This window comes from Trichoplusia ni, chromosome 15, assembly GCF_003590095.1.
Source record: "Trichoplusia ni isolate ovarian cell line Hi5 chromosome 15, tn1, whole genome shotgun sequence".
Taxonomy (NCBI): domain Eukaryota; kingdom Metazoa; phylum Arthropoda; class Insecta; order Lepidoptera; family Noctuidae; genus Trichoplusia; species Trichoplusia ni.
The window spans coordinates 7,407,704-7,693,244 of record NC_039492.1 but is presented as its reverse complement, the minus strand read 5'-3'; the positions used below and the strand labels follow the sequence as shown (position 1 = coordinate 7,693,244).

Below are 285,541 nucleotides of genomic sequence, written 5' to 3'. Positions count from 1 at the left end.
CATTATAAATGATAAATGCTTTTATTTTATTTCCTCCTTTCGGTGGTAATTTCATTTGAGACCTTTGCCCAGCCCCACAAGCATGATCGGCAAAGATCTCAAACACAGACTCATAAAAATGCCTTGAAAATTCATGTCACAATGTAAACAGCCTTAACAGTTAACAAAGTGCAATTAAAACGAGTTCTTATTAACCCAAGAACTGTTATCTGATAAAAACTGATTTAGGAGTGACGTCATACTTTACTAAAGGCTGGTTTACATTGATTTGAGGTTTAAGAGATATTTAGGGACGAAAGTGCAAATCCATTGTATTTGATGTCGCGGGTTCGGTCCCTGCGTGGACCTCGCATTTGTAGTTCACAAAAATGGTATTGTTACTCTTTGTACTTTATGAGGCTTGAAAGTATGTGAAATCATAGACGATGAGAAGATTTATTTCCTTAGTGGGTAAATCATTAAAAAATGCAGAATTTCACACTTCTTCCAGAAGACGTTTTGTCGCCAGGATGCATAGGAGAGCCACTAGAAACAAGAGAAACTGATTCTTCTTAAAAAGCTGCAGCAGTGATATGATCATTGGACTACCAAGTCTAATATCCCAGGTTTGAACCCCGACACCCACCAAAGTCTTTCCAAGTATGCTTGTAACAATATTAAATTATCACTTGCTAAAAACAGTAAAGGAAAAAATTTAGAGGAAATCAAGAGTGTTTAGCTACATCACCATCGAGACCTTGGGGCGATCCCTACTTCCCTACTAATATTATAAATGCGAAAGTAACTCTGTCTGTCTGTCTGTCTGTTACGCTTTCACGTCTAAACCACTGAACCGATTTTAATGAAATTTGGTACAGAGATAGAGTTGACCTTGAGAAAGAACATAGGATAGTTTTTATCCCGGACTTTTGAAGAGTCCTCTTGCAAACGCAATATAACCGACCTCGACGCGGGCGAAGCCGCGGGCGAAAAGCTAGTACTAAAATAAGAACTACTGTACTAAGACAAGTAGCGTTTACATGTTCTACTAAACTACTCTCCTATAAACTTAAATGATGTAAACGGACCATAACAAACAATCATAAAGAATTATAATTAAAGACACATGTATAACTATTTGTACCAGTTACATCACTTGCCAAGGTCTCAGGGTTAATACAAAACGAGGCATGATCAAAAGATCTGGGTTTTAATTGTTCCGTACTTGAATTACGATAAACGAAGTGCCTATTAGTTTTATTGGTTACTAGCTGTAGCCCGTGACTTCGTCCGCGTGGTTAGAAGATATAAGTTATGATTTACATCTGCCCTGTTTTTTTAACCATTTTCCATTGTATCTTCGCTCCTATTAGTCGCAGCGTGATGGTATATAGCCTTCCTCGATAAATGGTCTATTAAACACAAAAATTTTCAATTTGAACCAGTAGTTCCTGAGATTAGCGCGTTCAAACAAACAAACAAGCTCTTCGGCTTTATAATATTAGTATAGATTAAGCACTAACTATAGAGATGTTATGGCCGTTAATGTTGAGAACCAAGCCCTTTTTAACGGTCGACTACTAGTGACCTCTGTTGGACTAGCGATTTATTTTAAAGTCATCGTGTTGATACTAAGAATTGTTGTACAACAGAGGTAAGAATAATCATCAAATGACTCCTACTGCTTTTGGTTGAGAGGTACGTAGTGTCAGACGTTTACTGACTAAAAACCACCATGTTCATTTGCTCTTTGGGCCAATGTAACCCATTCGTATTATCTTGCTTGCATCGGCCCCAATGTATGAAGGATTGCATCGCATTGCCATACACCGACACAAAAACGCGGAAGACGTAGCACAGCGGTTCAGGCTTAGTCAGTAAGAGTGTAACACTGCCCATTTCCTCCACCGAGAGAGTGGGTGTCCATGAGGATTCCCCCGCCTTACCAAAAAAAAGACTACTGAGCTTGCTAACATCTCTTTGAGCCGCGCATGGAACACGTCGACACAGATTCACTCAGCCTACTCAAGGCAGACCTCCAATATATGTTCACCGGGTACTCTGGGCGATCATCACAAAGCTATGGTGACACCCACAAGCGTCCTTGATGCTAAATTAAAATTGTACTGGCCTGGCTATGTTGGCCATTAGTACCTTCTTTCGTGAGCAGAGATAAGCAGAATGCTTCTTTTGTTTTTAAAAGAAATGGAAAAATAGTATTCTGGATACTATTTTTGACAAATGGCAGCAAGCGGGGAGAACCGGCGCTTTTGCAGAGACTGCAATTGTAATAAGAAATTTCATGTTTCTTATAGCATTATCCAAAACGATTGATGTGGATATAAAAAGTTTTGCCACACTTGTCTCCCGAAACGATATCCTGCCTCCCATATCGCAATGCAGTAGCACAAAAACAGTCTAGATTTAATAACGCTAGCTAGAATTTCCCGACGCCTGCCACCCATAAAATGAGTCTAGTAAGTTCTAAAGGGAACTAGGCGAGTTAATACATTAACCGCCGGCCTAGATAGTTAAAGTAAATAGTTGGCGCGAAACAGCTTATTTTCTATCATAATAAATAATTTTAATAGCGTTTCCGAATACAGGTCAAGTTTAAATAAATATTTTGTTCTATGACTGTCGTTTTGAATAATATGATATTCCATAACAACGCCATCTAGTATCAAACTAGACAACTGATAAACATATAATATAAATTTCTAAATACTTACTTGTAGTTAACTAACACCCAGACACATAATAAATGATCGTGCTTATCACACGTACACGTGCTCAGTGAGAATCGAACCCATGCCCTCCGGTATAGCATTCAGTATACTATAAAACGACAAAAACAAAAGCAGTATTTTTTCATATTTAATAGGAAGGAAACAGACTAGAATAATGTTGAATTAATAAGAATAAATCATGTCTATACATTCATGTTCTGATTTAAACTTTTTAGGGTTCCGTATCCAAAGATTATAAACGAATCCTATCACTAACCGTATATGTCCACTGCTGGGCAAAGGCCTTCCCCAAATCCTGCCACCACTCTCAATCCTGGTGCATTAGGAACCAGCCTTTTGTGTGCTTTTAGACTGTAGATAATCTGATCACCGCTTCCTAGGCCGTTGATGGCGTCGTTCTAAATCCGCTGGCTCCCATTGCGAGGTCACATATTGCCCAGCAGTCAACCATCATCATCATCAGCCCATATTCGTCCACTGCTGGACATAGGCCTCCTAAATTGCACACCATCGAGATCTTTCTTCGGACCCGCCATAATCCCATTAAATTGTATCCTGGCAGCCATTTTGCCGACAATATTTTATACACACGACACCTGTCAATCACAGCAACTGTTTAAAAAAAAGAACAAGATAATTGCCACCGTTTTACTATAACGGTAATAGATTCTCCTTGGTTTAAAGCTGAGCCTAAAGCGATAACGGTGTCTGGACTATTAAATTAAAATTACATCACTATTTATAGATCACATTACTCTTCAAGATTATGGTGAGCTGGTATGGCTGAGATATGTAGCTAGTTGATGATGTAATTTCTTTTACCATTCTATGAAAGTCTGGAAAAAGTTAATAAGGTTTTTTTTTATTAAAAGCGACCTTAGGATTTTTTTTTACTTCTTCCGGGAGACGAATTTCTTTTTTAACAAATAATAAAAAATACTGATGAATTAATTGTGCTAAGATACAAGGAAGATATACTTAAGTAATTTCCCAATTAGCTTTTAATGCAATTATCTAAAGTCTAATTTACGAGATCGATTTTCGCTTAGGACAAGCATTTGTGTGATCCACGAATGTTTGTCATGAGTCTGAGTGTCTTTGCGCATCTGACTCGAATATTTGTTAAATCTCCTGCCGGTCGATTTAAAAAAAAATATATAAAATGATTAGTTATAGGACCGGCCTATAAAATGTTCAATAGATATATGTTCCCATGCACACCTAGAAGATTTTGTAACTATTCATCTAAACTACGGACATTGAATGTATAAGGTTTTGTGTAGCCTAAACTGTATTATCAAGGCTTTGTTAAGAGTCAGACAGTGAACAGTGCGATGACCGAATATAATGTAGGTTCAGTACATTTCGATACGGTTCGAATGTTTTATAACTTAAGTAAATAGGGTTGATCAATATCTAATTATGAACAATCGAATAGATGGGACAATGAATTCAAACTCATCGAAAATGGTAAAGCAATATAGAAGTATAATTGTATTTAATGTAAAAAAAAAATTAACAACAGTAGAAGACCAATCTTTATTCTAATAACGAATTGATTTTAAGAGTAATTGATGATTTTTAGGTTTCTACAATGAAAGAGTAAAAATGTTCGTCTATCACCAGGCTGCGTCTCAGAAATCGTTATAATTAGGAAGTCGGTGTTTTTACAGACAAAAAAATTAATGCCGCTAATACATCATATAGTTCAATTCATCCCATTTGTACAGAACCCTTATGTCACGAGTCGACTCGTACGTTATGATTTTATTTATTTGCACGATATTGTATCATGTAACGTATTCATACACCTTTATACATTTAAATAACGCTTCAAAACAATCGAATACAATACCATACAATTCAAATAACTTAAACAGGTTTACAAGTCAAATAAAATCTAAGCCAAAATAAAACTGTAGGTATATTCCTATCCCTATTAAAATTTCGACAAACCAACTATCATCTCTTAAAGTCATGTAAGCACAGCCCTATTAAAACGACTTCTGATAAATACCAGCCCTAGTGGAGTGGTTCGCTTCGGTTGATATCATTTTACAGTTTCTTGGAAGACCACCGATGCAGACATGATCTGTGACGATCTTCCTTGATCTATTCAGGCGTAATGAGAATGAGTCAACTTAAATAGTTGAAAAGTTACTGTTTTAAATACAGATTATATTCGTAATAATTACCAATACATTTTTTTTTTAATAACGGCTCGCGCAGTAACCTTTACCGAATTTAATAATTGTTGTACTGTGGGTTTGGTGTGGTAACCTCAACCACTCGGCTATCCGTGCATCAAAAGTATTTATTTCGAGTAAAATTACACTTTAAAAACGTAACAGTACTGTCTCAAGGTGCACGGTACCAAAATGATTTTTTTAGGACTAAAAAGTTTTATAGACATAATTTATTTATCGGTATCGAAAAAAGATAGGTCTATTTATGAATAACTATTACAAGTAATGACGTCTTTTACAACAAAAACATTTGTTAGTTCATTCACTGACGATAAAAATAAAGATATTTGTATGAAAATTACAGAACCGTAAACAAAACAAAACAATTTCATGTAATATTATATTATTATTATTCTATAGATTACAAAGTAAAATACTGCAAACTTATCAGTAATTTACTATTGGTTAACACTTGTGCAAATACAATGTTAGTTCACAGTTATTCATGTATTATGACAAACTAACATACAATATTAAATAACAATGTATTGAATGGGAATCCGTCCGTTATCAGGTATGTGTTAAAATTGTATGTTCATTGTAGTCTTAAGTATGGTGAGCAGGGAAATACAGTCAGATTTTTAAAACGAAAAACACTTTCCCGACGAAATTGAGTTTTGTTTCAATTGTTTTTGGATAGCACGGATAGCCGAGTGGTTGAGGTCACCACGCCGCATTCACTGAGTGCGACGTGTCGCGGTTTCGATCTCAGACTAGCACAAGTTTTTGTGTGATGTAAGAATCCTTGTTAATGCGAGAACCAATTTTCCATATAAAAAAAAAACAAAAATCTTGCTGTTGTGCTATTAGAAAAAAGGGATTAATAGATTAAAAAAATCCAAAAAGCCACATTTTTATTGTCACTCCATTAAAATTTTATCAAAATCAGTCCAGCCGTTTTTATAGTTGAAAATTGCATCGTCATCGGGTTTTAAGCTACCCCGACAATTTCAGCCTGCTAGCTTATCGGGAAGTGCCTCAGAATTGAGTTGCCGAAATCCAACCGGAACGACAAACAAACAAACAGACAAGAAAATTTACCTGAATTGATCGATAGCTTCTGTTGCTTACCGTACTTTAAATACAACACATTGAATCACGTCCTCGGAAAGCGAAAATATTTACGTGAAAATACTTCTGAGAATGAGGAAGTACCTAAATATTATCTTTGTAACACTGTTCATTTAATTTAAAAATGTTTTAACTTCTTTGGTTGTTACATAAATACTTAGACCTTTGTTTAGTCCTAGCTACCGCATTAGGTTATGTAACCTGTAATGGTAGATTAGTGTGATAATTAAATAAATAAATTAATAAGTAAATATTTTGTACTTTTCCCAATTTTTCTACTCTCACTTTCCTGTTTGTTTGTTTATTGTTACGGTCGAATTTTTTAACTCTTTTTTGAGGCACTGTCCGAAGTGTCCGATAAGCTACAGGGTATCTTCAAGTTCTTCAAACCCGATGAAAAAGCAATTTACAATAATAAAAACGGCTGGACCGATTTTTATAACATTCGAATGGCTATTTGAGTGATATTTAAAAACGTAGGTATTTAGATTTTTTAAATCTATTAATTTATTTGTATTCTTTTCATGTGGATATTCTGATGGCTCTGAAATCACCCCAGGGGGGGCGGTGCAGGGTGGTCGAAACTAAGTACTGTTCAATGTAATTTGATCTTCAAAAAGGAGTATTTAGCCTTGAGGTTATATGCATGGATTGTATGCAGGAGATATGCCGGTTCAATCCCAACGTACCAATGGGACCTGCACAAAGTCATATATCCTTTTTTAACTTTCTTTATTATTCTAGGACACCACTGACAAACATCATGTGGAAACCTGGATGCCATCCAAATATTGGTATCTGAAAGTGGCCTCTGTAGCAGTGGGCAATATATAGGCTGATATTATACATAGCCTAATTTGAGTAAATGACTTATGTTCTTATTGATTTGGATGTATGGATTGTTGCCTAGTGCGAATGTGGATAAAAATAGCCTTGTCACAATTTCGTCATTGATATTAGGGATATATTAACGAAAAATATCGGTAATAGTCCCTTGTGTATCATTCATACACCAAACTTAACATGTTCATAGTAACATCACCTTAACAAATACAGTCAGATTGTCTGTCGTAATGATTACTATCTTCCGAAACATCGAAACCAGTGCCAATAATATTAATTAGTTAAGGAAACACGTAACAGAATCATGGACATTCCTTCATTAAATCATAGGAGTCTTGACACCAGACGTGCGTATGAATAAAACCTTTTTGCACAACCTAACCTGCTGGTCTTGGTTTAATATAGGCAGCTAGGTTATGTGGGCAGTCTCCTTTATTTTTATTCTCCGCCTCGGACCTACTGCTTCTGTACAAAAAAATCCTGTGGGTTATCATAGAGATTCGGATGTTTCCAAAAAAAAAAACCAGATCAAAATTTGTAAAGATTTTGAACCTATGAACCTACACAAGTTCTATTTTTAACCTAAGACGCAAAAGGGTTGGTACACGTATAAATTTGAGTTGTCTGTCTGTCTGTGGCGTTATATCTCTCTCAAGTTGTATTTGCATTAAAGGTTACTTATGTGTAACTTTTCTTTGACATGTTTGATAAAAACCAGTTTAGTCATTAGAAACTTCTCGAGGTTGAAAGATTTTACAGTCTGGGTTTTTTAATGTTTAATTTTATCCTAACTATTTCATCCCTGACAACCGTTTCATCGGCCTAGCCTTATCCCAACTATGTTGGGGTCGGCTACCAGCCCAACCGGTTTTAGCTAACTACCAGTGTTTTACAAGGAGCGACTGCCTATCTGACCTCCTCAACCCAATTACCTAGGCAACACGATACTCCTTGGTTAGACTGGTTGTCAGACTTTTCAAGCTTCTGACTACCTTGTAACGACTGTCAAAGATGTAGGAATAACAGCCGGGACCCACAATTTAACGTGCCTTCCGAAACACGGAGGAACTCGTTATGACAAAGCTAGTCACCCATCTACGGACCAACCGCGTCAAGCATAGCTTAACCTGTGATCGATTCACTTATGCGGTTATAGTTTACCGTATCTCTACCCAAAACTATTCATCGTCCAAAGAATATCCCATGACGTAACAGGTAAAGCCCGTTTGTAAATAATTTAATATGATACAGAAAAAATTCGAAGCTTTAACGATGAGTGACTTCCAATCGTAAATTTTCGCAAGCACTTAATGTTATAGCGTTGTTTTTGAGAACTGTTTTATTAATAGCGATTGTCTATTCTAAGAAAAATGTTTCATGGCTAAATTAGCAATTTAGCTCTAAGCATAACACAATGAAACGACGAAGAATAGAATAACATTTAGACAAATAGACGGCATGACTTAAAGCTGTTTGATAATAGGTTGGTTAATATAATGGTCTATCACAATTGAGGCAATTTTTTTATATAGTATCAGTTTTTAGGGTTCCGTCTCCAATGAGTAATAACGGGAAAATATTACTAAGGCTGTAATCTGTGTATGTCCGTCTATCACCCGGTTATATCTCATGAACCGTTACAGTAAACATTTGTAATTTTTACAACATAAAAGTAATAAAAGTGGTTTAGTCATAAATACGCCAAAATTAAGCAAATACGTTTTCATTGCCCTATTTTTACGGAACCCGTAGTATCTCGGGCCGATTCGCTCTTGATGGGGTTTCCGCACAATATGTAATGTGATCACTCCGCCATAAATAAAATATAGTCTCAAGTTTCCAGCGAAGACAGAGGTCCTTTGAAGTGAGTAGCAGAGGTCAAATACGCCATTGTCTAACCTCGACCCATCCATTTATCAAAAACTTCATGTAAAATATGCTAGCCAGTTTAATCTTAAAAAAACAAAACCATAATAAATTTGAAAAAAAAAGGTCAAGTGTGTGTCAAATTAGCGGCCCTGAGGATTCCGTACAGATATTAGAAAAAAGAAAACATATTCCCAAAAAAAATGGTATGCCATCATATTTATAACCTTACCAAGCGTTGCTCTTAACCTTTAGCTTTTTTTTTTATTTTTAATTTAATATACCTTAAATACATTATCTGTTAAAATATCAACTAGTTTAGTATCACGATTTATAATGATAATAAGAACGAACGCCGGACGGTTAGACAGACGGACTGACAACGGACCCTCAGCAAGAGGATTCTGTATCCAAAAAAACTATGCAACATTGAAAGCATCATTAATCCGGACCTGTCCCACGACGACATTATTTATCTTATAATAACAACAGTGACTTATCAATACAACTATTCACCTACTTCTATAGTTCCCTGATAGCTGTGCCACTAGATAATCTTGTCAGTGTTAATACAAATTGCAAGTAATTGATAATATCACAGCTTGTTAATATAAATTGTAATTATCTACCTGATTCATAGGGTAAAGGGCAGTAAAATTATTATATAAGTGCTAGTAGGCATTGCAACTGCACTAGATCACAGGTTAAGCTACGCTTGATACGGTCAGTCCATGGATGGGAGACCATAAATGTTATATCGAGTTCCTCTGTGTTGCGGGAGGCGCTGAAAATTGAGGGTAATACCTACTAAGTAACACATCTTTGACAGTTTGTCAGCTACCTTGTTGCCCAGGTAACTGGGTTAAGGAGGTCAGATAGGCAGTCACTCCTTGTAAAACACTAGTATTTAGCTGAATGAGATTAGACTGGAAGCCGACCCCGACATAGTTTGGAAAGGCTAGGATGATGATGTAGAAATTTTAGTTATGTGCTCCAATTATAATTATTTGTGAAGGACAATGGGATACTGCGTTACTCAGTAAAATGGGTTGTAGAGGTCAGATAGGGAGTTGCTCTTTAGATACGGTACCTGTAGCCAAATATTATGAGGTCGGAAGCCGACACGTAGTTAAAATAACACTTTTGTTTGTATTTAATTTAAAATCTAGGTGTTTGTCGCGGCTTTGCAAGTCATGATGTCAGTTATAGTCGCTAAACAACTACCCTTCTTAAAGGCAGGAGGATAAAAGTAGTATATGTGTTAATCCAAGGTATCAGCTACTTCCATACCAAATTTTATTGAAATCGATCCACCCCTGTGTATCACGAGGTGGTCAAACATCACACTAGACACCCAGACTCAAGAAAAGCAATGGTGGATCACACACACACTTATCCTACGCAAAAGATCGAACCCACGGCACGTCGCGCACAGTGGGTATGGCGTGGCGACCTCAACCACTCGACCAACAATGCAGTCAACATTTTAATTAATACCTTTATTCTGTTTTATGTTGTTCGTGCCTTCGTGATGCCTGCCATCTCTCCTGGATGTCGGTTATATCTCCTTCTCATCCTCCAAATCCAAGGTGTCAGTTTCCATATCAAAATTTATTGAAATAGGTCCAGCTGTGTCGCGTTGTCGCGGGGGAATTCACAGACATCACACAGACACCCAGAATCAGGACAAGCATTCGTAACACACCGCGACACGTCGAGCAAAGTGAGTTATTGGCAGTGACCTCAACCACTCGGCTATCCCACATCAAGTGATGTGTCTACAAAGACTATTCTATAAACCACAATCACAGTTCACGATCAATCTTTAACCCATAAATCTCACATTAACAGCTGAGTCAACTCTAATAGCAACAAGGCCCTTAACTTTCACTCGAATAACTAAACCAATAATAATATGTTATCTTAATCACAACATAACTCAATGGAATCAATTAAGTAGAAACTTGTTTGCTACTGTGTTACAGCCCTTTCACATTAGTTCTTCCATATGTTGGTCTGTTTTATAGGAAACGATTTTTTTTTATGGAGATTTATGCGTAAATTGATCTGACTACATGGTATTCTAATACAATAAGATACCTAGGTAATGTGAATCAGACTATACATATAACGCATGGAGAGTTTCGAACTAATATATAAAAATGAAAAATACATGTTTGCTGTCCGCAACCACTAACTTTTTTTAAGTCCATTTTCGTAATATTTGATGTGATATTTCAAAAATTTATCATGTATTGTGAAAGATGCAACTTTCTATCTATCAAGAATGATGAAATACATGACTGGTTAGAAGACTGAGAGACAGACAATCGCTCTAAATAAACTACTTACCCATAAAACGGAGACCACGTGCAAAAGGATTGTAACATTCACTTTACTGATACTTTCTATTGAACTTAACGATTCGATTGAAACCGAACAGTATTGCAAGCGAACTTGAAATAAAAGCAATTTTATAAAACATTCCTTTCTGTAGTAGAAATGAAACATAGAATTAATCCCGATTCTGCTGCTTACGATGGCCAATGCATGTCAATATATTAAAATTGAAATTATTCCTATTCTCTTAAGCATTTTGCTAACACAGTAATTGTAAATTCGTTGTATTAATTGTAGTAATTTGTTGGAAAATGGTATATAATAATATGATTAGTGCCAATTTAATACAATTTCCATTCATTGGTAGTCAAAGGAGCGCCATTATAAAACATAACCTAGTTTAGATTCGTTTGAATTGAATTTTTGAGTAGGTACTTTGATTCTGAAGCAGCAAGCAATCTAAAGTATTATTTGAAGCTCTTTATGTGGGTACTTGTTTTGTTTAGCCACTGCTTTTAAACCACTCTGACTGCACTGAGTCTTTCCTTCTATTCCTCCACTCTATACGATCGTTCGCGTCTTTAGACCAGGGTTTACTGTATACCTACAGTTTGTCTCATTGATACTTTGGGCTGAAAGAATAAAACAAAATCTTCCATATTAACTACTCATTACTACTATAATTTAATATTAGGTACATCGAACGAATTTCGAACATATTTAGTCCTTTCAAATCGTTTTCGTAAACTAATAAATCTATACCTACACAAAATTAACAAAAACGATCAAATCTCAGTTGCCTAAGCTACCATAAAAACGTTCGTTCTCCATGGTAACAGCAATGTTCTTTAACAAACAAACTAACGCTTGGTAATGACCGCGGCCAACTGATTGGTCACTGCCGCGGTAAAAGGTGCCGCAAATCCAGTAAAATTACCGGTAAATCATGGAACTTACTTGTTTACTGAAATTCTTCGTATGTAAAGTTACTTTGGATGTCAGCTTTGACTGCGTCAACTATCGGTCATATTTAAAACTTGTTGTTGCTATGATGGCCATAATCGGAATGCTCGTTAAATCATAGGTCTCGGTTACTTACACATCTTTGACAGTAGTTACGGGTAGTCAGAAGCTGGAATGTCTGACTACGGACTGATGAATAAGGGGTATCGTGTTGCCCAGGTAACTGGGTTGAGGAGGTCAGATAGGCAGTCGCTCCGTGTAAAACATTGGTACTTAGCTGCATCTGGTTGGGCTGGAAGTCTGGAAGCCTATCATCATGATGTTGCCAGCGCCTCTGCCCGCTTCTTGTTTCGTGCGATTGCCTTAAGCTATGGTAAAAATCTTGCTTTCAAACATGTAAGCTAGGTTTTTTTATTGAGATTTTTCTTTCCGGTTCCTTAAAATATTTCATTAATGCTCCGCTCCTAATAATCATGGCGTGATAGCATATTATCTCCTAAAACCTTCCCCATTTAATGATCTATCAAACACTTCAAATATTTTTCATACCGTACCAGTAGTTCATGAGATTACCTCACTCAAACACAAACAGTCTTCAGTTATAACACTTGCGTAGATTACAATAAGACATTAACATTTTATTCAATTATCAAGTCTCATACACATATTTTTAGATCTTCCAAAGCACTGGCATTCACCTTCAGTCTTCCAGCCTCACGACCATAAATAATGCATCTCTGATTAATAACACCACATGTCCTATACACTCGAACACTCAAGTGCTTTAAAAATAATCTAGTTCAATTGAACTAGTATGTTGTATGTACAGTCATGAACACATTGCTTTTGGATTTCCGTTTGAGTCAACATTTTCTTGTTATTTAGATGAGTACCTATATTTAATCTTCTAGGTGATATGATCGCTTTAATTCATGGATATGATTTATTGAAGTCACGTGACTTTATGGAACGAAGTGTCTCCGCTGTCAGACCTGCGTCAATTATCATCAGAAACTCCGTACCAGAGCCACGGAATATAGTGGAATAGTACTAACTTAGAAAGGCGATGTCTACAAGAAGCGCCAAATTAACGTGAATTCTTTACGAAGTAACAGATTATTAGTTTCGAATATATAACACATTTTAATATCATTCATGGCAATAGAAATGTAATTTGTCTCTTGGACGAGCATGTGTCCCATTGTTGGCCAAAGATTTCCCCCAAAATCACTAAGCAATTACTTACCCAGCACAAATAAAAAAATGTAACTATTTTTCATGCTCGCAATATTGATCTTTATTTATTTTTAAGTTTACTTTAATTTGCGCTCTCCCTAAAGGTTAAACAATAAACAGACATATCAAAATAATCATAATAAGTAAATAATCGCGTGAATTCACAAATCAATGAATGATAAGTTCAAGTAAAACAATGTTCAACTCATTGACCGAGTTTAGTTAGTTTATTTGTTTATCAAAAACAAATAATTATACTTCTAGAACACAAGTAAAATTGAGATAATTAAACGAAAAGTAGTCTCTATGACCATTATATCCAATCCCGAGTATTCTAATACTAGCTGCTGCCCGCGACTTCGTCCCCGTGGGTAGAAGAAGATATAAGTTATGATTTATACCTGCCCTTTTTTTCCTTTGTATCTTCGCTCCTATTAGTCGCAGCGTGATCGTTTATATCCTAAAGCCTTCCTCGATGAATGGTCTATTCAACACAAAAAAAAATTTCAATTTGGACCGGTAGTTCCTGAGATTAGCGCGTTCAAACAAACAAAAAAACTCTTCAGCTTTATATATTAGTATAGATATAGATAGGTCATCACATTCTTACATTTCTAGATTTTCGTTATTCAGTTGTTCTGTATTCAGACATAACTTTTATTCGTTTGTTATGGCAATTTATTATTTCTTTGTAAAACTCTTTACATGCCAGTTACTATAAAACAACTACAAACTAGAAATAAAACCTCTTTGATATGCGACCTTCGTTCAGGAATTTTATGTTGTAAAATGTCGTTTTAAAAACAAATTATGTTGATGCATAAATCATATGGGTATAAAATATTGTGTTAGGTGTTAAGATACATAAATGTCAATCTGAAAACAAGCATATTTCCTAGACTATAAGCTTTAAACTTGGTTAAGCAATGTGGAAGCAGGATAGCGTACTACACTCCCTATAACAGCATCTCTTTTCCACGTTGATAACACTCCAACTTCGAAAGATAATCTTAAGCAAACTGATCTTATAAATATTGATAGTAATTAACGTAACACACACTTGAAATAGTACCTTATACGAATAGGCCTATGTTTTATTTTCGTTTGCCAAGTTTTAAGCACGATCGCTTTGTTAGGATGCAATTCTAACTAGCAACACATGTTTAGCGTGACCTAACGGGATTCAGGTCACACAAAGTCAGTCAATAAGTCACTGGCAACACTGTTCAAGTACTAGTAGGTGCTATATTATCAATGACCTGAAGTTCTAAGGAGGTTTAAGACTATGCATCAAAGATCAAAATAGTTTGAAGTTGGATTTTTGACTCAAAAATTACGTGTAATGGTTCTTTATAGCAAACTAGGAATCCACTATGCCTGACATGTTGTAGCTTCATTCCAGCGTACTTGTTTTACGTCTAGTTGTCTTTGTACATATGACTTGAATGTTTGTGAAACCCCCCGAGAGACAAAAGCGGCTAATATTTATCAAGAAACAAAAATGTTGCAATCAAAACAAATGCTGCGTATTTCAGACAATCAAGATTGATTTTCTTGAGGGTTATTTACAAAGCTTGTAAAAGTTTTATTTGTCAACAGCACTTATTACAATGACGTTTTCAAATGTAAATTTGTCTCTACACTGCACTTGAATATCAAAAAGATAGCATGACAATTAGAGTGACTTTCAACTATGACTGTGATGTTTATAAATTGTCGGTTAGTGTCAAACTGAAAGAAGGTCTGATGTCGTACAGTGAAAATCCTGGAATGGAACCTGCAACCTCAAGCATTAAATTCCAGTAGTAGAACCACTCGGTCAATGTGAAAAACTTTATTATTTACAGTAGCACGTCAGCTCTTTATAAATAAATAATGTTAAATAAAATGTGACTTTTATTGCTTTCATAAAATACTCTCAGCATTAAATTCGTGTTGACAACTTAGACGTACGAACAACAATTTAATAAAAAATCTACTCCATCTAATTCGGTCCAGTAGTTTACGAGAAATGCCAAGACAAACACACATCAAAAGTGTTAAGTATCTTGTTGTTTAACAACGATTTCGACTCATAAAACGTTTCGTAAACTTTCTTTAAACGTTTACTTTCGCAAGTGGCGTTGGGAGAAATAGTATGTTTTTAAAGGATTCCGCACCTAAAGGTTAAAACGGGAATATATCTTCCACTTCATCCGTCTCATCCTTCAGTTATCAGACTCCAACTCATGACAATTTAAAAACTTCAATGTCCCAACAGCGATAAATACTGGAAATTAAACCAAAAGATAAAAAGAAAAAATATATTTTTATTTGTAAACATGATTATACATAGAACATATTATATACGAAAAAAATTTAATTAAGTAATGCAACGTTTTACTAACGCCTATTTGTCAGGATCGCCCGACTAGTTTCAGACCCAAAAAGAGTCCTTAATTATGAACTAACAGCATGAATAAACCGTCATATCATTTATTACTTATCTAGCTGTTGCCCACGACTTCGTCCTCGTGTTTGGAAGATATAAGTTATGATTTATACCTGCCCTGTCTTTTAACTCTTCAACTTTATATATTAGTATAGATGATATTGACTTGACTGCACAAACATTTGTGTGATCCACGAATGCTTGTTCTGAGGGTGGGTGTTGTTGTGCACGTGATTTGTATTTTTGTGAAACCACCCGCGACACAAGGATTATAAACCTTACAGCAGGAGTCGTTCTTAAAAATATATATTTTTCTTTCTTTACGTACGGAACTCTCCGCGCGTTTGTCTGTCTCGCAATCGCGCGGGTTTTTTCATGACCGGCGCCAATGTAGAATTGTCAAGGTTACATTGAATTTGTAATTTTATTAGCTAGGTATTTTGGGCTAGACTGAAATATTTTTGTTAGTGTTTTCAAATTTAGACCGTTGACGGATTGTGACGTAGTGAGGGGATAGTAACAATTTTATTGCTAATAGTTGGTATTTTAAATTGCCAATTATGGATTTACATAAAGAGTTTACAATAGGAAATTAAATGTTATCACCATGTTGTAACTTTCAGCATTCAAATATTAGATGCAAAAATAGTTTCTTGATTTTATTCTTCCTTTATTTTAATTTCTACTCTCATTTAATTACATACAACGTCCTAATGTTAAATTCTATAAATAAAGCCATACCAAATTCCATCGAAATCGTTCCAGCCGTTTGAGCGTGAAGATGTAACAAACACCCACATATACACGCGAATATGCTCGATATTCTCTCGTATAGTGTTAGAATATGGAGTATGACGTCTACAAAAATTACCAGTAAAATCATAATTGTTTTTTTTTCTATGACATGATAAAAGCATCATGTGTTATGCCTGACACACAGAATTTCTTAATCAATAAATAAAATGGCGTCATTTTATCTAAAAATATAAAAACATTTGTAAACATTTTTAATTACACATCAGTTGTCCGGATGTTAATAAAAATATATCGCGTCGTGTGATCCCGAGTTATGAAAACTGACATGTTCAATAAGCAGACATTATCTATAGTCTAAAACAGATGTAGTATGTATCCAGTAATCTGTGAATGATTGTAATATTACCGTTTTTTAATTTTAATACTTCAACCTACGTATTTTTTTAGAGTAAGCAGAGAGAGAACTGATTCCAAACAATCCATACCATCATCTATCCCTGGGCCGAATTTAATCAAAATGCGTTCAGTAGTTTTAGTGCCTAAGCGTAACAAACATAGCAATATATTCAAACCTTTCAAATAAACTTTGTTTTTTGTTCAAAACGCTTTGAAGAATCATTATTATTCCCAAGATTTATTTTTTCCACCTCATTCATGAAAATCGCTTTAGACATTAAGAAATAATGATAGAGTAAAGAAACTAATGGACATATTATTAAATAAATACTTTGACAATACTCAATTCTCCTTCAGGGAGTCATGAATAAGCCTAAATTCCTAGACCTAAAGATTTTAATTATCACTTTTCAGAAATTGACATTTATCATGATAAATAGGAAGATAAAAAAATATCAGTTTCCTATTTAAGATATTCAGAATATTTAAAATATAGATATAACTAAAACTGGTCAAGCGCAAATCATATTCGCTATACTCAGGGTTTTGCATAAATAGGTTTAAAAAAATTCAATTATAAAAAAATGAAATCCCGTATATGACCTGGTGACAGACGGACAGACAACGGAGCCTTAGTAATACCTACAGTTCCTAAACTAAATGTTTATTTCCGTTAATTATCTAATGAACCCAAAAAAATATTCGATAACTATTTGAAATATTCAGAATATTAAAATAGACAAAAAAACATTTTGTCGGACTTCAATTTATGGCTGTTCTTGAACTTTTAACCCGAAAAAATTATTAGGACCCCAAACAGTTACGTTCAACGGTAAAAGTCATCGCAAAAAAGAACGTTTTAGGCATAAAGAAAAAACACAGATAAAAAAACCTTATGTATTAGTCAATATTGTTTTTAACATTACTTTTTACAAAATATTAAATAAACAGTGACATTTCTTAGTATTTTTTAGTGCCTTAGACTATATAACATCGCATTAATTCTAATGATTTTATTCCTTTTCGAATGAATGAATAAATGACGTGACTTTGACTTGTCAGTTCAATACATTTAAGAGATTCAATCAAGGTTAGCAATCAGAGAAATGAATCTTATCCAAAGGTCCTGTTTAATATAAAATGCTTTTTCTGTTTTTGAATTATACAAGTTACAAGTGGCCAGCACTTAAATTGTTGTCGATGATGATATTTTTTCCTAACAAGCAAGCGCCAAAATAATGACCTGAAATATTTTCGGCCCGTGATTGTTAAAAAATAGGCTTTTTATAGTTTACTCTTTAAGCAACAGTAGTATGTATAAGGCAACCACATTACAAGTATAAAAACAAAATGAAAAAAAAAACAAGCGTCACTTAAAATGGTCGTGTGTATACTTGGTTCTTGTAACACACATAGATACTATTACTGTGCTTATAAATTTATTAAAACACGGACGAAGTCGCGCGCAACAGCTAGTGAGTAATACCTACTGACACTACGAGTAAAGCTAGACTTTATGGGCGCAATTATTAAATAACAAATGCATGGCAAACACTAAAACTACAATCAACTTATTTTGCTAATACAAGTTATGCAAAGTCATTACATTTCGTGCATAGACAATGCTGAATTAATTGGTTACAACTGTCAATTTGAATTTGACATAATATGAGACTGATTAGTCGGCTTCAATTGTCAATGAAAATTAAATTACGTGCTTTTTGATTACACACGGTTTTATACATTTTTATAAACAAGCATTTGTGCCATTAGAAACATAACAATATTGACCATTATTTTAAGTCACAGTTATTGTATAAAATCGTTAACAAAATTTAATCATTCTTCATATTAAAGTATATTTATTATTTTGCGTCGTTTGAATATCAAAAACCGAAAATGATTCTTAATCCTTGATTATATATTTTTTGAATATTTAATGAAAAAGCAGGAAATTGATAATAGATTATTTTAATTAATCACACATTATGGACATACCGAGAATACATCTATTTGTATCTCAGTCATACTAAACAACTGTTTAATTTAAAAAAAAATGTTTTGTTCGTTTAGAAAAGATACAAATAAAATTCAAAGATTCATTTTCGAAGCTAAAATAATAATTTAGAAAGTGTTTAAATATTATAACCATTTAAAATTTAGGAAAACCTTTCATTGTTATTTTCATCTTTCAAGAAAAGTGCTGTTTTTTTTGGAACTACAGTTTTTTGATAACAGTACTTCTTTTATTCCTTTCAAAGTAAATACGTACATTTTCAAGGTCTATTGACTCGTACACATTAATCAACCAGGCTTTGACAATTATAAACTAACTGCTTCAAGAAATGTCTACTTAACTACATTGGAGATAATTAGTCAGAATTAACTTAACTACATTAAAAATAACACATAATTTAATGACTGATAAGTTACAATTTTAACTTAGCACATAATAGTTATAAATATTACAAATGGTTTCAGTAAAACGGGGAGAATAAGTCTAAGTAAAACTAGGAGTTGATAAAGATTGATTTTGTAAACGGTTCAAAAAAAGCAAACCGAAAGTTGACGACTCCCTCACAAAATTCGTCTCTATTTACCTCGCCGGTCCTATTCACCCCGTTTTACCGCTATAGTAGATTATATTTACCTAAATTGAAGCCTCATTCAAATAGGTAAGATTTCACTTTCACTAGAGTTCACGAAATGTCAAACTGTCTAACATTACAACACTCATATATCCTGACGTCCTCATTCAGCCTAACATTCACAAATAAAACATAGCGATACCGCAATCAAATTATTCTGAGAAGACATTCGCGACCCGTCACTAAACATTATTCATTTCAGTCCCCACTTCACCGGGTATAGAGTACACACCAGCATATAGAATAAACTCAGTTATTTTATCAACAATCATGTATGCAAATGGTCTGTCCACCAAAAAGTCCGTTACAGTATCGTTATTGACTAAGGCGGCAGCGGTTTCCACCGTCAGACCCTTTTCATTGACTTCAATATCCGTCACTTGGGTCATCAAAGACGCATGCATTTTATAATTCGATACCGTTTTAAATTCAGCGATGTCTGGGTTGAAGATCTTCTTGATCCCCATATCATAAAGCAACTCCGGTATATTTATAATCTCCGTTTGTTGGCTGAACACTGGCATCGTCAAATTGATCAACTGCTTTCTGTTCTTCTTGTACATGTTAAATATGCCTGTTAAGCTCGTGTTCTGCAATGAATAAAAGATCTCCCCGATCCATTCTTTCTGAGTTGGCATAAATATCAGCATTGATATTCTGCGAGTCGCGCACGGAATTTCTAAAACTTTGGCATGAATCTGTGGCATATGAACGTAGTGGTAGTAACCGATCTGGTTCATCAAGTAAACTTGCTTAACTCCTCGGTTTGAGTAAAAAGGTTTTAACTGTGTGTATGCACTGTTAAACGGTGTTTCCCACTCAGTCCTGAAATAGTTAGCGTCACTCATAACTAGTGTACTATCTATAAAGTCATCATAATACACTATTGTATCTATGACCCTACCGGTGCCATCTTCGATGGCTTTATTCACTTTGTCTGCGGATTTCTTAGGCTCGTTAAAATCAAGCTGCATAACTTTGATTCCGTACAACTTCTGTACAGCACGCATATAAGATTTTTTCACCCGTATCAATCTATCAACAGCCATCACACTTTTCCTTTTGCTTTCATACCTTAGTTCCGAATTGAGAGTTTCCAAAATTTCGCTTAATTTCTTTTTAAAGCATCTGTTTCTGTGGTGTTTAGTGACGTTCCAGATTTCCCTTAACGTGCTGCCGGTAGCTCCTTCTGCTAAGGCAGTGACTTGCAGCCAAGTTGAGAGAGGCGAGTACACAAAATGAGAATCAGTGTCCTCTGTGACTCTTTGCAGCATTTTGATTGAGAATTCGTAAGCTGGTCGTTTGAGTAGCAGCAGAGCTGATCGCTTGCTGCAATGATAGTCGTAACCTAGGACCCCGCTCCATAGCGTTACGACGATCGCGAAGTGTATTATTTTCATCGTGGACCGGTCGGCGACTGTTTCTCGCGGCGGTCGGCGCGGCACTGGCTGGCAGCATCGAGACGCGGTATCTCGAAGCACAGTTATAAGATAGGCAAAAGATATTCGCTAAGATTTGTTTGGAACATCTCAATGGTTCCGGAGTTATGGTTTAGTTTGAATAAGTTCAGGTACGCGTAAGGTCAGTGTTTTAACCTCAATATGCAAATGACTGTTGATGTTAACTGGCATTAATTAACGTAATTTCGTTTCATTTTGTCTGTTATTTTCGATCCTCTTTTATTCCTTATCATTGTTTTGTAAAATGTTTGACATTGTGTTTGTCTATTTGTCTACAGTGTTGGTGTTTTTTTTTCTTACATGACATCATATATTGTTGTTCAGTTTTCGTTATCAATTCCTAAGTAGGTTATTAATTAAGTGGTATCAAAAAATTTAATATTAACCTAATTAAAGCATGGTCGCGAAATACTTGGAATGACCTCCGTATCTAGTTTTTGTTTCTATTATTTTCTGTTATCTATAGTTTGATATAGGTATATTCTTATTTGTTTGTCAAAATTCTAAGAAATCTTTGGTAGAAATATTATTAAAATTTGTTCATTATTATGACTTAATGTTTACAAACTATTTTCATTCGAGTTTTATAAATACCAAAAAGTATGTCTGTATTAAATAAATGTGTAAATTAATCACTTTATACCAACGATAATAGAAAGTTTCTCAAGTAACTGTTAAGTGTATGTTTGAATTTTCAAAAAAATATTCGAAAATTATTTGGTCGTCCCTTATTAATTTCATCAACGGGTGTAATGGTGGAATAATTTTGTTTTTAAGATCTCGACATGTTATCAGTAAAAAAAATCTAGGATAAAAATATATGTACTCACTATACTCAGTACAATTTCTTTATAGCATGTAATTATTATGTTCCTATATTTAACACCTTTTATATTTACAGCATAATAATAATATAAGACTTTAAACATCCCACGGCAAAGCAGACTTTCTTCTCATAGACAGAATGATTGAAAATTAACATACAATAAACTATGTTATTAATAATTATATTATTTGAATTTATGTATATAATGTAAGTATTTAAATTAGATATAGCATAACATTCAACTCGAGTTCCAAATGTGATCACAAAATCGACTCTTGCGCATAAACAACTGTAGTTATAATATCCGTCTGTAACCGTCACGGATCACAGTTATATTATTATGTATGTACCATTATCTGTGGCTTATGAAGCATGGCTTTAGCTCTATGGCCTTAGGAAACCAATGCAGCATAGACAATGATATGACATCAACTAGGAACAAGGATTTGTAGTCCATATTAATGTATGAAGGTTTCTCGGTTGTGTAAACCGGCTATTTCTCCGTAATTGCTGGACCGATTTTAATGGGATTGTTTCTGTTACATACATAATTGAATTTAAAGTAAAAAGGACGGTACGATTATTAACCGACTTTAAAGAGGTTAAGATTCTGCATTTGAAAGTGGTTGACTGTTGATATATTTTTTTATGGTTATCGTTAAAACAATTTTGTTTAAAGGTATGCACATTTTTTTGTATTGTGTCATGTGTGTCGAGCATAGTAATAATATGATGATCTCAAAACTTACGCTAAAGGTAACTGCCAAGGTCTGGTAAATAATAGTCTCTTAATATATTATAAGCTTATACAAAAATCTTTAAAAAATATTATTTCCTTCAGATAAGGCAATTAAAACTTCGAGCGCCAGTCCATCCAAACGTTCGTGTCCAAAAGTATAGAAAAATAAGAGCGAGAATCAAACCTACACTCATTCATCACACATGTCACTTGAGCAACCACGTTTTCACTAAAGAGGTCAAATTAATAAATACAAACGAATTATAATAAAATAAAAATAAATAAATGATAATGTGAAATAGAATAATTCGTTTAATTTATTGACAATTTAAATAATTAAGATCGCGACAGATATAAACAATATTTTAGGGTACCGTTTTAGGTAAACCCAGATTATACAAGAAATAACAAGTAAAATATAATGAAATGCCAATAAAACGTAGGTACTTACTTCTGGAAGCTATTCCAGTTTTTTGTTAATAGTTTAATTTTTTAGTGGCAAACAACGATTTTAAATATTTGTTTTTTTGTCACGGCACCTATTCTTAAAAACAACTAGAAAGCCCTTAGCGGTGAAGGGTTGTCGAAACTAAGTACTTTCCAATGTAATTTGACCTTCAACAACTGCTACTTGATAACCTAATTTGAATCATCATTGATTTTGATTAATAAACCTTTATACATGATCATTTCCAATTGAATGAATCCTCGTTCCAAAAAACTATATCCCACCTATTAAATCAGTAATTTTCGTCTGCAATTCATCCATGAAGTCTTAAGAACTGTGCCAAGAAGACAATGGATCCGTCACAGCTTAATCCAGGGTGACATCAATACGATACAGCTCACAATAGATCATTACACACGCCCTGAGCAATACGCATTCCTCGATATGCTTACATAGTAATTGTTGTGAAGACAAAGCAAAAAGGTTTATACTGACTACGTATTATATGAAACTGGTCGTGCGAGTGGTGATAGGGAAGGGTTCCCTACAAATAGGCTGAAGATAATTTTGTGAGGAAGATTCCATTTTATTTGTCGCCTACTAACAAATTTATGAACGTAACAATCATTGCTTAACCATGATCTATATTTTCCGACGTTTTTATAAACTCACTTTCTTGTTTGTTTGTTGTTCCGGTTGGATTTTTGCAACTTAATTTTGAGGCATGTCCTGATAAGCTAGCAGGCTGAAATTTTCAGGGTAGCTTCAAACCCGATGGCAATGCTATTAACAACTATAAAAGCTGTCAAAATTTTGATCAAATTTGGTATTTAAAAACGTGGGTACTTAGGCTTAGATTTTTTAAATCAATTTTTAGAAGTTGATGGTACCTATAGTAACAGCAGAAACACATAATCTCTAAAAAGTTCAACAGTCTAACTATCACAGTTACTGAAATAAAGCCTGACACGCTTTAGGTACGAAACCCTAATTGAGGTAAGGCTTTATAGGTGTTGAACAATGGAACTCGAAATTAGACCTATTTATTGAAATCTTTTTGATGACTGCCTTATTTATTGAGCACTAGCATTTATCTTTGTTTGGAAAAAACAATGTCGTTTGACCGAAGACTTACATTTATAACACGCAAGCATCAAAACTGTGATATTTACTATTTATTATTATTTACTAAAATTAAGGAGACTACGCTTGCTAATAATAATTATATTGTTTATAACACTAAAATCACACAACCGACTTGAAGTAAAAAGCTACCGAGCCAAACTTGGTGGAATGTATAGGATAAAATCATTCACGTTAAATGTAAAAATAATCAACTAAATCGGTTCATCGAAGCTTTCGAAACTTTGATTTAACAAACATAAAAAGCAAATACAGACGAATTGAGAACCTCCTTTTTGAAGTTCATTGAAAAGGAAAATAACGAAAATAAATATTAAAATATACAGAACCAAGAAAAATAATCAAACTCCATCTTTATGCGTGCTTTAAACTTATAAACATTAGCATATCACTTAATTAACAATTCAATTTCTTATGATTGCTAATTCTTCCGTCAAGCATCGTAAATGGCGATGTTTTTAACCAAATGAACGATCTTATATTTTGACCAAATATAATAAACTATTCAGAATTAGCTGTCGTAAATAACTTTTGAATAATTATTGTAAATGTATTTAATAATTTATTTAAACATATGTTATCTTTAAGTAAATTCAAAAGTCGTATTTAAATTAGGCTACGAAAACTTTTCGAACTTTAATATACAATGGGCAGCACCCCGTTTTGCCCATCTTTTACCGCTTTTTGTGTGCTTTAGCTGTAGAGAAAAAAAAAGCTCTATTGTGAGAATATTCATTTCCGACCAAAAAGGAAAATGGAAAATAATGTTGACAAAAATTCATAAATTAAAAAAAAATCTAAAACCGCACGTTATGTGTCACTCCATTCAAATTTTATCAAAATCTATTATTTTAAAGTTGTAAATTGCATTGTCATCGCGTTTGAAGCTACCTTGACAATTTCAGTCAGAAAATGTCAGCTTATCGGGAAGTGCCTCAAAATTGAGTTACAAAAATTTGACCCGTACGACAAACAAATAAAAAACGGGAGTGCATAAAAACATAATAAAATTAAAGTACTAAAATGGACCCTTAATTGCTTATTTCTTTCGAAGAACTTTAAGTTGTTGCGCTCACGTAAATTTATCTAAATTACGTAATTTGTTATCAAAAGATTTCTCTTTGATTATAAAACAATATACATAACAAGCATGTACCAAATGTTTCATTTACTATGTTCAGCACAACACCAATTTGAAATCCGCGAATAATAAATTATGTGGTGCCGCGCTGTGCCGAGAATTCGACACCAACCTGTCAAGGTTTTCGACTAAACACATCACTAGACGGTTAGGTGCTCTCAACCTTTTAATTTTAACAAGAACTGTTTTATTACATTTTTAATGAAGATGGATTTTTTAGTTCCGTGACAGAATTAAGGTATAAAATTCTATGGAACACATATACATAATGTAATATGCATGAAATTTTTATCGATTTACCGGACAATTTTACTACCGTAGACAATATCTTAAAAATAAAATTTATTAGGGCCTCCTTAATATTAATTATTAGTTTAATCTGTGATTTTTTAATTTATTCTTCTACGTCCTTTACGTTTTAATACCTTCGAATTATTTATGTCATTTGAAATTAATAGCATAGTTAGACTCGGATTTCGCCGGACATAAATTATTTAGAGTGTTTTTTATTACTGTCACAAACTTGTTACGTGATAGTTTTTACATCCCTTTATTTTGTCAATCGCGGATTTCTTTGTGAGTTATTTTCATTTTTTATTTTCTTTCCGCTTTTATTGGTCTCAAATTGATGTTACAGAGGACATTGTATTTGAATAGCCTATCATACTCAGATTATAAATACGAAAATATATTCGTTTGTTTGTATACAATGTTGCCTGTTGTTTACGCCAAAAGGGCTGGACAGATTTCAATAGAATTTCGTATGGGGACAGCTGACACCTTGGATTAACACAAAGGCTACTGTTATGCGCCTTCGTTACAAGAGGGAAAATGCTTTGCCAGCAATCACTGGCATTCAGGCAGGCGCAGACACTGGCCTGCGCCTGCCTGTTGCCAGTGCAACAGTAATTATTAAAACGTAAAATCACCGTTCATAACAAAAAAGCTTTAACATCGGAATATTCATAAAGATGCCTGTAATAAGGTAGATGAAAACCAATGGAATATCCCAATTCCGTTAAATTATTGATTGTTTCGAGTTACTCTAATGAAAATATCATTATTCCCTATTATACCAGGCGGGAATCTCCAACTTCTATAAGAGCAATCAAAACCTGTAATAAATTAATAAAGAAATTCGTTCATTGTGATTGTCACGTGCTACCGCAATTACATTGTTTATGAGTTAAAAATAGCAAACCAGAGGCTCTCAACATTTTGTCAACAAAAATTAAATTGTGATTTTGTATTGTATGTAAAAATAATACAAAAACGACGTTGTTTGCATTCCATAGGAAAAACCATAATTTCAATACAAAGACTAGTTGTAAACACAATTAAGAATAATGTTTAAATTATTAGTTATTTCAAGTCAAAGTGTGTTTAAAGGCTTTATTGTGTGAATGTATCGACCTATGCTAAATACATATGTATATCGTATCTGACTGTATGACTATGTGTCTCAGAGCAAAAAGAATATTTTTTGGACCTGTGGACGTAATAAACGATATTTAGAAGCGATTTATTTAAGCTGTCAGCCAATTGCCCGACTAGTTTCGGACACCACCGTAGTCCTTAATCATGAGCTGACGCGCCAGCGGGATCGCGAGTCGAACTGACTCTAATAAATATTGTCCTAACTTCATTTATTTTCTCACAAGAAGCTTTGATACGATAAGGATATAAAAAGTCAACAATAGAGTCATATTAATGCATATTTCATTTACCTAATATTTGCCTTGACTCATACAAACATGTCTAATTCAAACACTACTGAGGTTATACAAAATAAATATTAGTCGATTACATTGCACCGATATGTTTTCGTTAGTGGTTAAGCTTTTGACTAGTGATAGAAAAAAAATACTCTGAAGCCTCGGTAACAGAATTCCGTTTATTCCTTTTAGATACCCTATTACTAAAAATTAAATACTATAAAAATATTATATCCTTCCCATTAGTATTACATACACTTTTCTTCTTAATACGTTTCAGTGCTTGAATAGCCAAGGTCACGGTGCCAAACTCATTGAGGGCGACATATCGCTAGTTCGATTCCCACGTAGGGCAAGCATTTGCGTGATCCACGAATGCTTGCCCTGAATCTGAGTGTCTTTGTGATAAAACTTGAATGATTGTGAAAAGACTCCTGGCAGAATGATCACATTCCATAGTGAGCCATTGGTATCTTAAGTGACATACATGAACACACATTTTCTTAAAAATTGCAGTACAAACCTAGCTAGATGTTAGATATAGGTGCAGTCTAAGGTCAAACAGCTTGTTTTTTTGCCACCCATCTCATTGGCAGGCGAGAGGTGTGCGCGCGACATTCCTCTTGTACCTGACCTTATCAAGAATACGACACACTTTAATTACTTCAACGTCACTTTAACATTAATAAATTTAAGGACATTTGTTTATTTATTTACACATATAATTGTAATGCAGTTTGTCTACGTACTTCCTTATAATAGTGCAATAATTATTTGTCTATTGCATTCGTAGTATGTTTGTATGTATACACCCGTATACACGTGTATATACACACGTTTGACAGAAATGGCTCTCAAAGTTAAGTTAAACAATTAAATATCAAAATAGTTTTGCTTGAGAAATTCTTTACTTTTAACTTTAATTTTACTAGCCATGTGAGTTAGAGTGAGTGAGAAGGAGGTTACTACTGCTGCTGTATGCCTGAAAGAAAGGAAAGCCAGATTGAGTGGCGCCGTAACACGTAACGTTACGAAGCGTTTTACCCGCCCAAGGAGTAAAAATCCCTAAATTTCGTCTCTGCTAAGTCTCTCTTTCTATCTATCTAGCTACCTTTAGCTAAAGAAAAATTAACTCGTTCCTGAATTGATACGCAGATAACAAAAGAGAGAATAAAAAATACATTATATTCACATCCTTATATTTTACTTTTCCTGCCCAATTAATAACCACTTTATAAAAATCAATTAGAAAACACTTAATATATCATTTTAGAAGTCACATCTTCAGAAATCCTTGAGTCTAGACAAACATAAAGCAAGTCTTTATATATCTAGGAAATGCCACAAAAAATGCAAATTTAAAACAACCAATGGTTTGTCACCAATGTTTATAATCACACATTTATTTAAACAGTGAACAGATTGCCTCGAAATTCGATATCTTTGCATGTTAGTTTTGTTTTAAAAAATATATTGTGTTAGTTGTCATTATTTATCGATAGCAAACAAATAATGTTATTACTTGGTCACACGTACTTCAATAAAAATATAGACCTTGAGGTTCATTTGATATTTGATAGATTTTTTATTTGAAATTATTAGTATTATACATTAGCAAAGATTGCTTCGTGTGAGATGACGTCAGAGAGAAAGGTATGGACACCAAATAAAATAATTGGGATAAGGGCAGGGGTAACGTGGCATAACGTGCGCAAACTGCACAGGAAGTATACACAATTAGTGTAACACAAATACAGGTGAATTCTCTATTCCTTAGACCCATATTGTAATATTTCGAAACACGTAACCTGTGACATTTATTTCGAAAACGCACAAAACATTCGTAAAGTCAATGCATCCTTGGGATCAAACTTGAGACCCTTGACTTGGTAGTCCTGCGGTCTTACCATTAGGCTATCAAAGTTCACCATGACATACTGGTCCAGATGATTGATTTTCTAACTTCTTAAAATCCTTAAAAATGCGTCTACCTCCCATTTATACGAATAAATTGCTATAATTACTAATAGATCCCAATGCCAACACTTACCTGATTAAAACCTCATTTCCTATTTAATTAATGACCAACCAAACATTCTATAATAGTCAACAAACAGTAGATTAATTTTAGCCAATGTATACTAAAATAGAAATTAGCTAATAAGATGGAAATGCATAAAATTTATACGTTATTGTATGATGCGCATTATTTTAAGAGTTGTAGAACTTGTATGCTCTGTATCACATATTTTTTTTCTTTATTTTTCATACATTTAAAAATGAATAGACTAATTAGGCTGAAACTGGAGAGTTTTTGTTGTATACCATACATTAAGTCACCAAGTTACATTTATCTTCCCTCTGTAACCAATCCATTCCATTTTAATCTTCCCCACATCAAAGAAGGTTTTTATTAAAAAAAAAATTGTTTTGTTTAAAAACAAATTGTTTGAAATCTGGAATCGATAAAAGAGAATTGGACAAAAAATTATCTGTTTAATCCATCAGACAGATTTAAAAAAAAATACTGCACAATTATTTCCTTTATCTCGAAAACAAAAAAAAAATAAGGGGAGACAGGGAAATAAAATGCCATTTGACGTCACTTACCAGTACCTAAGTTCTTTCCCATACAATCAGTTATCTTTGTTCAGCTGTCGGACTTTCATTACGCATTACCTAAATTAAGATCATAATCCTAGTCTTTAAGGCAATAATACCCTTTTATTATAAGGTCGAGTAAATATAGTCATCAACAAATCGTGTGTGGCGCAAATAAATTAACATGCTGCGAATCGGTTCTTAGGCTGAGTACATATCTAGCGTTTTAAGACATGATCGGTTCAGATGGTCTATAAAGATACATTAATTCTGGCAGGTTGGCTTAACAATGTGTTAAAACACACCCCGGTTATTTGAAAACTGTTTTATGTACTTGGGAAATAAATACTAGCCGTATTAAAAAATATATTTTCAAATCAATATGTTTAGGTATTATAATAACTCTTTTTTTTTCCTTGAAGACGATTTGAATGTCGCAATCTATTAATCTGACCCTGAAAAAAAGGGCCAAGTGCGAGTCGCTCATGAAGGATTTCATAGTAGCAAGTGAAGTGTTTTTTCTTTAGATTTGAGGGATAAATTGCAATTGACTGAATTGAACATACATTCGTGTTATGTGTGTCCATAACTCGTCATATCTGAATTAGCTAGTATAAAAATTATGAACTATCAAATGTTATAAATGTATTAGTTTGAAATTTATAATCGTGAGTCAATGACATTTTATACTATCGTCCCAATTGGCTCAAACTCTAGGATTTCCGCACTAATTGTCCACAAATATTTGTTATGACTCCCTACGTATGTGACATGTGTATTTCAATATATTGTTATTCATATGTTTCAAGACTAGTAATGACGTTTGGTTTCACTCGTGTAGCTCGTTTCCATTTATGACTTGTGTATTGGTCTTACTCTCTCCTACTTTTCCTGCATAAATGTGACTCTTTGTTTTTAAATTTGCGTGTTAACATTCTAAAGCACATAAAAAGATTCAACTATAACTTCATTTTTATCTAGTCTTACTATTTAAAGATGAACAGACTTATTACGTTTTACATTTCGGACTTTCACCGACTAATATTATAATTATAATGCAGTGACAGCTTAGTGGTACGAAATTTAGACTGCTAAGTCAAAGGTCGGTAGTTCGAATGCCTTCACCCATCAGTGTCTATCGAAATCCATGTGTTTATTAATAAGTCATTTTCACTTACTTTCTCAACGGTCAAGGAAATCATTAACAGGAAACCAGCACATCTGAAGATTTTCAAAAGTGTGTTAAACGACCCCAGGGCACAACGGCTGGTTTTCATTCTGGCACCCGGTTATTCATCAACTAATAAAACCAGGCAGCGGTATGTACCGATTTGTAAATGCGATTTTTTTTTATAAAATCAAACACAGTCCTTTTTTACCGGACTGGAAATCTTCAAACAACCCCTCTCGCTTTAGGCTGATCGGAAGGAAGTTGCCGACTTTTAAATAATGGTATAGAACATATATTTTCGGCACCTTATCACCCAGCTTCTAATGGGGCAGCGGAAAACGCTGTTAAAATTTGTAAAAAGAGCATTAAAAAGGCGATTAAATCGAAATCCGACGTACACTCCACATTACTAGTTACTAATTACTACACATTACGCTGCCGTCAGACGCGCGCTGTGCCAGCACGGCCCCCAGCCCGCGTGCGCTCGCGTCGCATGTTACTATGCTCTCCAGCGATATGTCAAAGTGTGTCAATACTTCAGTACTACATAGAAGTTGTTTAATTTTATTGAACACATATCTATGTGTTTTAGTCCATTGCCAATGTTTACCTTTCTTAAGTAATTCGTAAAGTGGTGTAATATGAGTACTCAAATTCTTAATGAATTTTCCATAGAAATTAACCATACCGAGAAAAGACTTCAACTCTGAGACGTTAGTTGGGTCGGGCATAGATAGGATCGGTTTTATTTTATTTGCATCTACCCGTACGCCATGTTTATCAATTATGAATCCTAAATATTTTACTTGGCCTACCATAAACTCACACTTTTCTTTTTTTATTTTCAACCCATTCCTCTCTAAAATACTAAAAACCTGTTCAACTCTTTCTAAATGAGATTCTAATGACTTATTCTTTATTAAAATATCATCATAGAATATGACTACGTCCTGCACGTTTTTAAAGAGATTCATCATGAACTTTTGAAAAATGCCCGGACTGGAAGAGAGACCATAAACGAGGCGATTGTATTTAAAAAAGTCCTCTGTGTGTATTAATTACTGTGTAGTTCCGAGAAGTTTCATCCAAAATTAATTGATTGTAAGCCTGTGACAAATCTAGCTTAGTAAAATAATGATTGCCACTCAAATTACTAAATAAGTCCTCTACCTTCGGGACCGGGTACCTGTCAACCAGTAAAGCCTTGTTAAGTGTCACCTTATAATCCGCGCATAAGCGTATTCCACCGTCTCCCTTCCTCGCTATAACTAGCGGTGTGGCCCAGTCGGACCGTTCAACGGGCTCGATGACGCCGGCGCGCAGCATCGCGTCTAACTCAGCATTGACCCGCGCCAGCAATGCATAAGGCACGGGGCGCGCTCGACAAAATACTGGCTCGGTCCCATCCCGCACGCATAACTTGACTTCTTCACCGGTATATTTGCCCAACGTGCCATCGAATAGGTTGTCATGTCTGGAAATGATATCGTTAAACATTTTATTTTTACATAATTTAATGTGGTTACATCTAGTAAATTTTGGTATCTCAATATTCAATTCCGATAACCATTGTCTACCTAGTAAATTAGTAGTACCCTTATCGATCACATAGAGATCTAGTTTCTTCATATTTTTCATATATTGCACATCAGTCTCTAAATACCCTATTGGTTGAATGACAGAGCCATCATAAAATTTTACTTTCATTTTACATGGTTTCAAAGGTAATTCTTTAAAATGCTCCTTATACGTAGACTTGCTTATACAGGATAACGCAGAGCCTGTATCAATCTCCATCGATAAGGTTTATTATTAATTAGAAGCTTTATACACACCGGTTTATAGTTGGTTAGTGACATTTGATACATCGGTTCCTCGTTTGTACCCTCAACGTCTTGCTCCGAGCCGGAGTTGTCATCCATCGCTGGCTCGCTCAGCCAGTACGCCGCGTCGGTAACGTCGTTGCTGCGTGCGGTGCGAGCGTTGCTGCGCCCCCCGCGCGCCATGTTGCCGCTCCGCCATACACCCGCTCCGTAGGCGCTCGACCCGATCACGCGTCCTCTACGTGACCTTCCTCGCGCGCCATTATTCCCGCGGTTGAAATCGTAGATTTTATGCGACGATCAATTCTTTTTTTCTACAAACTCTTCGTAAATGGCCAGGTTGTCCACAATAACTACATTCGAACTCCTTGTACCTACAGTTATGTGCCCCATGACCGTTGACCCCGCAGGCTGAACATTTATTGAGTTCCAACTTGTGTATTCTCTCGCTTAGTTCCCGGCTGGTAGTTTGTTCCTGCGTTCCCTCTACGGCCCCGGCGTCCCGCTCAGCTGCCTCCAGAGTATTGGCTAATACTAGCGCTTTTTGATAATCTATGTTATCTTCCGCGAATAACCTCTGACGTATATATTCGCTACGTAACCCGCACACAAACTGATCCCTCAAATTTTCTTCTAAATTGATCTTGAATTCACAATAACGTGACATCTTTTTCAAATCTGCCACGTAATCAGCTATCGTTTCTCCCGCTGATTGGCGTCTTTGTCGGAACCTATACCTCTCCGCGAGAATTGATGGTTTCGGCTGTAGATGTGCTTGCAGTAATTCCACCGCTTCTTTATATTTCAGGGTTGATGGTTTTCTCGGGCTCGCCAAAGTAGACAGTAACTCATAAGCCGGTTCGCCGATAAGAGCTATTAATGTTGGTAACTTCAAATCTTCCGCTATTTTGTTAGCAACAAAATACATTTCGAGACGATCGACGTACGCCGACCAATTCCCATTTTTTATGTCAAAATCTCGAACTTTCCCAACAGACATTTTTAATCACCCCCAAAGCACTATACCACAATAATTTAAGACTTTATTCTGCACCGAATATCGTTCCGTTATCCTCGTCGCCACTGATAAATAATAGACGTTTGCATAGTTCAAGCTTCTATTTTCAATTGCCGCCATTCCAAATCTGGCGCGTCGCTCCTCACTTAACCACAGACAACACAAATATTTATAATCATATGTAACACCTCCACCCTTAATTATTACAGATAAACTTACTTACTAAATTATATTAAACAACATATCAATAATAATCTTAACAATCTTATAATATATTTTCTTACTTCAATCATCATCAAACCCATATCTCTTAACCGGTTTGCGTGTACGATTACTAGTTCGTATATCCCGAGTAATAGGAACCCTAGGACTACCCGTCTCCTGCACCTTGGGCATATTTAAAGGTACACTTGACGTTGACAAGGGTTCACTTGTAACCAAATCACTTCCGTCTGTTTGCGTGCGGGATGTTTCCTCGACCAATGCTTTCGTCAAGCTGGTTCCGTTTGTCCGGTCCGGTTCTGTGTTCGGCGCTCGATTATTGTCCGAAGGAAACACGAGAGAAGAGCGAGAGCTCTTAACAGGCTGAACTGGTTGAAAGTTCCTAAAGTTTGCATCTACTAGCCTAGCTGTCCTATTTATCACTCTTGGTTTTAGTTGGTCAATGTGTCTATGCACCTCAGTGCCGTGGATAGATTTAACATTATAATCTGTACTACCTGTTTTCTCTATAACAGTCCCTGCAGACCACTTGTTTGAGCTACGGTATTCTCTGAACCATACAAGGTCCCCCGGATTAAACTGTCTTGTGACGCCACTCGATGTAGCTTCTACTGTCTCTTGGCGAGCTCTAATAAGTGCCTTCTGGTCTGGTTTCAAACAATCTAACCGCATGCGCAAGTTGCGCCCTAATAACATCTTGGCGGGGCTTTCCCCGGTTGTATAGTGTGGTGTGTTTCTGTACGCCAGCAGAAAACGACACAATGTGGAGTGTACGTCGGATTTCGATTTAATCGCCTTTTTAATGCTCTTTTTACAAATTTTAACAGCGTTTTCCGCTGCCCCATTAGAAGCTGGGTGATAAGGTGCCGAAAATATATGTTCTATACCATTATTATTTAAGAATTGCTGAAATTCTCCACTGAAAAACGGAGGGCCATTATCACTAACCAATTGTTTAGGTAACCCAAATCTCGCCCACATCTCTCGTAATTCTTTTATTACCGCTTTCGATGTGGTGCTCAGCATTCTAATAGCTTCAATCCACTTTGAATGTGCATCGACTACCACTAGATAAGTAAGACCGGCTACCGGTCCTAAGAAGTCTACGTGTATCCTGGTCCACGGTCGATCTGGCCACGGCCAGGCGCGGGGCGCATGCGCAGGTGGTGCGTCCGCCACTTCAGCGCACACGGTGCAGCTGCAACATGCTGTCTCTAGTGCCTCGTCTATTCCCGGCCACCATACGTAACTTCGCGCTAACGATTTAGTTTTGACTATGCCCATGTGACTCTCATGAAGCTCAGCGATCACTTTATTCCTACACGTACTAGGAATTACTAGCCTATGTCCCCACATTACACACCCTAGCTCAATATATAATTCCTTTCTACGGTTAAAATATGGTTTTAATTCTTTCATTTCGACCTCGACCGGCCAGCCATCGTTTATATATCTGGCTACTCTGCTCAATACACTATCCGAAACGGTTTCTTTTTTTAACGTTTGATAATCTAATAACAATGCTTCCGCGGCAAAGTGTAAATACGTTTGTTCAGGTGTGTCTAATTCTTCACTAATAACCCCTTCTTTATGAGTGCTAATTAACCTAGACAAAATATCTGCCGTGTTTTTATCTGATCGAATGTACTCTATATTAAAATCGTAAGCTGATAGTTTAATGGCCCACCGCTGTAAACGACTCGCCGCCGTGTTCGGTATTCCTGCATGGGGCCCAAAAATTGTGACCAGCGGTTTATGATCTGTACGTAGTGTAAACTTTCTGCCATAAAGATACTGATGAAACTTGTCTACCGCGAAAATTATAGCCAAGGCTTCTTTATGTATCTGGCTGTAGTGTAACTCCGCGGCAGTGAGCGCCCGCGATGCGTACGCCACAACCCGCTCGCTGCCGTCAGACGCGCGCTGTGCCAGCACGGCCCCCAGCCCGCGTGCGCTCGCGTCGCATGTTACTATGCTCTCCAGCGATATGTCAAAGTGTGTCAATACTTCAGTACTACATAGAAGTTGTTTAATTTTATTGAACACATATCTATGTGTTTTAGTCCATTGCCAATGTTTACCTTTCTTAAGTAATTCGTAAAGTGGTGTAATATGAGTACTCAAATTCTTAATGAATTTTCCATAGAAATTAACCATACCGAGAAAAGACTTCAACTCTGAGACGTTAGTTGGGTCGGGCATAGATAGGATCGGTTTTATTTTATTTGCATCTACCCGTACGCCATGTTTATCAATTATGAATCCTAAATATTTTACTTGGCCTACCATAAACTCACACTTTTCTTTTTTTATTTTCAACCCATTCCTCTCTAAAATACTAAAAACCTGTTCAACTCTTTCTAAATGAGATTCTAATGACTTATTCTTTATTAAAATATCATCATAGAATATGACTACGTCCTGCACGTTTTTAAAGAGATTCATCATGAACTTTTGAAAATGCCCGGACTGGAAGAGAGACCATAAACGAGGCGATTGTATTTAAAAAGTCCTCTGTGTGTATTAATTACTGTGTAGTTCCGAGAAGTTTCATCCAAAATTAATTGATTGTAAGCCTGTGACAAATCTAGCTTAGTAAAATAATGATTGCCACTCAAATTACTAAATAAGTCCTCTACCTTCGGGACCGGGTACCTGTCAACCAGTAAAGCCTTGTTAAGTGTCACCTTATAATCCGCGCATAAGCGTATTCCACCGTCTCCCTTCCTCGCTATAACTAGCGGTGTGGCCCAGTCGGACCGTTCAACGGGCTCGATGACGCCGGCGCGCAGCATCGCGTCTAACTCAGCATTGACCCGCGCCAGCAATGCATAAGGCACGGGGCGCGCTCGACAAAATACTGGCTCGGTCCATCCCGCACGCATAACTTGACTTCTTCACCGGTATATTTGCCCAACGTGCCATCGAATAGGTTGTCATGTCTGGAAATGATATCGTTAAACATTTTATTTTTACATAATTTAATGTGGTTACATCTAGTAAATTTTGGTATCTCAATATTCAATTCCGATAACCATTGTCTACCTAGTAAATTAGTAGTACCCTTATCGATCACATAGAGATCTAGTTTCTTCATATTTTTCATATATTGCACATCAGTCTCTAAATACCCTATTGGTTGAATGACAGAGCCATCATAAAATTTTACTTTCATTTTACATGGTTTCAAAGGTAATTCTTTAAAATGCTCCTTATACGTAGACTTGCTTATACAGGATAACGCAGAGCCTGTATCAATCTCCATCGATAAGGTTTTATTATTAATTAGAAGCTTTATACACACCGGTTTATAGTTGGTTAGTGACATTTGATACATCGGTTCCTCGTTTGTACCCTCAACGTCTTGCTCCGAGCCGGAGTTGTCATCCATCGCTGGCTCGCTCAGCCAGTACGCCGCGTCGGTAACGTCGTTGCTGCGTGCGGTGCGAGCGTTGCTGCGCCCCCGCGCGCCATGTTGCCGCTCCGCCATACACCCGCTCCGTAGGCGCTCGACCCGATCACGCGTCCTCTACGTGACCTTCCTCGCGCGCCATTATTCCCGCGGTTTGAAATCGTAGATTTTATGCGACGATCAAATTCTTTTTTTCTACAAACTCTTCGTAAATGGCCAGGTTGTCCACAATAACTACATTCGAACTCCTTGTACCTACAGTTATGTGCCCCATGACCGTTGACCCCGCAGGCTGAACATTTATTGAGTTCCAACTTGTGTATTCTCTCGCTTAGTTCCCGGCTGGTAGTTTGTTCCTGCGTTCCCTCTACGGCCCCGGCGTCCCGCTCAGCTGCCTCCAGAGTATTGGCTAATACTAGCGCTTTTTGATAATCTATGTTATCTTCCGCGAATAACCTCTGACGTATATATTCGCTACGTAACCCGCACACAAACTGATCCCTCAAATTTTCTTCTAAATTGATCTTGAATTCACAATAACGTGACATCTTTTTCAAATCTGCCACGTAATCAGCTATCGTTTCTCCCGCTGATTGGCGTCTTTGTCGGAACCTATACCTCTCCGCGAGAATTGATGGTTTCGGCTGTAGATGTGCTTGCAGTAATTCCACCGCTTCTTTATATTTCAGGGTTGATGGTTTTCTCGGGCTCGCCAAAGTAGACAGTAACTCATAAGCCGGTTCGCCGATAAGAGCTATTAATGTTGGTAACTTCAAATCTTCCGCTATTTTGTTAGCAACAAAATACATTTCGAGACGATCGACGTACGCCGACCAATTCCCATTTTTTATGTCAAAATCTCGAACTTTCCCAACAGACATTTTTAATCACCCCCAAAGCACTATACCACAATAATTTAAGACTTTATTCTGCACCGAATATCGTTCCGTTATCCTCGTCGCCACTGATAAATAATAGACGTTTGCATAGTTCAAGCTTCTATTTTCAATTGCCGCCATTCCAAATCTGGCGCGTCGCTCCTCACTTAACCACAGACAACACAAATATTTATAATCATATGTAACAGTTAGAATTAAAACAAATATGGACCTATTAAAATAGTGGTCCATGTAATAAGGCGGAACATAGTGAATAGCATGCTAGATTTTTCTTTTATATTTTTAAAACAGTGATAGATATATTTATAATAATCAAAGCGCAATTAGTGACTTTGACAGGCTTTTTTTCGGGTTCAATTATCACCTCAGGTGAAAATTGATGAGATGGACATGCACATTCATCATTCTCTTATCTAGTAACTTTGGAATTGGTTATAAAAGGAACAGTGGGCAAAGGCCATCTTTCTCAGTATTCTGTTCTCAATGAATCTTGTCAATAATGATGACCGTCTAAAATGAATTAACGTCTATGATTTTTATTTTTGATTCATCTACTTTGTTTACTCGAAAATGATTTACTCAAAATAAACAAGAAATATGGAAACATGTTGATAAGTTTTTTTTGTACACGATATTGTTGATGAAAAGACTTTGTTTCAAATAACACCGTGGGTACAGAGAAGACTGTTGCCAACAAGAAAAACGTAGATCCTATTTTCTACAATAGATGTCAGTACTTATTTGGCGCCTTTTCCGGAATACAAAATTCCCGGTGGATGCCACCGCGATTACCACGTGAACACAACAGCAGTGTCCAATCAGCTGGTAAATCTTAAAACCGCCGCCGCCTCTTTCTATTTACTCTTCCGTTGGTTCAATTAGACTTTTATGTGCGTTGTTTATAACTATATGATTGCTTTTTATAAGACTGATATTATGGGCTTAGTGTTATGATAAATACAAAGTGATCGAATAAATAGCTTAATTTGATTTGATTTTTCTGACCTTCGAAGTTAACCCAAAACTAATGTCGCCATTTTGACCATACAAATCGAGTTTAGTAGGTATTTTATTTGTTTGGGCAACAACAAATGTTTAAATGCTGCATTAGTGAATTGCGTAAATGGATGTATATTTGCGAAGAATTCGGAGAAAATGTCTCAGACGAATAGTACTGCTGTAAATTTTCTCATACATGACGCTAATGGTTAGTAAAGCTGTTATTTCTGAGGCTTATTTTTACGTTTTTCTTACTATTTCAATTGTACTGTGTAGTGCGAAAAGCTTGCTGTGATCATGCTTTATAAGAAATATGCGTTTCGTAAAATTTGAGTGACGACGCCCGACGGTGTAGCGTTTCCCGGCATTGTCAGTTTAGTTGTGGAATTTGTTAGAGCACCGCTAGTTCTTTATCATTTTGCTGTATATTTGTTATAATCACACATAAATCACGATTAAACCTAGCAGATTGTTCATTGTAGTGTATTGATAAATGTGAGACAATAGAATATTTCACCTGCATATCACAATAGACTACAGAAATCATTCCTAATGTTTTCATCTTTTATTTTAGGCCAACCACAAATGGTAAAAGTGGTTCAAAACACAAATAATCAGTCAGTTGCTCAAATCAAAATTAAACCTAATCCTGTTAAAGTAATAAAACTGCCAACTACAGCTGAAGGAAACATTAAGGTATGTTGTATAATTGTATGCTAAAACTACTGTGCATTAGTTTGTAGAATATAAAGGGAGCTTCTTCTTCTAATATATCTACCTATATTACTCCCAGCTCTCAGGTTTGATCCACACTAAAACCTGTCTACCTAAAGGACAGGAGACCAACAAGCCAATGGGGTGTTTATTTTTAGAATAGTTTTATTTTGCTTCCTTCACCCCCTGCCTCTGATCATTATGATTATTCAATTTCCTTTTGGTGTTGGTAACCAGTAGGAGCCACTAGAAATGTCTTTCTTTCATGAAGTGGTATTTATCATAATATGATAAACAAATTATTATGAGATGTTGAAGTTTCTTCATATATGTGCTTATCCTTCAGAACTGTGTTAGTTTATGTATAAAGGCTGTGTGCACTTGAGTATGAGTCCCAGTTGTTTTTAGTGTAAAATGATTTAAATACTTAAATGTTATGTAAGCCAACATGAGGATAAGTTGAATTTAAAATATTACTTAGTCCAGGAGTCTGGTTGTTTTATATCCATCATGTTTTACTAGCAGAGAACTATTAAAGCCATTCTGTTCCTTTATTCTGGTCCTTTAGTATTTCTGTCTTGAAGTTGCTGCCATGTGTTTTTCTTTCATCCTTTTCTTTTAAGTATCAAATCATGCTCTGCACTGTTATCTAATTCCTTAAACTATAGTTAATAGCTTAATAACTAACTGACTTTATTTAATGCAACTCATAATTCGGCATAGTATGTCTATAATTATAGATATTCCATACTTTCCTACCATATTCAACATAGCTTTAAGAATTCTATAGTTGGGTTATTAGAAACAACAATATGGTCTTTAATTTGCCCTTCAACTAAGTTAAGGTCACCTTTAAAGCTTTTCATGGTCAGTTGTACCTTAGATGTTATTGATTGTAGAAAAAATAGGAAGTGGACTGGGGAAAATTAAGAACTGTCTTCTAATGGGCAATGACAGATATTTTGTCTAAGTAACCTTAAAGGATTTTTACATCTTATTGAACAATTCAATTTATCACACTATCTTACAGGGTATGTCTTATTCATTATAGATGGTGGAATGTAATCCGGATTAGCTTAGAGACGGCAAAACTTAAAATGATTATCTCTTCATTTGGATCAGGGAGAAAGTTCAGACTTTACCCATGCTTTGAAAACAAGCATGGGTAGTTTCCTGTTTGAGAAACCTACCAATAACCCTCCAAATTTCTTAAATCAAGACTGTTCTCTGTCAGGTGCAGTCAAAAAGTAACTCTTTCTGATGGTCAAAGACAGCTTTGAATTTATGTTTGCTGTGTGTCAGTTACATATGTATGTTAATATCAGTTGAGATTGATACAGTACTGGAAATGCCATGAGACAGTTAACATGATCAATATTGAGAATTTTGTTTAACTTTTCTAAGTGATTATAGCTGTTGTGTTGATTATTGTTGTTTTCCACAAAGTTTGATAAAATGATAGCACTACATTTTGCTACTTTGATGAACAGATTTGACATTTGTAATTAAATTTAACATACCATGTGTATATTTAATATATTTATGCACTTTCTATTAAATAAAATATGGTTGTTACACACTAATAGGAAAATAACTGCTTGTCTGTTGTTTACACATTCATTGCTATACAACTCAATTGGTTTGTTTTCGATACTCGAAACTAATTAAGCTTTTTGATTAGTTTGATACTCCTTTTCGCGATAACAGATATGGAATCCACGCCATGGAGCCAGTAGTCAGTGAGTTAAGAAATGTGATTAATATAAGCGTATTTCCTTCATATGTCGAATCAAACTTAAACTGGAAATCAGTAAAGATGTCAAGTTTGAAAGAGGTATAAGACCTCACGTAACTTATTTAGTCAGGATCTCTTAGAAAGCTTGTACATCTTAAGTCTAAAGAGCCTAATTGCTCTTTGAAGAAGATTAAGAGCACGATCTCTGTCTCGCGATCCAGTGTTTATATTTTTTTGAAATAAACAATTTTCTAAAGAAATTGTATGTATTCAAAGCCAAGGAGAAAATAAATGCTAGCGACCAAGGACGATACGCAAGTTCCTAGATATTTTTTGAAATTGATTTTTTTCTCTTTTTAAGAACTCTTTACATTCAAATAAGTCTAAGTCACCGACAGATTCATTTATAGATCCACTCCCCTCTGGTGTCAGGGGGTTAAAACACACGGCGTGCCCTAAAACAAATATCATAGCCGTGTTATGTTCGTTTGTCTGAACTATCTAAACATATATCGACGACAATATTCATTAATTAGTTCCTTAATTAGAGAGATACCATCACTTAATGACTACTATGCTGCACCCAAAACCATTTCTAGACATTGCTTATTAAGTTAATTGATGCTGCTTTATATGTTATGAAATAATTTTAAAACTGGGTACAATCGTACGCAATGCTTCTTTTTAATCGATTTAAAAACAGTTTTAATAAGTCTACACGTTTTTACAGCGTAACATTTTTTTTTACAGTATACTTAAACTTAAAGGTGTTGAAGGGTGTTTAGTTTATCTTTGTAGAATAAAGTTAATTCAATGTATCTACAACAGAAACATTAATTGACTACCTATTCCATTTATCTATGTTCAGGTTTCAGTGTACTCCATACCAGAAAAGTGAATAGCTTAGCTAGGTGAAAAAAACACGTGGTTTTTATAATAATCCATTTTAATTTGTTATCCTCTTATAGTACGACCCATGGCTTTATACATGTTGTGCGAGGGTTTGTTTGTGGTCCTGTTTCTCATTTCAATGCGCATCTGTTTAGTTTTACTACCAAGTATTTTGTTTACGTTAAAATAAAACGCCTAACTACTTATCGTTATCCTATGGTATTTTAAACAGTGACTACTGCACACATTTTGTGACCGATAAAGTTTTTAAAGAAGATTATCTTTTTATAGAGTTTAACCTCACAGTGCGCTAATAGCGACACGATGTTGTTTTTTTTAATTTTAGCTACCTATTTACGAATGATTCGGCACCTATCTATTACATTTTAAATACCATCGAGAAAACATACGTTCTCCTCAGGTAATCATCTTAATTTTTTTTCAGGCCCCTGTATTCAGAGCAGTAAAGTTGACTAATATCAAATGCGCGTCAAGTAAGTTGGAACTGTTATTAAAGCATGTTATTTATTTTAAAACATTCTACTAAAGTAGCTAGTCAGTTAAGAAAGAAATGAGCCTGGTAGTTCTTGTTTCTATTATAAACATGAATAGATAGAGATTAAGCCAATAGACTGTATCATCAGAAAATGTTGATATAACTTGTATCTCAAAGTGTGTATCCACGATCATCATTCGCCCAATGTGTTCAAGACTAATTTCAAACCTGGCACGCTTCCCGTAAAAACGCGATGCTACATCACCCTTTTTGAGCCTTTCTGTACTGTGCTCACGTAATTAAGGAATTTATTTAGTCTAAATGATAACCAATTTAAAAGCAAAAACCAAACTGATGCTACGAATCAAAACTTCACTTTTTTTTTTGGTTTATTTTTATAAGTGTCACGGGAATATCTTTCAAAAACTTTTGATAAGAAATTTCCGTGATTATCATCATAAATTTCGCAACTGGGTGGCATGTAACAACAATAATTCTTCATTAGTGTAAGAAGTAGAATATGTGTACATTTATCGTATTTTATACTCCAATGAAATTCTATTTCAGAATTGTTGCAGGTTGACAATTTAGCAACTCTACAAAAACTAAAGGTTGAACCAAAAGACGTTGAAGAGACTCAGGTAATTAAAACACAAGACTAATACTCGCTTTGGTCTCATGTTTTATGAAACAGATTATAATGTATGCTTCTACTGCTATTTCAGACAAATCACGAGCCACTAACTGAATTAAAATTTATACAAGCTGTGCCTCACACACAGCTTGTGAACATACCAACCAAGTCTGAAAACCAAGTAACAAGTACTAGTACTGCAAACATCTTTTCTTCTACAATGTCAAACGCGTCAAGAAGGAGACACGATTCCGACAATGATCCACCAGCGGAATAGTAAGTATAAACTTTGCCTATTATATATAATTCCAATAGTACCGTAATACTAATATGACGATTATTAAGGAATAGAGACAATACACGAAATCTTCGTAGCAATGTTTGTCAAAAAATATAAAAGCTTACGACCACTCTCGCAATTCGTACCCGACGCACAAGGGCTGATAGTGACCTCCATCAGCCACTATAAATGGCCTTCGGCGGTACACAAAGGGACGAGGGTGCTTTCGCGTGCCTATCAATTGGTGAAAGGGAGACCAGCTCCCAGAAGGGGCGGCTCTAGAAAGGTGCGACCCTGCCTGGGATCGCGGTAGCTTGCATCGCGCTCCCGTGATCGCAGGTAATAGGGATGGGTGAAGCACTCCGGAGGTTTTAACTGGTAAGAGTCCAAAGTCCATGAGGATTTCGCGAGGTCAAAAGCGATTTGAACTGTGGATAATTGAAAGTTCTCGCGTGATTATATGGATGGAGCGAGGAACAGCGGGCACGGGCTTCAAGGCCGGTGCAGCGGCAGATCGCACTGCGCCGACCTAAGCTTCGTCAGGTCTTGGTGGCGGAATGGCGGCAAACTTCTTCCAGCCCTGGTAGGTAAAGGCGTCGCAACCGACGAGGCGATCCGACTATTACTCGACGACTGGCTCTGGAGAAACACGTCGCCCGATTGTGTAGAGTGAGGCACGTGCTCTCAGAGCACAGCTGCTTCAGCAAGAACCTGTGTCGCCTAGACAGGGAGTCGGACGCTCGGTGCCACCACTGCATCCATTGCGGGGAGGACGCGGCGCCACACTCCCTCACCGTGTTTATCTCTGAAGAACAGCTCCATGGCCTCACAAATGAAGTAAGAGGCAATCTGTCGCCGCCGGCCTTAGTGTGTCAGATGCCATTGTGGCTTTGAGCAGAGAATCTTGTGGCGCTAAACGTGCCATACGAGTAAGTGGCCTGGGAAGGACAATTTACATCCCTCCAGATCCCAGAAAGACAACACTGCCACTCCTCCCACAGATATGGTCTTTATTATAGGAGGTGGGATGTCGGGGTTTGCGATAGTCTGTTAAAGCGTTCCCGCTTGGCCCCCGACTATAGAGACGATGGTTTCGCTGTATTTAATTGGTAAGAGTCTTCGCCTTCAACGCAGCGAAAGAATTACTTGATCCACTGGGTCAGAATAGTAGCAATTGACCAATCGCTCGGAAACAAGCGAGCGAAGCATGCGTGCCGCGGTAGAATTCGCCGAGTTTCAGATTCATTGTATTTTGAGGACAAATTTTATATTTGTCTATCTTCTTCTTATATATTAAAATGAATTGCTATTCGTTAGTCTCGCTAAAACTCGAGAACGGCTGAACCGATTTGGCTAATTTAAGTCTTGAAATATTCGTACCAGTACAGGGAAGGTTTAAACGGTGAGAAAATGTGGAAAAATTGCGGCAAAGAGAAAAAAGTAAAAGTTCAGTCATTAATTTTTTACAAGTGTAACAACTTGTAAAAAATTGATGGCTGTCCAAGTTTGGAACGTAAATGAAAAGAAGTCCTTATTGTTTAACATATACTTAATAGATCTTAAAGAGAAAAACCGTAAAATTAACTGGAGATTGGGTCTTATGCGGGTGAAACTGCGGGCAACATTTAGATTTAGATTCATAAAATGCACTGGACAACAAAACTGAACGCCAATTCAATCATAAGAACCACCAAGAGAATGGTAGCAAAAACTCTAAAAAAAAGCGATGATCATGCACTATTCGGACTCCTACCAGTATCAGTTAATAAAGCATAGACTTTACTAGAGAATCTTGGGATTTTCCGCATTCAGGACTTTACATAGTAACATACATATTTTTTTAATTTTTTAGTTACATCTGCTGCTGTCAGTCAGTTGTATTTAAAACATTTTTTTTTTCTATTTATTTCAGTACCACAAAGAGACGTAAGCACGCTGATAAAGTTGGCAAAGGCTTAAGGCATTTTTCTATGAAAGTATGTGAAAAGGTCAGAAATAAAGGTTTCACTTCATACAATGAGGTCGCCGATGAATTAGTGCTAGAATTTGCAGCTGGAATGCACGGTTCAGCAGATAGCCAAGTTAGTATAGAGTAGACATTAATATAATTATTCTAATTATGTAATTTGTCTATTGGAAGTTCGTCTTTCAGAATTATAAATACTTAAAATTAAAATGTTTATTATATCTGCAACAAGCATTAAACATTGACTTGAGGCTTGTTTAATTACGGGTTGTGGTTGTGTCATAAGGGTTACTTCTATAAATTTAAAGTACTACTTGTAACTGCAGATAAATGTGTGTAGCTAATCAATAGTATATTGTCTATAATAAGTTAATTATATCATTATTTTTATGTTACAGCAATATGACCAAAAGAATATTCGAAGAAGAGTATATGACGCCTTAAATGTTTTAATGGCAATGAACATAATATCTAAGGAAAAGAAAGAAATTCGGTGGCTCGGATTACCCACAAATAGTATACAAGAATGTACAGCCTTAGAAAAAGAAAAACAGTTGAAGTTAGAACAGATACAAAAAAAGACACAACAGTTACAAGAACTTATTTTACAGGTAATATTATGATATAGTTGTAGCAATAAAAAATATGTTTTAGGTATACCTGTATGCACAGTTACAGCTTGATCTGCAAATTCAACACTTCAATTATTATTGCTACTGTAGTATAATGCTTTTGATAATAGATTCATTAAGAGAGGTTGATGATCCATATTCCTAAAGTCTATCTATTAAAATACGGATTTTACAAAACTTATTTTTCTTTTTCAGCATATTTCATTTAAGAGTTTGATAGAAAGAAATAAAGAAGCAGAGGTCAAAGGTGTGAAACCATCTCCCTCATCTGCTATACATTTGCCGTTCATTGTTGTTAATACTAGTGATAAAGCTTTAATTGACTGCAGTATTTCTAATGATAAGTAAGTATAGCATTCGCGTTTTTTTGCGGTACTCTTTTTATAATACCTCTTTCTTTCACAAACAAATTACAGCATCTGTATGGAGCTCCGAATTTATTTACTGTGTTTTTACTATTTTTCTATTCAAGAACCTTTAATAATTAATAAACTATATCTAGATTAACTAACATAAAGAAACAGAAATTATCGGCATCGGGGTTTTTATATAATTTTTGTAATACAAGTCAAATTTATTTATTTTACAGGACAGAGTATATGTTCAACTTTAACAAAAGGTTTCAAATTCACGATGACATCGATATTTTAAAAAGAATGGGCCTTCTGTTTGGTATGTATCTCATTGTAAATTTATTATTTCGTACATATAACATAAAATAATAACATTACAAATTTACCTACTTTTAGGTTTAGATAAAGGTGAATGTTCAGAGGAGGACATAGAGAGAGCAAAAAATATGGTTCCAAAATCATTAAAGACATATGTAGAACGTAAGTACAGTTTAGTCATTTAAATCAGTCTGATAAGTATATAGTGACTAGCTGACCCAGCAAACGTTGTTTTACCTAATAAATTATTTCTAGTTGTATGTATTTTTAACGCCACATTATAAAAAAATAAAAACAAAAATATTCGTCCAAAAAATAAAATATTTTTTTATTGTGAGCAACCTTTAACACTTAGGGGTATGAAAAATAGATGTTAGTCGATTCTCAGACCTACTGAATACGCATATAAAATTTGGTAAAAATCGGTTAAGCCGTTTCAGAGGAGTACAGTAAACTAACATCGTGACACGGGAATTTTTATATTAGATTTAGGTTGACGACTGTTGTAACTTCTATGTTTATTATTTATTAGAGTAGCAATAAGTATAATAAATTGGTTAAAGGAAAAAAAAGTAAATGTCTTAAGTATAATTTTTTCTACCATTCTTGAAATGGCTGAAGTGGCATAATCATGTAAAGCACTAGTGCCAGAAAAATTGGTTTCACCTTACTGCATCTAACAGCAAATTCTATTAATTCCAGAAATGGGCAGAGGCGTTATAACTAAACTATCAACCATGCTTGAAGAAGAGGATGAGGAAGCCGGTGACGAGGAAGAGGCGTTAGAAGTAGAAGGAGAGGCGGACGAGGAACAGGAGGAGGCTGAAGGCAACGAGTATAGCGACGACAGCAGTGACGTCGATGTCTAGCGACTGCGCCCCGCACACAGCGTGCGCAACATTTTTAATTATTTTGTTTATATTAACTAGGTGTTACTGTTGCATGTGGGCTAAGTTTATGTAATATGCCACACAAGTTCAAACATTATGTTAGCTTAAAACATATTTTGACACAATGTAATGATTTAATATTATATTTAAAACAATTCCAATGATACTACTATTTTGGTACTGAATTAATGTAACATTTCTTGCCATCATCAATCAAGCTTATATTTTAATATATGAACTATATAGGAGCATATGATTGTGTGATGTTTCACAAGATACCATTGATATTGACCTCAATACCTAGCTCTGTATTCTGTGTTATATTCTGTAACATGTTGTCTGTATCTTTGTTAATTAATTTCATGTTCTGACATCAATGGATATTTTATTCCATTTGCTATTAAAAATTAATCAATGTAATAGCTTCTAAAGTCTAGTTGATTATTAGCAAACATTCATTATGTATTGGGTCAAAAACAAGACAAATTACTGTATCAACTCGTCTATTATTTTATTGTGCAATATCTAACACTCACTTGCTAGACTAAAAACTTTGCTCAGTGATTACAGCTACAATCAAAAGTTGATATTTTATAAAAATGATGTAAACAAATAAAGTGTGTGCCTATGACTTGCAGTATAAGCAAATGGCGCTATCAAAATGTGTCAACTAGATAAAAAAGAGATTTTTATTCAGACATGGAATTGTTTTAATGATAAGTGAAATAAATGTCAATAAAATTTTAAAGATTTTTTTATTTATCAAAACTCATTACAACTAATTTATATCAAATCACCTAATATCAAATTATTTCAAGTCATCATCATCAAACAGATCTTCGAAATCTGGAAAATAAAGAAAATAATGTTAATAATACAAACTTAATTAAATCTAAGGAACATAAGTAAGTCATTTTTGTGTTTAGTCTACACAAAATGACATCATGCATTCTCTACAATGGCTGAACTATTTTTGGTGGGTAGCTAATAAATAATAAGAAGCAAGTTAGGCTCCCTTTATTTAAAAAAATAAATCTGCTGTCTTCGTACCATCCTGTTACATTGAGAGAATGTTGATGTGCGAGGAATGCCAAGCCAGGGCCAAGAAAATTTTATATTAAACATTGTACAAAAATATATTCTTCTATGAAGCTAAAAGAAAAATAAATAAATTTACTTTTTCGATTAATTTCGAAATAGACAAAGTCATTGTTACAGCTCGTCATGAATATCATTACAGCAACAAAAAGTAGATTCTTGGCCCCTGTGAAAGCTCATTGTTAGTTGCTTTATGCCAATATATTTAACAGACATACCATTATAAAAATCAGAATGCACAGCTTTCTCATTAGCAGCCAAATCCATTAATAAATTAGATGGACCACCAGCCTAAAATAATAAATAATTCAGTTTAATCGGAGATTTTTTTTTTAAATTCCAAGAGGTTAAAACTCCTCAGATCATTATCATTATCACACCCTAGAGTAGATGTAGAAAACTTACTTCTTCTAGATCCATGTAGGGTCCAACACCTTCAGGAAACATTTCATCAGCTGCTACAGTTGGTTTCATCTTTGTTCAGTTTATACTGTAATATCATTTTTATATATAAATAGTAACGAAGACAAAGTATTATAGATGATGCAATTAAAACGTTTATATTATCCTTTACCTACCTTAGGTTAAAATAATATGAATTGTTTTGCTACAATATTTATAATTCGCGATCTGAATGTCAATGTCAATTGCCATAATATGTCATTTCATGGGAGACAAGTGATGTCCATACTTATTTCCTACTACCTTGGGTCTATAAGTAAATAGACTATCTGTCACTATCCCAAAGTATCTTATAAAGTGTACTTAAAACAATTTTGTTTAACTTGTTAAAATAGAAAACGTTTCAATGATTTCAAGTGTTATTTTAAACTTCTTTTTATTACTCATTTAAGATGTTTATGTTTTAAATAGGCGTAGAGGGAAGTCTGAGGCCTTGTGGAGAACTTTTATTTATAATATGATCGGACATGAGAACTATCTACCCTCCTTAAGAAAGAACCGTAAAATGGATTGCGATTTCTATGATGGTATTAAGTGTTAATAAAATAAAAAAGGTATAAAACAAAACTTCTTTCGGCTAAGACTTGGCATATGGCAACACTGTCACTCTTATCGGTCAAGGTCATATCTGCTATCTTATGTCAAAGTGATAGCTTCCCGAACTACACGTTGTTGTATTTTCATGAGCACTAATTCAATATTTATAAATAAAAATGTTAACATATGAAAATAAAATAATTCTTGCACCAATGGTGCGTATAGGTACTTTACCTATGCGTCTTTTGGCGCTACGATATGGCGCTGATTTGGTTTATACGGAAGAATTAATTGATTGGAAATTTTTAAGATCTAAGCGTAAATACAATGGTAAGGAGAATATTTTAAACGAACCAGAAAAAATATTAATTATAACCATTTAACATAACAGCAAATACAAGACAGAAAGGAATTCAGTTGATTATAGTAAATACATACATAACCTCTGGATGATTAAATTTTTTGTAGCTATAGTGGTTTTTAAAATTAGCAAGTAAATTGTCACCCAATCGCAACCCATTTGACTACAACAGGTGCTAAAGATTTTTTTTTAATATTTTTACTATCTTTTAGAAATATTAAAAACTGTGGATTTTGTGGATCAAACTGATGGCACAATAGTCTTCCGTACCTGTGATGAAGAAAAGGAAAAAGTCATATTGCAGCTGGGGACATGTGATGCAGAAAGAGCTTTAAAAGTCGCAAAACTAGTGTAAGATAATGTTGTTGACATTCATATTTTGTGTTATTGTCCTTTTATAGGTATTAAAAAATACTCAACAGCATGATTATGGTTCTAGGGAAAATGATGTAGCTGGTATAGATATCAATATGGGATGTCCCAAAGAGTTCTCCATAAAAGGAGGCATGGGAGTTGCATTGCTATCTCAGCCAGACAAAGCATACAACATCTTATCCACTCTAGTAAACAATATATCAATACCTGTGACTTGTAAAATAAGGATAAAGGAAACACCAGAAGAGACATTGAAACTAGTTGAGAAACTTGTAAGTTCAGGAATTAAGGCAATAGCAATACATGGTAGAACAAAAGATGAAAGACCACAGCATGCAGTTCATCCGGACATCATCAAATATGTTGCACAAAGGATTCCTATACCCGTTATAGCCAAGTATGTTCAGCAATACCTACTTGATATATTTTTTTAATATTTAAATATATTTATTTATTGATTGGTTACTGTTTATGTTTCAGTGGTGGATCTAAAGAAATTGAAAAACATAGTGACATTTATAAATTTAAAGAAATGACAGGATGTAGTAGTGTTATGCTTGCACGAGCTGCTGAATGGAACTGTTCCATATTCCGGAAACAAGGCTTGCTCCCAATGGATACTGTTATAGAAGAGTATCTTAAATTAGCAGTGGAATATGACAATGCACCAGCAAACACCAAATATTGTATACAGAATGTTTTAAGAGAACTACAAGACACCCCCAGGGGTCGACAATTTTTAGACTGTCAAACTCTTGAACAAATATGGTAAGGGCTTTGGTATCATTATTAGTTTCAAGGATTTATGTGTTTAGTTAGAGAAAGGAAATAAGGAACAAATCTTTTTGTAGTGCTATTTGGGGTTTAGGCGAGTACTGTCATGAAAAACAGTCAAACTATCAAAAGATGGGTATTCAAGGAAGATGGCAAGTGTCTCCTGAGGATCTTGAACCTCCTCAAAAGAAGATAAAATCTGATATTTGTACTGATGATGTCATACAAAAGAAGGTATGTCACAATGATGATAATTTTTTCAAATATCATTAATAAAAAACTTGTCTTAAACTAATGATGGAACATTATTTTTGTTTCAGGTATGTTTTATCAGAGCTAGCTTTTCCGACACAGATTTACCCAAAACTAAACTTCATGCATGGGCAGGTAAAAATGGTATTAGTTTACCTACTTATGAGACCCAGCAAGTGGAGAAACTATTTCGTACTATAATTACTTTTAACAAAAAGAAGTACACATCAACATTTTGGGAGAAAAATAAGAAATTTGCTGAACAAGGAGCAGCTTTAGTATGTCTTTTCTATTTAGGACTGGTCACAGAAGATGATTTAATTAAACTTGGTAGCATAATAAAGTGAATTTAATAGTTGTGGATGTTTCCAACCTGTGTTAAATCTAAATATTAAATTGAGTATGCAGCAGGGACCGGACAACCCCACTTTAGAGTTAAGCCGTTTGACAGGGTAACCCGTACACGGGGTAACTCATATCGCAGTGTTACCTTTTGTTCGAGTTACATCCTCGAAACCCAGCGAAATGGTTAACACCTTCATTATGGTAACCACGTGAAGGGGTTAACCCCTTCAATAACTTAACCCTTTGAAGTGGTTACCTTCACGAAAGGCTTTTATTCGTGTTACCCTGAATTACCCACTAAACTTGAGCTGCATACTTGCACCCTAGCGGCCCCTCATTGCTTTACTAAGACTACGGCTGATTTTCTTCTATCGCCGACGCGTCGCGCCTCTCGGACAAACTACCTACGCGCGAAACGTCATATAGGTAACTAGCTGTTGCCCGCGACTTCGTCCGCGTGGTTAGAAGATATAAGTTAGGAATTTTTGAACGAAACCCCTCGAAGATTAATATTTTTCCCCGTATTTGCCACATTTTCCATTAAGTCTTCGCTCCTATTAGTTGCAGCGTAATTTTATATACCTAGCCTAAAACCTTCCTCGATTATTGGTCTATTGAACACAAAATGAGATCAAATTTTTTAGATGAAATTATTTATAATAATTTAAAAAAAAATCGAATACAAGTTTTTTTTTCATTTTTTGCATTTTCTGAGAAGATTTGACGGGTGAATTTTCGATTGAAAATTAGAGTGTTTTTTTATATTAATTCAAAATAAGGTGAAAAAATAAATATTTTTAATCAAATAAATTACAGCGTATTTGGGACACAAAAAAGTAAGTTTTCACCAAATTTCGTTACAAAAATAAATTTTGGTAAAAGATAAAAATAAAAAACCACAATCTTGGTTTTTTAGATTTTTCACATAAATTTTGACGTTATGTGAAAAAAATGTAAACACAAAAGTTTTAGATCTTTTTCTTTTAGAACTTTGCCATTTGACTTTTTTCGATACGAATTTTAGTTTTGCCGGAAATTGATAAAAACCGTTTTTTACTCTTCAAACGTCACTCCCACCCCCTTCCCGACCTCAGATCACCCGTAAATTATTTTTCCTTTCATTTTTATAATATTCCCCTCCTTTTCTAATGGGTTTCATCCTACTATTTTTTAATTTGGTTTTAAAAATTATCGACCCTGGTCTACAAGTATAGACACGAAAAATATATATCACAACGTTTGAAAAGTGCGACAAGCAAAATTAAACTGTAAGATCATATCTACAATGATTTTTATTCCATGTTTACAAGTCGCTCGGTAAATGCAACAATGGCGCCGCTGGGCGGTAAGATGTCACGTGCGCTCGTGGTTATACTATTTTCAAACTAATGTCTATGATAAAGAGTGCATATTGCATTGTCTTAGGTTGGAGTGGGTTACCCTGTTACAGTGTTACAGGGTAGTAAAGGGTAACCTGTTCAGAACAGGGTTCCAGTAACCCGTTCGAAGGTGTAACATATGTCATAGGGTTTTTTCTTGAAGCGCTTAAAAAAACCCCTTCAAAAACCCTTTCAATGAGTATCCGGCCGGTCCCTGGTATGCAGAAATACATATTTAAATAAAACAAATGTTTTGCCTTATTTATTATATTAACTTAAGAATAAATATATTTTTAATCAATAGCTTGTATCAATTAATAGTGTACTTCTAATACCTCTTTCATGTTCTTTGATGACTATGTGATTGTGTGTCATTATATATTTGTGCCATGATATCAAATCAATATCAATATCTTTAATAAAGAAAAAACTATTCTTGCTTCATCTTCTATTTTTGTTTTTTCATATTAGCTACATTTTCAGCTAACTTTTCATTTAATTGAATTATCTTAGAATTCAGTCCATCTTGTTCTATGACATTTTCCTGTAGCTGTTTGAAATTTCGGTAACATTCATAGGCATTCCGTAATTCGGAGTAATCATCATGAAAAACATCAAAATCTGTAGAAAATTCCTCAAGCTCGTTATTTAATATATCTTCTAATACTTGCTGTGTATTGGGCATGTTGGGCACTGCATGCTTCTCCATTATTTGCAATCAACCTCTTTTATTGTATTGAAGAGAGCTGTAACAGACAAAAAAAGAAATCAATAAACATGTTAGTACAATAAAAGAATTATGTTCCTGGACTTGCATTGGACTTGCTAGGTGTATCATTGTATATTTATAAAACAAATAAAAATGTGTTGATGCTTACTGTTAATTGTACAATAAGTAATTTTGAAATTATAACTTTTTTTCTGTTAAATAAATTTAAGAATTTAAATTATATCAATGTATTAAATGAAATATCGTCTGAATTTTTAATTCAAAAAATAATATTGTACTGTATTCCACTCAGCAGTTTGACAGTGACACCAACGAAATATCATTGACACATCATTTTATGACGCCAATAGAGGTGTTCTACAGCTCTTTGTAGTTACGGTTATTACAGTTTATTGATTTAGTCGATTCGGAAACAAAATGAATCCAGCTTTACTCACTTTATCCCTCTAATACAGGTAATGTGTTATGGTTGCCCCAATAAAATTATGAAGCCATTTAAATGTGTTTAACTAGATGATACGAAGAGCATACCCGCCATCTGTTTGATGCCCATTGAAACTACTTCAGAAATAACGCCCTAGAGACCCCAGCATAGAATTTTGGAAAGGCCAACATTAAACCATAGATGGCGTCTCCGATCGCAGCAAGCATTCGTGGAAGAGATGGTTGGTACTAAATTCTAGTAGACCTTTTATCAAAATATTCTAATTAAGTTTCGATTCATCCAATCTTAACCAAAGGTATGGTAAGCTCAGTACGTGAAGGAAGACACGGATAAAGTTCTCGGTCAGACCCAGTTCACTTACCAAACTTTCCATAAAATGAAATTATTTATTCTGTAAGTAGAAGGTATTATAGTAGTATAGACATATATTATCACAAATACACGCCTTTTTTTAAGAAAGCTGGAGTCGATATCTTGCTACCCTGAGTAGAACTACCGAAATAAACTCAGTTGTCGCGGTCTCATTCTGGATCATCCACGTTTGAACGAGAACCTAACACCACTAGGAGCAATATCAAAAAGGATAGACAAGACTTACTCTAATCGCCAGTTTAAGAAAACAACTAACAAATTACAACGTAACAAATGTGTATAATAATAATTGATATTATACCTGTATAAAAGCACAAAAAATAATATAATAATCCAAAAAGTTTTTATCAGTTAATTAATCAGATATTTATTTTCTTTAGAACTTTTTTGATAATTATAATTTAGATTTAACACAGGAGGTAAATTCTTAATCTTTAAGTAAATTCTAGTGGGGGGCTTGTTGTAGAAACGTATACATTGACCCATTAACGAGTAGCTTACTCTATGGAGTAGAGTAAGATAAACGGTCAAAATCATGTTTGTTACTTGTTTTAAATAAGCGAAGATGGGACATTTTACAACCACCTCACCTTCCAACCCAATGTGAGAAGAGACCCTTTGCAATACAACAGACCTATGTTAAGCAACAAAATCGGTGATGCTTATTAATACTGAGGAACGAATTTTGTTGATACTAAATAACTCTACACATACAATTCAAGAAAATGCAGAACAATTTATTCGTGGGTATACTTACAATCGCCCATTATCAATTTTGGGCTATTCTCATCAGCCAGCCAAGAAAATATTTCATCAATACAATTACCATGGCCGCGGACCCACTTCAAATCTTGAAATTGGGAAAACTCTTAATTAGTAATTAACACTAACAAGATCTATTGCGATCTTGTGAAATAATTTGTTATGTAGATGGTTAAATTATTTATAATATAGGTAATATCGCAATAGGGTTAAGTTCTGCATATTAAAGGCTTAGGTCTCAGTAGTAGGTAATGTATACAACTTCTATTTAACTGTGTCTACAAGATGAGAAAAATACATAACGCTGATACACACCGCTCTCATATTTTTGTGAGAAATATCTTAATTCAACTTTCTGCTGCTAGGAAAATTCAACAGAGATCCTCTTCAAATAGCCTGCAAGTGTTAAATACCTAGTTTTCTTTTCGTGAAACACTCAGACGCTACAGAAAATGACAATTTATTTTCGGACTGAAGTACAAAACATTTATCAATAATAAATAATTGATGATTGTTCAAAAAATAAAAGCCAGGTACTCGCCGAAAAATCTCGACATGTCTTGCATAGTAGCTATATTCCATTTTTATTTTCTTACATAATAAAACCAGTGCAGAAACACTTGCTAGGAAGCAGGGATGTTAAAATCTAGACGAATCTCCATGAATATATTATAGCAATGCGATACTCCATTTACCTACATCTAAATTAGTTCAAGTATTTAGAAGTCGAGATGGATTGAAGAATTTTGAGCGCTGAATCAAATTAATTTTTTTTATTTCAAGTAGGCCGTTTTCCAGGCACTTTCAAAACGTAAGGTGATGGCTCTAGTTGCGCGGTTCCAAAGTGTCACTCTTATGGAGAAGAACCGGCAAGAAATTACATAAGTTACTCTCTCTCAAATGGATAAATCCTGAAAACATAGGTAATAAGGACAACTTTTTTCGTCAGTCCTGTTCATCACAGTAAAATATAAACTTCGTAAAAAACATTCAGAGGCAAATCTTGTTCATTTTAAACTGAGATGGTTCAACTTTGTAAAAAATAACGTAGCTCTGGCGCACTGTAGTTATTTAGATGGATAGTTTGCGGTTTCCTGTGGCAACCGCGACTGCATCGACCTCGATTTCATGAGCTTATGTTACGCTCATTTGCTTTGAAAATAAAACACATACACGACGCCCGAGGAAATAATAATGTTAAAAGTAGGTAGCGAACATGTTTATTAATTAGTAGGTAGTAGATTAATTGACTTACAATCCGGAGCAAATTATGAAGTTAACTTAGTAATTTGTTAGATTGCTTGAAGAATAAATAACTGATAACCAAAATAATATGAAATAAATAATAAAAATAAAAGTACAAAATGCATCTAATTCAATGGAAGTTATAGAAGATACAAATCAATCCAAAGATTTTGAAAGTCTTAGAAACCAATTTATTCAGAGAACTCCAAGAAATCGCGGAATGACAGAAATTTGAACCATGGGAATTGTAAATAGTAAGGATTTCATATCTAGAAGAAAAGTGGATGAAGCAACAAGCAATTCCAGGAGGAGCAATGATGGGCATGTGTATCAGGCTAACTTATTGCCTATGCATATCAGAATTATCAGAAAATTACATATTAAAACAGTTGCTGGAATTTAGACCTGCAACTATGTGCATAATAATTCAATCTTTGAAACCCTAGTTTACATAAATACTTAGACCTTTGTTTAGTCCTAGCTACCGCATTAGGTTAAGTAACCTGTAATGGTAGATTAGTGTGATAATTAAATAAATAAATAAATAACTTTTTTGTCACCAAGCTTTACAATCACTCTTATTACAGAAAGGGCAAAGACAATGACAATGGCGTAGGATTCAAATTGTTTACAAGATCAGAGAATGTGGCACTTAATTGAGTCATTCAACCGATGATAGGGTTCTATCATCAAATCCAAAATTCCTAAAAAATTCAACGACCTATATGGATTCTTTCCTTTCGTGAACCATACCCATGCATTTCTCCTATTTGATAAAGCAGTAACTTTAGTAGGTATGTAGTAACTTTAGTGTGTATTTAGTATGTTTGTCATCGCTCTCTGGTATATAACGGTATATGTATATCGGTAGCATATTTCTACATTAAATTAAGTAATATATAATTTGTGTGTAATTGTCCCTGTATAGGACAAAAAATAATGTTTGATGTCTGATCTACATCGTCTTAGAGTTTCTGATTTGAATGTTGGTCCTACGAATCTACGATTGCATCCTGAAAAAACGTTGTGAATGTTAATCATGAGTCTATTTATACCATTAATCTTGTGTATACGAGTTGTAAGTCTATAGTTAGGAGTATCGGTATGATCCAGCCGCAACACGTGTGGTCTCCAATCTGTCAGCTAGTCACCGTCCGATCCAAACCGACAGGCGTCAGGTTACGCTCTGACCATATCATCGAGAACGCTTCTGTGATTACTATAATTACAACGACGTTTCTTGACAGCAGCGCTTCGATGAACTTATACTTTTGCCAGATTAATTAATTTAAAGCGATATTGAATATATGACAAGGCATTTAATTAATTACAACTTTGAAACATAAGGACATTTTGCCGAAACTTTTATGCGTTTATAAAATCTCGCTATTAAGGCTGAACGCCGATGGTCTAATGAGTTTTTTGATTTACAACCGCTTTCGCTTGAGCATAATAATGTCCGCATATTCGAAAGAAACCACGAAATTACAAGTGAACGTAGTCTTCGATGATGGCCGAGAGCCGACAGCCGACCAAACCGCAAACTCTTCGTCGTCCAAACCGCGTAACTCCGTCATTCCTAAGAATCTGAATTATCTTTAGAAACTGTGCTGTTGTCGTGTTTTATGACTTTAGACCACAGAAATATTATCTAAATAATAATATAAAATGTTGCTAGCGCTCGGTCGATACGGGGAGAGCTTTGTTTTGACTTAACAATGACAATGGTCCATCACGCACTAGTGATGTGTCACCCTACATTGTATTGCATATTTAAATGGCAGCAACGCGACACTCGTGTGCGATCGACGTGAAAGGCATAATATTTTCGACAATTCAATGAATGACACTTCAAATCGTAGCTTGTAGCATCTCATTACTGGGGTTTTAAATAAGGGTCGCATAGTAATATTAAACTAGAGCAAGAATCTGCGTCATTTCATTATTGCATTTTGGAGTTTTTATTCATTTTCGTTTTATAAACAATTAAGTGCAGGGTTCTACGAATTTCGTAGCCGTAGCCAAAATTTTGAGGAGAGTTCTATTAATTCGTAGTTGTAACATGAGTGAACATACAAACAGTTAAAAGAAACATTTAACAAAAAACCTATACGACGGATCAAATGTCCATAAAATCCCCTATATTTAATTTTAGATGTTATTTCGTTGGCAGAGTTTAAAATACGATTAATAACATTTAATTCTTACGTCTATTTTCTGAATTACAAAACGCAACTTTAATTCAACTCGTTTTATCTAATTACTTATACATAATATACATATAACTTAGTATTTAGAGAGACATTTAAGACAGTAGTAGACTTAACGATTTTTTACAGTTTTAACACACTTTCCAATGTAGGTAGAGATTTTGATTACTTTACCTACAACAACAATATAAATAAATAATACCTACAAGAATATGAAAAAAGTCTGTTTATTTTAGTTTAAAGCTGTCGTTACTTCTAATTTAAAGCTAACACTGCTGAAGAACATTAATTAACAAGGAAATAAAACAACAAAATATTTTTGTATTTCCAACCGATTTTGCTCAATTACCGACAAAGCTCTCGTATATTTAAGAGATTTTATTTAGTTGAGAGCGATTAGGCCGAGACGCGTGTCAGAGCATAATCAGAAGATCTCATAAATAAACTGAGCGCTTTGTATAGAAAAACAAAAGGGGGTTAAGTTATTAGTCTCGTACTCGTAGATGTAGGAAGGGCGCGCGTGGCGGCGAGGCGGGTGGCGCGGGCGGCCCGACAACTAATATATTGCTTTCAGAGACAGATGATGCAGGCGAAGAATGTTGTTTTAATACCTTCTGTAGCTATTGATGTCACTTCTCTAAGACTATGCCATGACATCTGCTTCGCCCGTTTGTCATTCGCTAAGTAACCCTTCGGCGATCCTGTTGCTTTCAGCATGTGCTAGTTTTGTGTTGCGACTGTAGTTTTTCTTAATTTGCGAATAATTTCATGAAGCACACCAATTGAACAAGAATCGATGTAGGCCTATTTTTTTCAACAGTATCAAATATCGGTGCCTATTTGAAAAAAATGATGAAAAATGAGACCATGCGGGTTTATAACCAATTATATCGGTGCTAGCGTATTGAACTTTTGAAATTAAAAGGTAAGTTATCCAGAAATATCTTCTAAAGGCCATTTTAACCCTACTAAAGATAAAAACTATTAATTGTCAGGAGTTTAAAGCTGATATCTCTTTCTAAATAAAACAAAAACGTTAATGTTTAGACAATTTAAAAGAGAATGATATATGTGTAACGGCGACACGAGCCAACTGCTCAGTTGTCTGTGGAATTTACGAGCGCGCTTCAACACGGCAAATACATTTGTTAATAGACACATTAGCAGTTAAATGCTCCTGCGCCGGTTCTTAATTGCTTACACATTGGCGTGTGTCGCTTGTCATGTGCTTACTGTAGGCCTATTGACGTTACTCGATACAAATTAAGTGGGCTAATAGCAAATTGGTTATAAATTAGATTTGGAAAAGGTATGCAATTTGTAATTGAAGCAAGTATTGTGTGACTTTGATTCGCAACTCTGCCACCTCGTCTTCTCCGGATGGGTCCGAAACTAGTAGGGCAGTCAAGATCAAAATTCGTGAGTAACAAAAACGTTATTATATAAGTAGTGAATATTATAGATAAGTATATTCATTCAAAGTTTTTGTCATTTAATATTTATTGCACTAGGCTATTACAGTTTATAACCCGTCGCAGAAGAGTTTAGGCCAAAACGTCAAAAGTGAAACACACCAAAGTTCACTCAGAAAGAGGGATGCAAAAAGACCAATTTTATTTAAATGAATCGCAGTTTCATCTTTTAAAAGATATATCACATAAGAGGTATAAAATTCCAGTTGTTGTATGTCCACTTCATTGGGCAGTATTCTCCCGGTTAATTTACATCCATCCATCCAGTTAGATAATTTTCACAAGTAACACAAGTACAAGAATTAAATGTTGTAAATACTTGTAAAAATATCATAAATTTGATGTCTCTAATTATTTGCACAGAAAACTTTGACTGCCATACCGGGGACCAAAAGAGACGTCATTTTGAATCAATATGCGTCGGCTGTATTTGTGTTTGATATCAAAAAGGGAATGTCAAACAAAACTTTTAGTTTGTGCAATTAGCGTAATGGTAACGTATTGTTTTAGGTCATTGTAGAGCGAGTCGCTAACGAGCTTCAAGTGGCGCGTGCGCTCTGCACGGCGACGCAAAAACCCTTTGTTCTTATCGTACAGCCCTCGCTTTCAAAATAGTATTCTAACAAGTAATGGTCTAGTGTTTAGAAGAGAACAGAAACAAAAACCTAAAAGTATTCTTCGCTGTTCTAAAAGTATCCATGAAATTAAAACCGTATACTATTGAGTTTTTTTTACTGTTTCTTTTTCATAGAAATGTATTTTTTTTATCGCGTAACTAGTTATTAAACTATCTATTAATATGCAACTCATTTGCGTTTTTTTTTTTATCTTTTTCAATATATACATTTTTTTGTTTTTGTAAGTATAAACCTTATGCAGGTATATTATCCATTCCATTAAAATACTCTGCATTAGTTTATTCACTTTGCTCGCATTTTAAAATTGTCTGGACTTTAAAAGAGACTGCGACCCCTGAGTTTGTTTCGACATTTCTTCTCAGGGTAGTCAGATAGGAAATGTCGGCTCTAGCGTTCTCATAAAAGACATGTAAAAGTGACGAAATATAATCCTATTTACAGAATAAATGATTTCATTTCATAAGTTTCTTGCTATCGTACTGTTACTTAAGTTCTGCTTTCTTAGGTCAAACTACTAGTGATAAAAACTTTTTCAACCTTTGTCCTAAGAAATTTTACATTCACTACTAAATATTAATTTTAATCGAAGTTTTCACTGAATTAGTACTGGTGACACGGTTTTAAGGAATCCGCTGCGATGACTCTGAATGAAAGGCCCAATTTATTTAACATAGAGTAGATGTAAAAGAGAAAAATAAAACTCCGACTTAAGAAGCAATACTAAAGGGATTTCGTTAAAATGGAGCATTTCTTAGGTCTGTGCCATTATAAACGTATCTAAGTACAATGTTAACAATATATGCAACAAAGGCGTGACGACGCTATGTCTAGCAAACTCAATGAGTGAAGCCGTCCAGTAGAATGCACTCGATTGAGATCCGGATAACGACAACACAATGAGTACTTTTCATTGATTCTTAAGATTTGGAAAGTATAGCTTTGTATGAGTAAGAATGGTGGACAGTGATGGGCAGGGAGTAGGGACCACCGGCGTCGGTGTCGGCGCTTCGCAAGCCGCGCGATGGACCGTGCTGCTCCAGCACTCTTCACTGCACACCACTCTAGCGGCGATCAAGCGACGATACAAACATTGTATACTAAACTACATGTAAAATATCCGTCACATAAGGAAAAGAAAGTGATCTTTGTTTAGATTTTATATACGTCAGTCTTAAGTTATAATTCAAATTATTGATTTTCGTCGTGTAGTTTAGGTATCCATGTAGGTTAACATGCAACAAAGAGACAGAGACTCAAAACAAAATCTAAACTTCTTTCGCATACATCTTAACATTTAAATTTTAGGTAAAACAAATGAACATTTAAGTGAACGTTCTACCGTTGACGAGTTCTTTTATTTCGCACTTATTACGCTTCACAATAAAGTAAATGTATCTTCGTATAAGTAGCCGAATGATCGCATTGTCAAGCAGCCATTCATCGTAATGCCATTGAATACCAATCAATACTTGTCTGAAGATCTCTTATTCACGCATACTTTAACAAACAACAAACAATATTGCAACTTGCTCATCGCACCTCTGTTGCAGCACTTCAACTTATACAATACAATATCGATCGTATCTTTAAGCACATAGAGTCTGTAATTCTCAAATGCTGACGCGAAACGGAGGCGGCATATCATGACACAAGGTATGTTACCTTTTATTCAATAATCCATTGTACAACTTTTAGTTTTTATAAAAAGTTTTATTGAAATGTTTGGCTCTATGTTAGTAATTCGATAAAAGAAAATCCATCTTTGAATACATTTACAAAGTACAATAGTTCCTTTGAAACATAATTGAGAATCAGATATTTTTTTGCCATCGCTCTGTGTGATATTAGTTTGGCAAAGTTTTACTTCGGACTTCGAGTTCGGAGTATGAAGGCATTACATTCGGCATTTATGATTAGCATGCGCGTGTTTGAACGTATCAAAAGATTACACATTACTCTGAGTCCGATTGTTTTAAAATTACATGTAGATTGAATTTTGTATCGACAAAGACAATTATGTGCGTCTGTGTAAAGGTAATGATTACGGCAATCGTAATCCGCTGCCAGTTTACGCTGGATGTTAGTGAGCAATATAAAACGTGATGGATCAAGCGCCGCGCCGCCCCGCCTCGTCACGTCCGCGCCGGCTTCGGACCAAGCTTCTGTTATTTGCAGCAGGTTATCATCACATTATCTACAATAGTAATATCAACAGACAGACAGAAAAGCAGATAATCGTAATGCACTAAATTAAGTTTTACTAAAACAGTAGAATGTAGAGCAACATAAAGTAATCGTAACAGGTGATTATACTTGTAAAAAATAAACGTTTAAAACGATTTTACTTCATTAACAAAAATAAGCGGAAACAAGCGATTATATTTTGGAGTTAATCATAGGCGTCATATGTTAACATTATCATAAACAAGATATAAGAGAGTCATTAAAGAGCGCTCAAGCGCAGGCCGCGATGCCGGTGCGGGCGGCCCGCCCCCACCGAGGTCCGTCGGGTCTATAGGACCTCACTATATCATCGCATCGGTCACGCGCGCCTCGCTCCATTTTAGCCCTCCACAAAAAAGGCGCAGCAACAGAAGGGTTGGATTTAATTACGATATTTTTCTATTATTTTCTGCGCTGTCTTAGTTTCAGGGCAAGGGTCGTGAGATGCAATAAATCCTGCTTTTTATGAGGTCACGGTTTACCCTCTTGATAACGTTTATCGCACATCTGGTGGAAGAGAAAACTCTATTGTTATACAGACGTTAATGTTTAATCAATTGTTTTTAATTATTTAATATAAATGATTGCATTATTGGCACGAATTTTAACTATTTTAATTACTTTATGAATATGTAGTACGATTGAAATAAAGATAAAAAATACTTGTTAAAAATCGTCCGTACTAAATATTCGACGATTGTTGAAAACTAACTGCACTAATGTGTTTACTAGTGTGTGTCAAAGTTCACATTATCTTGTCACACGAGATCGTGTCACGGTGAGCGGCTCTACCATGCATGAAATGAAGAGCCCTGCTTTAACATTTACAACCGATTGCGTTCGAGAAGCGTGAGTTCAGATAATTTTATTAATTACCCAATGCGTACGATCGACTGAATTCAATAAAAACGATGTAAAAGGGTTTAATGGTAGTAACTTTGCTATTGTTACATTTATATTATGATCCGTGACAGAATGTAACTGATGTTACACAGCGAGTCAGTTGGCGATTATGACGTTGTTCTGGTTAAAAGGATACAGGATAGTTTTTGCCATATTTTATACTTATAAAGCTCAGGCCAACGCTACGCAAGCATTATGCAAACACTGTATGTAGATGGAAAGGATTGGTGTCGGCAACGCCTATGAATAATTATAATTCGTTAGTCGCGAGAAGGGATTTGTGTACTTAAGCGATTAAAGTTATTTGAATACGGCTTTATATCAATACGTGTAAGAGTGGGAGCGCCATACGCAAATACAGATGTTCACACTTAGGGATCGCGCGAATGTGCATAGGTACAGATCGATGTAAGCCCGTAAGCTTTGAATTGAAACTAATGGAATAAAAAATTAGTTTGATATGAGACGTGCATATTATTGGGTGTGTAAAATTACGAGGAATAATTTTCGCGATTCTTCGGCTTCCGGCGTCGCGTCGTGTAATCGACGTCGCTCTGTGATCAATCACCCGACACGTGCTTACACATCACGTACTTTTTTTGATAAAAAAAGCTATTTCGCCCAAAAATCATTCCAAATTTAACAAAAGCTTAGTTCGCGATAAAAAGTAGACGCATAAAGATGAACAAATATTTGAGCGAGGGCGTAACGGAGCATGAAACTGACGAACAAAGGCATTATCTGAGGATTAGGATCGGTATTAACGTTATTTGATTACTTAGACATACACAAGAGTATGAGAATATCAGACAGGAGTTTCTTAATCTGTAAAAATATTCTATGTTGTTCGGATAAGAGGATTTGTGCGGCAAAGAAACTTAAACAAGTAAACAATTGCGGATCGAGTATTCAGTTTGGTTTTTATGGTACTCTTAAACATTTAAAATCACATTAAGTATCGAAGTATGTTACAAGCTTATACTAAATTAATCCAGGACAGTAAACACTTATTTCATCAGTCACAAGAAATTTCGTCATCCAAACTTTAATTATATCAAAATCGAGTAATAATAGGAAACAAATACAGATATAACTAATTAACTCTTGCAATAGCTTCATAGGGCATCAGGTTGTAGCGCCTGCGCGGGATAGCTGCTCTACGCCGGCCGCCGCGCCGCGCGCCGCGCCAACGTGGCTACGAAGCACGCAGCAATCGATACTCAGCAGACGTGGATGCTTTTATCTATAGATATGCATTAAGATTATCTTAATATTGAATAATACAAATTATACTTCCTTCAATATATGTATATGCATGTTAATATACCTGCAGTTGTAATCGGAAGACTCTACATATGCATTAATTGGGTTAAATTACGATGTTTCTTAACACCCTTATGAGTGATCGTAGGTATGCGTTGGGACCCTTCTACGTTTTAAAGTAATAATGTAATTGTGTAATAGAGGCGCTGTTTTACGTTGTAGTACCGATGAAAATATAGACTTTCAACAAATTTTGGAAATCCCTTCCAAGTTCTATACGTGGTGTTTGACCAATGTTAATTGTAAAAAAAGGTCATGAAAAACCCATAAAATAAATAAGATCATTAAAATATAAACAGGGGTGATCATACTGTAGATAGTGTTTTGTCTTTTAAACTGCAGCAAGCGCGCGGACGGCGCGTGGCGCCTTTCAATTAACATTCATAACTAATTCATTTAACTAGAGTGATAACTGAGATGTCTTTATTCTTTTTGATCCATTCATAATCAGATGTTCAAAGCTGGCAAGCTTCTGGTTTTATATGGCTTTATTGTTACGTAATTGTCTATTTTATCTACTACATCATCAGCCCATATTCGTCCACAGCTGTCCCCACTTGCACGCCACCGAGGCCTATCTTCGGCTGCTCGCATCCAGCTCCTGCTAGCCACTTTGTTTATACACTACCTTTATTAATTATTTAATGTTTTATGACTGATATAACTTTGATAACTACTTTCTCACACTAGAAAGGATAAAATATGAAACCGATATTGGACCAAATCGGTAAAATATGGAGCGATAAGAGAACGACATTAATCATGAGACTAGCGTGAAATCAAATTACCGTTTACTAGTTACACACTAAATGAAAGGGTTGCCGTCACTGCACACTTTGTGATACTAAACCCTATTGTGCAAGTAAATCTGTCTCGCTTTATCCCGTGATATTATGGTTTGAGTGAGAAGGAAAGCATGTATTAATTTTACGCGAAGCCCATAGTAGACCGCAAATCAAGAATGGTGCAAATCTAAAATGCAAACAAATTCGGACATGAAATCGGTTGTGTGTAGGCGATAAAATAAGTTATTATATTCGATAATATTGTTACGTCACGGGCTTATAAGCGGAAAGCAATAATGTTTCGATTTTAAGTTAAGCGCTTCCTGTGGGAATATTGAACGAGAGAAGTTAGAGAAAAAACATATCATAATATAATGTATTATCTTAATAGCACTTATGTGTACACAAAGTCACAAACCAATTTAGTCTAAACTACTATTAAAATAATCCCTTAAAGATTGACGTTGTAATAGCAGAAACTACAAAAGATCATAGAAATAGCATGAAACGGTCCGTTCACGTCAACCTTTAATCCCGAGATTGACTTTTGTGAATGGGGGCTCGGCTTTTAATTAGAGCGAATGGCCGTCCTCAGCGCAGGCGGACGTGACGCCACAATGCACGAGTGATTGACACAAATTACCTCTAATCGAGAACATCGGACCAAATGCTCGTTCCGAAACATAAATTCAAGCTATTGTCGATAATTTTGCGCAATTTAAAATACGTAAATATTTTTTTGAAGGAAACGTGAACCGTTATTGAAAACGACGGATACTTAGGTAGATCTGTGTATTTACTAACACGTCCGGGACTCGTAAAGGGTTGAACAGAAATGTTGTGCTCAATTTAAAATTAAATTTAATTGTATTTTAATCCGGGCGATAAACGTCAATCAAGTCTCTCCTGTGACTGTGATACGTGTATCAGGAGAGCTCAGCGCGGCGCGCCCCCATCTATCGCCATTCAAAAAGGAATTTGAACAAGGGTGAAATTAAAATGTCAAAATAGTAGCGACCCGGCCGTGCTGTATTTGTCTTCGGCTTTATCAGACGCTATTGTGTATTTTTCATTCTCTAAAGCTTGCATGAAAAACGATACCGTTTAAGCCCTTTATTATCTGTAAAACGTTAAAGAACTCGGCACCTACCTGCCGCTATTATTGTACTCGGTGTAATAAAGTTGTTAAACACTACAATACTCAGTGATTCTTGTATCCTTAAGTTCTTAGACGGCAATAAAATGCGCCATATTTTATAAACAAACGTTCCTGCCGGATACATCAATGCTCACAACATCAACACACTGAATTAATTACTTTCCAGTACATTCCTGTCTGAAATCGTAAATTTTATGTGCGCCGCCTGTTAATAAACTTTCAGATTGCTTTTTTTTAATACGATCTAATGTTTACGAGACAGCATTAGATACATTTTAATAAGTCTACTTGATGAGGCAGTATGGAGGAGGAGATAGTATGATCATTTAACACTTTTATCTCTCGCCCTTTTTATAAACATTTTGCTCACAATCTTAACATGTTCTTTACCGGCTAGTCTCATTCATCTAAATAATAGTAAAACTTTTTGCAGCTGCTACCTGATCATGTCAGGCATAGAACCATGAAAAATTATATCCCACCAAAAACATTTTCATGTAAATGTTTTTGGTAACTACTAAACTACTGTATAAAAAAGAATCCAGTTTTTCCAATTGTGTTGTGAGCGCGTTCCCGCTATCTTGCGCTGAGACATTGTTGTGTCGTATGAAGTGTCATGGCTGGTGTATTTTCAATGAAGCTACCGACGATACCGAATTGTTCAAGTCTCTTCAGGGTTCTGTATTACTGAAGCACCGCTTTCTGACTGTCGTGACACGTGAATCAAATGCAATTAAAATTTTCATAGATAATATATTCCTGTTGCCCCTTAAACAAGAAATACATAAAAAAGAGCTTGCTAGCTTGTCAAATCGAAGAGTCGATATGATAGAATCGCAGTCGTTTAACGACTAGCGAATCGTCACGACATACTTGAAACGCACCCTTAGTATAATCTTCATGGTCAAGCATTTCAATAGAACTAAGCTAGAAGATAAATAAAATATAGTAATTATCTTGTTGATAGTATAAGTAGATGTGCTGGATTATTATTATTTAAGTGACCCGCCTATGCCTGGATTGTAGAATGTAATGAAAAAAGAATCTATGAAATTTTGATTAGCACGTGGTTGGCACTCAACATTCCTTAAATTTCACTTTACTATTGCGTTCCCTTTGCATTTATTTGTTTGGTTGTTGAAAGACTGAGTGGGTGCAAGGGGCAGCGAGGGCCAGGAGGGCAAATAAATAATTACACGCATTCTGCAGATATTTGCCTCGGGCAATCGTGGGGCGAACTACTGAATACTATGGAAAAAGGGGCTTCCGTAAAAATCTCGTTATGTAAAAATTCAAAGAATGCTTTTGAAAAAATATTATTAAAAGCTTTCCTATTTTATTCGGAAGTCGATTATTAAATATCTCGGTTACAGTTCATTAGTCAAAACATATATCTTTACTTTTTACTAACTCATTTACTTAGTAAAACCGACTCCTAAAAGATGTCAATTTTAATTGAACTAGGCATTTCACTGCTCGTGTGTTATTAAGTATAAGCAGCACATTAATTGTAACTTGTAGATCGTTAACTACTTAGTTTTCGTGTTTTATATCTCCAAAAAAAACAGTCCTTCATCCTTTCATCAGCAAATTTCGTTAGTGACAATATTTTAAAGATCTATAGAAAATAAATTAACCTTCATTTTGCCCTCCCAGGCACGGAATCAATGCTTTTATGCGGCATGACGTATTTTAGTGTGTCAATTAGAGTTCTGTGTACCGACGGCACAGCGTGAAATGACGACGCGCGCCGGGCCCGCTGTGGGGCTCCGCCGCCCCCTGCCCTGTACTCATTGCATATTCGGACAAATTGATCGTGTTGTTTTCGAACAAAAATGATTTTGCAGATGTTTGCCTCGTATTTGTTTTTGTTATCGGAGTTGTGCTTGGTGTTTTCTGAGACTCGTGATTTATAGTTTCCTGTTTTGTCTGCGTTGTCAATTTACGTTGTCTTCTACTGAATTTGAAGTTTTAAGATTACCTTTAACATGTATCTCAAAGTCACTCGTGGCTAACTCGTGGCTCGTTGCTAAGCTATATCGGCTCAAGTGCAGATATAGCTTATCTGATCACAAGCTAAGCGACTCTCGTCGACGTCGCGGTTGGTCCTTAGATGAGTGACCTTCTTTGTCATAACGAGTTCCTCCATGACGCGGCACGACACGTTAAATTGTGAGTCCTGGTTGTTATTCATACATCTTTCGACAGTCTATCAAAAGAAGCTGGAAAGTCTAACAACCAGCCTAATTAAGGTATCGTGATGCCCAGGTCATTGGGTTGAGGAGGTCAGATAGGCTGTCGCTTCTTGTAAGTGGTCCTTAACTGAATCCGGTTAGACTGGAAGCCGACCCAACCCCAACATAGTTGCTAAGATGTTGATGGAGTTTTAGTGCTTCCTTTTGCTGCACTTAGCCTTATTCTTCATTCATCTAAGCTTGGACCAGAAACGACCTATTACAGAATCTTGTAAAAGACATTCCTCACCCTTGAAGCTGGACTGAACCCTATTATTGTCCAACAACATCATAAAATCTCAAGTCAAACAGTTTTTAATAATTACTCTTTAACGTGTCGACGAGTAATTATTTATTCTGTGAATTTTATTACTATAACAACAAAAGGTTTTCACAAAAACGTTTTTATAGTTTACGCGTATAGACGGAAAGCAATTACGATTCTGTTCATAGTCGCTACTATTAGTTTGGAAGCTACCTGCTGCGCTGCTCTATAATTACGCCGTGAGTGACATTTCTAAAGCTTTTGTAAACGATAACGCGGAAGCTGCTACGAAAACTTAAAAAACCAAGTAAGTATTGTTGCATTAATGCATTTGGGAGTAAATATTGAGGAAGCACAAAGCGGGGTCCGACAACCCTTAACTATAGTCCGCGGGGTGCCATTAGAGCGGCTCAAAGAGTTGGGTGTGCCCACGGAACTGCGAGCACCGACTTTGTAAATCTAATTAAAATATCAATATGTTCGCTGGAGGCCGCGTTGACAATTTGATTTCACGCCTTGTACCCTCGCTACCCTGCGACGCGCCGATATTGAATATTAATACAATGTTACTCTCCTATTGTTTCCATTTTGTCAAATAAAAATGCTTAAAATATTCTGTTAAGAAATATGGACACATAAAAGTGTCTATAAAATTGTGCATGCAACGCGTGAACAGCTTACTTACAAAATTAAACGTAAATGACGATTCTGCGAATGAACATCAATTATCCGCCGACATGATACTTTAGTTTGTATACAATAAAGTCAACGACTCCTCCATGAAACTGTCATATTTTTTCGTTCCGCGGCGTGAAGACTCCGAACTGTCGACATGATATCAATACTCGCTACCCTTATTTTTTGCCATATAAGTCCAGGTAGCAATACAAACAACAATAAAAACGTGACATATCAATCGCTTTTTTCTGTCAATGTCGCAAATTCGCACAAATCAAACATTGAAGTGTTAAAAATGTTTGATTACAAAGGGCTTTTAAAGTCGCCTGACAGGGAGCGAGCAGCAGCTTTGTCACACGAAATCATTAGTTAGCAAATGTCAAGCCCGATTCCGTTCCTTTCATAACACGAACAGCCTTACAAGAAGTTTGCTCAAACAAGTAGGTAAACAAGGCGCTACTTAGAACGTGATTTATGATTTAGAAGAATTCAGAACTTTATTTGTATTTTTCACTTGTTACTGTTTATACTGAGAAGTGATTGTGTCCCAAAACATTTTTTTCATCTCAAGACTGCTCAGAAAATGTAAGTACAATATATTTCAGTACAAATAAAACTTTTTGAGTAATTATGTGTATTAAAAATGTATTGTAATTATTAAAATTATCGTTTCCATTTGACACGTTTCGATCGTGTCGATTGAATGTATGACAAAGATTATTAATATTAATTTTATGATTCTCGTAGTTATTTTAATAGATCAAATAGGTGTTAGCAACAAATGTTACAATGCACGGCTGGCGCAATATTTCATCGCGTCGTTCCGGCAAAAACGAAACCCTTTTTTTGTTTTCTATTACAATTGTCACCCTTTCACTTCTATTTCAATTAAATAATGTCTGGTCATTTGTGCTGGGCGGGAGCGGCGGCAATGGAACTTGCTGTGCACCGTGTTGCGCAGTGTCGAGTTCGCGCCTCCCTTAACCCTCGCGCAAAGTGCGCGTCATCCTGCGAGCACATTAATCACTCCTATTATTAAACTTGTTATTGTGTTCATTTGGAGATAACGTTTTATAAACGGTGCCGTCCGTTTACAACAAAATAAGCTTTATGTAATAACGTGTAAGCGACCCGCCTTGACTACAGACGCGCTTTTAAAAAACCTTTGATTAATGATATTGAGAATGGCAAATCCGATTAGCATTGTAGAGTATGGTTCTGGTTTATTGATTATAAAAATAGTAAAATTATATACTAGTGTAAAGAGAATTAATCGACAACTATTAGATAATAGAGGTATATTGGTGCGGTAATTCCCGTAAGACAAGTTGCCGCTCGAGGCAGGTTCACGCGCGGAGTGGCGCGGATCTCGGCACGACATAGATGTCTGTGTAGCGCCGAAATAGACAGTCACGTTGAGGTATTTCCGATCTTGACGTAACCGTGGGCCGCGGCCCGAGGTCTGTCGCCGGACGGAGGCTTGTCGCGACAACGCAACGGTCTTAGTTCTAAGAACGACGTAAAGTCCAGATTGTCCATAAACGACAAACTGTTTTCCTTATTTATTTTACTTATTAAATGTCTGGAAATTTTGTTTACTCTCTTACTTAACCTATTGTGGGTTTTTGATTTTGTTTTCATTATACGAGTCTCGTAGCTTTTATAAAGTCAGTTTTGACTTCCCTCTAATGCTCTTAGCATAAAGTTAAATCCAGAAGAGTGTCTGGAGACTAGCTGGTTACCATCTACGTTATTTTAAATCTAACAGCAAAAATATGTTAATTTATCGTCACCATCATGTAACATTGAAACATACGCTTGAAACAATTTCTTATGAGCTATGCATGGGCTACATACTACATACTAACCTCATTCAATAAAATTAAACAAAAAAACGCTGTCGTTGAACTTTTCCGTTCGGAATTCAAAAACTGTGTGTAAAAAAAAAATTGATGTCAAAAGTTGTATGACTTTTTGGCACATGATAAAAAAGTCCATTATAACTTGATCATAATTTGGGATATTGGGCTACACGTGTAAGCATCTCCGTAAGAGCCAGTTTGATCTGGATACGATTTACATACTCGTGTCCATCAACAGTTACAGAGCTACATAGATGTAGGTAGTGGCGGTAATCCCCCGACACAGGTATTTCCGGCGCTCACAAGTTACTTATTTCTATTAATGGGGATTACCGTATCGGTAATTACATGTTACTTAACGGATATTTATATTTTACTTACTTTACTTAATAAACTGTAATTATAGAATGAACACTTTTACTCGACTCTCCAAATTCATACTCTCCATGATCTTATCTTCTACTGTATATATTATCCTACTTTTGCAATGATATAATAATTAATATATTTAGAAAGAAATATCAGGTTTTGCTCTGCATTGGATTTTATGAAATACCTAATGAATATTTACTAACAAAGCAATAATGACCGTAACGTCTATGATCTTATATAAAAGTGGTATTGATATTCTGATAGACATCATTAAGATAACGGAAACCACCTGTTAACCTCCAAATATTGTGTAACATTATCTCCATGGTTTATTGTTCCTCAAATTAATTGGTACACAGTCTGTTAAAGGTGTCCTACCATTTTATGCAGCTTGTTAGTTGTTAATTGTTGATGTCTCATAAGGCGTGTTGTGATTGTACTGAGATCATTGACATACAATACCTCATGTCAATAGCACAATGAATAAACTTTACCTACTTATTTACAAGGACACGCACACCGGCATGCGCCACGCAGGGAATTCCAAAACGCGAACATGGCTGGGCTGACACGAGGAGCCCACGAACGAGGTCGTCATACGAAGCGCCGATACCGCTCACTGCAAAACCCGAGGAGAACGTAACACTTTCACAACTTGATTAACCAATAACCAAAGATTTTCCTCATAGCAAGGTATACGCACCAACCGTATTCACAGAACGAAACCAATTCGAAGGGACATCAAGATTGTGCATAAAATATGACTCAGAATTCTATACAAATATTTACTGTAACAATGTCGTCTATCTTCGTCGGTTATTTACTCTTAAACGATTAAAGAAATATCCCAGGAACTTCCCGCGGCCACTTCACGTCATATCGGACTCAATCGATGACGGCGCGGCGCTGACGTATCCGGAACTCACCAAACCGGTTTGATCGTACACATTAGTATTCGATACCGACGCTCCTCGATTATGATTCACGTATAGGTCATCACCACATTAGCGCAACTAAACAAAGTTGATTGTAGTGATTGTACAACTCCCGACGCTCGCATCTTTCTTATAATCTGGGCCTACTGCAAAACGAAGACCTTGAAGGTCTTTCTGGGGTAAAACAAGGAGAAGGTTACCTGTAAGGAGATACTGTTCCAAAGGCATTATCCTCATACGTGTCGGCACTGCTGGCAGGTATCCCAAAAGTGAAAAGAATTTATAAAATACCGCTATCCGTCGAACCCTTATTACAAAATAAAATAATTTAACAATAGTTGAAAGTTACACGCCCATAAAACAATAGTCGCAGAGACGACCGGTCCGACCCATCCGTACTATGTCTGCAGTTTGCACGTTTACAGTTCTAAATTTAACAAAGGCTAATTTTGTTGCATTTTATTACTTTGAAATAGGATCAGCACCCATTAGGGCAGTTTTTGCCACGCCTTTTATTAGGGTGTCGTCCGAAGGCCGCGCGGCAAAAGACAAAGCGTTGACCGGAATTGCTCGCATAAACAACGTCTGACGGCTTCTTTGAGGGTTTACGAGCGTCCCCTATCCATGGGCTCTCTGCAGCAGGCCGCGCGACGCTCTGTCATGTATACCTATCAAGTTTGAAAATCTATATACAAAAGTTATGGATGAATGACAGTCCAGAACGTGATAGGCCCAAAATCATATTTTGCACTTTCAAAGGTAATGTAAATTAATGGTGGGAAGAGGTAGCCCAAGCCTAAAAAAAAACCACGCTAGAGTTCTCGTTTTCAGACAGGTATAAAAGTAGTTCGAATTCTTAGACTTTTTATGTTGATATCTCTGTTAGATAAGAACTACTACAGTTCTCTAATCCAGCATTTGTCTCAATTTAAAGCACTAATAAATTAAAAACTACACAGGAAGTAGGAAACTCTCTGTCAGTATCCTAATCAAATAGTTTTATGACTTCTAATCTGCTACTAAAAATAAATATCGACAACGTTCCGAAACCAAATTAAAGTAGAAATTAAGGAACAAAAAAGTTATTTGAAAGGGTGGTAATAAAATAAAAGATTGTAACAAATGACTCAACTGCCCGAACGCGCCTCACATTAAAATACATGTTAATGGGAACACGTTGTAACCCTTTCTTTATTGTGTACTTTTTGTTTTATTCAGGGGTCAAAGCATACTTTTTGCTCAACAACTATGAAAAGGTTTATGAATCAATTAATTAAATGTCTCCACGGTCATTGTCACTGTGTAAATATGTAAATGAGTGACTAAGTAACAAAGCTTTGATTTATTGGTCATGGCCGTAAAAAGCCGGTACTCACTGGAGGTGAGAAATGCAGCACATTTGTTCCGTGTACAGTTCTCCTTATAGACAATACAAATGACATGTTTACAACGGCAAAACTGGATCATACCGGATTTCTAACTGCTACTGTTAACAAGAAATCATTGTGATCACAAACAATTATGAAATAGGTGGATTACGTTTTATTTTGGGAAGCAAAAAAATAAAGTTTGATGCTACTCAAATTAAAAGTCCTATATTTGTACTTTGTCCATTTATATGAGGAATTTACGTTTAGGGCCCTATAGCCCTAAGTTCTTTGCTTTCGCTTTCTAGCCTTATGTGTCTTTGGAAAAATATAATCACTCTATGAAATAATATTATTTACAAGATGATATCCTGCTTGTTTGAGAGTCGATCTCTAAATTTGTATTTTCTGTTCAGTCTTTCTTCCTCGTTTCCTTTCGTTTCTTTCTCGAAGACGTGTACCATCACGAAAATAAACACGCCCATCGTAAATAGCTTGAAAAATATGACAGACCGGAAAACCTGGTGGCTTTATTTTTACAAAAAGGGAAAAAAATGATATTTTACTCTACTGGATTAACAATACAAAGAATCTGTTGCACTGTGGTAATTTCAGGATAATTATCACCAAACCCTGTTAAAAAGTGTGCTTAACTGTATTAGATATAGACATACAGAGATACTAATAATTTTACTGGATGAATCGCAAGAAGACTGCTAGTCCTAGCTATCTTAAAAATTATAAGGGGGAAAACAATGACCATTCGCCGAGTAAGACGAAGAGTTTACCAAATTTTCCAAAAGCGACTTGCTAATAATATAAAAGCTTAACAATAAGCAAGTTTTACACTATTCATATACATGTATTATTAGTATTTAGCATTAAGACAATGGATGGATATACATGAGCAGGGATATTCGCTCTCTTATACACCATACATAAACAATGCTGGGACACCGAAACCTTAAACGAGACATTGGTTAAAAAGAGTCTTGTTTGTTTTACTGTTTTGATATCCTAATTCACATTAACTCGCGTCCCCAGGACTACACCAAAATATTCACACACATTAACTTATCTAAAAGGATGTGGTTTACGTTGCGTTATCAAATAACTACATCACCAAAGAGTAATAACACCAACCAGCTATTGCTTAGTAGAGCTCATTGAATAGGTGTTCCAATTTACGTAAAGTTGAATTTGACTTCTACGCGTGCTTTTGGCCATCCATTTGATTAAATTCCATTCTTTTCTGAAAAGAAGTTTATATTTAGAGTTCTATAAGAAAGAAGTGTCTTTGTAATTTGCAGCAAGTTTCGGAAAACGCAAACATAAATTAAATGTTTGGCCTGGAAATTCTTGCGCCGATTTAAAAAAAAGTACCCTTGTTTGCTTTAAAAAAACTTCTGGATGACTTGAAAATTGTTTTTTTTTTTTCTTTTTGAAGTTTTTACCCGACTGCACTACACGCTGTCGATTCCTACATTTTGGGATTAGAAATTCTGTAAACCAAAAATAAAAAAGTGTGTTAGTTCAATGCCCGCGTAGGGCAAGCATTTGTGTCAATGACAATCCTCAAAAAGTTCTTAATAGTCTAGGTTACATATACATGTGATTATAATGCTTGTGGAACCCTATGCGACAATATGCATAAAATCCTAAGTTAGGGAGCCGTTTATAAAAAATATCAAAATTCAGGTACTACCGGTAGGTAAACCTGTTGTACGACTTACTAAATGGATCAAATAAATATGTACGGTTCGTCTTAAAACTTTGAGTCGACGTCATCGATCCAAAAAGAAACTCGCATCAGTAATTAAACGGCTCAATCGCAGAACCTCTTCTAAGCATAGGCATCTCGCAAGTGGCAGTTCAAAACGCCGACCTACTGCATTTAGTCAATCCGCATTCTTCAGTGAGACTGTTTTTTTTATTTCGATAGCGATACATAAGCACAGGAGTAAGACGCGGCCTCGAGAGAGACTTGAGACGTTTTACAAAATGTGAAAATAAAGAGCCAAATTAAAAAAAAAAAAGGTTTCAGAATTGAACCACACATCTGCAGAACCAACGAACGTTTCGTAAAATTTTAAAAGTTAAACTCAATCAAAATGGCTTTTCTAAGTATTATATATTAATTTTTGACAGAATAAATAATAGTTTATTCATATAAAGTATTTATCTACATATGTGGGCGTGAGAATATTTTTGTGGGAAAATCCTTATCAATGGCGTATTTTTGATGAGGTCTCGCTAACGCTTGATCGATACGCCAAATCACTAGAATAACTGAACTATAGCAGATAGCTAAATGTGAACCAAGCATACCTACCAAGCAACCAATATACCTACTCGTATATATTTTGTAAGGTATGATGACAAGGTATAAAAAGAAAAAATATATACTCCGTCAATAGATAATGATACGAATATTAGACACATACTTTTGATTTTATCTGGACAGTAAAAAGTTACTAAAATAAACGACTTTCAAGTTTAGGAGACAGACTAGTGACGTCACGCATTTCGCAAAATGTATACCTACTCAGACGTGGCGCCACGCTTAAGTTTGCTGTTATTTACTGTTATTTGATCAATGTTAGAAAAGAAAAATGTTTAGGTAGGTTACCATTGTTGTTTATTGAACTACAAGACGGGCATTAAAAAAAATACACTTTTCTTTGTCCCATTCTCTAGGCCCACTTAAACAATGGTTTCTGTGAAAGATAATTGATAAACTGTAACTAACGGCCCACTATCGGTAGGTTCTTATATATTGAACTATGCTGGAGTGGCTAATTATTACGAAGCTGACAAATGTCACTTGAAACGCTTTCTGCGACAGTAAAATTTCCTAACAAATATTTTACAAATGTGATGGAACATTGCAAGTGCTTCAGTAAACACTATCACACAGATGCACTCTTTATTACTTCACTCTCATCGACGCAGAGCATAATCCCAGAGATCGTGACAGTTTGGGAGATATACATTGGTCAAATAATTTTGTATTTAATAATTAGTTATCAAAAAAGTTCCTCCGTTTTTTTTTTCAGCATTTTTAAATACTTTCTAAATTATCCTGTTAGCTGCTATTGTGACTCTAGCTAACTTAACTGGAATATATTAACAAAAAAGCCTGAGCGTTTCTATTGTACAGATTGATAACTTCCTTGTAACTCTGGGTTAGGTACAATCATAAACAGGTAAATTTGTTTCTTGGTACGGCCATTGTTCCGTCTTTTACTCGGAGCAATAAATTCCGCGATAAGGAAAACTAAAATAAGTAACTTCAATAAATGAAAAAATCGTTAGGTGCAATCACTTACTGATTTGTAAAAACAACTTACAAGCAGGAAAATTACAACGAACCTCAGGTCAAAAAAATCGCGTTACACTGAAGAACTTCTGAATTTGACTGCATTGAAAAGCAGATTCCTGTCCTTAAATCTATCGAAATGACATTAAAACATATGAAGCAGGAAGAATATAGATTGACAGACAGGGAGATATGGATGTTATTAACAAGCGCAGGGGTCGCCTCTCGTCAAAGCTTGCATAGAGATCAAACGTCGACACGTGGCCCTCCCGTCCCTATAAAGAACTACGTGACGAATTGGAATATTTGCAGAACATTTATTAGAATAATTTATAAACTTGCTGTTTGATGGTTAGCGTTTTCGACGTATTAACCATACATATTTTTTTTCATTGCGCCTATGATAACCTCTAACAATTTTTAAAAAGTTGCTTCTGAAATCCTGCGATGAAGTTTTAAAGATAACTCGGTAGTACCTAAACCAAAGTCTGAGCCTTAACTTTTGTCTTGAATTCGTAGATGCAAAAGATGTTTTTTCTTTTTATTAATGCGTGACTGGCACTCTCGCGTCTAATTTTAAATTCCCGTACATCGGAACCGATGTACGTGTGATAGAAAGAATTTTGCTTAACACGTTTTTTAACTAAATAAAGGGCAGAATTTAGTTCTTACATCTTCTTTTGCAGTATGTCTATCATACAATCGATCGTTTTGTGAAATTCAACTATTTTATGCGTTTGCTAGTTACGATTTATAATTAAACTCAATAACTACTAGCTTTTGAACCGACGTTTTGTGTTTTTGTTTCGTGTGTTTCGACCAGGTTGCACTAGCCGAATAACGTGCACCATAATATTGCAAAACAGATAAGCTCAATATCTCATTAAATACTTCATCTTATTGTTCAATGGTTTCAAGACGTTTGTCGGGATGCTAAGAAGTGCGACAATAAACAGTAACAATATAAAAAACGGTAACAATTCCGACACTTAACGATCATTATCTGGCGCTTTCTGACTACGTTTCAAAGAGCTTGCCGCGGTCCTAACACAAGAGATGCATTAAACGCATCGCCTGTCTGTGGGCCGTCGCCTGCATCAGTGTTGTCCAAATGTTTAGATCTGTATCTGCTAATTGACACTATATTTGTCTAATCCACCACTACGAGGACAGAAAGACGATTGCGAAACGATAGCTGTAATGGATAAAGTGCGGTGTATCGTTTTCATTTTAGCTTTAACTGGAATGTAAGCGATACGATGAATTGTTATCTACCTCAATGGAAGCTTCTTCATGTACCTAATTATAATTGAGAGGCAATATGTTGCCGTCTTGCAGAAGACGTGGTGAAATTCATTAATTTATACTAAACAAAACGCCCTTTAGCTTATAGGATCTTGGGTGTCGCTTTTTAAATCGCCAATTTGCCTACTATTGGAAATACGCAAGAAGTAGCACGTTCTTGCAAAAACCTTGGAATTGTGTTAATTCCAATCACACTTGCTTTTATAACTATTCAACACTGCGCCTTAATCGTATACCCATGCAATAGGACGAAAAATATTTTTTTTTCTTAAGAACTGGCAATATTTATAATTTAAACTTACCCCTATAATTTAATGTTTAAAAAACGAAGTCCTTGTCAGATATAAATTCAGTCAAGTATCAAGAAAAATAAAAAGCTGAACTATTTCAGTAAGAACTTATTTCGTGTTTCAAAATAATTATAACAGTACACTCTTTCATTACGTTCTGACTCCATATCAATTGCAAATGAGTGTTAATAATAATGTATAGGTAGGTCCATACGAGCCCCCTTCATTGGATTTATGCCATGATGGAATACAATTAGGCTACTGGGCGTCCAATAAATGCAGCTTTCCTGCCTTACAAAAATATCACGTTTCATACACTCTATCGCATCCTGGGATCCTGCTCCCCTTTCATACAACTGTACATATCGTACATTTATCTCGTTACAAAGGAACAAAGGACCTGATACAAATACATAAAACACTCCAAACGTCGAAAGCGGATAATGCCCATCATTATAAATTCATGTGTTTTGTCGTGTACAGTATTTATTTTGAACAGTTTCGAGGGGGGAAAACCCTCTTTTCGCTTGAAAGCTCCCGAAAGCGCTTAGAGAAGGCGTCGGGCGGTACCGCAGGGTTCAGTCATTGGCCGGGAGCTCCCCACCCGGCCGAGACTCCGCCCTGGTGGAAACTCGAGCCGATCCTCAGAGCGGGCGATCATTCAGTGCGTGATTGTCGCAGAAGCAGGTAGTCGCGCGGTCCGCTGTCGTGTAGCACCACGCCGAGTGTTGCGAACTAACTTGAATCATAGTCGTCTGAGTCAGTGTGGCGCGCGTGTTCAGTGTGATGGTGAACAGTATCTTAGTGCATTCCTAGTCGACGTGTAATGCACGCCATGAGTGACCCGGCTGCTTTGGCAGGCATGTTGCCTTTTGACTCCATTGGACTGTATGAACAGCCTAAACCACGTTTCATTTTCAAAATGCCTCGGGTAGTTCCTGATCAGAAAGCTAAATTCGAATCTGATGATCTCTTTAAAAGGCTAAGCCGCGAAAGTGAGGTATGTATTGAAATTAGCATTAATTAAATCACTTTAAAGTTAATACAATAGTTAATTTAGTAATTGCCTTACTTTAAACGTTTAACTATTCAAATAGTCCACAAACAGGAAAATTATACAATTTGTGAAGTCACTTGTTCTGGAACATCATGTTACGCTTGTTTTCCTTTTATTGAAATCGATATATTATTTAGTACTTTTAATTCTAGGTAATTTACGGTCACATATACAACTGTAACCTTAATTTAAGCTGTAAAAATTAAATATCTAGACATCAAACGATTAAAAACAGTTGGTAGTTCTGGCAAGTGGTTAGAGCCACGCCCAGTTAAAATAAGTCTTTAATAAGGCTGGTTGTTGTCAGGTGCGGTACACTGGGTACCGGGACAGGCCGCCGGAGGAGCGCCAGATGCGCTTCCAGAGCGGCTGCCGTGAGGGTCACACCGAGATCGCATTCACCGCCACCGGCACCAACCTGCAACTCGTGTTCGACCACTCGCCATACAACAACCGTGGCTGCGACTTTCAGAAAGAGAGCGGAAAGGTAAGAATACAATTTTGGACATTTTCTTCTCAATAATAGTAATTATAATTTAGTAGTCTCGTTTGTAATCCAGTGTTGGGTAATTATTGTCTTTGGAAGCAGGATTAGATGCAATACCTACCTACTTATTTAAAATTCGTATTGATTTATTTGGATAGAATGGAATGGAAACATTTTTTCGATCACATTTCGCATCAATAATGACATCAAAATCCTGCTAAGCCGTGCACTCATACACAAAAAAGACCAACCTAAATCTTAAGTAACAAAATTACATCTCATTAGTAACCTCTGAAGAAGCAGTTCATATAAAGAAGTCTAGGCAGAAATTCATTAAATTACCATATCAAGGGTGTTTTCGTGTTAACTAACAACATAATCACAATTGGGCCACGATAAGAATAGTTTCGTTACAAATTCGTGAAACAGATATTTTCCGTTTACAATGAATATCTGAATATTTGTTTTAAATTTTAAAATAAACTGTATCGGTCAAAATATTTGCCATTTCTCACGCTACAAAGTATGTACTACGATTACGTATTCACAAACAAGGAAAACTATGAAATAAATTGTTGGTGAAAGTAAATGGCCAAAGCAACACGCACCGCACCACTATGGCACTGGTTGTACCGTCGAGCGCTCATTACGACCCACACGCTGCCACTGATAGCATTGCAAAAAGAATTCTCGAAGTTCTTGGACCTCGAGACGAGAATTTAGATGTTACAAAAATGCATCGGTCACCCGTGGCCGAAAATGATATTTCTGGGCCAGTCAAAGTTAAAAGTTGATTGTATCTATGATAATACTTATGCGATAAAATCTAGTTTCATTGTTGCTTCAGAGCTTTAAAATAATTCAATAAATTAATCCATTAATTTTATACATCACAGGAGTCCCGTCACTGGAGTCTGCATTCCCAATTCATTTTCACAAAAAGGAATATAAATGTTGAATACAATAGTAATTCCTATATACCCTAGTAATCCAAAATAATCCCATAACTAACTATATTAGAAAAGAAAGAACTTTCTAAATATAGGTTACGTAAAACAAAGGACAACGAATGACAAGAATATAAGTATGTAAGACATGTTCTAGAGCTATAGTAAACAAACCTTACACACTACTCGCATCTAAAACAAAACAACAGCATGAATCATAATGATAAGGCACTTACGCAGGTCATTTAGCGACTAGTTTTATTCGTATCAGCGGGTAACACTAATAGCTTCATTAGTTCGCCGCTATTCGAGACGCGTCATCAGCGCATGGTCTTCCTCCCACATTTTCGTAACTTAAATTAAGACATAAACAACCAGGACCAGTAACCACTTCCTCTTAATGTAAACTTTGATAGTTGTGGAAGCGTGACAACGCAATACATTTTATAACGGCGTCTCTCTTGCACAACTGTTATAATTTCTTTACCAAGTGTTGGTAGGAACTTTGAATTACTTTGTTGCTGGTAATGATAAGGCGTAACACCGCATATTAAGAGTCAGTCACGCTCGGACGTATCCTAATACAATGTCGGAGATGAGTGAATGACATCTGTCTATGAAGAATTACTACGGTTCTTTTAACGTCACACTGAACATGAATTAAGACGCTGGGACTTACGGACGCATTCGTTTTGAAGCTAAATTGTCATTAACGATTCCCTTTGTAACTTGAAGAATTGAACAGATGATTAAATGATAGAATGAATTACGTGTGTAACATGGTATAGATCAAAATCGGAATGCAGCAAAGACATCGTGACGTCATCGATACATTCATCCAAATGCAATTGAATAAAAATCCAAAAAGTTTAAAGCTTACTTAAGACATATCTAGAACAAAACCCATGAAAGTAATGTTATTTTTTTTTACTCCAGAATATAATTTGCAGTTTTAATGTACTAAACACATTGACTAAACATTAAAATTCTATCTGCATGCTAGTACCTATATCACAATGGTACGACGATGAAATGACGCACAGGATACTTTGCGGTCTTCTACGTAATAATTTATTCTAACGAAGCTTATGATCGTGTTCGGCCTTATAGCACTAGCAATCAATTAAATTCAACTGTTAAAACCATACTAGCTAGGTCTCTCATTGCGCCATGGTACTTATTTTCGAACTTCATTTTTCCAAATACCGTTTTCAATTTATGAAAGTTGAGGTTACCTGAAAAAATTGACGTCCTATTGTGAGGAGATGATTAAAGATTTTCTTATTAAGTTTCCCAAAAACATTTGAGTGACATTTTCTGTACAGAAAAACCCCGCAAATGAAATAAGATAAAAGTTTTCCAAGTCCCAAGTTCTTCAAGCTCCCATCTTAAGTAATACCGCGCTTAGTATTGTTTTCCATCTTCACTTTTCGCATCTGGATCAAAGAATTTTTCCAGAAAAAGTTTGGCTGACACAATTTACGAACTGCCTCTAACGATTCAATCTGTCACAATGAATGCTTTCGAATACTAACAATCTGTTATTATGAACGTTATATAATTTAACACTTTTTTATATCTGCATATACGTATAATTTTCTGATAACATAGAATTGAGCCCATTTGGTGCCCGTTTTATTGAATGTAGCCCCCTCATGGGTCCGCGGCCGCCCGCTGTGCCTCTGTATGAATACTTATATTTATTTACACTCGGTTCATTTAACAAAGCTCTCGAGTGCACGAGCCCTCATCTTGTAACGATGTTTTATTATAACGTACTTCAAAGCACTCGTAGTTTTCACATTCTAATAGATACTCCTAAAATGGATTTAAATTACTAAAATGGATTAAATTTTATTAAAATCGCACCTGATGTTTTTTCTTTTACAGAATATTATAATCTGTTACTGTATTTGTATTTTTGAACGGCTAAAGCCATATGTGAAAGAACTAGGTGGATAGAATGATCGCTATTAAGCTAAAAAATTCGAATCGGTTTGGTGACTAATCCAGTCTAACGATCACGGACGTTGAAGCAGCCGGGCTGATAACGAAGCCTCAGCCTCGTTGCGTTTTATTCTATACGTACCGAACCCTAAACATTGAGACTTTTATTTAAAATTTAAAACATTAGTTTATTTGTCAACATCCAGAATATCTAAGTGAACTATGTCCAGCCATTGCTTTTTAAGTTTAATTCAATCTTAGCCATTGTGTCACATTAAATCACTTGTAATGAAATTTCAAGGAGGTAGGGTAGGGGAGACGCCATCGGGAAAAATTGCCATCAGCCGCAGTCCTTGGGGAAAGGGAGAAAAACATTTCCCCTGAAATCAATAGCGGGAAAGCGTTGCGATTGGTGGGCGTCCCGGCGCCGCACCCGCCCTACCATCATGGCCGCTGCGTGGCGTCGGTTCGTGCCCTCTTCATTATGCCGACATTTACTACTTATATCCACTAATTGGGTCTGGGAAAGTATTCATTCTACATTTCCATAGTAGCTTTTATGTCGTTGCACTCGGAAAGCTTCCTGACTGAGACACAGAATTCAAAGTTACGAAATTCATAGCACCTGTGATCTTTGAAGTTCTTCTTACTACCCTTTTTATTTTATGCAAACTTTCCATACATCTGTTAAACAAAAAACAATTACGTGAAAATACAAAATAAGTCCTCGCATGCTACTATTGCGCAACATTTCAACTCTTAAGACATTATATCAATTACAAACATACGGCAAGCGTCGTTTTTCTGAATAACAGTTTTAAAAGAGACCAGAAAATACTTGTTATTAGTTAAATTGCATCCTGGGCGAATGTCTGGCACAATTAAAGGTTGGTTGGCAGCGGATGCCGGAACAAAGCCAGCACGCGATCTGGATCGACACGTCTACCTTCTGTTGTTTTGTCCTTTACTTGGCAATCAATACCGACACACAAATTTGGTTTCATTCAAACCGTTGTTATTGATGTTCGTTTCGAAAGCGTATGGTATCTAACCAACAATTTTGCAAGAATTTCAATTTAAAATCTGCTTCCAGAGTTTAGAGAATTCTACCTAATTTCAGTTTTCATTCGCAATATGAAAAATGGTAATTCGTTATAAGTAAGACGGGAACATAAAACAAAAATTGGACTGAAGTCCACTCTCGAAAGCGGACATCTACCACTTTTTTGAAGGATCACTTCCGAGGCACATGTGACTGATAAATGCATTTTAACTTTTGCCACCAACAACGACCCAGTTTTTGTCTTGAATATTTTTTGTGCAACATTTTTTTATCATTTACTTTTTGTCTACAGGCCCACATTGTGTCCCGATTCATCATGAATGGCGTGTGCGTGAGGTGGCGGGGATGGATTGATTTAGAGCGACTGGACGGCGTCGGATGTTTGGAATTGGACGAAGAGCGAGCCGCTATTGAGGACGCGGCGTTGCGCGATCAAATCGAGCGATACAACCAGAGGCTGCGGGACTTTGAGGACAAGCAGCGGGCGTACCGCGAGCACGGCGAGGAGCTGCGCGCGCACTCGCACGTGCACCAGCGCTGCCACCAGCCGCGCCAGGCGCCGCACGGCTCCCACCCCGCGCATCCCTCGCACCCGCACCCCGCGCACCCCGTGCACATCAAGCCACACTCACAAGGAGCGCTCATTTCCTAAGCCATCTCCGACAAGTCGCTCCGAACGTAAGTTGACCTAGAAAAGACATAATTCAGACTACAAATAAATCACTTAAGAAGATGCCTGTCATCATGAGGTTAAAAACAAGAATCGTCATCATGAAGTAGATGTTAATTATCACCTCCTTACGTCAGGAGTGACGAAGCTTAGAAGTAGGGACAAACCAAATACTTACGTATCGTATGGAAACTTTATCCGTATCGTTTGATAGAATCCAAATGGCTTCTTTTACATTACATTAAATCTCATTATACATTTCAGTAGATATGTATGATTGTAATCCATGCCTATCTATCTAGGATCTATCATTATAAAGCATGATGCACATTTAAATCAGGCTGCAAGATTCAGCGAAAAGGGATACAGTCTCACAGGGTCAATAAAGGTTTTTGAGTACTTACGTGGACTACTATTAATTTCTCAGGGGTTTGGAATTTAACAACTTACTACAACCAATAACTTTATTGATCCTGTGCGACTAGAGACCAGCATTTATTACTTAAGTAATAAAAATTCGTCATAATAGGTAATAGTGACGTAAACTGCAATGCTAGTTAAGTAATTAGTTTTAAGTAAATGTAATTATGTAAAACTGAAGTTATAAATTCTAATGGCATCGTTAGAGAGCTAAAGATAACCATTCAACCTCATTCAAAAGCATATTCTATTTGATCTCTTTACTCATAAGTGAACTTTAGCTCTACAACCATTTTGCCGAAATATTGCTATACCTACTTACAACGCGTTTCTGAAATGTTTGGTCATATTTTAAATACTAGGTCTGGTCATGAACATTTCTTACAAATATTTTTCCAGAAAAATTGTAATCTTAACCCTAGTTTTTGAAAATTTTGGACTGTTAGTTTTTTTCGAATTACAGTTCAAAAATTTAAGAAACTGATCAAAATTAAGTGGAAAGGTAGATATATATGTGCCAGAATAGGCTTCCTTACACAATGTCTAGTAATATTCTAAGATACGACCAAGCCGAAACACGTTGTCAATATAAATACACCTAATATCAACCTAATATCAGCCATTGACAGTAAGTTTTAGCTTTCCAATATGTAATGGGAACTTCATAACAGTACGCCAACAACTATTGTAATAAATGTTGTTGTTGTGGATTTTGACTTTCCGTAGCTTCTGATAATTATAATAATTATGTAGAACTCATTCTGTAATTCAATGTTCAATCAATCTAATATCTAGCAAATAATGACTTTATAATGGAGGTATTTACTCATAATTAGTAGATACAGGTTTTAAAATACATGTCCATATACTAACAGTAGTTTTGCAGCGATATTTGCTTGCGATCAAACAATTGAATCAGTTATAGTAATACTGAAAAGAATACCTAAGAATAAATGTACCTAATCACAATTAGTAGTATAGAAGCATTTGAAAGTTTTGTACCCTGAGGGCCTACCAAGACACCTTTAAAATTTAAATAATATTACTGCATTGTGGAAGCGAGACCAAAACATTACGCGGTGTAGCGGCGTCTCTTTTCCACAGATTGGTAGCAGTCCCTCAGATTATTCTGATTCATCCAATCGTTAAAATTCTTACTCATTAATTGTAATTATTATTGATTAAAATTCTTGTTCAGTTTGTGGTACTTACATGTTATTTATTTTTAAGTTGATTTTATAAAGTGTAACAAAATATAAAGTATTGTGATAGTAATGTAAATAAATCTTTACTGAATTTTATTTACGTATTTTTATTCCCTTTTCTGTTTTATTGACAGACCATTTTGGTAAGTAAGTACCTACATATGTATTTGTACAACAGCTCTTGGTAATTTCTTTGGTCTATTTAGTGACAGTGAAGGAAAAACAGGTATCGTTAAGTCGTCAATTAAATAAGAATATGCATATAATAATATATATGTAGGTAGGTATTTAAGATAGTTACATATTGCATATGGACAGTAGGTTGGAATGAGTAAACTGCATATTCCGAACTTAGTAATCCAGGAGTGCCCAGGACCTATTTCACAAAGAATTAAAGTAAGCAATGTATGTACCTATCAGCATTTAAACAACAAGAAATAGCTGATCACACCTCATATTAAACGACGTTTCAAATAATCATTCTCATGTGGGTAGGTAAAACTGATTTGTATCACTCTACTCTACTATTAAAAACCCTCTAGTACCTACCCACATTTCGATCCCCACCATTCTACACTGCTGAAAACTTTGGACCAGAACGGTTTAAAATTAAATGTAATTTAATTATAATCGATAACTACCTGTCGTAAGCACGGAATTCGATGCCTTTTAACAATGAAATGAGGGTGGATCCCTCGGATGTTACACGATAGTGAAATTATACGTAATTAGTTCGTATCGGTGTCTACAGTGTTGTTGGTACTCATACTACGAGGTACGGGCCCCGTGACACCGGGTGTCGGCAGTGCGTCGCTCGCGCCGCGCACCTGCCGCCTGCGCCCGCGCCGCCCTTCCCCGCCCTCGCTCATTATACGCAATTTGGACCGACTAAGGAAATATTCATGCTCGTTAAACACAACACACATTTGATGCTTGTTTTAAACGCCGTTGTTAAAATTAATGATAGTGTTTGCCAGTCATTTGAAACACATAAACTGTTCGAACTATTTAGTGAGTAGGTACTTATTCAGAAATCGGACCAAGGTAACTTTAATTGATTTGTCCTGTTGCCTAAAAATAAGTGTTATTAGGTAGAACCTACATATATGTATTATGTTGATAGGGAAATAGTATTTCAACAGATGCACATTAAAAATTGAAAAGATGTTTTACTCATAACAGATTGAAGTGCCAAAATTGTTACATCTAATACTAATTGAGAAAGGTTTTTTTGTCCAATAACCAAGAAATTATGAAACACTTTCATTTGTACCTGTTCACACAATAGGTAGCAGTTTTTAAACATTTAAGTTTCATTACTATCCAACTGTAGTTATTGCAGGTATACCACCTATACGTATGAACTGATTATTGTAATATAGTTTATAAGATGTAGGATAATCAAATAGCCATATAGGGCGATGCGTCTCGTTCCCACGGTTTGCGCGCGGATTACACGAAATGCCCTTTTGGTGCTTCGCTCCGACACTGACCTGAGCTTTTTGCGCAAAAAGAATGCTCCGATAAATCACGGGTTCATTGTGTGCCGGCTCTGGATAGCCTTCTCCGATATATGCATTGTAAAATACCAAGTTTTTTGTGGCATCGATCAGAGATCATGTCCAATAAAGGTACCTGCTCAATTTTGACGGTCAAGGTGCCGTTCGTCACAATAAAAGCCTACGATAACATCAATAGTGTCCTTCGGATAATGCTCAGTTCCGCGTATAATTTTGCAATAATCTTAGAACATATCAAGATTTCTTCACAGATATGATGTGGACTCAGATTTATGCTAAAAAAAGCAAAATATTTGTGTAGTGTCCGTATCATGTTTTGTAGTTTTATAAGTTGTTTCCTTCTTTGATACTTTTTACGGGTATTCAATCCGTTTTCCATTGTGTGCCTGCTTTAAAGATATGAATGAGTTTTTAATCCCTTGTTGCAAAACCTTAGTTGGAATTGTTTCCGTAATCGTACATATTTATGTTTGTATCCCAAAAACTATTTAATATCCACATCTAAGCAAAATTGGTACCACATTCAGAAGTAGGTATTCCTGATTCTTCAATTTTTATTTGAAATATAGTTACGTCGTAACATTTAGTCTGACGAGGGATAAAAGCGTGTTGCGTACAAGCATCAACTTGTAACATTCAAAAAATCTTTTAATCTTATTAACATTACGAGATAATGAAAATACCAACAAAATGGTCTTTCCTGAAAAAAAAAGGCTTTTTCTCACACAGATAGACCGACGGAAAACAAAGTGTTCCTATAAGAGTTCGGTTGCCTCGAGTTCTGTTCACTTCAAGGCACGGTATCCTCAAAACGAATAACGTGGTTTGTTTTAATTTCTTAGTAAGTAGCATATTCTTATGAGTGTTTAAGATGAACAGAAAGTACTTAGAATGCGACACCGATCTTAAACGAACGTTATAGGGTTTCCCTACGACACGTGAGCCGTCGGCCGACCAGTCTCGTATCACACTTGAATGACGCGAGTGCACACGAATGTGTCGGGCTTCCCAACCCTTTTGTTTTCGGGACGATCCCTCTTACAATCTTAGTCCTTTTTCATACGCATCGGTAGCCGGCAAGACGGCACTGTAACGGCTAAAATGAACAAGTGCGTGTAGTACAGGTCGCGTGCGGTTGTATACTTTTCCACTCAAGCCGGTATCAATACGGTTCTTCGGAAAATGTATAAACCACCTAATATAAATGTTCTTTATTTCTGTTTTCGTCGTCTTTTTTTTAATAATATACATTCATAGGTATCTACCGTATAAAGCAATTTCATATTTCAAACGAATGAAAGCAGTTAAAACAGTCTGTTTTTTTACATAATTACTATTACGATGGTGTCAGATAGAGACATTATTTACGTTTCTCAACATTTTAATTATGTTGTTGTAAAACATATAACTAAAGCTGTTTATTTATACGACGTCTAAATGACGGGGCTGCGAGCGTGTACATCAAATGTTTTGAGTTTTATAGTCGAGGAGCCGGCAGCGGCACTTTGAAACCGAGTACTGCCATTTCACCCATATGTTTCCTCGAAATAACGTCTGTTTTCTACGAAGAAAACGGCTGTCATAAAACTCGTTATAGGTTTAACGTAGGTAACTACATAAACGATATTAACTGTTTAGTTTATAATAAAAAGAATAAAGACTGGGTGATAGAATTAGGGTAGTTATATTGCGTGTTGTGACTTTATATTGTCATGTACCAAATACAATAGTCGGACAGATAAAGGAAGAGGAAAGGAAACGCACGGGGACACTGGTCCACCAAGCAGAAGCCTTACTGAGAACTTTAATCTAGAATGTGATGGGGCATCTACCACGAATCATTCACACTCGCTCCATGGGAGAACAGACATGAATGATCCAAAGTAAATACAGAGCTATTGTATTCGCAATGTTTCGGAATTTTAACAAAATGAAGTACCTAACTTTATTTTAGGACAGGATGTACGAGTACGCCAGTTCCAAAAATAGTAGTAGTTTTAACTTCAGAATTTTACTGAAAATTTGTTGAACCCTAAGATAGTTAAATTAATGTTGATGTTTTTAATTAATTAATCATGACACTTCGAAAATCTGCTGTTCATCGATTTTTTTCCAACGCTACCACCTAATAAAGATCAATGGCTAAAATGTAATTAATGCAGGTATCTCAATAGTGCGTAAGAATTGTAAAAACTAATCCCGCGTCACGTGCCGGATAATCCCGGCTAATTGAGGGCGCGCGGCGCTGATCCCAGGATCATCGTCAGGTGCTCTTCTCGCGGGGGCCGGCTCTCAACGCTCGCACGTATTAATCGCCACTCTAGAGATATTGATTGGCGACGCAATCCGCATGTGCGCATGGGAAAATCTGCTACGTTTAACATTCATGAATTTTAATTGCCACGCTTAAAGGCATCTGTTACTTTTGTACGTATGCGTATATTACTTCCCAATAAAACTAATATTTCCCATTTCAAAAGATTTTCAATACAACCGCCAAAGGTATTAACAAAGCCAAGGAAACTCGATTAAGACAAATACGAAAAACTCCGTTAATTTGTCATAAGCAAAGGTTTAATCACGGTTAAATAGATTAATGGTTCAGTAGATTATTGAAAATAAAAATATAACAAGTGAAAGTCAGACTATCGATACTGGTAGTTCCGTACAAATTCGACAAAAAACAGAAATATGGATACTAAATTGGTCATTCACCAAATTTATCCCATCAAATTTATGATCCTTAGAACGATCGTTATTTTTAGTATTAAAATTTGTTGTTATAGCGGCAGCAGAAATACAATATCATCCGTAAAATTTCAACAGCCATGTTAAAGACGAACAAACAGGCTAGCCGACAGCAGGTTCAGTTTTAACCGTTTAAGCAGATACGAAACCCTACAAAATATCTTGCTATTCTTTAAAATGAATTAAATCACAAAGAAATTGAATGTTACAATTTTAAATTCTGCCTATAGCGGCAGATTTCTTGTAAGACCAAAGCTAATAAGACAAAACACATTTACTTTCTCATGTACAATCAAAAACACTTATAGGAATCCCAATGAGTAAACTTAGAACGAGAAAATCAATCTCATTGCTGTACCTAAAGATAATCAGCATTTAAACTCAGTTTTGGAAAGTCGCAAGAATAAAATAACTATAATAAACTAAACGTTGTTAAGAGACATCTAGTGTCAAATGCTCTAATGAAAATGTTTGTGTCTGTAACTTGAAATTAGTCGATTATGTCTATGGTAAGAACCGGACTTTTCCGAAAAGTTCGATTCTCATGTAACAAGAGACAGCAAGCAATCATGTCAAAACAGTATACTGACAAATTGGTTAACTTTTTTGACAACACAGGCAGAGAGAGCCACAACTTTTATTTACTTATTTTTAAGTTAACTATTCAACTTGATTATTAGCTATAAGGACATAGTACATCATCTGTGAAACGTAGATAGACAAACAGTTATAAGAATTGATTGTAATTATGAATGACGAAACAAAAAACAATGTTAAGGAAACGAGAGAACTATATTCAATGTTCCACCAAGAATATGTTATCATGGCAGAGTAGTAAGTATCTACTGTTGTCATTGGCGATATGAGTTATAAAGTTATATTCAATTAGTGTTAAATTAGATATCTTAAGAACAAGCAAACGGGCTTTTACTCCTACAAAATAAAGTAATAAAACTCGATCTCTGAAATCGTGATTCTAATGCTGTTTTATTTTTAGCCGTATGTTACAAACCGAAAATTTACAAGGGATTTATGTTATTCCCTCCTACGAGAACTCATTTTGTAAGTACCAAATAGCCTCAATTTCATTAAAACTCTATTACTCATAATAGAAACTTGACCTGTAAAAAATCGTATTCACAGTGTGGTTTGGAGTTATTTTTGTGAGGGCTGGATATTATGAAGGAGGCATCTTCAGATTTACATTATCATTGCCAGACAAATTCCCTGATGAAGAAGTTCCTGTAAGTAGCAAATTTTGAGTTATGCAATATGTGATAAACATTTTATGAAAAATTAATCACTTTTCCAGGTTTTGACGTTCACATCAAACTTATACCACCCAGCTGTGGATGCTAATACTGGAGTGCTTAACTTGAGTGAAGTTTTTCCCCAGTGGGACCGAAAACAAAATCACATTTGGCAAATATTGAAATATGTTTACTCAATATTTCACAACTTGAATGTTAAAGCACCCTCCAATGTTGAGGCATCTGTTGCGTAAGTGTTGTATAATTATGAAGCAGTTATATGTTTTATTTCTGTAAAGCCTGCAATATTTTCATAATTTGTGGCATGAGTTTAAATGAAACCTTAAACAATATCTGTTAAATGATAAATATCATTCTACCATCCATCTCTTTTTTTATATTATATAATACTATTTTTCCAGGTATAAGAGCAATAAAAAGACATTTTTGGAAAAAGTGAGAGAATGTGTTGTGATAAGTATAGACCACATTTATGATGACCCTCCTACTGAAGATAAACATTTTATAACATTCAAGCCCTATGACCCTGATGTCCATGACACTGTTAAAAACATTATGCTTAAAACCCCAACAACAAGTGAAGGAGGAAACCAAGGTATATCTTGGGTACAGCCAGGATCATTTCAAGCATTTTCTAAAGAAGAGGCAACATAACTATAAGAAAATTATTTATTTACAAAAATCTACATATTTACATGTAACATGTATAATATACAATCTTACAAATTAATTTTGACTAGCCATAACCACATCCTGTGATAATATTCAATATTGTTCTGTTATTTATTGTTTGAACCACCAATTAAATGATTGTATTATTATTTTGATTTTATTTGGACCCTTATGTTGAAAGTTTAGTTTGGTAGAAAACCTTTGTCTTAAAGATTCTATTTCAAAAAACATGATGCATCAAGTTTTATCTAACTATAAGTAATATCACAAATGTAAAGACTAGCAGTCAGAGCATTATTAAAATATGCTAAGAAGATATGCTAAGAGACAAGTAGATCCTTACATCACATTGGTAATTCTTATCTCTATTTACAAACTTATTTTCAGTCCATTTCAGACCTTATAACTAAATTATGTTTCGTAACTTGTTCCTGAAACCAATTCTGATCCAGTTCGTAAGTATTATTTTCCCACTTGAAGTGGCTAGGCCCCTGCAAATTTTCATCATTAAATTCAAAGTTTTTACTAAACTCGATGGCTAACTTTGATTTGATTAACCCTACTCCGCCATACTTGTCATCAGCAGGGTGATAAACTCTACCAGTACTGGGCAACATGTATATTTTTTCTGGCTTAAATTTAGCTTTTAACAGATCTCCTGCATACCCAAAACTTAAAAAATCTGTGTTGTCGACTTTTATTACATGTGTATAAACAATAGGGACATCGTCACAACGGATAAAATTTCGCTCTCTGCCACACAATGAGAGGAAAGGAAAGTCTTCTTGATATCTTCCAGTCGTATTCATGCGGATTCTCTTGAAAAAGAACTCTAGAAACTTCTTTTCTTTAAAACACGACGTAAAGTTTTTCATCTTTGAATCATCTAAAAATAGCTAAAACAAAAAATATTCACGTAAGAGCTAAAATGGCAATTTTGTGGCATACTTAACATTAAAGCCAAAAGTTAGAATTTATATTTGATCTTGATTGCGTTTATAATTGGAATATTACAAAAATACCTTATGTTATTGTTGCTTATGCTGCTTTATATACTTTGTAAAGTAGGTGATTTTATTATTCTGTTCAGCAAAGATCAAAGGTTACCAAACTTACCATCCCTTGATGATCAATATAATAAAAGTATTCTCTGATTTTCGGCTCTGGTTCCTGTCCTTGAACATAACTAACACTTCGGCAACATTTTGGCAAATATGCTGTTTTTGGCAAAATAAGGGGTGTAAATAATCTCTGGAACATGATTAGTTGAACGGTACAACGCAGAATTTAATAATTTGTCGTGATTTTTATTTATATTTACTAGTATACTAGCCAATATATAACGTGAAGTATTAGTCTAAAGGTGAAAAGATTGTTATTTTAATTCTACCGTAGAAACTGACAATTTTATTATTAGTAATAAAAGTCTGTTGTATGAGCGGTGTCAAAATAACAGAAATTTAGAGTAGCTAATAAATAATTTAAAAGTATGTTACAACCGGTTGCAACTTCAGTCGTATAGATAAAAGACTAATGAGCACAACACGAGAGGTAGGGTTGCACGTATTTTCCCGTAAGTAGTATGGTACAAAACAAAGTTATTTTATGAAATATCACATGTAATTAAACATCGGAATCAAACTCACAACGTAGGTGGATTTTCGGTGGGTGGCGCCATGGTAGGAAGGTAGGTTCGATTCCTAGCACGGCGAAATATTGAAGCTACCTGATAAAATGTATCACTATCCAGACCTAGTAATTTTACGTTATGTTCGTAATTTGAATGTATGCAAACTTATCGAGGGTATTTTTATTTTTAAAATGGTTTAATACTACTAACAAAAGCGTTAAGCTTTACAAGTATTTTATTTGGAACCTTCACATGATTGAATTTTAGGGAATATCATAAGAGATCACCGTTTTAGCATAACTCGTTATCGTCGCGGTAAAAAAAATCTTCAACAGCTGGTATGTTTTGAATACAGTAATCAGTGAAATAAGAAACACGTATTTTAGACAGTCAATAAGTTTTTGCCATTATGATTGGATTTGATGTTATTTTGTAATTGCTTTTTCTACATACTGCTTATTTGTAAAAACCGACTTTATTGAAGAATCGAAATCAAAATATCCGCACGAGCAACACTATCGGACTTTCATGACATGACATTTGTACACGGATGACATTAGTGAACCAAAATGCTAATGCCAAATCCAAATTGGACCCCACTGGTTGTCTGTTGTCCAAACTACAGTAGAAATCAAAAGTATACAAATAAATCTACGTAAAACAAATATGTAAACTGTACAAGTATTATGTTCTAACGAAATCAAACTAAATTCAAACGTTATTGTTATTTGAATCAAAATTTATCTGAGAGTGATTATTTTGTCATTCTACAAGGTTGCCTTTCCCGTACATGGAATTCACATGAATCTAAATCACGATGGAGAGTATTCGACGATCATGGAAACTGCGTATGTATTGTTCTTAACACTTTTTTTGTTATTAAATCATCATCTTCATAGATGCTTCATTTAAAACTTTTCTAATGATTTTATTTTATTTTCAGAGGAGTTTGTGGCTCACAAAGCGAATGTCAATTGCCTAGCCATGGGTCACAAGTCGAACCAGGTGTTGGCGACTGGTGGCGATGATAAAAAAGTCAATTTATGGGCCATTGGAAGACAAAGTTGCTTGATGGTTTGAATTTTAGTTAACTAAGGAACAAGTGTTGCTAAATAGTTTAACCAATTGATTTGTAATGTATGTAAATTAATTCCAGAGTTTGAGTGGGCACACAACTCCTGTTGAATGTGTATGTTTTGGCCATTCTGAAGACCTAGTTTGTGCAGGATCACAAACCGGTGCCTTAAAGATATGGGACTTAGAAGCAGCTAAATTATTAAGAACATTCACAGGACACAAAGGGGCTATCAAATGTATGGACTTTCATCCATATGGTGACTACTTGACTACTGGCTCTTGTGACAGCAATGTTAAGTTATGGGACACTAGGAAACGAGGATGTATTGTAACTTACTCAAGCCACCGCCTTGCCGTCAATAGTCTGCAGTTTAGCCCTGATGGACAATGGATTGCTTCTGCTTGTGAAGATGGTAAGATTTTAATACTAATTACACAAAAATATAAGATAGAATTAATTGCTGTAGGTATGTAAACAAGGAACAAGTGTAATAGAAGGTCAGTTCTTGGTAAATAATGATAAAAGTGTTTTTTATACAACTGAGAAACTACTAATTATTAAATATGCATTAGTAATTTTCTCTGGAATCCAAGACCCTGAGCAACATAGCCACTAAGGATATACATATATTCCACTTTGTGTTCAGTAATTGTTGTTCAATGCTCCAGTGGATAATTACTATCATAATATTGTTACAGGTTTAGTTAAGGTGTGGGATGTTCGAGTTGGCAAAGTACTTCAAGAGTTTGTGGAACACACTTCAGCAGTAACCTGTGTGAAGTTCCACCCTCATGAGTTTCTACTTGCCAGCTGTGGCACTGACAGAACTGTTAACTTCTGGGACATGGAAAAGTTCCAATTGGTATCTAAGTTTGAAAAAGACAACACATCCATCAGGTGAATTTTAGTCACTGAGTGTTTTTTTTTTACATTTTAAGCTATCATTAGTTTTCTAGCATTTGTCTCATCAAAAGCATTAATTAATAAAAAGTTATCCAGTTCACTCATTGGAAGATCATGATCAGCTTTTGTTTTTTTCTGAATGAACCCTGTATTAGCTAACCTCCTTTATGCAGACACATGGTGTTCAGTGATGATGGTGCAACATTGCTTGGTTGTGCAAATGATGGCTTGCATGTCATTGGCTGGGAGCCTGCCAGAGTGTTTGACACTGTTCATGGACATTGGGGACAAATTCATGATATAACTGTAGCACAAACACAATTAGTAAGTTTACATATTTTTCATTTTTTTATATAAATATACATAAGATTATTATATACAGATGTTTGGTTAAGGACACATTACTTTTAGTGACAACTTTTGGCATGCATGTATTGTCATACATTGCATATTACTGCAGTAAATAACTTATAAACATTAAATTAAATATCTTTCTCTTACAGATAGCTGGTTCATTCCATTCAACTTATGTGGTGTTATCAGTGGTTGATCTCAATAAAGTTCATCCATTTGGAGGTCCACCTCCATTATCCCCACCAGTTGTCAGGGATCTCTCACCTTTCCAAAAGGGGCATTCAGTACGCAAAAGCTTCTCAAAGGAAAAACCACCCAAGGAAGGTTAGAATCAATGTTAGAATATATTCTATTTGTTTTTTTTATCATCTTTGTGTTAAACTTTTTGATTCTTGATTTCAGTTATGCATAGACCAACTCTACTTGACGAAAAAACAGCTGAAGAATCTACATCAGGGACAGAAGCAGATGAGGATTCAGGTGCTGTTATATCAAATTTTAATGACTACACTGAGATATTCCGCCCTTCTAGAGCATGTGAGTAGATTACACAATCCCCATTAGTCCGCAAATATACCCAAGAGTAACCTATTTTTGGAAGTTATAACGGCGAGTTTCTTCTGTTTTTAGTGACACGTACGCCTCCACCAGCTACTAGTTTATCTTCGGAAGACTACTCGATACCGGGTGAGATACGTATGTAGTTTTTTCTTAAATAGTGAAATTAAAATACGACGTTTTATAAATAATGGTTAAGTAAGTTGTTTTTTTTGTGAAAAGAAAACAATGTATTGCAGATAGAATAGAAGTAAATTCATTGTATATTATGTAAATTAGAAAGTAGATTAGAATAGAGTAGTAGACAAACTTAATTATATGTTCACAACTTAGTGTAAAATATTGTATAAATGGAAAAGAATATGAATACGTTTATTCATGCGTTATAGCCCAAGAGCCTATGGAGAAGTCCGAGCCGACGGTGAGCACCGCCCTCCGGGACCTGATGCTGGACGAGCCGGTGCCCTTGACGCGGCCTCTCCCGCAGCCCTCGCCGCCGCAGCGCCAGCGATCAGAACACTACTCGCGGATCCCTACATCCACCAAAGAACATTACAATGTTGAACAGAAGAAAGTTGAAAATTTCCAGCCGCGTAAGTTTATCTAAATTGGTGTTACTAATCTTGCTTAGTGGGGCTTTTAAACTTAGTTGTAATTTATTTTTAACTTTTAAATGGAATTCAGCTGGCTTAAATGTTGACAGACAAGAGGCAATATTGATACTACAATTTAAAAAATATATTGGTGACTTGTTTCATTTATGGCACTTAAATATGCTTATTTAATATCCAGGTTGTCGGAACGTGTCGCATATACCAACAACATTTGTTAACAGAACATGTGGAATAGTACACTTACGAAGTTAGATTATGTCGCGTTAATGTTTTTAGGTTACGAAATGCTTTAAAGGGTATATTTAATTAACCTTTGTATGCTATCTGCTCGATTAGGGGTGATGGACAACACTAAAGAAAATAATACGTTCGCGACATCGCATTCATTAAGAGATTATGCCGCCAGCCCGCTCACAGCAAATTCGCTTAATCGACATAATTCCTACAAAGAAACCAAATCTACCACAGACTTATGTAAGTTTAAATTAAATTACTAATACATTGACGATTCAAGTATTTGGAATATTAATGAGTTTCTTGTTTTTAGCATCCACGAACCTCCGGCCAAGCAATAGTGAAATATCTTTAGGTCCTCCAACATTAGGGCCTAGGTCATTGTCCTTCACCAGAACTGCTACAGAGGCTACGAGGTAAATAAATCATGTCCAAGTTGATTTTTGATACGAAATGTTACCGATATGTTTATTATGAGTGGGCTATTATTTGTTTTACAGAAGACGAGTAGTAGAGACAGTTGTAAGAGAAAGTGTCGCAGTATCTCGCAGTGTAGAGGCCCCTGAAGCTGAACCAGAGCCGGAGTTCGTACCGTATACGACCGATAGACCTGTTGGACTCGACCTTGACGAATTCTTGCCAGTAAGTATAAAATCACTGTCGAACATAACTACAGAGTTTCCGTTAAAATCCCCCAAGTTCAAATTTTAATCCACTCCAGCACTAAGGACAGTCCTTGTGTCAGATAACAAGACTTAGTTCACGCTGCATTAGTGGATCACACAAAATATGCTTGTCCCATACTAGGATCGAACCTGCGGATTGAGCACAATTGGCGAGGTGACCTTATACCACTCGGCTATGCGTGCAGTCAAGCTCTTCGTAAAGCATTGCGTAAAATACTTTGTCTATATGTAAAGTAGTGTCATAGTGAAGTGAATAAAAGCTGGTAATTATGTTAGTTTATTTAGTTGGTAAATAAGTATTTTGTATCGCAGCGGGGTCTGGCGGGGCTGGGCGTGCGGCGCGGGGCGCGCGGCGCGGGCGCGGAGCCCAGCGAGCAGGAGGTGCTGGGCGTCATGATGCGCGGACACGACTCCATGATGGCCGTGCTCACCGCCCGCCAGCGCGCGCTGCAGGTACACCTACACTCGATCACTTGCCCAATATAAACTGATGCGATCTTGATTTGACAAAGAATCATTTTATCAGCCTTCTAAAAACCAAGGGCCATGGTATATGATATGTAAATATTTATTCAACCTTTTCAGATATTTCATTCCGTCCGAATTAATAAAAGTCTGAGATCTGCTTTAGAGTCTGTTATCGCATTAGAAGATACTTCTGTCATACTCGACATTCTAAATGTTATGGCACACAAACCGTAAGTATATTTTTTTATTTGTGAACTACACAAAATAAACATAATCTTTGTGACGCGGGTTCAATGAGAGACATTTAAAAGTAATAAAAAATCAAATCACATGCCTAGCAACACTCAGACTCAAGACAAACATTCGTGCATCGCATTACAAATGCTTGTCTTACGCGGGGATCGAACCCGCAACATTCACACTCAGCGGGTTTGGCGTGGTGACATCCACCACTTGGCTTGATTTTCTTCTTTTGACCTATATTTTGTTTTACTTTTTACTTATTAGTTCGTAGGCGTGTACGCCATCCCTGGTTTACTCTATATAATTTCTTCTTTCTCTCTAATACTCCGATATGACAGCATTTGGACACATGCCAAACAAAAATTGTGAATGCAACCAAAATAATCTAATTTTTTTTCAGATCTTTGTGGAATTTGGACATTTGCTTATTAATGTTGCCTAAGATATATGAATTACTTCAGAGCAAATATGAATCGTAAGTTCATTTATTTCAGTATTATTTACAATTTAGTTCTACTTAGTAGATAACTATCATTTGATCTGTATTTTCTTTCCAGATATATGCAATGTGGTTGCAATGCCTTGAGACTGATAGTTCGCAACTTTTCATCTGTGGTGAGGGCTAACGTAAGTGCTCCAGTGCGCACATTAGGTGTTGACATACCGCGCGAGGAGCGCTACGCTAAGTGCATGCAGATACATCGACTGCTACTTGACGTCCGAGCCTTCCTGCTCAAACGGCAAACACTCCAGGGACGTCTCGGAGCTGCGTTTAGAGATCTTCATAACCTCATGCAACAGGGCCTCGACTGATTTCATGCTCACAATATGTTCGTCCAAGTGAACAGTCCAAATGTTACGCGAGTGTTGTCAGATTATTAATGCAATATTATCAAATGAACTGACAAGTCTTATCCTAAGTATTAATGTTTTTTTATAAAATTAATTTTCATAATTGTATCTCACTGTTGACATAGGCTGACTTAGACTTAAATGTTTGAAATGCATACATACAGCAACTTAAATATATTTATTAACAATAAAATAAATAATCAAATTTTATCTTGTTTTTGTGCAACTTAAGTACTCACTAAAACCAAATTTTATCTTATGTGTATCTTGTCAGTTGAACACTCTTACTTAGGTGTAAGTTCTAAAAGGATTTTTAAGGATTAAAAGAAAATACACATTTTTAGATCCAAGGGTCACTTTATTTTTAAAAACTATAATAATTGTTGCCTAAGTTTCTTACATACTTTTACAAAACATTTTCATTCCTGATTTATACAGGGAGGTTTTACCTATTTATATAAAATATTATATTTTATAAAATACCAGTTGGTAATTTTCCCACAAAAACTAACATACTAATCAAGCTATTTTATTGAAAATTTATTAATGAGTAATAACATAAAATCCAGTCTGTATGCTTAAAATACCAAGTTAACTTAAAATTACATTTGACAATTATAAAATAACTTACCAGACTAGATACATAATCTAAGAATATTTACATCCGTTTCTAAGGTATAGTAGGAAATTTATTTTTTTCTCTTAATTTTGGACAATTCGCTAACTACGGGGCTTGCACTTGGCCGTTTCATCTTATTTAATTTCGCCATTTTCTTAGCTAGAATATCATCTGAGACATCTTTAACCATTTCACCACTAGGTTTCTCAGCTTCAGCCTTTTCCATTTCCATAAGGCGTTCTATCTCAGGGTTCATACCTTTAAATGATAATCTTCCATCCAGCATTGTTTCACAAAATATAAAACTTGATTCTGATATGAAGTTACCAGACGCACTTCTCATTTCGTTTGTTATTATATCAGAATATAGCCTACCATGGTCTTGAGTGTTTTGCAATTCTTTTTCTATTCTCTCTCTTGTTTTCTTCATGAATTTCATTTCTAAGACAGATTTTGGAAGTTCAATTTTTTTCGTTTTTCCAGCCATTGTAAAATTTATAATGAATACGAATTACGGAGATAGTTCAATTCTTTTTTTATCAATTACCAACAAAATAGTATAACGTTAATATACTTATACACTTTGCTGTTTTATAACCTCAAATTTATTAGCTGTCAAAGCCTTGTGGGTTTAGGAATCTTTCATTAGTTTCATTTCTCGACGAGAGGTTAAAACTTCAAGCAAAAGTTAAATCCAATCGTCCATAGACTGAGTATTTATTATTACCGCTACACTTATGTCGGGCTGGTCAGGCGGATGAAATAAATTACCGTGCGAAATATTTTTTATCTACGATTAGTTTCTTACATGCGAAACTAAGATTAAACGACATTGTGTCAAATTGCGCCGAAAAAAAAATTGACATATGTTCTGCCTGCTAATGTCAATCTGACACTGACAGTCCTCTGTCAACACAAACACATGATCGGCATTACTGGCTGCATGCTTGTTGATAGAAACGTTTTCAGGATTGATTACTAATAAAAATTGTGTTACTTTGAAATGTGATTCTTTTCAATTGTGATAGTTACAAACCAGTTACAATGCAGGTTTCCGAAATCGATAATGTAAAGATTTACAACCTAAGTGTTGGAAAATCATTACCCGATGTAAGTATTTTATTCCTTATAACCTATATAACAAGTTAAAATTGAATGCATTCGTTAATTAAACTAAACATCATGATTTTGGTTTCAGTGGCTAACAGAAAGAAAGAAACGAGCTCTTTTAAAAAAGAATGTAGACATTAGACGACGCATTGAGCTCATTCAGGAGTTTGACATGCCTGGAGTGAGCACCAGTTTGCGCGTTTCTAAGGATGGACAGTACATAATGGCAACAGGCATCTACAAACCTAGAGTTAAATGTTTTGATGTAAATAATTTGTCATTGAAATTCGAAAGGTGCCTTGATTCAGAAGTAGTTAAATTTGAAATTTTGAGTGAAGATTATTCTAAGGTAAACAACTGCATTATTTTATTATGTATTTGTATAATATTTAGATCTTTTTAAAGTGACTGTGTATATTATCAAACATAATTTGTACCCAATTATTTATCATGGATTTTAATTAACATTCCAGATTGTTTTCTTGCAATGTGACCGCTATGTTGAGTTTCATGTTGGACATGGGCGTCATTATCGGCTACGTGTGCCTAGGTTTGGAAGAGACATTGCATACCATCAACCATCATGTGATCTCTTTGTTGTTGGTGCATCATCAGTAAGCGTCGTAGTTTCTCACAATGTTTCTATAAATGTTGAGGTAGATGTAGGTATTGGTTTAGTAAAAATTGTCATTATATATTCTTTTTTAGGAAGTCTACAGGCTGAATTTGGAATTAGGTCAGTTTTTGGCACCATATATAACAAAAGCACATGAAATAAACTGTTGCGCTGTGAATGAAGAACACGGTTTGTTAATACTGGGCACTGAGGCTGGCCATGTGGAAGCATGGGATCCACGCACCAAGTCTAGACAAGGAATATTAGACTGTGCTTTGCATTGCACGGATTCTGAATACAAGTAAGGTTTTTAAATAAATTGAAGTGTTTCTTTTGACATACAGATATGATGTCTGATCAACTTGAGCCCAGAGTTTAGACTTTTTAGCAAAAAATAATTATAAAAATAATCTAATGAGGTAAGGGTTTCAGTTTCAATTTTTCACTAACACTGGGATTTAATTGCAGAAATGACAAATTACCTGCAATAACTGCCGCAAAATTTGATGGTCCATTAAGACTTGGGGTGGGCACATCTACAGGACATGTATTGCTGTATGACATCAGATCTAGCAAACCTCTTTTAGTTAAGGATCACATGAATGAAATACCAATAAAGGTCATAGAGTTTCATAAACAAATGAATTATGTTTACTCCATGGACTCAACTGTGGTAAAGATATGGGATAAAAACACGGTAAGCTTTCTATTTCATATTTTCATAATAAATACTAGTGGTAATCATTATAAATAATTGTTTACGTTTTGTTTCCAGGGCAAACAATACACAAGCATAGAGTCATCTGCTGATTTCAATGACTTATGTGTTATTCCAAACACAGGATTGAATCTGATGGCAGTGGAGGACCAAAAGATGCAGATATATTATGTCCCATCATTAGGTGAGACAATCAATAGAGAGATAAATAATCAAATATAAACTATTAAATTTGCAAGATATATTATAATAAAAAAATCTATTTTTTTAGGTCCTGCACCAAGATGGTGTGCTTTCTTAGATAATTTGACTGAGGAATTAGAAAGCTCAGCTTCACAAACAGTGTATGATGATTATAAATTCATCACTAAGCAAGAGTTGGAGTCTCTTGGTTTGGACCATTTATTAGGAACCAATTTATTAAGAGCATACATGCATGGGTAAGAAATTCAATTACCCTGCCTTATTTGACTTTAATTTTTTTTTATTTGTGCTATCATTTTAACAATTAATAATATTAAATACTGCTTATGTAATCCCTAAATCCAATTACAGATACTTTGTGGATGTGCGCCTGTACAAGCGCGCCAAGTCTATTGCCGATCCATTTGCCTTCGAACAATATAAGAAACGTAAAATTAGGGAGAAAATTGAACAAGAGCGACCATCTAGACTCAAAGTTGAAGACAACTTACCAAAGGTTAACAGAGACTTGGCAGCCAAGCTTATGGATGATAGTGGTACTAAAAAGAAGAAGCAAACTACTAATCTTCTTAAAGATGACAGGTTTAAGGTATGTTTTGTTTTGTTCAAAGTAAGTAATTGGGTAAAAGATTTTATTAACAGAATGGTACATTTTTTATTTTTATTTTTTAGGCTATGTTCGAAAACCCTGAATTTGAAGTGGATAGAGAAGCTGAAGAGTACCGTTTACTCAACCCAGTGCTGTCCAGGCGAGACAAGAGCAAGGAGAAGAAAGTGGAAAATGAACCAGAGCAGGTTATTGTTTTTATTTACACTTTTAGATTTATTAAAAACTAGAATACTTTGGAATCTTAATAGCCTGTTTCTTAATTCGAAAAGATTTACACTAATGTTTTTTTTTCCTTTTTTACGTTTTTACCAGATGGCAGAAACTGAAGATAAAGATTCTGACATGGAACTATATGAGACTAGTGAAAGCGAAAGTTCAGACGAAGATCGATCATGGGTTAAAGAAGTCAAAAAGCAGCACAAGTTCATTAGAAATAAATCCCGGCGTGAAGACGAAGAAGAGGAGCAGTCACATAGAGAGAAAGATTCTAGAACTAATACAAACATTATTAAAAGTATAACTCGAGTTAGCAAAGCAAGTTTAGGTAATAGGTTAGCTAAAGAAGGCTTTACAACCATGGTCTCTAACGCTGGAGGTAATCGAGAGATGAAATTCAGTATGAGAGGCAAAAAATCAGAAACTGAACACAACAAAAAAATGAAAAAACATCATCAAGAAAGGAAACAGCTCGTGAGACGAACGGGATTTTTGACGAAGAAAAGACTACCCAAATCTTTATGATAATTATCAGTTTTTTTTTAAACATAATAAACTTCAGGTTTAAGTTCAGTTTATTTTTTATTTAATTACCCTATGGAGACATACCTCCTACATACAAATTCAAGCGATAGCGTTCATTTGTTGTTTTGACAACTGTCGCTTATACTTTTTCTTCACTCTTATTGACCTTATAATCCAAGTTTATCAAAGTGCAATGTACAACACAATGCTTCAATAATAAACATACGACTTCAACTGCAAGTCACCATATAGAAGTCGAATTACAATCATCACGTATTTTTATAATATCAGTTTTAGCAATCACAAATTAAAAGAGCAGCACTTAAATTGAACAGTGTTTTTCTAAACATAATGACATCATTGTTACATATTTATCAGAGTTCATGTAGCGACTGACTCGACGCGATACAAGTGCATTCATTCCCAATGATGTTTTGTTATTACGTACATAAACATAAAAAACACTCCAGTGGGCCGTTATCAGTTGTTGTCAGTGTATCCTTTTTTAACTTTCTCGTAAGTACAACCAAAATTAAATATAAACGGGCTGCAATTTTATTTTGAAGGAATTAAAATGCACAATGACAATGCCTCCTACGGCAGCGGTGAGTATAATAATAAGTTTTTAACTACCTACCGTCATTACTTAGATCTTCATTGTTTGCTTTATAAATGTTCAATTATTATTATATTATCATTTTGCATAATGTGCATATAGGTAATTAATGAGTAGATATGGGCAATAAACTGAATAATGTAAAAAAATTAAATGATTATGTAGCTAGTGATTTACTGGACAGCCATGTACTGGGCAACGACAAGCTCGCTGAACCAACGATGGAGAGATCTTTGAGGTCAAATCTTGACGCCAATAGTGTGGACGTGAGTACCTAAACTTAATTTAATATTTATTTTTTTTTAGCAAATTATAGTTTTAAATGAAAAATGATACAAAAACGGCTAGGCTGTACCTTTTGCCTAAGGTAAAATCTTAACAGGTCATATTTATAAACCACTGCGGCCTAACTGATCAATGGAATTTAAATAGATATGCGTGTAAATGAAGAGGAAGTTCAGATCTAGCTGTAGGATTAATGTGGGATGAAACTGTGTCTTAAATATGTGTTATGTTCATTTGGTTTATCTCATGAAATGGGAGCAGCTAGAGTAAAAAATATTGATACCGTTCCTTACATATTACGGATTTAAGGACCCCGATCAAAATAAAAAGTTTGTCGTTTAATATAAACAAGAACCTATTCTTAAAGCAAAGGCACTTCTTTTACGGTAGAAAATAGTCTAGGACTAGAAATGTAATGTTTTAGAAACTGTATTTCTACTTGTACATTTGGGCTTTGATGTTTTCATAGATTGGGGAAATAACGGAGTCTCCTGATACGGAATACATGAGTACTTCAGCTATATTGCATTATTGTAAATCAAAGGTAAACATTTGACTCATATTTATTGAAATTAATGTGTACTGTCTTTATAATCCGGTAATTTGATTATAATGTATGTATTTTCAGATACTACTCCCATATCTAAAATTACTAACTATTATGGGTTTGCGGCCGGTACTGGACGTTTCAAACTCGTCTAAATGTGCAATATGTTGCTCGCATTTCCATTCGCTACAAGTTGCAGTGCTTATGTTTCTGGGATACATTCTGCAGTATATGGCTTGTTTCAGGTAAAATAACACTCCTTGTGACTTACCTAGTTACATGCGAAAAAGTAAATGAAATCGACAATTTTTTGGACATATTTCACATCATTTAGGTACCTTATCATATTTGTGATTTTGTGTTACAGGAGAGACAGAGGATTTTGTTACAAGTTGGTCCCATTAGCTCTAACGTCGACTCTGGAATATGACAATTACAAGAACGTGTGCTATGGAAACGTTATATTTACATACATCGGTCCTAGTATACTACATTTTGTGGGATTTTTGTACGCGTTATATTTATTTCGAATCTCAGATAACGAGCAGTTGCAAAATCTTATGGAAAGAGTGAGTATAAAATTATCAGACCTGCTAAAATAATTTATAGTATTTACCTGCTAGGGTTTAATAGGCAGAAGTATGAAGTGCGGCCTTCTATCGCTCTTAGTTGGCTGGAGAGCTCCCTACTAAAGTTAATATTTAGTTATCATGGTTCCTGAAATGACCAGTCTGTCAAGCCTAGTGACAGCTGGACGGACAAACAGCGGAGCCTTAGTAGAAGGGTTCCGTTTTTAGACATTTGGTACAGAACTCCAACAATGAAAAAGATATTTGGGAACTATTATCTTCAAACTTCAAACTTCAAACTTCAAATATTTATTGCGATCATGAGTGGATACAGATGTTATAAAACTTAAAGGTACATACATGATACCCTTATATAATCTAATTTTATAACAATTGGCATTATTTTCCAGGTATTTCTGCTGTCCTCATATGCGCCTCAAGGCATGCCAACTACAAAACCAAAACGTTTACTGCGCATGTTATGGTTCTTTATAATACTCAGCGTTCTTTGGATGTGTTTATCTCTGTGTTCTGTTAATTTAATGTTGGCTAGAGGGAATATCATCTTCAGGTGGATGGAGACAAGGTACGTTAAGACAACTTATGGTCATTGTAAAATAAATGTATTGTAATTTTATTATTTGTTTCAGTACTTACCAAGTAAGAATGTTACTAAAGGCATTACTCATAATTTGCACTTTAACTCATGACATGGTGCAAGCCACAATCATAACGAGCTATTGCCTGCAAGCGCAGTTGTTACAAGCTCATTTGATGTTTCTTAAAGAGCGTTTGCTTAACCGAACCATTACTGCTTTGCAATGGATGAAAGTAAGTTAACTATTTAACCCTACCGTTTTAGAGGAGTTGATACCACATTATGCGCTGTTACTATTTGTTTTCTTCGTAGGAAATTGAAGAATTTCGCAAATTATTAAAATATTTGAACGACGACCTGGCACCTGCTGTTTGCTTGTTTACGATTGTAAACATATCGTGGGCAACGTCGGGCGTCATGTGGCTTCTCAACTTGGATAAGGTGGACACAGAGACGGAACCACTTGTTGGGATCAGCATCCTCAATGAACTGCTTTGGATATCGGCAGTTATTGTACCATTTGTACAGGTACGCGAAGAAATTTTTAAAACATACTTTTTTAGACGTCATTCCTTTTTTTAATAACAACTATCTGTCGTTTCAGGCGGCTCGCTTGTCAAAAGAATGCAGGAGGACGCAATCGGTGGGCCATGAGTTGTGTGTCCGACCATTCTTGCACCAGGACACATCGCAGGAAGACATAACCACGGTGCTGATGTACGCTTCCACGCTAAAGCTTCACGCCAAACTCTTTCACTATCCTATCGCTGGCCGATACCTTTGTCTCTTACTAACTATTACTGTTATTGTACTCTTCTCACTAGGTATGTGCCATTTATTACAATAATTGGTTTAGCTAGATACGTATTTCAAGTAATGATCTGTATATTTTGAGTAACGGCTAGTTTACAAATAGTAAATAGCCTCCATGTATATTGTAAATTGTTCGATAATATTTTACTTTTTACTTGTAAATTTGAATAATATTTTACATTAGTCCATTCCATTAAAAGAATAATAAAACATAATTAAACTTTTAATATTTTTTATTATTACTCTACTAACAACACATAAAATTATTCATCGTATTTGGGTAACATTTTAAAATATATTTATCAAATCTACACCTAACAATTTAAAACATGTCTTTGGCGATAACATTACAGACTTTCATCAAATATACTACTGTTAGGTCGAATTTAAATTAGGTGCGGGAGGAAGAGCTGGCGACATAATATAGTACGGTAGCTACTTTCGAGATGTAATTATGTATATGAAAAGAAATGAGCTGCGCTTTCTCCCACTAAGTAGAGGTACTCCTGCTACTAGTTGTGCAGTACAGTAGAGTGCGCTACTCGTCGCGCGCGCGGCCGGCCACGTGCGCGGCCCACCAGGCGTGCACGTCGTGCAGCGCGGGCTGGTCGCGCGCGCTGTTGTGCGACACGCGGCTGTTGCTCTTCACCGTCGCTGCGCACGACACGCAACACATTCATTAGCTACAGCTATTTTTCCATAAATTTCATTGAAAGTAGTCGCTACTCGGCTAAACCGTTACCGGAACGCCACCATTACGAATTACATAGCAAGCAAGCCGTGGGAAAATAGTATTAATACCTAGTGGGCTTGTCTCTAGTTACCTTTTTTTACCTGTCGCATCGGTAAAACTAAGAGATCATGTTCTTAATGGTACCATCTACAATTAATGTTCTGAAATAGTGAAACTTTTACTTTACAAACTTCACTACCAAATAAATACAAAAACAAATACGTTACGGTTGGTACTGGTAATTAAAACGAAAAAAACAAATCAGGAATGTAAAAGGTTCATATGAAATCGACTTACACTTACTAGAAGACTTCTTCATAAGGGTTGGATGTGGATCACTTAGTGTTGGTTGGAGGTACTTTTTGATCGGACTCTCAGGTCTACAAAAAAAAAGTACAAAATATTATTTTTCATTTAAGATGTAATTTGAGTGATATATTTTACTTACTTGTATATTTCTTACCTTGGAATTGTAACAGATGGTAACCCAGGCCTTTTAAATTGACTTTTTGTTGAAGACCTCTTTGGTTGCGACTCAAATGACGAAGATATATCTTAAAAATAAATAGTTTAATGATCAGAACATTTAAATAATTTAATTTCACATAATATATTGAAGTCTAGAAGTCCACTTACTTGATATAACAGGTTGTGATGTAGATTCTGTCATTTCCGTACGGCCTATGTTGGCTACGACTTGCTATAAATTATAACAATACATTTAGTCACAATTTTATCATCTTTTACGTCAAAAGAAAATATTGGAGTTATATAAAAAATAATATGAATACCTGAGTTTCTGCTTCTAATTTCTCTTTATCAACCTTTTCGTTGCTCATATCGACAGCCTGTTCATTTGTTTTCCTTAGGCCAGCTATCAGACTAGTTTGTTGCTTCTGAAACATGACAATTTACTGCCTTATTGTTTTTTCCTGTTCCAATATTAAAAGAGAGACGCACGGTGTGCCATTTCGCTTACACAAGTCAGTACTTTAGGAAGTGGTTAGATTTAAGATTAGTAAGATGACCATTGCCTAATGTTACTAAAGTCGTACTAAAAGTTATGTTGTCTATAATAACTGGACTCTACTTACGCTACTATTTGCTCGTATCTTTTTGAGGCATCCTTCAAGCCATGTCCTTATAGTTTGTTTCGCGACTTCTTCCTCGATCAAAAACTCGAACTCTTCCCGAGCAAGCAACTCTTCCATTTGCAGTGACTTACGAATATCCACCGTACGGTACGATAGCATGCTGTAATACAAAAGAATTATAGATAGGACTGCACGGATAGCCGAGTAATTGAGGTTATAACGCCTCTCAATTTACCCATCACTCATCACCACACCAAGAAAAAGTAGAAGAAAATGGATTTCGATAAAATTTGAGATAGAGCACAAGCTGACACAAATTTATAGGATACTTTTTGCAGACAAAACTATCTTCAACGCGTGTGAGGCCGTGGACAAAAATTTATTGAAATATTAAATATAGAGAATTCCATAGAAGAAAATACTCGTGCACATACTTGATGACATCGTGGAAGGTGACATCTTCCCCATTATGTAGTCGCTCCAGTTCGTAGCACATGTATTTGAACAACAGCCGCTCTTTGTGCGTGTCGCATTCTAGACGGCCTTTGAGGAGGCGCAGTATAAACTTGACCTTTAAAACGGAATTATCATCATAAATGCGGAAAATACTTAGTCTGTTTGTTATACTTTGGTGAAACGATTTTACATAAAAAAACACGAGGGATTCTTTAAGAAAAGAAAGACCACAACTAACGGGCTAAGACAAAAAGATGGAAATGGAGTAAGAAGTTTTAAATAAAATAATAATTTACCTTCCTGACTGGTATGACACCTTTTTGGTGTACATCAACGACATTCCACGTGTTTTGGAAATTCCTGATATCAGCGTACGATAGTAGGGCATCTTCTTCGTTTGAATAGAATAACGAAAAGTTCTCCATGATAATAGCTGTAATATTAAAGAGAAGCTCGTAATTTTTAGCCACATCACACCCAGGACGCGTATCTTTGTAATATATATATATTTTTTAGGTAGATATTAAGAAAGTTATATATAGTTTAAGGTATGTGATATAATTCATCTTCTGATAAATGTTAAATAATGGACGTGGGTGCAAGATTTTTGTAAAAAAAACGTGGGAACAAGCCACAGTCGTGATTACTTTCAGGACAAATTATTTTCATCAAAACGGAAACATGGGTTTATAGTACTGACCCACAAGTAGATTTAGAACAATATACGTGATGATAACGTAAAAGGTACAGAAGTATGCGAGTGAGGCGGTGAAGTTCCCGCAGTCGGTCTCCCAGTAGTTATCGGCGGGCGTGCAGTAGGGCGGCGCCACCATACAGTCGTGCATGATCTTGTTCCAGTCCTCGCCCGTCACTATGCGGAACAGCATGGCCACGCTGTGGATCGGCGAGTTGAAGTTCGCTCTCCTGAAAATGTAGATCTTAGTGAGACTATGCGAATTATAAAATTAATTCAAATAATAAGGCATCCAGTTATATATGATACAATTATTTGAAAGGATTTAGTAATCGGGAATTTTGTGATCTTCGTGCCTTGTACACAGTAATTTAGCATTTAATGGATGAGGAATGTGTTGGACGGAAAAAAATGGCAGGAAAAAGCAGAGACCTCAGGGTGACATGATTGTGATGATAGTAAATCAAGTATTTTACCTTCCAATCCCTTCGCCGTATTTCACATTACCAAATACTATGGTGCCGGCCAGGGCATAGAAGAAAACGAGCAGAAACATGCCGAATATAATGAAGAAACTCTTGCAGACGCTCACTCCGACGGTCAGCATTAACATCTTTAAGGTCGTGTGCTTGCCAGTGATGGTGAAGAAACGAAGAATAACCACCATGAACCCAACGAAATATGACAGGTCGTTCTAAAATGCAGAAATGTAAGACTTAAGTTATTATGTTATGGTATTTCTGGCCCACAGTTATCTCTGAGGTTAAATTCAACCGTCCAGATTACTGGAGGGTGCTTAACCTACAATTATTTACTTGAAAGAAACTGGGAAGTATGTTTTAACATAAAATATTGACTTGCTTTAAAACCGTTTCATTGATTAGTGTATATTACCATTAAAGTAAAATGCATGAATATCCATATACAGCCAGCGACGGTGACAAGGAGGTCGTATCGGTTCCGGCGGCTCTGCCAGTAGCCGCGCGGCGTGAAAGCGATGGTCTTGAGTAGCACTTCCACCACGAACACCAGCGTCAGGAGCGCTGATGTCAGTGCCAGCTGCTCGGTGTACGGCGAGTAGCGAGACCACTGTGACAACACACGATTTCATTGCAGCGGTTGGCCAATGAGCCCGAATGAAACAAGAGCAAGATATAGTGACGCCAAAAATTGATATAGGCTTTTTTTGCCCTCATAGCCGACATCCAAGCAGGCAATGCCGCGAGTAATTGCTAGTTAATAATATCTTCAGCACAGGTGTAAAAAATGAACTCTAAATGATTGTGATATACTGTAAACTCACCGTTACTGCCAAAAGCCCACTGTTGATCAAAACTACGATGGCGATGACTCGTTTGAAGCTCAAGTTCTGTGTCACGTCATATGCGAAAGCGCGGACTTTACGTTTGTTCGGGCGAGGGGGCAAGTGCAGGGGCTGAGCGATTTTCAATCTCTTCTTAAGGTCACACCTGAAATAAATAGATATTCACATACAATCTTGAAATGTCTGAATTCATTTAAGTCGACTGAAGTGATAATATATTTATATATCTTACCAACGCCGCTGATCAACAGTTAATAGAGCAGTTCCCTTGTTTTCTGAGTAATTAGCAATCACTACACCGACGAACAAGGTTAATCCAATCATACAGCCCAAAAATATGTAAACGTGTATGTAGATAGCATGGACCTGAACATATAAACAAATATTTAAAACAACTGAACAGAAGTGACAATATTATTTTTAAGATCACAAGCTTACCGGTCCCAGAGCTTTGATCAATACATCTCTAACATCCAACCAGCCTTTGAATGAAAGCACTTCAAATAATGTTAGAAGGGCATCTCCAATGTTATCAAAGTTAAATCGTTTCGGATTGGCCCTGAAACAAACGATTATTATTAATATCTACATCAGTGAGTGAATTACGGAATATTTTTAAATGTGGGTTTTACATACCATACTCTGGGTACAAGCATAGATGGGAATGTCTCATTTGGTCCTGGTCTTATCTTCATTTTTGTAACGAACACGCGACGCATAAATACACCGACGCAATCTTCACGCCTTGTTATAGTAGGGTCATTACATCTTGCCAGCCTTAAAATACAAAACGATTTATAATTATATTAAGCGCCCAAAAAGCAGAAGACTTAGGATACTGATGATTTATTATATACATTAAGTAATATTTATTTCACTCACCTGCCACCATATAACTGGACACCATAACTTGCAAACACAAACATCAATAAGATCAGCAGTGTAGATACCTGTGAATGAATGAAAACCATTGTTAAATTATAATAATCATTATTGAGTATTGTGTTAGTAAATCTGAAGATGTTTGTCTTTTACTTCCTTAAAGCGAAAATACCCTTTTTCTTATTTTTAAAGGTCATATCGACACATGGAAGCGAGACCTTTCTTGGTCTTTTTTAGTATAGACATTAGGAAATATAGATATTACAGAGTCGGTCTAGACTGATCTTCACGACACTGGCGTCAGTGTTTTATGTCTGACATTTAATACTTACCAATAATATCTCTTTGAACCCTCTGCAGAGCTCGTAGACGACCTTGCGCATGTGCGGCACGAGCGTGAAGATCCGGAGCGGCCGCACGCAGCGCAGGATCATCAGCATCTGCGCGGCCGAGCCCGGCGGCACGCGCAGCGGCATCCAGCACAGGAACGTCAGCGACACCTGCGCACACACGCTGCACTACCACCTAAACGACTGCACTGGGAACAGTGCGCGGGAAAGGGAGACCGAGATATGGAGATACAACGACGAGGGCGCGAGAGGGAGAAGATGGTCAAGAAGAGGATTTATATATTGTAGATTAAATAAAGCCAAAAATAAGTAAATCCGTCTGACCAGCAACGACAAAGTTATAGCACTCATTTTTTTTGAGGAATATGTCTCTATTTTCAGAATAACTTCAAATTAAATACTTACAATGTAGATGAAAACATCAAGTACTGCAGCTGCATCTTTGAGATAGGCTTTCGGCGTGAAAAACAAGCCATCCGCAAGAATTTTAAGCGCCAGCTCCAAGCTCATGAAGACGACGAATCCATACTCGGCGATCTAGAATAAAATTATATACATATTTTTTGTCACGATCATTATTTTATTAATCTTATTCAGTTAATCATTACCTGCAGTACAAAGTTCTCCATAACTCTATACGTAGGTGTTTCAAACATCATCGACAAGCAAGATAGGGTGGTGACCATGATCATCACCCAGTCCATATATGTTACTAGGCCAAGGAAGTTACTGTAAATAAAAGAATTTATTAAGTCCAAGCAAAAAGGCATCTAGAAAATTTTATTGACTTCCAGTGTGCTACAATATAATACTTACTGAAAACTTTTGTAATGCACTTTTCTTTCATTGCCAGTTACAGGGTCTCTTAGTCGGGCGTCGTATCGCGCGTCTACGATGGCGCGACATATCTTCCTGAAGCGGGACTCTCTCGGTACTATCAACAATGGCGTGTCGAATAAGGGGTGGTTCTCGCGTAAGTCCTCTTCTCTTTGATTCCTGATAATAAAAACAAATTATAAAAATCTGTGCTGTCTTCTTGCGTGAACTGATAAAATTTGTATGTCCAAAGTCTAGGATTAAACGAGGAAGGACTACTGAGAGACTAAATTAGAGAGTTTTTTTGAAGTGGTGACCTCCTCATCTCGGCCTGCTGGCGCTTGGCCTGCAGCAGGCGGATGTCGAGGTAGGGCGGGCGCGCGCGCGAGGAGGGCACGACGCGCGAGGCGGCCCCGATGTCGCCGTTCTCCAGCAGGTGCTCGTACGTCTGCTTCAGCTTGATGGAGCCGCTGCGCACCGACCGCCGGATGGAGCGCGAGCCGAACCTGAGAGCCATATAGCGCGAGCACGTTAATCAGTCAGTATTAACTCTGCACTATATCAATACCGATTTAAATACATACTTCTTTTGATCGACGCGCAGTTGTTTTGCACTAGAAATTGTTCCCTGCGGCTTAAGGCCCGATTTGCCCCCGGTCGCTAGCATGGCCGAATCGCCGAGTAGAGGCCTATGATTGTTCGAGTCTCTGCAACATCAATATTGTATTCTATTATTTTAAATAGTAGTTTAAAATAGAAGAACTGTTATACTTTGAATAAAAAAATAAATTGAAAATAAAATTAAACAAAAAAATAAACCTGAATTGCAAGATGAATTACAGCAACATATTTTACCTGTAAAGGTTAAAACGTAACTTAAATAAATTATGAAAATAAAATAAAACATTTCACACATGAACAGTTCATAAAGACATGAATTCAAACTGCCTATGTGCCTTCGATGATCCGTGTAATGATAAATAGGTCAGTGGTATACACCATGCATTTGCATAAAGTATCTCAAGAAACAGTAATTTAATAAGAAAATAACAATATATTGAATGTTACTGGCCACTATCAACTTACTCAATGATAGAGCTGACGACATGTCTCCTAAGCGCAGAGCTGGGCCGCTGCGAGGGCGGCGCCACGACCAGCGTCTTGACGAGGCAGCGCTTGCGGTAGGGGAAGGCGATCTTGGCGACGCCGATGTACTCGAAGGCGCGCCGCGACACGTCGCCGCCGCCGCCCGTCACGCCCACCTCCTCCTCGCCGTCCACCTCGCACACGAACTGACGCATGAACGACTCTCGGACCTACAGCCACAAATTAAAAGTATTGAATATCATTTAAGAGTATATACTTTAAGTTATGATTGCTTATAACAGACAAATAACTAGAAAGGAGTAATGTTACAGAATAACTTGAGTTGCTGTACCTAACAGATCATAAGCAAGAACGAGACTTAGGTAAGTGACATTCGAAAATGTCTGTTTGTCTGTACATTCCAGTGGACAATCACTAGGACAGCATGACAGCTAAGGGCGACATTTAGCCATGTATCTATTGTGTTCACTTATACTGACTATTACTTGCGCTCATTGTTCTAATCTTATAACAGTAGTTATGAAGCAAAAGTAAAGACTATTACAAACCTTTGGTAGATTGAAATCCCCTGGAACTTTATGTAACTTTGTCATCTGAGGGCTGTCAGGAAACTTTTCGAATATTCTCAGTCTGAATGGTAGGCTTTCTTTAATTTCAGCACTTTGCTGGCGGTATCTAAGCTGTTTTAGTTTTTTTATATCCTCATCGAGCTCCAAATTGTCTAAAATGACGGCTACGAAAAGCGACAATACAATCTGGAATAAAAGTCAACCAAATGTAAAAGCCAGCCTCAATTTTTTAACTACAATTAATTTCAAACTAATGGATTAAAGTATCTTACCAAAGTGACAAACAAGTGGTATAATATGAAGTAAATGGCAACCAGAGGTGTCAATGTTTGACTTGTTCGAACCATAGTCTCATCCATGACCTCGACCCAGGCTTCTTGAGTAAGGATTTGAAACATAGACATGAATGCCTGAAAATAATTACTTTGTAAATAAAGGTAATTCATAATAATAAATTATAAAATAGGTATAATAAAGAAGCTGCGTCATACCTCATCGAAAGTTTCAAATTTTGTAAATTCACATAGAAAGCAAAACAGCTGCATTGAAATAGAAGAACTGATGATAAGTAAGCACATAGTAAAAATAATCAAGCTTCCTAATTTCTTTCCTGGTCCAAAGATTTTGTAGACAAATCCTTCTAATAGTGGCGACGCTTTTATTAGCCTCACTATTCGAAGTACCTGGAAATACGACAAAAAAAGCTTTAGGTAAGGTTGTGGACAATCGTATTGGCTAAGCAAGTAAAAAGCCACAGAATAATTATTACTTTACTTGCATGCATTTCTGCATTTCTTGCTAACAGAGTAGTTAAAGTATGAAACAAACTATGTGAACATGTTGTCATGGCTCATTCAATTAACAGGTTGGACAAGGAAGACAGCTGCTAGTCTGCTACGAGTGTTACGCCAGATAATAATAATATTAAAATGTACCTGGAAATATGTAAAACCTGACATGTAAAGTTGGGGTATAATATGGATTGTTGTCCCAATAGCCAAAAGCAACTCAAACTTATGGACTGAGTGCTTGAAGTAACCCTTTAGCCCCAAACACCAAATCTTTATTAGTGCTTCCAAATCCAGAAATATTGTAAATGCAATCTGAAATAGTTGATTTAAAAATATTATTTGTAACACAACTATTTCTTGTCAGACAAGTGATTAATGTCCACATACCTCTATGTAATAATATTTTTCGTAAAAAAACTCTCTTGGATTGTCATCATGTTTGAAATTCATAGTTGCTGTTATTATGCCATTAGCTAATACAACCCCCATGACTAATAAGCGAAAATATGCAGATCTTAGTAATCTGTGAAATATTTCTGGTGCACTTCCTGTAAGTTACAAATATTACATTACATTTTCAAAATATTTAATAATGAAAGTCGAATATGGGGATATAGATGTGATACCTGAATGTTTGTTTTCATCAATGGTAACCAGTTTCCATCCATTATCATCTCCTGTAAAGAACTGTGTTGTGCTACCTTTTGTAATGGGGTTCCTTACCCCCCACATTTGTTGGAACTGCACTCTTATTTCATTGAATGTTTCAGTGATTACAGCTATGAAAACATTCTTTACTAGCCAGGCCAGAAAAAATATCATAGTACTGAAATAAATAAATAAATTATTTCTGACATGAATGAAAGAAATTAACTAAACAAGATTGGCTAAGGAATACATTCTCAATTGAACATATTTATATAAATTTTAATGAGTTGGATATACCTGAAGTATAAAGCTGATCTCCAAGTAGGTAATGAATCAATAGCTCTATACATTATGAAAACCCAACCTTCCTGTGAAGAGGCTTGGTAGACAGTAAACAAGCTGGTTGCTAGAAAATAAGAAATATTTTAATAAGTTTATTTTAATATTGAGAAATAATTATAATTAGACTTTTATGTATAATTGTTCCTATATGCAGGCAAAAATCAACTTACTGAATTCCTCAAAGCCATTAAAACCCATGATGTATTTTGATAAATGTAGTTTCATGCATTTCATGCCTGGAGGACACTGATAGCCTGAGCCAGGGTCAGGAGAGCAGAATGTATCAGGGATGGCTAATGAGTTTATGGTTATTTGACTGAAAAATAATTTCAAAGAATTATACATTGATCAACAGATGAAAACATAACATAGTTATGAAGGCAATTGATGCTTACTATGGATCTGTGTAGTTCCTGACACAGTGGTGTGTTAATTCTCCAAAGAACTGTACTCCTAGCAAGCTATACAGTGACATGAAGAACAAGAAGAAGAGGGTCACATTATAGATTTGTTGACTTGACCGCCTGTATAAATAGAAAAAAACAATTGTTAAGAATGGTGGACAAAATGGACAAAACAAAATAATAAAATACATAGTTTGGACACTTACTTGAATATTTGGTTGATTCTAGATTTTGGCATAGAGAATTTCAAAAATACTCTTAAAAACCTAATCATTATTAAAGGTCTGGGTGCCCGTAAAATACTTAAATAACTATATCTTGGCACTATACCAGTCAATTCAAACATTTGCAATAAAACTGACACCCATAGAAAAAATACCATAGAAGCATCAAATTGGCACCAGTGATCTTTCAGGTATGCTACATCTCCCTGCAATAAAATAATTTGTTTATTAGGCACATTAATTATTTATTTGTTTCATGAGTTACTTATAAATAAACTTTTTTTTGTATTGGTACAAAATTATCTTATAATAAACTGTTATTTCATAACATACACTTATGAAAGTACAAAAGAATAAATAACAAACCTTTAATATTCCTCTTATGTGCATTTTGGCTATCATTTCTGCAGTAAATAGAAGAGTAACACAACAATCCACTGCAAATGTTATAGTTTGTAAATATGGATATTTTTCAAAGGATTTTGGAGTATTTAAAGAAACTGACATTAAACTTAATAAAGCACATAATCTTAATATTCTTCTAACCCATAACTGAAACAAAATAAATGCGTTATTTTAATTGAAATTTAATTTATTAAAGTAATATTTTTTTACACTTATTTACCTTATTAACCCATTCTATGTCGGCACTTTCGTTTAGGGATTCTTCGGGGCCATAGTCTGCTAGTACCGGTTCCCCTTTTAGGCTTTGTTTTCGACCCAACATTTTCATGAACTTAATAATTATTTTATTTGAAATCTTGCGTTAAATAAATGTCGGCTATAAGCCGAACTTCGAAACCAGAAATAGTTTCGACTTAATGCCCGAAAAGATAGTTAACATAATATTGTTAACTAGGTTTATTAGAAAGTATTGTTGCTAAAGGAAATTATTTCAAGTGGAAAAACTGAAAAGTTTGCTGTACGAATAAAACTGCCTGACTTTATCGATTATTTTGATTTCGTTGGGCAGGGTTACCAAACTGAATAATTTAATAAATAAAAACAAAAGGAATGAAATCAATTTAATCAATTTGAATACATATTTTTAATAAAAATGTATCTTTTATGATAAAATAAATCAAAATAATTAGGGCCGACAGTTTCATTTTATCATATTTCTTATCTACACAATATGTACATAAGCAAGCTTTTCGTCTCAAATAATTTCTGAACTGAGAGTTGTCAAGCAAACCGTCTGTGCCATAGCGCGCCGGTGGAAATACTGTTCCTTGTTGTTGTTGTTGTTGTCTTGTTGTTTGTTACTTTTAGAAAACAATATAAATAACTTGTAGATTGATAAAGTATCTGCCGAATTTTACTGTGAATAAATACCAACTAAAACTATTGTTTTGTGGTTTTAAAGAGGCGTTGCAAATATCTGGTGAAAATTTATTTGAAATTTGAATGTTATTGATAGTTCATGACTTTATGACATAAAAGTAGTTATAACTTTTTCTTTTAGTTATATAGGCACGATTAAATGTGATTTTCTACCAAGAAAAGCCTAAATAACTCGCAAAAATGTTCATTTATATGAGTAAGAAGGTAATTATGTTTTGTTGTCATCAAGTGTTTCTATAGTAATCATGGGATTTGTAAATTATGATCTTTAGATTTTTGTCTGTAATGTCTAATATTTTAGATTGCGATACCGAAACAATCCAATGTGTCATGCATATCATGGAACCATTCATCAGGATATATTGCAGTTGGTGGAGAAGAAGGCATGTTAAAAGTGCTCAAACTGGAATCTGGTAAGCTATCAATTCCAATAAAAACAGTAAATAACAAATTTACCTATCCTGTATTAATTTTTAATCCATTTTAATGTCTTACTTTAAAATTAGCTAAAAATAATAATAATTAAATTGAAATAGACCAGTCTACATTGCTGTAGGCGCGGACAGAAATCGCAAGATCTTATGATCTTTGGTACCTATTTAGAGAAGATAAAAAAATACTGGGTAGCATTAAGACATTAAAATAATTTAATTATCAGGTGGTGGAGGAAATCTTTCAATGAACCTAAGTTTAGAAGGACACACAGGACAGTTATGTGTGGCAATTTGGAATGAAGTTTTCCAAAAGCTTACAACTAGTGATGAACATGGTGTCATCATTGTCTGGATGTTATACAAGGTATATACAGTCCTAAATATATTTTAAATAATATTCATGAACCAGTTGAAGTAAATTAATATATTATGTTTTTCAGGGCTCTTGGTACGAGGAGATGATAAATAACAGAAACAAATCGACTGTGAGAAGTATGGCGTGGGGCTCTGACGGCCAAAAGATTTGCATTGCTTATGAAGATGGTAAGTTATGTAACTAAAAGTTCTTGAGTAACGAAAATTTTTATTTATTACCTTCAAACCTTTGTTAATTAATAGATATTTATTCTGTTTTATAGGAGCTGTTATTGTAGGGTCAGTAGATGGTTCTAGAGTTTGGGGCAAGGATATTAAAGGGCCAGGACTTGCTGCAGTACAATGGTCGCCAGATAACTCACAACTACTATTTGCTCTTTCCAATGGAGAGCTACACCTTTATGATGATCAAGGAAACTTTACTGTATGTATATAGGAAATTTAATAGGAGTTACAAAGGTTTCTCAAATCAATCAGTCAAAATAAAGAAAGAGTTTTTAAGACATTTGTATCCAAACTTTTCCAGATAGATACGACATTTTATAAACTTTGAATACAAATAAAATGCAATGCTTTGTAGATGCCTGTTGCCATACAAGGAGTATCAGGTTCAATGGAGGTAGTAACAATGGATTGGTACTCTGGTACTGTACCACCAAACAGGCCCGTCCTAGCCATATGTTACAGGAGTGGAGTTATATTATTGATGAAAAATTGCAATGAGGAAGGTAAATAAGAGAATATTGGAAATTTTACTTTTCGTTTCGCACGTCTTATTTTAGTTTAGCAGACTCTTAAGCCACATTCATTACTTGTGTTGAAGTGCACAGAATAAGTAAATATTATACAAAGATTTAAATATTGCACACTTAAACTGTGATATATAAACCTAAAACTTAGACAAAGATATCCTACCTTTTTCCGCAACAAGCAACAAGTACCTCGCTAACTGACGGTTTTTTTTTAGATAGCGTGATAATCGAAACAAACATGACAATTATTGACTGCCATTGGAACCACAATGGCACAATCATGGCAGCAGCAGGCTGTACTACTGATAAAACAAATGTCGTTCAGTTCTTTGGTGCATATGGAGAGGTGATGTTTAAACTAATATACATACTTACAAGCAATCTTGTAGGAAAAGTAAAAAAAATAGTATATAACATAAAAAATAGAACACTCTTCTCTAATAATTTCTCAAAAATCGCCACACTACATTGGTATTTGTTTTTAGCATATTCGCACTTTACGCGTACCAGGCGGTTCAATGAGAGCGTTGTCATGGGAGAAAAAGTCGTTACGTCTTGCTATCGCCATTGACTCGTTTATATATTTCGCTAATGTCAAAATGGATCATAAATATGCGTTTTACGGGAATACATTGGCTTATGTATCAAGCAGTGAAACTGTTACGTTTTGGGATACAGTAACTCATCAGGTATGTGCTAGATCATCAGCTATTTACTACAAAATAGATTTCTGTTACTCTTTTTTTCCGAATTGCGATATGTGAATCATTAGCATAATGTATTTTTACGCTAATGAAAAAGAATACACTCTGCATTGCGATTATTAGTATTATTTTTGTTTAATAGATAAAAATATTTCGTATTATTTCAGTCCTGGATTAATCATATCCCTGATGTCATAGATATGTGCGCTGTGGATGAATACTGCGTGATAGCGACTCTAGGGCAAGTTATTGTCTCAAATCAACAGGGTATTCAATGTGATGGTAAGAAATAATAATACCTGCTAGCTTTGACCTCAATTATGCGAGGACGGTGTAAGGTGTGTTACCTTCCTGTACTTATCGCATCTTAGTTAGGTACATTAAGTTTAGTCATGAATATTTGTTTATCATATCATGTTTTCTTAAAAAAACAGCTAAGGCAGTCAGCATTCCAGTAGCATACGTAACGATTAACAGCAAAGCAATAGTGGTCGCAGCCTCGAAGGAATCATTTATAATATGGAAATTCTCTACACCAACGAGACCACGTAAGTAACAAAAATTGTTAGACATTGTTATAAATACGACATTTTTGAAAGTTTGCATACCTACTTTCAATAAATTTTATTTTAGGTGCTACGGAACATTTGTATCAGGCTGATGGATCACCGGCCACGTCCAATGACGCGGGTTTTCAGGACGATACAATATGCTGTATCGCGAGTTCAGACAGTCATTTGTTAGTGGGAAGAGATTCAGGCTCCATTCTATTGTTTTCATTGGTGAATCTTAAAAAAATCACATCAATAAACATGAATTCCCGGCCCTATAAGTTAGGACTCAATTCTAACTCAAGGTGATTTGAAATTTGGTGATTAGTTGAATACCTACTAAGTTGTTTATTCGAATGCTGATCATATTTTATTTACTTGTAGCAAATTCTATGTTATCGATCAGCCCGGTTCGCTGTATTTGTTGGACACCGACATGGCAAATAATATTAGTATAGGCCAAGCTTTACGGAAAGATGTCTGGAGTGGCCTGTGGGCGTCGGACAATCCCCAGATGCTAGCAGTGGCCGAGAAAGCGAGGCTCTATGTTATGAGAGACACTGAACCCGAAGAGCCATTGACCATGCAAGGATACTTATGTAGATTTAAGGTAAGAGTAAAAACTTAAACATTTCCTAATATTTATATCTTAGTAGGCTTGTATAAAAACAACTTTTACGATGTAAAAGTAACATTCAATTCGCAAACACACTGGTCTGCAAATGAACGACCAGTGTTTTGCAAATTTTAAAAACGTGTTCGAATTGAATCAATGAATCTAGGTTACATGAACATTTGTGGGTGCCTATATTAAAATAAAATGTTATTAAAAAAAGGTTGTGTTTAATTCTCAGGAACTGGAAATCACAACGGCACTCCTGGATAATGTTGACGATAAGTGCACACCTCAGCACATCGTACGAGTCGAAGTGAAGTCTTTAAGGGATACCCGACAGCTTATTGAAAAAGTAGGATTAAAAGAAGCAGAAAACTTTATAAAAGATAACCCTCATCCACAACTCTGGTATGTTTGGTGTCTGTCTATCGCGTATAATTTATAGTTTTGTGAAAATGCCTTTTTACCTATAAGGCTGCGCTGTAAAAAATATGGGATGGTATTGCGAAAATTGTCCCAAATTGAGCTTTTTTCATTCTTGTTCATGTTTCCTAATAGTAAAAAAAATATGGGTTTTATTCACTTTTTGTCTCCAGGTTACTGCTTGCTGAAGCAGCTTTAAAAAACTTCGAATCTGAGTCCGCATTAGAAACAGCTGAAGCTGCATTTGTCAGACGCAATGATTATGCGGGAATTAAGTTTGTCTCGCGTTTGAATGCTTTGCATTCAAATGCTCTGAAAAAGGCTGAAATATTAGCTTATTTCAAAGATTTTGATGCAGCTGAAAAGATATATCATAATGAAGACAGGCGGTATGTAACGTAACTCACGATTCTCGTCAAACTGGTTGGTAAAAGAGTCATTTTTTTTTCATTAATTCCTATCATATTTCAGTGATTTGGCTATAGCTCTTCGAAAACGGCTAGGCCATTGGTTCCGTGTAGTAGAACTATTAAAAATGTCTGCAAGTACAACTGACGCACAAGTCAAGCAGGCATACAGTAACATCGGTGATTACTACATTGACAGACAAAATTGGTGAGTAAAAATGATTAACTACAAAAGCGTAGTAGGTACCCAGTATTTATATAATACAGTGTTTAGTCAAACACAGCAAAAAGTATTCCAAATTTCAGTATGAGGTGGCATTACATGGTTTAAGTTTTCCTTACCTTGCGGTAGTGTAATAAGTTTCATATTTATTTGATACAGGGCTAGTGCAGTTGAGTATTACACAATGTCAAATAACACTGACGGTTTGAAGAAATGTTATATGGCCCTCGAAGATAACGAAGCCTTATCAAAATTGTATGCAGGTTCACCAAGAAATAAGGTAGAAATATAAAGAGTACTTTACTTATTAGTTACTAGCTGTTGCCCGCGATTTCGTCCGCGTGAGCTTCGGGTATTTGTCAGTATAGAGAGAGGCAGTATGAATTAGTATGGGTTTGCCTAATGGTAAGTATTCCAATGTAAAAGTCGTTTTGGGTCGAATCTAATAAAGATTAATTAACAGAACAAAAAAGGACTTTACCCATCAGTATGTTAATAAAACTATGTACGATGAAGGCGGTCATTAGATAGGTAAACCTATGCGTCAATAATGATTAAGTAAGCTACATCACATTTACAGGAGGTCGGGTTAGCAAAACAAAGCGCTCTAGAGGACATCAATGACAGCGTCAGCTTAGTGCCATCAATACATGGTATAATGCAGTTGAAGGAAAATGGTAGACTGACTCAAGCAGCAGAGATGGCATTTCAGGTGAGAAGTTTTATAAAAATAAAGTCAATTTTTAAGCTGTAATTAAAAATGTAGGTAATGTACGTTTTTGTGACCTTTTTAGGGTTCTGTAGCCAAAGCACAAAAATAGAACCCTATTTCTGAAGTTCCGTTGTCTGTTTGTCCACTAAACAGTTGAAATTGTGACAGATTTATTTGTAGTGTCGCTATAACAACAATTACTAAAAGTAAGTCAAAGTGAAACTATTTATTAGTGTGCTTTTTGGTGATACTATAGGTCTTATGGTTAATTTATAGTGACTCAAAAAAGGCATACACTATTTAATAGTAAAAATCGAAGTTTAACTACGAATCCTACGGTAATATATATTCGTAGATTATCACCCAGTCGATTTTAGCTTATTTGTACAGAACCCTCAGTATCGTGAGTCCGACTGGCACTTGACCGTTTTCTTGATATCAATTAAACTTATTTTTCAGTTAGCTAACATAGAGGCTTCCAAGAAGGCTTCACCACTGAAGATTAAGAAAATGTATATTCTAGCCGGTCATTTGTATTCTCAAAGTTCTCTCGGTAAGTTGTAGATTGTATATTCTTCATATAATGTTTAGCTTTACTCTTATAAAAATGTAAACGGTTAGTAATGTAAGTTAATTTGAGAATGGTGAGTGTCTTCAGATAAGCGCCCGGAAGAGGTGTTTCTCTCCCTCGCTAATTTAAAGACACTTTTTATCATATTTTTAGTTATCTTCAAAAGAAATACCTATAGCAGCTTCCAGTCATTTACGCTTTTGTTTGGCTTTTGCACTTTTCCAATTACTTAAATCGTTTGACCGTGTGTCAGAGGGTGGTCGCGGGCGGGAGGCGGCGCGCTGCTGGCGGGCGGCGGCGGCGGCGCACTGGGCGGGCGCGGCGGCGGCCGGGGCCCGCGCCCGGCCCCCGCGCGCTCACGCCGCGCTCAGGCACGCCGCCCGCCTCGCCGCGCACCACCACCTGCTGCACCCGGCGCAGCACACGCAGGTCAGCTCGATACCTACTGCGAGCCTAGACAATGTTAGGATAGGTTAGATAGCGCTCCTCTCTGCCGTAGTTGCCTCTATGAGTTCGAGCGAAGAATCTTGGAGCGCCGTCATTAATTTTTGCGAAGAAGTGATGGCGCTCAATGAGAGCGCAGAGAGAACACGGGAGAGAAGTGACCATCCTCTACGCACCGACGAGCAAGGGGCAGAAGAAGGGCAAAATTTGCCCTTCTCCAGCCACCATGATTAGCCTCGGACAGCAGTCTTGGGGAAGACTGCTGTACTGCACCTGGGCAAGGACGGCGCGCCTCTTAAAGCGATGAGGAAGACACTGCTCTTCCTCTCAACGATGATGTAGCTCTTTTAGGAGCTTCCATGTCGGGGTTCGCGGTAGACTGCGAAAGCGTTCGGCGGCGCTTGGCCCCCGACTAAAGGAAGCGGGAAGCATTCCAGTGGTTTTAGCCGGTAGGAGTCCGGCACACCCCTTCGCCTTCCCCTTGGGGAAGGATGTCCGAGAGGATTTCCACTGGACAAAAAAAAAAATAGGTTAGATAGCGGATAGCGCTCAGCGTTAGCCCTCAGAGAAATGCAACCAGACTTGGAGTATGCTAACAGCCCACAACTAGATGGCTTTTCCTTCCGGTCCAGCAAGACCAAGAGCAAATAGCAAACAAGTCAACTTTTGAAATTTAGCTAAATAGAATTTCGACGTAAACTCACCGAATGTAAGGGCTTGTTGATTATGCTTATGGATAAGTGCCTAGCATTGGCACAGTAAAAGCAGGTAGCTGTCTACTATTATAGCCCATTCTCCTTCTGGCTTGTCTTGAATTTGTATATTTCAAGATAATTACCTATGTGTTGAATAAGGCATAATTTTTAACATTTTCAGATTTGGTGTACCATAGCCTCAATAGCAATTCAAGCTCGGGCATTTGAATTGTGTTCAAAGGCCTTGATTAAATTGGAAGCTATAGATGTAAGATATATGTTTATTTAATATAAAAGTAATCAATCTTTAATGATTACGTATACGTCCCAGGCCTGGGCCCCAATTCTGCTATTTACAACGGCCGATGAATGAATGAAATTTGTCTTAAAATGATAATTTTCGTATTCTCTTAACTTCCAATTATTGTATTGGCAAAATGTTTAAGACAATAGGAAAAATTTCAAATTTAATTCAATTGCCATTCATTCATCAGCCATTGTAAAATAGCAGAATCGGGCACTGTTCCCTTATAGAGAATTCGAGCATTGATAACCACACTTGCTCATTGCAGGCTGACGATTTCAGATAATAGGCATCCTGATTTCCAAAAGTTGTTTTTCTTCACAGTTTTGTCAGTGATGTCTCGAAAGATTAAGCAAATACATGTAACTTTGAAAAAGCCACATTGATAAATTCGATTTTTTGTTTGCAGCCTGACACATTTGAAAATTTGGCCATAGAAATATTTACAAGGTATAAACCCAAAGACGCAAAAGGGAACAAGGTCGAATGTCCCAATTGCGATGCTAGTATGCCGGAGTGGTAAGGACATCGTTTGTTTCTTTTTTCTGTTCAATTGTTTTAATTATTTTAAAATGGAATGATAACATCTATTAACATAAAATATTGTTTGCTGAAATCGTGATGGCTTATAATTTTAGAACTTGTTGTTCCTGTATTTCATGTTTTTATTAATGTTAGGATGACGACCTGTCCCGGATGCACGAGCCAATTCCCCGAGTGCGCGGTGTCCGGACGCGCGCTAGTGGCCCCGCACACCGTGTGGACGTGCGGCACCTGCGGAGCACGCGCTCAGCAACACGAACTAGTATTACGACATTCGTGCCCTATGTGTCATGCCCAACTTTCGTAATCATCAAAGTTGACCCTTTTTCTGTCAGTCTATGAAATCAATACATACATTAGGTTCATTGAAATTGACGAAATAAGGTGTACAATTATATTTGCACATCAAATTGGAAGAAACTGTTATTTAACTTATTCGTATTTAATTATTCACATTTCGCTTCTCAAAAGGAATACCTATATCAATGAAGTTTCTTTATAATATGACTTTATTTTCCTGAATACAGTTAATGATCTCATAAATTCACATCCACTCTACATACATTGAGTAAATATCACAATTTGTGTAAAACTACGATACTCACTGTAATCAGTTGATATGATAACAAATAATTCCCACCGATATGATATCTCATGAGTTATTCTTCTCTATCAAATGCAAGTCTCAGAAAGCAAAATTAGAATTTTTATTATTTATTCTGTAACACCTGTTAAAGTGGGTGAAATGCTGTCACGAAGCCAATAAATGTCAACTTTTTTCCGAGAAATGTCATACATATATTATAAGTCTATGTCATTGAATGCATTCAATGTTACTGTGATAAAACTATCTCCGTCCAATAAAATAAATTATTTGTAGTCCTTACTTATTTCTTTAAAAGTAGTTTAGATAAGGTTAATTATAATTTATTAGTTACTGAAAGACAAATTTGTGTAACCTAAATCTTTATTTAATTAAATAGGGTTTTACAAATAAAGAACTTGTTTTTTCTTTATTCATTATTGAAAATTATCATCCTGACTAGATAAATAAGCATGTGTTTGTATGATAATTTTGATCAATTTATTAAGAACATAATAGATAATTATTTATCCATTGAATGTTAATGATCTTCATAACATAATTATTTATTTATTCAGAAGTGAAAGTAATAATTTTAAAGTTTATTAAGAAAAATGCAATAGTTGATTACAACAACACAACATCGTTAGAACATACATTTTGTATTTGACAACATAATATATAATTCATTAGATAACATACTAACTTCCCTTCTCATCGAAATTCTTAAAAGAATCTCATATCCATAAAAATTCATAGCTCGCAGTGAGTCATGTTTGGACAAGTTTGAATTTAATTTGTACAAATATTTCACCCTATTAATCAAAACCACAGTCCCATTCAAAATCTATTGCAACAAATTACATTGAAAATATTATTGTGCAAAATTAGTATTAGGTAGGTCCATTTTTGAGAACTGTAATGTATTGTCAATGATTTGAAACAATTCTGGTGGCTGTGGAATCCTTCCTGTCTCAAGTTTAGACCACAATGGAATGTTGTTCAGAGATATTTCAAATGCACCCGATGATACTAACTGGCCTTCAATCATATTAGCTAAAAAGAACATCATCATGCAAGCATAAAGTTTGTTCTCAAGACACCAACTCCACCATGCAGGCTGAGGCTTATTCAGCCATGCAAATATATTCACTCCACTTAGTATGCACATGATCAGGATCATCTTGCCAAAACCCTAAAACATTATAATTATATAGAATCATAAACCTACAAAATACCTAGTTTCAATTGTTTTTTTCAGATACTGGCTTTGACTCAAATAAGGTTTTTTAATTATTTTCCTCATTGATTATCCAAGAACTCACTCAAAGAGTTCATACACAGTGTTATTTGCTTACATTTAATTTAATTATTCAATGGTATCCGAAAACACATTGGCTTAAGATACTGTTAATTTAATTATTATTAAGATATAGAACTCTAGCGGAACTTCCTAGATACTCATATTCAAAGGGTTTCATTTATTTATTTCAGATCAATAAAGTCGTCACAGATAATTTAGGTCTAATACTTACGATTAATCTAGATAAATACATATTTAGGCCAGGTGGATCATAGTTTGCTCCTATAACAGATATCTCAGGATATTTCTGTTGTATGATTCCTGCATAATCTTCAAATACTTTTCTATAACCGCAAGAATAACTGAAAGCAAATTTAATATAAATAATAAAATTAGATAGAACAATAACTCCATAACTGTGATAAATAAATTATTGTAACCTTACCAGTAATAAATGTTCATAATATGACCTACTCCTTGTCCAATTTTAGTAATGCTTTCGGCATCATTTTCACTCGCTTGTGCATAATTATCATTCGATAAAACAATACATGTAATAACTATAGTGAGAAAACTTAATGAAATACAGAAATTAGTTGAAAAAGACATCATCATCGAATCTACACAATATGAAACTAACGTTTCGAACTTATTTTATGTGACTTTCGCACAACAATAATTGTAGCACATTTAACAACAGAACGTTAGTATATGATGATGATTAAACAATAATAAATTTATCAGTAAGCACAATAACACACTGACTGATAGTAGACGTACGAAGCGAACTCGAACGACGAAGAGTTAAATTAGTCAGGCAGTGAATTGATAGAGTTGAATTCTCTATTACACTCGGTAATCTGTACCGAGATTGAAATACTTGTCTATGGAATATGAATCCTAATGAGATATCTGCTCGTGAGCATGAGTCAATTCTCATGCGTCGATCTAGGATAAAGAAAATGAATTTTAATCAATAACCATAAAACACCAACAACAACAAACAACAAAGGATGTAATAAAGTGAATTCATTTGATAAACCGAGGGCTTTTTTAAAATATATATTGAGTTTATCATCAAGGCTGTTTTTATTCATAATTTAAAGAAACGCTGTTTTGTACATTAATCTTCGCTGTGGATCAGTGGATGTAACTTGTGAGGTAACCCTATTTTTTGAGTTAATATTATTTTTAATAGAACTTTATTAATAGATAATTTATTTTTAATTTTAAGAATAATAATACTATAATATTATACCAGATTGTACACGTCCCAAAGGCGGACAAATTCCTCCTCTAAGGATTGAGCATTGATTATAACCATGCTAGCTTACTGGGGGTCTAAGGTTTCAGGTTAAAAAAAAATCTGTCCTTCGCTGTTTGTTGCAATAATTAAGAAATTTTGCATAACTTTGAAAAAGTAACTTTGCTTTAGTTAGGATCGAACTTGCACGTCATGCATTCAAGCCATTGTAAAGCCATCATAGCTTCGCGCGGAATCAGGAGCGCAAAAATTGGTTGCATCTATTTCGGAATTTACAATAATCTAAACAGAATTTAAAAAACACAATAATATGTGTAATCTGTGGATGATAATGAAGTGTCATTAATGTCAATCTACGCATGAGTTGACAGTATTTATTATTGACATTGAACACACTGACTCTCAGTGATCGGTTCATTATTTTGCTTTTATTATAGTAAATGCTGCTCTGTTAGTAATTAAATTGTGTAAACATTATGTCACACAATCACTGCCATGGTCATCATGACCATGACCATAGTAGCGCTGAAGAAATTGGAATTCAATATAACCTTTATGAAAAAATTGATAAAGAAAATCTAGAATGTTTAAATGAAAGTGTGGAAGGGTCTGGTAAAACTGTATTTAAGCCCTGGGACAAAAGACTTGACAGAACTCACGTAAGTGGTCTTCTTTATAACTGATTATACTTTATTTCCTCTACAAAGTTTTCAAATGTGCTGCAAATTTGATACCAAGTAATATAAACAAATAATTTCAGTTTGTTGAAAGTGATGCTGATGAGGAATTGCTATTTAACATACCTTTCACTGGAAATGTAAAATTAAAGGGTATCAAAATTTCTTCTGAAGACACAGATTCTCATCCTGCAAAGTTAAGATTGTGAGTATAATATTTTTGTACTTGTTCTAATAGGGATATTAGAATGTTTTCTATGTTTTCTTATAAAATACTATTATACTACAAGTTATTATATATTATTGTAATATTTTAGGTTTAAAAACAAACCCAACATGACCTTTGATGATGTATCAATGGAACCGGATCAAGTTTTTGAACTTCAAAAAGATAGTGAAGGTGTTCTAGAATATTCCCCAAAGTAAGTCTACTGTAGTTTTTTTATGATATTATTTATAAGAATATTGTTAGTCTTACTGCTAGGCTATCACTAGCATAGTGGTAAATTGGTCAGGAAATTATTATAACCGACTCTGAAATGTAACAACTTGTTTTTTTTTTCAGAATTGTCACCTTTTCTTCAGTCTCTCACTTAACAATGCATTTTCCTGCTAATTTTGGAGCTGAAAAAACTAAAATAGACTATATAGGTTTGAAAGGGGAATGGACTCCGGGCCATAGGCATGGTGTGACAATCTGTACATATGAAGTTAGGCCAAACCTTGATGATCATAAATTAAAAAATACTGATTCTGTATCTAAGCAAATTGAATAGGTGGCCTTAATTTATGATTACTTGTGATTTCAAAATGAGTATCAGGTATTTTAAGTGTTTGGAATAGCTTGCATTTACAAAAAAACTGTATAAATATAATATTTAACTTTCTTATTATTTATTTTTTTACTACCTATTCAAGTACCTGTAGGTCAACTAATGCTATCTTATTACAATACATGGACTATTTATAATAATATGTTTAATGAAGCTATAAATATATTACCTTATTAACTTATCCTTATTAACAAAATGAAGTTTTTATTAAAGATCTAACCATCCATAGTATTAAAGATACATATGTGTGACCCCTTGTTTAACTATGGACTATCTTTGACATCACATCATTTTAGAACATAAATTATGCATAATTATAATTAGCAGTTGCACTTGATTTATTCCGTGTGCTTATAAAGGTATAAGGCAGAAATTTTAATTTAGTGAAATAGTTTAAAGTAGTTGCAAAATGGATGTTAAAAACCCGTTACATAACACTCGAAATGACAATGCTCGGTTTAACTGATACCTGATAGACCTGGTTTTGTAATTTGAACACTTTTTATACCTGCCATAACTCCACTACCATAATAATTTAGGAACTGTTGGTCTTGGTTCAAACTAGTTGTGAAGCATATTTTTGTAATAAGACTGATGGCCTTTTTCAAATGGCAAGGTGCAAGCCTCACACGTTTAACCCATTCGCTGCCGATCTAAAGAGTAACAATATTACCCAGTTGCCTCCATACTGTACTATGCAGCCCGCCCATCGGCGGTCCATATCTTAATTATGTATTTTTGCCCGCCCATTGGCGTTTTCGGCATGAAGCTGCAAATTCCGACATGAATCGTTTGATATCGCATCCAAAAAAATCCTAGAAAGTGCTATTAATTTGACTTAAGATAACGCGAACGCATAATATAAGCCTTTATTGCTTTTAACGCCAGCCCTTTGTTTTGGCCCGACCGGCTGTCTGGGACGGTTTAGGCCAAAATAAACCCTGCCGAAGGGTTTTTTTTAAGTAAGAGACGTTCCAAATGTTTTATCTTAGTATTTTTTCACAACTTAATCAGAACTTTCTGTTGATCAATGTTTCGAAGGTTTTACACCTTCATGTGAAATAGATGATAACACTTTATTTTTATACACGAAATTCATGCTTAAGAAGTAGCGAGCAGAGAAGTTTTTACATAACTTAATAATAGCCGATAGTCGTACTTATATTTACAAAAGTTTGGGACCTCTGACATAAAATCTTGCGGTTCGCCCAACGGCGGGCTCGGCATGACAGTTTGGAATTGCCTTTTTTCAAAACTTCAAATATCAGCAGGCCATTTGAGTTGCAAATCAATATTAATAAAACAAATCATTACACATTATCTCATTACTTTCTGACGTTATTTCGTAAAGTTATTGCAGTTTAAAATCAAACCGCCCATGGGCGGTCTCGGCGTGAAAGTTAAAAAATTTTGCCCGCCGATGGGCGGGCTCGGCACTAAATGGGTTAAGGCGTAATTTAAACATTTTAGTTCACTTTTTGCATTGCAAAGTTGTAGAAATTACTTTTATACCGATTTTATGTTTCCGTGGGATCATTTTGTTTCATGCACGCGAGCAACAACTAGATTACAATAACACAATCGTGAACTTTTTCATATGTCTATATATACACAATCAATTTCTGTTTCAATCGAATTGAAACTGAATTTGTACTTAAGAACCATCTACTAAGCCTAACTCTAGTGCACAAATAAGCGCTAGTTTCGAGAACTAGCGCTAATTCATGTAGGTAAGGGCAGAAGTTGGAACTTCGCTCGATTGACATATGACGTCGCTGATAACACTGGATCGGGAGTGATATGAGGATTCGAATGACGTTACTGCGATGCACGCTATTTCGAAAAAAAAAAGAGTTGTACGCCAGTTCAAAACACATTAAGGCGAAAACGTCAAAAAGTCTTCGCATCGAAATTCATTGTTGCGAATAGCATATTCGCATCTGAATTTGTCTTGGTAATCATTGGGTCGCAAGTTCGATTCCCAGACAATTTTTTTATCGAAATAGCGTGTAACGCAATTACGTCATTCGATAAAGCGGTTTTCGACTTAATGTACCCTCGAACTGGCGTACCACACAAAATATTTTTCGAAATAGCGTGCGTCGTAATAACGTCATTCGAACATTCATATCACTTCCCACTGGATCATGGTTTAGTTTGATCTTACCATTCCAGGGCCGAATAGAGATTCGAATCTTTTAATAAAATACTTTTCTAAAGTGCCTATACTTACGTCATGCCTGAAAACGAGTACTTAGGTATGTGATGAATCGAAAATCAATATCACGTCATAACCACCTCACATCAGGTTTCTAGACAAAAACGGTCAAATTAATTTAAATGTTTTATTATTAGACTATTCGCAACATATCGATAATTATATTTACAACACTATAATATAATGTGCTATTTATTGTTTGTAACATCAAATCCTCATGTAATAGGTATTAGAAATATAATATTGGTTTCGAAATTATATCTTAAACAATAATTTACGGGATACTATACTGGGATTGAAATTATTCAAGTAGATTAGAGGCAAAAACGAAATTTTTCAAATAGTTGTAGCCACACGAGAGCCACTTTTCAAGAGAGCCTTTACTTTAAAACAATACATGTACTCATCTAATTAAAAGTCATTACGGTCCTGCTCTGTGTTGAGATTTAATCTTGATTATTTGCTACCTAACGTGAAAAAAATATTCAGTTAAATACTAGGTAGTTATGAAAATAAAAATAGTTAATATTTATATAATTTGGCAGTGATATTAAATTCTATCCACATTTTCATCCTATTCCTTTATAGAAATACATCACAATATTTTAGTCCTACGAATAAAAGTTTAGTTGAATCTCGTTAAATTGTGAAAATCTCTTCATTGCCGACGCCTTCCACGTATGCCACGACGGTAGTAGGGTCGACGCGGGTTCGGACGATATGGCCTTCGTATAGCCGCGTTAGGCACGGAGTTCAGGTCTCCTTGAGTTGTAGGTGCGCGAGCCGTGCTCTTATGTGGCACAGGCCAATCTCTCATGCAAACAGCACAGCTAAGAAGAAAATAATTATAATTATAGTTCAACTACCAAAATCAGTTGTCCATTATAAATATAATACGTCAGAAATTACATGTTCTACATACCGGCTCACTTTGGAGACAAGGTCGGCTTTCAAGGTTTGCTGTTCAGGTTTGTCAAACATTCTGTAATCATCTATAACTGAGAGCCAGTAGGAAACGGAAGTTGAAAAGTAGTTGCAGCGTCCAAGTCCATTACATTCAATGAATGGACGTGCTCGGAACTCCCTCATGCAGGATCCAGGGGATATAAGACTTTGACCTGTGGCATCCGCTCCAGCAGTGTGCTAAAAACAAACATAAGTCAATAATTACTTAATTTCAATCCCTACTTAATATTCTAAATGCAAAAGTAACTATGTCTGTCTGTTACGCTTTCACATCTAAACCACTAAACTGATTTTAATGAAATTTGGTACGGAGATAGAGTTGACCTTGAGAAAAAACATAGGATAGTTTTATCCCGGACTTTGAAGAGTACTATTGGAAACGCGATATAACCGACCTCGACGCGGGCGAAGCCGCGGGTGAAAAGCTAGTGTCTAAATAAATACATATCTCTGAACTATCAAATTATATTACTTAATAGCATTCCGAATACGTGCCTCGGCAAATTTAAACGTATGAGTTTGTAGCTTTTTCAGTTTAGTTTCCTTTCATAGTAAGTACAATTATTTTTCTAGGGCTATGAAAAAAAGAAAAAAGAATAATAATAGAATGAAATCTTACCATTAGGAAACTGTAACCCTGCCATAATTCTCGCCACCCAACAGGACAGTCGGGGACTATGTTACTTTGGCTATGCACAGCTATTGTTCGGGTTGGTGCCTCACATACCATACACCTGTATAGTAAAACACTAATTATAGAGTTGCTGCAACACGGTCCGGTCGGTACCTAACTATCATCAGATAGTTATTTATATCAGTTTGCAAAAAATATTAGTCAAAACTCTTTACTTTACTTTTTTTTAATTTAAAAGAAAATTTTCATAAATACCTAGAAATATAGTTGCCAACATCATTTGCGCGTATGGGAGTCATGGACATAGGCATAGGTTCAGGCGTCGATAGCCAAAAACTAAAGTCTTCACGTTGGGCCAAGTTGCAAACATCATTGATGTTACAGAACATATACGGCATTGTCGAAAATTTGCGTAAACAGCTTCCTGAAGCACCTGTTGAAAAAGAGGATAAACGTTTTTCTCAATAATATGATGGAGGTCTATAAAGCAAGTTATCTAGGTATAAAGTATCATCAATAAAGTATTTGAGATTTTATACCTTGTTTAAAGTATTTTAAAAATAGTAAATAAATCGTTTATTTGCATTAAACATGGTCAACAAAGGTGTTTGAATAAGAATACAGTAGGTACAAGCATGTTTAGCTAACAAACATAATTGGTTTATGCTAGAACTTACCCAAGTCTTGTCCATGTGCTTTCCCGTTAGCAAGGATATGTATAAGGGAGTATCCGCTCCAAAGGGGTGAAGTTCCTGCTGGACATTGTGGAATCATTCTTTTTTGTGAATGTACTGTAAAGTAAAAGCCTCGAGATTTTGGCATAGGTTGTACAGCTGGAATGCCAGCATTGCCAGTAATACCACGGTTTCCTTGGTATCCTTGTAAGCCTTTGATTCCCTTCAGCCCCTCTCGTCCCATAAGTCCCTGAGGTCCTGCTCGTCCTGGGAAACCGATATCGCCTCTCTCTCCTTTGCTTCCTGGCACACCATTGCGGCCAAAAGCACCAGGTTTTCCGTCTTGCCCGGGCTGTCCGTTGAATCCATTTGGTCCAATGTCGCCAAGCGGTCCAGGTTTAATATCAAATATGTCAACTGTATCGCCAGCATCACCCTTAATACCTTTAAGTCCAGCTTGTCCGTAAAACCCTTCTTCTCCCTCATCTCCTCTGAACCCTTTGACACCTGCCAATCCCTCTCGTCCTCGTCGTCCGTCTATACCATTGTCGCCAAGCTCCCCTTTTTGTCCAATAGCTCCATAGAAGCCTGGTTGACCTTGGTCACCTCTTTCACCTTTAGGGCTGTAAGAATCTCCAATTTCGCCAGTGTCACCCTGGAATCCACGCATGCCGGGACTACCTTCGAATCCTTCCCTTCCGGGTCTCCCAGGCATACCTTGTTGACCTGGAGCACCATCCATTCCAGTCATTCCTTTCGGTCCTTGGAATGAGAGACCAGGGGGGCCAGGTAATCCATCAGGACCGTTTATACCATATTCACCTGGCTTACCCTTTTGTCCCCTAGGTCCAGGCCATCCAGGTAGACCATCAAATCCAGGTTTTCCTTGTTCACCCCTTGGAGCATTCTCTGCATTAATGCCAGGTAGTCCTGGAGGTCCTTGGTCACCTGTTGAACCCCTGTAGCCTGGTATACCAGTATCACCAACTTGTCCTTGATATCCTACATCACCACGATCTCCTTTTCTACCAACGTAACCCACGTATCCAATGTCACCTGTATCTCCTGGTTCACCAGGTAATCCTTCCATACCAATATCACCAATGTCACCCTTAGTGGGAGCCACATAAGTGGTTAGACCCATGTCACCTTGGACTCCCTTAGCTCCTGTAAAACCTTGGACTCCAGGTGGACCTTCATTACCTACTTCACCAGGAAGTCCAGGGGAACCGATTCTACCCGGTCTACCAACCATGCCTTCGTCACCTTTTTGTCCTGAGTTTCCAGTGAGTCCAAATTCACCCTGTTGTCCTTTTAATCCAACGGATCCATGCCTTCCTGGGCGACCTGGTCTGCCAGGGAAACCTTTACCACCATCTTCACCGCGTTCTCCTATAAGACCGATATCACCCTGATCTCCTTTTCTTCCAACAGCCCCATTTCTTCCTGGATATCCGTCATTTCCTTTTTCACCTTTTATACCAGGTTCTCCTGTTACAATCACGCCAGGAGATCCAATGTCACCGACGATACCTTTAAAACCTTTCAAACCGGGGCGTCCGGGAATGCCATTCAAACCCGGCTGACCTCCATCGCCTTTCATACCTCTTAGAGAGTTTTCACCTCTAGCCCCAGGTAATCCTGGAAAACCAACATCTCCTCTACCTCCCTTGAAACCAGGCCTGCCATCAGTCCCCGGTAAACCATCAGGACCTATATCACCCTGATCTCCTTTCTGTCCGGGACTTCCTATGGGACCTATTGAACCAGGTTCCCCGTCGAATCCATTAGCACCCGTATCTCCTCGCTCTCCTTGATCACCTTTATTGCCCACTATTCCTGCCAAACCCGGAAATCCGTCAGGACCAGGTGGTCCGTTTTCTCCTCGCATGCCAATAAATCCCATATACCCAGTGTTTCCCTTCATTCCTTTAGGGCCCATGTCTCCAGGAATTCCATTAGATCCTTGTAATCCCGGTTCGCCAACAATACCTATTCGTCCTGGTCTCCCTGGCCGACCAGACATACCTGGTGCACCTCGAATTTCTATTCCAGACATACCTTTTCTTCCCTGCATAAAAAGTTTTTAAATCAAGCGATATTTTGATAGTTGGTATAGTATGACATAATAGATAAACTTTCGGTCCCAAAGCAATGAGAGATTTAATCAAGTATTTCTTACTAAACTACTTGTAGGAGGCGGACCGAATAAAAAATACAAGTGACAATCAACGATATCGTTTGGGATCGTTAATGAAGCTATAAAATAACTAAATAAGTATCTTTCTTAATTGTAGTAGTTTTTATTTTAAGTAGCAATCTACTCAAAACGCACAAATTAAGTAGCATGTTTACCTGTGGTCCTTGGGGTCCGTCTGGACCTAAGTCTCCGGTTGGTCCTTGAATTCCTTTTGGTCCCATAGAGCCAGTTCTTCCTGGAACTCCAGAGTAACCTTCATCGCCATCGTCACCTCGAACGCCAGGTATGCCATCGAAGCCTTTTTCTCCAACCAGTATAGCGGGCCCAGCATCACCACGCGCCCCTTTTTTCCCAGGGTTACCAGGGAATCCTTTTAATCCTTGTTGTCCTCTTGCTCCAGGTATACCGTATGGCCCAATACTTCCCTTAATTCCTATAAATCCCTTAAAACCTTTTTCTCCTCGCTGGGATCTACCGGGTAGACCTTGATCACCGGCTAAACCCGGCAAGCCATCGAAGCCTAATTCACCCCTTTCTCCCTTTAATCCAGGCAATCCTGTGAAAATGCGAAGAATTTAAACATGAACTACTAAACTTAATTTAAACAAAATGGGAATATACCTGCTCGTTAAGTCAACCCTACCTTTTTGTCCAGAAAGTCCAGGGTACCCTTTGGGACCTTTAGTGTTAATTCCATAGGCAAGAGATTCACCGGGTTCACCAGGAGGACCGTCTTCACCAGGCTCGCCAGATAAACCCCTAAAAACATGGTTTATATTATTGTTAAGGACACATGGTGACAAGTTTTGCTCGCGGTGACAGTTCGTATTGTTTGGTATCTGTAGTTGTAATTTAATAATTTCAATATCCTTGTTTTCAGAAATATGTCAGTTATCTTATGGCAATTATAGTCTTTTTAAAACGAGCTACTTGGTAACCAATTTCGTATTTAGAATAAATACGTATTTTTGTAAGATTATTTGCTTAATCAGAATTATTATAATTTAATTAATTACTTCAATCCAGGTTCTCCTTTTTGTCCAACCAGGAAATGAATAGGTACTGTGGCTGGTCGGCCTGGCCTTCCCGGCAGACCGTCTCTTCCCCTAGTTCCATTTCTTCCTGGTCTGCCGGGGAAGCCATCATCACCCATTTGACCTTTGATACCCATAAAACCTATTTCTCCAGCGCGACCTGGCCATCCTGCATCTCCCGGCATACCAGGGTAACCCATGAACCCTATAAAAAAAGATTTTAATTGGCTTTAAATAATTTTACTTAAAAAACTTATGAATGATGTTAAACTTTGCGCACTATCAAGATGTTTGTATTAGTTAACCTTTTGAAATAATTGTAATTGAATTATTTTTTTACTAGTTTACACTGATATTTTGTATGTACCTCTGTCACCCCGTGGTCCGACTTCCGCTTTAATTTGTGCTAGTGGCGGGTCGAAAATTACTCTTCCTTTTGGCCCTTTGGATCCTTGTGGTCCTGCTCCACCAGCAATTCCCTTATTTCCTTTTGGACCTTTTGGTCCCTTCAGTCCAGGTATTCCTCCAAAACCTTTGATGCCTCGAGCTCCCGGAATCCCTTCTAAGCCTGGGTAACCTTTCTGTCCATTGAAACCATAGTCTCCTCGTTGTCCTTTCGGACCATCTGATCCTAAATACATAGAAAATTAAGCGCAATTTAGAAGTTTGTTACACTTTTAGGGCTCTAAATGTGCTGTTAAATTTATAATGATTTGTTTTAATACCTGATTTACAATACGGACAATCATCACCACGTTCTCCTTTTGGTCCTAAAAATCCTGGACGTCCGGGTGAGCCTGGGTCTCCAGATTGACCTGGAAATCCTGGAGGGCCTTCTTCTCCTGGAGGACCAACTCCATGTACACCTGTCCCCGGATAACCAGAAGGTCCCATGTCACCCGACTCACCCCGATCTCCTCTTTGACCAGGTATTCCGTCTAAGCCAGGTGAGCCTTCTTCCCCAACAGGCCCAATAACCTTAGATCCCTTAAACCCTCTAGGTCCTACGACGCCAGATGGTCCTTCAAAACCTGAGGGTCCTCTATATCCAGGAAACCCTTTGAAACCGTCATTACCAGGTTCTCCTTTAGTTGACGTGCCGGGTATACCTTGTCTTCCTTGAGTTCCTTTGATTCCTGGTAAACCGGGTGGACCCACAACACCAGGTAAACCACGCCGACCAGGATAGCCGGGTGCACCGATAGGACCCACAAAACCTTCAGGACCTTGAGGTCCCATTGGTCCGGGTACGGGTGGTACATCCAATTTATCGTCATAAATTCCCGGTTCACCAGCATACCCTTGTAGTCCAGGATTACCAGGCATTCCATCTTCACCTCTCTCTCCTCTATAACCGTCTGCACCATCTGGACCAGCAAATCCTGGTGCACCCTTGTCTCCCTTAGGGCCAGGGTTACCGTCTCGCCCGCGATGACCAACCTTTCCTCTAGGCCCATCATGACCTTGGTCACCTTTGTATCCTTGAATTCCAGGCAAGCCATCAGTTCCCTGTAGGTATATTAAGTCACATTAAGATTGATTTACGTACATAATATCTTCATAAGCATATCAGATGATGAATAGTAGAAATAATCTGATTTTATGTCTGAATATGTTGCTTACTGAGTACTTTATTTAGATCAACGTTTTAAATAATATGTTAACAGTGATAAGTTTTATGACTGAAACTAACTTACTCGTGGACCAATGGAACCAATCATCCCTTTAAGTCCCTTCACTCCTCGCTGTCCCTTAAGTCCTTTTTGGCCTTTGTTACCCTTTGTTATAATTGTAATATTCTGTCGAACTTCGCTGGTCACAATAATAGACGCTGGTCTGCCCGGCTCACCAACGGGCCCTTGATCACCTTTTTCTCCCGGTGGTCCTATTGTGTCGTCTCCCTCTTTTCCTCTATCTCCTGGTTCTCCGCGAATACCTTGGAGTCCCTGAAATAATTGAGTATTATAATCTTCATACCAACAACTTTTTTTTAATAAAACTGATAGATTTTATTTATTGGTGAAATTAAATTATCGTCCACTATAAACTACAGCAACAACATACTGCAAACTTTGTATTTACCTCATCACCAACTGGTCCTTGCGGTCCACTATCTCCTCTAAAACCCATTACTCCTGGAGGTCCGGGCACTCCTTGGCGTCCTAGTTCACCTGAATCACCTTTCGCACCACGCGAGTTTACACCGCCATCACCAGCAGCACCTTGATCACCTTTTTCTCCTCCACGTCCAGGTGAACCCCTTTCTCCGACATCACCCATTGGTCCAGGAGGTCCCATAATACCATCGATACCGCTACAGCCATCAAAACCCTCTAAACCCGGGACTCCTTGAGGTCCATAGGGTCCCTTAATAAACAAATATATTTTTTTGTAATCACAACAAGTGGCTACAATATATTGCTAAAAAAGATTTATTATGGTAATAGTTCACCTATCTGTAATGATTGGCAAGGGTAACTGTAAGCATTTTTTGTTTTGTACTGCTATGATAAAAAGTGTATAGCAATAGTACTGATTATTGGCCATTAAATAATTCATTCATCAAAAGACTGATATTTATATTTTTAAATTAGTAATATTTCATAACTTTCACACATCTATTTCAAATTAAGCAATGCCTGTACTGTGAGTACTAAGCAACTGACAATCATGCGTACATACTTCTAAATACATACATAATATAGATAAATTACACCTTGATACGGAAAAAACGATGGGGCTCAGCACATAAACATTTGTCGTGGGTGGGAATCGAACCGGTATAGCAGTCGTGGCTACCAACCACTAGACCAACCGGGCCTAATTGCTAATCAAGTAGTAATAAAGTAAGACAATCATAATATACTGTTGTGTATCTGTACCTGTGGTCCTGTGTCCCCTCTGGGTCCATAAGGTCCCCGAATGCCCTGAAATTTGAGAATAACTGAATAAATATCAATTATTGTGCACACACTTTTGTGTGTATGTCAATTACAAACCTGTGTTCCTTTGTCTCCTAAATCGCCTCTGTCACCGATGTCCCCTGCCTCACCGGGTCGCCCTGGGCGGCCGATAGGTCCATCTTCACCGTAATCACCTTGAAGACCAGGCACACCGGGTGGTCCAACAGATCCTACGTCCCCTTTGATGCCGGCACAGTCGCATACTGTTTGGTTACACACTACCTATAAATGTAAAAGAAAATATGTGCTAAGTAAAAATTGTATGACTATTCTATCTTTAGTTTTCATTTCCAATACATTTAGTAGGTAAACCTATGTAGAAGTCAGAACTGGGACAGGCACAAATACTATTGAAAAATTGTTTAATATCGATCCGTCATATTTTGTATGAAGAACTATGTTCTTACTTCTTAGTTCCAAATACTTTAAAGGATAATGATATGAAGGTTCGTGATAATAGGTATCTAAATCAGTTTCCATGTTAGGGACTCTAGTACATGGCAATGTCGAACAAGTATAGTCTTAAATTAATTCTCAGAAAGACCCACGAGGGGTGCAACGAGGTGCAGGCATAATGCTTATAATAATTATTATAATTAGTTTTGCTATTGCAAATAAATTTACTCGATTATTTATTTAACTTTCTATCCAGTGAGTATATCTTTTTTAGAAAAGTATCATATTATTACATTAATTAAAATACTGTGTAATGGAGTAGGTAACAAAGAACGTGCCTTATCGTCGGGACCTCTGACATACATTCGACGTAAGTGTAAGAACCTTTCACTTCCTACTTTATAATAGAGTATGGAAATTAGTTTATTAAAATAATTTCAGTCATTATAAACTCAAACATTATCTGTTGACGAAAGAATAGTTTATTTAAAAAGATGTTATTTATAAAAAGTTGGCGGTATCTTTAGTTACTGAAAAAAGCTCTAAATGAATTAGTATGTAGGTGTCAAAGCTCCTCGCAGTATAAACACAATAGTTGGTAAATAGTGTGCAAGCAAAATGACGAATGTTAATAGCAAATGACTTTACCGGTCACAATAACAACAAGCTGAAATGAATTTTGCAATGTGGTTTATGACGATGGATGATGTCAGCGATGTTCCCATTACGTCATCTTTTTGAAATAACCTTTCAAACGCAGCACATAGCGTCAGCCTTCGACACTATTTTATTTAAAAAAAATACTCTCTGGTTACATTGCTAGACGACGATTACAGATACGAAAATGCGAATTCGAACAAACGTCAAGGGACGATTTGTATTTTATCCTTGTGCGGGTTAGGAACGTGACCATCGGGCAAAAAGTCGAACGATTAGCGACGTCGCCAATTGGATTTTTAACGTTCTTTAGAAACATGTGCAGCTTTAATTATTCTAAGAATCGAAGATTTTGGTTAGTACCTACAGTAAAAATAACTTAGCTATCAAATTACCTTTTGCTCGCGTTGCTGCGACAGTATTTTTTTCCTCAGCAGGCAACAGTTAGGTGATTGAAATGTGGTGTGTGAAACTTGTTTACCCTTAGATTGTACAGAACCCCCAGTAACAGGAGTCTGACTCTCACTTAGCCGGTTATTCTCTCGCCATTTAGTTTAAATATTGTGAGGCTATTCGCTGAGTTTAAAACATATTTGCGCTCTGACATAAAACTGTCCTTATATGTTCTGCTATGCGACGAATAAGTCATAGACATATTATACGGCCTCAGTTTATTAGTCGCAATTTTAAACGTATCAATTTACAATCGCCAACATGGCTAAATTTGCATGACGACGTTGTGCAAATAACTGCCTAGGACTTACAGGCACCTACAGCTAGCAGCCACTCATCGTCGCACTACTTTTAAATTAATAGTTCATTGCATTGTTAGGAATATCTTGTTAGAGCTTGACTAATGTTGACTATGCTATAATAAGTATGTTTATGATATCTTTGCTTTTCGAAGTCTTAAATGATTTTGAATGACTTTGGGAAATATATTTTATTTCAGTTTCAGCGGTGTGATCGGATAGTGTTCCGATCACACCGCATACCTGTTGAAATAAAATATATTTCCCAAAGTCTTTTTGCCTTTTTAGATAAAAAATGTATAACACTTTTTATTTTAAAAAACAAGCGACTTGAACATCCTGATGTAGTACATATCTACTTCTAACAACAAAAGTAAAAATTGTTGTTTCAATTTGAGTTTTCAGGATTGCAGCTGAATGAATTATCTTACTTTCTATATCCAGATATTTTCCAAATAGCGTTGGGGCCGGTTTTTCAGATACCTATTATAATGTAAGTGTAAATACCGGTGTTTACATTTTACTCATAAAGAACGTAGACTAACTGTCCAATTGAAATGATCTATAATTGTAATTAAAATATTTCTTAGATATAATATTACATCCCTAGGTACTTTATTCATTTAAGTTTCTACTACTGTAATACTGTAGATGAAGCCGCGTCTTTCTGTCTATTAGATACTCCAACACATAGAACTTCGAAGGTCGTATTTTCGGCAGTAGGCGAGCGACGCTTGGCAAAGTAATCAACTTGACATCTGGTTCAGCACTCTTAATATTTGTCCGATGACTTTTGTGTAACAGGAGTGTGGGTATTCGATATAACAATTTACGTTATAATCGGTCTATTAAAATTACTTTGCAATAGTCTTTAGTGAAGACTGTTTTCGATTCCAAATCCTTCTTCATGTCAATATTATAAAAGGCGAAAATATACATATTGCTACCTGGAATAACACAGAAGATACGGAGTCTACAATATCACGAGTCCGACTCGTTCTTGAACAGTTTTTTGACTTAAACACAGTGACCATCTGATTTCACAGCAATAACAGACAGCTACGAGGGAAGATTCGTTGGTAATAGATGTTACATCGGTCAAGCATACAAGTTACTATAAAAATAAGTGTCAGTGATTGTGTAAACATTAGATATTTTATATAGGTATGCGATTTATAGTCAATACTGCAGGTGACTGTGTACGTGAGCGATGTGTTGTGTGTGTGCGCGGTGCGTGCGGTTGTTGCCGGCCGGGGCGAGTGGGCGGCACGCGAGCTTCTAACGTCCGTTGTGTCATGAAACACAGTAGCAGCAACTCTTTAGCTTCCAAAAACGAGGTTGCCACGAAACTTGCTAAATGTTATCTATGAAAAATTATACTCATGCACAGAACGAGAACAGAGTTTCCAAGATTTTCTTTTTTTTATATTTAAAGTTGTACCTATAAGACACAAAGTATGAAATTTGAAAGTGTGAAATTGTTGTTCGGTTTCTCTTTTTCGTCTTATCCTCACTCTGGCTACAGACTATTAGATACTCTTTTTGTTAGAATTTTCTTAAAGATAATATATTTTTGGATAACAATCTCATTTTCTATCTAATTTCAATGCTTTACTTATAGAGTTTAGTAAAGCTTTTACGCTCTACAAGTAAAACTCTACCTAGTCTGAATATCTCAGCTCTCATGTTTGATAAAAGACTTATTATCTTGGTAGGAGTAACGGAGACTACGAAGAATAAAATTGCTTTTTTTATCTCGGAACTATATTTATATCTGCTATTAATTACATGACAACATAATATAATAGCAGCACGCGATTATGGAACGGGTGAGTCATTAGTTGCAATTCAAGGAACAAGCTGGATAAACAATCATTGCAGTGTCCAAGGCGATAACGAGCATTCGCACATCCCGCAGCGCGACCCGCTCCCCGCACGCCCTCCCCTCCTTCCCCGCCCCGCGCTACTCACCCTGCACACCCTGCCTCCACGTGTATGGAAACTAATACCTACAATTTTGCATGCAGCTTCAGAACATTGTATGCCTACACTACATGATCTATTCTGCAACATAAATGTTTTTATTCATATTTGGCCCCGACTTTATGTAAAGCGGTTCACAGCAATAAAATATCTTTGAATTTGGATTGCTTTCTTCCAGTTTATATGCTTTGATATTGTTTGAATAAAAGACATATTAACCAACGATTTCGTAGAGTTGTATTTGGCATAGGAGAAAGGATTAATGATTTACGTATGATACTAAAGCTTAGTATCATACGTAAATCATTACAAATCTAAATGGACAACGAGGTTGGTACATCTAGTTGCACTCGCTCTCTGAAGTCTCTAGGAGAGCATAAACTGTTGTTTGATAGATATTACAAGGACTGTTATAATTTTATAACAATACGCACACCTATTTATAAATCGACTATTATTGTATGTTATTGTAACTATGTCAAAAGTTAAAAATCAGAGCGTACTGTCGAGATTTACGAGCATTTACCGGAATCTGGTGACCCCGTCGGCTCATAAACGCGTTCCCGATATATGCCCGCGGCGAGCGGCGACACGCATGCGTGGCGAAGCTCTGCTATAAGCTTCGGATCTCAAAAATATGCAACTTAGAAATTTCAAACATTCAAAGAAGAAAAATGCGGTTGGTACTTTGGGTTAATGAATATATCTGAAAAAGAAAATAGAAGCTTCTAGAAAAGCAGTACTCCCTAGCTTGGAAAATCAAAATCAATATCCAGCAAGTAACTTGCCGATGTGTTCTTTACCAGTCCCAGTCCAGTTCCGGATGTTAACGTGTGGTGTGTGGACGGACTAAACATTTGTACATTTGTTCATCAGTACGCGTGTAAGTCACTGAAGTCCTCTTAAAGTGCTGGACTGATTTGAATGGTTTTTTAGGCGGTTTAGATTCAAAAACCAGCCTGGCAGAACGAAGTTCAGATGAGTTCCGATTTAATGTACATTTTAATTACAATCTTTATCTTCAACATTTTCATTCGAGTTTATAATATTATAAAAAGTAAGGTTGCCACACCTTGAAAGAAGCCTGACACTCATTATTTCATATTTATTTATTTTGATAGCTATCGCATAAGAAGGGTGTCTAGCATCCCTAACTGTAACAAATTACAAATCAATGCATGGCCGCTCTCAGCCAGCATCGTACTGTCAGCGACCTGTGCTAAATATAAACGTGGAATATAGCTGCACATTCAACTGGCTTTGTTACAGTACTGAAACTATTGACCTATTTTACTTTACTGGAAGTAAGCAATAACTTTCAGTGCAACGCTCGCACCATAAAACCGAGTCATGAGTAATCGACCCGCGGACGTAATGTGCTCTGGAAACTTGCGATCCGTCTTTGTCTCGCACTCAGCTGCTAAAGGAATTTATTAGGCCCGAGTCAACAACATTGATAATGGAAATAAGGTCAAATTAATAATAATTATAAATATAGTTTTCGATAAAAAACAAAAGTTATCTCCCGGTGTTCCAAATACCGCATTAAAGGTTTGCGGCACGCATCTTTGCAGGAACTTAATCAAGCCTAAGACATACTTACTTCATTCTATAAAACAAATTACTTCTTAAGGCCTAATTTCAAGCTCTACGTTGATTATAAAAGTTACTTTGTAATGGTTGTAGAGCGTGATAACGCTATACACTAGATAAAGCGGTATCTCTCTTTTACAAGCGCATTAATTTTACTTAAAAACGTGTCGGTAGAGCCTCAGGTCATTGAGTTTTCGGGCAATTATTCAGATATAATCAAGGTAGGGCGTAATACAAAGATTAGCTTTATACACGCATAGAAATTTCAAATGAATAATATTTAGACCACACAAGTATCGTAGCTGTGACCCTCTACGCTTGTTCGATACTCCAGTCTACTGTCAGTAAATTAATGACAATGCGACCTAAATTGAACATCGTAACCAGTAATCTGAAGATACCATGCAAAAATTATTACATTATAACAACAGCATCGTAGCCGAACTACTACTTTAGAGGGAATTACATTTATGGAATAAAGCCTTTTTTCTGACTTTCAAAAAAAATCTGGAAATGTACAAGACCGCTTTTACTTTTATATACTTACAATCGTATTGTGTGTATGGCATTTTAAACTAATGCTATGCTAGCTAAAGTAAGATACTATATTGTTGTCGTTGCCGATAAAAGTAGTCAGGAAACATTGTTTTTAACGGGATATGCGGTTAGCTTTAGCGCAGGCTTCGATTGCTTCACCGGACAAATATAGAACGCTCTTAGGAGACTAAATGCACCTACCGATACTGATGAAGTACCTACCCAGTAGCGCAGAGGTTAGAGCAAAAATAACACAATTTCGTGTAGTCAATTCGTATCCATGCTTTTCCCTTATATATTTTACATACATTATAGTACAAGATTCATACATTGCTTTCCATTAGAGTGAAAGCAATAAACTCTATGATTCATTGGAAGCGTCTGATTAAGGAACCTGCAGCTACGAGCGAACGCGTCAAATATAATGAATGTTTACATTCTAGTTAATTTCTAAGTAGACTACATCTATTCAGCTGCATTTCCAGTAAATGTCAAATACGTAAGCAAACGAGCTATGTATCATGCTCATACATATTTTCTTAGATAGCTCCGTAGAGCAACATAAATAATTAAGTTTGCTATTTATAAACATGTTACAAGCATGTAGAGATATGGACAAACGTAAAAAAATGTAGAATATGGAATACTTCCCTTTGGGTTCAACGTTCTGTACCAGTGTACGTCACGGTGATAAAAGAGCGACTCATGAATGAGCTCGTGCATTGACAGGGCGCGCGGGCGCTGCGACTCACCCCGGGACATTACAAACGGTGACCGACACTAGCGGCTTTATCAAAACATTTTGTTATATTTATATAACACGCTGAACCCACCTTGTTCAGGGCTAGAGCAAACTAAGGAAACGTTAACTCGTGCCCAATTATTACAAGACAAACTTATTGAATTTGTAATTGTGTAGGTAATTATAAGGTTTTGCTTTATCTACTCTGCTGGGTCGCAAAGCGTTATCACCACGGAACATAAAGCCTTATTTTATCAGTGTCGATACCAAATCGTGGGAGTTATGTTTTTATTTCGGCAACAATTGCAAAAATTGTGTTTTATACATAACGACAAGTTGATAACACCAGCTTCCTGTCATTTTGATAACAGATGTCACTGTTTGTGTCGCGGCCTCGTTTTGAAAGCTTTGTTAATGTAAGTTGATTTTGACCTAATTTATAAACGTTTGATAGACCCCAACGACGGCGATCTAATTTTTGCGCATGTTACCGATTTGTTGTCCGTGATTCACGGAATTAACGTTTCCTAACGGGATATGAGCCACAGATAATGTACGCGGACATTATCAGCTTTTAACATGGCCAATAGATAGCTACAAAGTTCATTGTAGTTCTCTATAACATTGTTTAAGTATTGCACAATGAGACAGAACGGATATCAAACGTTATTTAAAAATGTCCTGGAGGAAGTCCACAGCTCATTCATGTTATGTGATCCTGTATCTATACCTACCTACTTTGGCTAGATTATTATAGTTTATACGTTCACTCTTTGTAAATTTTTAGGTCAGTACATAACTTGCAGCTACTTTAGCACTTACTTGCTAATTAATTGTTTGAGTATATCATCGGTCGATGCGGTCAACTGGAAACTGCACATTTTTGTTTATTTGACGGAAGAATTTGAGAATTATTTACCTAGGAAATTCTATTTCAAGTGGCGGAGAGCTTTTAATACATGAAATAGCAATTTTCTAGGCAAGGTACTTCATTAACTTGCGGACAACATCACATACATTGTTCTGAACCCAAAGTAAGTTGCTGAAGCACTTGTGTTATGGAATTCAGATACAACGAAGGTACCACAAACACCCAGACCCGAGACAATGTAGAAATGTTAATTTTTACATTGACCCGACCGGGGATCGAACCCGGGACCTCAGAGCTAGCGACACCTTGAAACCGGTGCGTACGCCACCCGACCACGGAGGTCGTCATTAACTTATGCCAGGCTCGTGCCGGACGTCGCGTTTGTGTTTCATGAGCGCCTCAAAGAGATGTCAGCAAGCTCAGGGGGGCTCATTAGTGCTGATGCGGCCTGTCGGGCTAGCGGAATTGTCTGAAAGGGGGTACCGTGGCTGACGTACACAATATCAAAGAAGGAACATAAGGGTTTCAGTAGTAACACTCCCTCCCGCTAAACTCAAAGCGGGGGGAATCACGGTACCTACATTACTTAAGAACTGAAATCAATGAAACATTCAAAATTACTAAAAGTTCTCATAGAACGTATTCTAGATCATTATTTAGAACAATCGATAGATTATAATTAAAAATGGAATATTTTATCGCATCATCCTTTAATTATCAAAACTCAGACCACCTGGTGGTATTTAGAATCTAGTATGTAAATTGAACAAAGAATTTAATAAATTCTCATATTCTTAAATTCTTTGAAATATGCCTATTCTCACTCATTGATTAGCTATCAATTGAATTTCCTTCGTGAATGTGAACAAGAACAACTGTCGCGTATTAATATTTCATGATAGTATCATGAAATATCAATACGTAATGAAAATCTACTGCTATTTTCTTTCAGTAGGTGTCTAATAGCAAAAATGAATATGTGAGACTTCTATTGAGAGTATTATGTAACTAAAAGGCTTTGTATATGCGTCTTAATAATGATTTTGACATTTCATTCTATTTTAATTAAATGTGGGTGCATTTAATTAAAATAGAATGACAACACAACCCTTATTAATAAAGTGGCACTTGTTTATTAAGTTCATTCAGATAGCACTACAATAAATCAATCCAATGGTATCGACAAACGTGGACCACAAAAGGGAAGATGCCAATCTTCCGCTCGCACATACCGGACAAGTAGTAAACAAGACTTTTGTATTTAAAATATGTTTATATGGCTTAATACTTGCCAATTACCTAAGTACCTCTCCTCTTAACTAAAACAACGCTGTCGAAAGAATATTTTAATTTAACCAACTTAAACTTTTCTTGATTAAGAAAGGAAAATTGTTAATTATGAGTACAACAATTATAATTAGCTATTTTATGTAGGTATACGAACTAGGTCGAATCTCTAAAATAAGTAGGATTTCATATTTATAATCATGCGTCACTCATCCGTCAGTTTATCGGGGGTTATAACCTTAAAAATCAAAATTAGTTTAATTATTTTAAGATAAGATAAAATTGAGGTTCTCTTCAACAAAACATGTCCATACTCAAATTGTTTTTTGTTAAACGGAAATGCTACCTCAATTGGGTATTTTTGAGGTAGTATTGCCGTTAACCCATACCTATATAGACGAATATTCCTGCAAAAAGCGTGCAATACGCGTTTAATTCGTGTTGATGACGTGAGTATTTCAAGTATTTATATTTTTTAACCACAACATTAAATATTGTTCGTTGTTCATGCATTGACCTATACTTCATTCATGAAAAGACCGGAAGTCGCTGTAACCAAGGAAAATGGAAAAGTCTTTGACATATTTTAATTAATATCTTTGTATACAACATCGAAACGAATATTTTTTTTAGGTCACGAGGCTGTAAGATGATAAATGATGTTGTTGCCACTTGATAGTACCAAATAAAAACTTATTAAATATGATAACAGTGCAAAGGTTACCGTAACATCAGATTATTGAGTCAATTTATTTCATATTGTACTTATTAAGCAATATTCAATTCACAACTTCAGTGCACGTGCGAACGTAAATAAACTATTATACTGTCTACCTATCAATATTAAATCATGCTAGTAAGCATCTATATAAACATATCTTCGTTGGTTATAATAAAATGAAGAAGTAGCAGTGCTTAATAATTACTTCAGGTAAACTAAACCTGCAACTAAATATGTTATATGCTCGTTAAGTAAGAGTAGATAGAAGTAAGTACTTCGTTTAGAATCATAAAAAAGAACATGCTGAAAATAATATTCATTGACTTATCTCCCGACCTACATTATTACCGAAAGTTTAGTAAACACATAATGACAATCGTATGACAGCACAGTATGTTCAAACACTCTTCAAGGGCTAAACCTAGTTTTAGACACAACTCTTGTCTCGGTCAATGACTACTATGTAGGCCAAACAATATAATCACTCGATATAGGCCTTGAGTTTACTTAAACACTGATTGCCTAACTACCGGACGATTGCATATGATTTAGTTTATTGCTTTTTCATATTTAACCTAGAAGATAATCATATTGTGACGTACGTTAAAGATAATCATGCGTAAAATTGACGCATGTGTTTTATCGGTCTGTATATCGAGGTTTATTTATTAATTTGAATAGATATTAAGTTTTATTATATTTACACTTACATACTAATAATAAATTCAACAAACTATTTATTTATGTTTATTTATTTATTAAAAAAAACAAAACTCAAAATTTCTTCTATAAAGTAACAAAACTTTTAAACATTCTCTCTTTTACAAAAATAAACTTATTTTGTACTTTAAAAACAGTCATGTTGTATTATAAAATAAGTAATTAGCTTAACTTATACATAATAGAAACAAATTATACTTATTAGTCAGTCAGAAACAACTTTGGCACATATCAATATTATGCTCTCGACAAATAACTTTTTTGCATTTTTTGCACGATGCATTTGCCTTTCGCCTTATTTTAGAGGGGCAGTAAGTACAGTAAGTACGTTTTTTCGTTACTGGCTCTTCAGTACTGTCATCTGATGTACCAGGCACTTCATTTGGCAAAATATTAGAGATATTATCGCGCAAATATCTCTTCAAAGTAGGAGCTTCTAAACGCTTACGCATAAACGATGACGTCAGGCTCATGTAAAGGTTTCTCATAAATTTTTTGCGACTTTGAACCTTTTCTCCCTTGCTACTGACATTATGGCTGTATATAATAAAAGAATTTATGCAGGCAATGTTTATCATTCCGTACAATAATGCCATAGGCCACCTATTCGTCTTCCTACTGCAGGTCATCACAGAACACATTTGGTCTAGCGTGTCCACTCCGCCTTTAGTTTGATTATAATACATAACCATTTGCGGTTTACCGGTACTTTCGTTGATAGAAGCATCCTCATCACAAGATGATAATAAGTATACCATCTTAGCTGGCTTCGGTTTATATGAGACGAGAGTAAGGGGTCCGTCAAAACAAAACATCGATGTTCCCACTGGCCTGGAGCGACTGTTTTTCAGTACTTCCGGTATCTCGCGTTTGTTTGATCGCACGGTTCCCACAATGGTTAACTTATACGGTTCTTGTAGTAAGTTTTTTGCCAAAGGGATTGAGGTGAACCAATTGTCACACGTAATATTACGACAACTACCGTGCACAGGCTTTGATAACTCCTTCACGTAGTATTCACCGAGTGGTACTCCGTTGGTCTGTGTTCCTCTTCCCAAATAAGGCATTCCATTTATCATATACTTTGTACCACTGTCACACATCATGAGGATTTTATTCCATACTTACTTGGCTTGTTTGGGATATACATCCTAAACGGACACCGTCCTCTAAAACCAAGTAACTGTTCATCTATGGTCAAATGAGCCCCTGGAGTGTAATTTTGTATGCACTGATGGATAAAGAGATCCCATATTTTTCTAACAGGAGTAAATACATCGTTTTCTCGAAGTGTGGGCCGTATACTTTTGTCATCCATTCTAAGACATCGTATCAAAAAATCAAAACGATCACGACTCATTACAGAGACGTACACCATTGACAAAGATCGATCAAAGAGGTCATCTGTGGACATGTGGTTATCTTTTCTCACTGCTGTCATTACCAGAATACCAAAGAAAGCATAGATTTCATCTTCATTCGTGTCACGAAATGTAGCACCTGTCATAGATTCCCGACGTTTCAATGATATCTCAGCATTTGTCCATTTTACAATTTCCGAAATTATCTCATCAGTAAAAAATAGTTTGAAGCATAAAAGTGGGTCATATATATTGCGGCACATACGCGTCGGACCTCTTTGAGATCTGACAATGTTCAGTGCAGAGACTCGGCTACGCCTCGTGGACTTTGAAGTTGACCAACAATGTTTATTCTTACCTCTAATAGTCCTCTGTGGCAAGGTCAAGATTTTGTTAGAAGCCAATGAAGAACCTGGTTGTTCAATAACATTTTGTTCGTCTAATATTTCACTACCGCTTGACGTTGGCTGCACTTCATGTACCTCATCTATAAACGCTTCTTCTGTATCGCTCTGGACGTCATCTTCACTTACGTGATCTGATATTTCACTGTCAGAATCCTCACCAACAAGCTCGTCATCGCTTTGCAGAAGAGCAGAGAGGATATGCTCATCGTCTAAAGAACTACCCATTTTATTATATATTAGTCACGATATCTATAACAAGAAAATATATATATAATAAGTTATCACGTAAGTAGAACATGAAATAACAATATAATTATCGTATGAGTTAAATCTTAAAAGTCACGTAAAAGATAATCATGCGTCATTTTGACTCACGCGGTCGTTATAGTTCAAAATCAGTGACACTTACCGCATTGACAAGCACGCCTCACGGGAGCTCCAAGCGGCGACTGAGATGTCCTAAACGCACAGCGACGGATTCGCGCTATTTAGAAAGAGAGAGCAATATTTCAAGAATGCATGCGTCAATTTTACGCAGACTATCTTTCTAGGGTTAATAACTAAAATAACTGTTACCATTCAGCTAAATGCTTGATTGCTACTTATATTTAGAATGTAGGTAGGTTCAAACCCAAGGTAGAGTTAGATCTCGTAAATAATGATCTGAATTCCGCCCCCGTTTGGTCACATCACTGGTTGGTTTTCTATTCAAAAAGCTGTCTCTACATTTCATATCGATTCTTCAATGAGTTGTTTTGTATCGACTACATAGAATTAAACAAGACCCGCGTTTTCGTTTAAGCGGGGAATCCTCATGGACACCCATCTGGCGGCGTGTAGTGTCAGACTCTTACTGACTAAATCTCAACACTTATAGACATAATTCACTAAAACTGCAATTGACTTAGTTTGAATGAAGAAGGACATGCTTTATTATTTGATGATATTTTGTCCAATTTCAGATTGATAATTTTAAAGTACCAATATTTTTACGATTTACGACAGACAGAGCATAGCGCTTTCCTCCTATTTTCTGTCAATTTTCCCGCTTCGATATAATTGAACAGAAAATTAGTTAATGATAAAAATTTGATTCAATAACCAAAAAGTTTGTTACCTTATCTTCGTTTGTCTTTTTGTTTTATTGAACTTAGTATACAAATGTCTGATAACGGTTACATCAAAAGTAAGCGAAAAAAGATACTAAAGTATGTATTGAAAATAATTTATTGTTGATTTAATTGACCCAACAACACAATTAATATTAATTTCATCATTACGTGGTTTGAATGAACCTGTTTTCAATTTGATTTGGAGGTTTAATAGAGAATAAATATAATAAATAAAAATACCAGACGACGAAATGTTTCATGGATGATATTAATTCATTGATTAAAATATTGCCAGAAGCACTATGAATGATTACGCCAACAAAATAGTTATCTCTGTATATTCAATTTAATGAGCTAAAAGTTTGGTATGGAGTTGGTGAACAGATTCGATTTCATATCAGATTAATATATGGCTTTTATCCGACTTCGGTAAAGGAGTAGGTAATGCTCTACAGCTATAACCGACATACAGGCGTTCGAGGCCGCGAGCAAAGGCTCGTTGATTAAAAAAACCGCATAGAAAATATAAGAGTAGGTTCGTTTTGGCCGGCTGTCATTAAAATAAAACACTTTGTTTATAGGAAGTTACATAACTTCGATAAAGAAACTACGAACAAATTCTAAGAATTTTTTAGTACGATAAAAATGTTTTCCTATATCTAAAATTGAGACAAAATTCAATTGAATCGACAGATAGCCCGGATACCCACAAACATTTAATGTGTGTTATCCTACGACGACATTAATTATTATTTAAACTTTATAATTAGGTACCAAATGATGACATCAATGTTTTATATATACGATAGCCTTTGTATCGAAGTAGGAACATTATCACTTAAGTTTAATTTACGGTTTTTTTTTTTAACGGAGTACATAATCGGCATGTGAGGTCATGTGGCACTGTGTGTGCTGTTTTATTCTTTATCACTTCAAACTAAACTAAACAATTTCAGAACAATATCATTAAGTGAAATAGTCCATAGACTTGGAAATGTGTCAAATCCTTGAAAGCTTCAATTGTTTTTAAAGCGTACTCTTCTTGACCTATGGCAAATGTTACTCGCTTGATTGTATAATATTGGGTGTGTTTGTTAATCTTGATTAAATAACTTTTTTTATATTTATTTTTCTCTTCTTACTTTAGTAGCGCAAAAGCAAGACTGATATTGGCGTCACTTGTAAAGGAAGTTTTAACTTCTTTAGTAATTGTTTGTATTCCGATTCGGATTTGAGTTTTACAGAATGAAGCTCTACTTTAGATATAGCATCAGCCTGCTGACTTCTTAAATTAAGCGAAGCCTAGAGCGGAGTCTCTCTTCAAGAACTGCTAATGAAGTCAAACTGACTGAGACAAGAAGGAAACATAGGATATTATGAATTTCAGGGCCCCGATTCTGCTACTTAGAATGGCCGATGAATGAATGGCAATTGGATTACCTAAATTTGAAATTATTCCTATTCTCTTACGTGTACGTTACACAATAATTAAAAAATCATTGTATTGATTTTAAGTATAAAGTCCCGTACTGAATTTCCAATTATTTTGTAGGAAACATGTTTAAAAGAACACGAAAAGTGAAAGTGTCATTATAATCCTATTTTCATTCATTCATCGGCCATTGTAAAAATTGGGTCCCTGGTTGCAGTATAATTATTATCAAGTTAACCTAAGTTAAGTTTGATAAAGCGAAGCCCCAAACGTCATTGTTTAAAACCTGTTTGCTGGAAAAAATGTTCGCAGCATTAGCAATTCTAACCATAACTAACGGGGACAACGTTCGAGTTATATATCAGACAAGAGTTATTCATGATATTGTCTGATATTTTGGTAAACTTTATAGTTTATATCATATCATCATCGGCCTAGCCTTTTCCCAACTATGTTGGGGTCGGCTTCCGTTAAATATATAGTTTACATCACATACCATTTTCAATAGAAACTGGATTCAGAAGGCCTAATTTAAGTTAGCAGTCCGCTTCAATGCGTTCAGTTAATGTTCATTCGTTTAATCGTTTTTGAACGGTGGGACCATCTTCAAGGGTTGTCTTAATTCCCAGTTATTTTGCCATCAATTTTATTATCCTATCCTAAATTTAGTAAATAAACACGGTATACAATGAATCCTACAACCGTATACGACTTTAAAAATATCACATTTGTATACTCTTATCAGCCAGTAACCGTCCACTTGTGAACTTGGGCCCGCCAATGACCGTTACAAGTATTGGTTGTAACAATGATATTATCATCTGGCGTATTTAAATGTTTTAGCAGTTCCTTTGAATTAAGAACCCATGTATATGTTTCAGGCCTCCTTGCTTTAAGTTTGAGGGGGCCCATCTCGGGGGAGCATCTTTCAATCAAAGTTTCTCAAATCAAATTTTAAGCAAGTGTCGTAAAATTTCATCAGTCTTTGTTGAACAGCCACATGTGTAATATTTGTTAAAGATTCACGTAGCTATATGTTATAATGGCAAAGTTATGGCCTACATCCTATAGGAAACAACTATCTTATTCTTTCGTCTCTAGAGCAACGTACGGCGAAAGGACAATGACCACATCTGTTTTGGTCAAAGAGTACCTAACCTAATGTAGAGATAAAAGAGGATTGTATTTTTATCATCAACGAATTTAAATGGCTGATGTGTGTGTCAATTTAATTTGGAGAAATTCTAAACGACATGTTTATACACAGCTTAATTAATCATGGTATGGTTTAAGCCGAAGTCTTAAGGCTATCCAGCCACATACATATATTGAAACATGTATACAGACGGCAAAAAGTATGTTGAGGTTCTTTGTACTTTTGAAAATTTATATTATCATACCGAAAGATGGTTCAATTTAATCGAAGTTGCTCGATTAGCGCGGTAATCTCAGAGAGCCTTTCGGAACTTCTTGTAATAATATTTTTGTGGTTGTGGACGAGAGAATCTCTACGCTCTACGCCGCGTAGTGCATTAAAAGAGATGCTCCATATTGAGAATATATTTGTGTTGGATAGGCCTTTCATCCAGAAAATCTAAGTAATCTAATAAATGTCTAAGTAATATTTTCTGGAATATGAAATAAGCCGCACACTTGTACATCTTATTTTGCAATGTTTCTTTTCTTTACTTTTATGTGTATACGTAAATTATTAAATAAATTGTTTTTTATTGTATATTAATAATTATGGTTATACAGTATTACGCAATGGGAGCAAGAGGGAAGCGAGTAAAAACCGAGAGGCTCAACAATTTAAAAAATAAGTCATTAGATCACTTAGTACTTGAATATTATTTTATGGGTTGTTGCTCTACGTATCATGTTGCATTATATTTGATTTTAGTATGAAGCAGAAATATGACTCCAATCGTAATTTTGTTTAAAAGACTTTGAACTATGTCATAATATAGATCAACTCTATTTTATTTAGAACTAGAGTCAAATATATTTTGTAGGTTTGTATAATGGTATTATAAAATAGTGGTGATACCTAGGATAATTAAAATTGATGCTTCTTTTTTAATTATATTTCGTAAACGATTTAATTTGAAGAACATTCTTAATACTATCTACTGAAATTTAATATTGTGGATAGTAAGACCGTAAATATAAGTATGTTGGTAATACTTAAATTTACGCTCTTAGTATTAGTATAAGCACTCGAAACCGGTTAACAATGGTTTTGTGGATGCGTAGTACATTAAAATGATATGAATTCTTTCGATTTTGCATTATTAATTTTATTTTATATTTTTGTGTGTAATGAAAAGTGTTTTTTAAACCGACCTTTTCTAGATTCATTTGTTTCCATTAAAACTTTATTCGAGAAATAAGAATAAAGTGAAAATCTACTGCAATAGACCATAGCAGATGTTTAAAGAACTGGCTATATATACAGAAATGTTAAAAAATACCTTCCCTTAAGTGCATGCCCCCCAAAATTGAAGTTTTTAAAACCCATAGAAGTTAGCAAGGGTGTTAAATAATGATCTTAAAATTATTTTATAATTTTTGCCGGAGTACAGCTTTACTCTGTTATTGTTGTATGTAGAGACAGGTTGTGAACCCGTTGGAAGCAATCTGCCTATCAGCGCAATAATGTAAACCTTATCCTGCAGTCATAGTATATTAATAATTATATGAATTTTACTACAGCTTAATGTTAGGCGGTATTTACTCAGTCTATCTCAAGTAACTTAACAAGAAATATTGATGTCAAAATTTAAAACATAAACAATCTCTACTGAATAGTTTGTATCTGTGAAAACCGTGTCATGTTTGTTAAGTGCTTTAGGAGAAGTTAGCAGTCAAACAGACAGACATAGAAAGTGATGTTTTTACGATTATACTCATTGTTGACAACGGTTACTACCTATTAATCGTGTTTCAACTCTAGTAGTAGGTACTAAGTTGTGCTTATGTTTCATGGATTTATTTATTTATTAAGCATAGGTACATGTATGATTTTAAGTATTACCTAATTGTAATATCCATTACCCGCCTTTTTGAGGTTGGTTAAAAAAATGATGTTATTGTTAGGATGTGAAAATAAATAACTGTTTACTATTGCTATTAATATTGTATACACCATCACGTACTTAGATTTAGGAACACGAAAGCTCATATTTCACTAATTCAGAAATAAACTTACATTGCATTGTATCGTTATAAGTAAACAAATTAATTAATAAGAAAATTAAATGTCTATTTATTTCGCCATCACTAGAAAAAAAAACAAATGCATAATACACTAATATCACACGTTTTTGTCTCGTATAATTAACATCGTGTTTAAAGTGGTTTTAAGTTAGAATTTGTTTCAAACAAAAATTTCAGTTATAGGTCTTAGGGAAACATCATTATGTCAAGAGTTTGCGCGTTGATGTCTTTTTTGGCGGTGAAAAATGAAAAATGTTAAGTTACACCTGTAAGAAATTTTGATCGTTTACAGCAATTTAGTACTTACCGCTGATGTAGGGGTAGGATTCCTTAGCAGAAGCAAAAGTGTGGCGGGCACGAGGTGGAGCGCGAGGAATCGCGCACGCGCCGGGCCCGACATGGCTGCGCCGCCACTACAGTACTGGATGCGCGCCCTCGCGGCCAGCCCGGGGCCGCGCGCGCGCGCCCGCGGGGCGGGGGTGCCCACACCGCCGCCCGAGCACTCCTCTATCCTTTAGTATCCCGGCCCGGCACAATCGGCGCGCGCGCACGGGAATCTGGCGCAGCGCGCTCCGGGCTATGGCGGTGTCCGTGCTATGGTAAGACTTATTTCCTAAGTCCGTAATTTAAGCTGAACTTAAAAAAATGCGGTGTTTTACTAGAAGTCGATATACTTTTACTAAAGTCTTTTCACGTTAATAATATTTGCAATATAATTAATTATGATTTTTTTTAGTTAGTGTACTTTTTCCTAAACTTTATTTTGTTTTACTAAATAGGTTGGTAGCTGCGTTAGCACCGCTTCTAGGAGTTTATGGTCAGGTGAGTCCCAAGTTAAAAATAATTCTTAAATTAACAAGTGATTCATGAAAACAACATTAATTTTGGCAAGTGATTAAATAATCTAAAAAAAAACCGAGTGGAATTTGTGAATGTTGCCGCGCGTCCACGGTAGAATAGCAACGGTGGCGGCGGGCGGGTTGACTTGCCTGTCCGCTTGCACTCTTCCTTTTGTAATTTCTCCAAAACGCCATCAAATATTCGCGAAGTCAAGGGCAAAAAACATTTTCTTCAAAAATAAATCTGTGTCTTGTTCAAAACAAATTGATACAAAATAGCTTACGGAACTTTTATATCAGTGTTACTTCTTAACACAAGTTACTATATAAATATAATACAGTAAATGAGAGACCGACAAAGTTTATCATCGCTCGGATGCAATGCGTCGGTGTTGCGCAAACCTACTGTATCCTATACTTATATGACATACTTTGTTTTTGTGAGATGTGAAGTGGAATTTATTTCAGGCAATAAATTCGTCGACATAATCGTCAAATGTTAACGGGATAAATTACAACATGTTAAAAAAAATGTCATAAAATATAAAGCTTCAAAAAGGAAATATTTAAATATTTTGTGAGCATATAAATTTAAACGATAATTGAATAAACTATTTTTATAAAGGAATCGCTGCTATTGTTCGTTTCTTAAATATTTATCATTGAATGTCAAATCATTTTTAAATAGTTTTTTTTTAAATAAATGATACCTTAAAAAAAAATCACGCGCAACCTACGATTATCCTGAATTTTATTACAACTTATTAATTATTAACATACCATTCATTATTATGCCGTAAAATATAGCCTTGAAATTATAAAAAAAAAATATTGTATTGTGACTTTCGTGCCTATGAAAAATATAGTTCAAGTACGTTACGGAGTGTGACATATTTGATATAATCTTTTATTACATGCTTAATTTTTACTACTTTGTATAGAATAGAGATCAGAGAAGTTTTAAAGTAACAGTTGACGAATTTCGTGTCGTCTTCAGTATACTTGGTGGCGCAATCGTCAGTGACAATAAGTATCGGTTTACGCCTGAAATGCTTAGGCAGCGATAGATCAAATGCCACACTTAGGTCAATGTGCGTAGGATACAACTAGCATATTTACGAGTTTTTGAATTCATATGTTTATGTCTATGTGGTAAATAAATAGTACACATTTTGTTGGTTCTATAACAGTTTCATTGAGCTGTTAATAAGAAGTATTTAATTTTATAAGTATTGTATAGGACTTCTAGAAAATAGAGCAGATATCAATTTCATTACTTGGAAAATCAAAATTGCTAATTGGTAAAAACAATTCAGTCTCAAGACTAGCGGAAACTAAATATTACCACCATTTATTTTAGCAGTTCGTTCGCTTATAAATGGATTTTATTAAATAATTAATTAACTTGCTTACTTCTATACAAATACCTATCAACATTTGTATAAACGAGGTGCAGGTTCGATCTCAACGCAGGCGATCTCAATGTGACTGTTTCAATGTTATATTATTCCAAGAACACCACTAATAAACGGTGAGGGAAAATGTCGTGAGGAAATATGAATTCCAATTGAAATCAGAAATCGCTAATTCGCCGTCATTAATGTTCAAAACCTTCCTTAAGCGGGAAGAGACGCAGCAGTAATATAGGCTGGTATTAATAAATAAATTATGATTATAATGCAATTGGCGTCTTACAATTAAAGACCACCACCTTTAAGCACTAACAAGTCGCATCAGTATCTACTCGCCTAAGGTCGAACCTGTGACCTCAAGCAATCTCGTCATTGAACGTAGTCAATTTTTTACTATCAAAATTGATATCAATTTTTCGTATTTGTGGCGTTCCATTATGTGTCGGATAGGATCGTTATTATAGCCGATTCGTTTTTTTTTTCGTTTTTTTATTTTTCACTTACCTAAACTGTGCCACTTGCTAAAACGCGCTTTAGCATTAAATAGAAATACATTGTTTACATTTCAGCAAAATTATGATCCATACCGAGAATATGATCAAAGAGAGACGGATCAATATCCGATAGACGACAGGCAAAACTTATATCCACAACCTCCGAGACCGACATATGACAACTTATATCCACCGCCCCAGAGGCCGTCATATGAAAACTTATATCCACCACCTCAGCGACCGACTTATGGCTTGTCTAATCGGTTAGACATACCGTCGCCATCAGCTGTGAGTTCTTCTTCCACGAGAGGTCAAAGCTTTACCGTATACGATCCAGTGACTCGACGACGCACTTCGGAAAAGAACTGTACTGCCCCAGGATGCTGCCAACCGAAATGCTTTGCGGAAAAGGGAAACAGGGTATGTAATATGTGTGACTTTTATATTGTTGCCGTTTTGTTACAAGTGCTCCTGATAATTCTCAAAGAGAAATATCCTATTCAGGATCATGACCTGACAATGCCGTTATTGCTGTTATAATTTTCAGGGTATCCCAGGAATGCCAGGACCCCCAGGTATCAGTGGTTTTCCTGGTCACGAAGGTCCAGAAGGCCCACAAGGTTCTAAAGGACAAAAAGGACAAATGGGAAACCCAGGTCCGAGAGGCCCTAAGGGTGATAGAGGTAAACCTGGTGAACGTGGATTCGTCGGAAGAATTGGTCCAGCTGGTCCCCAAGGAGAACCGGGTGCACCAGGTATCCACGGCAGGGACGGGTGCAATGGTACCGATGTAAGTTTGGCTTCTAGCGAGACCTTGTAGACAAGAACATATTTTTTACGACGACTTCCTCTCTGAGGAATTTAAACCTTTTTACAAATATTCCATCCATACCTACATATAGTAATCCCAATTCGCAGTTCATCATGAAAGTTTTTTTTGTTCCACATTTAAAACTATCCGAATTACTAAGTAAGATTACTATTTACAGTGCTTGTTAAGTATATACTTTTATTCAAAAAATTACATACGTCACAAGTTAAATTAAATTCTTATGTGTACAAAGTGATGTTTTAGTATACGTTTATTTTGAATCAAACAGTTACTAAGTAAACTAAACTTATATAATATTATTCAAGGGTGAACCTGGAATGAAAGGTCCACAAGGTTTGTCAGGTCCTCGCGGATATCCTGGATCTAAAGGAGATAAAGGTGACAAGGGTGAAGCTGCTTACACTGGAAGATATCCTAAAGGACAAAAGGGTGAGCCTGGCGCCGATGGAATGCAAGGAAAACCAGGTCATGTTGGTCCGACAGGTCTACCTGGCTTAGAAGGACCTAAAGGCAATCAAGGACCTACGGTATGCAATTTAATTATGACTTTGATAAGTTTATATTTATATAATAATATCGAATATATAGTATTAGTCAGTAAATCGTTTGCAGATTTAGATCGATGCCGTATGTCACCGAGGTTTAAAATATAATATGTATTTTGTATGTGTTTAGGAATCGTAACTTACATTCTGCAGTTTGTTATCACTTTTGGTGTGTTAGATTTAATTTTTATAGTTTTCATGAAAGATCTACTAAGATATACATATAATATCATAATAGACCAAGCCATACTTTATCCGCAGTTTTACATTCCACGAACAAAACTGGTTCGCCAGTATAACCTATTTGCAAGGGATAATATTAAATATTACTAAACAAAGAAAATCGCATTTATTTAATGACTCGCCTTTGTTTTAGGGTCCACCTGGTTTAAAAGGTGATAAAGGTTTAAAAGGTTCGAAAGGATTAGCAATTCAAGGTGATAAAGGAGATCGTGGTGACCCAGGTGACAAAGGTTCAAGTTGCCCTCCTGTTACTTTGCCTTCGCAAGGTGACAAAGGCGCTATCAAAGGAATTCAAGGTGACATGGGTTGGAAGGGTGACAAGGGTGAACCTGGCCCCATGGGTGATAAAGGGGATGAAGGTATTATGGGTGAACCGGGTCGCGCAGGACAGATGGGAATTAAAGGAGAAAAAGGAATTATAGGAAATCCTGGTGAAAGAGTACGTTAACTTTAACTTATTTTTAGAAATATTTATTCTGTATAAATAATTACATACTTTATTACCTGTTAAAAATATGACATGCGTCATAATAGTTTTATTTCATAAATAATATTCTATTCTATACTGTAGGGCCGTGATGGAATGTACGGTAACCCGGGCCCTAGAGGACAAAAGGGAGACAGAGGAAACGATGGCTTACCTGGTTTGGATGGAAGACCTGGAAGTAAAGGTGAACCTGGCAGAGATGGATTACCAGGTCCCAGAGGTTTAAAAGGAGTTCAAGGTCCTTCAGGAGGTCGTACTGGATCAGCTGGGCCACCTGGACCTCCGGGTCAAAGAGGTTACCCCGGTAGACCTGGACCTAAAGGAACTGATGGACTGCCTGGAGATAAGGGTGATTTAGGACCAATGGGGCCACCTGGAGGACAGGGTGAACCTGGTGAACCTGGTATCGAAGGTCTAGCTGGTCCCAAAGGAGACAAAGGTGAAACTGGACGTGACGGAACTCAAGGAGAACCAGGACCACGCGGTTTCGATGGACCGCAAGGACCTGTTGGTCCAAGAGGTCCAAAGGGTGAAGACGGAATTTCAATACCCGTAAGTAATCATTTTCAAATCAACAGCTTTCAGTTCAAATGCAATAACATGTACCCAGTGATTACGTAAAACTTGATACTAAACATAGCCTGTCATTTAATAAATTAAAGGTATTGTATCGAATTTCATTAAATTATGTGTATCATTATAGGGTCAAAAAGGAGACAGTGGTTATAACGGACAACCGGGTTCAAAGGGCCAAAAGGGTGAAAAGGGATACATAGGACTACGTGGATTTCCAGGAAACTCAAGCTTAGGGACACCTGGTAGTCCAGGAGAAATTGGTCCTCCAGGAGAAAAAGGAGAAAAGGGTAATCCAGGTTTTGATGGAATACCAGGTAGCCCAGGAGCAAAAGGCGATATTGGTGGGCGGTGTAATGACTGCAGGCCAGGTGGTCCGGGACCAAAAGGAGATCGTGGTTCAGATGGATACCCTGGTTTGCAAGGAGACCGTGGACCCCCCGGTCCTCCTGGACTTACAGGTGAAAGAGGAGCAGACGGTTTGAATGGTTCACCTGGTGAAGCGGGTGCCCCGGTCAGTATTTAATAATTTACTTTAATTAGAAAAGGATAAAGTAGAAATATTACTATTCTCTAAAATATGAATATTTATAGGGAGAACGCGGTGATGATGGACCTATAGGACCCCCTGGTGAAAGAGGAGCTGATGCTACATTTGCTGTTAGTAACTTAGTTAAAGGATCACCTGGTGAACGAGGTGAACGTGGACCTCCTGGCCCAATGGGTCCAAAAGGTGAAAAGGGAAGTTTGGGATCTAAAGGAAATCAAGGTCAAATCGGTATGCCTGGCCAAAAGGGTGATCATGGCCTTATGGGTCCGCCTGGAACTGACGGCACTCCTGGTTCAAATGGGATTCCTGGTGCACCTGGCAAGAACGGAGAATCAATTAAAGGAGAGAAAGGTGCTCCTGGTAATTTCGGACAGAAAGGAGACAAAGGATTCCCAGGACGAATGGGTCTCAAAGGAGTAGCTGGTCAATGTCCCGCGAACCTCGAAGCACTAACGAGAGGCGACCCTGGAGCTCCAGGAGCACCTGGCCCTCAGGGACCCCCAGGTAACGTAACATTTTCATAATTTTCTTTGGGTTTCGCTTAAAAGAATTATGTTTATTTCACACTTTAGTATATATTAACGAATGTACTTTTGATTTTTTTAATGGAAAAGGACATTATTTTTTAGGAATCCACTTATTTAATTAATTTTAAAAAATATCGTGCATTACTACACGGCAGCAATGATTAATTATTTCCTGGACTTAAACAAACCAATGTCCCGTTATGAGATCTGAAAATTTGTACTCACCAACTTAATCTATGACTTGCACATAACTCCCACGTATCTTTAACCGTAGAATCTGCACATGCAATGTTACTTTTCCAAGATGATTATTTTTTCATATCCCAAGAATATATTTGTAAAATACTTACTCGGTAAAGTACTTGTGTAGTTTGAGAATCTATTCGTCATTAACAAACAAACAAATTATAATCACACTTTCGTTATTAGTTTTAGTAGTCGTTTATTACGTAAAGAGTAAACTTGCCTTGAATAGATCTCATTCTTGCCACCGCCACTGACTCCGACATCGGTTCCGATATAACCTACTAAACCTAAATCCCTAATTCATACCTCAATTTAAGTACGTAAAATCCACTGTCAGGCTCGCTCTTCATATGGTAGTTAACCATATTGACTACTGATTGTAAGAAATAATTAAAATGTAATTTTTATTTTATACTTTGATAGGTGAACCGGGTGAAAAGGGGGACAGAGGTTTTTCTGGTCTACCAGGATCAAAGGGTGAAATGGGATTGCCAGGCAAACAAGGCCCCGTTGGACCACGGGGTATTCCGGGAGAAAGGGGAGATACCGGAGAAATGGGTTCAATTGGATTCCCAGGAACACCAGGAGAGACAGGCCCAAGAGGTTACCCAGGTGAACCAGGTTTCAAGGGAGACAAAGGTGAACTTGGCCTTCCCATGCCAGGTCCACCTGGTCCATCTGGATTGCCCGGACTTAAAGGTGATAAAGGCAACAGAGGAACTCCAGGCACACCCGGCCCCGATGGTCTCACTGGTCCAGTCGGTTTACCTGGTGAAAAGGGAGATCAAGGACAATTTGGGCGACCTGGTTACGCGGGTGCCCCTGGACAAAAAGGTGAGCCAGGGCCTATCGGACCACCTGGAGTACCTGGCACCCCTGGCGCACCCGGAAGAGATGGACCGAAAGGACAACAAGGATACCCAGGTCTTGTAGGCAAACCTGGGGTCATAGGATTACCTGGTAATAAGGGTGAACCTGGAATACAAGGAATTCCTGGACAAAAAGGATACCCTGGAAGCCGAGGTCGTGCAGGTAGAAACGGTGCACCAGGAATTCCTGGGGCGCCTGGAGAAAAAGGTGACAAAGGAGACTTAGGATTTACTGGTCAACCCGGTGCACCAGGTTTTGATGGACCTATGGGACCTATTGGTCAGCCTGGCTTTAAAGGAGATATGGGACCCCCGGGACAGCCTGGATTCCCTGGTAAAATGGGATCGCCTGGTGAAAAGGGAGACAGAGGCTATCAAGGTTTAACTGGAGCTAAAGGAGAACCTGGGTTGGCATCTGATAAAGGAGACAAGGGAGAAGCAGGTATGCCGGGACTTCCAGGGCTGGATGGTCGGCCAGGTGCTCCAGGAGATAAAGGAGATATTGGTCAGCCTGGTTTAGATGGTTTTGGTATACCAGGTGTTCGAGGTGAAAAAGGTGATCTTGGCAAGCCAGGACTTGATGGACTTCCAGGAGCAACTGGCGAAAAGGGAGACAGAGGTTTTGTGGGACTTAAAGGTGATAAAGGATTAACAGGTTTACCAGGTGATGTCGGATCTCCAGGTATGCCAGGAATGAACGGTCCTCCAGGTTTCAAGGGTGATATGGGTCTTCCTGGACGCGATGGTGCTAAAGGTGATAAAGGTGATATAGGTTTTCCAGGAAGAGATGGATTTGATGGTCTTATGGGGCCAAAAGGTGCAACTGGTCCTATGGGCCCTCCGGGTATTATGGGATTCCAAGGCCCTAAAGGTGACAGAGGACTCCCAGGTGTATCAATTAATGAAAAAGGAGATAAGGGAGAAATTGGTTTACCCGGCATCACTGGAATGAAAGGACAGAAAGGTGAAAGAGGACTTACTGGCGAACAAGGTTTAACTGGGGAAAAAGGAGATCGAGGTTTTGAAGGGCAAAAAGGAGACACTGGCTTAATGGGCATAATTGGAGAAAAAGGTGCTTTTTGTTTTTTTAAGTTTATTTAAATTTAATTCATCCATTCAATTCCATAATTTTAACGTTGTCAGAAATACCATCATAATAATTTTGTTTGAATTTTATGCCTACTATTTTAGATATTTATCCTAGAAGACCTTAATGGATACTTATCTCGCTTACGTAAACATAAAATATAATCTACGACATGCGTTTTTTTGAAAATAATGACCATTTAATATTTTAGGTGATCGAGGACCTGCCGGTCCCACAGGATCCCCAGGCTTAACAATGGTGGGAGAAAAAGGTTTGCCAGGTATTCCAGGCAAACACGGCCGTCCAGGTCTGCCTGGTTCTATCGGACAAAAAGGAGAAGTAGGTCTACCTGGTCTTCCAGGCCAAGTTGGTTTACCTGGCACGCCAGGAACTGTAGGACCTAAGGGAGAAAAAGGTGATACGGGTCGAGAAGGTGTAGCTGGTCCACCTGGATATGATGGTACACCAGGTAGCCTTGGACCTCCAGGACCAAGAGGAGAAAAGGGAGATAGAGGTGAAAAAGGAGCAACAGGTATTGGTTTGCCTGGCGAGAAAGGAGATCAAGGATATCCGGGTATTCCAGGTCTAATAGGACAAAAAGGTGACAAAGGTGAGCGAGGATATAACGGTATTGATGGTGAGATGGGATCTCAAGGCCCGCCAGGAATGAAAGGTGAACGTGGATTACCGGGAAGAACTGGTTTGACTGGTGAACAAGGTGAAAAAGGAGACAAAGGTGAAGCAGCTCGCTTTGTATTTGGGCCTAAAGGAGAACCTGGGATGCCTGGAGCACCTGGACTTGACGGTGCACCCGGAAGGGATGGAGCTCCTGGTCCTCCAGGATTAGATGGACTACCAGGTATGAAGGGTGATCGTGGCTTCCAAGGTCAAGTAGGACCACAAGGACCTGTTGGTCCACCAGGTCTCCAAGGATTCCAAGGAGACCGGGGAGAAGTTGGTTTGACTGGACAGCAAGGTTTGCCAGGACCCCCGGGAGCTCCTTGTGTCGAAACAGATTACTTAACTGGTATTCTAGTAGTACGTCACAGTCAAGGTGACTATGTTCAAGAGTGCAATAATGGCTTAATAAAACTGTGGGAGGGATATTCCTTGCTTTACATAGACGGCAACGAAAAGGCTCACAGTCAGGACTTAGGCCATGCTGGTTCATGTGTAAGGAAGTTTAGCACCATGCCATTCTTATTCTGTGACATAAATGAGGTGTGTAATTATGCCAGCCGAAACGACCGAAGTTATTGGCTTTCAACGAATGAGGAGACACCGATGAGTCCGGTAGAAGGAAAGGACATTATGAGATATATATCCAGATGCGTAGTTTGCGAAGCACCCGCCAATGTCATAGCCGTTCACAGTCAGTCAAACAGTATTCCGGAATGTCCTCAAGGATGGACTGAACTCTGGATCGGATACAGTTTTGTTATGGTACGTCAACTTTTGTTAATCAGTAATCATGAGCTCACGATTTATTTTCACATAATTTTTTGTTTAGTATAGCTCGATTATTTAAATATTTATAAAACAAAGAAATTGGGAGAAGACGCTGACATCCTAACTTATTCTTTTTATGTTACAGCAAACCAGTGCAGGTGGCCAAGGTGGTGGTCAGGCTTTAGAAAGCCCTGGATCATGTTTGGAAAGCTTCCGTGCGGTACCATTTATCGAATGTAATGGTGAGGGCGGCACATGCAACAAGTTTTCGGATAAACTTAGTTTTTGGTTAACGACCATCAGAGACGAGGAACAGTTTACGATGCCAGAGCGACAAACATTAAAATCAGGAAATCTACTGGAGCGTGTTGCTCGATGTGCAGTTTGCATGAAAAACACCAAATAGAATAATGAAATTCAATTAATCTGACACCAATGTTTTGTTTTGTGCCTAATTATTAACAATTACTCAATAAGTACTATTAATTAGGTATGAAGAGGCTGAGAAGAGTAGGTGTCTAATTTATCATTTCGTTTACAGTCACTAAATAACTGAATTCCTGGTCATCAATAACACACCAAAGCAATTTAAATGTAAGGTATTTTATTTAATAACTTTATAAATAATATCTTTATTGTCTGTTATTGCATTGTTACTTAAACTTCTCATTACAAACATATATTGTAATCGTATATGGACTGGGACACAATAATCTATAAATTAAGAAGACGTGTATTCGTTTATTAATAATCCAACAAGATTTTTTTGTTGGATCATATTTGTAAAACACTGATCGGATTTGAAACCCCTCATACACTCGATTTGTGATAATTTAGATTTGCCTAATTGTATATAATAATAAATGAGTATAAATATATTATATAAAAAATTAATTAGAGGTAAAAGTAATCCATTTGGCCATATTCCACAACATTTCTGAAATAGTATATATTTGTACTAAATTTTTTTTATTAAATAGCTAGCTGTATTCTAAACATATTATGCCATAACTATATGTATAACTATTCGAGTCTTTAAAATGTTTTCGAGAACACTGCCATATTGTAGATAGAATAATGTTAACGAATTTAGGATTCGTACCCAATAAATAACTTTTAAAGTTTATTATTTTTTATTTCATAACCTACCAATTTGACTGTTAGATTATCAAAGGGTGTTTGGATTTTTGCAAAATAATGATAAGTAACATTAAGCCTTCAAAATTAAAAGTTTGGCGAGTTAGAATAGTAAGGAAATTGTATGATTTAAGGAAAAAAAAGCCTTAAGACAAATAAGTACTTAATATGTAATATTGTAAAACGTCTTTTTGTCTGTTGTCCTCACAGATCAACAGCCAGAACTCAAAATATAGGTACAGGGAAGGTATTATATTGGGCCTGTTTCAAGTTTTCATGAGGATCTAATAATTATTTAAATCTAGGTATAGGGTTTCCAATTCTTAGCAGTATTCGTATATATAGCTCGTGGCTAAGCTGTAACTGCATAAGTGGATCGATAATAGGTTAAGCTACGCTTGTCTGGGTCGGTCCGTAGATGGGCAACCATCTTTCATAACGACGTCCTCCGTGTTTCGGAAGGCACGCTTAATTGTGGGTCCCGGCTGTTATTCATACATCTTTGACCGTCGTTACAGGCAGTCAGAAGCTCGAAAAGACTGACAACCAATCTGACTAAGGGGTATCGTGCGTGCAGCCCAAGTAACTGGGTTGAGGAGAAGTCCTTGAAAACACTGTTACTTAGTTGAATCCGGTTAGACTTGAAACATAGTAGGGAAAAGGCTAGGCAGATAATGATGACCTGTATATTAATGAAAATAGATAAAAGTATCTACTTTTTCGATAAAAAATAGGGTACCACCCTATTTTTCATCGAAAAAGTTCAGTCCAAGTCAATCAGATGTTTAAAATTACTGCCTACATACCACTGCCTATATGTCATTCTAATGTTCAAATATAGTGGACCATATACTTCTATTACTGCAGCCTGTGACCCATACACAGGCTGCAGTAACAGTGAAGAAGTGTCCGCAGAAGTAGTGACGACCTTTCCGAATTGATTGAGGAGTTAATGATGCCCGAATTGTATGATTTTGAGTTATGCGAAATAATTATCTATAATAACCTACCTAACAGTTGAAGGGCCTTGAAAATTCCTTAAACAATAATCTAATATGTAAATCATCTAAGTAAATAGTACATTATCTGTTTATTTTTTGTTATTATACTTATTGGTTTTTTACTTCTTATACACCTACTAAGAAGATGTATTTTTGCATCCTGGGATGAAAATAACTTGGAAAAAGGGCCATCACACCATTTTATATCAAACAATGTTGCCAAACTGAAAAAATATTAAAAGCCTATGTTTCAAAATACGGCATGAACAGATAAAAACAAACTCCTCGCTCGCTCGCGCTTGTAATTCGCAGTCGCAGCTGTCACTGTAGCGGGAACTAAAACACTGAACAGATATTATCTTTCCAAAAATAAAATCATTAAATCGATGAAAAATTAACTAAAGTAAAATCAATTTGGAAAAATGTTTGAGTGGGCGTATAGTGGAGCAAATAAAGCGGTTCCTAGAAATGTGGGTCCGGAATGTGCTTATTTCTTGTCCACGAAAAGACAAATAATCGAAACTGTAATTGTAGTCACTATTTGTGTATATATTTCCGTAAGTAAGCTTTATAACTTATGTAAATCAATTCTAGACTACCTAAATAATGAAGCTTATTTATGGCTTACACGTGGTGGTTGTGCTATCACTACCTATACTAAATTAAATTAGTAGTTGGCCTACATTTTTGTTGACTAATTGATTTAAAATAAGTTAAAAAATAATTTTTAAATATTTATTTTTTTCAGATAAAAACCTATCCTAAATTATCCATACCACAAGATACAAATTATGTGAAGAATGACAGAGGTGGAAAAAGATTATTAGTAATACTTTTGGCTTTGCTTTGGGGCATGGAGATCGGTTTTAAATTTGCGTCGCGAACCGTTATATATTTGTTAAATCCTTGTCATGTAACTACACTGATACAGGCGAGTACAATAATTACATGGAATAAATAACAAGATGTATTTATTTATAAATTTTGATAGCCTTTCTGTACATTTAAAAAGTCAAATATAGTTAGCAAAAAATTGTATGTATCTTTTCCAGGAGTAATAATATTGTCTTTATTTGCTGTTGCAATTACATGTTACTAATCGGTGTGATAATGTATACAGTATGTAGATATATACTTCACAGTTGTTTACATAATGTCTGTGCCTAAGGCAAATGTTTTTTTTTTGTTATAAAATAAAACTATTATTTCAGATCTATTTATTGGCAGCTCCGCCAAGCAAAACAGTTACTGGATTATTTCGTATACACCTAAACTTGTTAAATGGACCACTGTTAGCATTTTTGTTTCCTGAAACAGCTTCAAGGAAGGTAATTAATATGTCATTATATTAGATTCTTTCAATTGTTCAATATTATTTGATAAACACATTGTTTATTCTGATACCAGATATTTGCTGAAGCTGCTCTGTACTGGATTCAACATGGAATGATGTTTGTGATACCTTACTACTTGCTGAGAATTGGTGGTGTGTTCAATTAAATTTACTTTGTTTACAGAAGTGACTATTTGAAGAGATAAATTAATAATATACATTTTTTTTTTAGGCCCATACAACATAGAACCGTTTTGGGACTTCAATTGGGCAATATTCAGCTATTGTTTGAACCTGATTTATCACTTTGTGGTGCTACAAGTAATAGCTATAGTAAGTGTATATCTCATACATCTAAAACAATAAAATCATTGCAATATAATGTGGCATTGTGGTGTCTAGGTATATTGCAATATAAACCATTTTTATGAAATAATCACTGTACCTTTTTTGTTTCAGCCTGCTCAAGTGAACCTTAATCACATGCTATGTCCAGCTATACTAGATCCATTTGATGGGCCGTGGTTCAGAGTGGCAGCAGTGGTCCACCAGGCTCTGCTTTGTCCTTTGCTATGTAAAATATTCTGTCTGGTCTCAGACTTCTGCCTTACAAAATTCCCACCTACAAAAGTAAAGCCTCAAATGAAGGATTCTCTGCTGGACAGCAGTTTGATCAAACAACCAATTGACTACCACCACGAGGACTAGTAACAGCTGCAGTTGGTGCATCTCCTCAGGGTAGGTAAGAACTATAATACAAAATGCCTTTTGAGTTGGAGAACAATATTTCATCGCGTCCATTTGGTTTTGGTGGTTAATAAATTAATAAGCTAAATAATATTATAGATTATAAACTTTTGCAAAGATTTTTGTGATGATATTTGTTGGTATTAGATCTGTAACTATATTATAGACATTGTTTAAAATTAAATCACGCCTTCAATATGTATAAGTATTTGGATGTTGGGTTTATGTAATTATGGCTAGATGGCCTAATAAAACATGTGTGGGTCTTATTCATATTGTCAATTTTATAGCGGTATTTGATTACTTTCCAAATTGTTTTTGGTTTTAACAGTGCAAAAATAAATTAATAAATCTGATAAAAAACAGTTTAAACCTTAATCGTGAATAAGACCCACCTTAAGTTTATTGTTTGTGTGGGTTACATTAAAACAATATTTTATTATGGTTAGGTTACCTATAGTATTATCGTATTAACGAACATAGATTAATAATTATTACAAATAATTAACATAGGTTACTATTTAAATTGCGAGATGCACAGGTTTGGACCAGTTGATAATATCTAAACCGAAAATGTCATTCTACAGTAATTAATGCGGCCTTTTTAATGATTGCCGAATCAACCATAGAGCGATACTATGGATGGCGTTAAATATATTCGCACTAATTCCTGTCTCGCGGAAACGAACCCAAAAAAAAAGTGATTTCTAGTCCCGAAGGAGTCGAATAGCACGTACTAATATAATGTAGGAAGGTTTGATGATATATGTACCAAGAAATTTGGCGTAAATATTAACAATAATTATTGTAGATAAATCATACGCAACTGACCACTTAATATTCCTGTTTCTAATTAAGTATTTAAGTAAAACTAATTAGGTACTTAGTAAGGGTTGATGTTGATATTATCATATCACCCTCTTTGACTCTATTAGCTTGAAAGGCAGGCGAATACTATAACCGTGAGGTAGCCAGCGGGTAAGCGCCGACCTTGCATTTCTTGCTCAAAGTGAAGTAGCTTAGTTGCAAAGCCTTTGCACTTTGAAGTTTATTTCAATAATAGATTAAAATTGTAGTTACCTACACTTTTCACGAATTGTATTGAGTGCTTTAGTGCATTGTGCACGTTTGCATCCAATTCTTAAAGAGTGGTTTGGCAATTAGAAGGCCAATAAATGTACGAAAACAAGTAGTTTTCTTATTAAATAAAATTTACCCGATAGGGCGTGGAAACGATAAGATGATCCTATTGTAATTGTCAAAGGAGCCAATTCAAAATCTTGTCAATAGCTTTCTTGCCCCTAAAAGCCGATTTCTTTGTTATCTACGCATTTACATAAATGCAAAAATATGGCCTAAAAGTAGACAACGACGAAATGCATAAGTAATAATAAAACCTATTGCTGACTTTACTGGCTTTTTATAAGAATACATCTAATATATACATCGTTTTATTTCAATGACTTAATTTATTTGACGACTAATAATAACAAGTATCTACGTTAATAGTTACCTATACCTACTCTTTTAATATTTATGTGGCCATGGATAATAAAATTGACGTGTGTAGTATATCTTGGTATTTAAAAAATACTGTTCTTTGTTTCATTACTTTAAAATGTGTAACATCTTTAACTTAAAAGGTAAAGGGAGATACGGTTGTGACTGTGAGTAATATGAAGAGTAATGCCTTTATACTGTGGTAGTAGGTACGGTACCTAATTATCTAGGTAATTTTAGGATGTTATAACCATTTGGAATAATTATAATATTTATTTAATCTAAACTTGGTCACATACCAAAGCCAAACTATGCGATGCCTGCGCTAACTAATAACGTTGCGTGTTCTTTTTGGAGGTAGGTAACTTAGATATTTTCGTGTCTGCTATAAGAAAAAGTAAAATACAATCAGTAACTAACAGCTAAACCCAAATTAAATTTACTTATTAATAATCTCTATACTCTACTACACTCGAGTCTCTCTAGACTCAACTTGTAGTGAAGTCATAGAATATTATTAATGCGAATTTGCTTCCGAATTTTCCGTATTGATTTGACTTGCAAATGTTTAAAATGTATGAGATAATAAATTATTTAATTATCATCTTATAAATGAACGATAATGCGATAAGTCTTCTCACTATTGTTTGATTGAAGGTATGTTAATACTTAAATGTTTACCTTATATTATGTTAGTAATGAACGTGGACTTTACCATTTACGTCAGACTATTGTTTAAGTACCAACCTAATAAATCGTATGCCATTTGGTACAAAATTATTTTAATGGAAAGAAAAGCCTATTTTTAATCATAATTTTGAATGTGAGACTAGTCAGAGAAATATGCAATAATAGTAGTCAAACCATGTTCCTTGCTACTAAGCAGAACCTTGTATTAGTTCTTTGTAACCCAATACCTACTAGGTTAATTATAAAATAGTTATGCTTTTACCTCACGCATCGATTTCTCGTTTTATCGATTGCTTTGTCCTTGACCTTAAAAAAAGTCGTTATATCCTACACCTTTCATGGTTATTTATCTTTATCTGTACCTAGTTACAAATTATACTTAGTCAATTAGAATGTTTGCTGAAACCTTTTAAATACTTATATTTAAAAAGTGTTCACATTCTAAATAGTTTTTATGGGTGTAATATAAATCGTCTCAGAAATCGACTAGCTGTGAGTGATAATGTGCTAGATCTCGTAGATTTTGTCTCCGTAACATTTTCCTAGTAAATTAAATCAGACCGTGACGTTATGTAAATCGTATTACAAGCTCATTAAAAAGTACATTCCAATATTTTTGTTTAGATGGCTCGATGGGTGCCCTCTTATTTACTAATGGAAATTTAACTTATATTATTTAAAAATATTTTGTTTATAGTTAATCCTACTTTGTAGTACTGAAAAAATTCAGCTTCTGCGAAATGAGGAACATATCTCACGTACGTAAAATTACAATTATACCATATTAATATGAAATAAAATCTCCTCCCTTAGTTATTAATCCGCATCAGTACAAACATATTTTTGATACCTAAATACCTACTACTCTTTAACGTATATCGCGCTTTCCCATATCTTCCTCAGCTCCACCTAGTGTGATGTTTTGACTTTTCGAATGTTTTCTCCCGTTGAAAGCGATTTTTCCAAGTTGGAAATATTGAATTTATTTATCATCGTGGAACGTCAACTTTGGCTCTTAGAACAAAATTAGATGGAACTGTAATACTTGTGTATACGTAGCTCTAATCAATACGTCCCAAATGTTTCATTATTTGTACGTATACCATTGATACATACTTTAGCTGTGAAAAAGGTAATGATACATTATTTTTAGTTAAGAGGAAAGAACATCAATAGGGTATTTGACAAAAAATATCATAAAAAATCTGTCTGTCAGGCAGAATTCCAAAAAATATTGGATACGTTTTTCTTCTCTATCTCGTAAACGAAAAATGAAGGAAATACAGTGATTTAAAATCTCGTGTGACGTTACTTCCCAGTAAGCATTTTACTAGCAAGTGATGGTTTAATTTATGCATATTAGATTTAGTTAAATACCCTATTAACCTAGATCTGTCTGTGTGATCTCTAAGATTATCAAATACCTAGTGTATTTGATAATTTGCCGGTGTCGTTAAACTCTATAAGGAAGGAAATTTGATTGAACTCTTAGGTTAGTCAAATTCCGGTATGGAGTCGATTAAAAATTACTACGAGTGACTTGTTGTATCTGTTACGTTATGAGACCCGATTATTTAATTAAAACTGCCTAAATATTGAACCACATTTAATCAAATATCGAATTCATTTTCAGACGAAAATATAAAAACATTTATGTGACGTAATCATTTTGTTTATGTATATTGTGATTTAGATCTATGTATATTTTGAGGACAGTAACATTTTAATACTTAAAATACTTGCGTGTAGGGACGCAAGTTACGAATCAATGTATTGTTCGACTTATTACTTCGCAGTCGCATCCTCAATGTAATACATAGATACAAAACTAGTGTGACTAGTACCGCTACGGTCCTCATAATTATTTTATTTTTTACCAAAGTAAAATTATGTATTGTATAGCCTATTATAAATATTAATTTAAAGAAAATGTATTGCTGAAATAAAACAATAAAATATAATTAATTAACTGAAGTGTTTTATTAATTTTGTACGGGGTTATTTTTCGACGACCGGCCATATATATGTACAATTAAACTAGGGTCGGTATAAAACTATATGTGTTCATCCTGGTTATGAGCCATAACCCCGATTCTGCTTTTCTACAATGGCCGATGAATGAATGACAATTGGATTAAATTTCAAATTATTCATATTCTCTTAAGCATTTTGCCAATACAATAATTGGAAGTTAATTGTATTGACCTTGGTTGTACCGCCCCGTAGTGAATTTCTAATTATTTTGCAGAAAATAAATACAAAAAATTACATTTTAAGCCAACTTTCATTCATTCATTCATCGGTCATTGTAAATAGCAAAATTGGGGCCCATATGTGTACCAAGTTTCATTTAAATCCGTTAAGTATTTTTTGCGTGAAAGAGGAACAAACATTCATACAAACTGTCGTTGCGTTTATAATATTAGTAGGTTAGATAATAAGTTCGGGAATACAGCTGACCTGATGGATAGATAGTCAACAACACTAGTCAGTTCATTCACCTTTGGACGGACTAAGTAGTGTGTAGCGCGGTGTGCCTGTAGGGAAACTTAAACGTAGGTTTATTATGTGGGTTTTCGACAATTTTCCTCTTTATTTATACTGTTATATGAGTGTAGGCCGTAGAGGCTACAGTGAATAAGGAACTAGGGAGGGAAATTTTTAAAGGTCGGTTTGGGGTCACCGCCGTGATAGTGCGTAAATAGATAGGACCAACATAACTATGTATTTGGAATTTTTAAAAATGAATTGCCTAGTATATTAAGTGTATACATATTTTATTCAACCCTACGTTCTTAGGTCCATACAATTCGCACCGAATAAGTTTTTAGTGATAGATTTGAAACTAAAAATAGTTTGATTTTACTTAAATCAGTCTGTTAAAATCGTTATCAAAGCATGCAGAAGGCATAAAGCTGAACGCATCTTTAACATTTATGCACATGTTCCGATGTATTTGTTGCAAAAAGGTATAATTTTTAATTTACAAGAAATGTGATAGATTTATTTGAATTCCTCCCGCGTCATTAGTAAAATAATAATTGTTATACCTATTTAAAACCACAACTCAAAAACAGTATTTAGTCGTCATTGAACTTCCAGGGCCCCAATTCTGCTATTTGTATGACCGATTGATGAATATATGAATGAAATTTGGCTTAAAATGGCAGTTTTCGTATTCTCGTAAGCCTTTTTCTACACAATAATAAATTGGAAATTCAGTACGGGACGGTACACTCACAGTAAATACAATTAACTTCCCATTATTTTATTGGCAAAATGCTTAAGAGAATAGGAATAATTTCAAATTTAATCCAATTGCTATTCATTCATCGGCCATTGTAAATAGCAGAATCGGAGCCCTGAGCGCTTTTATCCTTCACATTGTAAAATTTATAGTACAAAGTGTAAATTGTAAAATGTGTGTAAATACTTCAAAGATTTCGTAGATATTTAAATCCCTTCTTTCTTTAAAACTCGTCTGTTGAATGCCTGTTGCGTTTTACCGAGATCCTGCAACATGGATAACGTAAATGTAGTAATTATTGACTTGAATGGCAATTCAATGACAGTAGTACCTATCAACGATGACAGATTTTTTTCGTGATTTGACAAATTCTATCTTCTTAACAACTTATGCTACACAGAAATACCTTTGATACGTTTTAATTAAAATAATAAAGCAACTTGTAAAAACTGGTTTTATTGCACTGGCCTTATAATATTCAGCTATGTAACAGTGTAAAATTAACATAAAATTAGATATTTATTTCCTAACTTAAAATTACTGTAGGTAAGCATATACGTTAAGTTTTAACTAACTATGGTTCAACATATTGTCAGTATTAAAAGTTTTCTAAATTGTTTTATTGAAGACATTGAAATAAAATAATTCTATTGTTGGCATGTGTTATTGCGCTAGCAAAAATATTATAATAGTACCTACCCTTTCTGAATGGTTAATCAACAAAAATCAATAATGATCACTAGATTTGTCAACAGATAAAATTAATCAGCCTTTAGACACGGGCTTCATGTTGCAAACAAACTATAGGACGTGGAACGTATGCCTCGCAGTTTCGTAACCACACAGGTTCACAAATTGATGGTCAGTCGTGGGTGTGACGTTAGAGCCTTCGTATTGTTTTAATTCAAAGATATAATACATACAAACTGCGAATTATCTGCGTCCGATCGCTTGTTGGCAACTTAAGACAGATACTTATTTAAGTGTATCTTTGTGGTCAAGCCAAGGCCATTGGGGTCTTTGAGTTAAATAAATTTTAGTCAAAAAACATGTTTTTTTAGCGTGGATTTAAATAAAAGTACTTAATTCGATTTTGTACATAATTTACAGATAATGTTTACAAGTGGTCAAAGCGCCTTAAACTTATAGAGATTCAATTTATATTATTCTTAAAAAAAATTACCTCTTTCGCAGGTATTTATTTACATCCACGTTAACCACGATTTTTTTTCCAAATAAAAAATACTTTATATGATGTAGGTACTCTAAATAAAATGTGATTTTATCACACTGCTGGAAAGTATAGCGGCGATATTACAAAAATTGACAACATTCCGACATACACACATAGACACATACAGTTTTGCAGTTCCAGTCTTCATCATTGCAATTATTATACTATTTTAAAGTAAATCCATGAAAGGAAAAAAGGAAGAGTCATTAGAAGCGACGGGTTTTAGATCACATTTTATTTAAAATACCCATGGGTAATAGTGTAAAATTTTCATGATTATAATTATCTTATACTTTAAACAAATTGTAAAAACGCCCTTATCATTTAGAACCAGCATTAGTGTCTAGTGTTAGTTGACAGTGCTTAGCAAACAAAGTGTAAGCATTAGACGATACACACACAAATAATTCAGTTTAAAATACTGAATTATGTAAATATTGTAATTTATTTTGTTAGTAGAAAAATGGCAAATTTATAGGTATTCCAGTAAATCATAGTACTAAAGTATTGAAGTTTCGATCTTATAATGTCACTCATGTAATTTAACATTCAAACATAAAAGGAAAATATAGTCACAGTCTACAGATTTGGTAGGATTAATTTAAAATGATGACTGGACACATACCAAGTAAATGAAGTATGCTGAGAATATGACACCAGCAGTGATCAGGAAGCCCCTTCTGATTAACTTGAGTATTGCATATGTATATCAAGATACTTGAATTAAACTGAAACAAATAGTATTATAAATGATAGTCATAAAAGTATCCCAGTTTTCATTGCAATCCTTCATACTTCCTACAGTAGTTCATGTACAAATCTGGAAAACCCAAAATTTACCATATTTTTTTTCATGTCACAATAAATATTAAAATAATAATAGCCTCGTAACAGTAAATTATATCACATTATTGCATTTTGACTAGGAATTGTTAGTTTTCTAGACATACTCATTCACTATCAGCCATCCACGGGTGGACCCAAATATACCATGGATACTTCAGTGTTACCATACACAGCTGAAACTGTTGGAAACAGTTTCTTGTTCGGAAGGCCTGAAAGCAAACAAAAACTGCTTAGAATGAGAATTGAACAGAACACAATTTTGTGACATTGAAAATTTTAAAGAAGGAATCTATCTTGTTTTAAGAAAATACATTACGTCTTTTGATACACACATGTGTATTACTATTTTTTATTTATATTTATTTATTTACCTCTGAATGCAACTCCTAAAAATTCATAATTTCTTTCAAATGATAAAGTGTTGTCCTCACAGTCTAAGATCACTCGAATGCGCTCACCTACCTGAAGAGAGTTAAAATATACACACATTTCTAAAAAACCACTATCAAACAAACTCAAGGAATTATAAAGTAAACAAGTATAATAAGCAGACTTCAAGGAGTTTTCAACAAAAAAGAAAGCATTTCTTAAGGGATTTACATAGAATGTCATCTCACCTGGTATTTAGGACAGTTATTTAGTAGAGGGTAGTGTCCTTGTGTATCTCCATTATGCAATAAATGATTATCAACTAAATTCCACCCCCAGCTTTGTTCATCAGACCCTAACAGCCCAACATATCCATGACATTGTAAGGGTGCATCTTTAGTTGATATACCTACTACAGCTACAGTACCTAAAGGCCCTTCCCATATCACCTCCCAAGCATGCCTTCCATGATGAAACCCAACCTTTCCTCTGCATGCATCAGTACTTTGAGCTACAGGATTCCTGTAATCATATCATGCAATGAATGATTGCCTCTGATGATATAATGACACTTGATTAACAAACAAATCACAAATCCAAACCTGTGTAATGTGAATCCATTAAGTTTGACATATATGTTTCTTGAACAATCGTGTGGATTCCATGCATGGTAAAAAGCTCTTAATTTTGATTTGTATGTAGTAACAGTTGAAAGTAAATCTGATTTCATAACTTCTTCAACCAATCTTTTAACACAATGCAGTCGCCAAACATCATTATTTTCATCACTGAGAATTCTGTACCAGCTTTTACATACCAAAGCACAATTTCGGAGATCTTTTAAACAGAGATAGGAAAAAATGTTCTCCAAAATATGATCAGGGACAACCTCTGCAATTGCATAGTCATCATACATGTCAAATTCATACATATTTTATATATATTATTGTAAAATCAAGTTTACACGAATCATTAGATTATTTCATATTTATTTCACTACAAAACTGATTTATCTTTATTCAAACTATACACTGTAATTACTGCAGCTTAGCCCAAACGTAAACATTATGTCAGTGACATGTCAATTGTCAACTATCAATAGTGTAGAGAAACTGTTTATTAATCTGTCTGTCCGTGCGAAGTTGACCTTTTTGACAGGTTGTTTAATTATTGTCCATTGAGTGACGAGTACTACCCGTCACGACCCACTAGCGTTTCGATTTAATGCTCAACCCATTTTAAGTTGATTTTCGCATCGAAATAATTTTAGTGTTAATCAAATAGTGCTTGTTTTTCCGGACAATGTAACCATTTTAGTCACGCACTGCTGTCCGGTTGTCTCCAGCCGATTTTATCTCGTAACCCGTGATAGCGAAACAGTTTCACAGGTGATCAATTTATTTAACGAGCCTTAAAAACTCTAAATAAATAAATAAGATCGAGGTGACGTTCATAAAATTGTTGAGTGTCGAATAAATATGGGTCGCCCAAATTTATTATTATCTAACCGATTTCTTTTTCTTCAGCTGATGTGTACGGAACTCTTAGTGTCACGAGTCCAACTCGCAGTTGACCAGTTTTTGTTAGTAACTACGGAAATCTAAAGAATGGTAGCGTGTCGGATTTTTCCTGTCACTGGTTCATTTGTCGTGGTTTGGGTTTTCACTTGCCAAATAATATATTGTTTTAATTTTCACTTGAGTTTAAACAACAATTTAATTACATGTTTGAGAGCGTGACCAAAAGGTGTGTGTATGTTTTCAAAATCTTGTACTGTTATTACCTCTGGTAGTCTGGTTCACGGTTATGTGGTCTGGCTGTATTCTGTGAGATTATTCATGTTCTGTGCTCTAGTTTCTAAAAGGTCGCCTGTCAAACAAACGTCATCATAATATATCCAAATATTTATCGACATTTTTTAATTTCTTATGTCGTGAAAAGATTTAGTGTATTTAGCTTTGGATTTAATAAGTATTACGAAAATGCAGGCGTTGATACAGCTTTGAGTGATGAAGATTATATTATTGCAAAGGCTAAAAATGCACAGAAGTATAATATTCATTCTGCGAAGGCATGGATGTTAACTGCCAAAACATTATTCCCTACAAATTTTAAAATACAATTTGAGGCTTATTTAATGGAGAAGCAATCGGGAAACGTACAAGAAGCTGCTGAATGTTTCAGTTCGTTAATGATATCAAGACAGAACTTACCAGCTTTGTTGCCTGAAATATCTGCAATTGCAAATGCCTTAAGATCTGCTGAGGGTAGCTTTTTAAGCCAAATGTTTGATAATATATGTCCAGATATTCAATTAACAATCTTGAAAACTAGCGTTGAGAACAGTGATGATACTATGGAACATTGTCGTTTATTAGTATTATTGTTGAAAAAATTTCCTCAACTGGGCGTAGACAGTCTAGTAAAGACATTAATCAATGCTGAGAAATTCTTCTACGATAATCGTTATGCTAGACTTTTGGTGGTAGAAACATTACCTCTGCTAAGTTCTCTTGAGTCACCAAGACTGCTGCAACGTCTGGTAATCAAAGCCATTGATTTCTATAATTCTTATGTATATGATGAGAATGAACATGATATTACAGACCCATGGCAAAGATTGTATGGAGTGTTGGATTTAATGGGCCGGCAATTAGGTTGGGACCCATTTTTTTACAATTATAGTAATAGCTTAAATAAAGAGTCATATTTCCAAAAATTATTGACTTTGAGGAATAATGATGATTGTCGTCAGTTGCTATATTGTGGGACAACATTTTTTCTAAGATCTCTATATGAGCAGAAGTCTTTAAAGGGTAATCATATCCTAGTAGAAGCTCTGTCCGATCCAGAAGTAACACCATCAAAGAGGAGGAAAGGTGAACTGGAGGTAACAGGATATCAGCACATCAGTTTCAAGCAGCTGCTAATTGCTGGGAGTTACTGCATAGCAATGATCACATTTCAAGAGAATTTACAAAATTAGCAAATCAGATACAAGTCAAACCATGGTCTGAAGGGTTTGCTGATGAATTTGCTTTGTACCGGGGAAAGTATGATGAAGCTATGCCTGAAGATACTGCAACTAGTTTGACAGCTTGCATAGTCAAAGCCTCTATTTATTATTTCCAGAACTATTACGCAGGTTGTATTGAGAGTATATTACGGGCTCTTCCACAGTTGCCCAATGTGGAAGGTGTTTTAGAACCAGAACTAATAGTAGGTGGTAAACATAGACACTTGCATTTTCTGCCTGTTACAAAAGTGGCCATTATGCATTATTTTTGCACTTTACTCATTAGAATTTTATCGAATTCTGAAAATAAAACTGATGTGACCCATGGCCACATGCTTGTACTGATGCAACTTGGTTGGCCTCAAGAAGAAGCAATCTTTATTCACATAATGGATATCATAAGGCAAAAGGGAGTGTTTCATTATCACCTCTTTTCTACATACATTATTCATATTGATATACTGGAAGAACTCAGTTACATTTGGAATGAACAAGGAAACAATGTTGTTCTTGATATTATACCAAATTCCCAACAGCACTTAGGACAAAGGCGAATTGGTACTCGTGGAGCTGATAAAGGTGTGAAAGAGGATTTCAAGCAAGCTATGAAAGCACAGGTTGCCAGGAGCAATGAATCTATTTTGAACTTAATGGTACAGTTTATCACTTCAGAGAGGAAATTCTTTACACAGATTTTACAGTAATATTTTAGCAGTATTTGTACACTATAGACATGTAAGGATTCCAAACAATTCACAAAATAAAAATTATGATAATAGGTAGAAGTTTTATTTAGTCTTAAATTCTTAATATCTAATAAACACTGCAAGAACTACAGAATTTTAAGAACTCCCTTCATAAGAACCTACTGCAAGCAATAGATTACGTCGCGTAAAATGTAACCCTTTTATGGGTGAATTCTTTGTTGCAAATGAACGTAACAAAAATTTGTCTTCCTTCTGAACTGTAGTATTATTAGTAGTTCCAGCTTCCTCACCATTGGCTTCTTCTGTTATGGCATTGAAATCCCATAAAATTATATTGCAATCCAATGAACCTGAAAATTGACAATCTATTAAAACACAATCACAAAACCTAGTTCTTATCAGCATATCTCAGTAACTTATGTATCTTCTAAGAGTTAAAAATTTAAACAGTTTACCAGATGATAATATTGTTCCATCACGACTGAATGCTAATGCATGTATAGGCGCAGTGTGTGTCGGCGGTATCAATGCAGCTGGAGATCCTGTTGAAATGTCCCATACAATGAGCTCTCCATTTCCTCCCGAAGCTAGCCATCTTCCACAAACCGAAAACGCCAAAGTAAATATCGTAGACTGAAAGAAAACAATATTGAATGTTCATTTTTAAACCGATAAAATAATTAATTACTATGCATCTAATATTACTTTGTGGCCTGTCATAATCCGGACTTGCGTTCCCGTCAAACAATCCCACACGCGTACTGTTCTGTCACTAGAACCTGTAGCCACGTAGTTCGAATTAGGGTGAAACTGGACACACTAAAAATAAAATGATGTTAATTTTATAATAAACAAAATGACGGTAAAGTTGCTAAAAAAATATAAATGCATATAACGTACATCGACGTCTGATAAATGTCCTGAAAATATTCTGAGCGGCTGATGGTGATCAGTTGCCCAAAGTCGAGCCGTACGGTCGTGGCCGGCAGTCACGAAGTAATGGCCATGCGGTGACCAGCGCACATCCCAAACTGACCATACGTGGCCTCGGAACACCACCAAACACGTCCAACATTGAAGTGACCATAATCGTACTAAAAAAAAAAACAAATATATCGTTATGCCAATAATTTCGGTATGTTATTCCAGTTTGTGATGACGCTTACCAGTCGAGTCCTCAGAACAAGAGAGAAGCATGGTTTTGAATGGATCGAACATAACTTTATATACTGGGCCAGAATGACCAAATAGAGTCCGACATGTGTCTCTATCCTTTTCTTCCATCATCCTGACGAGTACGTCGCCTTAAAACAAACACAATTGTATTATAGAACTAAGACGTGAATTGCAATTATATTATAAAAATGTGTGCATCTAATAAAATATTAGAGAGTAATATACCAGCTTCTCTGTCAATATCCTGTAGCTTCTCAGCAGATTTCATTCCCCGGAGTTTCACAGGAGTCAGTGTCCACACCTAGAATTATTGTTTATACATTATTTACACAGTAAAATAGATCAATGATGATTTATTTCGTAAAATATTTAGGAGCTACAATACCTTTATACTGGAGTTACTGAAACCCACAGCAAGTAATGTAGAATCATCACAAATATCAGTGCAAATGGCAGTGTGACCACTATTCAACAATGTATAAAAACATATTGACGGCAAGCTGTCTGGGCCCAGTTGGATTCGTTTTGAAGCTTCCCTTAGAGCTTTTCCTTTTTCTATTTTATCTGTTTCTTTCCTGGAAATCATTATACAATTCATTAAAAAAATACCATACAATTCAAAAAAGGTTATATTACATAAAAATGCACTCGTTTTTTTGTGACTTGGACTGTACAGTCTGCCTGATCTACAATAATGCCTGTATGTTTCATTCGTACTAGTAGGAATTTTTGAATTTGAATATTCCAGTTATCAAAATCTGATTGTATGTACTGGTTTCTGGTTGTTAATCAAATTTTGTTGTTGACCATATGAACTTACAGCTCTGGTAATGGTATTCTCTCATTTGGTGGGGCATTGGGATCCGACTTGGGTTTCTTCATGAATATGTGTTCCTTTTTTGCCTTCTTCTTCTTGGGTTTGTCTGGGGTCTCTTCCACTTCCTCTTCATCTTCAACTGGTGCAGGCAGAACTTGTATATCGGGCTCTTTCAGCAATCCATAGTAAACTTTAGTGCGGTTCTCTGTGGACAAAAGAAAAGTACTAGAACAACTATGTTAAAGTCACCAATTTGTAAGTCCTAGACAGCAACACAGAGTTAAAGTTAATTTACTCATAATTCCTATCATACTCTGATTATGAGGTCAGGTGTTTGAGAAAAGATGGGAATTCACCTTCTATATTTCTTGTAGGATTTCAAAAACACTCAAGACTAAACAATGTACTACTGATTATTTTGGAGTTTATGGATAATTGAAGTGTAGTAATTAAAAATAATTTACCATTTCTAGTAGCTTCTCCAAGCATCCCTCCGGCAGTAGCTCGAACTTGGGCCTGTGTCCTGCCTGGGCCATCATGTACCTCAACTTGTATGTGGTTGTTTATGATATTTATTATAACAGTTGAGCTCTTTTGTTCTTGTAAGAAGCGTTTAAGTTGCGATGATGCATCTCTTGACAGCTGGACAACAAACTTGTTGGTACTGTAATATTGAAATATTATTTAATTTTTATAAATCCTGTCAGTTGATGTAGTCGCAGTAAAAATGGTCTGGAGCAAAATGGGTATCACTTGTGCCTAGCAGTGAAACATTAAATAGGTTAGATGGTGTGCAATTGGGGAAGCCTATGTCCAGCCATGGAAGGATATGGGCTGATGCTGATGATGAAAACAAGTGAAGTACAAATTGTTAAATACTATAGATACCTGTATATTTCAGCTAATTCATTGCCTTTGATTTGGTCCTTAGTCTTAACAGCCGCAAGACGCATTAGATCTTCCTGGCAATAATCTTCTTGTTCAGCCCCAAATTTCTCAAAGAAGTTACTTGCATGTTCATTGTGATCATATAATATTAATGCCAGATACATATGAACAAACACTGGATACAGAAGTGTAGACAATTCATACTAGAAAGATGTCACAAAGGTAATATTATAATGAGGTCTGAGTATTTCACATTTTTGTTTGGTTTCATATTTTATTACTAAAAGTATATGTAGTATTCACCTTGTAAACATCCAATGAGTTTTCAATAAACTTTTTGAGGTTGTCGTAAGCAAATTCGTAGCTGTAGGGATCACTTTCAGTGTGGTGAGAAGTGAGTATGCTAGCTAACTCGACTTCAGGAAGATCCAAGTTCTCAAACTCAACATCGCCTAAGCTAGCTTCCTTTCGCAATATATCTTCTGTACCCTAAAAATACAAAATTAAAATGAAAAGTAAGCCACTTTTATATAAAATAAATTAGTTCAAATAAAAACGAACTGATAAGTTACCTTAAGATTATACTTCCGTAGAAGCTGTAAAACCGCTAAAAGCGGAGTATTTTTTTCACCCATTGTTGTTTTATCGACTTTGCCACGGATTACATTCACTTGTTATTATTTATTTTTGTGTATTTTGAACAATTTTGTCGACAAGGCGTCGCGGTCGTATTATTTGACAGTTAATTGACAACATTGACATTTGACATCGTAGGGTAGTGTTACCATAGCAAAAAACCTTAATACATTTTAATGTTGGCTGTCGTAAAATTACCTTTTTTTATAAAGCTTACCATACCCATTTCCGAATATATAAAGGTTCCTATTGAAACATTCCAAACCTTTGAATTATTTGCCATAAAAAAAGTGCAATTTGATGTTTGATTCGATATAATAGTTATTTTACAATTATGGTAGGCAGCCTGATTTCTTTTTAGGCATTCAGGGTCCTTTTAAACAAGTATTAAGGTAGGCACCTATTTAATCGCTTGCTAAACAACAATGAACTGCTCTAATACATATAATTAGTGTTCTTCGATGGTGTTGTCCGAATTGATTTCAAAAATCTGTACAACAGCAGGACGCATTAGGTAAGGTTTAGTAGTGTCTGGTCTATTTACCTGTAGGTACTTAGTGTTCACAACTTAATTTTCTTACCTTACCGATTAGAGCTGCTGAATTTTTGGTTGTCTGGTAAAGCAGGGTATCTTCACAAAGACTTTTACAGGCAAAAACCTTCGATACTTGAACATAAACTAGTTATTTGTCAGGTTCCTCATCAATTAACAAAAAATATTTAAATATCGTCGCATTTTTATTATGTGACTACAAGTGGTTGCTTCTTGACAATTTTTAGATTCAGATATATATCTTTTAATTGTGTTTGCATGCAATCTTTTTCTATAAGAGCGAGGCAGCAGCAACCCAGGCAATTCGTTTAATAACGACTGGTGTCTCGGTTATTAAGACAAACTCTTCATAATATATTTCCAACACGTTATTTGTCTTCAGTTACCGAAGTATCTCATAACGAGAAAGCTTTCAGAAAAGTAAATATTGTAACTGCAGGTACGTTTATATATTCCTACCTTATATTTATTCTTCCATTTTAAATATTGAACTTGATGTAGGTATGTCTGTTGGTGTAAGTAGCTGTTTACTTCGTACAATCTTTCTTACAGCAGGTCTTGTTAACCGACTTCTAAAACAGGGGTTAACAATTCGACCCGTATGTATGTGAAATTTCCAGAACTACCAAATTTTTGCAAATGTAAGTCCACACTAGAGTCTGACCATAGAAACCCGTTTGGTAGATTTTGAGATACTTAGGGAATTTGATTTGAGCTCGGTTGTACGTTTTAGTTCTTCAAAAATATTATTTGACGGTTGTTCTAAGATTTCTATGAACCGTGTAGAGTAAATAAAACATTGTAGTAATGTATAAATGCCATTACGATCGTAAGTACCTAAGTATATGTACCTTCATGGATTTTAGGTACAAACATTTGGGAATCGTGAAAAACTATGAAAATAAAACACATCACTCAGTAATGCCAATGAATAGTAGTAGGTATAATTCTATTTAGAAAATAAAAACAAAAGCATGTTATAAAACAGGTATTTAAGCTATTAAAACTAAGGATCTCCTAACTGGTTATTTCATTAAAATTTATATGACATAGGTATCAAATAAGTCTACCTAAGTAGTAAAATTATAAAACATTAACATCAGTAAAGTTTCTAGCTGCTTAAAATTCTTAAAACATCACGATCTTGATTAATGAACATAACATTCTTTAAACAATGCTAGGTAAAATTTGATTAAAGTTTCTTCTCAAGACACGCTTACTGCGGCGTTTAAAGAATTTTAAGCAATAATATGTTAGTCCAGAGATTCGACACGCTCTAGATTCCATTATAAAACTATGAGAAAAATCCTAAAAGCAATACTGTTACAAATGTATTGCCTGCCTATCGCCATGAATTTATGAAAAATTGTATCTAAATATTTTTATATTGTTTTATAAAAAACGATCAAATATTAAATCGAAGTCGAGGATCTGCTTAGCAATGTAATATAACGCCTATGTTCTGGTAATTAAAGAGATATGTCTCTCGGATAATAATTGATCTTTCTCAATAATTGAGTAATCAAATTAAAAGTACTAGCAAATACGTAAGGACATCAGCATAAGTCTTCCTGTTAGGTATAATAAACACATCTTAAGATATATAATGTATGGTACGTAACATTAACTGTTTAGACTTATACAAACGTACTCTAATTTATTACTGAAACACGTCAGTCTTAAGATCCGTCTATTATTACCAGTGTATTGACAAATATAACTATTTACATTACTAACTAATATTGCGTTAGGAGGTACAAATATTGAGATAATTAGTATCGCTCGCATCGACATAACTTGAAATAGTTTCGTGTGGTAGACAAGGCATCTGACAATCCACCTTTTCCTTTTAAAGTACCTATTGAGAATTCATAACGTATAGGCGATATAACTCGTTATATGAATGCGATGATACTTATTAATAAATTGGGTCAGTTCTAATATATCTAATTCTACGATTATCTAGTATTGGTCGTTGATAAGGTAAAGCTATTTGATTATACAGTGCGTTTTTACTTTAAATCCTTTTAATAAACATTTGACGATGAGCGATGCATCCCTATTGTAAAATTGACGAAAATGTATTAGTAGATACTAACGTTGAAGCATTGCGAATACCTACTATCTCACAATTATGAAGCAATATTTATAAATATTGATAACATTTCGGTAAAACGCACTGCATAATATCAATAATTTTAATAATTAATTAATTTATAATAGAGACTTGCGTCGTCTTCAGAGGTAATACCACTACCTATTTAATTTAATATTAAGTATATAATGTCTTATTGCTAACATCATATAACGCATCTGTTAAATTCAGTTATAATCAATATTTAAAAAGCTTTAGGGATTGGTACGACAAACATTGTGTAAATACACTAAATATTGTACCTACTTACGTTAAATATTTTTTTAGACAAAAATATCAAATCACAATCTAATCGGACGATAATAATATTACAGGGTAAAATTATATGTAGGTATGTTTCTAACTAATAATAATTAGACTAATTTAAAGCTTGATAACACAATATTATTTAGATTGATAACCGCAGTTATTGTAACACGTTGGGAATATTCCATTCAAATTAAGGAACTCAGTACATCGAACTCGGGAGTGTCAAGACTCTCGAAGGTTATTAAACCTTTAATGTATTATTTACCTATAAAATATATTGAAAGATTTCTTTCTCTTTACCAAAATCAGTCGAGTGGAATTTCAGTTAACTTAGAGAGCGAGCATATCTCATTGTCTCCATGAGACTTAGCGGAGCACTGTCCGCAGAAGTTCAAACTGATATCGACTTTTTACTCGGGGATCCCGAAGAATAAATCGGGAAAGTGCAGTTTCTAAAGTGATTGAGATTGCAATAGGTAAGTTTCAAGGCACCGCCGTAGGTATCTATAAAGTTGAATAACCTGTCGCATTGTTCAATTTTTATCGCACCTATACGAAATTCTTAAATCTCTTCTAAGATAAGAAAGAAATTGTGGAAGAACAGAGTTGATAGCTGTTCAAAAGTAAATGACATTGGTGAAATTATAGTATACATATGACATCATTTATTTAGTTGAAGATAAAATAAAAATAAATAACCCCTATGATTTTCTGCTCGAAATAATAATAAAAGCGATAACAATAATTGTGTTATTGTTGGTGACATTCACATAAAACGGTAATTAATAGCCCAATCTTGTTTTAGTATCGTCCTGTAAGTAATAGGTATGTTTACGAACTGATTAAATGCTAGGTAAATAATGTGTGTGGGTATTGTTGTGTATAGCCCAAAGCTGAATTGAGATAGATGACTATTATTTATTACAACCTAGTGCCCGGCTAACGGACAATCAAAATGGACTGAGGCCCTTCACCTTGCTTTCTTGCTAAAAGGAAAAGTTTTCGGAATTCGCTTTTAATACTTTAACGATATTCAGAGATATAAATAAGCATTTATTTTATATACCGAAAATGCATAGAGAGGGTTTTTGGAACATTATATTTTACAAGATAGTTACTGAGGTCTTGAAACTTGAAACTATAAGTGAAGGAATACATCGGTAGGCAATCTGGTTTAAAAATGTTGGAATCTGAAATCGCCAGGTCGCAGTGAGCTAGCGCGGTGATCAATACTCAAACATCTTTCGTTTGGGAGGAGGCCCAGCAGTACGGCGTATACAGGCTGGATTTATTATTATTTAGTAACCGAGTGTTAAACACTAGTGTCAAGGGTCCGCATGCTTGCTACTTGCTTAATATACGTCAGTCAGCTGGAACCTACACCACAACCGAGTTCGATGTTCAGAATTACATATTTTTTATAAATTCTAACATATTAACAGACCTTCAAAAAATAATAACTGCGTTTTCAGTCACGTCCTAAAGGTCTTGACTGGAACAGTTGTGAGCGTCGTAGAGTTTTGGCGGGACATCCTCGTAGGGTGTGACTTGAGCGGAGGCGAGCTCGCTCGCGACGCGCTCCGCGGCGCCCATAACTCGTAGCAGGTTGAGTCCCGCTAACTTCCGAAGTTCTTCTATACTCCACCCTTCCTCCATTAATTCCGCGAACAGCAGCGGGTATGAGGAGACGTCCTCCAGTCCTTGCGGGGTACTGTTCAAATAACCATTGTACGTAAGATTTATGACAGCAGCGGATGACGTGTCCTGCGTATACCTATCTTATAGCAACTTGCCGACATAAAATTCAAGAATTCATTTTATAGTAAAGTAATTTGGATCTGCAAAGTAATTTGATTTATTTATGTTTTAAAAAGCTTTAAAATCCTGTTCTGTTCTTATTCAAGTGGATTTTGGAATAAACTGGAAATATTTATTGCTTTAGTGCCATAAATCTCGAATACAATTCGAAATATTCCGGGATATAAAAAATGACTCATAAATCATGTTAACAGGTAGGTAGACTTGCAATAAAACTAGACTACAGCTAGGTAAGTGCGTGTTGTTACCGGGAGGTTGAAATTAATGTTTTCTCGCTCAATGTAGAACCTGCTAGTGGAAGGTACACTTCACAATATGTACTCACTAATTAATGCCGTCGTAGCCAGCGCCGAGGCCTACACTGTCCACGCCGGCTACATCCCTTATATGATTAATGTGTGCTGTAAGAACATAGAATGTCGGTTAATTAATGGCCTTCAGATAAAACTCGATTATCACGATGTCGGCCGATCTATTGTTTAAAAATATTTTTAAAACTTATTGTAGAGCACTTTCTGAGCAGGACGCCTGAATCGATTGGACGCATGGCAACAATGAATTACGTAAACATAAATTGCCTCATACTCGGTAATGCATATACAGTTCGTAAAAAAATCGCTGTTCAAAATTATTGTTAAGATCAAATTCAATTATGTTTGGTAAAGGTTATCATTTGCTTGACTATAGAGATCACTTACCAATAGCATCTTGAACCGTAGCAGTATCTTTACACGTCAGGAATGACGTATAAAAGTTGACCATGATGAGGCCCTTGTTGGCGGCCAACAGCCGTAGCACAGAGTCGGGCACGTTGCGCGTCACGTTGCAAAGCGCGCGCGCCGACGAGTGCGAGAAGAGCACGGGCGCTCGTGACACTGCCAGCGCGTCGCGCATCGTACGCTCTGACACGTGTGACAAGTCAACTAACATCCCCAGACGATTCATTTCCTTCACCACAATCTGTGCAAACAAACCAATCAATAAACTTAACTACTGATGTAAAAGGCAATAAAAGACAAAATTATCCTAGGTTCACAATTTCATAGCCTAGATCGTATTAGTTTTTTGCAGAGCGCAAAAAATTCACGAAGTATGAAAGCTATAAAAACTCGGATTAATGCTATATAAATGAACTGCAAATACAAAACTGGCTGGTTATGGCCTTTTGCATATTTATCATAAAGTATGTCCTCTATTGTTCAAACCGCTCCTGAAGTTCGTATGAGTTTGCGTTGCTTTAAATTAATTGCTAACTTCTTGGATCCTTTGTGGTTGTGAATTCATTACGCTGGTCGTCATATTTTGAAAGCGACATATTGTAGTAAGTGCCTAATTAGGGATTCGTTCTATTTACAGTTCCGACGCTACTGTGCCAGCTTCTCAATCATATCGAATTATATATCATGTCGAGACAAATTTCCTGATGGAAATTTTGACATTAGCTATCGGCTGCCGTGATACGCCCAGACGGTTTAGTAAAGTAAAATGTGCCAAATTCACTTAGCGTTGTGGCCGGTGATCCGAAACGAGCGATAGTATCGACAAAACTGCAACCACGTATAAAGCGATCCAGGTTTATTTAAATCAAATCAAATTGGATTTAGTTAGCATATAAGATTATTTTATTCATAAGTTGAAGAAATCTTTAAAATTATGAATAACTTTATTTGGTGATAAAACAAATGTTTAACTAGCAAAATGTCTAATAGAATCTGTAACAGCGTCACCAATCGTTGCGAGATCTGCGAAATGTTTGCTTCCTCATACATTGTTATCTTGTTAAACAAGTAGATACCTTCATATTGAATTACCTCTAGTAATTAATAAAAAACAACTAAAAAGTCGGTGTATGGGTGCAGGTTTTCACGTGAGACGCAGCCGTCGTTGCACGCAGTCTGCAGTTTAAACAAAAGAAAATATTTCGAAAAGTATCGTTGCAGGTAAACAAAGAACTGCTTTCGCGAGCAGCCCGAGTTCATACAAAGAGAAATATTGCGGTGCGCCAGGATGTTTATGATTATGGCACACTCACTCTACTCGACGTCTCAATCTTTACGGCTGCGTTCTGACTACTTAGCTACGTACATTTTAATATTCCTTCCTGCATGTATTGCAAGATTGCTCTTTAAGAGCCCACATGTTACGCTTCTAGTACGTCAGTGGTAGGTAAATGAGCTGTAAATGTTTCGAACAAGATTTTTAAGTTAAGTCAGCTTGCAACAAGCTCTTTACAGCCACCAGACAAGTACCTAAGACAATAAACTCATTTCTAACGAGCTTCTACTGTAGAGACTGCATTAAAGAGGATTATAACTTCATCTAATCTTAAGAGATTTGAGAAAGAAATAAGACAAGATAACTCACAATTTTAACCCGTAGGAAAATAATTAAAGTTTAACTTTGTTTTGATCCGCTGTTGTATATTTTCATAACGTAGATTTTTCTTCAATTTTGGCTGTTATTTGTTGTTTGATTGTTGTAGATTTTGCTATGCCAACATAAATTAATGAACCTAGTATCTCGAAGAGACACACATTAGTAAGTTTTGAGCTCACCTTTCCAAACGGTGTGAGGCCGCCTCGTGGGGACGGTTCGGGCTTGTCGCCGGACGCGCACTCAGCCCACGGTGTGTCACAAGTCGAGGTGAGCGTCAGGTAGCGCACTCCCACCTGGTACAGAGTCCGCAGCACACCGAGAGAGCCTCCGATAGCGTGCCCCCCCTCCACCCCCACTAATGAACACAGCCTGTGGTTGGCGTGGGCCGTCACTATATCTGTCACAACAAATCATTAAATATCAGTTTAATTACAGCAAACACTAAATGCCTACCTGCTCATTAACAGTGTAACTAATGATTCACGGAAAATGTAATTAAAACTTAGTTAATTATCTCGAAACTCGATACATGTGTCGAATCATTTCAACTGGTAAAGCTTCCCAGTAAAAATAATGTCGGAAAATGTAGTAGTCTACAGGAAAATTTATGAATGAATCAATGTTTAAGATAATATTAGGGTTAGGATGTTTGTTCCCCTCGGGATGTACAGGGTTGTAGCGTTCCTTTGTAGATCCGAAATCACTCGGCGAGTGCTGGTGGCGGGATTCAGACGAAAGGAACCCTTTGCCCTTCCCTGGGGCGAAAATATTTACGAACCTTCCTCAAAAGAATTAGATAATACGTTTAATATGTTTTTACAATTATAATGTAACGTTGTTCTTTTCATAGACCGGAATTGATTTGTTTCTAAAGAGTATGTATTTAAGTAAAGCGGGCAATTTTGACTCTAAGTTAGATCCCTACTAATATTATAAATGCGAAAGCAACTCTGTCTGTTTGTCCGTTACGCTTTCACGACTAAACCACTGAACCGATTTTAATGTTATTTGGTACAGAGATAGAGTTGACCTTGAGAAAGAATATACGATAGTTTTTATCCCGGACTTGTGAAGAGTTCTCTTAGAAACGCGATATAACCGACCTCGACGCGGGCGAAACCGCTTGCGAAAAGCTAGTTATCTATATTCTGGCAAGCATGCACTGTGTGCAGTATCTTAGAAATAGTTAAGCATAGCATTGCGCAGAATCCCCTGTTAATAATAAACTTAGCGAGGTAAACTACATTGCAGCGATAAGCTATGTGAATAGTCACGTTATAGGTTAGTGTACAAATAGTTGAATACGTGAAAATGTTGCTATGCGTATGTTCGATGTTACAATCTGGTTTGGGTGGCATTGTATTGTTAATCCTCTCACTTTTTAACGAACTAATTACAAATTAATTAATACATTCAAAAGCTTTTACGTAACTTCATGTTCCTGAATATTATGAGTAATTTCGCGATTGCGCTAACATTTTGTTTAATTCCGGTATTTTTTATTGGTATGTAATAATATTATTCAGTATAAATTTCGCCTTTATTTACCGCTGTCAAATACATATCATCAAAATAGTTCGCAATCATTACGGATTATGCGGGAGGTATTGTCAACCAACCGAGTGTGTGGAGAAAGCGAATAAAACTCGTAAAGTAATGTAACAAATTATTTTAACATTACATCCTTGATTTGATTGGAAAGCAATAATATCGTTAAGAAAACCGGCACGGAACTTTTGTTGCTTCGTGTCATTTAAGACGTGGGGAGGTAATATAAAAAATCTCCTCTTCCTTAAAATATTCAAAAACATTTTTGACAGCAAAAGTACGAAAGCCTGTCAAATCTTCGAAAATTAAGTTACCCCAAGTTTTGTTTCCTTTATAACCACTATATGGGAGGATGTATAATTACAATTATTTATTAGCAAAGACTTGTACAGTATTTTATCTCAGCTCAGAGGGAATGTTTAACACCAGACATTTTTCATTATTCATGTGGAGCAGTGTAGCTGTCGTAAGCCCATTATTTTTTTATTAATTTTATTCAGTAGAAGCTTTAGTTTAATTATGCTTGGCTGCCGGCTCTGTGTGAATACATGGAAATCAAAACGAGCGCTGTCATAATAATATTAACGTAATGTAGCACATCAGAGGCAGCTTTTTTAAAATTTAGTTCAGCTATTCCAAAATGTAGGCGTAGGTAATACAGTTAGTGCCTTGTCAATGTTGATTAAGATTTTTTTTGTTTTAAAAGTTTTTTTTTTAAATAGTAAACTTAGGTGCAGTTTTTTTTTATTTTTCATTTATAGGACTAGGGTAGCGGCGAATTGCAATATTTTATGATTTTAAAATAATAATAAACCTCTCATGTGTTATTATCTCTGTTCATGGTCTTCAGAATCCCATTGAACTAAAGTCCCAATTTGGTGTAATATGGTTATCTGCTACGTGTGCTACGCCGTAGCGCGTTCATTAAAGGGAATCTGTTACACGAGTTTAAAGCCGCAGTATGTCGCTCATAACGCAAAATTCTAATTAGTAATCCTACCTGCAACAAGGAATTGTAGATTTTACCCTTATTTTGTCCGTTTTAGACCCAAAAATGGCTCCTAATGTCCTCGAAATAAAAATTTACATATATTTTTAATTTATTAAAATGAAATCGCTTTGTTTGCTTACAATACGCAGGATAAGTCTTAAAACCTTTTATTTTAATCGGGTTCATTTAAATTACAAAAGCAATGAAGTTAAAGGAAATGCACGAATTAATTTAGACCTGCTATTTTTTTAGACTACGAAGTGAAAACAATGGGCTTTTCATGCTAATACACCTTACGCTTATACTTTTATCCATTAACAGACATCCTGAGATTTAAAAACCGGTATTATTTACACAGATCTTGGTTCTTTGCAGCGATTGTTTGTGTGTACAGACGTGTGGTAAGTCGGGTATAAAACATACGTACCTTGTGCGGAGGTGCAGAGCGTGAGCTGTGGGTGGTACTTGTCCGTGAGCCTCTGTATCAAGTCAATTTGTTCGAATGTCAGCTGCACAGCGTCGCGGTGCTGCGCGTCGCACGGCACGTACGCGGCCCAGAACTGACGACACAGTATCACTTTGACACACGCCTGATTAAATATCACGCACGACTTGAGAACTGCGCTCGGAATATCAAAACCCAGATACACCGAACTGACAAAGATTTCATAATGGAATCAGTGATGGAAAACGTGACGTAACGGACGGTTAATTCGCTCGCATCATATGTGAACGTAATACAAACACAACACATCAATCTCGCTGAAATGTGCGGTGGAGTTGAAACAATTAGTTCACTATCATTTCTGTTTCGGTTCATTGTACCGAATCCCTGATATTATTATAATTGGATACAGAATGACACAATCAGGAATTACTCGCTCGGCTATTAGTCAAATAGATTACCTACTCTATTATTGTAACTATGTATGTATGTATGTATTGTATAACATATAATCGTTTAAACCGCTTTGTTGTTCACGTAAATATTTACAGAATAGTTGATGAATTACAAAATAAAAATAGACGAAAAATAAGAACACTCACATTTGATTTAAATAACTTGTAGTGATTGGTTTAAATCCTCTTTAATTCAAAATATTCAAATATTTCAAAGAAGCACTGCGTCTTTAATTTTTTTAGATAATATACTTGGACGGTATAAAACTAACTTGGAGAGGTCCCTGACGCCCGAACTTAGGAAGTTTCAGTTTGGAATGTTTTTAACAGATCTGGACCCTATTATTAATGAAATTACACCTCTGGGGATCATTTTGAATGTATTGTGTAATTACAAGTTTTCACAGTCGTTTACTTAGAGTATCTACCAGTACCTACAATGCCTACCTAGTCCTATTTTAATATTAAAAAGCTGTTTGAGTACCTACTTTCTTAAAGCTGGGTGTTCTGTGTAATGATTAAATGTTCTGATAGAAGAATTGAAGTGTTGAGTTTGTTTGTTTGGACGCGCTTATATCAGGAACTAGTACTGGTCCGATGGTAGAAATCAGTAGATTGCTTGTTTATTGAGGAAGGCTATAGAGCAGAGCAGTAAACACATAAGTTATAAAAAACGACTATTTTTTAAAGACTATGTTTAAAATTCTAATTCTTAAATATAACTATTTTTTTATTCCTAATCTTTATTACAACGGGGACAAAGTCTCACGCAACAGCTTGAGTTTTATAACTGTTATTATCCTGGTAAGAAGGCCAAGTAACAGGTCCCATAATTATAATCCATTAATAATATAAAATAAAATTATATTATATTATAAATAATATAAAATTACAGCATGCAAGTCATCCTGATTCCATTTTCAAGGCTTTGATCAGTTTTCGTATTGGCAGCGAGGATTCTACCTAAAAATAGACACTTTCAAGTTGATTCCACATTAATGGCCCACTCTTTCATATTTCCTTTCAAATGCGAGTAAAAAGTCGGGATATTAAATCAGGCGCTTTAAGCTTTTACATTAGTTATCATGACTCGTTACCGTCGAAGAATTTAAAGGCATAATATTTGTCAAAATAATGCAATACTTAATGGTAAAACGTGTTCCGTTAATGCAAGCACATTACTATTATACCATCACATGAGCGCAATATTCACAGAGGTTGATGAAATGAATGAATGTCCGTATTCCACCTGACAATAACGATGTAATAAATTACCAGATAAGGGACACATTCAAATAACATATAAATGCTATTTCTCTTAAAAATGCACAATAATAAATCTTTTGTCACAAAAATATTAACAAACCGCGCGGCACCTATAATCTTGTCGAGGGATTACGTTAAAATGACCCACTTTATTAAATGCACAATTAATTAAATCGTGTGGTTTGAGGAGTTTTACTCACCTGTGCGGCCACTCTGCCTTGTTTCAGTCGCGGCAGGTCGGTGTGGCTCCACGAACTTGTTGCCCAGGGGGAGATGGTCCGCAAATCCTCGTCGAAACTATGCAAATTTATTTTATCGTTACTCGTCTAAAGGTACTCTTATATCTGACACTTAGTTACTTATTTATTTATGTACACTCACGTATAACCACATTTCCCATGTAGGCGTTGAACGATCCTAAAGATTGTTCGGTTTGTTTGCCATTTTAAGACACGCAATGGTTTCCGAATGATTCGATATACGGGAAGGTGGGGCAAGACGGGGTAGCGAGGTAAGATGGGGACCCTCAAAAAATACATAATACAGTGTTACTAGAAAAGTTCTTTTGACGCCATCTAGCGGCATTTAGCAGTACTTGTTAGTGTCACAAAAAGTTTGGCGGCAAGAGCGAACGATTCTACTTGGTAAGTACATTTTTAAAATTTTAAGTGGTTTTATCTAATTATTGAGGCATATAAAGTGCATGATTGTTTATATTGTATGAGAAACATAATGTGTGACATATTTTTTTGTTAATATGTATTTATTTTAGTATTGTAAATTCAATAATTCGTGCCGGTTTGTTTTGATTTATAACCTCAAAAAATTGAATACAACTTACAAGTCAGGTTTGGGAAAGATGGGGTACCTATGTTGGGGCAAGACGAGGTACCCTATCATACCCTCTGAGTTGTTTTTATTGCGATTTAATTTAACATAATTAATTATTTTTTTATAGATCATGGTTCGAAACTATAAAAGAAAAACTGATAGAGGAGCGTGGAATGAAGAACACATGAAATTAGCAATTCAAGACGTTTTAGATGGAAGAAAAGGCTATAAATCGGCCAGCAAAGCTTTTAATGTCCCTCAAACAACACTCGAGCGGAAAGTAAATCAAGCAAGAAACAGAGAGAATATTGTACAAAATGTCAAGGTTCCTTTGGGTCCGATTAAAACAGTGTTTACTGAAGAAGAAGAACAAATGCTTGTTACTTATTTAAAGGATATGGAAGGAAGATTATTCGGTTTGTCAACTTCTGAATTCCAGAAGTTAGCGTATCAGCTAGCAGTTCGTAACAACAAAGAACATACATTTAATGATCTCAAGGAAAAAGCTGGTAAGGACTGGCTGCGTGGATTTCTAAACCGTCACCCTGACTTAAGTTTACGAAAGCCAGAAAATACATCTGCGGCTCGTGCTGCTGGTTTTAACACAGTGTCTGTTGGAAAATTTTTCGAATTGCTGGGAAAAACTCTCGACGATACCCATTTTACTCCGAACAGGATTTACAACTGCGATGAGACAAGTATTTCAGTGGTACCAAAATCAAGGTCCAAAGTGATCGCGACAACCGGTAAAAAGCAAGTGGGAGCTTTGACATCAGCTGATCGAGGTACAACCATAACTGTAGAAATTTGTTTTAACGCTGCAGGAACATACCTTCCTCCTATGTTTATATATCCCAGAAAAAGAATGAAACCGGAACTGCTTAATGGAGCCCCTCCGAACTCATGGGCTGAATGTTCAGATTCTGGTTGGATCACTGCAGATATTTTCTTCAGATGGTTTCAAAAGTTTGTAAAATTCACGAATGCTTCTAAATCTCACCCAGTCATGCTCATTTTAGACGGGCATGCCTCTCACACACAAAATTTGCAGTTAATTGACGAAGCCCGTAAACACGGCGTGACAATAATATGTTTCCCACCACACACCACTCACAGACTACAACCAGCAGATGTTGGTTTTATGCGGCCTTTGAGTATCTTTTATGATCAAGCTCTAACAGCCTGGTTGAGATCAAATGGGAAAGTACTTTCCCAATTACAAGTGGCTGAAGTCTTCGGGCAAGCATTCATTCGGGCAGCAACAATGCTAACTGCAATCAATGCATTTAAAGCATGTGGGATTTCGCCTTATAATCCACAGATTTTTACTGAAGATGACTTCGTTGCTGCAGAGAACACCGAAATCGAACTGAACGCCAAAACTGATACAACCTCAACACCAACGATAGAAATGAACTTACAACAAACACCAACAGTTCCCCAAACAGGTGCACCAATAGTTGATTCAATAGTTGCACCGATAGTTCCACCAATAGTTGCACCAACAGTATCACCAATAGTTTCACCAACAGTTCCACCAACAGTATTATTATCAGTTCCTGATGCTCAAATGGCTAGCTGCACCGTCGTAAATAATTCGGCCAACACTCCACCTACACCAACTGCTACAACCTCATATCTAAAGCACGCAAATTATTCTTTAGATAATGATTCATTCCATCTGGTTAGACCGAAACAGTTAATGCCTTATCCGCGATTCGCCGAAAAAAGACCAAGGCAAGTTCGAAGAAGGGGAAAAGCAGCTATTATTACTGCTTCTCCATATAAAACTGAATTAGAGGAAAAACAAAATAGTAAGAGGCCAAAACCAAACGTAACAAACAAAACGAAAATTAAAAAAACGGTTACGAGAACTCGAAAAACAAAGAACAGCGAAGAAGCTCAGACAGAATGTCTGTACTGCTGCGGCTTGTATTCTGAGTCAACTGAAGGGTGGATCACTTGTCATAGTTGCGGTAAGTGGGCGCATTGTGGCTGTGCAGGAGTGGAAGATAGCGATGACGAAGCTGAACATATCTGCCCGGTTTGTGAAGATGACGGCGCTTAAACAGTCTATACCCCATCTTACCCCAGGGGTATACCCCATCTTACCCTATAGGTGGGGTAAGATGGGGTGATTCAGTTATTTTTTTTATGTTTATATTTTTATGAGAAGAACTTATTTTTTTTTGTTTTGACTGATTGTAATTAAAAGAAGAAAGACTGATTATTTAATTAATAAAAGTTCCTACGTTGTGCAATTTAAAAAGATGGGTTTTATTTATAAAATACCTTAAGGTCCCCGTCTTACCCCACCTTCCCCTAATCTCTTCATGCATTAGTGGGTACCTATATCGTGAAATCTAATCGACCGGGACTTAATCCGGATTCGGGTGTTATTTATTATGTCCAGACCCTTAGTGCAAGATTTTGGTATTTCGCTGGTGGGTATTAGTCACACTCACACACATGTGAACCTACATTTCGCGGAAAAAGTACTTACTTCGATCTGTTTAATTACTTACTCTTACATTGTTTCAGTAAAGCAGTGATTACCCGACAAACTCTTCGCATTACGGACTACTTGAGTTAACGGTAAAAGCACTACGAAAGACGTAATATGTACGTTAACGGTATAAAGTTCACCTTTACTCCTTGTTATACTCAGAACGCCGCCAGTAGCACCTTACAGATTTAGCTTTTCAGTGTAAAACGTCAAGCGCAAAGATTATAATATCTGTAGCAGTAAGGAAATTGATTTCGCGTTCAAGATTCCTGTTTATACCCTACAATAACTATACCCACTTTGGAACGTACGATAAGGCAATTTTGCTTTTAAATAAAGGTAAAAAGCATTTCTTATTAATCTACCAGCGCAAAGTTGATGTTAATTACATAACCATTTTTTAGTATCTCCTTTGCCATCGCGTCTCTCTACTGGACATTGCACAAAAAAGATGATAAAACCGCGAGGTGCGCCGTGAACTAATTTCCAGTATAAAATGGTAGCGAGAGGTACTCTTCCCGAACCACAATAATATCGCCTCGACTGTATCGGCAAAATGAGTTTGTGTTTAATTAGGTTATAACGAATGAACGAATTGCTCATTAGGTTATGAAAATGTAAAATCATTTAATTTGCCACGGAACGCGCGCATATGCGACCTTTGTCGCGTAAGTCTTTGTCACAAATGTAGATATAAGTCACTCACTTATATCTACGTTTACGAGCCTTGATATTCTGTAATAAAACTTGTTTTATGTCAGTCATATGTGTCTTTGCGAATAATTTATGTCTCAATACGGAATAAATCTTGCTGAATGAATTTAAAATAATCTGAAGCAAAGTTACCGATTAAAAATCAAAATTCAAAACGTAATAAAATGTATTTCGTGGCATTCGTAAATACGCAAGGACGAACTCGCGAACGAGATATACGAATAAAAGGAGGAACGTTCGGCACTAGAACCAAGAAAAAGTTACCTGATTTGTACTTGAGATGATCAAAGTAACAAATTCTTTTGAGTCAAAGGAGGAGCAACGTGTAATACGTACTTAAAATCCTTAATCCTATTGTGTAGAAACTTCCTTATGTTCCAGGGTAGGTCGTTGTGGCCGTCTATGAGCGGAGTGTCGTGCAGCAAGCGCTCAGCGAGGCGCAGACGCTCGTGCAGCGGCGCGCCGGGCGGGGCCCGCAGCGCCAGCGGGCCCGCCACGCACGCTGTGCCCGCCACCAGCACCAGGATGGCCACGCAGCACCAGCGCCGGTGCCACACCGACAGACCTACAGGTCATGCAAAATAAGTATCTAGGTACTCTTTACACACGACGATAAACTGCTACATTACTGAATGAGCCCGGCCTTCAACGCTAAGGAAAAAATATGAAAAATCCTCGCTTAAAAATACCAGCAGCGTTTTACCGAGGACCTAACGACTACCATTTATCTAAAAAGTTACGAACACCCATTGATTTAACTGAAAAATATGTTCAGCAATAAAAATATATTACTGCACTTTAAACTTAGTAAAACGACAATGTACATTGCAAATAGCTATTACCGTCGTAAAAATACCTATAATATCAATTTGGGTCATAGCAATCGCTCGTTACAAAGCTTCCGATAATCTTCCTGTCAGAAGCAAACTTACTGGATCACGGCGGCGGGCGGATGCAGCAGCTTACCTCCATGTTTAGAAACACTATTGGGAATACTTTGTGAAGGAAAAATGTGTCACTGCAGTATTTCTAAAGACACCTTTCATCGGCCACTTTGAGAGCTTTTAATTTAGCGTTCAAATTGAATTGTGTTTTTACTTTGAAGCTTATCTCACTGAACTTCATGTTAATTATCTATCGAAGTCAACGTTACTGTTTAACATGACTTTTATTCTTAAATACCTACACATTATATTCCTGAAGATATTTTCATTTGCATATTGTTATGGGTGTTCTGCGGCAGAATTTTGACCAACTAGACTTGTTTTAAAAATGAGTTATTATTCGAGTCACGGTAACTGTTTGCTCTTATTTTAAGTTTTCTTGAGAGGTTGCGAGTGTATTGCTGAATATTGCAAGAGACAACATCCTAGTGCAACATCGCTTGGCAATATGCCCCAAGACTGTTCTTTGAGCGCTATTTGTGGTTGTCATTACCGGACCGGTTTCATGATGACTAGCCGTTGCTTTGCATGCAGATAATTTAAGTTTACGCTCAAGGAAACCCGTTTTAGATACTATCCCTAAATCATTTTAGCTGTAGGAAGTTTAGTTTACATAAAATATTCTTTCGTATCCACTCTCATTTATTTAATTTATTGACAGTGACTTTTAAGCGTTTCAAAATAAGTGATCTTTGAGTAGCGATGACACTTTTATTAGACTTATTCCTGTATTTTATTTTTTTGTTTGCTTTTTTGGCTACCTAACAACATAGTATGCTAAAGGCACCTGAATAGAGCTTTCGTTGAAAGCCGGATCACATGGAGCTTAGTAATATTAAATTGGTACTCACGTGAGGAGTTCCCGGTGGTGGTGGAACTGTGGCTCGTGGTGGAGGTGGTGCCGGTGGGGAGCCACTGCGGGGACTTGCACGCGGAGCACGACACGCGCCCGCCCTGCCCGCGCTCCGTCACGTCGGGCGCTGGAGTCGCGCGCTTCTTACCCTGCACCAACAAACATTTATATCAATCATACAGGTTTTAATACAAATGATAATAGTTTTTATTTATTCGAAATGCCACTTTTAACAAAGGGATACCAAGCTTAAGTCTCTTATATACAGAAAATTTAATGTCATTGTGTATATTTAAAAGTAATTAAAAGTTTCAAAAGAAAAAGTTACAAAGAGAAACACAAATAAATAAAGCGACAGCAAAACCAATCTCAAGGGTAAATAAAACACTGTGTACCTAAATAAAATCTTAGCAAATGATACTTACGTGTGTGTCGTAGAAAATAGAGGGTAATCTGGTGTCGTGTGCGGCGTCGCACGTGCAGTGCGCGTGTGTGGTGCGCGGTCCGCTCATGGACATCACATCGCCCTCCAGGAACATTTGTGCATCGTCATCCACTAAATCACTGCGAGTACTTCTCGACTCCATTGTGCCCTCGTCCCGCGTCCATGTCTCCGATAATCTATCTCTAAATCGTTCGCTTGGAAAATCGTTGTATGACATTTGCCTTTTGATACTTTTACATCGGCTCCGATTGTCAAGGGTAGAAAACTTAGTTCTCTCGGATGCCGGTGAACTCCTAGTAATGAGTATATCGTTATTATCAAAGCTCCGCATTTTCACCATTTTCTGCGAGGTTCGTCTATTTATATCTGAACTTACATTATAATCTCTCATTTTATCAAAACATTGGTCCACATTACCAGAAAAATTTGCATACGTAGAAGCGTTGCTTTTCATGTCATCTTTTCCTTGATAGCCCGAAGCCGTAAAAATACAACTTTGGCTGTTGACTCTCCGCTGCGACTTGTCTGCCAGCGACAACATTGATGCCTTCTTGAGCGAGCTCGTCGACCCTGATGTTATCTCGGCCAGTTGGACAGCGTTTTGATGTTTTTTTGATATTGCTTCGCCGCCCATCTTTTTTAAGTTCGACAACTTCCTTTTTATCTTTTGCACGAGCGTATTTCTAGGATCGTATGATATTAACTGTTTTGAAATGTAATTTGAAACTCCGATGGTTCTGCTTTTGTTAAATTTCCTATCCAGACTGCGATGTGACCCAATTGTAAGTTGGCTGCGACCTGTGTCCCGTTTAATTCTTTCTAAGTCGTAGATGTTCAGAGTGTGGCCTCTCTGATCCACTACGTTGCGGTGGCAATTAACGTAATTATTTTGTTGAACATTGCAGTTGCAAACTAAATCGAAGTCATGTTTTGATATGTGTTCATCGAGACACTGTCGTTGAGCGGCCAGCGCGAGGCAAGCTTCGCAGTCAACACCGAGCAGGAGTTCAAGACTGGTATTTCGGATGAAGCCGTCGCTGAAGGTGCGCGAGCGGAAGTGAGCGGCATTCTGAGTGAGGCGCGTCTCCCAGTCGGCGGGTGCGGCGTGTGCGGCGTGCGTGGCGTGCGCGGCGGATGCGGCGCTGGCGGCGGCGCTATGCCCGCTCGCCTCGCCGTCCACCATGGTGGCGGCATCGCGGTTCACCGTGATGACGCGCGGCTGCCGGAACACTCTGCTGTCGCTCCGCACCGAGCTTCGAGACGGTGACGGCGACGGACGCTTAAAGCTGTCCACCTGAATCATCTCTTATGTCAAATTTGATGAGATGTATGTATAGCACTGGAACAAGGCAAAACGTGAATTACCAAGTAAAATTCTACACAACTCGAATATCTATCAATTATGTCTTTGTACTACCACAACCTAGATATGCTCTTTATGTAAATAGTAGCTTAAATAATACTTTGATTAAACACATAAATATTTCGCTGTTGCTCTTCGTAAACGTGGTCAAATTATATTTGTGTTTGACCTAACTTAAGTAAATGTATTGAAACCCGACAACGTATAAGGATTTCTGATAAACACTGCGCCCGAAACGTGATGTGAATAAATATATCGAATTCAGAGACAAAATGGTTGTATATGTGAAATTCATAATTTAAGGGATCTGCAATACATGATTTAGGTACCTACTGTGTATTTACAAAAGCGACTGAAATAACTTATCGCAACTTTACTTAGAGCTTTTGTTGGCCGGGTATGTAATAAAGGCGTGTAGTCACAGCGTAATGACTGATGACACAAAGAGTGTTGGGTGCTCGGTTACGTAAACAACTCTCAAAGTTTTGCACCTCGAGTTATTAATTATGAAATTTGTACAAACACCAAACCAATATTCACCATTAAAACAATGATAAATATCATGGAAATAAAGACATAAAGAGTTGTACTGTTGTTCTTCTTAATTGAGCCAACCCTAGGTTTAATTGTCTGAATAGTTCCAAATTAGAACATTTAAGTTATACATTTCCTAACTAAGTTGGTAGGTACGTACAATTTGTCGTAACGCCAAAAGCAGTAGAAACTTTCCACTTAAGGAAAGAAATAATATAAATGCACACGCGGCGGTTTCAAATTGTGAAACTTCAGAGTTTTATTTTCACACCTTAATAATTATGGTCGTTGAGAAAATAGTGTGTAAAAGAATACATATTTATCTTTTGTTAAAAAAAGAACTTGAAGGATAACTTGACCTTGTGAAACAGATTCAATAAATATGCAATTTTGACGAGATCGAAACGTAAGTGTATATTAACAAAGGCTTACTCAAATAGCGCGAGTACCAATCCGTAAATTTAATTGTTTAATATCTGTGCTTACCGTGTATTCGGCATCAACCCGAACATTTTGTTGAGGGCACGGATAATCCCCAATCCAATTTAGATGATTGGCTTAGTATGATACGCAATAAATACTCAAATTTTCATTCACGAACGGGCTTTAACGGTAATGCGCAATTTGGTACAAATATTTACTCTGCAGAGGTCATTATGTCGATTAAACCCAAAATCTGTTCCTCGGCTGACACCTTTTGAACAAAAAACTGCCTCATTAAAAGTAATTGTACGATTTGCATCGGGAATCTGACTTGCAGATAAGTCGTCAAAACAAGTGACCTAATAATTGAAAATTATGAAATACAGAGTGTTGTTTAGCACTCATTACCATTGAAATGCTAATTAAAATAGAGTTTGATTTTTAAACACTAGCATAAATTAAACATGTCACTCTTTCAAAGACTACGGTGCAGCTGCGCGAAGATTGAAACTTTAGAAGACTTGAAAATCCAAAGAATTCAAAATTAAATGTTAACAAAAAGAAATGATTTAAATAATATGAGTCTCGAGCTGCGAGTTCTGTTTTTCTTCTCTATTCAACTCGACGTAACTTTATTTCTGGTACACTTTTACAAAGTGGTTTGCATAGCTCCATGTAGAAATGCTTGCAAAACAAACGTAGGCAGCCGCCTCCAACTGAACTCCGTGTAAATTTATTTCCGTTTTAAATGACCCGCACTCTGACTGGCGACCCCTTGATTTCGAGTTTTTTACCATTTATTTCTCCGTTTAGTTTCGGTAGTTAGCTTAATGATACCAACGCTAATTTTCTCCTATGTTGTAAAACCCTATCGCATATAATTAATACGTCCACGTTTCTGTGGTTTTCATCGGGAAGATTATAGCACTTTAGATAGGATAGGATAATGTTTTTTCTTTCCGCAATACCACGCTAGAAATTCATTCCTTTAAATATTATTGGCAAGCTCACGCATTGTGTTGTGTTACATAATGTTACTTATTTTGTAAAGTGCTGGATGTACATGTCAGCATTTCATTTTAAACAAAAGATAAACGAAAATCTGTGTATCTACTTTATCAAAAGTATCAAATGAAATATCGACTGTAACTGAGTGTAGCTACATACATTAAAGATCTCGTTTTTACAGGATCAAAAATAAAATGGTCGCGATTGTGAAAAAGTGTGTTGTGGCGTAACAGCGGATAAACAGACATTTTCCATTATGTGGTGTGTTTGAAACCACGCAACGAACGATACAGCAACATAAGTAACTTTTTCTCTTGAGTGTGTTGGGTAACCACTCCAGTGGGTACGATCGCCGTCAACAAACATCCCTTGTCTGATTCTGGGGATAAACAAGGTTGACTATACAAACCTCTATTAACCGCCATCAAGAATTACCTCCGCCATTCAAATAGCGGGAAGCACGTATTTCGTTCAGAATCAAGCTCTAATTAGTGTTCCTTACAATTGACGGCACAAAAGAATGCCTGAAAGTTTACCACTGGGATAGTAGTTTAATTTATCTCCTTTTCAATTATGTAACTGAATCTTGCACGTCTTACTAGCCTTATTCATTGCAATCAATTCCTGTCCATGTTGCAGTAACGAACCAATTCCATTTAAGAGATTAACTACTGCGAGGTCTATTGGAATACAATGCAAGTAATCGCCGCAACATTCATGTTAATCGATGTGAAAATGGTGTCATAAATTTCAATAGTTGTGAACCAGTTACGATAGCGGTGACATTCGCGAAGCCGCGATCCGCGACAACCGTCTGCCGAGTACCGACAACGAGGTGAATGGAAGATCTCTACGAGACAAGACACAGCGTCGTCGACGGACGTCGGGAATAAGCCATTTCTGTTTTATGTTTGTTTTGCCGCTCCGCCACGACAATACAGCTTTTGTGTTGACTGTACATTTCGACATTCATTATCAACAGATTACTTATGTGCATACTTGCATGTTGAGCAAGAATATGCTTCAATAATTTTGATATTCATAAGCTTGACTTCATATACGATGCTGAGCTGAATGAGGTTTTCATGTTAATGTTTTTTGCAGTATTAAAGTTATACTGCATACCTGTTTGTGTGTCCATACATTTTTAAACCAGATTTATAATTAACTCATTTTACACTTTCCACTAAAGTATTCTGTTCATATGTTTTTATGTCGCCATCATTCGTCGCCAATGCAAATGAAATGAACACTGCCGTAAATCGTAGTGACTGATTATTTTTCTTACTCAAAACTAGGTCATTTCCGATTATAAAACTGGGTTTTTAAAGAGTTAAATTGTAGAAAACGCCGGCGGCTGCAACCGGTACGAGGAAATAAATGTGTTCTTTCACCATTGTGGTCTAAGGCATAAATATAACGGACATCGCATATACATTATCCATCTTAATTACATTCGTAGAGCAAGCGGGACAAAAACCCGGAGATTTATCCACATATGATACAAATAGCGACATCCTTAGATAGGCTTACATTGTTTGGCCTTCTCTGAACACCGTTCCATTAACAGAATAATGGAAATATCTACAGGAGGGAAAATAAAATGTGAGAGAAAGATTTCTCTGCAAGTAACTAAGCGGTCATTTGTAAGCGGTCGGGAAAAATGTTCGCTCGTCCAGAAAAAAATAATCGAGTGAACGATGACGTTGTATCTATCCATTGAAGATCGGGAACCTCGGGCGCGAGCGGTCCCAACTACACAAGCAAGCCTCGACCAACGACTGTGAATTTAAAATGTCTAGCACTTTGATGAATTAAATAATTATTGAGGCACAATGCCTTGATTGGCAGCTCGCGCCGTTCTCCTGATTGGTAATCATTCTCCGCTGTTGTTGCGATTTATTGTTTATTCTAATAATAGAAGGCGGAGATGAGAGCCGTCTTGAACTCCGGACTCACACCGAACACTTTGTGCCATTTATTATACCAAAGCTTTTAGCTTTTTTTAAATTATGTAACGGAATATTATTTTTGTCCAAAGTATTTGTGAGAAAATTTTCTTTCCTGTTCTTTTTCGTTATGTATCTTAATGTATTTGTGCTTCTAAAACATACACACAGAGTGTCAAAACAGGCATTTACAAAAATTACTTAACCGAAGAACTATCAGATTTTCCTAATTAAATCTACAATAACGAAGCAAATTCTTTTGTTCTTAAACTTACAACCTCAATTTTAAGGCCTTTGTTAAGTTTTTTTAATTTTGTAAAGTTGCAACATCTGATAGCAAACCATAAGTACATAAATATAAATAAATATGAGGGTCATAAATAATACAGCAATTTCATAAAAAGTTTTAAGTACAATTGAGATCGAACATCATGTAAATCCTGAAATCTGTTAACAATGTTCCACATGATGAATACACATCAAAGCGTTCGAATGCTCTAGCACGGAGGATTTGTTTATCTAAATCAACGCTTTAAATACATTATCATATCTGCAAACGAAATGAGTTCCAACTTGTTGACTTGAATAAATTTTATAAACAAAGTAAAATGCTCTAAATATGTATGATGTTGTACGTGGAGAAATATTGGAGGCTTTGGTCAGGTAAAGTGCGGTAGTAATACTGAGATAGCTTTAATTAAGTTAATTCAAAGAAATCGGTACACTAATGTCACTTTCTTAAAAGTTTATTCAGAGATAAGTATGGCCCTATGAGCAGAATGAGTAACAACAATAAACAAACCAAAAATGTGCCCTTCAAACGCTAAGTCAAACAACATGCTAAGTTTAATTAGAAACCGCGAAATTGCGATTACTTTCGATACAAATATACAAACATAACAAAGTGTAACCGTCGATATTTCAACAAACCTTCTTTGTATCGACTTTAATAAAGAAATTTAGTTAAATATTACTTGTTTATTCCAACAAACACACTTACGAAAAAATAATCTAACTTCAAAGTAAACATTTCAATGTAGACAAACAAAGTTACACAAAATAATAATATGAAAAGGTTTTTAACAAACAACTTGATGAACTTAAAACAAATTGTTTCGAAACTTTTGGCTTACTTACAATAACAAACAATATTTATTAAATACTTACATGTAAATTAAACATGAACGAACAAATCACGTAAAAGTTTCACACAAATTAATTGTTCCACAGGTGCTCCCCATAATATTTTATTATGACATTAGTCTCGTCATTTGAACACAATGGTGCCCGTATTAACGGCATGCTTTAATAACGCCGGCGTAGTCGGCCCGGTGCTACGGGTGGAAGGTTACATTAGGCGCGCTACGAGCCGCCAGCGAGCTACGGACGTGCTACGCGTGGTTATAAGGCTACGCGGAGAGCGCGAGTGCGGCACGAGCGGGCGCGGGAGGCGCGAGGCTCGGACTGGCTCCGCTCGCTGCTCGCTGCGAATAATCCATACCCGAGAGGCGAGGAGGCTGTATTTACCGGACCGAAGGGCGCTCGGGCGAGCGAGCTGCGACTGCTCCCGCCGCCGCCGCCGCCGCCGCGCTCCTTCATGTTGACACAATTTCAAATAATGTCACATAATTTAGGGTCCGTACACTTTGTAACGGTTACGTAAAGACTCTATCGATGGATTCTGTCAAACGCTTAACGACCTTTTTTATACTGATTTTCTTAATTAACTTTAAAAAGTAATGGAACTTTGAATTAACTTTTACGCAGTCACGAATTCAATAAAAAATACTGCATTCTACCATCGCGTCACGCCGTGGACGTAAAGTAACCAATAAACATTTATGATGATTTTTTTTTATCTGACTTGAGGTCGTTCAAATAAAGTTTACTGAACTTTTTCCAGATTAATAGTTAAAAGATAAGTCTTTAACTAGACAAAAGATGGTAAAAAGAGGTGGATACCTGGCTACGTGCTTATCTAACTTACAAAGAGTTGAGAAAAGTTGAATTTGCAAGTTTAAAAGGCATGTTTTACCACCTGCGATAAGCGACATCTGAGAATAAATTTAAAATAGAACTTTTTGCATTATAAATTGTTTTACGAACTTTTGAAGTACTTACGAATGTAACAGGAATGTTTAAATTTAGTATTATACATTTAAATACGTGCTTGTATATTGATTAAATTATGAAAATCTGTAGTAACGTGTTTTTATTTTACGTCTAAACGCAGCAGTTTTTTGAAAAATGCAATGATCGCTGTTAACCCATTCACAGGAACAAAGCTTTGTGTTCATTATGCCTTCACACCTTTGTGCAGGCAAAATAAAGAGCAAGGCTCAACAATAAAAATATTTCACACACATTATGAATGTTTCGTAATGAAATAAACTACAACTTATTTATATATTGTGAGCCAATATCGATCCAGGCACGTCGTAGACTTTTGAAGCAGTCTGGGTGTGGGCTGTGTTTTTAAAGGACGTTTTTTAAAAGGACGTTTTTTAAAAGGACGTTTTTGAAGTGGGTAATTTTAATTACCCACTTCAAAGCATAAACCACTCTGATCAAACAGCTGTTTTGTTTAATCTATTTGATTGTATTGACAACATTAAAAACACTTTGCTTGTAAAAACATTTGCATCCATTACTTTGTTTTTATGCGATGTTACCGCGTCATAAAAACCACTCAGATGTAAGACAGGATAAAGTTAGCACACTTGTTTGAAACTCCTATCTCGAAAGGTTTATAGCAAAAACAGCTTCATATCGTAAATATATCAAGGAAGTAAGAATCTCATAAAAAGGTATTTATTGGTAATCGTAACATGATCCAGCTTAGTTCTCGTGACTGTGGTCTTAGCGGGTGATGCGTTGTACACAAGAATGAAATTCGTTCCGGATTAGCGGCCGACGTGTTTGAGCCGTTTAATGCCGCGTCTATTCCCCTGCAGCTGCTGCAAATAAAATAAATAAACAACTGTAGTATGTAGACGTGATTTTGTGTCTAGTTTGAGAGCTTACTGAAAATGCTAAATACTCATTAAACTCTACCAGTTGGTTCATTAGACAGTTTTAATTCTAGTTTATTATCTCGTGTCTTAGTATTCACAGTATTTTATTTGCAAATTTATAATTAAAAATATCACATGAAATCTTATAAAACCTGTATAATGTCGAAAACGTTCAATAAGTTACAAGTCGAGTTATCAATCGGAAAACGTTTATTGACAACATGCGTAAACGATACCACCTACGTACAGGCCGTATATGTGTTCGACACGCCGTAATCATCTTCTGTTGTACGCATCTAAGGGGAACGAACATAAATCACATCGGTTAAGGTAAATCATAAGGACGCGATCGGTAATACCGTTTTTATTACCTCCCCTTATAATTACCAATTCAACATTAGAACAAGATCATTTCGATAATGTAACATAACAGTTTGTTTCAGTATCCAAATATCGTAAGAAAAGAACAAATTCATTTCCATTTCATTTTTGATTGTCGACCATTCTACCAATCTGTGAAGTTCTAATTATCTTTGGCGTTTTTGGCCCAGTTCTTGGTAGCGTGCTAGTTAAATCAATAACTACATATGTGCCCTTGTTCTGCATCAGGCATCTGTATGAAACAATATACATACTGTAGTATAGTGATTGGTGGCCGATACCCAACCATTTGACTACCACACGAATCTGTTAGATATTAAACCTTTTTAGTTTGTAGTTTATGAGTAAAACGTTTTCTTATTGTTCTTTTGTTTGCATATTATATGGCCTTATTTGCGATAGAATGAAAGATTGGTGAACTGTAAACTTGCCGCTGAAAAATTCTTGCCTCGGTTGTGGAGTTTTATGGTTCCTGTTCTTTCTGAGTTGGAATTGTGCCTGTTGTTCGATAGTTAATACTATTATCGGAGAACTTTGACGGCAGCAGGTGGCTACATAGCTTCCGACAAATTATAAAGGACGACAGTTGTTGTTGATCTGCGCTTTTTGTATATCGACGCTCGTTAGTGCCGTATTGAACGTGAAATGATAATTTACGATGGAGCCATTTGACCCACGCTGGTTGATTAAGATCTCGTTTATCATTATCGGTTTAAATAAAAAGCTCTTGCTTCAAAAGGCGGTCATTAACTCTACCTGAATACATAATACCAAGACATTTTATCAATTCATTAAAAATAAACTCGAAACCTTTAAAACCACTATGATATTTAGGAAATTTTCAAATTTGCTTAATTTTACACTACGTGGTAAAGGAGTTGAACAACAAAATAAGTCCGGTGCCGAGAGTTTCTTGTTCTTTGTTGTTCCTATAACAATAAATAACGTTGACGTGACCGGTTTATTAGTAGCTGCATTAGGTTAGGTAGGTGAGCTCTACGAACAAATGAGATTTCGGGTTTCGGACGCGTTTCTGCAGATAGAAGTCCTTAAATGGGACATCTGGAAAAATATGCCAACAAAATAGCGTAGAATATAAATTTTGCGGTCAGTTACTTCGCTCCAATCGCGGCTATCAGTGGCGAGTCCTGTTTGTTTATTGACCATATCCTTTGTGTCCAAATGGCTTTTGAGAATGATTTAATGCTCGCGCACTCGGGGCCTGCTTCGTTTCGTACAATTTTTATTCATAACCGCAAACAATAACCTTTAGCAAATCTAAAATGTTCATTTTATGTTACGATATGAAATGCTTTTTATACAGCAAACAGCGAACACAAAATATTTTATATTCTGATTTCTGGTCAATCTAAAACTTTGGGATAAAGAGTAACGCTAGCTCGTAAAAAGTTAAGTTTTATTGCGAAAGGAAAAATATTCTGAGAAATATAAGATTTGGAGCGATTCTTAAAGGAAACGGCGGAAAGGTAAGGTAGGGAGTAAAGTGTATGACACGCGGGCATTTCTGCCTCTTGAGAGTACGGTGAAAGATGTTTGGGTCGCGTCACTGACGTGTGCGCTTATGAATGCTTCACACCCTTTTCAATACCGCCACCAAAAGATTTTACACGTTGATACTTCTTCAGTAACCAAATGCCATTGTTATTCTAATAGAATTTTTGGAGGTAGACTTTTGCCGGCATTGTTATTATTTATTTACAGAACATATACTGGAGAAAAAAAACTTCGACATGACGTATCAATGGGATGGTTGGCGCTCTTTGGGGGAGGCCTACGTTCAGCAGTGGACGGCGATAGGCTGAGATGATGATGATGATGATGATGACGTATCAAACATTTCCGTAGCATAATATGTTATTTACATTCAGTCGCTTTGTTTTCTTTGTTATTGATTAATATGGAATATATCAAATTATTATAAAACCCAGCAGGGCTATATAATTGCTACCTAGTAGGTACCAAGTTCCCACTCAGATATTAACAAAGTTAATGAAGTTTTTATGTTTCTACTAGCTGTTGCCCGCGACTTTGTCTGCGTGATTTTCAAGATGTGAAAAACTAAGAAGTTTAATAATAACGATCATCGCAAAAATGTAATGCAATATTGAAAATGAAACATTTTTTTTACATTTTAAACTTCCTTTTTTATTTCTAAATTATAAGTAATCTTGAGCGGCCCAAAGACTATCAAATGTTTAAATCAAACACATTTTATCGTTTACGATACTATCCTGGTGTCAAATATTTCACAGCTGTTTTAATGACTTTTTCTTATTTAATCCCAAAAAGAGGTCTATAACTTTGACATATCTGCCTGCCTGTCTGTCTGTGACATCATAGCTTTCGAACAAATTGAACTATTTTAATTTAAACGTGAATTATGTGCAAGTGTTCGTTTAGACATGTTTGACAAATCGAGCCGTTTAAAAATGGGGGGGTTGCAAGTAAAAAATAATAACACTTCTGCCAAAAAATGTTTTACTTTCGAGGGTTTCCATTTTTTAATTGGAAAACCCTTGGTGGGTTATGATTTTCGAACACGTCTGTTCTTGGGACGGCCTACACCTGAAATTGCTAGACGGATTATGACAGTGATTATGAGGTACCTATCATAAAATTGGAACAGTGATAGCCAGACAGTTATTATTTTCACACACGATGTTTTCTGACGATATAAAGAAGATGTCAAATTATTTTTGTGGACGGAGCTGGTGAAGTGAGAGTCAGGCTCGGTAACTGTGGATTTTACATAGTGTCATAAGATTTAAGATTTTGCAAAACTGCGCCCAGATAAACGGTTTCCTGAAACACGTTTGATTGCCCTCTTAATATTAAAACTGATCTTCCTCACAAACATTTGGACTATTTCTAAAATAAAAAAGGTGGGAAACGTGTTATCTTGACCCCCTGGTGTTTTGATCATGATTTGCCTTTAAATTGCTGATAAATAAATAGCGTGATAATAAAAAAACTATCAGACAACCCTTTTTTTTAAATTGATAATGACAAAAATCTAAAGTATAGGATATGTGTAATTTGTGATGTTACGACAAAGCAAAATCTATATCTATACTTCTATACTAATATATAAAGCTAAAGAGTTTGTTTGTTTGAACTACTGGTCCAAATTGTAAAAATATTTTTGTGTTGAATAAACCATTTATCGAGGAAGGCTTTAGGCTATAAACCATCACGCTGCGACTAATAGGAGCGAAGATACAATGGAAAATGTAAAAAAAACAGGGCAGGTATAAATCATAACTTATATCTTCTACCCACGGGGATGAAGTCGCGGGCAGCAGCTAGTATGAACATAAAAGTGACTTCATGTGTATGAGTTCTATTTACTGTACCAATTTACAAAGAAAAATTACGTATTTTATTCGTTAACCTACCTGACGATCATTGAAGTAAAATACCTACCGTCATCCCTACTGCATAAATGGAACTTAAATAAAGACTACATGAGGTTAGTTATGAGGTTACGCTGTCTATACCGACAGCCAAAATGAATTTTCCAGACATTGTATGACGGATGTAAGTGCTGATAGCTACACGCTATTATCAGCCTTATTGGGGAAATTTCCAAAAATATGTTCCTAATCCTCGTCGGCTTAGCTTTGGGATCTCAGAAACTCATTCAGTCTCGTTCCTTCCCCTGTTTTTACCAGGCTACGAAAGAAGAAAATTTTAAATAAGTAGAGATTACAACAAATTGTTAAAGGATTGCTTGGCAGGACCACGTGTGGTGTTACGAGAGCGGATAGAGTAATAAATGAGAATATAAGGGGAAGTTTGAAAGTGGCAACGGTTACAGAGAAACTACGTGGTAACCGGCCGGTATGGGCATGTTATGCGGAGGAATGAAAATCATGTGGTAAGGAAGGCGTTAAGCATGGATGTGGATGGATAAAGGGGAAGAGGACGACCAAAGAAACGATGGATGGATTGTGTGAAAGACGATATGGCTGTAAAGAGTGTTTCTTGTGAGATGACGGCCGATAGGAAGGTGCGGAAGAAGATGACATGTTGCGCCGACCCCAAATAAAATAATTGGGATAAGGGCAGAGGAATGATGATGACCACGTGTGCGGTCTCTGTAATGGCGGATGTAGACTGATCAAATCGTTAAAATGTTGAAAAATCCCAGGTATCAGTAAACATAGTTCTGTCAATAGATACATAATGTCAAAAACCGTCTAGCGTACGCTCTTATTCATTGATAGGTTTGGTCGTACAGATCTTTCACATTGCATACCTATTATGCAGTTTTATGCAAGTTTTCTGGGCTTTTTTATCCGAAATACTTTTGGCCTATGTAATGTTGCAAATTTAAGAAAACATTATTTCATTGTTTGAAAGGCTTTTTTTTGTTTGAATGTTTATATTTTTGTTGCTAGTTGTTACAGATGAACCAAGGTAATAATTAACTGTGTCGTTCAGTAATTTATTGTTGCATATTTATAGATGAGATCAATGTGAACTACATGCAACTTTGGGTTGAGTGTCACTACGAATGTTTTGATCTTGAAGACATAGGTATATACTCCTATCGTAAATAAATACAAAATCTATCACGGCATTCCACATTTGAACTTGAGTCATTTTAGTACATCAATAAAAATAAAAATAATTTAAGTTCCTTTCTTTCAAGAATGTACCGATTACGGTAACGATTGCATAAAAAAACGTAATAGTTTATGTTTCTTTTATTTTACTTGTGAAATAGTCGCTGTAGGCCTATATCAGACTTGAAAGAGAATAAAATCACTAATTTTGTGAAAATGATTTATTTTCGAAAAATCCTATTATTGCTCTGCCAAAAGTCTTAAGATAAATAGCGTGATGTTTTTTGTGTAAATTGATGACCGTGCTGCCTACTACTGAATGGGGTGAAAATACACCTCATAATTGTATTAAACGATGTTACGGGTGAGTCCAAATATTTAAAACTTTACTGCTCATGCCCCCTGCATAGTAGCGTTATGGTTTTTGTATATTTGTTGTATCATGTCTACGATAAGGTTCATGCAAATTTTGAACGAAATATATTCAGTAGTTTATGAGATAATTTGATATTTGTTTATAGATATAAAAGGCTCTTGCTCACTCCCTGTAACGAAAAGCGAGATAATATGTAAAAAGTATGTTGACCGGACCTCTTGTTGATATTCTCTGAAAATATGAATCAAATCTATCCAGTACTTTCCGAGATCTTTCCGGACATACATACAGACAAACAGACAAACAGACAAACAGACAAAAATTCTAAAAATTATATTTTCGGCATCGGAATCGTTCGTAGACCACCCTGCAATTATTCTTTTTTTTAAATATTCAATGTACAGTTTTTACTTTTCTACAATTTTATTATATGTATAGATTTACCTCAATTCTTAAACAAATAAAAAAAAAACAACTGTAATTTAAAAGTCCCTCGGAAATATTCCTGTGTCCCTGTTGGTGTTATCCAGAATTTTCATAATTAACCTCTTGTTAGGGAAATTTAACGCAAACTGCACATAATATATGTACCTACTACGTATATGGTACATATTGAATGTTGCGAACATAGATAGTCGCATGTTATCCGTCGTTTCTAAACACAGTAACTCTATTAGGATGGAGCGTTTATGGAGTATAGTTAACCTTAATCCAACGTAAGCCTACCTAACAGTAAATTTATCAGGGGAATATTGTACTCGTGCTTAACGCGTCTAACGGGATGCCGCTCAAGATTTATTCTATTTAAAAAAAAATTGGGACTTAATATTGTAGGTTAATTTAGCGGGCTCCTGCCGAGTTTCAGATTAAAAATGTACACCGTAGACTTAAAACAAAGATATGCAACACCTGGAAAGGTAACCCCATATTTTGCAATTATTCCTTTCTTTTGTACTTATTTTGGCAACATTTTGCGGGATTTGTACTAGCGTTCGGAATACGCAAAGCTTACGAACAACCTGTAGATTAAGCCAGGTATTACTTTTGTATTCGGTGTACTTAATATTGGCTAAATTTGTAGAGTGCACAGACTAAGCGATGTCTAGCTGTTACAGTCTATATTTAGTCTATGTGGTTATTTTCGGCCGAAAATGAAAGTATCGACAGACTAAAACACATTTATTATAGATCTTATTGGCCATCATATGAGATAGGTCACCCTTAGAATAAAAGTTTGTTATGAATTTTTCAGTTTCAAGGAAATTGAACAAAAAAATATGTACCGTGGCGTAGCAAAGTACCCCAAATCAGGCTGTGTAAACATTGCCAGTAGTTATTTTTTTATTGACTTAGTCTGCGACCCTATAAGAAAAGTCAACACTCTCGGCCGCTCGCTACTATCCGTCGAGGCGCTCTGACCGTCGTATATTATTCCAATGTGTGACTACATCGTAACCACGACACTTAGCAAAGTTTTTAGTATTGTTTTTTAGTGCTTCAAGTTGGGAGTAAGCATCATGATGAACAAGACCACATGATCCATTTCTTAAAGAACTCATTCAGGAATCTGTTTGTATGCATTGTTCCATTTTGGAAAGTGCGGTGGTCCATAGTATGTATGTATGTGAGTACGCCTTTGTTCGCCTCAAATGTACTCCACGTATTCCGGGAACGAGGTAAAAGAGCCCGGTCACACGAAAACTGACAGACAGACACCGCTGTAATTCCATTAGCCAAATATATTTTATAAATGGACGACGGATAAATGAACGCTAAAACCTGCACTCATGTGGAGGTAAAATAGGAGAAAGAGACACAATAAATAAAGATTTCTTATAGGTCAGGCCGGTTCACACCGACACTGTTCGAGGTAAATAATGAGAAGGTTAGTGAATGGGATTGCTCAGCACACATGGGACTGCTTTCATTGCACTTAATGAAAGAGCAAATGTTTGTATATATAGAATTGATGTCCCTCACAAACTTTGTCACGTTGTGTAAGTTACTATAACAGACACAACTGAAGGGTATCGGCAAGTTAGGACCGTAAATTGAGGAAAACCTTTTTTTGCACACCTATTGAGACTATCGGAATCACGACTGATACGAAAATATAATGGTGTATGTATGTTCACCAACAATAACTGCAAGTAAATATAGAGATCCAGAAAATTTAATAACCATATTCCCACCATCATTCATTTAAATAATTCCAGCTGTTGAAAAACATTTTACAAGAATGTCTTTTTCATTTTCGCCCCTTTCATATGTAAATCAGCGTTTAACTGTTTTTAAGGGTTGTGGTTACTTATGTTCTGCCGGCGACCGACGTGTTCTCTTCCGGTCGTCCCCTAATACCCGAAAAAGCTCCTTAGCTTCGGCTTACAAAGCATACACCATATTTGGCTGTTTATTTACATAACTTCGCAATATCAGTTCTATTAGAACATATTATTTTTATTTTACTTTGTGTATGAATACGGAAAATCGTTTCCCCTGAAGTAATAAATAAAAAAGTTTCGATATTGGACAACGATCACGCCATTAAGTATAAGGGCGGATGGATTTACGTGAACTTCAATCGGTATCGAGAAAGAATGTATTCCGCTTCAGCAACTAAGGTACTTTGATCTTCGCCAACTAAGAAAACTTTTCACACGCTTATAGTGCCGGCGCTTCGCAGTTTTCCTTTGTAGATAATCACATACTGTGATTAAAATGTATGTTATGCTGTAACAAAATGGAAGTAATTAACTTCGTGAGTAGAATTCTTTGGTCTTTATTCTAAACACTTTCAATCTGAATATGTATTATAATAGCAAGATAAAGAGTATTTCCCTCGCATAATTTAATCTATAACGTGTCTAATGTATCTCTGCGGTTACGAGTTACGCAAATTGAATATCGGCTCTTCCAGGAATTAATTAACAACCGCGACTCGTGTTAAGTGAACGCATACTATGAGATTCTGTACCCAAGACATCGACGGTGTATTCAGCTAAATTAAAATCACTTTGACTATGTAATGTCTTGACTTGAGCGTCGCTGGCAAGTCGCTACATTATAATAAACCTGCCCACGTCACACTATCAAATGTTTTAATTGATTCTTGCAACAAATTTAAGCGAATGCTTTGTTTTATTGCTGTCTTAAGAAACATTGTAAGTCGATCGATTTGTTTTCGAGGGACAAGAACATTAATTTAACAGAACTTTTTATGGTTCCGTCAGAAAGAAAACAACCTTTACTAATAGGAATTCCTTCGGATACTGTAAATAGGAAGACGTGCAAGGGGAGCGGTGTTATCTGGACTCATAATATTTTCTCGGACTGAGACTGTATTTTCGGCTTTAGCGGAAAAGCTGTTTTTATGTTGGCATTATTGGGTATAAAGGACTGTGGAATGTGAATTCACATACAATATCATATGTAGTTGAAGATTTTCTTGCTTACAACTGGTAGATATTATATTTGGTACTGAACAATATGTTGGGGTAATAATACGAGCTATACCTTACGCAATCGTACCAAATATAAAATGCAATATTAAACGTAAGTAGTTTTGTCCTAACACTATTAGTTTTCGTTCTAATTTCATTCGTTAGGTAAATATTTCCCAGCCAAAGCTTTACGAACAACGAGCGACGGTCGAACGTAATCTAGGCCTCTCAATCACAAGTCCAAGACTTCAGTCGTCGAACGGTAACTAATTTCACAAAATCTACTTAAATAACAGCATTGCGCCAATCAGAAATAACCGAGACCCAAATTAATATCGCCTTGTAAGTTTCCTAGCATACTCTATAGACTGAGTACGTTTGTATTATCGTATATCACACAAGAAAGTCAATGTTAAATTGGGTCGAAAGGTTTGTAACGATGCTGACTATGCAGGTTGCGTGAAAGAAGATTCCTCAACGAAGTTCGAAAATGTTTTTCGCAACGCTTTTATATACAGATCACCGCTCACAAATTGGTGTTATTTATAGCCTGACAATTTATATTTGTGATACTTCTTTACAAGGATAAATGTATCTGTAACTTAAAATATTTGCAACAGTTATCGTTTAATTATATCTCTAGCTTTTCATTACGGAACAATTTTAGTTATATTCCAAGATATATCCTTTAATATTAAGCAACGGAAGCGAGGGTTTATTATAACTGTGGCCTGTTAATAACCTCTTCGGATCCCCTCTTTACGTCTTAGTGCTGTCTGTCGAGACTGACCTCCAATATTCTATCTACGATCCAGCTAAAGCCACCTAACACCTTCTCTCATGTATGTCTCTATACATACCTACCTACTTCATTTATGCACTTAACATATGTATTATACATATATCTAGATAATGTCGAGTGAGACAGGTGTTACGGATACTATCACAGACACACATACAAAGCTAGCCGCGGTGGCCACACAAATCAGGTGTTTAACTACATCAGTATAACACATTCCGATTGCATATCCCAAAGTTCAGCCCTGTTGAGTTGACCTCACTTATACCAGCTGTAAAAGAATGAATAAAATCTCTATATTGAAAAATAACCTTATTTGTTGACGTCTAGTATGCTTGGGAGAAAAATAAATTTGCTCTGTTGGATATGGGAAGCCCGGGGCACTCTCCAACGACATCTTATTGAATGCAGATCGCCTCCGCCGACTTGATACCCACCTATTTATTTGCGTTGTTGTCAGCTTGTTCATAATACAGTAATATGATATTCTAGGATCGTCGGATACCCGACTGGTCTTTACGTTGAATACTTATAGTTAGCAAAGTTTATTAGCAAGTTGTTCTGTTTTTCCTGTGAATTCGAAATAATAAATAGGTCCATTTCCTTTTTAGTCGCACGGCCCGGCCTCAGCCGGCTGGTCGATATGAACAATCATTAACAAGCGAAGAAATAGAACAACCAATTCCCGCAAACATTGGCGTATTGTACGTTTTCTCAAAACGACTGCTATCTGACCTGAACGACTTAACGCAGATACCTAGTTATTATAGTATGGATTTTCGCTATTTCATAGTTTTTACAATAACATGTATTGTTGTAATATTTGCCTCCTTTTTAATATTAGTTGTCTTAATGAGTATAAGGTATTTGTACTATGGAACTACGGTGCCTACTAGAAGGTAATAAAATCTATCCTCAAAAAAAATCCAGCAAAGTATTGTATATACTTACACGGGACACAAATCACAACATATTTTATTTATGATAACCGTAAGGTATTGCGTGCAGGGAATTGATTTATTGGTAGATCGGGACTATGAGGTGTCCCGCCTCCCACATTATTTACTAAACACATCATACAAATATTACGGGAGCACCATCCGGAAATAAGGATATATTACAAGCACTCGCCGATATTTTCAAAGCCTACATAAATCGTACATACGTTGTGTTACGAATGGATTAAGCTCCGGACATATCTGTTTTTTTTTTAATTCTCACGTTCGCTCCGTATGATCGGTTCAGTTGCATTTGATTTAAAATATATGGAGTTATGGAATACCGTTGGTGTGCTGTTAACAGGTTGCTATTTTCTATATATTATATGCTTAGTTTCGCTGCATTCTTTCTCAACGTTATGTTCGATATGCTACGCTTATGGTTCAATTCCCTCGATTCACCAAATTCTACTAAAAGAAAGTCTTATAGGTGATACAACAACTGTATTTCTAAAAACAAGCCCAAAATGTACATAAATACAAAGTTACACAGACCATTACCGTCAAAACGTTAAAGTTCCTTTTCCTTTTCAGTGTTCATGATGGATATGTAGGAGCGTCCTGGGTAACCTTGGTACCCTATCGTGGAGGCCGCCAGCACACAGAGTTCCTCCGTCTTCGGGACCTCGTCGACCCTCACTAGTGCGAAGGCCGTGAGGTCCTCGCAGCACATCATGCCCATGAACCGGGAGACAAGCTTCATCCTCACATCTGCAAACTTTATCAGCGGTAACGGGTGAGGCCGCTCTGTAATGTACAACAAAACTTTACCATGAATTACTTACTTAATATTCTCTTGTAATAATGTACATAACTTAAAATGACACGGAATGAACTACTGGGTGGGATCTTTACATAAAAGAGATTCGACAAAGACTACATCTATTGTTTGCAAAAAAACAATTTACATGTAGGAATTGTTTAAAGTTGGACCTGAAATTTAACGACTAAAACAGCAAAGGTCATTAGGAGAAGACCGTGTAAAAAAATGATTGAAATGCGACCTGTTTATTATCATTATGAGTCAAGTCGGGCGGGAAAAGTTAGGAGCGGAAATGGAAGCAAGGGAGGGAGGTGGGGCGGGAAACAATACTTATTGCGCACCTTTAGTACGCCGTTCATGTTTGATAATGGCACGGAAGGCGCCCGGAGTGCCGGCGTACAGGAACATCACCTCGATGCCCGGCCGCGGCTCCATCACCAGCGTCGCCTTGTGCCACTCTATCTCCTCACCAGGACTGACCGCCTCAAATACATCTCGAAATTTCTGCACCCTCTACAAATAAAAACCGAAATCATCCAGAAATGTTTAAAGCACTTTTGTTCTGCTGAAATAAAGCAAATTCTCGAGTAAACACGTTATATATTAACAGGTAGTAACGATTGCAGCCTTTTTGTCATGTCGTCTGCAAGCTGCAGGAAAGCAAATATGTCACAAGCTCGCAGCTCTCTCATTTGACGTCAATTTTATAAAATGGGTTTTCGTATTTCAGTTTCTTAATATTTCAAAATGTTAATATTTTTATGAACTATTTAGCTTAAATGTAGGTGTGATAAATGACTTGTCGTTCGTTTAATCGTCACTTAAGGGGGAGTAAAACAAACAAAAAAGTATTTTGTACATTATAATTAAATTAATTATGTTAGTACCTAAACGTTAACTTTCGAAAAAAAAATGGGTAAAAAGGTGCATAGAAATTTTGTGTTAGAGAGACTTGTTCTATACTGGATTTGCTGAAGCTTAAAAAATCTCTTTTTACTTTATATTTCGATCGAATCGCTTTTTTATATAACTTGTTGATTAAACTCTATTGCAGAGAGCATCTATACAGCATCTTTTAAATTTCCTGTCCCGCGTCAGCTGGAAGAGATTTCTACGGAATTGACAGAACTTTTTACACTTTACAATATTTTTCGAAAATAGTCGAAGTCTATCAGTTCAGACTTTACACAGCAAAAATTCGTATTCATTACATTTTTTAATTTTAATGTTCATAGCGTTCATGAGTAAAGTTTTTTGACTTCAGATGAAATCATTTTAAATGTAGAACAAAAAATAAGTACGTTACTTACTTTTTTTGCAGCTAAGGAGAATATGATTGGATACACCTCCGTAGTATTTGACCAGAAGTAGAATATTTTCCACATGGCGTCGACTACCGCATATGGGTTGAAGCGGGCTCCTCGTTCGAATTGTTCGCAGGTAGTGATGTTCGGCGGCAACATGCTAGGCTGGGCCAGCACCACCCCGCTCATCGCCACTGCACTAAACAAAACTATTCCAAACATGCACTTGCACGAAGCCATTGTGTTGTTAACGTTCGGTTCGCAATTTCACTTTGTTGTTTACGTCAATGGCTTTATATAGCTCGACGGGTCATAGATTCAGTAATTTCGCAGACAACACAAATAACATTATGTATGCACCGCACACATTAGTATCACTTCATAGGGAGGAACTATGCGCGCCACGTGCCGGCTCCCGACAAACCTAATAAAACAACGGACTAAGTATTTTCCACTTACCTGTTTGTTATGCATTTGGTTGCGTATTGAATTTACTTTACCCGTAATATATACGTGTTCATAAACTTCTCATATTGTATTTGTAACGTCTTACTTCGTATTTTTCAGTGTATTGGTTCCGGAAAAGCTTACTTAGAATCCATAGAAATAAGCAGCGATCGTTTTGAATAAAAATGCGGTCGACATTGGTAAACATCAAAGACATTTCGATGTTTTAGGCCCTTGATTAGTATTTGTTTTAATAACGAATTTTCTATGAGAAAGTGTAAAAAGTTATTAGAAATGTATTTTTAAGATAAAAAATATTAACCCAGGAAATAATATTATTGCTGTACCAGAAACACTGTCCTTCGATTAGTAGTGCCTACGTGAGGGTAAGAACAAGCCGGTTTCCCATAGCCTCGTAACCACGTAGCCAATAATTTTATACGAACCACTTAAACTTAGTATCATGTCTGTACTTTAATTTGTTTTAATTGCATTTAGTCTTTGTCATGACGAGCGTATTAAATAACGTTGTCAAAACTTTAAGAATTCAAAACATTCTTCAATATCCGAAATGAACGATAAATAACGCATTGCAGTGGAGTTACTCAGCTTTACATAAATCACAATACGATTTAGAAAGTAAAATAAGCTGATACGTATTGGCTGTATGAAGTACAACCAATCTCTCCTAAGTGGTAAAATAGTATTTATTCTGTATGTAACTATGCGAAAGTGTAATTTATTGAATCGTATTTCAATTTTTGTCTGGTATGCTTACATTTGAGCGTACGTGTTTATTGGATGTGAAATCTATTTATTCGTTTCAAAGAACTCGTTATTCTGTCTGTATCATTTGACGTTATATTTATCACGGGCACAACTGAATGTCTTCTGCGCAATTTGCACTAAACATTCCTTCTCGACTGCAAGTCGTAAACCACGTCACCTGTTCTCAGGGAACTATTCTACGAAAGTAGATGCGAGAATTCTAAGACTTCAATCTTCATTTTAGGTAAAAAAAACTAAATTCAAATACATTTGGTAAATCCATAAGCAACCAGACGGTCTTTATGAAGCTTTTTAATAACTAAATTAATTAAAGCATTTTAATCTTGGAGTTTCGTTAAGGTACTGGTTCGGTATTAAGTATTTACGTTCGACATTACCTTCAAAAGTATTACACATTTATTTACCTGTATTTACTTTGCTTTGATATGAAGAAGGTACACGATACAAGTCACTTTGTCTCGCGGCGGTATATTATACAGATATGAACACAGATGTCTTCTTACAAATACTTCGAGTAAATCATGATAAGCAGCTATACATTACAGACGCCGTTCCTTAACTTAAGGTGTATTTTATGAACGTTTTACATAAGGTTTCAGATATAAATTGCTTGGAGTCCAAAGCGAAATTGAGGTATGCTTCCTTTTGAACCGATGCCAGGAACTTAAGAAATAGATAAATATTACTTTAGCTTTTAAACGAAAACGTACAGAAAAGAGTAGACAATGAAGTCTTGTGTCAATGTGACTGTGTTATTATATTTTAGAGTGCATTTTTGTGTTGTTGTTTTTCCCCAAGCCTAAGTAAATAATTAATTATGTAGGGATGCCACGATTTTCAAAGGACAAACATTTCTGATCCTTCCCCGTCGGCCTCTATCCACGATAACGTATCGCGACGAAAGGGTTCTGTGGCCATAGTATCCCTTATAATTTCGTCATGCCCTCCATCCGTCTCTCTTATCCGACTTCATATCACAAGCTCATGACTCCTTCAATTTGTCACTGAATTTTATGAAATTTCACGGTAAGATGCTTTTTCAATGGTTCAAGACTTGCAAAAAGGTCGTTGAGTTATTCCTTTTATTTTGTTATTAAAGCAAAGAACATTTTGTAACGCAAAGTACATTTATATTATATTTATATTCATGTTGGCAGAGGAGAAGATAAAAATTTAATTAATTGTTCATTTTGTAGTTCGGAAATGACTTGTTTTCCTATGAAATCTCGATTCCATTTGGTGTAACGATAACACGGAGCTTTTATTTTCTAGAGAATGCTTTTATTATTTAAATGGCTTCGCTACCTCCCCACGGAGTGGCTTGATTAGACAGCTACGTGTGTACATAAACGTATCCACGTGTTCGTAGGGAAATCAGCTCGGAATTGGCTCTCACTTCCAGACCCTATACTACCTAATTACATACATACTAATCACAACTATTATCCCCGAAGGAACACGAACTGTGACTGTGAATATCCGAATACCAAATGAATATTAAGACCCGTGCACGTGGCCGGAGGTTAAGCCGTTGTGTCCAAATCATAAGAACTTTTCCTTCGATCCATAAACTTTTTTTTACATACGACTTAATAATATTTTTCAAATATGTTGTTTATTTTAGTGTGGTAGTCTTATCTTTGACCATTTATTACCCTAACAAAAATCAGGATTCTATAGAAGTTTATAGAGTAAGTTAAGGACACGAGTGGCGGGCACTGCAGTGTGCGCAGCGCGCTGGGACTTCATCGGTACTAGCCCAATCACCATCGTAAATAATAATATATTATTCACCACGACCATACTATACAAACCTCAAACTTATATAGCGGAATGGATTTTTGCAGCGCTTTCTCAATATTCAATTTCGTTGTTTAAACAAAGAAATTGGATTGTAGGAAACGATTACAGCCGTGCAGCAAAAGCTTGCAATTTGAATTATTGATGAGGATCTTATGTAACTTACTGGCAATGAGCTAATTCTTCGTTAAAAACCATATATTTTTTACAAAAGTAAGGTTAAAATATCATCAAAGAATTAATGAAACGGGAACATTGTTCATATGTTAATTAGATACAGTACATAATTAGGTACGAGTGTACCATTTGGTGGCCCGCCCTTGACCGACTCTACGTTGGATCAGAGAACAGACGAATGTAATCTGTCAAGAGCCGCATGTAGCACGTACCTCATATGTAGGCAATTATGTCATCTTTGTTCTACACTGTAAATATAAGAAGTTTAATTTGTGAGTTGAAATATGCCGGACATTATAAATTAGGCGACAATATAATAGATTTTAGAACGTCGCATTATTGTAGAGATGTCGTTAATTTTTCTTTAAAAATATATAAGTAAGAAATTTATGAAAAATGCAAAACACCGCCAGCTTCTAAGAACCAGATCAACTAGACCAATTGCACTTGGCCGTTTCTTTTTGCCTACCCTGACTAAAATCTCTGTGCACGCCACTGAGACCAAACATAACCCAAACCAACTAGAACTGTATAACTACTAGTTGGCATCATAAATACAATCATAAGCCTCATAATAACTATGAATAAAAGCCATACATTTATATACGTACTTATTAATCTAATCTAGCACATTGCTTATCGAGCAAGAGTTCCATTTTCGTTTTGTAAGAAAACCAAATATTAATTTATGTTTATCGTGTATCTTCCTCATCTCGTATCCGCCGCGACTGCTGTCGAAGCGAACTATATTTGTTATCACAACATTGTGATGCCATTCGCGTACTGTCTATTTAATTGAATAGATAAAACAAGTGTGCATGTAGCGATGTCTGGCGTATCTCGTATCTGTCCGCCTAGACTTTCAACCGCACCTACTCTAGATAACAGAATTGAATTTTAATTCAATTTTCCAACGAAATAATCATGTTTAATAGTTTTGAACAACTGTAACTCGCTCGTACTGAATTCATATTGTATCAGTGTGTTCAGATAACTAACCAGGCGGCAGATAGACGTAATTGACTTGCATGAGACAGCTATTGTGATTTGACTAGATATCTATGTAGGTAATACAATTACTTCTGCTATCAGACATCAAATACGTCTCGTAGAAACGTAGTGCCGGTCAAACGGATCAGCCGGAAAACTTGATCGAATTAACATAGTAACTCAATAAACATTGTAAGAATGAAAACAAACGAGACTTGTATTCTGAAACAGCGCGCTACGGCACAACACAGTTTTGTGTAAAGGTATTGAGTGTTGAAAACTTGCCAGCGAATGTTGTTATAACAGAAATAGTAGGCATGCTCGTTGAGATTTTTCAAATATAGAACCGACGCGTGGGCAATGACCGATAAAGGTTCAACAGCTGCTGCTCGGACAGGGATAGCTACTGCACGAGGTGGATCCGCGGCGTCGGCGTTAAACGACGTGGGGAACGCACTTTCATGACCCGGCTCGGATACCCGTAACCTGGCTTTTTACATCACACCCTCAGATGTTGGCTCTTAATTTTATATGTGCTGTCTAAACCCGACATTTTGTTTTCATTACCATAATACCCAAAGCGCTTCACTTCAAGTATATTCAACAACAGCAACCGTAAAAACGTAGGTTGTTTTATCGAGAAATTACTTTTTAGCTGTCGTTTGCGGGAGCGAGTAAGTTCCAAGTACATTGCTCCATGTTGATAACTCTATTAATATCTATCTGATGTCTCGAAATGTGCTCCACTAGCCAATCAGCGGCTATCACACAACGCACATTGGGCTCTACACTCACGCACACTAGAAAAAATAAAAATAGAAGGAAATATTATTTTTTATTTTTTGGTATCAAATAAAGGCAATAAAATGAAAATTGTAACGTATTTGACGAAAGTTAAAGTAGAGTTCTTTAAATATCTATATTATTTGCTCCGAGGTCGCTCGAAGTGGTTTCATTAATTATTCCGTTTAACTATAATATAATCTGTGCATAGCTGTGAGAATCATATCTCCAGTCAAATATTGACTTAGACGACTTGATAACGAGTCAGTTCTAATTTCTATTGTCTTATCCCTGCCCTAATTAGATGTTAGTAGAATTCTGAAGTGACCTTTGATCTCGATTAGCTCTTCCGAGCCGACTAAATAATTAATGTTCAACGATTAACAAATAATAAACACAAAGATAACGGATAAGTCAGCTTGCGATTAAATATTGATTTATGTTAATGTATTCTTATAGAAGGTACTCTCTAACGTTCACGTTCAGTCTTCATCGCATCGTCAAATCGTGTGTTAACTTCCACGAGGTAATACTATATTTGGAGCTGTTGTTTTTTGTCTGTCTTCGTTTAGTTTTGTGCCAGTGTGCGGTATCACGCCGTTGATACGAACGGCTCGCGTGTATTCATGATAGCTAGTGGTTGTTTGAGCGTCGTTAAATAATCATGTTTTGCTAAATAAAAATAGTATTCTGTTATTACGTTGACAACTCTCATTATTGATCGAAACAAACTGATTCGGTTGAATATTTAGAGCATATTATGTGAGTATTTATTTTTATTACTTTTTAATTTAAGATTTGATAGGTGTCCGTAAAATAAAATTATGCAAATATTTGTTTTTTTAACTTGTTGAATTTTATTTTAGAATTTATTTTTATCTAATATTTTTTACATTAATCTATTGTGGCTGTAGCGATGTTGTATTCAGTGAATAAGGAATCATTCAACGACTCCCAATTTAGGGGCCTCTTACCACGGTATACGGTAATAAGAATAACATAAATGGTTGCTTAATACAAAAACTTTACATAATTTTGTAATACCGATTCCTATTGAAACTGTTAGTCTTCTTAATGCTCTTTTTTGTTTGTATTAATTAAACAAAACCGTTTAACCAACAAAAAAAAGTACAAATAATCATCAAGTCTGTGTAATTTTCCAATAGACTTATCAATTTGTAGATAGGTATATCTGCTGGACCATTTTCTGAGCGTTGTGAAAGAACTTTATCAACGTATAGGTAATAATAATATTGCACAGCTTTCACACAACGCCATCTAGTCTCAAACTAAGTAAAGCTTGTATTATGAATACTAGACAACTGATAAACATACTAAAAAAATTCTAAATGCATATATATATATATAGAAAAATTCAACCCGAACACAGAATAAAGATTGTTCTCATTACACAAATATTCGTCCTGGGTGGGAATCGAACTCACGACCTCCGGTATAGCAGTCAGGGCCACTAACCGCTAGACCAACAGGCCAGTCATATATTTGTAGGTACTTCTAATATTCAAGGTCCACATTAATATTGACCACCAAAAATAGACACAGCATAGTAACCTTCACACACACAAATATCTCTTGTTTTTTGTCGGACGTAAACATCTGCTTTATTAATTTGGAGATTACTAGAAAAACATGGTTTTATAAAAGTATTCATATTTTGTAATGTTATTGTAAAGAATAGAATTACTTTGCCTTGTACTGGGATATATAGAGATATGGCTTCTTGCTAAAAACATGTTTTCAGAGTAGATTATTTTCTCTAGATTCGATACTTGTAATTTAAATATAGTTACATTAAAATTGCAGATGTTTTTCTTTTATTCTCCTTTCCTAATATTTCGTGCAAGTCATGCTCATTTCATAAGGTTTTTTTTTATTATATTCGTTTTCACTATAATACTCCCAAGCGTAGGCTATTATCGAAAATATATAAACTCCACAATAACTTATGTAGTTAATTAAGAGTCCTAAGCTATCCAAGTCTAGGCTAAGTTATAGTAAACGAATTAGTGAGTACATTACCCCCGCTCCTCATTTTATATTGAGGTTTGTTTAGGCTTTCTTTGCCTATGAGAGGTATCAGACTGTACAATAACTCATTTTGGCACCCCTCGTGCTCAGGTGTATGTCGAGCCGCTTAAAATATTGTTGTCACCGAAAACGATATTTCTTTAGCTGCAAAAATGTCTCAACCGCTTTTATAGGAGGCTCCAAGTTTTTCCTGTAGTGATTTATGTTTAATTAGAGTGTCCTTCACATTTTTATATCATTCCAAAATAATTTAGGAACTTCGCGACGAGGGCTTCGAGAAAGCTCGGTGAAAACTTTTAAAACAATTAAGAGTTTGTCAAGGGGAGGTTTCAATGCGTAATACGTAAATTCTTTCGCTGCCATACATGAAACAATGTTGTTCAGGCGCATGCAACGCTCGCTATTATAGGTAGTTATTTAATTGTAAGTGATAACGAGCCAGTGTCGTATCAAAACACTGTGACCCCCCTTTCGTCTCGGAGTCACGTAACTACTGATACGTAGGTCGAAGAGATTTATCATTCGCTCAAAGTTGTCTTAATCTACTCATTTGTAATAAAATTGTACATTATTGTACCTACGTACGGCGCTAGTAATAAACTTTAACGGGCATCGTAAGTTCTCCAAGTACCTACCGATATAGTATCAGTGGTACTATTGTATTTGTTATCTACGAAGTTTATAGTTATTAAGCTTTTTAAAAAAAATGGCAAAATAAATATATCGCAGAAAAAGTAAATCGAGTTCTTATTCTTACTTGTAATATATGAACAATTAACATCAGAATCATGTTAAATATATCGTCATGTGTATAAAATATTTATTAATAAAAATGTTATCTTAATGTACTTACACGTACAATGTATGTTTTTATAACTTGCAGAAACATTATATTTATCTTCCGAGATGTCAGGTACTTTATAAGCCTAGTTTACTAAATATTTTTTACTAAATTACTAAAAAAGGATATTTTAATAATTTCACCTTAAAAAAAGGTAAAAATACTATGATCATTGCATACAAAACAAACTATGGATATCTGCAGTATACGCATAAACAAAACAGAAAAAACTTAGAGGTTGGAAAAGTATCGTTAACACGCAATGTGGAAATAATACGACCCACGGGATAGATTTATTAAATAACTCTGTTTGATAGAAAACAGTGATTGATATTGAGTTAGATGGATGGTATAAAATAATGAAAGTTTCTCTCCAAATTGTTCATGGGGGCTGACTCTACATTCAACGAACTTGGCTACATACGGAAAAGGTTTTAGGCAAAACTTTAACCAGACTGCCAGTATATATTGCTTTTGTGGGCATTTTAACCATTTTGAACAAGTGAAATTGAGCAACTCTTTCCAGCCTACTTTCAACCAAAATGGACAGCTGGAAAAAATCATATAACAATATTTGGGTATTATTTAGTAACTTGCATATAAAACATATAAGCGCTCCTAAACCAAATTCTAATGTGCGGTTGGTAGGAAACATCAGTGTTGTAAAACTAAATCAATATGCGAACGCAACTAAACACTTTTTTTTATTTAAGCTGACATCGGAATGTACAATGGTGGAGTGGAAAACTGACTATTTATATATGTATACAAATTGGAACACATTTAAATATTAAATTAAGAGGTACCTTACAAACTATAGTTTTATACATTTATCGTAGAACGAAGTATATTGTTCTTCGCTTGGAGATAAGGAATAGTCGCGACTTTAGACATAAACACTCGTTATTGATACTGAGGTCTGTGACCATTTGATTTATTGTAATTTCAACTACATAAAGCTATTTATGCTCTTTATACTCTGATATATGTATGGCGGTTTTATTTATGGAAGAGGATGATAGCACTTGATTGCAAACCTTCCATTTTTAACGAAGCATATTGAATAACTAAAAAATAACTGCCTTCTAAAAATAGAAATATATTTTTCTGATTTAACTCTATATTATTTAACATTGAATTCGCTTAGATAATTAAAAACTAAACTAACAATAACAGCATAGAACGTCCAAATCGTTATTCGATCCCCGTACCGAAACGTGCAACTGCCTGTTCAAATATTTTCAGATTTACATGTGTCGTTTAAAATGAACTCTATACATCAGCGATTACACTATTCACATATATCTACATAAGATAAAGTAGAGCATGTAATACTATATAATATAGCACGTGTTGTCAGCCAGCAGTCTACATTTAATAATCGTTACCTTTGTCAATGCATAGCGCTCTCCACCTCACTTCCACTCCATTTCCGAGTCCTAATGATATTGATCGCATTATGCGGAGGGAGCATGGACACCTCTCAATATTCCTCTAAGATATTCGACCTCTGATTTGGGACAAACAATAAGAGCTTCGATATAAAGGGCAATTAATATTTACTGTCTATTTCACTGATAATATTGTGTTAACAATTATTTATTTAATTAGGGGACCGCGTCGCAGTATTATGTGATACAATCTGTTTGATTTACCTTATAGCTTAGTTAACAATATGATAACCAAGTATTATTATTTATATTTCATTACACTCGTGCTTTTCTCATTACTTCTTTCAAATCTTGTTGTATTTACCGAATTGAGTCTCCACAGACGTCACATTCTAAGGATTCCAATATGTCGACTATGTGTGTGGTATTATTGTGTTAATTACCAAGTCTTGTGTAGTATCTTTAGTATTTACTCAGTCGAGTGAATAAATTAGCTCATCAATAGGATGAAGCAATGTATTGCCGTCGATTCCACCCACAAGAACAAATACTTTGACCTATTGGTAGTCGTTGCCGTTTCGTAATTGCGCATTAGTGATGCGGAACACCAAAAGGCTTGCGAATTCGAAGCTAAAGTAAAATCGAGAGAAGGAAACGATTAAACCTTTAGATTTTTGATATCACTGATCTCCTACTTAATCGTTTAACATAATAATGTGTTTAGAAACGAAAACAAAAGTATTGTTTACAAATCAGACTTAACAAGATGTAATAGTATTTGGATTTAGATTAACAAATCAGGAAATTACTACAGCTACAGCTTAATAAAATAAAATATTTAAATAAATATTTAAGGTTTTACAAAATATATTACTTGGCGGATTTAAGCGATAGTCATTATGCTAATGGCATAGTCGCAACCAGCTGTTCGCTAAATACCTACACCCCATTAATTTAAATATAGAACAATTGCAGAGCCAAGTCCCGTAGCACACGTGAGTTATAAAAAAATAATAAACTTAACGACCTATTTATGTAAATTGTTTGAATGTTTGCTATGATTTCTGCAACAATGTAAATTAGCAAAGTGCAAAAACGAGACGCTTGTTTCTACTAATTAATTACAAACATGTTTCGTTTTTAGGATGATTGAATATTTATGAATTGTTCTCGTTGCCTAAAATGTGTCCAGGCACTGTTGTAGCTATGTACAGGTTTAGGTAGGTTACATTACGGTAGGTTTACTTTCAACCTAACAACATTTATGTGCAAATATATACGGATTATACTAACATTGTGTACATAGTTAATTAGAAACTAATGTGTTCACCAATAACAGAATTACAGAATGATGTACGACGGAAATTTAAAATTCATCTAACGATATTTTCGCATTTAAATCATTGCCATTTATACAAAAAATCAAATCAAACAGTTTTCACTTTTAGAACACGAATTATTCAGGCACATACGAAACGTTACTTTAATGACAGTTCTTCTAAATCGCGGTTCGAAATTCAAATAAGATGGAGAAAAAACGGCCAGAAAAAATATGACCATCAACAATAATTAAAGCGTGATCAATAATAGACAACTATAGTATAAAATATTGACATAAGTTGCAGTTTAAAAGGCATAATACGTAGTGAGGTAGTGATAACATAAGAACGGTCTTAGGTCAGGAATAGGACTGATTGGAAAATTTAAGTGCTGCAACACCGTGTTTACTAATAAACTTTGCCTAGGTATTTGACTAAATACTCGCTCCAACGAATGACTCCTAATTTTAAGTGTATCTAAAATGATTCTGTCTAATATGATGCCTTTATTACTTTAAGTGGTGAACATTACAATCTACAACTTCTTTTCCATATTTTCTTTGCCGTCTCTACAACATGTAGTAAACAATAAAATGAATGCCCTAACTACTAAAACATGTGGTATAATTTAAAAAAAAAACCGAATTTTCAAATCTGTCGCCTAACGTAACAAACTCGTTATTTGAATGTGAAATAAATGGCTGTATAAAAACACACGTTGATACGATGTGGTAACAAACCTTTAGCATTGCTATCGGTTAGCCTTTAATGTCCCGGCGAAATCCCTGAGGGTCACTACAGTTTATAATTCGTATACACGAGTAGATAACACAAGTAATAAAATATCCAACTCGTATTGTTTGGGATATCTATTTGCAAATACGTATTATTTCATGAATTCAATACACCTAACTTAAAATTAAACTTATTTTCACGATACAATAAAATGAAATGAAATTATTTATTTTGTTTAGTAGTTTTAACGTGCTTTTTAAGTTTTCTGAAGACAACCTTTCCTATCTGACTATCTTAAGACACCGTTTTATACATTCATGTGTGACAAGTACGAGAATTAAGCTGTTTTATGTAGGTATATACAGATACGTACGGCAGACAATTTTTAAATGTCTGATAAATCTTCCGTCGATTGTCATTTTAATTGGTCAGTTGTTATGGTGATAAGTCAGACGGAATTTATCGACACTGATTTGCTGTAATACCTACCTTTTAACTTTCATTTGGATTTTGGATACAAATATTTGAGTATAGAATTTTTTCTTGGAAATCCTACGTATCTATTTTGATGATTTAAATATTAGCCTTATATAGTCTGTATGTAATTCAATTTAGGTCAAAATTTTCAACAATAGGAGAACTTATGATTGATTTTATGAAAAGGTAAACTAACCTAAGTGCAAAATTATGTGCCAAAGTTGTTACCGATAATATCATAACAAATAAATCGTGGGATGGTAGAACGACAATAGCTATCCGTTTTATAACATTAACGTTAGAGTTGTTTTGTAACTTTGGCTACAATGGGCCGCCAGATAACCCTGACTGTTTGCTAAAAGTCCCCGACAGGTGGCGACTGTGAACTGTCTATTGCCGTTTTGAGGGCACGCACTTGGAATTTATTATTAACGCGTGAAATTCCTCTTTAGTTTTCAGAGCGATAAAATAAACGGGCTGAGAGCTATGCCAATTACATAATAGATATGTAGTAGGTACTTGGTTAGTTTGTTTGTTTGTAACTTGTTGTTGTTTTTTAACCTATACCGTTTGGCCGTGTTTGTTTATCTAGGCTTCCTCAGAAGATGGGTGTTTCGTTTGTTTTCTTGCCTATGTTTGTAAATGGAAGTTAGAGTAGATAGGTACCTACTGATGTTAACTGAAAATATAAATAAAATAAAAGAGTAAGAAGTTCTTAGCTTTCACGACAAGTTATTAACAATTCAAACGGTGATGGGGTTTTTTAAAGGCTGGTAGCCGAAAAAGCATATTTTCCTTTTTTAGATATAACTATAAAGCTGCGTAACTATATATATAATTTTCAATGACATTAACTGAACCAAACATATCGGTTAGAGTCGAAACCCAGACTGGGACTTGAATTTGAGCGAACTTCGAAGAACATTGTTTATTCATTTTTCTGAACTTCTACCACCATGACTTAAAGTAATATTATTATGCTGTTAAATCTCTTTTGCACACCGTCAAAAATATTACATTAACACGTATTAGTGGTCCCCTGTAGTATTTCCATACATGGACCAGATGGATTTTTATTTTTAATATCCATTCCGGCTCTACTATTGAGTCAAACCTAAATCTGCAAAAAAAGACATCTGAGAGATTTCTCGTATAGGTATAGACCCGAAAATGAAAACTAAACTACAACAATTTAAATTTCCAGTTGACCTACTTTGAAGCATGACTCCCACGAACGGCGAAGGCCCGGAGCCACCAGAGATCGTGGTGTTAGATGGGGGGTTCTCCACGCAGCTGTCCTGCCACGTCGGCCACGTCATAGACGGAGACCCGCTGTGGAGCGCGCGCTTCCTCTACACACATCCCGATGAAGTAGTCAATACTCATCTTGACTTCTTAAGAGGTAGGTTTAGTAACTGACCCCAACATAGTCGGGAAAAGGCTAGGTCGATGATGATGATAAGGGCTCTTATACCTGGGGCATACCGCCCATCTTTAGAAGTGGGTTCCACTGAGACTTTATGCTACGTATTCTATCGTTGTAAAGCACTGATAGGCTAGTCGACTGACCGTTGGATTGCCAAGTCACATGTAGCTTCGAATCTTCTCCGAGCTTGAACAATAAACAGCTTAGGTACCTGATAATTTTACGGCTAAAATTCTGCCACCAGGTTGTGCATCAACCTCATTAGTCTTAGTTTAAGCGGTAGTAGTAGATTCTCTGAATATCTTAGTATAATAGTTTAATATATATATCCTATCTTAGTAATAGTCTCTATGCCGTGGAGTGTCCCTTCGGTTCCACAAGAAACTATCTTACTTTAAAATGCGATTATGTTGTGAATTATTACAAAAAAATAATAATATACAATTGAAGTGAATAAATATTAAAAGTTTATCGTAGACTCTGAATTGCGTTACGTTAATTTAAATTCGTGGGCAAAAATTTCCCATTGTTTTTTATTTGGCACTATTAACGAAACAAATATTCTGTGCATCTGGTTTTACATCCAGAATCTACTGGAGTTGTAAGCTTGTTGTTTTTGTATTGCGTTTTAATTCTCTGAGGAGATTGTAAGCATATTAAAAAATAGATATCTTTTGCGCATCAAACGTTGAAATGTGTGGGCGGACACGTGTAAGAGCTGGACCACGTAGAAGTCTTCGTGAACTAGATAATATTACATGCATTTGGAATATGAAGGTAAATTCAGACATTTCAATACTTTAGTGCATAGCTTGGTCAATAATATTTGCTAAATTCGTATATTGTGAGTAACTAAGTTAGGTTAGTATTTATAGAGTTCTAAATTTAATATGATTTTTTTATTTCAAACTGTGTGTGGCTTTTTTTACAAATATCTATATTTGAATAAACAATACATCATGTTATTCCATGATCATATTAGTAATCAAAAAACAATACGTTTTCTCACTTATAGTACGACAATATCGTAATATGAATAGCGATGAAAATACCGTTCGTAGCGTGCTGTTGAGAACGGCGGTAAATCTGTCTAAGCCTACGGGATCCAGCTGAAATTTAGATTGAATATCGGTATGCAGATTCCTATGAACAGAATATTGTTCACAATTTCTCATAGTTTTACCTTTAATTAAATACTTGTAAGGGTAGCTCTACACTTAATTAAAATTATTATTTTATTAAGCTACGCCATCGTTTACAACATCGTATAACGTAACTTACCTAAAATTAAATTCAAACGTTGTTTTGCCATATTAATATTTTGAAGGGAAATCATTGGGTTTTTGGATAAAAAAATGAAAGAAAGCTACTAAATACTACTAAAACATGTATAAAAAAATCACAATAATCTATCAAGCTATTTTACACCAACATTGAAACACGAGATTTTTTAAAGATAAATTTTAGGTATATACTCTCACGTTATACCTGCTCAGATACAACAAACATTAAATAAATGACCGATTCCTGTTTATCGCATCTGTTTAGTCCATTTAATCAGCGGTGTCAATCACAGTGATACATTAATGTTACTATCCCAGCTCCCATGACAACAAAGTACTATCGCAATTCGAAACCGAGTTCAACAAAAACCGCAAACGAACGAACGCGAACTTACAGAAACACAGGCTCGCAAAACGTTGCGGCTAAGTACAAGTGTACATGCGTGTTTTGACGAATTACACGTTAGGTCGCTTTTAGCCCGTCATTTTCATGCATCTGACAGCGAGAGTGCGACCTCGTCTCGTGTCATCGTCCTCTGAAAGCGCTTTTCTTCGCCACAAAACGGACCGTTTCTTTTCATAAGGAAAAGCTGAAAAGTGTCTGCAAGCAAATAACTCCCTGGAGGGAAAAGCCTACTGCCTTGCTTTGCTGCCTCTAATAGAAGACATAATGTGAAAAAATATAAAATATGACCGCGCACTTTGTAGAGATATAAAGGTTTCCGTATCATCAAAAAATGCCGGACAGAAGATAACAGCCAACACATTGTACAGATGTAGCCTTATTAGATACATTATTATAACAATATCAGACATTTATTATCTGAACATGGGTATTATCAGTTAATATTATAGGGTATTACGTAAACCGGCGGATTATTTACATTGTACAAGCATAAAGTCTGAGGCAGAGATATTTCCTCGGTAGGTAAGTCTCAGCTGTTCCGCTGTGATTATTATGATTGACGCTGTAGCAAGTTGGCAAGTGATGCCGCTATTTCTCCCTCATGTACTAACTACTTCACATTTGCATAGTACAGCGGCGCGGGCAGGAGGCGCGACGCCCGCCGCGTCCTACAGTACCACCGCGCCTCGTATACAAACTACAACTCCGGATACACAGCGTTGTTGCCATTAATCACCTTGTCTGTCTAATACCTTTCCATTCGCAAGCCGTGCGCCGTCTTCTATTTATTACATAATTATTTTCTTCGACAGAGAACGGTACCTTTTGCCGACCTCGCTTCCACAATATTGAACTAGGTGCCCCGGCTCGTGTTGCATTACTAAGTTTTAATAATATTAATTGTTTACGCCTCTTAGCCGCACCCCGCTCACAGTTCGTAATACTAACAAAGTTAAACTTGGCCCATATTTATCGGGCTAGTTTCGTAATACCAACTTCGGAATATGTGTACTATTAATTTGTGATGACAGGAAAAGCATAGAGATATCGGCAAAACGGTTAAAGGCATTAATCTTGGGATTCATTTGTTTTCATTAAATGCCAACCTGTGGTTAGATGTGATTAATGCGTACAACATTATGACTGTTTGCGGGCTATAAAACGTGTTTTATGGTTACTTTGCAGCGGGAGCAGATTTAATAATAACGAACACTTACCAGGCGTCGGTGGAGGGCTTCGTTGAGCACCTGGGCGTGACGAGCGAGCAAGCGTACGAGCTGATCGTGCGCGCCGTCGAGCTGGCTAAGCGCGCGCGCTCGCTCTACCTCGAGGAGTACCAGGACTACGTACAGAACGGTGCGTATCAGCGTACACCTCCCTCACGAGCGCTGCACACTCTGTGTGAGCTTCGGAGACTGAGCGCCGAGACATATTTCATAAATGAATACGGGCGAAAGGCCTCCACTGTAAATGGAAGACTTTAAAGATCACATGAAAGTGATAAATGACTCGGTGGCCAGTGTAATTACATTCGTAGCTTAAGAGTATTAACACATATTATGTACAATATGGACTAATAAAAAGTGAATTGCTGATTTAAGTAGGTACCTAACTAGATAAAAAACTTGTATAGTACAAAGAATATTAAATTCAACTCTAAATTAAACTATACGAATGAAAAACAGAAGTGGAACAAAAATTACTTTGTCAAACAAAAAGAATGTCCGTAACAAGATAATGAAAGTGGGCTTCAGGCAGATATCTAATTTCAACGTTTATTTCTCGAGTTCGCGTTCATTTTCTAGTAAACAGGTAAATAGGCTATAAACCACTCGAAAATGCGCATTTAAATCTTTATCACGGTTGTACCCATGTACCTACTTTATGACCGTTATAACTTTTCGGAATGACAAGTGCCTATTTAAAATAACATAAATATACATCCAGTCTGTTTTCAAATGAGTTTCGGTCACAAACTTAGCGTAGGGTTTCTTGAAACACAGTTAAGTCAAAGGTAGGTACAACAAATGTAATTTATTATTCAAATTTATAAAATTTCAAGAATGTTTGTGTTTTGCTGTGAACAAAGATTCTAGGGTCCGCACCCGCAAGGGTCGGGTGCAAGCACGCATTAATTACACTTTGCAAGGGTTGAAAGTTATGTGTATTCGTGGAGATAATATAAGAGTGGCGGAGCCCAACCTCTATGGAGATGGAGATTTTGTAAACACGAAGTTTGTATTTGTTATAACTGTAATGTGTCATGTCTTTAGATCGTATACCGCTGATTGTGGGGTCTGTGGGTCCTTACGGGGCACACCTACACGACGGCTCGGAATATGATGGCAGTTACGCAGATACTACGTCTGTTGAGGTATTTATTTACTCTCCTTATACTTTACATCAAAGTCTTAACTTTGAATTTCAATCGGGATAATCAGCAAACTCCTTTTGCCAATTCATTATAACAACATATTTATATATTCAAATGACTAGAATTATGATAATATTTTTCTGCCAGTTCTAGAAGAAAAATTCAACTTGCAACGCCGCATAATAAACTGGAGAAAGACAAAGCCAGTTAATTTTCAGAAAAGAATCTGATTCTTTAGAGACTTTACACATCAGTTAAATGTTAGTATTTAAACATTATTTTACTACATGTTATAATACATACTATCTACATATTAGGTGTAAGAAAACTATTCGTCCTGGAAATATCTTAAATAGAAAAGTCTCATTTCTGCGTAACACGGGTAGCTTAGATGTGGTAAATAATTAATGAGTTTGGCCAACGCGAAATTGGTTCTTTGTCTATTTCTATACATTGTCAATGAGTGCTTTTAGGGCGGCGATCGACCAAATCGATCTTGTTCAAATGTTAAAGGTAAAGCTTTCTGGCTAAAAGCTCCAAATTCACGGAGTGAGTATTTTTATTATTCGACATTAACTATGCTGTTCGATTTTAGGGGTCCGTTTCAGTATAAGTATATCGAAATGAAAAACACTTTAAATTACTAGCAAATACTGTATATCACAATTATGTAACTCGTACCGCTATTTAGAGTCACAGTTATATATGTTTTAAAAGTTTAATATCTCAAAAGTTTATTTCCAAACTTCAATTTCAGAAAGTTATATGAATATTTAAAGGCAAGGGAGAGTAGAAGTTGAAAATTATATCGATAAATAACACAAATGATTCACGTAATCGTAAAATCTACGCTATTTCATTACATGGAAGTAACGACATCTTTACGAAGAGGTATTCCATTTAAATATCTTTGGCTGGATCAAATATTATTATGTAGGTTCCTCTTCCCCGTCGAATTTAATTAACGAAAGTTATGTCGGAAGCTTTGTCATGTTGCAACTTACCTCTCAATGTATTATCCACAACTTTTGCAGGACAGGTTTTTCTCTAACACCTCCCTTTATTTCTTTATTAAGGAATAGCTATGTTTTGAATAGAATACTCACAATGTAACATATTTTAAGACTTAACCGTAGGTACTAATACAATGGATAATACGTTTAAAATATGATGCCATTCATATTGTAATAAATTCAATGGTAAAGAGGCAGAGCTCCTGTAAAAACTATTAAATCAGGTGCTCGATCATTTCTGCGGAACCCCGAGAGCCATGAATGCATTGCCTAATAAAGGCCATTGAAAGCGGCGGCTAAATCGTAAAGAGGGCCGTAAAGTTGCCTGCAAATTAAAATTTACATCGGCAATATGAAAAACTCCACTCCATTTCTCTTGTTTTTTTTTTCTGTACCGACAGCGTTTGACTGGGGTGGACAGTTAATTAACGAAAGCTAGAACAAATGGCTATCTGAAACAAACATGAAGTAACAAAAATATGGGCCTTAATTAATTTGGAGGACTATGCATTGTTTTCATTGATATCGTATTTTAGGTTTGAAACTGAAATTATTTTATCTTAATGTTTTTTAGACCATGAGAGCTTGGCACAGACCCCGAGTCCAGGCTTTGGTCGAGGCTGGAGTCGACCTGTTAGCTTTGGAAACAATACCCTGTCAAGAAGAAGCCGAAATGCTATGCGACCTTCTTAGGGAATTTCCTCATATAAAAGCTTGGATCGCATTCAGCTGTAAGGTAAGTTACAAGAACACCGTATGCGTTGAAATATCTTATTAAATATTTTCTTTATGTAATGTCGAAGGTAAATGCGCATAACTAACCCTGCCGAACGATATCGAACTCGTCTATTCAAAGGCTTTAGATCGATGAGTCACGTAATAGCTTCGATAAATCACTAAAGCAATTTTAAAATAACAAAAATCATCTGTTTGTGGTGGCTGGTATTGACGTGTAGCGCTATACTAGTAGATATGTTACGCCGCATGTTGGGTCTAGAAGCTCGGAAGGGTTATTTATTTGTGTACATATCTGAATACTCCGGGTTGGCACGCCGTGTCAATACCTAGGAACAAAAATATTCAAATGTAGTTTTGTTATTGTGTTCGGACGAATACTATGAATGGAGAACGAAAAAGCTTTTTTGGTAGGTTGTAAAAGATTTTGTACGAAATTCTGAGACTGAGTAAAACATTTTGTTCTCAATTCGCATACTCACTTAGGTGATACAAAACTGTGCTTGAACCAGTCTTTTTCTACGTTATTTGAATACCAAATTGTGAAACCGCTATTCTACGCGGCATACACACCACAAAAGCAAAGTGAATCTGGATTTATATATTTTTTGTTTGTTGCTAAAATGCATAGCGACACCAAAAAAATGTAAATACAATACCGAATACCCGAACGACAGCGGGATCACTTACTTTCATCCACAAATCTGTAATTAATTAATAACTGGCTCGAATATGAGCGAACTAGTTGATACTATCTACCTAAATAAATTATAAGGTGGAAAGGTACCAGTTATGACAAAATTCATACAGAATTTTGCAAAGTTTAACAACAGCCCCAAAATTATAGGCACTCGTGAAACATTTTACCGCAGGTTTCTACCGTTTTGTGTTCATTCCCAGATAGCAGCATTTCACGTTTTATTGTCGCGGCCAAGTTTACGAACTGCGCTCGTTTACTTTCTCACTGATGACTTGTAATATTTTCTTTTCAGGACAATCAAAGTATAGCACACGGCGAAAGTTTCCAGAAAGTAGCAAAGAAATGTTGGGAAACGAACCCTGACCAGTTAGTGGCCGTGGGAGTGAACTGCTGCGCGCCCTCCTTTGTGTCGAACCTCGTGAAAGGCTTCAACGACGACCGGCCACACGCCCCCATTCCGCTTATCGTTTACCCCAATTCGGGCGAAAAATACAACCCCCAAATAGGGTAAGATTTCCGGAAGGATAAGTTACGTAGATCTACGGTTAAGTTTCTATTCCCAAGAGAAGTAATTGACAACATACTTTATTTAAAAAGTCGTATCAGCGGAAACGGTTTGACGACGAAAGAATCACAGAAACGTCTTATAGGTCGCACGGGAATATTAAAAGCTTTAGATGTGTTTTTTTGGAAAACGTTACAAATAAAGTCAGAAGTTATCAGATTACATGGCTGTAAATAAATTATGTTAGATTGGTTTCCACACTAATATTAGCAGACATAATAACCAGTGACGAGGGACAGGCTTAGTGATTATAGGAGCGTCCGCCAGACCTTTAATTACGGTGACTAACAAAGGCCATTAATATTCACAAGCGGTCAGCCTCCTTAGAAGGTGGTAATGACTGATAATCGAGGAAATGTAACTATGACGAAATGTCTGCAACAGACAGTCTTATCTTCTGTAGACATTGTATTGTTCGATAAAGATATCTACCTACACAAAATTGTAGGCTGTATGTAAATAACATAAATATCATGACCTTGTTATGGTCATGATATTTATGTTTTTTGTTTATCTATTTATTTGAAGTAGGCATATAGTATCTAGTTACCTACTTATCTACTTTAAAAATAGAAGATTTCATAATTTGACTGAGATTAAATACGAATACACCATAAAATTAAATCAGATCGTGTTAGGAATTTGTAGTAACTCTTTTGATGTTCTACAGGTGGATAGACCGTGACAAGTGCGAAGCTGTAGAGGTGTTCGTCCAGGAGTGGCTGGAGCTGGGCGTGCGGTATGTGGGCGGCTGCTGTCGCACGTATGCCGCCGACGTGTCGCGGATCCGCAACCAAGTGCACTGCTGGCGCGACCGGTGGCGGTTCCAACTTAAATACCCCAACGCTCAAAACAACAACACGGAGTAATCTGCTCACCTATAGTTCCTAGGTCTTATTACAACGTTTCACTGTCCCTTCGAATTTTAAATGATTATTTGAACACCGGTTGCAGATTGTTTCTTTGCTAGGTACTTGACTGAGATTTTGAACAAAGCGTTAGTAAATCTCGGCTATGTAAACAGAATCCCAACAGCAAATTAAAAGAAATTTCAAAATCTGTTTCAAATACCTACACGACTCCGTTGCAAAACAGGGTTTCAAAATCACGTTTTATTTCTCAGTCCGATTTCCGATCAATTGGAAAATCAGGTATGATCTGGTAAACGGTGTTCAATGTGCTAGTAATAAGAATGAATACCAAAGTATGTTCGTGAAGACCATCTAAAAAGAACTATTTCTACGTAATTTAAAAATGTATGTGCCATTACCATATTTGTAAGAATATAATTTACAAGTGTATACTTTTTTGAATAAATAACAAATGTATATTATTGTTACGACAGCGTGTTTCTTTTTGCTTATTTTTTTTAATTCCTTGGTAAATTAAACTCTCGTAAGATTTTGAAACTAGCGAAGAACATAAATATTTATTGTGTATCGTGGAAACTCCTAATATATATTTGATTTTTGGACTTCCACACTGAAATAGTTATTTGGTTAGGCTTAAATAAATTCAATTTTTCGACATTATTAAGTAAGTAGGCAACACGCATATTAACAAAGTATACCTAAAACCTTACATAAATCTGATATATTTATACTTGTTAAATGAATACGATAGATATTGATTCAAATGTTGTGTCGTAAACATGTAGGTAGGTGCCCAATATTTGATTGAACCCAAAATCATTAGATAAGTATTCAAATTTTAATTGGAAGTTATCGATTCATACAGCTCGGTCGTCCTGACACGAAAACCCGTGGCCTATTTTTTATTTCATCAGTTCTATTTTTTTATTTCTAGAAAACATTCAATCGGCCCACAGTGTATCGAATAAACTAGACACTGGCTGTTTCTATGTAGATAGTATGCTAACAAAGAGCGTTGTATTTCCCATTCCTGCTACTGGGTGTAGCATAGACAAATAGTCTCATATCCTATACAGATATAGGTAGGTATACGAACTCAAAGAAGTGTTGGAATATAATGATATCACGTGTACTTATTAAAATAGTCAATTAACAAGACAAATGAATAAACATCTAAATAATTATCAACATCATCGATAACCATTATTATTATTCCGTCAATGACTTGCTAAATTGCAGAGACCGTAGCCTAGAAGATATTACGCCATTCCGGAATAAATAGGCATTTCAAATGAGAAGAACGTTTATTTCTTAACTTCAAACGTTATTTATGTACAGAGGTAGGTAAGCGTAGAAGTGGGATGGCGCCTCGCAACAGTAAATTGAAAATGAAATTAAAATCGGTAACGTTTGTTGTTGGTCATGCCGACTTGCCGAAGCTGTGACGACTTTCCAAATTTCCAGTTGCTATTGAAGAAATAAAAACATTCCGGTATTTTATCAGCCGGCACAGGAGGAATGGCCGAGTAATTGGATCGCAGTCTTTTATCTCAAGGTATGTCGGTACAGAGATACGCTACCTTTCGTAACAAGGTCACTTATTTCTCCCGAGATTTGAATTTTCATTAAATTTTAACATCGTGTGTTCTCGTTTCTGTAGACCAAACTATAACTGTTCTTTTGTTTTATAGTTTTACACTACCTATGTCACGTACCAGCTAGCTAGTATAATTTTTTATTTGAAACACATATGTAGGTACCTACGTCTTTACAAATATAATTACACTTATCTTGAAGAACCGCAGTAAAAAAAGAACTTAGAAACTTTTCGCTTAATTAAAATAATTCCATTATTTAAAGGACTATCCATAACGTGGAAACCTACTAAGAAAGGCCGTCGCTGAATTTCAGCGCTGCAGTCGCCAGCAGCAAATGCTGAGCCAAGACCTTTTTGCAACAGCTGCGACATAGTAAATCGTTGTAAATTATTTTTAAGATTAGTTGCAAACTTTGGATACGTTTTAGCCTATCTCGTTTGTCTACACACTAACGTAAAAAGGAAAAGGCATTTAGTTTTTCTACTACGTCATTATTATGAGTATAGATAATATAATGCTTTAGTACGTTTGCAGTAGACCCAGACTTTTTAAAACGAGGGATCGAACCTATACAAAAGCCACAACTTCTTATATAGAAAGTCCTCTTTAATCCAGTATTAAGGCCTACGCCGTAGTTTACCTGACCCATAAGTAATTGCGGCGAACGCTTGACATTCGATGTATCCTCGCGGTAAGTTAGCTTCACACAATCTATACTTCACCACACCTAAGTTTTATACTCACTAACCTTTCCTTTTAGACACATTTAATAAAGTATAATACTTACCTACTAAATAATGCTACGACAATCTTGTTGCTACGAAAAAAAACTAATTTTGTAGACTAGAGTTTATTACTAGAAATAAACAGCGCTCTCCTTTGTGAATTCGTCTTGATTTTGTATAAATGTTCTTGCCACTGAGTATTATCAAAACTGTTAATTGTAATAATTTTATAACTATCTGATACCCACTTGACTAATAAACTATTTTAGATACTCTACCGACCTTTTTGCCTAGATTCAATGTCTTCAAGGGTCGTATCAAAGGAAGTTTCTCTTTATTATTATAAGAAAGCAGTGAACTAAAAACGGATGGTTGTTTAAAGAGTAGCTGTTTTTATATCACGAACAATGCTTTGTGGCCGTGCTTTACGCCTACGTTGGCGATCCAGCTCGCTGAGTGCTCGCTGAACCGAACCACCCGTCACCACTAACCTGTGTAGTTTAGAATAGTTACCCCTTAGGTGAAGGTTGTCATTCATCTAATGACAACCTGTAATGCTTATTGGTTTCGAGGAAACCTAACACACCTCACAGACAAGTGGTTAGTCAATCTATCGATGTCTCAAAAACATCCCGTATTCCTAGGAATATTATGCTTCTCATAAGTTAAAGTACATGGGACTTTAGAAGATAATGCTTGCGAATTTGATATGCAAATTAGTTTAAGCATTTTTTTATCTCCAACGATATATTATGGTTTTACGATTTATAGCAAGACGTAGGTACTAAAACTTATACAACCGCAGTGACTGCAGATGTAAATCGTATAAATATCGATTTATGCACATATATTGACGGCGGTAGTCCGTCGTACATTTAAGATCACTTGAATAATAAAAAGGCAACATAAATTTATAACAGTTGTCTGCTGACCCTAGCGTGGTTATAATAATCAAAACAGCAGATTACTGAATCGAGTAAAAAATAAAATAATATATTTTACAAGGCTTCACGAAAATGCTTCGTTAGGTATTTACTTTTTTGATATGGGTACGAAGGAAGGGTAGAGATTACAATAAAAACGCGAAGGCATCACTTAACTAATTTATTAATACTCGTAAAAAGTTAACATTTACTTTCTTTAGCGTCCATTAATATATTTCTTGACTGTAGAGTGGCGACGGCAAGGGTTCGGTCGTGTTTTTCTTCACTCAGCTGTAGCTGTAAGTTCTTGACTTCCATTTTCAATGTTTTGACTTCGTTCTGCAGCCGCATGACTATGGTCCATAAGCTCGGCGAGCCCTGCGCCGAACTAGAGTGTATCGGCAGCGACGGTGATCTCACCAAAGCCTCTATTGATGGATTCTCGTCGTCACATTCTGAAAATAGAATTACATGGAAGTATAACACATATTATTATCCAGTAAGCTTCCGATGGATATAATACCTGATACCCACCTTGTTAACCTTTGCTCAAGGTATAAATATATCGCTAAATATACTACAGTAAATAACTAATGCAGGGTGCACCTTTTTGTAGCTTCTGATAGGGCTTGCGAGGCGAGTTCTCGTTACAGAATATTATGTTAGTACAAAAATTACAAGTGATAGTATATTACATATTAACAAGTTGAGCACATTCTTTTTGGGAATGAGAATTAATAAGGAGAACTTCAAACAAGTACCAAGACGTTAATAATAACTACAGTTCGATAGAAAAATAAATATAATATATTGTACCACACAATTTCGTTAACTTATATAAAGGTAATGAAAGATTATAAGAATCGAGATACATAGAGTATATAATATATGATTATTTCGAATAACTTATACCTCATCCATATAAAAATTAATCTAGTGCTTTCGTATTAAAGAAGTGGAATCAATATATTCATTTTAGGGACAAAGTTACGACAAACATTAAAACTAGACGAGGAACAAGTTGTACAATATGATCCTTATAACGAGTACACAGACATTTAGAATGTAAAAAAATGTTCAAACTTTTTCATAACATAAATCATATTCAATATACATTACATATGGCTTCTAGACGATGGAACCCTTGAAAATCGGTCTAAAAGCAGCAGAAAAAATAATACAACATAGGTGACATACATAAATATGCAATATTATATAAACAACTACGTAAATATAAGATATCAACTTTGACATGAAATATGCGTGTAATACTGTGACTATTTATGCAGTCTGATTCCATATCGATTCTGAAAATCAGTACAACAATATAAAGAATTTAAATGTCTGAGTATATCTGTATTTTCTGACACCTTCCTTTTTTAAATTATATAATGTGCAATCGATTCGAGGCAAACACGTTTATATACAACTGCTTTCTTACACGTCTCGCTTCTGAATAAAGCTTAGAAAGCTTAAGGAGGGTTTACACTAGCGTCGTAAGCGCGTACAAAAACAATGGAAGCGTGTCGCGGCAGACAGAAAAAGACAAAGACAGTTACAACATTACAAGTTCATTCGGGTCGATTGTGACACGATAAACTAGAGGAATCAGACCATATAAACAGAGTAGAGGCGCAATAAGCTTTATATTTTTAAGAACAACACAATATATATAGTATTAAATACGTATATTAATAAATTAAAATCCCACGCTTAAAGGCATACTTTGGTTAGTTCTTTTAACTAATACATGATAGTTTACAAGAAAATAAAAATACAACTACACACATTTTTTTAACGGAAAAATTCTTTACTTTTACAAATTTACGTATAAGATAACAAAAATATGTTGTTAATTTAATAAATTAGCAATTTTTTATCACATTCCCACAATTAAAGCGCAGACGACGATATCCCAAAACGTTGGCTAACCCGAGATAGTGAAGTGCTCTGATTATTTTGCAATGCTAAGGAAATGGCGATAACAGCTTATGTTAACATCATCTGAAATTAACTCAACGTATGGAAGTTATGTTTATGTATTTTCATACATCGTCAATAATCGCCACTACAGCTTCATAAAAATAAAGATTTCGAACAAATATAATAATATTATAACACCGTACCGTGCGGTATAGATACTAAGTCACAAAGGCATCAAACATTTTGCCCGACCAACAATAAATCGATAGCTGCATGTCAATGATCTCGGTTCGCAAAAGCCGTGCTCTGTTGGGTTTAGAAACGTGTTTTTTGTTACTATTTTGTTCCAACTTTTAATTTTTTCGTGAAAATGAAACGAAATGTTTACCCATTAATATTTTAGGGAGAGGAATAACATTAATAATAAAGTTATATGTTTGGATAACACGGAGAGGTAACATTACTTTATGCAATCAGAATAATCGAAGATATTAAATTAAATAGTAATCAGCAAAGAACCAGAGTGTGGGAACAGCATAAGGCGAATTTCCAGTTTCCACTTCAATTAATCAGTGCCAGCATATGCTTGACAAGCTTCACTATTTTTAGCTCTTTTCCCTAATGGGCTGTGGGAATAGCGCTTCGCTGAATCTATAATATGTTTGTTGGTGACGCAAAATATGTGTAATGCAATCTGTTTTTTTTTAGTATTAAGATAACCGAAACGTAGTTGAATATTTTTAAATATTATTACGTATGGAACGAAACAACAGATCATAATATGTATATTATCGAGACAAAAATGAATAGAGAAGGACAGACGTGTAGATAAGTGATACAATGGCACAAGTTTAAGCGTAGGCAGTATTGAAGTTGGCACTGGAACAGTATGTCCGTATGTAAATGTTGCATGCAGTGCATTGCGCTATCCTGTTCAATATTAAATGAATGGCACGCGGCGCCGGCCGCTTGTTGTCCTGCGATTACCCGCCACACAATCTAATAACTTGCCTCGCTCATCTCTATTAGCCTTTACCACTACAAATAAATAAATTTTCCATCTGAAAAATGTTTAATTATACTATTCATTTCATACATCGCCATCATAGACGTCGAAGTACGTGTCACTACTATTTATAAAGCAGGTGACGCAAGTTTAATTGGTATTTACAGACTAATATTTCATTTTATTTTTGTAACAACTTTATTTCACTATTATGTGAATATATTTGTACAGTTTCAGTACTTTCAGTATAAATTGTATTACAGCGTGAACTACATAACGTAAACAAAACATGAATCACATTTAATAAGGTAATTAGAATGAATCTATTTAAGCATATATTTATACCCATGTGATGAATTACTAACGATATAAAAATTATATATTCACGATAAAACTTTAATGACTCCTAATAGCGTCTGCGTATAAAAAGCACCATTTGGCATTTCATGGATTGCAATCATAGATATAATAAAATACACATCCTTGGCATTTTTCCATCACATTTAAATTCACCAATTCATGGTTATAGAAATTACGCTTAGACATTATTATATATTATACTTACATACTACTATTTGTTATAAGCATAACCATGCACTTAATACCATAATTGTATGCACCAAATATTTATAAAATATACAAGCATCTAAAATTATTTTCTCTAATTACTAAATAATACTGCACACATGCACTATGTATATGAAAATCTATGTAAACATAGATAACACGCTTGATCGTTCGTTACATTAAGCCTACAACAATGGCACTAGCACGAAACTGGGAGCAAAGCGAATAAGTTTACTCCACTCAGTCGCTCTGCTTACAATTCACCTCGTATTAGAACACGTTACTACATCTAGTTTCTTAAATGATCAACAAAAAAATGAAAATGCGATTATTAAAAAACAAACAATAGGAGATATTAATTAGTCAATGGGGTCAGCTTTGGTTAAATGTGAAATTTGAATATGAAACAACCTTTCAGCGGTCACACCTGTCATGAGATTACATGACGTGTTTACAATCTAAGGATAATCCGAGCGAACAGCCAAAAATGATATGTAGGAACAGTAATTGAGCATAAACAAAATATGTTCTACTTATGTCAATCGAAATGATGAGATTTAGTGAGTTGTTTGACAAAAGTGCCACAGCACCATGTGGATGAGCGCGCGGAGCGGGAGGCCGTGGAAGGCGAAGGAACAGACAAGACGGGCCGGAGCGGCGGCGCCAGGCTGGGGTGCGAGCCACTGCGCCGCTCCCGGCCGCACAGCAGCTTCTGCCGCCGCTCCTCCGAGCACTCCCACAGATTAGGGTTCGAGCGGTTCATGTCCAGCTTGCGCTCCGACAGCAGCCGCCGAGTGTCCGGCCCGCGATACAGATACGTGTCCGCCGCAGACGAGCTTTTGTTACGCTTCACTTTCGTAGATTTACTACAGCCGGCATATTCGGGCGTGTTACTTCGCTGGACGGTCGGGAGTTTAGTGTAGTTATAGTGAGGTATGTTAGTAGCGGGTGCGTGATATTGTACTTTACCGAGAGATAAGTGGCCGCAGTCCACTGCAGGTGCGATATAAAGGCAGCCGCATGTAACAAAATAGAAAGATTCAGACTACGAGAACAGCAGAACTATTGAGATTCACGATTTTCCTGGTTTATCAGCTACGCCTTATTCCGGCTCGATAACAAGTTTGTACACAATGCAGAGAGATTCTTGCAATTTGTTAGTGACAAGAAATATTTGGTGATGGTAGTAGTGAGAGAATGCTTAACATACTTAACTGGAAGATCGGATAACTGAGTCAGTACTCGATACTATCATAAAATAAATAAATAATCTCTACAAGGACTAGCTACTTTGTACTCATACGAACTAAGAATACATGAAAATACTTTTCAATAAATTAAAAAGGTATGACACGTATTTAATAATTAATACTCTAATTACGATATCAGATCTACGATAAGTATATAGAGAACAAGAGATTGTCAAGCATGCTGCACATGCATTTAGAGATGTGTGCCTACATAAATATCGACATAAACATGGGAGATATACTGAGCGTTGAAATTAATATAGTCATACACGATGTGCTTAATAATTAATAAATATTATCGTCATAACACCAACAACAGCAAACTTGAACAAATATTATTTTCAAGCGCTACTTTTGTGACTAGCGAAAAATTTGGTTTCATGTTTTAAATACAGAACTTTCATTCTAAGAACCAACTGATAATACGGTTTCTTGACTTCGCATGTCTCCTCCTTGTCGACTCGAATATCTCCAGCGGAATATTGGGTACTGCATAATAAATACGCTGTGTTAGTGGAGGATATACCGAATACTTTTACGTTGATAATAAATTATAACAGTATTTGCTCTACAATTTACACTCGAACAAAAGCTTAGTATGCGTCGATCTCACATTTTTTAAAGCCGTGTTTTATTTGTCGGTAATATTAAGAGACACGATGTAGTCAATGTAATTAGCAATAACATACAAGTTCCGCCGTAGCAACAATAGCTAGTCAAATATTATTTGTCTACTGCAATATAAACAAGAGATGCTGATCATGTGGTACAGTGAGACAAGGCTAGCACTCACCTGAACTAACAGCATTCCTACACCGCGCCGACGTGCAATACGCCTCGATAACTTTCAATATCAAGGCGTCTTCTTCGTAAGAGTTTGACTTTCGTTGATGCGGCGCATATGGGTGCGTCGGTCCAATGTTTTCGTCCGAACCAACAGTGAATGATTGCGGCCTGAGTGGCGGCGCTGGCCGTAAACATGTTATGCTCCAACCTATATGTAATTCAAAGGAAAAGACGCAGAAAGTAGTCACATGTTATTCATTAGCTATCAACATGGAGATATACATATTCATAACTAACATGAATGTTGAATAATTATGACGTGTCTTATTTGGAATACACACACAGCGGCCTAGAATTTGGGTTGAATCCAGGAGCTACCGCCCTGAGTTTTAAAATATATTTCTACCACATACCTCTACGAATATCGGCGAAATAAGAAGAAAAAACTTACCTTTATTGCTGTAGTTTGAGCCAGCAGTGTCAATAAAGTCAACAGATGAAAACTTTTTCCCGATAGGAGTTTTATTTGGCTTCGCTGGTGATTGGTCAAGAGAATCGCACGAGTTTAATAGCCATCGCGCGGACTGATTCTTTTGTTTATTTTTTTGCGTTTGTTGCGTATGTTGTGTGTAGCTTTGATGATTGTTGAATGAATGGGATCTTTTGTGGTTTGTTAGACCAGAAGATAAATCAGAATTATTGCTGTCGCTCATGGCCATCTGTTGAAAAATTAAAAACTGTTACAAGACTTTGTAGACACAATTAGAAAGAATTGTTAAATAGGTAAAACCTTTGTAATTAGCGTAAACATAGACATATTTGTACAAATAATAACAATTAAAATCAATAATTTTTCACCTCCAGCGGCTGTTCAAATATGATTAAGCAAGGGTATATAGCGGACATACGCCAAATATGTCATAAACGCAAAAATTCAACAACCAAGACTCCTTTCCACATCATCAGTTGGTACAGCTTCAAATCCCAGTTCTAATGGGTTTTAATGTTTAATTAAAACATCGATACTTCACTGGTGAATGTTTATATCCATGTACTTATAGGAACAGGTAAATAAAGCCTTACCATGCATATTTTCATCTTAATTGGTTAGTATAATTACATGATTTCTACTTGCAGTGATTGATTTTAGTTAGTATGATGAATAAACACAGGCAAGGATGATCAAGTAAAGCACTGCAACACTGGGGTAACTCTAATGGCAGTATTAATCTAATGGTTACAAATCCTCAAGGCAATATTATCTTCAAACCAGTGACACAAATCAGTAGCTCTTTACAAAAGAATAATCCTTGCCTGAGTCGGTGACCACGGTAATGGGTAACTTTGCTTTCATCCACCAGTGTGCGTACAAATCGGAACGATACACCACAAAACCAGATTGGGCTTCAGCTAAACCCTTCTGCACTTTTGACAAGTCCTCACTGCGTGATCTCGTTTTTCGCACTTGCGAATAATTTGGGTCTACACTTGTACTTTCTTTGCCAAATACATCGCGATTCCGAGGCGCTTGAGCTCGGGATTGCCTTTCAGTATAGTCGTTATCAGAAGTCTCTCGATAAATACGCATGTGGTAATGCAAGCTAGGCTTTGATCGTTCTGTTATATTCAGAGTACTCCACTGGCACGGCAGCGGTTGACGAACATTTTTAGGTATTTCCAAATGAGTGCTTGGCTTTCTGTATACTCTCGGCGGAGGTTCTGGTTTTAGCCTGATCTCTGGTACATAACGTTCTATGTTTCTCCTTATGGACGTGCGTTTGATTTGAGTCGATGTTACTAGTGGTGCCGCGGCATACGTCGATGTCACATTCATATTGGACGAGTCCATGACGTCTAGACTATTTTCTGACGTTACGCTCGTGACACAAGACGTCCTCGCAGTGGATCCGAAGGGCGAAGTACATCTGCATTGATCCTCAAAGGCAGCAGCTTCTATTTCTGACAGAGTTACTTTCTTCCGATGATCGGCATCAAAACTACCTTGAGATAAATTAGTCAAGGAGCATTTTGATGGGTTTGAACTTTTGTCATGTGCGTCTGATTCGTTCCCTGTATTGCCAGAGCCCTGATATTCGTGCATGTTTAATTCCGGTGACGCTAGATTGCAGCTTCCCACAACACCTGAATCGGATGATCGCGGACTGGGGCACACAGACCTATTACAACATTCGCACTTTCTATGCGACTTGTGGTTTTCAGACTGAGAACTCATTCTTTGATTCCTAGCGTCTTCTTTTCTGTTGTAATTCTCAGTCTCTACCATGGACCTGGACATCGATCGCCTTAACCTTTTGTCAGAGTTTAGCGAATGTTTTCGGAAAGGCACGTTAGTGTTAAGATTCACGTTGATGATCTTCATGTTTTCTTCCTCGTTTCTAAACATCGGTGGTGGATCTATGATAATAGACTCTATAGGACTATGATTAAGTTTAGGCGACGCTGGTGGATCTAAATGTTGTAATACATCTGATGGCAAAGTTTGGTCGTACTCGTCTGTTTCATGTGTATAATTCTCTTCCGTGGATTTCCAAAGCTTTGGGACGGCTTCGTTTTTTGCACTAATATTAGGAAAACTCCTCCTTGTTGGTATAAAATCTTTTTCATCACTTCCAAGTATATCGATTTGAGTATTTTGATCCATATTAACTAAATCTTCGCAGGCCATGTACGTTCTAGCTTCGAAACTAGAATTTTCCGTACTTTCGGAATGTAAAGCAAGCGGATGCAAATTATTAGTACCTCCCCTAGAGACCCGGTGATATTGTTGGCCACTGTCAATAGTGTTAATAGTGTTGTGGTTTTGTTTGCTGCCAGTGATGCCCTCGAATATGTTACGAGTACAGTCGACTCTGGCTATCGATGGATTTTCACCCAAATGCATATCAGAAGAGTTATCGAAATAGCGTACATAACCGAAATTGCTACCCCAGCTGCTACATGACGATATTGTTCGTGGACTGTCCATGGCATTTTGCCTTAATATCTTGGAGCAGTTAAACGCCTCAGCGTCAGTACAACTTGAGCTCGTATACGACTCAGTTCCGTCTGTATCTTTATCACTCTCATCGCTATCAGAGTATTCTGTATCTGCACCTATTGTACCATCATCTTCTATTTTAAGACGGATATGATTTTTGTGTCTCCTTCTCACAGGCAACCCAGTTAATTCGAAAGCTTTAGCCCAGGTCCTTTCATGTAAAAGTTTTCGCAACATTTGTCTCGTGATAACTTTTTTCTTAACGAGCCTCGCGAAGTATTTGGTCAATGAATAGTAAGGTGATGCAGAAGGGTAGCTAGGCGGCGGTAGTGTCACGTGATAAAGGCTGCGGCGACTAGAGTTGATGCTAGACAACGCCCCTTCAGAAGGAGAGCGGGTCAGCTATACAACCAAAATTACAAAATACCTTAGTCATCATCAGATACCAATATTACATATATAGTTTCTAGGAGTGTTGTGTATCAAATAGGTTAAAAATTAAGTATTTGAATGATATACTTACATGAGGTAAAGATTGCGGCTGGCCAGGCTCATGAGCAGGGCTGCTGGTGTTTGAGTGCTTTTGCAACAGGCTCACCCAATTATCAGCCTCAGCTCTTGTCTGACATACAGCGACAATTGTGTCTATCATCGGACCACCTATTTCAAATGCATTTTTTCTGGTTTCTGTATCTTCCAATTTCGAGACTGTGATACCAGTCAGAGGTAGACATCCCTAAAAAATCAGAAATTGATAATAATACAGTATTTTGTCTTTCTACATACCAAAGTTGTTTAATAAACTTACTTCATAAACAAAAGCCGAAACTCTTTTGCTGACTGAAAGTAAAAGTAGCGCCGAAGGAAATAGTACGAGGTAGCGGTCTTGATGTGAGGGGCCCACAGCTACACTACCCATATGTAACACGTCGCCCAGAGACGCAAGTTCACCACCAGGCCAGCCGCGAACCTCGCCAGTGACCACTTGAAGCTCCAGTTCTTTTTGTCGCCGTAACGCCGCACAACCACTCTAAAATAATTAGCGGTGTACATCTTCAAATTCAATTTAATTTTCTTAGGGCACACTCTCAAAATGTCTTTTGTAATGCAACTTACAGCAATATCCTTGTAAACAACAGATGCTCTGTGAGTGTCTCCTCTATCGGGGTGGGCTTCATGGACATGCCTGGCCAGTTCTTGTAACATAGCCGGATACTTTCCTAATCTCCGGAAAGGCTTAGATAGACCTGCTGTTAACACAAGCACACCAGGGCAAACAGCACCAGCTTCCTCCATCCATGTATTTAGCTCTTCCCTAGAAATTTCATATTATTATATTAATTGACCATTGATTTCTAAATTAATTTGAATTGAATTCTACCATTGAATTCTAAAACTTACTTGTACTTATCAAGAATGCAAACAGCTTTAGGATGACCGGAGCAGTATGTTTGATGAACAGTCTTTATTTTTGGGGCCCATTGTAAAAATAGACCACCTACTCTCTGGTCAGGGCCAGTCTTTGTAGCACACTCATCCAACAAAGCAAGGAACTGCTCATGAACTTGTAGCACCTCATTTATATTACCAGTTAACTGCCTGAATTCATCCCTGGTTAGCCTACAAAATAAGAATGAAATAGACTATAATCTTGAAAAATATTGTTTCTACTACTGTCTGATATACCATTAGCAGATAACTCCTTATTAATAAAAATCATAGTAACTACATGAATGCATATGCAAAACTTAATTTACCATAAATACCAAACTGAATTTTTGTTTAGCACAAAATACAGATTAGTTAAGACAAGTAGAGATAAACTTAATTGAGCACTCAATACTCACATATCACTTTTTTCCAAGGGTTGTAAAAAATTGCTGACAAGGCCTTGCATCTCAGCAACATGAGCCTTTTCAGAATCTATGATATCTTTGAGAACAACATTTCTAAATGCTTGTATTTCTGATGCTGCCCTTATAGGTGAAGTTGTAACAGAACCTGTAGGATCTGTAAAATGGAATTGTATCATTGGAAGAATTCTCTTTAAAACTGCTTAAGATGTTATTGTACCTAGCTTACCTTTATACTCAGTCACATAGTTGCTGGGGAACCAGCCTGTAGTTTCACCCAAAGTCCCCTCCCACCATCCTCCTTCCTCCTTTTGGGTAACAGTAATAATATCACCTTTCTTGAAACATAGCTCGTCATTGTTTTTACCCTTAAAAGAATATATCGCTTTCACCAAGCAATTATCCGTAGACATTTTATTCAATTCCTGGCACCATTATAGGAAACCTAAAAATTAGATAACCGTAAGAGAAACCTTTTTTTGCCTTCGTATACACACTTGCATCGTTATTAATAAATAATTGTTCTATAAGAGAACTAGGTTTGTTTAAGACTGAAATATTTTATGGACAGCTCATAGAAATAACAGGAAGTGTTGGTGTCAGAGTAACATTTTTAATATAGTATGATTTATATTAGTAAGGATTACTATAGAACACTTTATTACACTGCATTTAGATAAAATAAGAGATTTACACCGAAATTAACTGATTATCAACGTACAAAAACGTAAAATCCTCGATTTTCACGGACTTCCAGTTCCAAAAATAAATAGACCACAGACTAAACAATACAGCTATAGACAAAATAAAATTTAAAAGTGACAAGAGACTAAACGTAGATTATGTGTGCACACTCGAATAATAAAACCCTATTCTAATAAAATTAAATTGCAAATCAACTTATTTCTATCACATTATTGTTAAGCGTGTGCATTTATTATCGATTGCTAAAATGTTGGCTTACCAAAATTATTAATTCCTCAATTATTTTGGCGGCCAAGTCACCGGCAATTTTTGGATGTATGACTAATTTCAATATAATAATTTATTCTGTTGTATAATGCATTATCTACGACGAGTAGTCTGACCTGCGTAAGAGTCCTATGCTTTTTGGAAGAATCACCGAAATTCTTATGGATTCAAGAACTCTGCTGCCTCACCTTTATTTAGAATATACTTCCATATTATTTTCTTTTAACTCTCTCTCAAGTTATAAAATATAAAATGAATGGTGTATACTTAATTTATCTTAGATTGTCTATCACCCTACATAATAATTCTCTACAACCAAATTTTGTCATAAGGTTATTCTAGCTTAGTAAATAAACAAAACAAATCAATGGTTGTAGAAATTTTAATAAATGAAAAATTACATAAAAAATATAGGTAACACCTATTGCTTATGTGTAATTACAAATTATTAGATATATTATTTACATTTCCTTATTTATGTAAGAATGTTATTAAAATAGTTGATATTGTTCTTTACAAAAACTCATCACACCAATCCTTCAAACACTGATAACAGTCCGCTGATTGCTTAGAATTTGCATTGCATGTGTCCTTCAACCACTCTTGAAATAGTTCTTTGTCCTTTTTTAATACCAGAAACTGTCCCAGAACTGTGTAAGCCTGTAAACAAAACATTTTGATAATTTATTATACATAAAATTGAATTAAGTTTATATTTGTTTAGTTAACTTTTATTTATTAGCAATAACTGGAAATGCAGTAGGCCCCTATTTCTATTATACACATTATCTGCCATCTAGTTGATATAATCCATCATAATTGTGTAATATTTAAATCCATTGTAGGTTCTAAGAATTTCTTCAATCTTCTGTTCAAGGCTTATTGGCTTAACTTCTATTCTTGTACATTGCATCATGGAAATAGAATTGTTCGTCATTCAGATACAGGAATATTTTACAATAAATATAAAAAAGAAGTGTATCACAGAACTGCCTGTAAGATGACACTGACTCATAACTATGTCAATTTATGTAAATATAAACTATATTTATAAGAGCTCATATTAAATACAGGTACTCATAATAGATCTACTTAAATGAAGGACTACTTAGGCTTGAGTGGCACAACTACATAAGTAGCTTTCAAGGCGATGTGATATACAAAATAATTTAAATAAAAATATACTTAGCTAAAACATATTATAGAATAGAGCATTCATCTGTTAATAAATCGCAATAAAAGAAATCACTGAGCAATCAACAATATTTGGGCGCTAAATCACTAACCTTGTCAAATCCAGCAACTTCCAATCGTTTTCCCAAAACTTCACCGACGCCTGCTAATTCAGTAACAGGTTTCTCTCCCATTGGCTCAGCAACGAAATTCCTGTGTTTCTGTGATGTACTAGACATTTTGAGGAGATTTTTTTACTCTACTTTCCAAAATAATACACAAGCGGTCACGTAAAAGTTATATCAATAACGAAATAACGATTTATTTAACGGCAAGCGTGCGGCGCGCAACAAACAACTCTTTCGAAGTGTACAGTGTTGCCATCCATCATGTCATTAAAACTACTTTGGCCTGCTTAGAATGTACATGTACGAAAAACAAGTGCTTTTTAATATAAATTATATTTCTTCAATTTTTCGAAAATCAATTTTAAGTTTTAGACAAATAATTAACTTCCGTTAACTATTTTATTTATTTATGTACACACAAGAAACACTGCCCACATGACCACATGGCACATATTTACGTGTCTTTCGAAACAGGAAAGGTGTGATATTTATTTCTAAAATGGGATGGATGGTATACAGCTCGAGTCCTTTACTTGTCAGCGTTGATGTCTCTACGACACAAAAAAAATTAAAAGTACAATGTTTGCTAAAATTGCCCCCTGCAACTGCAACGTGGAAAACTCAGTTAAATAGTAACATAACATTTTAAGATTACATAGAAAAATGTTAAATCAGTTTTACGGACTCGCCATATGGGTACCTCATGGTGGCCTTCCACTGTTTTACTTGTTTTCTTCATTATTTTATTTGGCCTATAACAATGTAAATTACTAGATTATAGTTCATGAAATTCAATAAATTGTAATTTATTTTACAACCTTCCATCACCCAACAAGCAGAGCATTGCAGTTATACTTTGTAATATAATATAACTCTTTATAGTCATCTGTTAAACGACTTTCGACTTGAAACCTTTGACAAATTTACTTTTTTGCAATTAATTTTCGTTCAAGTTAAAGTTACAACATGATATTTCAATCTGGTCACACCTTCTCACTCGTCAACAACAAAACTTCAAAAGGCCATTTTCAAACTGGATTGAATTTAAACAATAGTCAATCAATCAATACTTTTGCTTTACGATTCCTCGGCTGTTCTTGTTAACTTTGAACACTAAAATGTATTATGTCCAGTGTGCCCTAAAACCAAATAACACTGTTTATCTATCAGACTTTAGCTACTTCAAAGGATAAAAAATATTGATTTATTGAATTTACTAAAAAAATGTGATATGTGTAGTAAATATTATGTAAACAATATTAAACTGCTCTGCTTCTTTCAACAAAGTGCCTATCGAAAGAATGAATTCATTTTCGGTAGAAAAGACGCAACTTTTATGTCATTTATGCTGAAAATCTAATCTGATGTTTGCCTCAGAACTATTTTGGCAAATTACTGGAACATAAGAATTTTTGATAATAGCGCCATGGAATCAAGCAGAGAACTTCCTATCGACTGGAGTTTACAGAGCGCAGTTATTTTACAAGATAAAGATGCGGCATTACGTGCACTGGCTAGAGGTATCAACATATAAATTACAAACAATATTTTTTATATCTCATAGTAAATTTGAAGTATGCTTCGCTATAATAATGGGCACAATTACACACAATCTTAATATTACAGGTGCAAATCCACATAAGGTCATTCACAAAACTATAACTCCATTTGGGGAGGCTGCAAGATTGGGGAATGTTGATTTGGTAAAACTATTTATATATTATGGAAGTGAGACAGGATCAGAAAACTCTCGATCTATGTCTCCAAGACATAAGCATGTGAAATGCTGTAAACGTAAGTTAAGACACAGTGTACAGCAAGATGAGTCTGTTGCTAAATGCAAAGCTTTAAAAGATAGAAATTACAAAGATTATGATTCCTTTGAAACATGTGAAGCTAAGACATCAAGATCAGACAAGAATCAGGGATATTTTATCTTTACACATAGTGAGGGATCTAGTAGTGATGAAAGTAAAACTAGCAGTCTGAAGTCACCGGTAACATCATCTTCTTTGACCCCATCACCACAAGCTGACTTAGAATGGGATGAAGATATAGTCAATGTTGCACCAACAACTAGTGAAGATGAGACCTGGTCTACAATGTATAAGTTAGTAATATATTATATTTATTTGATTTTCAGAGATTTCAATTTGCAAATATTATTTATTGTGACATTGTGTAACTCTAACATTAGTTGAGTACCATATATTATATTCTACTGCCTTTATCTTTAATTAAATGATAATTGCAAAATAAACAATTGTGCCATGTCAACTCTATTAAGATTTAATGTGTATGTTTCAGGTGGTACGCATCTATATTGGAGAACACGGGACCAGTATTAGCATCTGCATCTCTTGTGACTAAGGCTATAGACAAACTAGATGGCTACAAGAAAACTGCTTTACATTATGCAGCAGAGGAAGGCCATACTGAAGTAGTTAGGACATTAATTGAAGCTAGTAAATATATTTATATATTTTGAACAAATTGAGAATAGTTTACTGAAATTGAATTCAATATTTTTTAGCTCAACTGTACCTACTTAATGTTGTACTAAATTTGTTGTTACTTTAAATTTGAAATATTTAAAATATATATTAATTCATAAAAATAATACTAATGAATAAAATTGTAATTGTTTCAGAATGTAAACTAGATATTGAAACTACTGATGGATTTACAGCCTTGCACCTAAGTGTTATCAACCATCATACTGATGTAGTCAATTTGCTTATACTGGCTGGAGCCAATGTAAACCCCCAGACTCATAAAAATATGACTCCACTACATTATGCAACATCAAAAGGTTTCTTAGACTTGGTAAGAAGGATTGTTACATATTGTATTTGTGATTTGTCCCAAGTATGAAAATCCTTTTGCTAGAATTTGTATGAAAACATGTTTAGATAATTCAGTAAAAGTTGCATAAATTGATCACCTTTTGTATATTTATCATACAATTTCAGGTTGAAATTTTAGTAACTAATGGAGCTAAATTAGGAGCTAGAGATGTAGCAGACAGAGCGGCGCTGCACTTTGCGGCGAGCGCGCCTAATGTGGAAATACTACGGTACCTCATTGACGCTGGTGCTGATGTCAATTGCGAAGATGGCCTTGGTAGTACGTTAGGTACATTTTTATTTAGCTTTGAACATTTCAGCCTTCTCTTTTTGAGGGAGAAGATTTCAAAATGCATGTTTCCTGAAATGTCTTTTTGTTGCATATAGTTTTTTATTATTTTGATCCAAGTTATAGTAGCAGTTATGTGTTAATAAATATAGATATTACAGCATACCCACCAATTTGTGAAGCTGTTTGGCATAAACATCCAAAGAATGTGGAATTGCTGCTGTCCCGAGGTGCTAGAATAACTCACTCACACAGATTACTACACAATGCAGTTGTACAAAGACAGGTATAACTTTTGACGCTTTTGAAACTCTTTTCTACAAAAACATATGTTTGTGATTGCTGTATAATATGTGGATAAAGACCATCTCAACATTAAAATGTTCTAGACTGCAGTGTCTTATAATGTAGGCGAAACTGGGTTAATCAATTCACGTTCACTCTGTTTTAAGTTGCCGCCTACATGTTGATTCTATTATTTAAATAAGTTATTTGGTTTCATAAGCTAAGTATAGTAATTTAACCAAACACCAATCTGCATACTGTCTGGTTATTTTTAAACAATAGTCATCTTTGTTGAAGTCCAAATTGTCATTTCATAGTTTAGGTCTTTTATGTTTATATGAAAATTTTCTAAAATTCATGTATATTTATTTGTATTTCAGGTAGAAATCGTCAAATTGCTTGCTACATATTCTGGTGGCGCAAACTTATATACCGATAATGGTGACACACCATTTCTTTTAGCAGCAAGATTAGGAGAAATCACTATTTTGCAATGCTTGCTGCAGAGAGGTAAATAATAACTTTATCATTTATATTATACTGATATTTACACTAAAAAGTAGTCATTTCCTGGGGCATGTCAGTGACAGGACCGGGGAGCTAGAGATAAAGGGAATCTATGTGTGCTTTTTGTTTACGGCACCCTGACAAATCATGTTGCCCTCATACCTGAGATGACCAAGGCCCCAACTTCTATATTCAATGGCCGATTACGGAATGGCAATTGGATTATTGGACAATTTAACACTGAATATCTAATTAAATATTGTGTCGGAAAAATGCTTAGGGGAATACAAAAAGTGTTATTTTAATCCTATTTCCATTCGCTCTTCGGCCATTGTGAATAGCAGAATTGGGGCCCTGAACTAGCTTTCACTATAGTAAAAAACCTATAAGTATGAGTCCATCCTTTTTTATTGTGTTCTAGGTGCAAATCCTAATTGCCATAACAGTACAACTGGTGCAAATTGTTTACACCTCGCTATTGAAAGTATGAATAATATGGACGAGTTCGAGATATTGCTGCGAGAGTTATGCGACCACAACATTGATATAGATTCTACTGCTCTGACGGCCGACACACCGTTGAATAGGGCTATGATTTTAAACAAGTAAGTTGTTACACAAAAAATTTCACCTATTCCAACATACTAGTGACAAAAATTGTAAAATGTTAAGAATCCTGGATACCCAATATAGGAATCTGTAATCAATATCAATGCTCAAACTTCCAATATGGGAATGGTCGGTGCCTATAGCAGGGGTTTTTTTGTGATAAATGTATTTCACTAGAATGTAGTATTACTTTATGTTAAAGAAGCCTACCGGCAGTATCACACTGCATTACCTGGCCCATAGTAAATCGAATAACGTAAACTATTTCGGAAAATCCTCGGTTATTTATAATGGAATCTAATGAAGTTACTATCGCAACATTTTGTGCGCGGGTAGAATTTAGAAAAATAGACATTTGCGCCTAAGCCTGCAGTTAATTGCTATATTGAGGCGGATTATTCATAAAATAGCTCATAGGCAGTCACTTCTGGCAAAACACTGGCATTACCACTTACACTAGAAGCCAACCCCCACATAGTTGAAAAAAGGCTAGGATGAATGAGGCCTGCATGCTCACTAACATTATGTATTCTATTTTTTTCAGAGATGGTGCTGCGGTTTTACTTATTCGCTATGGAGCTGACGTAAACAAATGTCAGTTAAAATTAAAAACTTTAAAAAATATAAATATTGCCAAGAAAAGAAAATCTCATGGTCTAGCATCTATGTTGCTAAAGGCCGGTCATTATGTCCCTTTCCCTGATCCAAATGAACCAATACCAGACCCTAGTACTGCAGCACACTGGTTATATTACGCAATCAGACACCCCTTAAGTCTCTCAGACCTCTGTAGGATTCAAATAAGAAATGTTGGAGTGAAGACGACTAAAAAACTCTATCGTTATATTCAGTCCCTTCCTATTCCCAGGAGCTTAAAAGAATACCTTCTCATGGTAGACGAAGGTTTACAATAACATAAAATTAAGCAACAAGACAATGTCTATATGCGTCTTTATTTAGTAAAGTACATAGTAGTACAAAGGTGTACATAGGGTAAAATATAAAATATTTGTTGATAAGAATAATTATGTATCTATGACACAATGTTTGTCCATAAAAGTCATCAAAATTAGTAAAATCAGTATTTATTTTGTAGCAGACTGTAATAAAACTGTTCATAGAGAATGAGTATTAATGTTATTTTAATTGTTAATTATTTTATGAATGTTTATGTTTATACTATTTATTAAGGAACTATTCAAGAATTTTGGAAGCATTTTTCTCGAATAAACACCATACTATCTTGTTTGTATACAATTAAATCACGATTATTTATAGATCTGTTATTTAGTGTGTATATTTGACTACACAACTCATTCTCATTATTTTTTGTCAAAGTTTTATGTAATGTAGTTGTTAACATAATCTAGTCTTATCCTAATATGTGTAGTGATAATACAATGAGTAATTAAATTAAATGATATGAATTCAGTTATAATAATACTAATACATGATTATTGTAACATCAAATAGCATGTTAACCTACTTACACAGGGTGAGTAAATTATAATGTACCTATGTTATTAATAAAGTACATGCATATGAAAATAAGTGTTTTTAATCTCAGTGTTTTCATTAACTTTAAAAATTACAATGAGCACTCATTTTTTATAGTTGTGTTTTAAAAACAATCAATCCAAACTTTACCACATGTGAGGTCATTCGTGAAATATACTAAACAATGGCAGAAATGTAAAACTATCTTTTATACAAATGCAATTCAAAATATTATTTTATAAAATAGTGTACAACTACTCCTAATGGTAATAAATCAATAAAATAAAATTAAAATCACAATAATTTTCGAACAAAATAATAATTTAAATGAGATGGGGGATTTTTAACATTTGATAAAACATTTTTATAAATAATATAACAGCATTAAAAGATATACATAGCACTTTAACAAACTAACATGCATAATGCTATTAAAATAAATAATAGTAATTACAGCTTGATGCTAAAGTCCAACTAACACATTGTAGAAAAGTGCACTTACATATTAACAGCAATTCTAGAATATAAGGTGTTTAGTGACCTTAGTGCATCCATTTCAAGCTTGTTTAAAAGAGGTTAAACTTCAATCATTAGGTCCTGACATATAGTCGGTTGCACAGCGACCTTTTACATCTGTCATGGCTTTGAGTTCTGGGTATGTTTCCACCAAATAGTTAACCAGATCAAAGTGTTTGTTTTCTATAGCTTTATGTAGAATTGTTTGACGATCGGCATCTTGGATATCAACTCGAGCTCCAGACTGTATTAGAAATTTAATCGTCTCGATTTTACCTGAAACAATTTTTTTTATTAAATTTAAAATGTTAGAAATAAAATTATTTCAAAAAATAATTTCTGAACAAGCAAGTGGTAAACCAGGTAATAAAACAAAGGTCAAAAAACTAATTGAAGTAATTCCTTTGTTTCAACTCACACCAGTTAGTCATACTATTAGTCCTTATCAACCTATGTGGCTATAAAAACACATTCAAACAATATAAGTGATTTGCAAGAGCGGAATAAGTGATTTCAGACATGTCATACAGACTGTCAATAAAAACGTCTATTTGACAAAGTTAAGATGGTGATTATTACCTGCAACAGCAGCTTTGTGTAAAGGAGTTGCTAGTCCACTTTTGGTCTGTGCATCAATTAATGCACCATTTTGTATCAGTATCTTACAAATTTCTACATAGCCTTTTCGTGCAGCATAGTGCAAGGGAGTGTACCCCGCATTGTCTGGGGAGTTTACAGTCACCTTGCTGTTCCTAGCTTTACTTATCAATGATACTACCTTTTCTTCATCACCATAGAAAGCTACAATTAAATAGTCACAGTTTATTAATTAATTCTTCACATGCATTATCTTTTGTACCATAAAATATCAATACAAATATGTGTTAGGCTATCTAATCTGAAAACAACCATAATGTAGGTACTCCATTACACTAGTTTACAAAGATAATGGCTGATAAAGTAGCAATTTCATGTACAAATAAAGATAACATTTACAGCTTGTTTACCTGCATGCCACAAGCCCCTTTCCCAATCCATTTCAGACAATGTTTGACTAACAGATGCATTAGCATGGGTGCAGCTTGAGTGGTCACATTCATGAGGGTGATCCATATTTGCTTATTAAACATAAAATGAGTGTGATGGAGTAAGGGGAGCTTTTTAATGCTTATATGTAACGCTGAAGGGTCCAAGTGATCTCTGTTTCACCAGTGCTGGAAATAATTTTGTAACCAAGCTGACCAAGTGAATTTAGAGCGCTCAGTACATTAGATTTTATGGAAACACCATTCACAACATTCCCGGAACCAGGAAACTTTTTAGAAAGGGCTCTAATTTCTTCATTGCCAAGACCAAAAACAGAGCAGTCACTGGCATGTAGGGAACCCTTAATGGCTATATAAACAACTCCGTCTTCTTCGGTTAATGGTATGGTTGCCAAGTTGGTTGGTGATAGATTTTGACTGCCCTTTGTGTCCATAGTATAAATGAAAAGTTAGTCTTAGGATATGTTTTTCGATATTAAACTTCGTTATCTTTTGTTGGCTGTTGATAGTTGCCAAGGTGCATAGCCTCTTTACTGAAGTTTGTGATATTATCCTGTTCAACAATAATTGAAGGTTCTGGTTCAGAAAACTCTTTTCTCATAGTCCACATATACTCATTATAATCTTGTTTGACAGCTGTTGAACTTGATGCTACAACCTTGTAACCCAATACCTGTAATGTAATAAATCAATATTGGTTACATTACATGCTATGAGTCATAACTAAAAATATTGAATTGGAACAAATTATGAAAGGAATGTTGAAAGAACATACCTCAAGCGCGCTGAGAATAACACAAGGATGTTGTAAATAAACAATAGTAGAATCGTCGCAGTAGCCTCCACATGCAAACCTCTTGAGCTGTTCTATGTCACCAGCTACACAGAAATTGTTTTATTATGACGACACCCACACAAACTCATTTAATAATAAAATGAGAAGAGGAACTTTGTGCTTATTATGAGGCCTTTAAGTTACATAAAAAATCAATGATTTTCTCCTATTTCTCATTTTACTTTCATAATATTGTCAACATCTACCTTTTAAGCCGGATACCAAAACACGCCAAGGGTTTTTATGTCCATATGATGCTAGATTACCTCTAATCAGAATGTAGGGCATTGATTACGGATAATGTTGCACTTAGATCGTATATTTTACAATACAAAATGGTTATTTAACAAAATACCAATTACTTACAGCTGAACACAAACACAAATTGCGTTGCAATGCGATACAGACGATAAAGTGAACACTCGGTCGTTGCCAGTGTGGAACAAAAGCTAGCAAGTTTATACCTGCATCGATATGTTGAACATTACAGCAGGATAGCGAATAATAATTCCTATAAGAGTGAAAAAGAGCAACGTATATGAGTGGGAATCATAACTCCACAAAGTGACGTAATGTCCCAGTTTAGAAAAACTTTGAAGCACAGAGTATAGAAATAGGACGATTCAGTAGCTGATACTCTCGACTTTATTACCAACGAGCAAAAAAAAAAACAAAATTCTAGGTGTTGATTGATAAAGAAAGTAAAAGTAAATTTGAGCAAACATCTAGTAAAGAGCAAGTTTTTAGTTAGTTTTTAAAGGGCAAATGGCGCCCTCAGGGCCCCAATTCCGCTATTTACTATAGCCGATGAATTAATTAAAATTGGCTTAAAATTACACTTTTCATATTCTCAGCATTTTTTCTATACAATAATTGGTAATTTTGTATGGAACGGCACACTCAAGGTCAATACAATGAATTTCCAATTATTGTGTTAGTATAATGCTTAAGAGAATAGGAATATGTAATTTCAAATTTAATCCAATTGCCATTCATTCATCGGCCATTGCAAATAGCAGAATCGGGGCCCAGATCTTACGAAAGACAATGAATTACGGTGAATATTTAATAAGACATTGAAGAAACGGCAAAAGATCGGTTGATGAAAAGTTCTGCCGCCGATTCAAAGATACACATCAAAACGACCTAACGGAACTATTCAAAGATATTGATTAGCATTCTTTCAGTCTATGTGAAGTAAATAATACATTTTACTTACTAAGCAATAATGTAGGTAAACCGTTCACGTCGCGGCTGAAGAAGTCTTAAAAAAAAACTACAGTCTTTGCACTCAGTCGTAGCACTAGCCGCAACTAAACATTCTGTGCTGCTTTCATTGCTCACTGCTTATTCTCAACAAACTGTATGCCATACCTTAGACACCTATTTGTAAATAAAACATCAGAACTATGCCGTTGCTTTGAAATATTGTCGCAATAAACACGTGCGATATGTCGGATTGACGCATCGGATAAACAAATTAATAATTGGTTAAACTGGTCTGGCGGGTGGACCGCAAAAGTCTTATAACTTCAAAACAGGCGGCAAAACAACTGCACATATGATCGTGATTCACTTTTTAAATACTAATACATACATTTAATTATAGATAATTTCCTTACGGATACTTTATTAACTACTTAGTTATAAATAACTTCGTATTTGAATGAATGGAGGGTATAAGTAGAATGGTTACGTTGTCTTTGTCTTCACACATACCTACACCCACTGTCGCTCTGTGTATTCATACCCTCGCAATCCCTTTCGTCACGGGTTGTATATTTTGTAATAATATTAGGTAACGTGCCGCAGACGTAAACAATTATTTATTTGTCATATTACGTGAATGTGTCAGCCGCAGTGTGTGTACTTCACTTCATTATCCACATTTCGTCGTCATTTACTCTTTAGACTTGCTTATTAAAATACCAGTAAAGGTGTGTGTGGTGTGTGTGTTAGTCTTATAGAATAAAATATTCGGTCTTGTACCATTCCTACTATTGGCGTTCTGAGATGGTGCCTAGAAGAGATGTACCTATATTTTTCTGAATCGTAGGTAGTATTGTTTTTTTTAACAATTACTCTCATATCATACTGCTACCACAGAAATGGTACCTAACATTGGGCTTGAGAACAATACATGTAATGGTTCAAATATTGCCTCGTGTTTGCAACATAACATGGCGCAGTTATTAAATACTTACCTGCATATCAGAAGTTGAAGCGAAACGAAACAGGAACGGTATTTTTGACGTCTGCGTTTAACCGCGCACGTGAAAGCTAAGAGGCAGCGACATTTGGAGCCTCGCTGTGAGCTTTTATTGTAATTGCTGGCGGCAGGTAAGTATTTTACAGGTGACCCTGAAATGAGTACCTGCCTGCAGTACACGTATAGGTATTTTTAGTTAAAATAAAGCTATTATAAATGTTATTGTATCAGGGTTTCTATTGAAGCATAAATAAAAAAAAGTATTGAGCTTCTTTTGTCATAAATTATAAGGTTCCCGGCCGTTTAGACGAAGCCTAGTTTTAGAATCGTCTAGGGGGCTCGAAGAATATCTGTAAGAAGAGGTATTCTTTAAAAGTATGTCTGCTACCAACTAACTTTGATTAATTATGCAAACACGCTAATGAGTCGAGTACCTGTAAAAGTTCACAACACCACACGCAGATTTCTCACAATCAATGCCATCTTTATTCCAATGTGGGTGAAGCGAGTTAAGTCCGTTAATTTCCTGCCAGTCATTGTGGTGAACCTAGCTCTAGACTTCCACACGCGACATACATTTGTTAATTGTGTGAATTGTTCTCAACTTAGATTGTATCGTCGACTTGGCTACGACTACGATTTTCCTGTCGCTGCTGAATTTGTTCATTTCGGAATATCGCTTTCAGTTAACTCAGAAGGTAGAAGAACAAAGTCTTGTTCGAATTATTTTGACTCAAATTACATTTGTCTACTAGGGGAGAAGAAGGAAAAGAATATATAATAACTTAGTTTTGACCCTTAAATTGGCAAAGAAACAGGATAGTGGTAAGCCCTAAAATTTGAAACTCGGAATTACAATCAGTGTCTTTTTACGAATTTTATTAAAACAAACAATTAGTATCAACACCCGCTAAACCCACTCATTTTCTTCATTAACACTTTGATGACAAGAATTAATTTGGATACTGAAGCAGGTCAATGTAGTAAGGTTTTATTCATGAATCCTTAAAAGGCACAAAGGTTAAGTACTCTTTTGTGCCTTACTTAAACGGTTTGTAATGTATAAATATGATTTATATTATCAAAAAGGAATAAGAATATCAAACCAGTATTCATTATACCTACATATAAGCATTTTTTAAGATCGCTGTTTTTTAAATATTTAAGTGAAAATTCTAGAGTCCTGTTAGCTAATCAGAATAAGTTTCCAACACCTAGAAAGGTCTGTTACTTTTAAGCCGTTTTAAACACAAATACAGGGTAGCACAGTACTTAGTGGTTAAGTGGTTCTGAACACCATAGCATGTAAAATTTACACCTACTACTAGTTAGAGGAGTTGTGCGATATCTTGGCGGCAATACGGCATTCCTTACTACACCAAATAAACTTTCAAAATGGCGGAAACATTTATTGGACAAAGAATTTCCTTATTGGACCCCATAATTTTATCAGAAGTCTCTTATATATCAATTATATTAAGTGGATTCCAAGTGATAGCGTCTAACGTTAATTGGACGTAATTAATCTTTTCAAAGTTTTCTTTTCAATTTCTTAATTATTTACATTCCGAAATTCCGAAATTATTTTTTAATATCTTATGGCATGATCGTGATATCTGTCTCTGTACCTTACAAAATTACAAGAACACGTTTTTACTAGAAAAAGGAGACAGAAAAGACAAAAATGATTATTTTTATATTTGCCTCCTTTATTATTTACTTTGGCCACATTTTTATTGAAAAAGAAAGTTTTACTTAATACAACAATTTTATTCTGTGTTTCCAACTTATTCAAAGTTTTCATATACACAATAGGCTATAACTGCTTCTTATCTTCGAATTATGAATAATCTCGTAAGTTACAAAACGTGGTTTTCATTTCCGTAGATTGAAGAAGATGTTGATTAAATTTCCTTTAAATTCGAAATAAGTGTGTACTTACCTTTAATTGTGTAGGGATATTGACAGCTAAAGAAGAGTACACGTGGTTGCCATGCCTGAAGTAATTGCGATAAAATCAATAAACAAAGGTTAGTTGAGTTTAAAGATAGACAAAGACAAAAGTTCCAGTATGTCTGAAGAAGACAATCTGACATTACGACTTTTATCTATTATCTTTTTTTTTAATTTAAAATTAAATATAATACGTCTGTCGAATAAGGTGTTCTGTTGATCATCCATTGAAATAGTTCCAATGCCGCAAGAATTCCTAAACCTATTTTCATTCCAATTCTGAAAATAAAACTTTTTAAACAATTTTATGGGTATAGTGTAAACACTATTTATTCAATCTATCTCCTTACGTTTTGTGAGTGTTTGAGAATAATTTCGGCCATATGGGTTGTTGATGTGAATAGATTCTCTACATCTGTATTTCACTTTGTAAAACTTTATTTACAGGAAGTACGTGTCATAGAAGGTAACTGGTGAACGTAATTGGAAAGTGGGTAGGTCGGTCCTATTGAATGGGCTCATAGATTCGTGTTTTTTTATTTCAGGGCGGGATTCTCTGTGAATACATGCCTCACGGATCCAACCCTCATAGCCACCATCGGGTTTACGTATTTTAGCCCCAGACGCAAAAACAGCGATGATGTAAGTTTATTCTGTCGGTCTGAGGTATCATAGCTTCCGAATGGATGGAAGGATTTCGATTTGAGGGTGAATTAAACAAAGTTAGATATGTTTGATAATAATCGGTTGAGGTTTACAAGTTGAGGTAGACTTAAAAGTAGAGAAAGAAATGGAATACGGAAATCTGAGTGTCAAGCGAGAGTATTAATTACTACATCTCAGTCTTTGAACTTCTGTCGGGGGATTTTTTAACTTTGATATTAATCTTGTAAAAGATTTTTGTTTTATTTTTATTTTTTTAATATATCCCGTATCCACTTTTAAAGCCGTTCATATTGGAGCCTAAAAATACTCTGTAGGCAGGTGTGAATCTTACGTCAGTACTGATTACAACAATCCCAACTTATTAATAGAGACGTGTTCCACCCCACATATTTGTAGAGGCACCTCGACTGATTTCATTAATTGGAGATCCTTATTGACAACTCATTAATAAGGTGTATCCTGTTAATGAGGGTATTAATACAAACCGGTATTTGAATACCTTCTCATAAATGATTACACGTATCCTGGCGTGTGTCCCAAAAGGCACTATCAAAGAGAATATCAATATCGGAGCTAATTAACATGATTGTCGTAATTACTTGATAGGTACTGGTCCTGTTTAATAATGGATAGCTTTTGGTAACTAGTGGTAGATCACAGGTTTGTTCGTAAATTTCCTTTACCGTAACTAAATACTAGTTAGATTTGTCCTGCGGTTTTACCTGCTCTGGAAATTGTATGTCTATAATTTGAAAACGTATTGAAGAAATAAAATATATTGGTAAAGTCTTTAACCAATTAGACCTGATAAAAATAATGGATTCCTTTGATACTGATCCTACTGATTTAAATAGTTTCAATTTTTTATAATAATTTAAAACCTCTGGGCTGAAATTCTATTGTTTTAGAGAGAATTGTTCCTTGGCTATTGTTTAGTGATGATGATAAGACTTCCATCTAAAAAATATGGAGTATTTTTAAAGTTCGACGTAGTCCCATATGTGACCTCTTTGTAAAATGTACAACAGCAGGTGGTGTCGAGATAGTATAAAACACTGCGCCAATCAAGTCCCCAAGTGCCGGCCGGCTACGGTTGTCAAGCAACCCTAGGGACCTATATGGACTTCAAAATGTATTCCTGTATATTTTTACTAGCAATAGCAAAATACGTTCTAAATAAACTTCAGCGGACGCGAAAGATGATATGGAATTAGGCTGAATTAGATGATTTATATAGAATTAGGCTAACTACCATATTCAAAATCTGTAGGCAATCGAAAAGCCCGAACTTCAGATAGTATAGTTAACTATATTATCATTAAATAAAAAATGGAGACGTGTGGAGTGGCAGTTAACATATTTATTACTTAACACAAGTATAAGCACTAAAGTATTTGGGCCAAATACTTGGTTTTATACATAAAGTAACATATAAGGTATATACTTGCCTATATTCTTTACACTGGCTCATCTTGTGATTGCCATAAGCCTTAAGCACTATACTAACTGATTCGATCTTATACGATCGGCCGTCAAACGCGATTGAGATCGGAAAGTCAACCTTAGTCGTTCGGCATAAAGAGCATTGTTAAAGTGTAAAAATAGGATGTCTATCTTTCGATTGACTACCTTAACCATCTTTTACGACACTCAGATGAAAGGGGATTACTCTTTGCCAAAAACTACGAGAATTGGCAAGATGCCACATAAGTTTATAATGATGTGAATGAGGACTATTATTTTCCATTGTTTTGAATTAATGGGTTGGTTATCAAAATCTTGGCAGTTGACCTTTACTTAGATAGTATGAATGTAATATGAGTTTTCCCCTTTACTTTTAATAAAATTATAATCTATTGGCTCTACATCTAATGGATTTCCAGTTAAACGGATTTTGATAGCGAATGTTTTTTTATGGATTCTTAGATACTAAAGACAGTAAAACCGGAAGAAATATCTAACACCTATTATTTTAATTCAGCATAGTTATTCATTAGATATTTTTCATTTTGTCACACTTTATCGATACTTCTATACTAATATATAAAGCTGAAGACTTAAAAAGTATGTTTGTTTGAACGCGCTAATCTCAGGAACTAAAGGTTCAAATTGAAAAAATATTTTTTGTATTGAATAGACCATTCCTTGAGGAAGGTTTTAGGCTATATCCCATCACGCTGCGACTAGTAGGAGCGAAGATACAATGGAAAATATGGAAAAAGCAGGAAAAAATATTCATCTTCGAGGGCTTCCGTTCAAAAATTCCTAACTTCTATCTTCGGCCGAAGTCGCGGGCAACAGCTAGTTTATTATGAAAAGATTACAGTACAAAAGCTCTGATGACAGGATGTTTGATTTTTAAATGTTTTGTATGGGAGACCTCATTGGGTAAGGGTTGAGTAAGTATGCTTAGGCAGAGCCATTTAAAATTGGTTTACCTGGACGAGTCCTCCAATATCAAATGTTTACATTTATGGAGTCGTCGCAGAAAATCGGAGAAACGGGAGTAGAACAGGCGGACTGAAGATTTCATAAAGAATTTTCTACGTCTTTATTGAAATTGTTTTTTGTACATTTTTGATCTTGTCTATCTACATATTCAATTTGTTTATACAGATCATAGTCATATAATATACATATATTGTACCTACCGATATATGCATGAAAATCAACGGTTTTTCTTCAGGAAACAGGAATTGAAAATGTTCCAGATCTCTCAATTTTTGATAAATAAAGAACTATTTTGTATTGCAATCCCATTTATTTCAGATTTGTGTGTTTTTTAAAAAACGGAACCGTATTTCAAAGGCTCTACCTACTTTGTCCGCCTGTCCGTCCATCACCGGGCTATATCTCTTACCCTGGATAACTTGTTAGTTGAGATTTTTCATGGATGTCGGGTATTTATGTAGGTTTGTACTGTCATAGATTTAACGGATGACCAATTTTCCACTAATTTCTTTTATCTTATCCTAGTTGTATGCAATCCTTAGTATCGTGATTCTGATTGGCACACTTGGCGGGTTTTTTAAGACAGTTTTCTGATTAAGCATTTTGCATTTCAGACGTAACAAACGGTAAGTTGTGAAATAAGACACGAAGTAAAAAAAGTTGGGTTCAAATTCTGTCTGCCTATAAATATGAATCCGTATAAAGGATCTTAGTATTAATTTCTAACAAAATTTAATAAGTAGGTATTGTGTTACTATAATTACGCTGAAGGACAAACTTATAAAGGTCAGTTAGGTTGTTTCTAAATAAATAATTAATAATGTTTTGGTATCAGAGGTCGTTATGGGTGGTCCTTATGTTAACAATTAAGTAAGGTAGGTTTAAGGAATGTATTAATCAACTTTTTTTGTCACCAAGGAACACATAACTTTAGGATTTAATCAAAAAGACTTTCTTTTAGTATTTAAAACTCTTTTATGTCATAAAGTATGGATAGCAGCTAAATCATATGCCAAGTCAATTTCAAGAGATAGAAGATGTAAACCAGTTAATATCCAAGGCGTTCCACCTCTTCACCATTTGAAAAGTTTTCATTATTAATTAAAATAGTTATAGGAGAATTCTATTTCCTAAATTAATAGTCTAAAGGATTAGAATACCTGCGTCTTAATTTTGCAGATACTTCAAAGTTTAGCAGTTCACTATTGAGATTTGGAGAAAATGTTCAATTTCAACTTAGGTCTCGGATTTCAATGTTTAAAGTGAAATAGAACTAGAAACTTGAATATCTTGAATGAC

General features: G+C 35.8%; 30 protein-coding genes and 1 long non-coding RNA gene across 47 annotated transcripts; 13 read left to right on the top strand and 18 right to left on the bottom strand.

Annotated features, from left to right (window-relative positions):
- Positions 1–19,018: 19,018 nt before the first annotated feature.
- Positions 19,019–21,036, bottom strand: LOC113501254 (serine protease inhibitor 77Ba-like). Its single transcript, XM_026882336.1, has one exon. It carries the CDS (start codon positions 20,923–20,925, stop codon positions 19,708–19,710), a length of 1,218 nt encoding a protein of 405 aa, XP_026738137.1. The 5' UTR covers positions 20,926–21,036; the 3' UTR covers positions 19,019–19,707.
- A 15,666-nt stretch (positions 21,037–36,702) lies between these two features.
- On the bottom strand, positions 36,703–38,285 carry LOC113501312. Its single transcript, XM_026882428.1, has 2 exons — positions 37,137–38,285; positions 36,703–36,774 (listed from the first exon to the last, which is right to left on the bottom strand). The coding sequence occupies exon 1, from the start codon at positions 38,123–38,125 to the stop codon at positions 37,235–37,237; it is 891 nt and encodes a 296-aa protein (XP_026738229.1). The 5' UTR covers positions 38,126–38,285; the 3' UTR covers positions 36,703–36,774; positions 37,137–37,234.
- A 619-nt stretch (positions 38,286–38,904) lies between these two features.
- LOC113501094 (transcription factor Dp-1) lies at positions 38,905–48,799 on the top strand. 4 transcript variants are annotated; one of them, XM_026882104.1, is made up of 11 exons: positions 38,905–38,968; positions 39,717–39,838; positions 42,928–42,976; positions 43,546–43,619; positions 43,704–43,888; positions 45,805–45,973; positions 46,257–46,469; positions 46,686–46,834; positions 47,080–47,162; positions 47,240–47,323; positions 47,864–48,799. In XM_026882104.1, the coding sequence occupies exons 1-11, from the start codon at positions 38,920–38,922 to the stop codon at positions 48,028–48,030; spliced, it is 1,344 nt and encodes a 447-aa protein (XP_026737905.1). In that variant the 5' UTR covers positions 38,905–38,919; the 3' UTR covers positions 48,031–48,799. The 4 variants fall into 4 exon arrangements, with proteins under 4 accessions (XP_026737905.1, XP_026737904.1, XP_026737907.1 ...); XM_026882103.1 differs by lacking the exon at positions 38,905–38,968 and adding an exon at positions 38,994–39,350; XM_026882105.1 differs by lacking the exon at positions 38,905–38,968 and adding an exon at positions 39,433–39,637.
- Positions 48,800–48,859: 60 nt separating this feature from the next.
- Positions 48,860–49,836, bottom strand: LOC113501092 (COP9 signalosome complex subunit 9). The gene is made up of 4 exons (XM_026882101.1): positions 49,728–49,836; positions 49,555–49,639; positions 49,368–49,440; positions 48,860–48,897 (listed from the first exon to the last, which is right to left on the bottom strand). The coding sequence occupies exons 2-4, from the start codon at positions 49,621–49,623 to the stop codon at positions 48,860–48,862; spliced, it is 180 nt and encodes a 59-aa protein (XP_026737902.1). The 5' UTR covers positions 49,624–49,639; positions 49,728–49,836.
- A 377-nt stretch (positions 49,837–50,213) lies between these two features.
- On the top strand, positions 50,214–53,883 carry LOC113501091 (tRNA-dihydrouridine(20) synthase [NAD(P)+]-like). Its single transcript, XM_026882100.1, has 7 exons — positions 50,214–50,478; positions 50,722–50,860; positions 50,949–51,281; positions 51,365–51,652; positions 51,736–51,892; positions 51,979–52,310; positions 53,852–53,883. The coding sequence occupies exons 1-6, from the start codon at positions 50,325–50,327 to the stop codon at positions 52,255–52,257; spliced, it is 1,350 nt and encodes a 449-aa protein (XP_026737901.1). The 5' UTR covers positions 50,214–50,324; the 3' UTR covers positions 52,258–52,310; positions 53,852–53,883.
- Positions 53,884–53,885: 2 nt separating this feature from the next.
- Positions 53,886–54,554, bottom strand: LOC113501093. The gene is made up of 2 exons (XR_003401260.1): positions 54,513–54,554; positions 53,886–54,380 (listed from the first exon to the last, which is right to left on the bottom strand). It is a non-coding gene; the product is annotated as an uncharacterized LOC113501093 (long non-coding RNA).
- A 26,618-nt stretch (positions 54,555–81,172) lies between these two features.
- Positions 81,173–86,870, top strand: LOC113501200 (protein big brother-like). The gene is made up of 3 exons (XM_026882268.1): positions 81,173–81,528; positions 81,893–82,072; positions 86,322–86,870. Exons 1-3 carry the CDS (start codon positions 81,355–81,357, stop codon positions 86,679–86,681), a joined length of 714 nt encoding a protein of 237 aa, XP_026738069.1. The 5' UTR covers positions 81,173–81,354; the 3' UTR covers positions 86,682–86,870.
- A 6,306-nt stretch (positions 86,871–93,176) lies between these two features.
- On the top strand, positions 93,177–94,684 carry LOC113501198 (protein crossbronx homolog). Its single transcript, XM_026882266.1, has 5 exons — positions 93,177–93,426; positions 93,590–93,654; positions 93,736–93,836; positions 93,905–94,092; positions 94,265–94,684. The coding sequence occupies exons 1-5, from the start codon at positions 93,341–93,343 to the stop codon at positions 94,515–94,517; spliced, it is 693 nt and encodes a 230-aa protein (XP_026738067.1). The 5' UTR covers positions 93,177–93,340; the 3' UTR covers positions 94,518–94,684.
- Positions 94,685–94,771: 87 nt separating this feature from the next.
- Positions 94,772–96,198, bottom strand: LOC113501199 (UPF0598 protein CG30010). The gene is made up of 2 exons (XM_026882267.1): positions 95,652–96,198; positions 94,772–95,431 (listed from the first exon to the last, which is right to left on the bottom strand). Exons 1-2 carry the CDS (start codon positions 95,793–95,795, stop codon positions 94,919–94,921), a joined length of 657 nt encoding a protein of 218 aa, XP_026738068.1. The 5' UTR covers positions 95,796–96,198; the 3' UTR covers positions 94,772–94,918.
- A 525-nt stretch (positions 96,199–96,723) lies between these two features.
- On the top strand, positions 96,724–102,360 carry LOC113501011 (katanin p80 WD40 repeat-containing subunit B1). 5 transcript variants are annotated; one of them, XM_026881984.1, is made up of 16 exons: positions 96,724–97,013; positions 97,109–97,239; positions 97,322–97,655; positions 97,942–98,140; positions 98,320–98,470; positions 98,650–98,824; positions 98,903–98,980; positions 99,131–99,187; positions 99,448–99,651; positions 100,009–100,146; positions 100,220–100,322; positions 100,407–100,548; positions 100,905–101,045; positions 101,178–101,290; positions 101,704–101,778; positions 101,861–102,360. In XM_026881984.1, exons 1-16 carry the CDS (start codon positions 96,983–96,985, stop codon positions 102,114–102,116), a joined length of 2,328 nt encoding a protein of 775 aa, XP_026737785.1. In that variant the 5' UTR covers positions 96,724–96,982; the 3' UTR covers positions 102,117–102,360. The 5 variants fall into 5 exon arrangements, with proteins under 5 accessions (XP_026737785.1, XP_026737784.1, XP_026737783.1 ...); XM_026881983.1 differs by having other exon boundaries at positions 99,131–99,196; XM_026881982.1 differs by having other exon boundaries at positions 98,903–99,037.
- Positions 102,244–103,617, bottom strand: LOC113501013 (M-phase phosphoprotein 6). The gene has a single exon (XM_026881986.1). It carries the CDS (start codon positions 103,259–103,261, stop codon positions 102,845–102,847), a length of 417 nt encoding a protein of 138 aa, XP_026737787.1. The 5' UTR covers positions 103,262–103,617; the 3' UTR covers positions 102,244–102,844.
- A 78-nt stretch (positions 103,618–103,695) lies between these two features.
- LOC113501403 (nucleolar protein 10) lies at positions 103,696–110,380 on the top strand. The gene is made up of 19 exons (XM_026882533.1): positions 103,696–103,884; positions 103,973–104,233; positions 104,358–104,498; positions 104,593–104,801; positions 104,969–105,197; positions 105,276–105,402; positions 105,490–105,658; positions 105,774–106,011; positions 106,095–106,217; positions 106,345–106,770; positions 107,294–107,378; positions 107,555–107,655; positions 108,144–108,218; positions 108,303–108,466; positions 108,589–108,790; positions 109,201–109,376; positions 109,441–109,621; positions 109,701–109,916; positions 109,993–110,380. Exons 1-19 carry the CDS (start codon positions 103,819–103,821, stop codon positions 110,233–110,235), a joined length of 3,432 nt encoding a protein of 1,143 aa, XP_026738334.1. The 5' UTR covers positions 103,696–103,818; the 3' UTR covers positions 110,236–110,380.
- A 39-nt stretch (positions 110,381–110,419) lies between these two features.
- Positions 110,420–121,609, bottom strand: LOC113501010 (sodium leak channel non-selective protein). 2 transcript variants are annotated; one of them, XM_026881979.1, is made up of 35 exons: positions 121,261–121,609; positions 121,002–121,187; positions 120,618–120,841; positions 120,403–120,531; positions 120,178–120,323; positions 119,963–120,071; positions 119,644–119,843; positions 119,405–119,565; positions 119,162–119,329; positions 118,718–118,909; positions 118,499–118,636; positions 118,206–118,412; positions 117,637–117,866; positions 117,135–117,257; positions 116,868–117,056; positions 116,551–116,730; positions 116,343–116,463; positions 116,140–116,271; positions 115,717–115,884; positions 115,385–115,452; positions 115,139–115,279; positions 114,941–115,061; positions 114,735–114,868; positions 114,482–114,647; positions 114,073–114,267; positions 113,655–113,872; positions 113,185–113,408; positions 112,781–112,917; positions 112,463–112,599; positions 112,029–112,188; positions 111,726–111,830; positions 111,571–111,634; positions 111,398–111,488; positions 111,232–111,314; positions 110,420–110,855 (listed from the first exon to the last, which is right to left on the bottom strand). In XM_026881979.1, the coding sequence occupies exons 1-35, from the start codon at positions 121,366–121,368 to the stop codon at positions 110,740–110,742; spliced, it is 5,271 nt and encodes a 1,756-aa protein (XP_026737780.1). In that variant the 5' UTR covers positions 121,369–121,609; the 3' UTR covers positions 110,420–110,739. The 2 variants fall into 2 exon arrangements, with proteins under 2 accessions (XP_026737780.1, XP_026737781.1); XM_026881980.1 differs by having other exon boundaries at positions 111,238–111,314.
- A 129-nt stretch (positions 121,610–121,738) lies between these two features.
- Positions 121,739–130,203, top strand: LOC113501213 (WD repeat-containing protein 35). Of its 3 annotated transcripts, none has more exons than XM_026882283.1 (23): positions 121,739–122,019; positions 122,109–122,183; positions 122,281–122,392; positions 122,638–122,777; positions 122,854–122,956; positions 123,052–123,212; positions 123,369–123,516; positions 123,756–123,886; positions 124,026–124,229; positions 124,412–124,526; positions 124,679–124,792; positions 124,878–125,100; positions 125,180–125,405; positions 125,650–125,819; positions 126,008–126,223; positions 126,306–126,449; positions 126,624–126,744; positions 127,045–127,176; positions 127,636–127,729; positions 128,001–128,176; positions 129,068–129,154; positions 129,600–129,709; positions 129,869–130,203. In XM_026882283.1, the coding sequence occupies exons 2-23, from the start codon at positions 122,160–122,162 to the stop codon at positions 130,038–130,040; spliced, it is 3,123 nt and encodes a 1,040-aa protein (XP_026738084.1). In that variant the 5' UTR covers positions 121,739–122,019; positions 122,109–122,159; the 3' UTR covers positions 130,041–130,203. The 3 variants fall into 3 exon arrangements, with proteins under 3 accessions (XP_026738084.1, XP_026738083.1, XP_026738085.1); XM_026882282.1 differs by having other exon boundaries at positions 122,101–122,183; XM_026882284.1 differs by lacking the exons at positions 128,001–128,176; positions 129,869–130,203 and having other exon boundaries at positions 121,739–122,183; positions 129,600–129,683.
- A 553-nt stretch (positions 130,204–130,756) lies between these two features.
- Positions 130,757–132,429, bottom strand: LOC113501215 (thioredoxin reductase-like selenoprotein T homolog CG3887). The gene is made up of 3 exons (XM_026882285.1): positions 132,065–132,429; positions 131,852–131,981; positions 130,757–131,511 (listed from the first exon to the last, which is right to left on the bottom strand). The coding sequence occupies exons 1-3, from the start codon at positions 132,232–132,234 to the stop codon at positions 131,191–131,193; spliced, it is 621 nt and encodes a 206-aa protein (XP_026738086.1). The 5' UTR covers positions 132,235–132,429; the 3' UTR covers positions 130,757–131,190.
- Positions 132,430–133,244: 815 nt separating this feature from the next.
- Positions 133,245–134,572, top strand: LOC113501212 (PITH domain-containing protein GA19395). Its single transcript, XM_026882281.1, has 4 exons — positions 133,245–133,542; positions 133,644–133,765; positions 133,878–133,982; positions 134,126–134,572. The coding sequence occupies exons 1-4, from the start codon at positions 133,360–133,362 to the stop codon at positions 134,334–134,336; spliced, it is 621 nt and encodes a 206-aa protein (XP_026738082.1). The 5' UTR covers positions 133,245–133,359; the 3' UTR covers positions 134,337–134,572.
- A 2,343-nt stretch (positions 134,573–136,915) lies between these two features.
- Positions 136,916–163,293, bottom strand: LOC113501211 (collagen alpha-1(IV) chain). The gene is made up of 15 exons (XM_026882280.1): positions 163,180–163,293; positions 145,119–145,304; positions 145,002–145,046; positions 144,202–144,486; positions 143,817–144,065; positions 142,845–143,628; positions 142,487–142,750; positions 142,102–142,324; positions 141,729–141,844; positions 141,241–141,641; positions 138,889–140,956; positions 138,467–138,644; positions 138,197–138,311; positions 137,534–137,754; positions 136,916–137,441 (listed from the first exon to the last, which is right to left on the bottom strand). Exons 1-15 carry the CDS (start codon positions 163,270–163,272, stop codon positions 137,270–137,272), a joined length of 5,400 nt encoding a protein of 1,799 aa, XP_026738081.1. The 5' UTR covers positions 163,273–163,293; the 3' UTR covers positions 136,916–137,269.
- A 70-nt stretch (positions 163,294–163,363) lies between these two features.
- On the top strand, positions 163,364–174,149 carry LOC113501210 (collagen alpha-1(IV) chain). Its single transcript, XM_026882279.1, has 12 exons — positions 163,364–163,471; positions 163,652–163,694; positions 165,693–166,037; positions 166,165–166,407; positions 166,755–166,976; positions 167,371–167,676; positions 167,809–168,276; positions 168,428–168,811; positions 168,892–169,351; positions 170,044–171,561; positions 171,788–173,019; positions 173,171–174,149. Exons 1-12 carry the CDS (start codon positions 163,452–163,454, stop codon positions 173,429–173,431), a joined length of 5,502 nt encoding a protein of 1,833 aa, XP_026738080.1. The 5' UTR covers positions 163,364–163,451; the 3' UTR covers positions 173,432–174,149.
- Positions 174,150–175,195: 1,046 nt separating this feature from the next.
- LOC113501282 (transmembrane protein 164-like) lies at positions 175,196–181,144 on the top strand. The gene is made up of 6 exons (XM_026882388.1): positions 175,196–175,720; positions 175,912–176,094; positions 176,375–176,491; positions 176,571–176,649; positions 176,729–176,829; positions 176,956–181,144. The coding sequence occupies exons 1-6, from the start codon at positions 175,586–175,588 to the stop codon at positions 177,202–177,204; spliced, it is 864 nt and encodes a 287-aa protein (XP_026738189.1). The 5' UTR covers positions 175,196–175,585; the 3' UTR covers positions 177,205–181,144.
- Positions 181,145–182,744: 1,600 nt separating this feature from the next.
- On the bottom strand, positions 182,745–187,111 carry LOC113501118 (F-box/SPRY domain-containing protein 1-like). Of its 3 annotated transcripts, none has more exons than XR_003401261.1 (5): positions 185,732–187,111; positions 185,378–185,651; positions 185,132–185,222; positions 184,540–184,969; positions 182,745–182,946 (listed from the first exon to the last, which is right to left on the bottom strand). XR_003401261.1 is itself a non-coding variant. In XM_026882144.1 (5 exons), the coding sequence occupies exons 1-4, from the start codon at positions 186,058–186,060 to the stop codon at positions 184,875–184,877; spliced, it is 789 nt and encodes a 262-aa protein (XP_026737945.1). In that variant the 5' UTR covers positions 186,061–187,111; the 3' UTR covers positions 183,117–184,642; positions 184,865–184,874. The 3 variants fall into 3 exon arrangements, 2 of the variants coding, with proteins under 2 accessions (XP_026737945.1, XP_026737944.1); XM_026882144.1 differs by lacking the exon at positions 182,745–182,946 and having other exon boundaries at positions 183,117–184,642; positions 184,865–184,969; XM_026882143.1 differs by lacking the exon at positions 182,745–182,946 and having other exon boundaries at positions 183,117–184,969.
- A 9-nt stretch (positions 187,112–187,120) lies between these two features.
- LOC113501117 (integrator complex subunit 10-like) lies at positions 187,121–188,923 on the top strand. The gene is given in 2 exon segments (XM_026882142.1): positions 187,121–188,026; positions 188,029–188,923. Coding segments are annotated over 2 exon segments (1,641 nt in total). The 5' UTR covers positions 187,121–187,206; the 3' UTR covers positions 188,850–188,923.
- Positions 188,919–192,494, bottom strand: LOC113501116 (transcription initiation factor TFIID subunit 5-like). Its single transcript, XM_026882141.1, has 12 exons — positions 192,306–192,494; positions 192,037–192,222; positions 191,734–191,936; positions 191,310–191,509; positions 190,849–191,050; positions 190,414–190,603; positions 190,254–190,329; positions 190,019–190,156; positions 189,753–189,946; positions 189,558–189,671; positions 189,308–189,485; positions 188,919–189,202 (listed from the first exon to the last, which is right to left on the bottom strand). Exons 1-12 carry the CDS (start codon positions 192,366–192,368, stop codon positions 188,988–188,990), a joined length of 1,959 nt encoding a protein of 652 aa, XP_026737942.1. The 5' UTR covers positions 192,369–192,494; the 3' UTR covers positions 188,919–188,987.
- A 3,127-nt stretch (positions 192,495–195,621) lies between these two features.
- Positions 195,622–209,500, bottom strand: LOC113501287 (dipeptidase 1-like). The gene is made up of 8 exons (XM_026882392.1): positions 209,133–209,500; positions 208,613–208,841; positions 204,426–204,522; positions 202,487–202,619; positions 199,700–199,917; positions 197,843–198,104; positions 197,470–197,545; positions 195,622–197,037 (listed from the first exon to the last, which is right to left on the bottom strand). The coding sequence occupies exons 1-8, from the start codon at positions 209,152–209,154 to the stop codon at positions 196,806–196,808; spliced, it is 1,269 nt and encodes a 422-aa protein (XP_026738193.1). The 5' UTR covers positions 209,155–209,500; the 3' UTR covers positions 195,622–196,805.
- A 146-nt stretch (positions 209,501–209,646) lies between these two features.
- On the bottom strand, positions 209,647–212,715 carry LOC113501286. The gene is made up of 2 exons (XM_026882391.1): positions 210,499–212,715; positions 209,647–210,222 (listed from the first exon to the last, which is right to left on the bottom strand). Exons 1-2 carry the CDS (start codon positions 211,819–211,821, stop codon positions 209,998–210,000), a joined length of 1,548 nt encoding a protein of 515 aa, XP_026738192.1. The 5' UTR covers positions 211,822–212,715; the 3' UTR covers positions 209,647–209,997.
- Positions 212,716–229,737: 17,022 nt separating this feature from the next.
- LOC113501184 lies at positions 229,738–233,693 on the bottom strand. The gene is made up of 3 exons (XM_026882247.1): positions 231,466–233,693; positions 230,497–230,668; positions 229,738–230,139 (listed from the first exon to the last, which is right to left on the bottom strand). The coding sequence occupies exons 1-3, from the start codon at positions 231,697–231,699 to the stop codon at positions 229,904–229,906; spliced, it is 642 nt and encodes a 213-aa protein (XP_026738048.1). The 5' UTR covers positions 231,700–233,693; the 3' UTR covers positions 229,738–229,903.
- Positions 233,694–237,030: 3,337 nt separating this feature from the next.
- LOC113501183 (homocysteine S-methyltransferase-like) lies at positions 237,031–252,798 on the top strand. The gene is made up of 7 exons (XM_026882246.1): positions 237,031–237,207; positions 244,462–244,659; positions 247,558–247,728; positions 248,646–248,746; positions 250,334–250,495; positions 251,487–251,701; positions 252,430–252,798. The coding sequence occupies exons 2-7, from the start codon at positions 244,479–244,481 to the stop codon at positions 252,626–252,628; spliced, it is 1,029 nt and encodes a 342-aa protein (XP_026738047.1). The 5' UTR covers positions 237,031–237,207; positions 244,462–244,478; the 3' UTR covers positions 252,629–252,798.
- Positions 252,799–256,043: 3,245 nt separating this feature from the next.
- LOC113501504 (rho guanine nucleotide exchange factor 7) lies at positions 256,044–267,074 on the bottom strand. Of its 2 annotated transcripts, XM_026882677.1 has the most exons (10): positions 266,982–267,072; positions 266,490–266,705; positions 266,255–266,417; positions 265,809–266,027; positions 265,524–265,722; positions 265,216–265,437; positions 264,931–265,143; positions 261,861–262,128; positions 261,417–261,617; positions 256,044–256,332 (listed from the first exon to the last, which is right to left on the bottom strand). In XM_026882677.1, exons 2-10 carry the CDS (start codon positions 266,671–266,673, stop codon positions 256,079–256,081), a joined length of 1,923 nt encoding a protein of 640 aa, XP_026738478.1. In that variant the 5' UTR covers positions 266,674–266,705; positions 266,982–267,072; the 3' UTR covers positions 256,044–256,078. The 2 variants fall into 2 exon arrangements, with proteins under 2 accessions (XP_026738478.1, XP_026738476.1); XM_026882675.1 differs by lacking the exons at positions 256,044–256,332; positions 261,417–261,617 and adding an exon at positions 262,724–264,809 and having other exon boundaries at positions 262,010–262,128; positions 266,982–267,074.
- Positions 267,075–267,706: 632 nt separating this feature from the next.
- Positions 267,707–268,779, bottom strand: LOC113501506 (barrier-to-autointegration factor). The gene is made up of 2 exons (XM_026882682.1): positions 268,519–268,779; positions 267,707–267,892 (listed from the first exon to the last, which is right to left on the bottom strand). The coding sequence occupies exons 1-2, from the start codon at positions 268,642–268,644 to the stop codon at positions 267,746–267,748; spliced, it is 273 nt and encodes a 90-aa protein (XP_026738483.1). The 5' UTR covers positions 268,645–268,779; the 3' UTR covers positions 267,707–267,745.
- Positions 268,780–269,045: 266 nt separating this feature from the next.
- Positions 269,046–274,200, top strand: LOC113501505 (serine/threonine-protein phosphatase 6 regulatory ankyrin repeat subunit B-like). 4 transcript variants are annotated; one of them, XM_026882680.1, is made up of 9 exons: positions 269,046–270,053; positions 270,160–270,643; positions 270,841–270,998; positions 271,184–271,359; positions 271,506–271,659; positions 271,821–271,954; positions 272,334–272,463; positions 272,882–273,065; positions 273,614–274,200. In XM_026882680.1, the coding sequence occupies exons 1-9, from the start codon at positions 269,960–269,962 to the stop codon at positions 273,981–273,983; spliced, it is 1,884 nt and encodes a 627-aa protein (XP_026738481.1). In that variant the 5' UTR covers positions 269,046–269,959; the 3' UTR covers positions 273,984–274,200. The 4 variants fall into 4 exon arrangements, with proteins under 4 accessions (XP_026738481.1, XP_026738479.1, XP_026738482.1 ...); XM_026882678.1 differs by having other exon boundaries at positions 271,506–271,668; XM_026882681.1 differs by having other exon boundaries at positions 269,047–270,053; positions 271,830–271,954.
- Positions 274,201–274,904: 704 nt separating this feature from the next.
- Positions 274,905–276,493, bottom strand: LOC113501502 (ankyrin repeat domain-containing protein 39). The gene is made up of 3 exons (XM_026882673.1): positions 276,090–276,493; positions 275,662–275,883; positions 274,905–275,358 (listed from the first exon to the last, which is right to left on the bottom strand). The coding sequence occupies exons 1-3, from the start codon at positions 276,193–276,195 to the stop codon at positions 275,150–275,152; spliced, it is 537 nt and encodes a 178-aa protein (XP_026738474.1). The 5' UTR covers positions 276,196–276,493; the 3' UTR covers positions 274,905–275,149.
- LOC113501503 lies at positions 276,220–277,355 on the bottom strand. The gene is made up of 3 exons (XM_026882674.1): positions 277,170–277,355; positions 276,904–277,007; positions 276,220–276,801 (listed from the first exon to the last, which is right to left on the bottom strand). The coding sequence occupies exons 1-3, from the start codon at positions 277,249–277,251 to the stop codon at positions 276,604–276,606; spliced, it is 384 nt and encodes a 127-aa protein (XP_026738475.1). The 5' UTR covers positions 277,252–277,355; the 3' UTR covers positions 276,220–276,603.
- Positions 277,356–285,541: the final 8,186 nt, after the last annotated feature.

Excerpts from the sequence above, each read along its gene's own strand:
- LOC113501254 (XM_026882336.1), bottom strand. The coding sequence starts at position 20,925 with ATGAAAATAATACACTTCGCGATCGTCGTAACGCTATGGAGCGGGGTC.
- LOC113501312 (XM_026882428.1), bottom strand. The coding sequence starts at position 38,125 with ATGTCTGTTGGGAAAGTTCGAGATTTTGACATAAAAAATGGGAATTGG.
- LOC113501094 (XM_026882103.1), top strand. The coding sequence starts at position 39,299 with ATGTCTCAGACGAATAGTACTGCTGTAAATTTTCTCATACATGACGCT. Across the intron at positions 46,470-46,685 it reads TACAAGAACTTATTTTACAG|CATATTTCATTTAAGAGTTT; the intron begins GTAATATTATGA and ends TTTCTTTTTCAG. Across the intron at positions 47,324-47,863 it reads ATTAAAGACATATGTAGAAC|AAATGGGCAGAGGCGTTATA; the intron begins GTAAGTACAGTT and ends TATTAATTCCAG.
- LOC113501092 (XM_026882101.1), bottom strand. The coding sequence starts at position 49,623 with ATGAAACCAACTGTAGCAGCTGATGAAATGTTTCCTGAAGGTGTTGGA. Across the intron at positions 49,441-49,554 it reads CCTACATGGATCTAGAAGAA|GCTGGTGGTCCATCTAATTT; the intron begins GTAAGTTTTCTA and ends TTATTATTTTAG. Across the intron at positions 48,898-49,367 it reads GCATTCTGATTTTTATAATG|ATTTCGAAGATCTGTTTGAT; the intron begins GTATGTCTGTTA and ends TTTATTTTCCAG.
- LOC113501091 (XM_026882100.1), top strand. The coding sequence starts at position 50,325 with ATGTTAACATATGAAAATAAAATAATTCTTGCACCAATGGTGCGTATA. Across the intron at positions 51,282-51,364 it reads CCTATACCCGTTATAGCCAA|TGGTGGATCTAAAGAAATTG; the intron begins GTATGTTCAGCA and ends TTTATGTTTCAG. Across the intron at positions 51,893-51,978 it reads ATGATGTCATACAAAAGAAG|GTATGTTTTATCAGAGCTAG; the intron begins GTATGTCACAAT and ends TTTTTGTTTCAG.
- LOC113501200 (XM_026882268.1), top strand. The coding sequence starts at position 81,355 with ATGCACGCCATGAGTGACCCGGCTGCTTTGGCAGGCATGTTGCCTTTT. Across the intron at positions 81,529-81,892 it reads GGCTAAGCCGCGAAAGTGAG|GTGCGGTACACTGGGTACCG; the intron begins GTATGTATTGAA and ends GGTTGTTGTCAG. Across the intron at positions 82,073-86,321 it reads TTCAGAAAGAGAGCGGAAAG|GCCCACATTGTGTCCCGATT; the intron begins GTAAGAATACAA and ends TTTTGTCTACAG.
- LOC113501198 (XM_026882266.1), top strand. The coding sequence starts at position 93,341 with ATGAATGACGAAACAAAAAACAATGTTAAGGAAACGAGAGAACTATAT. Across the intron at positions 93,655-93,735 it reads CTCCTACGAGAACTCATTTT|TGTGGTTTGGAGTTATTTTT; the intron begins GTAAGTACCAAA and ends TCGTATTCACAG. Across the intron at positions 93,837-93,904 it reads TCCCTGATGAAGAAGTTCCT|GTTTTGACGTTCACATCAAA; the intron begins GTAAGTAGCAAA and ends TCACTTTTCCAG.
- LOC113501199 (XM_026882267.1), bottom strand. The coding sequence starts at position 95,795 with ATGTTCCAGAGATTATTTACACCCCTTATTTTGCCAAAAACAGCATAT. Across the intron at positions 95,432-95,651 it reads ATATTGATCATCAAGGGATG|CTATTTTTAGATGATTCAAA; the intron begins GTAAGTTTGGTA and ends TTTTTGTTTTAG.
- LOC113501011 (XM_026881981.1), top strand. The coding sequence starts at position 96,983 with ATGGAGAGTATTCGACGATCATGGAAACTGC. Across the intron at positions 97,656-97,941 it reads TGCTTCTGCTTGTGAAGATG|GTTTAGTTAAGGTGTGGGAT; the intron begins GTAAGATTTTAA and ends ATATTGTTACAG. Across the intron at positions 98,141-98,319 it reads AAAGACAACACATCCATCAG|ACACATGGTGTTCAGTGATG; the intron begins GTGAATTTTAGT and ends TCCTTTATGCAG.
- LOC113501013 (XM_026881986.1), bottom strand. The coding sequence starts at position 103,261 with ATGGCTGGAAAAACGAAAAAAATTGAACTTCCAAAATCTGTCTTAGAA.
- LOC113501403 (XM_026882533.1), top strand. The coding sequence starts at position 103,819 with ATGCAGGTTTCCGAAATCGATAATGTAAAGATTTACAACCTAAGTGTT. Across the intron at positions 105,403-105,489 it reads ATATTATGTCCCATCATTAG|GTCCTGCACCAAGATGGTGT; the intron begins GTGAGACAATCA and ends CTATTTTTTTAG. Across the intron at positions 108,467-108,588 it reads CAGTATATGGCTTGTTTCAG|GAGAGACAGAGGATTTTGTT; the intron begins GTAAAATAACAC and ends TTTGTGTTACAG.
- LOC113501010 (XM_026881979.1), bottom strand. The coding sequence starts at position 121,368 with ATGAAAATGTTGGGTCGAAAACAAAGCCTAAAAGGGGAACCGGTACTA. Across the intron at positions 115,453-115,716 it reads GGTTCAAAGAGATATTATTG|GTATCTACACTGCTGATCTT; the intron begins GTAAGTATTAAA and ends ATTCATTCACAG. Across the intron at positions 112,918-113,184 it reads TGTTCTAAATCTACTTGTGG|CTATTATCATGGAGAACTTT; the intron begins GTCAGTACTATA and ends TTAATATTACAG.
- LOC113501213 (XM_026882283.1), top strand. The coding sequence starts at position 122,160 with ATGTTCATTTATATGAGTAAGAAG. Across the intron at positions 122,393-122,637 it reads AGTGCTCAAACTGGAATCTG|GTGGTGGAGGAAATCTTTCA; the intron begins GTAAGCTATCAA and ends TTTAATTATCAG. Across the intron at positions 122,778-122,853 it reads TTGTCTGGATGTTATACAAG|GGCTCTTGGTACGAGGAGAT; the intron begins GTATATACAGTC and ends TATGTTTTTCAG.
- LOC113501215 (XM_026882285.1), bottom strand. The coding sequence starts at position 132,234 with ATGATGATGTCTTTTTCAACTAATTTCTGTATTTCATTAAGTTTTCTC. Across the intron at positions 131,982-132,064 it reads ATTATGAACATTTATTACTG|TTATTCTTGCGGTTATAGAA; the intron begins GTAAGGTTACAA and ends ATTTGCTTTCAG. Across the intron at positions 131,512-131,851 it reads TGTATTTATCTAGATTAATC|GGTTTTGGCAAGATGATCCT; the intron begins GTAAGTATTAGA and ends ATAATGTTTTAG.
- LOC113501212 (XM_026882281.1), top strand. The coding sequence starts at position 133,360 with ATGTCACACAATCACTGCCATGGTCATCATGACCATGACCATAGTAGC. Across the intron at positions 133,543-133,643 it reads AAAGACTTGACAGAACTCAC|TTTGTTGAAAGTGATGCTGA; the intron begins GTAAGTGGTCTT and ends AAATAATTTCAG. Across the intron at positions 133,766-133,877 it reads CATCCTGCAAAGTTAAGATT|GTTTAAAAACAAACCCAACA; the intron begins GTGAGTATAATA and ends GTAATATTTTAG.
- LOC113501211 (XM_026882280.1), bottom strand. The coding sequence starts at position 163,272 with ATGTCGGGCCCGGCGCGTGCGCGATTCCTCGCGCTCCACCTCGTGCCC. Across the intron at positions 143,629-143,816 it reads TTGGTTCCATTGGTCCACGA|GGAACTGATGGCTTGCCTGG; the intron begins GTAAGTTAGTTT and ends ATATACCTACAG. Across the intron at positions 137,442-137,533 it reads CTTGTCTCCAAAGTGAGCCG|CTGTGCTGTTTGCATGAGAG; the intron begins GTATGTAGAACA and ends TTTTCTTCTTAG.
- LOC113501210 (XM_026882279.1), top strand. The coding sequence starts at position 163,452 with ATGGCGGTGTCCGTGCTATG. Across the intron at positions 168,277-168,427 it reads AAGACGGAATTTCAATACCC|GGTCAAAAAGGAGACAGTGG; the intron begins GTAAGTAATCAT and ends GTATCATTATAG. Across the intron at positions 173,020-173,170 it reads TCGGATACAGTTTTGTTATG|CAAACCAGTGCAGGTGGCCA; the intron begins GTACGTCAACTT and ends TTTATGTTACAG.
- LOC113501282 (XM_026882388.1), top strand. The coding sequence starts at position 175,586 with ATGTTTGAGTGGGCGTATAGTGGAGCAAATAAAGCGGTTCCTAGAAAT. Across the intron at positions 176,492-176,570 it reads CTGAAACAGCTTCAAGGAAG|ATATTTGCTGAAGCTGCTCT; the intron begins GTAATTAATATG and ends TTCTGATACCAG. Across the intron at positions 176,830-176,955 it reads TGCTACAAGTAATAGCTATA|CCTGCTCAAGTGAACCTTAA; the intron begins GTAAGTGTATAT and ends TTTTTGTTTCAG.
- LOC113501118 (XM_026882143.1), bottom strand. The coding sequence starts at position 186,060 with ATGTATGAATTTGACATGTATGATGACTATGCAATTGCAGAGGTTGTC. Across the intron at positions 185,652-185,731 it reads AATGGATTCACATTACACAG|GAATCCTGTAGCTCAAAGTA; the intron begins GTTTGGATTTGT and ends ATATGATTACAG. Across the intron at positions 185,223-185,377 it reads ATAACTGTCCTAAATACCAG|GTAGGTGAGCGCATTCGAGT; the intron begins GTGAGATGACAT and ends AACTCTCTTCAG.
- LOC113501116 (XM_026882141.1), bottom strand. The coding sequence starts at position 192,368 with ATGGGTGAAAAAAATACTCCGCTTTTAGCGGTTTTACAGCTTCTACGG. Across the intron at positions 192,223-192,305 it reads TACGGAAGTATAATCTTAAG|GGTACAGAAGATATATTGCG; the intron begins GTAACTTATCAG and ends TTGTATTTTTAG. Across the intron at positions 191,510-191,733 it reads GAATTAGCTGAAATATACAG|TACCAACAAGTTTGTTGTCC; the intron begins GTATCTATAGTA and ends TCAATATTACAG.
- LOC113501287 (XM_026882392.1), bottom strand. The coding sequence starts at position 209,154 with ATGACCCAAATTGATATTATAG. Across the intron at positions 202,620-204,425 it reads AAGGCAGAGTGGCCGCACAG|TTCTGGGCCGCGTACGTGCC; the intron begins GTGAGTAAAACT and ends CTGTGTCGTCAG. Across the intron at positions 198,105-199,699 it reads GCCTCACACCGTTTGGAAAG|ATTGTGGTGAAGGAAATGAA; the intron begins GTGAGCTCAAAA and ends TTGTTTGCACAG.
- LOC113501286 (XM_026882391.1), bottom strand. The coding sequence starts at position 211,821 with ATGATTCAGGTGGACAGCTTTAAGCGTCCGTCGCCGTCACCGTCTCGA. Across the intron at positions 210,223-210,498 it reads CTATTTTCTACGACACACAC|GGTAAGAAGCGCGCGACTCC; the intron begins GTAAGTATCATT and ends TTGTTGGTGCAG.
- LOC113501184 (XM_026882247.1), bottom strand. The coding sequence starts at position 231,699 with ATGGCTTCGTGCAAGTGCATGTTTGGAATAGTTTTGTTTAGTGCAGTG. Across the intron at positions 230,669-231,465 it reads TCTCCTTAGCTGCAAAAAAA|AGGGTGCAGAAATTTCGAGA; the intron begins GTAAGTAACGTA and ends TTTTATTTGTAG. Across the intron at positions 230,140-230,496 it reads ACATGAACGGCGTACTAAAG|AGCGGCCTCACCCGTTACCG; the intron begins GTGCGCAATAAG and ends TGTACATTACAG.
- LOC113501183 (XM_026882246.1), top strand. The coding sequence starts at position 244,479 with ATGACTCCCACGAACGGCGAAGGCCCGGAGCCACCAGAGATCGTGGTG. Across the intron at positions 247,729-248,645 it reads CCAGGACTACGTACAGAACG|ATCGTATACCGCTGATTGTG; the intron begins GTGCGTATCAGC and ends TCATGTCTTTAG. Across the intron at positions 250,496-251,486 it reads GGATCGCATTCAGCTGTAAG|GACAATCAAAGTATAGCACA; the intron begins GTAAGTTACAAG and ends TTTTCTTTTCAG.
- LOC113501504 (XM_026882675.1), bottom strand. The coding sequence starts at position 266,673 with ATGTCTACGGATAATTGCTTGGTGAAAGCGATATATTCTTTTAAGGGT. Across the intron at positions 266,418-266,489 it reads CTATGTGACTGAGTATAAAG|ATCCTACAGGTTCTGTTACA; the intron begins GTAAGCTAGGTA and ends TCCATTTTACAG. Across the intron at positions 265,723-265,808 it reads TGCATTCTTGATAAGTACAA|GGAAGAGCTAAATACATGGA; the intron begins GTAAGTTTTAGA and ends TGAAATTTCTAG.
- LOC113501506 (XM_026882682.1), bottom strand. The coding sequence starts at position 268,644 with ATGTCTAGTACATCACAGAAACACAGGAATTTCGTTGCTGAGCCAATG. Across the intron at positions 267,893-268,518 it reads AAGTTGCTGGATTTGACAAG|GCTTACACAGTTCTGGGACA; the intron begins GTTAGTGATTTA and ends TTTTGTTTACAG.
- LOC113501505 (XM_026882678.1), top strand. The coding sequence starts at position 269,960 with ATGGAATCAAGCAGAGAACTTCCTATCGACTGGAGTTTACAGAGCGCA. Across the intron at positions 270,999-271,183 it reads TAGGACATTAATTGAAGCTA|AATGTAAACTAGATATTGAA; the intron begins GTAAATATATTT and ends TAATTGTTTCAG. Across the intron at positions 271,669-271,820 it reads TGGCCTTGGTAGTACGTTAG|ATATTACAGCATACCCACCA; the intron begins GTACATTTTTAT and ends TAATAAATATAG.
- LOC113501502 (XM_026882673.1), bottom strand. The coding sequence starts at position 276,195 with ATGGATCACCCTCATGAATGTGACCACTCAAGCTGCACCCATGCTAAT. Across the intron at positions 275,884-276,089 it reads AAGGGGCTTGTGGCATGCAG|CTTTCTATGGTGATGAAGAA; the intron begins GTAAACAAGCTG and ends ATTTAATTGTAG. Across the intron at positions 275,359-275,661 it reads ACACAAAGCTGCTGTTGCAG|GTAAAATCGAGACGATTAAA; the intron begins GTAATAATCACC and ends AAATTGTTTCAG.
- LOC113501503 (XM_026882674.1), bottom strand. The coding sequence starts at position 277,251 with ATGCCCTACATTCTGATTAGAGGTAATCTAGCATCATATGGACATAAA. Across the intron at positions 277,008-277,169 it reads TTTGGTATCCGGCTTAAAAG|CTGGTGACATAGAACAGCTC; the intron begins GTAGATGTTGAC and ends ATTTCTGTGTAG. Across the intron at positions 276,802-276,903 it reads TTATTCTCAGCGCGCTTGAG|GTATTGGGTTACAAGGTTGT; the intron begins GTATGTTCTTTC and ends ATTACATTACAG.